The sequence below is a fragment of the Oncorhynchus gorbuscha genome, linkage group LG05 (assembly GCF_021184085.1).
Source record: "Oncorhynchus gorbuscha isolate QuinsamMale2020 ecotype Even-year linkage group LG05, OgorEven_v1.0, whole genome shotgun sequence".
Lineage (NCBI taxonomy): Eukaryota > Metazoa > Chordata > Actinopteri > Salmoniformes > Salmonidae > Oncorhynchus > Oncorhynchus gorbuscha.
The window spans coordinates 97570135-97858492 of NC_060177.1; the positions used below are offsets into that span (position 1 = coordinate 97570135).

The window sequence follows — 288358 nt, forward strand, 5'->3', positions numbered from 1 at the left end:
GCTGTCAGAGCAGCTCACAGATCACTGCACCTGTACATAGCTGTACATAGCTCATCTGCAAATAGCCCAACCAACTACCTCATCCCCATACTGTATTTATTTATTTATCTTGCTCCTTTGCACCCCAGTATGTCTACTTGCACATTCATCTTCTGCATATCTACCATTCCAGTGTTTAATTGCTATATTGTAATTACTTCACCACCATGGCCTATTTATTGCCTTACCTCCCTTATCTTACCTCATTTGCACTCACTGTATATAGATTTTTTTTCTCATTTGCTCAGATTGTACATAGACTTATTTTTCTACTGTATTATTGACTGTATGTTTGTTTATTCCATGTGTAACTGTGTTGTTGTTTGTGTCGAACTGCTTTGCTTTATCTTGGCCAGATCGCAGTTGTAAATGAGAACTTGTTCTCAACTAGACTACCTGGTAATATAAAGGTGAAATATATATTTTTAAAATCTATAATTTCTCTTCAAATGACAAGGATTTGAAAAGGATTTGCCAGCAGATTGTCGACTTGATTCATGATTATCACTGTTTGTCTAGCAAGCTAGCTAAGATTTTGAAAGTGTGATGTTGACATGATCAGTCCAATCAAAGCTACGGTAGAAAAATACGATTCGTTGTAAATGATTTGTGGCCAATGACATCGAGCCTGCTTGGATGGGCACTTCTAATGTAAATCTATGGTAACAGATTTTGCGGTGATAAAAAAAAAGTGTTGTCGTGCCCTCTTCACAACTGTCTTGGACCATGATAGTTTGTAGGTTGTTGGTGATGTGGACACCAATGAACTGTCAACCTGCTCCACTTCAGCCCTGTTGATGTTAATGGGGGCCTGTTCGGCCCTCCTTTTCCTGTTGTCCACGATCAGCTCCTTTGTCTTGCTCACGTTGAGGTAGAGGTTGTTGTCCTGGCACCACACTGCCAGGTCTCTGACGTCCTCCCTATAGCCTGTTTCGTCATTGTCGGTGATCAGGCCTACCACCATTGTGCTGTCAGCAAACTTAATATTGATGTTGGAGTTGTGCTTGGCTATGCAGTCGTGGGTAAACAGGGAGTACAGGAGGGGACTAAGCACGCACCCCTGAGGGGCCCCAGTGTTGAGGATCAGCATGGTAGATGTGTTGTTGCCTCCCCAACGGAATCCATACAACTTGAAGGAGCTGGAGTAGTTTTGCCTTGAAGAATGGGCAAAGATCCCAGTGGCTAGATGTGCCAAGTTTATAGAGACAAATCCCAAAAGATGGCTCTACAAAGGATGGACTTTGGGGGAGGTAGTTATGCACAGGGGGTAGTTATGCACAGTCAAGTTCTGTTTTTTTGTCTTATTTGTTTCACAAAAAAAAATATTTTGCATCTTCTAAGTGGTAGGCATCTTGTGTAAATCAAATTCAATATAAATGTTAATTCCAGGTTGTAAGACAACAAAATAGGAAAAATGCCAAGTGGGATGAATACTTTCGCAAGCCACTGTATAGCTCATCTCTTGGCAGTAATACTGTAGACTACTTTATCACTGACCTCAACCCAGAGTCTCTCAGAGCATTCGCAGTCAGCGCCACTGACTACCCTATCAGATCACAGTCTACCTAAACAGAGCAATACTCAAACCTGAGGCATTCAAGCCAAAGGAACTGAATAATATTAAGAAATGCTATAGATGGAAAGAAAGCAGTGTGGAAACCTGCCAAAACACAATAATGCAACAACAAATTCAATCTCTTTTTTTTTTTTACTTCCTGGACCAATTGTTTCACTGTAATAGTGAAGGTGTGAACTTAGCAGTAGAAAACCTAAACAGTATATCTAACCTCTCAGCTTCCCTAACAAATCTAAACATTTCAAACAGAAAACCCGAAAAAAATTAACAACAATGACAAATGGTTTGATGAAGAATGCAAAAACCAAAAACATAGACACCCAGAAAACCTGAGCCTACACCTTCACAATGGTGAAGTAATGGTGAAATATTTTGGCAAAGTTTTCAGGTAACTTTTGAGTTATCTTGTAGTCACGAAGCGCAAGTTGGAACCGGTGTTTTTCTGGATCAAACGCGCCAAATAAATGGACATTTTGGATAGATATCGACGAAATTAATCGAACAAAAGGACCATTTGTGATGTTTATGGGACATATTGGAGTGCCAACAAAAGAAGCTTGTCAAAGGTAAGGCATTAATTATATCTTTATTTCTGCATTTTGTGTCGCGCCTGGAGGGTTGAAATATGCTTGTCAGTGTTTGTTTACTGTTGTGCTATCAGATAATAGCATCGTTTGCTTTCGCCGAAAAGCCTTTTTGAAATCTGACATGATGGCTGGATTCACAACAAGTGTAGCTTTAATTTGGTATCTTACATGTGTGATTTCATGAAAGTTTGATTTTTATAGTAATTTATTTGAATTTGGCGCTCTGCATTTTCTCCTCCAGGAGAGGTTAACTGACTTGCCTAGTTTTCAAAAAAGCTTTTGACTCATTTTGGCATGAGGGTCTGCAATACAAATGGATGGGAAGTGGCGTTGACAAACATACGACATTATAAAATCCATGTACACATACATCAAGTGTGTGCTTAAAATTGTCAAACAACACACACATTTCTTTCCAAAGGGCCGTGGGGTGAGACAGGGATGCAGCTTAAGCCCCACCCTCTTCAACATACATATCAATGAAGGGAACTAGAACAGTCTGCAGCACCCAAGCCTTCTATAACATCAAAAATAACATGAAATTCAACATGCTAATTAGGATCTGGCAAAAAACACTTGAATCAGTTACAGAACTCATTGCCCTTCACCAACCAAAAATTCACAAAATGGGATAAACACAAAATTGAGACTCTGCATGCAGAATTCTGCCAAGAATATCCTTGGTGTACAACGTAAACCAAAAAATAATGAATGCAGAGCAGAATTAGGGCGATCCCAGCTAATTATCAAAATCCAGAAGAGAGACGTTACATTCTACAACCTCCTAAAAGGAAGCGATTCCCAAACCTTCCATTACAAAGCCATCACCTACAGAGAGAGGGAACCTGGAGAAGTCCCCTAAGCAAGTTGGTCCTGGGGCTCTGTTCACAAACACTAACAGATCCCACAGAGCCCCAGGACAGCAACACAATTAGACCCAACCAAATAAAGAGAAAACTAAAAGATAATTACTTGACACATTGGAAAGAATTAACAAACAAAAACAGAGCAAACTAGAATGCTATTTGGCCCTAAACAGAGAGTACAGCAGAATGCCTGACCACTGTGACTGACCCAAACTTAAGGAAAGCTTTGACTATGTACATACTACGTGAGCATAGCCTTGCTATTGAGAAAGGCAGACCTGGCTCTCAAGAGAATACATAACTGGTCTAATAGGTCTATAGATACTGGTCTAACTGGTCTATAGATACTGGTCTAACGGGTCTATAGATACTGGATACTGGTCTAACAGGTCTGTAGATACTGGTCTAACAGGTCTATAGATACTGGTCTAACAGGTCTATAGATACTGGTCTGGTCTAACAGGTCTATAGATACTGGTCTAACAGGTCTATAGATACTGATCTATAGATACTGGTCTAACAGGTCTATAGATACTGGCCTAACAGGTCTATAGATACTGGTCTAACACTGGTCTATAGATACTGGTCTAACAGGTCTATAGATACTGGTCTAACAGGTCTATAGATACTGGTCTAACAGGTCTATAGATACTGGTCTAACAGGTTTATAGATACTGGTCTAACAGGTCTATAGATACTGAAGGCTATCGTAATAAAGTGGACGTACAGAACAGACGTTGAAGAAATACAATGGTAGAACCAGAGGTAATACTCAGTTCATTCATTTTATTTTGCTCTGGGCATTGAGATACAACCACAAATACAAAGATGATACAACCACAAAGATGACAACAGCAGAAGAGACCAGAACAGACCATTCAGAGAGATACAGCCAGTAAGTATGCCTGCCTCTCTCTGTGCCTGTCAGTCTTTCTTCCTGTCTGTCTGCCTCTCTCTGCCTGTCTGTTTTTCTTCCTGCCTGTCTCTTTGCTTGTCTCTCTACCATGCTGTCTTCCTGTTTTCATGTCAGCCTGTCTTCCTGTATGTCTATCTGTCATCCTGTCTGTCTATCTAGTCAACCACACAACACCACCAAACAACAACACTGCAGGGTAACAGAGAGAGATCACTACTAGATTAATGACTCATATCTAACTGATATCTAATATCTAAATGAGTAAATCAAAACAGAGCACTTCAATCCATAAAGAATTAAATCAATATACTGCAGAATGTGGTCTCTCTCTACATGAGCAGCAGCTAGGACTACTAACTGTTAAACTGCAGTATGGAGAGATTAAGATAATGGCAGCAGCTAGGACTACTAACTGTTAAACTGCAGTATGGAGAGATTAAGATAATGGCAGCAGCTAGGACTACTAACTGTTAAACTGCAGTATGGAGAGATTAAGATAATGGCAGCAGCTAGGACTACTAACTGTTAAACTGCAGTATGGAGAGATTAAGATAATGGCAGCAGCTAGGACTACTAACTGTTAAACTGCAGAATGGAGAGATTAAGATATTGCTTAGGATAATATAGAGAAATCGTAATTGCGTCTTTTTGTAGGCACTCACTCCGCCATGGTTTGTTGGACAAAACCTATGGGAAAATGAATGTTTTTGGATAAACAGAGAAATAAGGTCTGTGGTAAACAAAGGCTCAGGAGATCGTACGTTTTGTTCTATGAGATCATCCAGCTAACATCACTTCTTGTGAACTTTGAAGCATTTATGCAATAAAAAAACACACAACATACAGTTGAATAAAAGTAATGTTAACTGACTGATATTATACCATAAAACACAACATATAAGACCTCCTAAGCCTGTGTTAACCTTAGACCTCCTAAGCCTGTGTTAACCTTAGACCTCCTAAGCCTGTGTTAACCTTAGACCTCCTAAGCCTGTGTTAACCTTAGACCTCCTAAGCCTGTGTTAACCTTAGACCTCCTAAGCCTGTGTTAACCTTAGACCTCCTAAGCCTGTGTTAACCTTAGACCTCCTAAGCCTGTGTTAACCTTAGACCTCCTAAGCCTGTGTTAACCTTAGACCTTATTTTCTGCCTTTATTCCAAAACCCCATTCTTTCCGTATTCTAGGAACGGCTGGACAAACCAGAGGCAAATCATTTCCTGTTGTTTGGACTACAAGCTGGGGAGCTCTATAGGAGACTAATGCTGATGGGACTGAGTAGTGGGAAATATAACATTAGATACGATATATCTATACTGCCATGATATAAACACTTTAAAAAAAAGCAATTATATAAACTAAGCATTTGCAAGCATATGTGTTATTTGTAACCAAATGTTGTTGATTCTGAATTTGTTATTAATCCCATTGAATTAAAACATAAATATATAAAATGTACAAATACGCATAAAATATAGATTCTCCACAACGTTTGATCTTTAAAATATTCCTGTAGGGTAAACTAATAAGAATATTGCCATAGAAAACCCTGTCTGTCTGTCATCCTGTCTGTACTAATAACATAGTCACATGCCATCACTATGGTGGGGACAGCTCTGACAGAAAACATCCATATAGTAGAAAGAACAAACAAAACCAAAATGATTGAAGAAGTGCCATACTGTAGAAAATAAAAGAAAGGATTTTCTTGTTAAGTCCAAAGGATCAGCCTTCCTCTTCTTCACTCATCTTCACTTCTGCTCTCCTCAGACTGATTCTGCAGAGGAAGACAACACTATGAGGTCATCAACAGTGGACCTGCTGGGCTGAGACTTCACCAGACCACAGGAATTAACAACCTAACAACCAACTCTAGAATAGCTCAGAGAACAAAGATAAGAGAGAAGAGGAGAGAGAAGCATAACTTACCTTTTCCTCCTGAACTGCAGAAGAGCAGAGAAAGAGAGAAAGAGAGAAATGGAGATAAACATGGAGAAAGAAAGAGAGATGAGTAGAGAGAGAGAGAAAGAGACATGGAGAGAAACATGGAGAGAAAGAAAGAGAGAGAGAGACATGAGTGGAGAGAGAGAAACATGGGGATGGAGAGACATGGAGAGAGAGAGAAACATGGGGATGGAGAGAGACATGGAGAGAGAGAAACATGGGGATGGAGAGAGACATGGAGAGAGAGAAACATGGGGATGGAGAGAGACATGGAGAGAGATAGAAACATGGGGATGGAGAAACATGGAGAGAGATAGAAACATGGGGATGGAGAGAGACATGGAGAGAGAGAGAGAAACATGGGGATGGAGAGAGACATGAGAGAGAGAGATAGAAATATGGGGATGGAGAAACATGGAGAGAGATAGAAACATGGGGATGGAGAGAGACATGGAGAGAAAGAGAAACATGGGGATGGAGAGAGACATGAGAGAGAGAGATAGAAATATGGGGATGGAGAAACATGGAGAGAGATAGAAACATGGGGATGGAGAGAGACATGGAGAGAAAGAGAAACATGGGGATGGAGAGAGACATGGAGAGTGAGAGAGAAACATGGGGATGGAGAGAGACATGGAGAGTGAGAGAGAAACATGGGGATGGAGAGAGACATGGAGAGAGAGAGAGAAACATGGGGATGGAGAGAGACATGGAGAGAGAGAGAGAGAAACATGGGGATGGAGAGAGACATGGAGAGAGAGAGAAACATGGGGATGGAGAGAGACATGGGAGAGAGAGAAACATGGGGATGGAGAGAGACATGGAGAGAGAGAAACATGGGGATGGAGAGAGACATGGAGAGAGAGATAGAAACACGGGGATGGAGAGAGACATGGAGAGAAAGAGAAACATGGGGATGGAGAGAGATAGAAACATGGGGATGGAGAGAGACATGGAGAGAGAGAAACATGGGGATGGAGAAGACATGGAGAGAAAGAGAAACATGGGGATGGAGAGAGACATGGAGAGAGAGAAACATGGGGATGGAGAGAGACATGGAGAGAGAGATAGAAACATGGGGATGGAGAGAGACATGGAGAGAAAGAGAAACATGGGGATGGAGAGAGACATGGAGAGAGAGAGAAACATGGGGATAGAGAGAGAGAGAGTAGAAACATGGGGATGGAGAGACATGGAGAGAGAGAGAAACATGGGGATGGAGAGAGAGAAACATGGGGATGGAGAGAGACATGGAGAGAGAGAAACATGGGGATGGAGAGACATGGAGAGACATGGAGAGAGAGAGAGAAACATGGGGATGGAGAGAGACATGGAGAGAGAGAAACATGGGGATGGAGAGACATGGAGAGAGAGAGAAACATGGGGATGGAGAGACATGGAGATGGAGAGACACGGAGAGAGAGAGAAACATGGGGATGGAGAGACATGGAGAGAGAGAGAAACATGGGGATGGAGAGACATGGAGAGAGAGAGAAACATGGGGATGGAGAGAGAGACATGGGGATGGAGAGAGACATGGAGAGAGAGAGAAACATGGGGATGGAGAGAGACATGGAGAGAGAGAGAGAAACATGGGGATGGAGAGACATGGAGAGAGAGAGAAACATGGGGATGGAGAGAGACATGGAGAGAGAGAGAAACATGGGGATGGAGAGAGACATGGAGAGAGAGAAACATGGGGATGGAGAGACATGGAGAGAGAGAGAAACATGGGGATGGAGAGACATGGAGAGAGAGAGAGAAACATGGGGATGGAGAGAGACATGGAGAGAAAGAGAAACATGGGGATGGAGAGAGACATGGAGAGCGAGAGAAACATGGGGATGGAGAGACATGGAGAGAGAGAGAGAGAAACATGGGGATGGAGAGACATGGAGAGAGATAGAAACATGGGGATGGAGACAGACATGGAGAGAGATGGAGAGTGGGAAAGAGAGACATTGAGAGTCTTCTGTGAGTGTAATGTTTACTGATAATTTGTATTGTTTATTTCACTTTTGTTTATTATCTACCTCACTTGCTTTGTCAATGATAACATAAACTCAGCAAAAAAAGTAACATCCTCTCACTGTCAACTGGGTTTATTTTCAACAAACATGTGTAAATATTTGTATGAACATAACAATATTAAACAACTGAGACAAACTGAACAAGTTCCACAGACATGTGACTAACAGAAATGTAATGTGTCCCTGAACAAAGGGGAGGCAACAGCAAAAGTAACAGTCAGTATCTGGTGTGGCCACCAGCTGCATTAAGTACTGAAGTGCATCTCATCCCCATGGACTGCACCAGATTTGCCAGTTTTTCCTGTGAGATGTTATCCCACTCCTCCAAGGCACCTGCAAGTGCACAGACATTTTTTGGGAGAATGGCCAAAGCCTTCACCCTCCAATTCAACAGTTCCCAGACGTGCTGGGATTGAGATCCAGGCTTTTCGCTGGCCATGCCAGTCTCTCTCAGCCTATTGAGGACAGTCTGAGCACTGATGGAGGGATTGTGCGTTCCTGGGTATAACTCGGTGTCCCGCAGGTGTGATGTTCGGATGTACCGATCCTGTGCAGGTGTTGTTTCACGTGGTCTGCCACTGCGAAGACGATCAGCTGTCCGTCCTGTCTCCCTGTAGCGCTATCTTAGGCGTCTCACAGTACGGACATTGCAATTTATTGTCTTGGCCACATCAGCAGTCCTCATGCCTCCTTGCAGCATGCCTACGGAACGTTCACGCAGAGGAGCGTGAACGTTGGTGTTTTTCAGAGTCAGTAGACGGACTCTTTAGTGTCCTAACTTTTCATAACTGTGACCTTAATTGCCTACCGTCTGTAAGCTGTTAGTGTCTTAACGACCGTTCCACAGGTGCATGTTCAGTAATTGTTTATGGTTCATTGAACAAGCATGGGAAACAGTGTTTAAACCCTTTACAATTAAGATCTGTGAAATTATTTGGAGTTTTACGAATTATCTTTGAAAGACAGGGTCCTTTTGCTGAGTTTGTTTCCCATGCCCTTGAATTAAATTGAGAGAAAGAGAGAGACATATGGAGAGAGAGAGAAGCATGGTAAGAGGGAAAGAGAGAGAGAGAAAGAGACATGGAGAGAGATAGCATCATAAGAAAACAGCAGGTCAAACACCTTTACCCTGTTAGTCTGAAAACATCCCTGAACCCCAGCAGATTGTCATGCTGACTTACGTTGTCATCCTGATCTTCGTCGCTGTCATCGTCACTGACGACGGGTTTGACCTTGGAGCGACTCAGTCTCTTCTTGCCTTTGTCCTTGTTATGGTGACGGGCTCCGATGCTGCTACCGCCACCGTCCTTACCTAGCATTATCTTCACCCTCACTGAATTAGCTGCAGAGGAGAGACAGGGGGATGAGGAGTGAGAGGGGGATGAGGAGTGAGAGAGGGATGAGGAGAGAGAGCAAGAGGGATGAGGAGAGAGAGCAAGAGGGATGAGGAGAGAGAGGGATGAGGAGAGAGAGCAAGAGGGATGAGGAGAGAGAGAGAGAGGGATGAGGAGAGGGAGAGACAGGGGGATGAGGAGAGAGAGAGGGAGATGAGGAGAGAGAGAGAGGAGAGAGGGAGATGAGGAGAGAGAGAGAGAGGGAGATGAGGAGAGAGAGAGGGGGATGAGGAGAGAGAGGGAGATGAGGAGAGAGAGAGGGAGATGAGGAGAGAGAGAGATGAGGAGAGCGAGAGAGATCAACAGTGTGCCATCACAGCAGCAAGATTTGTGACCTGCTGCCACAAGAAAAGAAGCAGCCAGTGAAGAACAAACACAATTTAAATATAACTCTTTTTTTATTATCTACTTCACTTACTTTGGAAATGTTAACATATGTTTCCCATGACAATAAAGCTCTTAAATGTAATTGCATTTGAAAAGAGAGAGATGAGGGGTGTGAGGAGAGGGGGGTGAAAAGAAAGAAAGAGATGAGATGAGAGAGAGGGGTGTGAGGAGAGGGGGGGTGAAAGAAAGAGAGAGATGAGGAGAGAGAGGGGGTGAGGAGGAGAGGGGGGGTGAAAGAAAGAGAGAGATGAGGAGAGAGGGGGAAAGAAAGAGAGAGATGAGGAGAGGGGGTGAAAGAAAGAGAGAGATGAGGAGAGAGAGGGGTGTGAGGAGAGAGGGGGTGAAAGAAAGAGAGAGATGAGGAGAGAGGGGGGAAAGAAAGAGAGAGAGATGAGGAGAGAGGGGGTTGAAAGAAAGAGAGAGATGAGGAGAGAGAGGGGGGGAGAAAGAGAGAGATGAGGAGAGAGGGGGGAAGAAAGAGAGATGAGGAGAGAGGGGGGAAGAAAGAGAGAGATGAGGAGAGAGGGGTGTGAGGAGAGAGAGATGAGAGAGAGAGGGGTGAGAGATGAGGAGAGAGAGAGAGATGAGGAGAGAGGGTGTGGGGAGAGAGAGAGAGATGATGAGGAGAGAGGGTGGGGGGAAGAGAGAGATGAGATGAGAGAGAGGGGGAGAAAGAGAGAGATGAGGAGAGAGGGGGGGGAAAGAAAGAGAGAGATGAGGAGAGGGGGGGGTGAAAGAAAGAGAGAGATGAGGAGAGAGGGGGAAAGAAAGAGAGAGATGAGGAGAGAGGGGGGGGGAAGAAAGAGAGAGATGAGGAGAGAGGGTGGGGGGGGAAGAAAGAGAGAGATGAGGAGAGAGGGGGGAGAAAGAGAGAGATGAGGAGAGAGGGGGGGAGAAAGAGAGAGATGAGAGAGGGGGAGAAAGAGAGAGATGAGGAGGGGGGAGAAAGAGAGAGATGAGGAGAGAGGGGGAAAGAAAGAGAGAGATGAGGAGAGAGGGGGTTGAAAGAAAGAGAGATGAGGAGAGAGGGAGGGAAGAAATAGAGAGATGAGGGGAGAGGGGGAAGAAAGAGAGATGAGGAGAGAGGGGGAAGAAAGAGAGAGATGAGGAGAGAGGGGGGTGTGAGAGAGAGAGAGAGAGATGAGGAGAGAGGGGGGGAAGAGAGAGAGAGAGGAGAGAGAGATGAGGAGAGAGATGAGGAGAGAGGGGTGTGAGGAGAGAGAGAGAGATGAGGAGAGAGGGGGGGGAAGAAGAGAGAGAGAGAGGAGAGAGAGGGGGAAGAAAGAGAGATGAGGAGAGAGGGGGGGAAAGAGAGAGATGAGGGAGAGGGGGTGAAAGAAAGAGAGAGATGAGGAGAGAGGGGGGAAGAGAGAGATGAGGAGAGAGGGGGGTGAAAGAAAGAGAGAGATGAGGAGAGAGTGGGGGAAGAAAGAGAGATGAGGAGAGAGGGGGAAGAAGAGAGAGATGAGGAGAGAGGGGGGTGAAAGAAGAGAGAGAGATGAGGAGAGAGGGGGAAGAAAAGAGAGATGAGGAGAGAGGGGGAAGAAAGAGAGAGATGAGGAGAGAGGAGGGGGGTGAAAGAGAGAGATGAGGAGAGAGGGGGGTGAAAGAGAGATGAGGAGAGAGGGGGGAAGAAAGAGAGATGAGGAGAGAGGGGGGAAGAAAGAGAGATGAGGAGAGAGGGGGAAGAAAGAGAGATGAGGAGAGAGGGGGAAGAAAGAGAGAGATGAGGAGAGAGGGGTGTGAGGAGAGAGAGAGAGATGAGGAGAGAGGGTGTGAGGAGAGAGAGAGAGATGAGGAGAGAGAGGGGGGAAGAAAGAGAGAGATGAGGAGAGAGGGGGAGAAAGAGAGAGATGAGGAGAGAGGGGGAGAAAGAGAGAGATGAGGAGAGAGGGGGGGTGAAAGAAAGAGAGAGATGAGGAGAGAGGGGGGGGAAAGAGAGAGATGAGGAGAGAGGGGTGAGAGGTGAGAGAGAGAGAGAGGGATGAGGAAAAAGGGGGATGAGGAGAGAGAGAGAAAGCATTACGGCCCAATAAATTACATGGTACTAAACAGGCCTATAGATGGTGTGCGAACAGTACAGACATCTACCAGTAGCCAAACAATACAATCTCTCCTGGACAACTTTTTAGCCTTAACATTCTCATGTAGCAATGAAGGTTGACAAACTTGGCTAATCCAAAAAGAATAGATAATGAAAAATGGTTCGATAATGATTGGAGAAATCTAAGAAAATCATTGAGAAATAAATCTAATTAAAAAGGAAGAGAACCAGACAACAAAGTAGTTTGTCCCCGGTGATGTGTTGTGCAGACCTCACTACCCTCTGGAGAGCATTATGGTTGTGGGCGGAGCAGTTGCCGCACCAGGCTGTGATACAGCCCGACAGGATGCTCTTGATTGTGCATCTGTAAAGGTATGTCAGGGTTTTGGTTTCAGCCTCCTGAGGTTAAAGAGTCGCTGTTGTTCCTTCTTTACCACGCTGTCTGTGTGAGTGGACAAATCCAGTTTGTTTGTGATGTGAACACCCAGGAACTAATAGAAAAACGTTCCACCTTCTCCAATGCTGTGCCTTCGATGTGGATAGGGGTGCCTTCGATGTGGATAGGGGGTGCCTTCGATGTGGATAGGGGGTGCCTTCGATGTGGATAAGGGGTGCCTTCGATGTGGATAGGGGGTGCCTTCGATATGTGGGGGGTGCTCCTCGATGTGGATAGGGGGTGCTCCCTCTGCTGTTTCCTGACATCCACCATCTTCTCCGTTGTTTTGTTGACGTTGAGTGAGAGGTAGTTTTTCTGACACCACACTCCAAGTGCCCTCACCTCCTCCCTGTAGGCTGTCCTGTCGTTGATCAGGGATAGTGAGAGATTGAATATGTCCGCAAATACTCCAGCCAGCTGGTCTGCACATGCTCTGAGGATGCGGCTAAGGATGCCGTCTGGGCCAGCAGCCTTGTGAGGGTTAACAAGTTTAAATGTTTTACTTACGTCAGCCACGGAGAAGGGGGGGGCGCAGTCTTTGTTAGCGAGCCTCGACAGTTGCACTGTATTATCCTTAAAGCGGGCAAAGAAGTTGTTTAGTGTGTCTGGAAGTGTCACGTCGGTGTCTGTGAAGTGGCTGTTTTTGTAGTCCGTGATTTCCGGTTGACCCTGCCGCATTGGGGCGGCAGCGTAGCCTAGTGGTTAGAACGTTGGACTAGTAACCGGAAGGTTGCAAGTTCAAAACCACGAGCTGACAAGGTACAAATCTGTCGTTCTGCCCCTGAACAGGCAGTTAACCCACTGTTCCTAGGCCGTCATTGAAAATAAGAATTAGTTCTTAACTGACTTGCCCAGTTAAATAAAGGTAAAATAAAAAATAAACATACGTCTCGTATTTGAGCCGTTGAATTGCGACTCCACCTTGTACCTGTACCGGCATTTTGCTTGTTTGATTACCTTGTGGAGGGAATAAGTACACTGTTTAAATTCAGCTATATTTCCAGATCTCTTTACATGGTTAAATTTTGGTGGATCGCACTTTCAGTTTTGTGCGAATGCCACCATCCATTCGCGGTTTCTGGTTAGGGTAGGGTTTAATAGTCACAGTGGGTATGAAATCTCTGATGCACTTCTTAATAAACACACTCATGAGGAGAGAGAGAGGGATGAGCAGAGAGAAACCTAATTAAATAGGTACAGTATAATGAAGTTTACGGAATAGACTAGAGTATATATGGTAGTGAGACAGCAGAGTATTCACTACAGACAATAGATGGTAGTGAGACAGCAGAGTATTCACTACAGACAATAGATGGTAGTGAGACAGCAGAGTATTCACTACAGACAATAGATGGTAGTGAGACAGCAGAGTATTCACTACAGACAATAGATGGTAGTGAGACGCAGAGCAGAGTATTTACTACAGACAATAGATGGTAGTGAGACAGCAGAGTATTCACTACAGACAATAGATGGTAGTGAGACAGCAGAGTATTCACTACAGACAATAGATGGTAGTGAGACAGCAGAGTATTCACTACAGACAATAGATGGTAGTGAGACAGCAGAGTATTCACTACAGACAATAGATGGTAGTGAGACAGCAGAGTATTCACTACAGACAATAGATGGTAGTGAGACAGCAGAGTATTCACTACAGACAATAGATGGTAGTGAGACAGCAGAGTATTCACTACATACAATAGATGGTAGTGAGACAGCAGAGTATTCACTACAGACAATAGATGGTAGTGAGACAGCAGAGTATTCACTACAGACAATAGATGGTAGTGAGACAGCAGAGTATTCACTACAGACAATAGATGGTAGTGAGACAGCAGAGTATTCACTACAGACAATAGATGGTAGTGAGACAGCAGAGTATTCACTACAGACAATAGATGGTAGTGAGACAGCAGAGTATTCACTACAGACAATAGATGGTAGTGAGACAGCAGAGTATTCACTACAGACAATAGATGGTAGTGAGACAGCAGAGTATTCACTACAAACAATAGATGGTAGTGAGACAGCAGAGTATTTACTACAGATGCGACTTAGCAGACACTTCTATCCAAAGCGACTTACAGTCATGTGTGCATACATTTTTTACTACAGTACCAGTCAAAGTTTGGACACACCTACTATTTCAAGGGTTGTTCTTTATTTACATTTACATTTAAGTCATTTAGCAGACACTCTTATCCAGAGCGACTTACAAATTATTTGTATTATTTTCTACATTGTAGAATGACAGTGAAAACATCAAAATGTTGAAATGACACATACTGTATGGAATCATGTAGTAACCAAAAAAATGTTAAACAACTAAAAAGATATGTATTATTTGACATTCTTCAATGGAATGGAATGCTTTTGCAACAGTCTTGAAGGAGTTTCCACATATTCTGAGAACCTGTTGGCTGTTTTTCCATCACTCTGCGGTCCAACTCATCTCAAACCATCTCAGTTGGTTTGAGGTCAGGTGATTGTGGAGGCCAGGTCATCTGATGCAGCACTCCATCTCCATCACTCTCCTTGGTCAAATAGCTCTTACACAGCCTGGATGTGTGTTGGGTCATTGTCCTGTTGAAAAACAAATGATAGTCCCACTATGCCCAAACCAGATGGGATGGCATATCGCTGCAGAATGCTGTGGAAGCCATGCTGGTTAAGTTTGCCTTGAATTATAAATAAATCACTGACTGTGTCACCAGCAAACCACCCCCACACCATCACACCTCCTCCTCCATGCTTAATGGTGGGAACCACATATGCGGAGATCATCCGCTCACCTACTCTGTGTCTCACAAAGACACAGCAGTTGGAACCAATGATCTCAAATTTGGACTCATTTCCACCGGTCTAATGTCCATTGCTTATGTTTCGGCCTAAGCAAGTCCCTTCTTATTGGTGTCCTTTTGTAGTGGTTTCTTTGCAGCATTTTGACAATGAAGGCCTGATTCATGCAGTCTGTTACTTGAACTCTATGAAGCATTTATTTGGGCTGCAATCTGAGGCTGGTAACTCTAATGAACTTATCCTCTGCAGCAGAGGTAACTCTGGGTCTTCCTTTCCTGTGGCGGTTCTCATGAGAACCAGTTTCATCATAGCGCTTAATGGTTTTTGCGACTGTACTTGAAGAAACTTTCAAAGTTCTTGTGAAGTTTTCCAGATTGACCGACCTCCATGTATTAAAGTAATGATGGACGGCTGTTTCTCTGCTTATTTCAGCTGTTCTTGCAATAATATGGACCTGGTCTTTTACCAAATAGAGCTATCTTCTGTATACCACCCCTAACTTCTGGAAGCAACATCAGTACAATAACTGTTCGTCGGGAGCTTCATGCATTTGAAACCCTTTACAATTTAGATCTGTGAAGTTATTTGGATTTTTAGTAATTATCTTTGAATGACAGGGTCCTGAAAGAGGGACGTTTCTTTTTTTGCTGAGTTTAGGTACAAATACTCCAGAGAAATATGCTGGGATTAGGGTATTAGCTTTGGATAGTAATGACCATTGTCCCAATGAATGTGTGAGGGATTTACAAATGCCTAGTTTTAAACCTTGTTTTATCAACAAGAAGAATTTTAAACATTTCAATGTGACCTTAATTTTGGTGACTTTGATTGTATTGCATCTATACCTGACCCAGAGTTGGCTCTGAACCACTTATGAAATGTTTTCAATTGTATTGTAGATAAACATGCTCCCAAAAAAATGGAATTAAAAATAGGTCTTGCCCTTGGTTCAGTCCAGAGCTATCTGAAGTCATACACAACAGAGCTGCTGCCTGGGCCAAAGCTAGATTCAGACTCGGGCCCAGACTGGCAGTCTTTCAGGCGATTTGAGAACTCCGTGTGAAATACATCTGATTATTATGTTAATACACTATCTGCATGTACAGGGAACCCAGATACATTTTGGAAAGTTGTTTTATCACTGAAGGGTTGTGTCTCTACTTCTCTCCCCCAATAAATTAATTTAGATTCTGGCCCTATTACTGACAAAATGAATATATTTAATGCATTTAATCACCATTTTATCTCTGCAGGCTTTATATTAGATTGCATTTCAAAGCCAGCTCTTGAAAAGAGTAGTTTGGATGTTGATGGTGAAAATCTATTGAATGATTATTTTCTTTTTATTTTCTGAAATTCACTGATGAAGAAGTTCAGGGATACTTTGTTAACATTAGACAACATCAAATCCCCAGGGGCTGATCTTCTAGAGCCTGGTCTGCTGAAGTGTGCAGCTCCCCTTATTACTGGCTCAGTGGCCCACATTTTAATTTAACATAGTTAGGAGGTATTCCAAAAGCATGTTCAGCTGCATAAGAGCTGTCACTCCATTAGGGTGGGATACAAATGATGTAGACATCTATCACTCCATTAGGGTGGGGATACAAATGATGTAGACATCTATCACTCCATTAGGGTGGGGATACAAATGATGTAGACATCTATCACTCCATTAGGGTGGGGATACAAATGATGTAGACATCTATCACTCCATTAGGGTGGGGATACAAATGATCTGGACATCTATCACTCCATTAGGGTGGGGATACAAATGACCTGGACATCTATCACTCCATTAGGGTGGGGATACAAATGACCTGGACATCTATCACTCCATTAGGGTGGGGATACAAATGATGTAGACATCTATCACTCCATTAGGGTGGGGATACAAATGACCTGGACATCTATCACTCCATTAGGGTGGGGATACAAATGACCTGGACATCTATCACTCCATTAGGGTGAGGATACATCTATCACTCCATTAGGGTGGGGATACAAATGACCTGGACATCTATCACTCCATTAGGGTGAGGATACATCTATCACTCCATTAGGGTGGGGATACAAATGATGTAGACATCTATCACTCTATTAGGGTGGGGATATAAATGATGTAGACATCTATCACTCCATTAGGGTGGGGATATAAATGACCTGGACATCTATCACTCCATTAGGGTGGGGATATAAATGACCTGGACATCTATCACTCTATTAGGGTGGGGATACAAATGATGTAGACATCTATCACTCCATTAGGGTGGGGATACAAATGATGTAGACATCTATCACTCCATTAGGGTGGGGATACAAATGATGTAGACATCTATCACTCCATTAGGGTGGGGATATAAATGATGTAGACATCTATCACTCCATTAGGGTGGGGATATAAATGACCTGGACATCTATCACTCCATTAGGGTGGGGATACAAATGATGTAGACATCTATCACTCCATTAGGGTGGGGATACAAATGATGTAGACATCTATCACTCCATTAGGGTGGGGATACAAATGATGTAGACATCTATCACTCCATTAGGGTGGGGATACAAATGATGTAGACATCTATCACTCCATTAGGGTGGGGATATAAATGACCTGGACATCTATCACTCCATTAGGGTGGGGATACAAATGATGTAGACATCTATCACTCCATTAGGGTGGGGATACAAATGATGTAGACATCTATCACTCCATTAGGGTGAGGATTCATCTATCACTCCATTAGGGTGGGGATATAAATGACCTGGACATCTATCACTCTATTAGGGTGGGGATATAAATGACCTGGACATCTATCACTCTATTAGGGTGGGGATACAAATGATGTAGACATCTATCACTCCATTAGGGTGGGGATATAAATGATGTAGACATCTATCACTCCATTAGGGTGGGGATACATCTATCGCTCTATTAGGGTGGGGATATAAATGATGTAGACATCTATCACTCCATTAGGGTGGGGATATAAATGACCTGGACATCTATCACTCCATTAGGGTGGGGATACAAATGATGTAGACATCTATCACTCCATTAGGGTGGGGATACAAATGATGTAGACATCTATCACTCCATTAGGGTGGGGATACAAATGACCTGGACATCTATCACTCCATTAGGGTGGGGATATAAATGATGTAGACATCTATCACTCCATTAGGGTGGGGATACAAATGATGTAGACATCTATCACTCCATTAGGGTGGGGATACAAATGACCTGGACATCTATCACTCCATGGGGATACAAATGATGTAGACATCTATCACTCCATTAGGGTGGGGATACAAATGATGTAGACATCTATCACTCCATTAGGGTGGGGATACAAATGACCTGGACATCTATCACTCCATTAGGGTGGGGATACAAATGATGTAGACATCTATCACTCCATTAGGGTGGGGATACAAATGATGGACATCTATCACTCCATTAGGGTGGGGATACAAATGACCTGGACATCTATCACTCCATTAGGGTGGGGATACAAATGATGGACATCTATCACTCCATTAGGGTGGGGATACAAATGATGTAGACATCTATCACTCCATTAGGGTGGGGATACAAATGACCTGGACATCTATCACTCCATTAGGGTGGGGATACAAATGACCTGGACATCTATCACTCCATTAGGGTGGGGATACAAATGACCTGGACATCTATCACTCCATTAGGGTGGGGATACAAATGATGTAGACATCTATCACTCCATTAGGGTGGGGATACAAATGACCTGGACATCTATCACTCCATTAGGGTGGGGATACAAATGACCTGGACATCTATCACTCCATTAGGGTGGGGATATAAATGATGTAGACATCTATCACTCCATTAGGGTGGGGATACAAATGACCTGGACATCTATCACTATTAGGGTGGGGATACAAATGACCTGGACATCTATCACTCCATTAGGGTGGGGATATAAATGATGTAGACATCTATCACTCCATTAGGGTGGGGATACAAATGACCTGGACATCTAACACTCCATTAGGGTGGGGATATAAATGATGTAGACATCTATCACTCCATTAGGGTGGGGATATAAATGACCTGGACATCTATCACTCCATTAGGGTGGGGATATAAATGATGTAGACATCTATCACTCCATTAGGGTGGGGATATAAATGACCTGGACATCTATCACTCCATTAGGGTGGGGATACAAATGACCTGGACATCTATCACTCCATTAGGGTGGGGATATAAATGATGTAGACATCTATCACTCCATTAGGGTGGGGATACAAATGACCTGGACATCTATCACTCCATTAGGGTGGGGATATAAATGATGTAGACATCTATCACTCCATTAGGGTGGGGATACAAATGACCTGGACATCTATCACTCCATTAGGGTGAGGATACATCTATCACTCTATTAGGGTGGGGATACAAATGACCTGGACATCTATCACTCCATTAGGGTGGGGATACAAATGACCTGGACATCTATCACTCTATTAGGGTGGGGATACAAATGACCTGGACATCTATCACTCTATTAGGGTGGGGATACAAATGACCTGGACATCTATCAAATCAAATTTATTTATATAGCCATTCGTACATCAGCTGATATCTCAAAGTGCTGTACAGAAACCCAGCCTAAAACCCCAAACAGCAAACAATGCAGGTGTAAAAGCACGGTCTAAAACTCCATTAGAAAGGATATAAAACCTGGAAGAAACTCTAGAGAGGGTGGGGATACAAATGACCTGGACATCTATCACTCATTGGGTGGGGATAGAGATTATAACAGAACATGACCAAGATGTTCAAATGTTCATAAATGACCCATGGTCAAATAATAATAAGGCAGAACAGTTGAAACTGGAGCAGCAGCACAGTCAGATGGACTGGGGACAGCAAGGAGCCATCTATCACTCATTAGTCCTGGGGATATAACGGTCCTAGGGCTCAGGTCCTCTATTAGAGAGGGAAAGAATGAGAGAATTATAGCATATGGCCAGTCATCTATCTGGCTTGCCAGGTGGAGGATACAAATGATGGCCAAGATGTTCAAATGTTCATAAATGACCAGATGGTTGAATAATAGTAAGGCAGAACAAATGAAACTGGAGCAGGAGCATCTATCCTCCATTGGACTGGGGATACAAAGTCCTCATCTATCAGGTACTCCTGGGACATGGTCCTGTGAAACTGGACAGCAGCATGGCCAGGTGGATACAAATGATGGAGTCATCTATGTCCAGGTAGTCCTGGGGCAAATGACCTGGACATCTAGGGCTCCATCCTCCGGTGGGGATACAAAAAGATGAGAATTGAGGGGATACATTAGATTTCACAGGACACCGATTAGGTGGGGATACTCCAGATAAACAAACTGACCCTCAGGGTGGGGATACAAATGACCTGGACATCTATCACTCTATTAGGGTGGGGATACAAATGACCTGGACATCTATCACTCCATTAGGGTGGGGATATAAATGATGTAGACATCTATCACTCCATTAGGGTGGGGATACAAATGACCTGGACATCTATCACTCCATTAGGGTGGGGATACAAATGACCTGGACATCTATCACTCCATTAGGGTGGGGATATAAATGATGTAGACATCTATCACTCCATTAGGGTGGGGATACAAATGACCTGGACATCTATCACTCCATTAGGGTGGGGATATAAATGATGTAGACATCTATCACTCCATTAGGGTGGGGATACAAATGACCTGGACATCTATCACTCCATTAGGGTGGGGATATAAATGATGTAGACATCTATCACTCCATTAGGGTGGGGATACAAATGACCTGGACATCTATCACTCTATTAGGGTGGGGATACAAATGACCTGGACATCTATCACTCCATTAGGGTGGGGATATAAATGATGTAGACATCTATCACTCCATTAGGGTGGGGATACAAATGACCTGGACATCTATCACTCCATTAGGGTGGGGATATAAATGATGTAGACATCTATCACTCCATTAGGGTGGGGATACAAATGACCTGGACATCTATCACTCCATTAGGGTGAGGATACATCTATCACTCTATTAGGGTGGGGATACAAATGACCTGGACATCTATCACTCCATTAGGGTGGGGATACAAATGACCTGGACATCTATCACTCTATTAGGGTGGGGATACAAATGACCTGGACATCTATCACTCTATTAGGGTGGGGATACAAATGACCTGGACATCTATCACTCCATTAGGGTGGGGATACAAATGACCTGGACATCTATCACTCCATTAGGGTGGGGATACAAATGACCTGGACATCTATCACTCCATTAGGGTGGGGATACAAATGACCTGGACATCTATCACTCTATTAGGGTGGGGATACAAATGATGGACATCTATCACTCCATTAGGGTGGGGATACAAATGATGTAGACATCTATCACTCCATTAGGGTGGGGATACAAATGATGTAGACATCTATCACTCCATTAGGGTGGGGATACAAATGATGTAGACATCTATCACTCCATTAGGGTGGGGATATAAATGACCTGGACATCTATCACTCCATTAGGGTGGGGATACAAATGATGTAGACATCTATCACTCCATTAGGGTGGGGATATAAATGACCTGGACATCTATCACTCCATTAGGGTGGGGATACAAATGATGTAGACATCTATCACTCCATTAGGGTGGGGATACAAATGACCTGGACATCTATCACTCCATTAGGGTGGGGATACAAATGATGTAGACATCTATCACTCCATTAGGGTGGGGATACAAATGACCTGGACATCTATCACTCCATTAGGGTGGGGATACAAATGATGTAGACATCTATCACTCTATTAGGGTGGGGATACAAATGATGTAGACATCTATCACTCCATTAGGGTGGGGATACAAATGATGTAGACATCTATCACTCCATTAGGGTGGGGATACAAATGATGTAGACATCTATCACTCCATTAGGGTGGGGATATAAATGATGTAGACATCTATCACTCCATTAGGGTGAGGATACAAATGACCTGGACATCTATCACTCCATTAGGGTGGGGATACAAATGATGTAGACATCTATCACTCCATTAGGGTGGGGATACAAATGACCTGGACATCTATCACTCCATTAGGGTGGGGATACAAATGATGTAGACATCTATCACTCCATTAGGGTGGGGATATAAATGATGTAGACATCTATCACTCCATTAGGGTGGGGATACAAATGATGTAGACATCTATCACTCCATTAGGGTGGGGATACAAATGACCTGGACATCTATCACTCCATTAGGGTGGGGATACAAATGACCTGGACATCTATCACTCCATTAGGGTGGGGATATAAATGATGTAGACATCTATCACTCCATTAGGGTGGGGATACAAATGATGTAGACATCTATCACTCCATTAGGGTGGGGATACAAATGATGGACATCTATCACTCCATTAGGGTGGGGATACAAATGACCTGGACATCTATCACTCCATTAGGGTGGGGATACAAATGATGTAGACATCTATCACTCCATTAGGGTGGGGATATAAATGATGTAGACATCTATCACTCCATTAGGGTGGGGATACAAATGATGTAGACATCTATCACTCCATTAGGGTGGGGATACAAATGACCTGGACATCTATCACTCCATTAGGGTGGGGATATAAATGATGTAGACATCTATCACTCCATTAGGGTGGGGATACAAATGATGTAGACATCTATCACTCCATTAGGGTGGGGATACAAATGATGTAGACATCTATCACTCCATTAGGGTGGGGATACAAATGACCTGGACATCTATCACTCCATTAGGGTGGGGATACAAATGACCTGGACATCTATCACTCCATTAGGGTGGGGATACAAATGATGTAGACATCTATCACTCCATTAGGGTGGGGATACAAATGACCTGGACATCTATCACTCCATTAGGGTGGGGATACAAATGATGTAGACATCTATCACTCCATTAGGGTGGGGATACAAATGATGTAGACATCTATCACTCCATTAGGGTGGGGATATAAATGATGTAGACATCTATCACTCTATTAGGGTGGGGATACAAATGACCTGGACATCTATCACTCTATTAGGGTGGGGATACAAATGACCTGGACATCTATCACTCCATTAGGGTGGGGATACAAATGATGTAGACATCTATCACTCCATTAGGGTGGGGATATAAATGATGTAGACATCTATCACTCCATTAGGGTGGGGATACAAATGATGTAGACATCTATCACTCCATTAGGGTGAGGATACAAATGACCTGGACATCTATCACTCCATTAGGGTGGGGATACAAATGATGTAGACATCTATCACTCCATTAGGGTGGGGATACAAATGATGTAGACATCTATCACTCCATTAGGGTGGGGATACAAATGATGTAGACATCTATCACTCCATTAGGGTGAGGATACAAATGACCTGGACATCTATCACTCCATTAGGGTGAGGATACAAATGACCTGGACATCTATCACTCTATTAGGGTGGGGATATAAATGATGTAGACATCTATCACTCCATTAGGGTGGGGATACAAATGATGTAGACATCTATCACTCCATTAGGGTGGGGATACAAATGATGTAGACATCTATCACTCCATTAGGGTGGGGATACAAATGACCTGGACATCTATCACTCCATTAGGGTGGGGATACAAATGATGGACATCTATCACTCCATTAGGGTGGGGATACAAATGATGTAGACATCTATCACTCCATTAGGGTGGGGATACAAATGATGGACATCTATCACTCCATTAGGGTGGGGATACAAATGATGTAGACATCTATCACTCCATTAGGGTGGGGATACAAATGATGTAGACATCTATCACTCCATTAGGGTGGGGATATAAATGATGTAGACATCTATCACTCCATTAGGGTGGGGATACAAATGACCTGGACATCTATCACTCTATTAGGGTGGGGATACAAATGACCTGGACATCTATCACTCTATTAGGGTGGGGATACAAATGATGTAGACATCTATCACTCCATTAGGGTGGGGATACAAATGATGTAGACATCTATCACTCCATTAGGGTGGGGATACAAATGACCTGGACATCTATCACTCCATTAGGGTGAGGATACAAATGACCTGGACATCTATCACTCCATTAGGGTGGGGATACAAATGACCTGGACATCTATCACTCTATTAGGGTGGGGATATAAATGATGTAGACATCTATCACTCCATTAGGGTGGGGATACAAATGATGTAGACATCTATCACTCCATTAGGGTGGGGATACAAATGACCTGGACATCTATCACTCCATTAGGGTGGGGATATAAATGATGTAGACATCTATCACTCCATTAGGGTGGGGATACAAATGACCTGGACATCTATCACTCCATTAGGGTGAGGATACATCTATCACTCTATTAGGGTGGGGATACAAATGACCTGGACATCTATCACTCCATTAGGGTGGGGATACAAATGACCTGGACATCTATCACTCTATTAGGGTGGGGATACAAATGACCTGGACATCTATCACTCTATTAGGGTGGGGATACAAATGACCTGGACATCTATCACTCCATTAGGGTGGGGGGGATACTCTATTAAATGACCTGGACATCTATCACTCCATTAGGGTGGGGATACAAATGACCTGGACATCTATCACTCCATTAGGGTGGGGATACAAATGACCTGGACATCTATCACTCCATTAGGGTGGGGATACAAATGATGTAGACATCTATCACTCCATTAGGGTGGGGATACAAATGATGTAGACATCTATCACTCCATTAGGGTGGGGATACAAATGATGGACATCTATCACTCCATTAGGGTGGGGATACAAATGATGTAGACATCTATCACTCCATTAGGTGGGGATATAAATGACCTGGACATCTATCACTCCATTAGGGTGGGGATACAAATGATGTAGACATCTATCACTCCATTAGGGTGGGGATATAAATGACCTGGACATCTATCACTCCATTAGGGTGGGGATACAAATGATGTAGACATCTATCACTCCATTAGGGTGAGGATACAAATGACCTGGACATCTATCACTCCATTAGGGTGGGGATACAAATGATGTAGACATCTATCACTCCATTAGGGTGAGGATACAAATGACCTGGACATCTATCACTCCATTAGGGTGGGGATACAAATGATGTAGACATCTATCACTCCATTAGGGTGGGGATACAAATGATGTAGACATCTATCACTCCATTAGGGTGGGGATACAAATGATGTAGACATCTATCACTCCATTAGGGTGGGGATACAAATGATGTAGACATCTATCACTCCATTAGGGTGGGGATATAAATGATGTAGACATCTATCACTCCATTAGGGTGGGGATACAAATGACCTGGACATCTATCACTCCATTAGGGTGGGGATACAAATGATGTAGACATCTATCACTCCATTAGGGTGGGGATACAAATGACCTGGACATCTATCACTCCATTAGGGTGGGGATACAAATGATGTAGACATCTATCACTCTATTAGGGTGGGGATATAAATGATGTAGACATCTATCACTCCATTAGGGTGGGGATACAAATGATGTAGACATCTATCACTCCATTAGGGTGAGGATACAAATGACCTGGACATCTATCACTCCATTAGGGTGGGGATACAAATGACCTGGACATCTATCACTCTATTAGGGTGGGGATATAAATGATGTAGACATCTATCACTCCATTAGGGTGGGGATACAAATGATGTAGACATCTATCACTCCATTAGGGTGGGGATACAAATGATGTAGACATCTATCACTCCATTAGGGTGAGGATACAAATGACCTGGACATCTATCACTCCATTAGGGTGGGGATACAAATGATGTAGACATCTATCACTCTATTAGGGTGGGGATATAAATGATGTAGACATCTATCACTCCATTAGGGTGGGGATACAAATGATGTAGACATCTATCACTCCATTAGGGTGAGGATACAAATGACCTGGACATCTATCACTCCATTAGGGTGAGGATACAAATGACCTGGACATCTATCACTCTATTAGGGTGGGGATATAAATGATGTAGACATCTATCACTCCATTAGGGTGGGGATACAAATGATGTAGACATCTATCACTCCATTAGGGTGGGGATACAAATGATGTAGACATCTATCACTCCATTAGGGTGAGGATACAAATGACCTGGACATCTATCACTCCATTAGGGTGGGGATACAAATGACCTGGACATCTATCACTCCATTAGGGTGGGGATACAAATGATGTAGACATCTATCACTCCATTAGGGTGGGGATACAAATGACCTGGACATCTATCACTCCATTAGGGTGGGGATATAAATGATGTAGACATCTATCACTCCATTAGGGTGGGGATACAAATGATGTAGACATCTATCACTCTATTAGGGTGGGGATATAAATGATGTAGACATCTATCACTCTATTAGGGTGGGGATACAAATGACCTGGACATCTATCACTCTATTAGGGTGGGGATACAAATGACCTGGACATCTATCACTCTATTAGGGTGGGGATACAAATGATGTAGACATCTATCACTCCATTAGGGTGGGGATACACATGATGTAGACATCTATCACTCCATTAGGGTGGGGATACAAATGATGTAGACATCTATCACTCCATTAGGGTGAGGATACAAATGACCTGGACATCTATCACTCCATTAGGGTGAGGATACAAATGACCTGGACATCTATCACTCCATTAGGGTGAGGATACAAATGACCTGGACATCTATCACTCTATTAGGGTGGGGATATAAATGATGTAGACATCTATCACTCCATTAGGGTGGGGATACAAATGATGTAGACATCTATCACTCCATTAGGGTGGGGATACAAATGATGTAGACATCTATCACTCCATTAGGGTGAGGATACAAATGACCTGGACATCTATCACTCCATTAGGGTGGGGATACAAATGACCTGGACATCTATCACTCCATTAGGGTGGGGATACAAATGATGTAGACATCTATCACTCCATTAGGGTGGGGATACAAATGACCTGGACATCTATCACTCCATTAGGGTGGGGATATAAATGATGTAGACATCTATCACTCCATTAGGGTGGGGATACAAATGATGTAGACATCTATCACTCCATTAGGGTGGGGATACAAATGACCTGGACATCTATCACTCCATTAGGGTGGGGATACAAATGATGTAGACATCTATCACTCTATTAGGGTGGGGATATAAATGATGTAGACATCTATCACTCTATTAGGGTGGGGATACAAATGACCTGGACATCTATCACTCCATTAGGGTGGGGATACAAATGACCTGGACATCTATCACTCCATTAGGGTGGGGATATAAATGATGTAGACATCTATCACTCCATTAGGGTGGGGATACAAATGATGTAGACATCTATCACTCTATTAGGGTGGGGATATAAATGATGTAGACATCTATCACTCCATTAGGGTGGGGATACAAATGATCTTGACAACTATCACTCTATTAGGGTGGGGATATAAATGACCTGGACATCTATCACTCCATTAGGGTGGGGATACAAATGATCTTGACATCTATCACTCCATTAGGGTGGGGATATAAATGATGTAGACATCTATCACTCCATTAGGGTGGGGATACAAATGACCTGGACATCTATCACTCCATTAGGGTGGGGATACAAATGATGTAGACATCTATCACTCCATTAGGGTGGGGATACAAATGATCTTGACATCTATCACTCCATTAGGGTGGGGATATAAATGATGTAGACATCTATCACTCCATTAGGGTGGGGATATAAATGATGTAGACATCTATCACTCCATTAGGGTGGGGATACAAATGATGTAGACATCTATCACTCCATTAGGGTGGGGATATAAATGACCTGGACATCTATCACTCCATTAGGGTGGGGATACAAATGATGTAGACATCTATCACTCCATTAGGGTGAGGATATAAATGATGTAGACATCTATCACTCCATTAGGGTGAGGATACACATGATCTTGACAACTATCACTCTATTAGGGTGGGGATACAAATGATGTAGACATCTATCACTCCATTAGGGTGGGGATATAAATGATGTAGACATCTATCACTCTATTAGGGTGGGGATACAAATGATCTTGACAACTATCGCCCCATTTCAAGACTACCTTGTTTAGCTAAGATTCTTGAATCCTTGGTTAAATGTACAATTTTGTTCCTTTTTATCTGATATTTGTTTTCTTAATATACACCAATCTGGGCATAGTACTACCATAGCAACCACGCAATTGTTAATGATCTTGTCAATGCCTTGGATGCTACAAAGAGCTGTGCTGCTTTGTTTATTGATCTGTCAAAGGCGTTCAACACTGTTGATCATTCTGTTTTGCTGAAGAAATGATAAAAAATAGGCCTGGTATATAGAGGTAGGTATACAGGTAGGTATACAGGTTGGTATATACAGGTTGTTTATAGTTTCAGAATTATTTCAGCGACAGAACTCAGGCCATCTTGATAGATGGGGTTAAATCTGAATTATCTCAGTGACAGAACTCAGGCCATCTTGAAAGATGGGGTTAAATCTGAATTATCTCAGTGACAGAACCCAGGCCATCTTGATAGATGGGGTTAAATCTGAATTATCTCAGTGACAGAACTCAGGCCATCTTGATAGATGGGGTTTAATCTGAATTTCTTGAGATTCAAAAATGTGTTCCTCAGGGTTCTTCTTTGGGTCCATTATTGTTCCCTTTGTATATTAATGACATAGGAAACACTGTTAATACTTGTAACATTCATCTCTATGCAGACGACACAGTTTTGTGTTCCTGTGCCACCTCGGTGCAGCAGGCCATTCGTGAACTTCAGCATGACTTGATCCAGTTCTGAAATCACTTACAGATCTGAAATTAGTGTTAAATATAAGTATAACCAAGCTCCTGCTGTTCTCTAGGTCATGAAATGTTGATCCCGAGGACTTGCATATTTGCCCTACAAATGGAGCCCAAATTGAGCTGGTTTCTGAATATAAGTACCTGAGTGTCTGGATTGATGACAAGTTGTCCTTCCTAACGCATATAGAACATCTGACTAAGAAGCTAAGATCCTAGATTGTTTTTTATTTTGTACATCTGAATAAATCATGCCTCCGTATTGAAAATAGGAGAAAGATTGTTCAAACAACGCTTCTCCCTGTTTTGGATTTTGGTGATACTGTTTACATGCATGGGGCAACCTGTTTTAAGACCCTTGGACACAGTCTACCATTCAGCAATACGTTTTATCACAGGGGACCATTTTAGGACATTGTAGTCTGTATATAAATGTGGGATGGACCTCTCGATCTGTAAGAAGAGTGCTGCATTCCCTTTGATTTATTTACAAAGCAACCTGACAGAAACTCCCTCCATACGTAACTTAATTTATTCATTTAAGAATCATAAGTTACCAAACCCGTTCTCAGGAATGGATAACAATAGAGATCCCTTCAGTCCACAAAGATTTGGGAAAATCTGTATTTTTGTGGAACAATCTGCAGAGTTCACTGCAGTTAGATGTGCTGTTGAATGAGATTGTTTTTATTAAATGTGTTTATTTTGTTATTGTGTGCTGCATTATATTGTTTTATACACGTGTATGTTTTATTATTCTGTTTTTATTGTCATGTATACAGGGCTCACTTGTAAAATAGATTTTTAATCTCAATGTGTATCCCTGTTTAAAGAAATAACACAAATAAATATTTTTAAAAACCTTGTCACAACACAACTGATTGGCTCAAACACATTAAGAAGAAAATAAATTCCACAAATTAACAAGGCACACGTTACTTGAAATGCATTCCAGGTGACTGGTTGAGAGAATGCCAAGAGTGTGTAAAGCTGTCATCAAGGCAAAGGGTGGCGACTTTGAAGAATCTCAAATATAAAATATATTTTGATTTGTTTAACACTTTTTTGGTTACTACATGATCCCATGTGTTGATGTCTTACTATCATTCTACAATGTAGAACATAGAAAAAATAAAGAAAAGCCCTGGAATGTGTAGGTGTGTCCAAACTTTTGACTGGTACTGTATGGGTGGTCCAGGGAATCAAACCCACTATCCTGGCATTGCAAGAGCCATGCTCTACCAACTGAGCTCTAGAGGACAACATGACAGACAAGTCAAGTACACATCCACAGAGATACAGTAGGTATATTTTTCAGTTGGATGAGTTGAGTACCTTGCATTGATTTCACATTACATTATATATGATTTATTGTCAAGAGAGAGGGAGGGGAGAGGGAGAGAAAGAGAGAATCCTTTATCTTACACTCTGCCTCTGACTCTTCCTCATCATCATCATCATCATCATCATCGTCATCATCGCTGTCCTCTTCACTCTCCTCCTCCTTTACGATTCTCTGTCTGGCACTCTTAAACACAGACTGGAGCACGATGGAGTCCTCATAGATCTACAGCACATAGACAGGATTAAAATCATAGGTCTACAACACAGACACACCACACCACCTTATAGATCTACAACACAGACATAACACCATAGATCTACACCAGACATAACGTCATAGGTCTACAACACAGACACACCACACCACCTTATAGATCTACACCACAGACATAACACCATAGATCTACACCAGACACAACATCATATGTCTACAACACAGACACACCACACCACGTTATAGATCTACAACACATAGACACAACATCATAGGTCTACAACAGACACCACACCACCTTATAGATCTACAACACAGACATAACACCATAGATCTACACCAGACATAACATCATATGTCTACAACACAGACACACCACACCACCTTATAGATCTACACCACAGACATAACACCATAGATCTACACCAGACAACATCATATGTCTACAACACAGACACACCACACCACCTTATAGATCTACAACACAGACATAACACCATAGATCTACACCAGACAACATCATATGTCTACAACACAGACACACCACACCACGTTATAGATCTACAACACATAGACACAACATCATAGGTCTACAACAGACACACCACGTTATAGATCTACAACACATAGACACAACATCATAGGTCTACAACAGACACCACACCACGTTATAGATCTACAACACAGTAGCTCAGTTGGTAGAGCATGGCGCTTGTAACGCCAGGGTAGTGGGTTCGATCCCCGGGACCACCCATACGTAGAATGTATGCACACATGACTGTAAGTCGCTTTGGATAAAAGCGTCTGCTAAATGGCATATATATAAATGGCATATATATATATATATATATATATATATATATATATATATATATACATAACACCATAGATCTACACCAGACACACCACGTTATAGATCTACAACACAGACAGACACCACGTTATAGCTCTTCAACACAGACAGACACCACGTCATAGCTCTTCAACACAGACAGACACCATAGATCTACAACAGACACCACACCATGTTATAGATCTACAACACAGACATAACACCATAGATCTACACCAGACATAACATCATAGGTCTACAACACAGACACCACGTCATAGCTCTTCAACACAGACAGACACCACGTTATAGCTCTTCAACACAGACAGACAGACACCATGTCATAGCTCTTCAACACAGATAGACACCATGTCATAGCTCTACAACACAGACAGACACCATGTCATAGCTCTACAACACAGACAGACACCATGTCATAGCTCTACAACACAGACAGACACCATGTCATAGCTCTACAACACAGACAGACAACATGTCATAGCTCTACAACACAGACAGACACCATGTCATAGCTCTACAACACAGACAGACAACATGTCATAGCTCTACAACACAGACAGACACCATGTCATAGCGCTACAACACAGACAGACAACATGTCATAGCTCTACAACACAGACAGACACCATGTCATAGCTCTACAACACAGACAGACACCATGTCATAGCTCTACAACACAGACAGACAACATGTCATAGCTCTACAACACAGACAGACACCATGTCATAACTCTACAACACAGACAGACACCATGTCATAGCTCTACAACACAGACAGACACCATGTCATAGCTCTACAACACAGACAGACACCATGTCATAGCTCTACAACACAGACAGACATTATAGTATGGGATTGGTTGAAGCTCAATGTTAAATTGAAATCTCACAACCATCATATCTAAGTCAATGTAACGCCAATGTCGATGAAAGTTTGCAAATCAACTTGATTGGAGGTACACAACACACTCCCTGCCTGTCGTCATGATCCGTCCGTCCGTTACCAAGAACCACATACCGGATTGTTGACAGGGTCGTTAGCATTAGGGTCGTCAGACAATCAATGTCTTGCCCAAACCTAGCTCAAATTCTAGACTTCATATTAAAACGAGGCTACAGCATCCATAATGTGACAATTACATTTAGATTCATTTGGACTGAATACGCTTGTAGGTGCAACAGTTTAAAAAAATAAAATTCACTATTTATTGCTCTCACGTGCACATTGCCGTCCATTAAGAACCAACAATGTCCAACCTTTCTGTAGCATTTCTGACAATGCTAACATATTTTCATCCAAATATCAGTTATAAAAACCCTCTTATGATGGGATAGAAGTTCTTATTTGATTCATGGTGGTCGGACCCATTTATGTGAAGCTAGCCACAATAAGGAATAGCGACAATAGTGGACTTTGCGGTTAGCCTTCAAAATAAAAGTATGGCCTAATTCTACTATTTGAATTAATTTGCATCACTATCAATGACATACTTTTATTTTGAAGGCAAACCTCAAATTTCACTATTGTGCTTAAAACTTCTTGTGACTCTCAAACCCGGATCCGGGAACGTAATCATCATCTGACACTAATTAGCATAACGCAACGGACATAAATCTTCCTAGAAAATATTCCTATTCATAAAAATCACAAGTGAAATATATTGGAACACAGCTTAGCCTTTTGTTAATCACCCTGTCATCTCAGATTTTCAAAATATGCTTTACAGCCAACGCTAGACAAGCATTTGTGTAAGTTTATCATAGCCTAGCATAGCATTATGCCTTGCTAGCAGCAGGCAACCTTGTCAGAAAAGCAATCAGAAAAGCAATCAAATTAAATCGTTTACCTTTGATGAACTTCGGATGTTTTCACTCACAATGTTTTCACTCACCACAACGCCGAAAAATATTCCAAATTAGCTCCATAATATCGACAGAAACATGGCAAACGTTGTTTATAATCAATCCTCAAGGTATTTTTCTAATATCTATTCGATAATATATCCGTCGGGACAATTAGTTTTTCAGGAGGACCGATTGGAGTAATGGCTACCTCTGTATTTTACACGAGAATCTCTCTCGGAGCCACCATGTGACCACTTACGTAATGTGGCCGCCTACGGCTATTCTTCAACAGAAATGCGTAAAACTACGTCACAATGCTGTAGACACCTTGGGGAATACGTAGAAAGCGTAAGCTAGTTGATGGCACATTTACAGTTGAATAGGGAGTCATTGGAACGCAGCGCTTTCAAAACCTGGGGCACTTCCAGATTGGATTTTTCTCAGGCTTTTGCCTGCAACATCCGTTCTGTTATACTCACAGATAATATCTTTACCGTTTTGGAACCGTTAGTGTTTTCTATCCAAAGCTGTCAATTATATGCATGTTCTAGCATATTCTCCTGACAAAATATCCCGTTTAAAACGGGAACGTTTTTTTTCTCCCAAAAATGAAAATACTGCCCCCTAGTACCAAGAGGTTAATCCTTATTGTGGCTAGCTTCACATCACATAAACCCGTCCGGTCGAGCCTCACTAGCCAGATGAAGCTAGCTGGCTGCTTATAACGTTAACTTTGGGCAACAGGGTTAAGTAGCTGACTAGCTATTTATTTTCATGAACTGAAGTTCTATATCAATAGTCGAACAACAAGTGGCAATCTAGCTAATACTCAAGGATTCCTAAATCATTGCTAAGAATAATGAAAATTACTGCAGTTTCTACTGGTCATTGTTTTCAGGCTGGTTGTATTGATGCTAGCTAGGCACCAAGCTAAAGCTAGCTACCCCAGAAGTTGCGGTTGAACAAATGATGCTTTATTACCAACATAGTATTGTAAACACATCGTTCGTGTTTGCTTGTTTGCAGACATTTTTGTACAGCTTTGACAGAGCTACTGTATCTTTTTGACACGCAAAGACCAAAACGGCGTTCCATAGTATGTATGTCGTGAAGCTAATAGCAGTGACGCTGCTACTGTGTAACTCCGGTAGGGAAACATCTGAAAAATAGCGAGGTTGATAGTGTGTACTGGTGATCAACCAGTTGGCGAAAGCCAACATCATCCACGACAGAGAATGGTTGCTTGTGAAGGGCAATGAATTCCATTATCTTGGCTTTAATGTATTTCTCCGCTTGAGTTGTCTCGCTTAAATTTTCTTACTCTTTCAAATGTCTGCTCAACTTGTTGAATGCTCAATCCACACAGCAGACATTGTGGACGAGGTTAGGAATGCTGTATTGCACGTGTAGCGCAAAATTTATACGTGGCGTAATTACATCACAATGTCTGCTGTGTGGATCGAGCACGTTATATAGGTACGCACAGCAGCTTTGACATAGGTTTTTAACATTGGCGTTAAACTAGACATCGGGCCGATACCGATGTGGGCATTTTTAGCTAATATCGGCCGATTCCGATTTGTTCACCGGTATATCGTGCATCCCTAGTAGTAGGTCAAAGCTGTGTTCTGGAAAACCATGGTAGTGCATGGGTGAATTAGGCATTATGGTGCTCATATGAATTTCCTTTCTTTTTCAGCTTTAGACCAATATCTATTTTCACATAAAACAGACAACAGATCTATGACACAGACAGGCATAACATTATAGATACTATTACAGAAACCCAGATGCAAGCTGCCCAGTGACGTGAGCCTACCAGATGAGCTAAATGCCTTTTATGCACGCTTTGAAGCAAGCAACACTGAAGCATGCATGAGAGCACCAGCTGTTCTGGATGACTGTGTGATAACGCTCTCAGTAGCCGATTTGAGCGAGACCTTTAAACAGGTCAACATTGACAAAGCCGCAAGACCAGCTGGATTACCAGGACATGTACTCAAAGCATGCAACCTCTCCCTGTCTGAGTCTGTAATACCTACATGTTTCAAGCAGACCACTATATTCCCTGTGCCCAAGGAAACAAAGGTAACCTGCCTAAATGATAACCGCCCCGTAGCACTCACATCGGTAGCTATGAAGTGTATTGAAAGGCTGGTCATGGCTCACATCAACAGCATCCTCCCGAATACCCTAGACCCACACCAACTTGCATACCGCCCCAACAGATCCACAGATGACGCAATCTCAATAGCACTCCACACTGCCCTTTCCCACCTGGACAAAAGGAAGACCTACAGTTGAAGTCAGAAGTTGACATACACCTTAGCCAAATACATTTAAACTCAGTTTTTCACAATTCCTGACATTTAATCCTAGTAAAATTCCCTGTCTTAGGTCAGTTAGGAACACCACTTTATTGTAAGAATGTGAAATGTCAGAATAATAGTAGAGAGAATGATTTATTTCAGCTTTTATTTATTTTATAACATTCCCAGTGGGTCAGAAGTTTACAAATACATTAGTATTTGGTAGCAATGCCTTTAAATTGTTTAACTTGGGACAAATGTTTCAGGTAGCCTTCCACAAGCTTCCCACAATAAGTTGGGTGGATTTTGTCCCATTCTTCCTGACAGAGTAGGTGTAACTGAGTCAGGTTTGTAGGTCTCCTTGCTCGCACACGCTTTTTCAGTTCTGCCCACAAATTTTCTATAGGATTGAGGTCAGGGCTTTGTGATGGCCCCTCCAATACCTTGACTTTGCTGTCCTTAAGGCATTTTGCCACAACTTTGGAAGTATGCTTGGGGTCATTGTTCCATTTGGAAGACCCATTTGCGACCAAGCTAAAACACTTTCTGATTGATGTCTTCAATATATCTACATAATTTTCCTACCTCATGATGCCATTTATTTTGTGAAGTGCACCATCCCTCCTGCAGCAAAGCACCCCCACAACATTGTTTGTACTGATGAATGTGGTACCTACCTTCAGGCATTTGGAAATTGCTCACAAGGATGAACCAGACTTGTGGAGGTCTACAATTTTTTTCTGAGGTCTTGGCTGATTTCTTTTGATTTTCCCATGATGTCAAGCAAAAAGGTACTGAGTTTGAAGGTAGGCCTTGAAATACATCAACAGGTACACCTCCAATTGACTCAAATGATGTCAATTAGCCTATCAGAACCTACTAAAGCCATGATATAATTTTCTGGAATTTTCCAAGCTGTTTAAAGCCACAGTCAACTTGGTGTATGTAAACGTCTGACCCACTGGAATTGTGATACAGTGAATTATAAGTGAAATAATCTGTCTGTAAACAATTGTTGGAAATATTACTTGCGTCATGCACAAAGTAGATGTCCTAATAAACTTGGAAAAACTAGTTTGTTAACAAGAAATTTGTGTAGTGGTTGAAAAACAAGTTTTAATGACTCCAACCTAAGTGTACGTAAACTTCCGACTTCAACTGTATGTGAGAATGCTGTTAATTGACTACAGCTCAGCATTCAACACCATAGTGGCCACGAAGCTCATCACTAAGCTAAGAACCCTGGGACTAAACGCCTCCCTCTGCAACTGGATTCTCGACTTTGACGGGCCGCCCCCAGGTGGTAAGGGTAGGTAACAACACGTCTACCACACTGATCCTCAAAACTGGGGCACCTCAGGGTGTGTACTTAGTCCCCTCCTGTACTCCCTGTTCACTCATGACTGCACGGCCAGTCATGACTCCAACACCATCATTAAGTTTGCTGACGACACAACAGTCTGATCACCGACAACGATGAGACAGCCAACAGGGAGGAGGTCAGAGAACTGGCAGTGTGGTGCCAGGACAACAATCTCTCCCTCAGTCTGAGCAAGACAAAGGAGCTGATCGTGGACTACAGGAAAAGGCAGGCCGAACAGGCCCCCATTCACATCAATGCGGCTGTAGTAGAGCGGGTCGAGAGTTTCAAGTTCCTTAGTGTCCACATCACCAACGAACTACCATGGTCCAAACACATCAAGACATTCGTGACGACAAAACCTTTTCCTCCTCAAGAGACTGAAAAGATTTGTCATGGGTCCCCAAATTCTCAAAAAGTTCTACAGCTGCACAATTGAGAGCATCCTGACCGGTTACATCACCTTGGCATGGCAACTGCTCGGCATATGACCGTAAGGCGCTATAGAGGGTAGTGCGTACGGCCCAGTACATCACTGGGGCCAAGCTTCCCGCCATCCCGGACCTATGTAGTAGGCGGTGTCAGAGGAAGGCCCTTAAATTGTCAGGGACTCCAGTCGGCAAGCGGTACAGGAGCACCATGTCTAGGACCAAAAGGCTCCTTAACAGCTTCTACCCGAAAGCCATAAGAATGCATTTCATGGTAAGGTCTACACTTGTTGTATTCAGCACATGTGACAAATAAAGTTTGATTTGATCTACATCACATAGACAGGCACAATGTCATAGATCTATAACACATAGACACAATGTCATAGATACACAACACATAGACAAAACATGAGATATACAGACAGACAACATCAAAGATCTTCAACACATAGGCAGACATAACATTCTAGATACACAGCACATAGACATACAGACCATCATAGCTCTACAACACATAGACAGGCATAACATCATAGATTTACAACACATAGACAGAGGTAACATTGTAGACCTACAACACAATGAAAATACCAACGTCATAGATCTACAACACATAGACAGACCTATCATAGATATACAAAACATGGAAATACCCACCATAGATAAACATACCTATCATAGATATACAACACATAGACAAACCACTCCATGTTATAGAACTACTGCACATAGACAGGCGCAACATTATAGATATACAACACAGACAGGGTAGGAATATAGTTCATGGTTAGGGGTTAGAGGTGACTGACCTGTGACCCCTCCAGGTTAAAAGTCTGAGCGTTGTGACAGAGCAGCATCACATCCTTCTCCAGGTCAGACACACTCCTGAACTTGTGGCTCCGCACACGCTCCTGGAAAGAAACAAAGAAACAAACACGCCCACAATCAGTCTGTCACACTTGGTAGGTTCCTCTGTCTGTCCTTACTACTATAGGTGTTATGTTTAATATGTATTATCTGTTGTTTGGTACCTTGATCTTCTTGAAGTCAACAGGTTTTCTGATCAGCTCGTAGTACTCTGGCAGCTCTTTCCTGGACGGCAGCTGGACAAACACCTCTGACAGCTGTCTGTTAGACCTGTTAACAAAGAGACTTTAAAATATGAGGTATGGTAGTAGGTGCCAAGCTCACTGGTTTGTGTCAAGAACTACAAAGCTTATACACACATATATATATACACACTTTATACACATATACAGTACCAGTCAAACATTCTACATTGTAGAATAATAGTGAATACATCAAGACTATGAAATAACACATATGGAACCATGTCGTAACCAAAAAAGTGTTAAACACATTTTTGATTCTTCAAAGTAGCCACCCTTTGCCTTGATGACAGCTTTGCACACTCAGTTTAACTCCATCATGGTAGGGGGCACTATTTTCACCTCCGTATGAAAAGCGGGCCCAATGTAAACTGCCTGTTACTCAGGCCCCAGAAACTAGGATATGCATATAATTGATATATTTGGATAGAAAACACTTATGACTAAAACAACCCGAGGATTGTTAAAAACATCGTTTGACATGTTTCTATGAACTGTACTGATTCTTTTCGGATTTTTCATCTGGCTGTTGTGTTTGCCTTTGAGCCTGTGAACAAAACGAGTGAACAAAACTGAGGTTTTTGGATATAAAGAGGGACTTTATCGAACAAAACTAACATTTATTGAGTAAATGGGAGTCTTGTGAGTGCAACCATATGAAGATCATCAAAGGTAAGTGATACATTTTATTGCTCTTTCTAACTTGTGTAACTCCTCTACTTGGGTGGTAACTGTCTGTAATGATTTGTCCCACACCCCCTAGAGGTTAAAGTTTTAATATCAGACCATATCACACAATGACTTCTCTCTCACCCCACATCAAAGCACCAACACATCATAACCACGAGTCTTAAACATCCAACTGTGCCCAGTTATTAGTCACAGAACTCAGTGTTGTATCATAATTACTGACATTGAGGCTTAGTGATGTTCCATAATAACTCCTGACATTGAGGCTTAGTGATGTTCCATAATAACTCCTGACATTGAGGCTTAGTGATGTTCCATAATAACTCCTGACATTGAGGCTTAGTGATGTTCCATAATAACTCCTGACATTGAGGCTTAGTGATGTTCCATAATAACTCCTGACATTGAGGCTTAGTGATGTTCCATAATAACTAGTGCTGTTCCATAATAACTCCTGACATTGAGGCTTAGTGATGTTCCATAATAACTCCTGACATTGAGGCTTAGTGATGTTCCATAATAACTCCTGACATTGAGGCTTAGTGATGTTCCATAATAACTCCTGACATTGAGGCTTAGTGCTGTTCCATAATAACTCCTGACATTGAGGCTTAGTGCTGTTCCATAATAACTCCTGACATTGAGGCTTAGTGATGTTCCATAATAACTCCTGACATTGAGGCTTAGTGATGTTCCATAATAACTCCTGACATTGAGGCTTAGTGATGTTCCATAACAACTCCTGACATTGAGGCTTAGTGATGTTCCATAACAACTCCTGACATTGAGGCTTAGAAAACAGGTAGAGAGTTCCTGTCTAATTGAAAACAGGTAGAGAGATCATGTCTAATTGAAAACAGGTAGATAGTTCCTGTCTAGTAGAAAACAGGTAGAGTTCCTGTCTAATTGAAAACAGGTAGAGAGATCATGTCTAATTGAAAACAGGTAGATAGTTCCTGTCTAATTGAAAACACCAGAGTCCTTCTCTAATAGGAAACAGGTAGAGTTCCTGTCTAGTAGAAAACAGGTCGAGTTCCTGTCTAGTAGAAAACAGGTTGAGAGTTCCTGTCTAGTAGAAAACAGGTAGAGAGTTCCTGTCTAATTGAAAACAGGTAGAGAGTTCCTGTCTAATTGAAAACAGGTAGAGAGTTCCTGTCTAATTGAAAACAGGTAGAGAGTTCCTGTCTAATTGAAAACAGGTAGAGAGTTCATGTCTAATTGAAAACAGGTAGAGAGTTCATGTCTAATTGAAAACAGGTAGATAGTTCCTGTCTAGTAGAAAACAGGTAGAGAGTTCCTGTCTAATTGAAAACAGGTAGAGAGATCATGTCTAATTGAAAACAGGTAGAGAGATCATGTCTAATTGAAAACAGGTAGATAGTTCCTGTCTAATTGAAAACACCAGAGTCCTTCTCTAATAGGAAACAGGTAGAGTTCCTGTCTAGTAGAAAACAGGTCGAGTTCCTGTCTAGTAGAAAACAGGTTGAGAGTTCCTGTCTAGTAGAAAACAGGTAGAGAGTTCCTGTCTAATTGAAAACAGGTAGAGAGTTCCTGTCTAATTGAAAACAGGTAGAGAGTTCCTGTCTAATTGAAAACAGGTAGAGAGTTCCTGTCTAATTGAAAACAGGTAGAGAGTTCATGTCTAATTGAAAACAGGTAGAGAGTTCATGTCTAATTGAAAACAGGTAGATAGTTCCTGTCTAATTGAAAACAGGTAGAGAGTTCATGTCTAATTGAAAACAGGTAGATAGTTCCTGTCTAATTGAAAACAGGTAGATAGTTCCTGTCTAATTGAAAACAGGTAGAGTTCCTGTCTAGTAGAAAACAGGTAGATAGTTCCTGTATAGTAGAAAACAGCTAGAGAGTACCTGTCTACTTGAAAACAGCTAGAGAGATCCTTTCTAGTAGAAACAGCTAGAGAGTTTAACATTCATTTAACTAGGCAAGTCAGTTAACTTCTTGGATATAGGGGGCGCTCTTTTAATTTTTGGATAAAAAAACGTTCCCGTTTTAAACAAGATATTTTGTCACGAAAAGATGCTTGACTATGCATATAATTGACAGCGTTGGAAAGAAAACACTCTGACATTTCCAAAACTGCAAAGATATTGTCTGTAAGTGCCACAGAACTGATGCTACAGGCGAAACCAAGATGAAATTTCAAACAGGAAGTGCCCCAGATTTTGAAGGCGCTGTGTTCCAATGTCTCCTTATATGGCTGTGAATGGGCCAGGAATGAGCTTACACTTTCTGTCGTTTCCCCAAGGTGCCTGCAGCATTGTGACGTATTTGTACATTACATTACATTTACATTTAAGTCATTTAGCAGACGCTCTTATCCAGAGCGACTTACAAATTGGTGCATTCACCTTATGACATCCAGTGGAACAGCCACTTTACAATAGTGCATCTAAATTTTTTAAGGGGGGGTGAGAAGGATTACTTTATCCTATCCTAGGTATTCCTTAAAGAGGTGGGGTTTCAGGTGTCTCCGGAAGGTGGTGATTGACTCCACTTTGTAGGCATATCATTGGAAGATTGACCATTTTACACTACATCTACCAGGTGCTCGCTTGGTGTCCTCCGTCGCAATTATTGCGTAATCTCCAGCTGCGTGTATTTCCCATTTGCTTCCGAGGAGAAACCCAACTGCCACGAATAATAGCCAAACGTGATGAACAAAACAGAGCGATTTCTCCTACACAAATAATATTTTTGGAAAAAAATGAACATTTGCTATCTAACTGAGAGTTTCCTCATTGAAAATATCCGAAGTTCTTCAAAGGTAAATGATTTTATTTGAATGCTTTTCTTGTTTTTGTGAAAATGTTGCCTGCTGAATGCTAGGCTTAATGCTATGCTAGCTATCAATACTCTTACACAAATGCTTGTGTAGCTATGGTTGAAAAGCATATTTTGAAAATCTGAGATGACAGTGTTGTTAACAAAAGGCTAAGCTTGTGAGTGAATATATTTCTTTCATTTCATTTGCAATTTTCATGAATAGTTAACGTTGCGTTATGGTAATGAGCTTGAGGCTATGATTACGCTCCCGGATACGGGATTGCTCGACGCAAGAAGTTAACTTCTTATGGCTTGGGGGAAGTATTTCGACATCTGGAAGAGAAGCGTAGACTGTAAACTCTCCTTCCAGACCCATATCAAACATCTCCAATCCAAAGTTAAATCTAGAATTGGCTTCCTATTTCGCAACAAAGCATCCTTCACTCATGCTGCCAAACATACCCTTGTAAAACTGACCATCCTACCAATCCTCGACTTTGGCGATGTCATTTACAAAATAGCCTCCAATACCCTACTCAACAAATTGGATTCAGTCTATCACAGTGCAATCAGTTTTGTCACCAAAGCCCCATATACTATCCACCATTGCGACCTGTACGCTCTCGTTGGCTGGCCCTCGCTTCATACTCGTCGCCAAACCCACTGGCTCCATGTCATCTACAAGACCCTGCTAGGTAAAGAGCCCCCTTATCTCAGCTCGCTGGTCCCCATAGCATCTCCCACCTGTAGCACACGCTCCAGCAGGTTTATCTCTTTAGTCACCCCCAAAACCAATTCTTTCTTTGGCCGCCTCTCCTTCCAGTTCTCTGCTGCCAATGACTGGAACGAACTACAAAAATCTCGGAAACTGGAAACACTTATCTCCCTCACTAGCTTTAAGCACCAACTGTCAGAGCAGCTCACAGATTACTGCACCTGTACATAGCCCACCTATAATTAAGACCAAACAACTACCTCTTTCCCAACTGTATTTAATGTATTCATTATTTTGCTCCTTTGCACCCCATTATTTTTATTTATACTTTTCACATTCTTCCATTGCAAAACTACCATTCCAGTGTTTTACTTGCTATATTGTATTCACTTTGCCACCATGGCCTTTTTTGCCTTTACCTCCCTTCTCACCTCATTTGCTCACATTGTATATAGACTTGTTTATACTGTATTATTGACTGTATGTTTGTTTTAGTCCATGTGTAACTCTGTATCGTTGTATCTGTCGAACTGCTTTGCTTTATCTTGGCCAGGTCGCAATTGTAAATGAGAACTTGTTCTCAACTTGTCTGCCTGGTTAAATAAAGGTTAAAAAAAAAGAAAAAAGTAAACTGCCTGTTACTCAGGACCAGAAGCTATGATATGCATATAATTGGTAGATTTGGATAGAAAACACTCCAAAGTTTCCAAAACTGTTAAAACAATGTCTGTGAGTATAACAGAAATATGGCAGATGAAAACCAGAGGAAAATATATCCAGGAAGTGGGATTTTTGATGTGGGTATTTTCAATTGAATGCCTATAGAGTATCTAATGGGTTAGGACCCATATTGCAGTTCCTATGGTTTCCACTAGATGTCAACAGTCTTTAGACATTGTTTCAGGCTTGTTTTCTGAAGAATGAGTGGCCTGAGGAAGAATGCTGGAATGCTGGTTTGCGCGCACCCTTCGTTGTTTTTCCTTTCTATTGAATACGCTATTGTCCCGTTTAAATATGATCAATTATTTAGACAATTGGCAACCTGAGGATTATCTTGTCTCATCGCTACAACTCCCGGGCTCAGGAGAGACGAAGGTCGAAATCCATGTGTCCTCCGAAACATGGATTTCGACCAAGCCGCACTGCTTCTTAACACAGAGTGCATCCAACCCGGAAGCCAGCCGCACATATGTGTCGGAGAAAACACCGTGCACCTGGCGCCCACTGCCCACCACAGGAGTCGCTAGTGCGCGATGAGACAAGGATATCCCTACCGGTCAAACCCTCCCTAACCCGGATGACGCTAGGCCAATTGGGCTCGAACCCAGAGTCTCAGATGGCACACACTGCGACGCTGGGGCAATTGTGTGCCGCCCTATGGGACTCCCAATCACGTTGTGATACAGCCTGGATTTGAACCAGGGTGTCTGTAGTGACTCCTGAAGCACTAAGATGCAGTGCCTTAGACCACTACACTACTCGGGAGCCCAAGAGCTGGGAGAAGAAAGGAGATGGGAGGAGAAGAGGAGAGAGGAGAAGAGGGAGAAGAGAGGAGAAGAGAGGAGGTGAGGAAAAAGGTTTTTCAAGCCACAAAGCATGATGTTTTGTTGCTCAAAGATGACTTCATCCATTAAATCATCCTGGTGTTCAGCGGGTTAGGGTTAGGCTGACTGGGGAGTAGGGGAGGAATGTTTCCATGTGTAGCTCCAAACATGTGCCTGTCAAACACTCCAGCTACAGACAGAGCACGGCACTGAAAAAGGAACCCCAGAGGAAACTACTGATATAGGAACCCCAGAGGACAGAGGACAATACTGATATAGGAACCCCAGAGGACGATACTGATATAGGAACCCCAGAGGACACTACTGATATAGGAAGCCCGAGGACAGAGGACACTACTGATATAGGAACCCAAGAGGACAATACTGATATAGGAACCCCAGAGGACAATACTGATATAGGAACCCAAGAGAACAATACTGATATAGGAACCCCAGAGGACAATACTGATATAGGAACCCCAGAGGACAATACTGATATAGGAACCCCAGAGGACAATACTGATATAGGAACCCCAGAGGACACTACTGATATAGGAACCCAAGAGAACAATACTGATATAGGAACCCCAGAGGACAATACTGATATAGGAACCCGAGGACAATACTGATATAGGAACCCCAGAGGACAATACTGATATAGGAACCCCAGAGGACAATACTGATATAGAAGCCCCAGAGGACAGAGGACAATACTGATATAGAAGCCCCAGAGGACAGAGGACAATACTGATATAGAAGCCAGAGGACAATACTGATATAGGAACCCCAGAGGACAGAGGACAATACTGATATAGGAACCCCAGAGGACAATACTGATATAGGAACCCCAGAGGACAATACTGATATAGGAACCCCAGAGGACAATACTGATATAGGAACCCCAGAGGACACTACTGATATAGGAACCCCAGAGGACAATACTGATATAGGAACCCCAGAGGACAATACTGATATAGGAGTCCCAGAGGACAGAGAACACTACTGATATAGGAACCCCAGAGGACACTACTGATATAGGAACCCCAGAGGACAATACTGATATAGGAGTCCCAGAGGACAATACTGATATAGGAGTCCCAGAGGACAATACTGATATAGGAGTCCCAGAGGACAGAGAACACTACTGATATAGGAGCCCCAGAGGACAGAGGACAATACTGATATAGGAGCCCCAGAGGACAGAGGACCATACTGATATAGAAGCCCCAGAGGACAATATTGATATAGGAGCCCCAGAGGACAGAGGACAATACTGACATAGGAACCCCAGAGGACACTACTGATATAGGAGCCCCAGAGGACAGAGGACAATACTGATATAGGAGCCCCAGAGGACAGAGGACAATACTGATATAGAAGCCAGAGGACAATACTGATATAGAAGCCCCAGAGGACAGAGGACACTACTGATATAGGAGCCCCAGAGGACAGAGGACAATACTGATATAGGAACCCCAGAGGACAGAGGACACTACTGATATAGGAGCCCCAGAGGACAGAGGACAATACTGATATAGGAACCCCAGAGCATGATACTGATATAGGAACCCCAGAGGACGATACTGATACAGGAACCCAAGAGGACAATACTGATATAGGAGCCCCAGAGGACAGAGGACGATATTGATATAGGAACCCCAGAGGACGATACTGATGTAGGAACCCCAGAGGACGATACTGATGTAGGAACCCCAGAGGACGATACTGATGTAGGAACCCCAGAGGACGATACTGATGTAGGAACCCCAGAGGACGATACTGATGTAGGAACCCCAGAGGACGATACTGATGTAGGAACCCCAGAGGACGATACTGATATAGGAACCCCAGAGGACGATACTGATATAGGAACCCCAGAGGACGATACTGATATAGGAACCCCAGAGGAATTCTGGCTAAACACTATCACAACTCTCAATAATTGAATCAGGGATACTATTGCTGGACTATAGAAAACATGTGCAACCCAGGTGCTAGAGGACTGGTTGGGGGTATCACCACTCTCTCCTGCTATGGTTCTCTTACCTGTCTCTGTAGTTGATGACGGTGTCGATGATGGCGTTCATCTGTTTGGTGAGTTTTGGGGGGTTGGGGGACAGCTTCTCGGCAGGGGGACGTCCACGCCTCTTCTTTGCCTTCTCTCCTCCCTCTTCCCTCCCTCCGTCCTTCTCCCCTCGTCTCCTCCTCTTCCTCGACTTCTTCAGACGGATCTCTTCCTCCATTTCCTCCAGGTTACCATCCTCTACTGCCTGTAGAGGGCGACACACAGATAAAAATGCACTCACATACTGTAGCTGTAATATAATGTCCTTCCCATTGTTCTGGTTACAGACTGAACTAATGAGCTAAGAACAAATGTGCAGCTGTAGTATTCTTACCTGTCTAACAGTATCAAGCATGTGTTCGTAGGACTTCTAGTTATGAAACTGAAACTATTCAGACCCCCTTTTTCCACATTTTGTTACGGTACAGACTTATTCTAAAATGTATTAAATTAAATGTTTTCCTCATCAATCTACACACAATACCCCATAATGACAAAGCAAAAACAGGTTAGACCTTTTTGTAAATGTATTTTAAATAAGAAACAAATAACTTATTTACATAATTATTCAGAACCTTTGCTATGAGACTCAAATCAAATCAAATGTTATTTGTCACATGCGCCGAATACAACAAGTGTAGACCTTACCGTGAAATAGTTACTTACAAGCACTTAACCAACAATGTAGTTCAAGAAATAGAGTTAAGAAAATATTTACTAAATAAACAAACTTTTTTTTATTTTATAAAATCATAAAGTAACACAATAAAATGACATAACAATAACGAGGTTATAGACAGGGGGTACCGGTACCGATTCAATGTGAAGGGAGCACCAGTTAGTTGAGGTAATTTGTCAAGTGACTATACATAGATAATAAACAGCGAATAGCAGCAGTGTAAAAACAAAGGAGGGGCGGGGGGTCAATATAAATAGTCCGGGTGGCCATTTGATCAATTGTTCTGCAGTCTTATGGCTTGGGGGTAAAAGCTGTTAAGGAGCTTTTTGGTCCAAGACTTGGCGTTTCAGTACCACTTGCCGTGCGGTAGCAGAGAGGCCAGTCTGTGACTTGGGTGACTGGTGTCTGACAATTGTTTGGGCCTTCCTTTGACACTGCCTAGAATATAGGTCCTGGATGTTAGGAAACTTGGCCCCAGTGATGTATTGGGCTTTATGCACTACCCTCTGCAGTTGCCATACCAGGCGGTGAATCAACCGGTCAGGATGCTCTCGATGGTGCAGCTGTAGAATTGTTTGAGGATCTGGGGACCCATGCCAAATCCTTTAAGTCTCCTGAGGGGAAAAAGGTGTTGTCGTGCCCTCTTCACAACTGTCTTGGTGTGTTTGGACTATGGTGATTTGGAAACCAAGAAACTCCACTTCAGCCCTGTCGATGTTAATGGGGGCATCTTTGGTATTGAGTTTCCAATGATCAAACTTGAAATGTGTCTACCACTTGATTGGAGTCAACCTGTGGTAAATTCAATTGATTTGACATGATTTGGAAAGGCACACGCCTGTCTATATAAGGTCCCACAGTTGACAGGGCAAGTCAGAGCAAAAACCAGTCCATGAGGTCGAATTAATTGTCCGTAGAGCTCCGAGACAGGATTGTGTCAGGGCACAGGTCTGGGGAAGGGTACCAAAACAATTCTGCGGCATTTAAGGTCCCCAAAAACACAGTGGCCTCCATCATTATTAAATGGAAGAAGTTTGGAACCACCAAGACTCTTCCTAGAGCTGGCCGCCCAGACAAACTGAGTAATCGGGGGCAAAGGGCATTGGTCAGGGAGGTGACCAAGAACCTGATGGTCACTCTGACATAGCTCCAGAGTTCCTCTGTGGAGATGGTAGAACCTTCCAGAAGGACAACCGGAAGCCACTCCTCAGTAAAAGGAACATGACAGCCCGCTTGGAGTTTGCCAAAAGGCATCTAAGGCAACTCTCAGACCATGAGAAACAATATTCTCTGGTCTGATGAAACCAAGATTGCTCTCTTTGACCTGAATACTAAGCGTCACGTCTGGAGGAAACCTGTCACCATCCCTACGTTGAAGCATGGAAGTGGCAGCATCATGCTGTGGGGATGTTTTTCAGCGGCAGGGACTGGGAAACTAGTCAGATCGTTGTTGAAAACCTGCTCCAGAGCGCTCAGGACCTCAGACTGGGGTGAAGGTTCACCTTCCAACAGGACAACGACCCTAAGTACACAGCCAATACAATGCAAGAGTTGTACAGCTATGTAGCTGATCTGTGTACAGACCCTAAAACATTTGGTAAAAGGAACGGTGGGTTAACTGCCTCGTTCAGGGGCAGAACGACAGATTTTTATCTTGTCAGCTCGGGGGACTAGTTAACTAGTCCAACGCTCTAACCACCTGATTACATTGCAATCCACGAGGAGCCTGCCTGTTACGCGAATGCAGTAAGCCAAGGTAAGTTGCTAGCTAGCACTAAACTTATCTAATAAAAAACAATCAATCAATCATAATCACCAGTTAACTACACATGGTTGATGCTATTACTAGTAGATCTAGCATGTCCTGCATTGCATATAATCGATGCTGTGTGTATTGTTGCTCCAATGTGTACCTAAACATAAACATCAATGCCTTTCTTAAAATCAATACACAGAAATATATATTTTAAACCTGCATATTTAAAAGATATCCAGGTTAGCAGGCAATATTAACCAGGTGAAATTGTGTCACTTCTCTTGCGTTCATTGCACGCAGAGTCAGTGGATATGCAACAGTTTGGGCCGCCTAATTTGCCAGAATTTCACATAATTAAGACATAACATTGAAGGTTGTGCAATGTAACTCGAATATTTAGACTGATGGATGCCACCCGTTAGATAAAATACGGAACGGTTCCGTATTTCACTGAAAGAATAAACGTCTTGTTTTTGAGATGATAGTTTCCGGATTCGACCATATTAATGACCAAAGGCTCGTATTTCTGTGTGTTATCATGTTATAACTAAGTCTATGATTTGATAGAGCAGTCTGACTGAGCGATGGGAGGCAGCAGCAGGCTCCCTGAAGTAGGCTAGCTGGCAGCCACTGCCAGCTAGCCTACTTCAGCAGTACTGTATCATTTTAATCATTTTAGTCAATAAGATTCTTGCTATGTAAGCTTAACTTTCTGAACATTCGAGACGTGTAGTCCACTTGTCACTCCAATCCCCTTTGCATTAGCGTAGCCTCTTCTGTAGCCTGTCAATTATGTGTCTGTCTATCCCTGTTCTCTCCTCTCTGCACAGACCATACAAACGCTCCACACCGCGTGGCCGCGGCCACCCTAATCTTTAAGGAATACCTAGGATAGGATAAGTAATCCCTCTCACCCCCCTAAGTTTTAGATGCACTATTGTTAAGTGACTGTCCCACTGGATGTCATAAGGTGAATGCACCAATTTGTAAGTCGCTCTGGATAAGAGCGTCTGCTAAATGACTTAAATGTAAATGTAATCTGGTGGTCCCAGCGCGCACGACCCACGTGGAGTTCCAGGTCTCCGGTAGCCTCTGGAACTGCCGATCTGCCCGCCAACAAGGCAGAGTTACATTTAACATTTACATTTAAGTCATTTAGCAGACGCTCTTATCCAGAGCGACTTACAAATTGGTGCATTCACCTTATGGCATCCAGTGGAACAGTCACTTTACAATAGTGCATCTAAATCTTAAAGGGGGGGGGGGGGAATACTTATCCTATCCTAGGTATTCCTTAAAGAGGTGGGGTTTCAGGTGTCTCCGGAAGGTGGTGATTGACTCCGCTGTCCTGGCGTCGTGAGGGAGTTTGTTCCACCATTGGGGGGCCAGAGCAGCGAACAGTTTTGACTGGGCTGAGCGGGAACTGTACTTCCTCAGTGGTAGGGAGGCGAGCAGGCCAGAGGTGGATGAACGCAGTGCCCTTGTTTGGGTGTAGGGCCTGATCAGAGCCTGGAGGTACTGAGGTGCCGTTCCCCTCACAGCTCCGTAGGCAAGCACCATGGTCTTGTAGCGGATGCGAGCTTCAACTGGAAGCCAGTGGAGAGAGCGGAGGAGCAGGGTGACGTGAGAGAACTTGGGAAGGTTGAACACCAGACGGGCTGCGGCATTCTGGATGAGTTGTAGGGGTTTAATGGCACAGGCAGGGAGCCCAGCCAACAGCGAGTTGCAGTAATCCAGACGGGAGATGACAAGTTCCTGGATTAGGACCTGCGCCACTTCCTGTGTGAGGCAGGGTCGTCCAATAGCGTTTGAAACCTCACTCGCTCTGAGACTTGGAGTGGTTGTTTCGGCTTTTATGGAACGACGGGTAACGCAGCTTCGAGGGTGGCTGTTGTCGTTGTGTTCCTGGTTCGAGCCCAGATAGGAGCGAGGAGAGGGATGGAAGCTATACTGTTACACTGGTAATACTAAAGTGCCTATAAGAACATCCAATAGTCAAAGGTTAATGAAATACAAATGGTAGAAAGAAATAGTCCTGTAATTCCTATAATAACTACAACCTAAAACTTCTTACCTGGGAATATTGAAGACTCATGTTAAAAGGAACCACCAGCTTTCATATGGTCTCATGTTCTGAGCAAGGAACTGAAACGTTAGCTTTCTTACATGGCACATATTGCACTTTTACTTTCTTCTCCAACACTTTGTTTTTGCATTATTTAAACCAAATTGAACATGTTTCATTATTTATTTGAGGCTCAATTGATTTTATTGATGAATTATATAAAGTTAAAATAAGTGTTAATTCAGTATTGTTGAAATTGTATTTATTACAAAAAAATATATATATATTTTTTTATTTTAAATAAATTGTCCGATTATTCGGTATCGTCTTTTTTTGGTCCTCCAATAATCGGTATCGCCATTGAAAATTCATAATCTGCCTCTAGTACAGACCCTAACACATTTGATTAAAGACCTGAACGCTATAGAACGTACAGCTATGCAGGTGAACATGGAGTACAGGAGAGGGCTCAGAACGCACCCTTGGGGTCCCCAGTGTTGAGGATTAGCGAAGTGGAGGTGTTGTTTCCAACCTTCACCACCTGGGGGCGGCCCATCAGGAAGTCCAGGACCCAGTTGCACAGGGCGGGGTTCAGACCCAGGGCCACAAGCTAAATTATGAGCTTGGAGGGTACTATGGTGTTGAATGCTGAGCTGTAGTCAATGAATAGGTATTCCTCTTGTCCAGATGGGATAGGGCTAGTGTGCAGTGTGATTGCATCGTCTGTGGATCTATTGGGGTGGTAAGCAAATTGAAGTGGGTCTAGGATGTCAGGCAGGGTGATAGATATGATCATTAACTAGGCTCTCAAAGCTCTTCATGATGACAGAAGTGAGTGATACGGATTGTGGGGACAGCAGACTAGGATAGGGAGAGATTGAATATGTCCGTAAACACTCTAGCCAGCTGGTCTGTGCATGCTCTGAGGACGTGGCTAAGGATGCCGTCTGGGCCGGCAGCCTTGCGAGGGTTAACACATTTAAATGTCTTACTCACGTCGGCCACGGAGAAGGAGAGCCCACAATCCTTGGTAGCAGGCCACGTCAGTGGCAGTGTGTTATCCTCAAAGCGGGCAAAGGTTTTTAGCTTGCCTGGAAGGAAGATGTTGGTTTCCGCGAAGTGGCTGGTTTTCCTTTTGTAGTCTGTGATTGTCTGTAGACCCTGCCACATACATCTCGTGTCTGATCCGTTGAATTGTGACTCCACTTTGTCTCTAGAATGACGTTTTTCCTGTTTGATTGCCTACAGAGTGAAAAACTACACTGTTTGTATTCGCCCATATTCCCAGTCACCTTGCCATGGTGAAATGCGATTTCCACAGTTTCTGGTTAGGGTAGATTTTAACAATCACAGTGGGTACAACATCCCCTATACACTTCCTGATAAACTCAGTCACCAAATCAGTGCATTCGTCAATGTTATTCTCAGAGGCTACCCGGAACATATCCCAGTCTGCGTGATCAAAACAATCTTGCAGCGTGGATTCAGACGAGATTTAGCACGGAGCAAAATGGAGAAGTGACTGCGGAGGGCGGGGGAGGACCAGTAGCAGTGGTCGAGTGTTTTAGCAGCGCGAGTACTACAGTCAATAAGTTGATAGAACTTTGATAGTGTTTTTTCTTAAATTTGCTTTGTTAAAATCCCCAGTTACAACAAATGTGGCCTCAGGATATGTGTAATCCAGTTTGCATAAAGTCCAGTGTAGGACTTTGTGGGCTGTTGTGGTATCAGTTTGAGGGGAAATATACACGGCTATGACTATAACCAAAGAGAATTCTCTTGGTAGGTAGTAAGGTCAACATTTGATTGTGAGGTTTTCTCGGCCGGGTGAAAAAAAGGACTTGTGTTTATGTATGTTATCACAATCACACCACGAGTAGTTAATCATGAAACATACACCCCCGCCTTTCTTCTTCCTGGAGAGTTTTTTATTCCAGTCTGCGCGATATACTGAGAACCGAGCTGGCTGTATGGACAAAGACAGTATATCCCGAGAGAGCCATGTTTCTGTTAAACAGAGTATGTTATAATCCCTGGTGTCTCTCTGGAAGGAGATCCTCGCCCTGAGCTCGTCTACTTTATTATAATATAATAATAATAATATATGCCATTTTAGCAGACGCTTTTATCCAAAGCGACTTACAGTCATTACATATGGGTGGTCCAGAAACATGAACACACAGGACCACCAGAAACTGAACATTAGCGAGTAATATACTCGGAAGCGGTGGATGGTGTGCACGCCTCCTGAGTCGGACTAGAAGTCCACTCTGAATACTTCTTCTCCAAAAGCTGTGTTTTGGATCAGCCTCTGGAATCAGTTCTATTGCCCCTGGGGGGTACGAACAAAGGATCCAATACAGGAAAGTCTTATTAGTTAGTTACCGCCGCTCTGATATCCAAAAGTTATTTCTGGATGAATGTAATATCACAAAACAATTCCTGGGCTAATAATGAAGAAATAACACACACACAAAAAAAAATACTGCAAAGTTGCTTAGGAACTAGAAGCAGAGCTGCCCTAACTATCAGCGCCATATTGCTTTTTTACATGAGTAGTGCATGCCACAATTTCTAAGTGGGTCTTTCTCCATTCTTCATTCGTATTTGTTGCATGAGAAATATAAGCAAAGTTAGTACTGCCGCCAATACAGACATTGTGAAAAACACAAGACCGTAAACAGCACTTTATTGAATTGCATGGTAGGCTATCCTTTGACAGCTTCTGCTGTTTGCAAGTGATGTAATATTGTCCCATTCCCTAGGGTTATTTAGCTCTCCCTACCATTAGGGGGTTAATGGGATTAAGAATTAGATTCTGGCAAACCCTGAGCCATTGTTTCTATGTTTTGTTTAATCTTTATAAATAAGTAATTAAGTTAAGTTATTATTATTAAGTTATTATTGAGAATAAAATAATATGTTCCAGTCTACCCTGAGCCACTGTTTCTCTGTCAGGGCGTCGCTGTAGTCAACGTCGCCTCTCCTGCGTGATCCTCGGCCGAAGATCTTCTCCTCCTCTTCCGCGCAAGTGAGCCGCTCCACCTCTGCGTCATCCTTGACGATCCAAGATGGCAGCTCATCCTCCTCCATCAGACGTGGCTTCCTTTTAGGGTTCCTGGCGTCCTCCCGCCGCCGGTCCAGGTCCATACTCTAAAGAGGAAACAACACTTTATTGATTTCTAACCCTAACCTTTAGCCTAACCCTTAAACTTCACCCTAACCCTAACATTTTACCATAACCTTTACCATAACCTTACCCTAACCTTTACCGTAACAATAACATGTTAACCTAACCTTTACACTAACCCTAACCTTTACCTTAACCCAAAAATGTACCTTTACCCTAACTTTTAACATAACCTTTACCTTAACCCAAACCTTTACCTTAATCCTAATCTTTACCCTAACCTTTACCCTTTTCCAAACCTTAGCCTTTACCCTATCCCAAACCTTTACCTTATCCCTAACCTCTACCTTAACCTTTACCTTATCCCTAACCTCTACCTTAACCTTTACCTTATCCCTAACCTCTACCTTAACCTTTACCTTATCCCTAACCTCTACCTTAACCTTTACCCTTTCCCTAACCTCTACCTTAACCTTTACCCTTACCCCTAACCTTTACCCTTACCCCTAACCTTTACCCTAACTTAACCCTAACCTTACCCTAACCTCTACCCTTTCCCTAACCTCTACCCTTTCCCTAACCTCTACCCTTTCCCTAACCTCTACCCTTTCCCTAACCTCTACCCTTTCCCTAACCTCTACCCTTTCCCTAACCTCTACCCTTTCCCTAACCTCTACCCTTTCCCTAACCTTTATCCCAGCCTTTACCCTAACCTTTATCCCAGCCTTTACCCTAACCTTTACCCCTAACCTTACCCCTAACCTTTACCCTTTCACTAACCTTTATCCTTTACCCTAACCTTTACCGTAACCTTACCCATAACCTTACCCCTAACCTTACCCATAACCTTTACCCTAACCTTACCCATAACCTTACCCCTAACCTTTGTCCTTTACCTAACCTTACCCCTAACCTCTACCCTTTCCCTAACCTTTACCCCCTAACCTTTATCCCAGCCTTGACCCCTAACCTTTACCTTAATCCTAACATTTACCTTAATCCTAAAATTTACCCTAACCTTTACCCTAACCTTTACCCTGACCCTAACCTTTACGCTTTCCCTAACCTTTACCCCGACCCTAACCTTTACGCTTTCCCTAACCTTTATCCCAACCTTTACCTTTCCCTAACCTTTATCCCAACCTTTACCTTTCCCTAACCTTTACCCTTTCCCTAACCTTTATCCCAGCCTTGACCCCTAACCTTTATCCCAACCTTTACCTTTCCCTAATCTTTATCCCAACCTTTACCTTAATCCTAACCTTTACCCTATAGTGATCTTATTGTGTCAGTATTCAAACTCATATCAATGTCTCGAAAGCACCATACCAAAGGCTACTGTTAATGTAATGTGCTTTTCACCATGAACAGCTCAAACTCATCCTCATTACGGGCGATCATCTGGTTCAGAGTCTCATCATCAGGCACCTCGTCTTCCTCCTACAGACACACAGTACAAAAAGACAGACATCAGACAGTACAGAACATCAGACAGTACAGATGTATGTTGTTTCTGTATTGTACCGTATACTGTACCTGTGTTTTGTGCTGTACCTGGGTATTCTACTGCATTGTATGCTGTACCAGGGTATTCTATTGCATTATATGCTGTACCAGGGTATTCTACTGCATTGTATGCTGTACCAGGGTATTCTATTGCATTATATGCTGTACCAGGGTATTCTATTGCATTATATGCTGTACCAGGGTATTCTATTGCATTATATGCTGTACCAGGGTATTCTACTGCATTGTAGTATGCTGTACCAGGGTATTTCTATTGCATTATATGCTGTACCAGGGTATTCTACTGCATTGTAGTATGCTGTACCAGGGTATTCTATTGCAAATCATATCAAATGTATTTATTTATATAGCCCTTCGTACATCAGCTGGTATCTCAAAGTGCTGTACAGAAACCCAGCCTAAAACCCCAAACATCAAGCAATGCAGGTGTAGAAGAACGGTGGCTAGGAAAAACTCCCTAGAAAGGCCAAAACCTAGGAAGAAAACTAGAGAGGAACCAGGCTATGTGGGGTGGCCAGTCCTCTTCTGGCTGTGCCGGGTGGAGATTATAACAGAACATGGCCAAGATGTATTGCATTGTGTGCTGTACCTGTATTGTATTATATGCTGTACCTGTATTGTATTATATGCTGTACCTGTATTGTATTATATGCTGTACCTGTATTGTATTAATTGCTGTACCTGTATTGTATTGTGTGCTGTACCTGTATTGTATTAATTGCTGTACCTGTATTGTATTGTGTGCTGTACCTGTATTGTATTATATGCTGTACCTGTATTGTATTATATGCTGTACCTGTATTGTATACTGTACCTGTATTGTATTAATTGCTGTACCTGTATTGTATTATATGCTGTACCTGTATTGTATTATATGCTGTACCTGTATTGTATACTGTACCTGTATTGTATACTGTACCTGTATTGTATTGTGTGCTGTACCTGTATTGTATTGTGTGCTGTACCTGTATTGTATACTGTACCTGTATTGTATTATATGCTGTACCTGTATTATATGCTGTACCTGTATTGTATGCTGTACCTGTATTGTATACTGTACCTGTATTGTATTGTATGCTGTACCTGTATTGTATTATATGCTGTACCTGTATTGTATTATGTGCTGTACCTGTATTGTATACTGTACCTGTATTGTATTATATGCTGTACCTGTATTGTATTGTATGCTGTACCTGTATTGTATTGTATGATGTACCTGTATTGTATGATGTACCTGTATTGTATTATGTGCTGTACCTGTATTGTATTGTATGCTGTACCTGTATTGTATTGTATGATGTACCTGTATTGTATGATGTACCTGTATTGTATTATGTGCTGTACCTGTATTGTATTATGTGCTGTACCTGTATTGTATTATGTGCTGTACCTGTATTGTATGCTATGCTGTACTTGTATTGTATTGTGTATCTGTAGTATATTGTATGCTGTACCTGTATTGTATGCTATGCTGTACTTGTATTGTATATCTGTAGTATATTGTATGCTGTACCTGTATTGTATGCTATGCTGTACCTGTATTGTATTGTATGCTGTACCTGTATTGTATTATGTGCTGTACCTGTATTGTATTATGTGCTGTACCTGTATTGTATGCTATGCTGTACTTGTATTGTATATCTGTAGTATATTGTATGCTGTACCTGTATTGTATGCTATGCTGTACTTGTATTGTATATCTGTAGTATATTGTATGCTGTACCTGTATTGTATGCTATGCTGTACCTGTATTGTATGCTATGCTGTACCTGTATTGTATTGTATGCTGTACCTGTATTGTATTATGTGCTGTACCTGTATTGTATGCTATGCTGTACTTGTATTGTATTGTGTATCTGTAGTATATTGTATGCTGTACCTGTATTGTATGCTATGCTGTACTTGTATTGTATATCTGTAGTATATTGTATGCTGTACCTGTATTGTATGCTGTACTTGTATTGTATTGTGTACCTGTAGTATATTGTATGCTGTACTTGTATTGTATGTTGTACCTGTACTTGTATTGTATTGTATGTTGTACCTGCATTGTATGCTGTACCTGTAATGTATTGTATGCTGTACCTGTATGGTATGTTGTACCTGTATTGTATTGTGTACCTGTAGTATATTATATGCTGTACTTGTATTGTATTGTGTACCTGTAGTATATTGTATGCTGTACCTGTAGTATATTGTATGCTGTACCTGTATTGTATGCTATGCTGTACTTGTATTGTGTACCTGTAGTGTATCGTATTGAACACCGATCTGTCCTCCATGCATTGGCTACTGGCCTTCACAAAGCCATGCAGTAGTCAGCCAGCCATTCGAGATAGAAATTGGCTGTGGGCACTGGTCTAAGATCAGCTTACTCTCCCCCAGTCCAAACCTTTTTTAACCTGAACCTTAATAAAATATATAAAACTGATCCTAGATCAGCCTCTGGGGCCGACCTACTCCTATTCCTGTCCGTCCAGCCAGACGGCCAGCCGGCCAGCCGGCCAGCCGGCCAGCCAGCCAGCCAGCCAGCCAGCCAGCCAGCCAGCCAGCCAGCCAGCCAGCCAGCCACTCATACAGGCTGATGTTACGCCGGAAAACGTAGATGACAATATGATGATAATAACAGATGTTAATTACTATAGCCACAATATGATAACAGTTGTTAATTACTATAGCCACAATATAATGAAAATAACAGTTGTTAATTACCATAGCCACAATATGATAACAGTTGTTAATTACCATAGCCACAATATGATGCAAATAACAGTTGTTAATTACCATAGCCACCTGACTTTTCTCTTCCTCCTTCATTTAGAAGGAAAAACACAAGAACACAGGAAACATTCACATTATAAGGTGGCTTTGTTATAAGGCTTCTACCATGTTGAGGATAATGGATCAAGCATAAGCTGCACATTGTAGATGCAAATAGTATAATATGGTATGGTTTGCATTCTGTGTGCTTTGGAATTTCCTCAGTACTGATCTCACCTAAACTAACTGGTTTCATTCATCTACGTTTTCCATATACTGTCAGTGAGTTTTAGCATGGTTGAACGAGGCTATGTGAGTTTTAACATGGTTAAATGAGAATAAGTCATTTTAACATGGTTAAATGAGAATAAGTCATTTCAGCATGGTTAAATGAGAATAAGTCATTTCAGCATGGTTGAACGAGGCTAAGTGAGTTTTAGCATGGTTGAACGATGCTAAGTGAGTTTTAGCATGGTTGAACGAGGCTAAGTGAGTTTTAGCATGGTTGAACGAGGCTAAGTGAGTTTTAGCATGGTTCAACGAGGCTAAGTGAGTTTTAGCATGGTTCAACGAGGCTAAGTGTTGTTTTAGCATGGTTCAACGAGGCTAAGTGTTGTTTTAGCATGGTTGAATGAGGCTAGGTGAGTTTTAACATTGTTGAATAGTTTTTGTATCTGGGCACTTTGGTTTTATGTTCCTCACTATCAGTTGTGTTACATGGCCCAACCCTCTAGATCAGTTGTGTTACATGGCCCAACCCTCTAGATCAGTTGTGTTACATGGCCCAACCCTCTAGATCAGTTGTGTTACATGGCCCAACCCTCTAGATCAGTTGTGTTACATGGCCCAACCCTCTAGATCAGTTGTGTTACATGGCCCAACCCTCTAGATCAGTTGTGTTACATGGCCCAACCCTCTAGATCAGTTGTGTTACATGGCTCAACCCTCTAGATCAGTTGTGTTACATGGCCCAACCCTCTAGAACAGTTGTGTTACATGGCCCAACCCTCTAGATCAGTTGTGTTACATGGCCCAACCCTCTAGATCAGTTGTGTTACATGGCTCAACCCTCTAGATCAGTTGTGTTACATGGCTCAACCCTCTAGATCAGTTGTGTTACATGGCCCAACCCTCTAGATCAGTTGTGTTACATGGCCCAACCCTCTAGATCAGTTGTGTTACATGGCCCAACCCTCTAGATCAGTTGTGTTACATGGCTCAACCCTCTAGATCAGTTGTGTTACATGGCCCAACCCTCTAGATCAGTTGTGTTACATGGCTCAACCCTCTAGATCAGTTGTGTTACATGGCCCAACCCTCTAGATCAGTTGTGTTACATGGCTCAACCCTCTAGAACAGATGTGTTACATGGCCCAACCCTCTAGATCAGTTGTGTTACATGGCTCAACCCTCTAGATCAGTTGTGTTACATGGCTCAACCCTCTAGATCAGTTGTGTTACATGGCTCAACCCTCTAGATCAGTTGTGTTACATGGATCTAGGTGAATGTGTGAACATCTCCAACATACCTGCAAGGCACTGCATTTAATCTTTATTCCCACGCCACCGTGACCAACCTCATTCTGCTCTTCTGTTTCCAGTATGGCCTGTAAAAAGGCTCTCCTCTCGTGGCTGGAGGACTTCTGGTCAAACATCCCGGCTTGAATGACCTTCTGGTCCACGTTCAGTTTGTACTTAGCAGCCGCTAGGATCTTCTCCTCCACACTGTTGACCGTACACAGACGCAAAACACGCACCTCGTTCTTCTGACCAATACGATGAGCCCTGTCCTGGGCTTGGAGGTCCTGGAGCCAATCAGAACAGAGAAACTACAGGGTTAGCCAGGGGTAACTAGAATGTTTGTGTGTGTGTGTGTGTGTGTGTGTGTGTGTGTGTGTGTGTGTGTGTGTGTGTGTGTGTGTGTGTGTGTGTGTGTGTGTGTGTGTGTGTGTGTACCTGGTGAGGGTTCCAGTCAGAGTCAAAGATGACCACAGTGTCCGCAGCCTGCAGGTTGAGGCCCAGTCCCCCGGCTCTGGTGCTCAGTAGGAACACAAAGTACTGGGAACCTTTCTCATTGAACTTCTTCAGCAGCGCCGCACGGTCCTCAGACTTGGTGGTGCCTACAACACACAGCAACACATACCACAAGCACCGTACTTCAATACACCTGTCATAAACTGATGAAAACAGGTGAAAACTTTGTTGAGGCGCAGGTAAAGGAGGCTGCATTTGGATTAGGTTAAAGTTTAGGGTCAGAAATGCATACAGTCTAAGCGCAAGTCAATATAAAATGGCGCTGGAAGAAATGGCAGCAGTTGTCACGTTCTGACCATAGTTCTTGTGTGTTTTCCTTGTTTTAGTGTTCGTCAGGACGTGAGCTGGGTGGGCATTCTATGTTGTGTGTCTAGTTTGTCTATTTCTATGTTTGGCCTGATATGGTTCTCAATCAGAGGCAGGTGTTAGTCATTGTCTCTGATTGGGAACCATATTTAGGTAGCCCGTTTTGTGTTTAATAATGGGAATTGATGGGAAATTATGTAAATATATCACTAGCCACTTTAAGCAATGCTACCTTATATAATGTTACTTACCCTACATTATTCATCTCATATGCATACGTATATACTGTACTCTATATCATCGACTGCATCCTTATGTAATACATGTATCACTAGCCACTTTAAACTATGCCACTTTGTTTACATACTCATCTCATATGTATATACTGTACTCAATACCATCTACTGTATCTTGACTATGCTGCTCTGTACCATCACCCTGTACCATCACCCTGTACCATCACCCTGTACCATCACTCTGTACCATCACTCTGTACCATCACTCTGTACCATCACTCTGTACCATCACTCTGTACCCGTTATTTGCAAGAGGAAGCGCCGCAGGTAGAGGACAAAGAGCCGGATTGTCACGGCTTCCGCTGAAGTCGGCTCCTCTCCTCGTTCGTTCGGCGGTCGACGTCACCGGCTTTCTAGCCATCGCCGCTCCATTTTTCATGTATCCATTTGTTTTGTCTTGTTCCCTGCACACCTGGTTTTCATTCCCCAATCAATATACATGTATTTATTCCTCTGTTCCCCATCATGTCTTCATGTAAGATTGTTTGTGTGATACATGTTTTGGTACGAACTAGGCTTGTGTGCGTGAATGATTACAGACCCGTAGCACTCACATCCGTAGCCATGAAGTGCTTTGAAAGGTTGGTAATGGCTCACATCAACACCATTATCCTAGAAACCCTAGACCCACTCAATTTGCATACCACCCCAACAGATCCGCAGATGGACAAAAGGAACACTTATGTGAGAATACTATTCATTGACTACAGCTCAGCGTTCAACACCATAGTGCCCTCAAAGCTCATCACTAAGTTAAGGACCCTGGGACTAAACACCTACCTCCCATCCTCTACCGTATAGAGCCCCTCTACCCTATAGAGCCCCTCTACCCTATAGAGCCCCTCTACCCTATAGAGCCCCTCTACCCTATAGAGCCCCTCTACCCTATAGAGCCCCTCTACCCTATAGAGCCCCTCTACCCTATAGAGCCCCTCTACCCTATAGAGCCCCTCTACCCTATAGAGCCCCTCTACCCTATAGAGCCTCTCTACCCTATAGAGCCTCTCTACCCTATAGAGCCTCTCTACCCTATAGAGCCTCTCTACCCTATAGAGCCTCTCTACCCTCTACCCTATAGAGCCTCTCTCTATCCTATAGAGCCTCTCTACCCTATAGAGCCTCTCTACCCTATAGAGCCTCTCTACCCTATAGAGCCTCTCTACCCTATAGAGCCTCTCTACCCTATAGAGCCTCTCTACCCTATAGAGCCTCTCTACCCTATAGAGCCTCTCTACCCTATAGAGCCTCTCTACCCTATAGAGCCTCTCTACCCTATAGAGCCTCTCTACCCTATAGAGCCCCTCTACCCTATAGAGCCTCTCTACCCTATAGAGCCTCTCTACCCTATAGAGCCTCTCTACCCTATATAGCCTCTCTACCCTATATAGCCTGTCATTTTATTTCTTTACCTACCTATTGTTCACCTAATACCTTTTTTGCACTATTGGTTCAGCGCACGTGACAAATAACCTTTGATTTGACTTGAAGTCGGGGAAATTGAGGTATGGTGAGGGTCAGAGATACATACCGTCGAGGCGCAAGTACAGGAAATTGCGGTAAGCAAAGTAGTCCTCCATGATGGTCATGAGTGATGTCATCTGACAGAACAGCAGAACTCTGTGGTTGGTGACATGCAGCTTGGGAAGGATCCGGTCCAGCAGCTCAAACTTCCCGGATGCACGGTACAGCTCGTGTCTGGGGTGGAGGGCAAGGACAATAAATAACCATCTGGTCCCAGAAGGGAAAAGTGTTGTCTGGGGTGTTTAGCGTTCGGCTTTTGAAGGAAATTCATATTTTGTTTAATAACTGAATGGGCAATGTTGAGTATCTTAATATCTTACCCGCTTATAACACCGTTTGGGAAGCCTAAGTGCTCAGCAAAGGACTCCTGTGAGACAAGACAGATAGTGGAAAATCAGAATTTAATTAAAAATCTATTTTCTTAGAGTTTATTTGTGATTAGCTGGCACATCTACATAGTTATCAGATAACAAATCCTAACTCCACCAAGTAAATATTGTAGATTGAATTGTGTGAATTAAAACAGACACAAGTGAAACATCTGCATGCAGTCTGGGACCAATTCAAATGTTGCCGAACTCTTCTAGTAAACAACTCATTAAATGTTTCACTGCAGAGACAATAAAACAAGAGCATGATGGTGGGCTGTGGCTGAGTGTCACATCTCAGACAGGCCTGGGGTGGCTAGTCTTACCCTGCCAGACTGTGGGTTCAGGTTTATGCTCCAGAAAAAGCAGTAACACTGCTGATTCATCTTATATGTCTGTGTTGAAGGCCGTGTCTAAGCTTGACACTTACATGAAACTTCTGCTACTTCTCACTGTGTGTGGATTTCTCCTCAGCATAATCAGGCTACGGAAAGTGCATACAGTGGGCAAAGTCATCAGCACTCTGCCCACCAGCCTTCAGAAAACTTGAACTTTGAGACAGAGAGGCACCTTTTCATAATAACGTTGAGAGGAAATACATTCCTAGCGTGTGAGGAATATGTTTGATGGCCTCATAAATGCTAGCCAGGGGTGGTTCTAGAACTAACATACCTCAATGTGAGGAAACGTAACATACCTCAATGTGTGGGAACATGTAACGTGCCTCAATGTGTGGGAACATGTAACATACCTCAATGTGTGGGAACATGTAACAGACCTCAATGTGTGGGAACATGTAATGTACCTCAATGTGTGGGAACATGTAACATACCTCAATGTGTGGGAACATGTAACAGACCTCAATGTGTGGGAACATGTAATGTACCTCAATGTGTGGGAACATGTAACATACCTCAATGTGTGGGAACATGTAACGTACCTCAATGTGAGGAAACGTAACATACCTCAATGTGTGGGAACATGTAACGTACCTCAATGTGTGGGAACATGTAACGTACCTCAATGTGTGGGAACATGTAGGGGTGGTTCTAGAACTAACATACCTCAATGTGTGGGAACATGTAGGGGTGGTTCTAGAACTAACATACCTCAATGTGTGGGAACATGTAACATACCTCAATGTGTGGGAACATGTAACGTACCTCAATGTGTGGGAACATGTAGGGGTGGTTCTAGAACTAACATACCTCAATGTGAGGAAACGTAACGTACCTCAATGTGTGGGAACATGTACCATACCTCAATGTGTGGGAACATGTAACGTGCCTCAATGTGTGGGAACATGTAACATACCTCAATGTGTGGGAACATGTAACGTACCTCAATGTGTGGGAACATGTAACAGACCTCAATGTGTGGGAAAATGTAACATACCTCAATGTGTGGGAACATGTAACAGACCTCAATGTGTGGGAAAATGTAACATACCTCAATGTGTGGGAACATGTAACGTACCTCAATGTGTGGGAACATGTAATGTACCTCAATGTGTGGGAAAATGTAGGGGTGGTTCTAGAACTAACATACCTCAATGTGAGGAAACGTAACGTACCTCAATGTGTGGGAAAATGTAACATACCTCAATGTGTGGGAACATGTAACAGACCTCAATGTGTGGGAACATGCAGGGGTGGTTCTAGAACTAACATACCTCAATGTGAGGAAACGTAACGTACCTCAATGTGTGGGAACATGTAACATACCTCAATGTGTGGGAACATGTAGGGGTGGTTGCAGATCTTCTTCAGCTGCATGATGGTGTTCATCAGGGTCTTTGCTCCTCCTTTACCCTGAGGACCACAATAACAATGTCACATATCTGAGCTGCTTGATCAGGGTCAATAGTTAGAAAGAGAACTGACCGTAACAGGATCTCTGCTTCCTACCTTCTTGTCTTTCTCTGATCCATCGGTGAGGAGGATTCCTCTGCCCTGCATGTGACGGTACAGAACCCTCTGGATGGCCGACATATCACACTTGATGACATACTCCACCTACAACATCAAGTATCTGTGGTTTGTTTACATCAAGTATCATTCAGTACCAAGTATCTGTGGTTTACATACTGTAACGTTTCTATAGTATACGCCCTCTCACCTTCTCTGGAAGCTGGGACTCCACCTCCTTCTTGAGTCGTCTGAGCAGGAAGGGGCGGAGCACCTTGTGGAGACGGCGGATAATCAGGATTGTCTCTTCCTCATTCAAGTCCACCTGGGGATCAATCAGGGTCCTCCATTAACTTAATCTACTAACAAGCTAGTTACTAGTGTAGTTACTCCAGTGTAGTTACTCTAGTGTAGTTACTAGGGTAGTTACTAGTGTAGTTACTAGTGTAGTTACTCTAGTGCAGTTACTCTAGTGTAGTTACTAGTGTAGTTACTCTAGTATAGTTACCCTTGTGCAGTTACTCTAGTGTAGTTACTCTAGTGTAGTTACTTGTGTAGTTACTCTAGTGTAGTTACACTAGTGTAGTTACTAGTGTAGTTACTAGTGTAGTTACTAGTGTAGGTACTAGTGTAGGTACTAGTGTAGGTACTAGTGTAGGTACTAGTGTAGGTACTAGTGTAGGTACTAGTGTAGGTACTCTAGTGTAGTTACTAGTGTAGTTACTAGTGTAGGTACTCTAGTGTAGTTACTTGTTTAGTTAATCCAGTGTAGTCTAGATAATATGTGAATAGTGATCACCATGTGAATAACTATAGATAATAATATGTGAATAGTGATCACCATGTGAATAACTCTATATAATATGTGAATAGTGATCACCATGTGAATAACTCTATATAATATGTGAATAGTGATCACCATATGAATAACTCTAGATAATATGTGAATAGTGATCACCATGTGAATAACTCTAGATAATATGTGAATAGTGATCACCATGTGAATAACTCTAGACAATAATATGTGAATAGTGATCACCATGTGAATAACTCTATATAATATGTGAATAGTGATCACCATGTGAATAACTCTAGATAATATGTGAATAGTGATCACCATGTGAATAACTATAGATAATAATATGTGAATAGTGATCACCATAGTTATTCACATGGTGATCACTATTCACATTATATTGCAGTTTGCACCTTTTTTGTCATTCAGTCAAATCTTCAATTGATAGAGATTTAGAAAGAGAACTGGTCATGCAGTTATAACTTTTACCCGATCTGGCTAGGATATAACCCTATCTGGCTAGGATATAACCCTATCTGGCTAGGATATAACCCTATCTGGCTAGGATATAACCCTATCTGGCTAGGATATAACCCTATCTGGCTAGGATATAACCCTATCTGGCTAGGATATAACCCTATCTGGCTAGGATATAAATCTGGCTAGGATATAACCCTATCTGGCTAGGATATAACCCTATCTGGCTAGGATATAACCCTATCTGGCTAGGATATAACCCTATCTGGCTAGGATATAACCCTATCTGGCTAGGATATAACCCTATCTGGCTAGGATATAACCCTATCTGGCTAGGATATAACCCTATCTGGCTAGGATATAACCCTTACCCTATCCCTATCTGTCTAGGATATAACCCTTACCCTATCCCTATCTGGCTAGGATATAACCCTTACCCTATCTGGCTAGGATATAACCCTAACTAGCTAGGATATAACCTTTACCCTAACCCTATCTGGTTAGGATATAACCCTTACCCTATCCCTATCTGTCTGGGATATAACCTTTACCCTAACCCTATCTGGCTAGGATATAACCCTTACCCTATCTGTCTAGGATATAACCCTTACCCTATCCCTATCTGTCTGGGATATAACCCTTACCCTATCTGCCTAGGATATTGATGCATTTTTATGTATGTTTTGGACCGTGTTTGTCACCTAACTTGACCTTGTAAATTAGATATGCATTTGCCACTCACCCTCTCCCCGGTCATGGCAAAGGGGGCATTGAACCACTGCTCGAAAGTGTTGCATGACTTGAAGATGGTCGGCAGCAGGAAGTTGAGCAGGGCCCAGAGCTCAGGGAGCTTGTTCTGCAGTGGTGTGCCCGTCAGGAGGAGGCGCCGTGGGGCTACGTAATGGGTATTCAACACCTGGGTCAGCTTACAATGGTGGTTCTTCATACGGTGACCCTCATCAACAATCATGTACTTCCAACGGATCTGGGGAGTGGGGATGGAGTGTGTGTATAGGGGATAGAAGAGAAAAGAAAATGGGTTTTATTGCATCAGTGGCTTTTGGTTAAGCACCTGACCCTGCTGTAGAGTAACATGTAGAGGGTTAGGGGGAGGAGGAGGACCTGACCCTGCTGTAGAGTAACATGTAGAGGGTTAGGGAGGAGGAGGAGGAGGACATGCCCCTGCTGTAGAGTCACATGTAGAGGGTTAGGGGGGAGGAGGAGGACCTGACCCTGCAGTAGAGTAACATGTAGAGGGTTAGGGAGGAGGAGGACCTGCCCCTGCTGTAGAGTCACATGTAGAGGGGTTAGGGAGGGAGGAGGAGGAGGACCTGACCCTGCAGTAGAGTAACATGTAGAGGGTTAGGGAGGAGGGGGAAGACCTGACCCTGCAGTAGAGTCACATGTAGAGGGTTAGGGAGGAGGAGGAGGACCTGACCCTGCAGTAGAGTCACATGTAGAGGGTTAGGGGGAGGAGGAGGACCTGACCCTGCAGTAGAGTCACATGTAGAGGGTTAGGGAGGAGGAGGAGGACCTGACCCTGCAGTAGAGTCACATGTAGAGGGTTAGGGAGGAGGAGGAGGACCTGACCCTGCATTAGAGTCACATGTAGAGGTTTAGGGAGGAGGACCTGACCCTGCAGTAGAGTCACATGTAGAGGGTTAGGGAGGAGGACCTGACCCTGCTGTAGAGTAACATGTAGAGGGTTCGGGAGGAGGAGGACCTGACCCTGCTGTAGAGTCACATGTAGAGGGTTAGGGAGGAGGGGGACCTGACCCTGCAGTAGAGTAACATGTAGAGGGTTAGGGAGGAGGAGGAGGAGGACCTGCCCCTGCTGTAGAGTCACATGTAGAGGGTTAGGGGGGAGGACCTGACCCTGCAGTAGAGTCACATGTAGATGGTTAGGGAGGAGGAGGACCTGACCCTGCAGTAGAGTCACATGTAGAGGGTTAGGGAGGAGGAGGAGGACCTGACCCTGCAGTAGAGTAACATGTAGAGGGTTAGGGAGGAGGAGAGTATTTCTGTCCTACCTTAGGGGGAGGGAGAGAGGAAAGTGAAGGAAGGAGGGGTGTGAGGGGAAGAAGGAATGGATACCTTGGCCAGGATCTGTTTGTCCTTAATTATGTACTCGTAGGTGGTGAGGAGGACATTGAACTTCCCGCTGCGGAGCTGAGCCACCAGGCCTCGTCTCATAGCAGGGGTCCCCTGTAACACAGGAAAGTCAGACAGAAGACATAGGCTAATGAACGAGCGCACACTTCAGGTGAAAGGAGATATTCTTGGGATGCACCCAGAGTACGCTACCCGTGGAGGGGAAGAAGAAAGGACTGATGAAAAGGAAAATGATGACTCTCACCTTGTAGGAAATCTTCACAACGGACGGAGACCATTTATCCAGCTCATAGACCCAGTTGGACAGAGTCCTGGAGGACAGAGAGATCAGAGACACTCTGAAATGTAGGAACAACTTAGCTCATGTTTTACACGAGGGGAATCCAATGGTGCTGCGGACTGACTCGTCTACTCTCTACTAGTTCTGTTGTTTTACACGAGGGGAATCCAACGGTGCTGCGGACTGACTCGTCTACTCTCTACTAGTTCTGTTGTTTTACATGTGGGACTTGGACAATAATCCACCCAGTTTCCCTCCATCAAAATGCATACCAAATGAATCCCAAACGTTACTAATAAACTTATCCAAACAAGTCATACAATGTTTATAATCAAACCTTAGGTACCCTAATACGTAAATAAATGATACAATTTAAGACGGAGAATCGTTATTGTCTTTACCGGAGAAAAATACCAAAGAACGGCCTCTCTTCCATGTGCTTGGAAACACTACAGCCAAAATGGGAGCCACCTAGAAAAACTACAATTTCTGGCTAATTTTTCCAAAAACCAGCCTGAAACTCTTTCTTAAGACTGTTGACATCTAGTGGAAGCCCTAGGAACTGCAATCTGGGAGGACTTTGCCTTATAATCAAAGTGACAGCCATTGAAAATAATTGTAGGCTGAATTTATTTTTTTGGGGGGGGGATGGTTTGTCCTCGGGGTTTCGCCTGCCATATCGGTTCCGTTATACTCACACACATTATTTTAACCGTTTTAGAAACTTTAGAGTGTTTTCTGTCCAAATCTACCAATTATATGCATATCCTAGTTTCTGGGGCCTGAGTAACAGGCAGTTTACATTGGGCCCGCTTTTCATCCGGACGTCAAAATACTGCCCCCTACCCCAAAGAATTAATATTAGACATCACACACCCAGACCCTCGTCTTACTGAACAAAACTGTACTGTCCTGCCGATGTAGGGAAAACCCAGCCAACTGTATATTATCAGTGTTGACGTTCAGCCACGACTCTGTGAAACATAAGATATTACAGTTTTTAATGTCCCGTTGGTAGGATAAACTCGAACGGAGCTCATCCGGACGTGAAAATACTGCCCCCTACCCAAGAGGTTAACAGCTTCCACCCCCAAGCCATTAGACTGCTGAACAGCTTCCACCCCCAAGCCATTAGACTGCTGAACAGCTTCTACCCCACAAGCCATTAGACTGCTGAACAGCTTCTACCCCCAAGCCATTAGACTGCTGAACAGCTTCTACCCCCAAGCCATAATAAGGAGGTAACATATGATGGTGAGGTAGGGTCAGGGGTTAGTGGGCAGGGTTATAATAAGGAGGTAACATACGATAGTGGAATGATGATGAGGCAGGGTCAGGGGGTTAGTGGGCAGGGTTATAATAAGGAGGAAACATATGATGGTGAGGTAGGGTCAGGGGTTAGTGGGCAGGGTTATAATAAGGAGGTAACAGATAGTGGAATGATGATGAGGTAGGGTCAGGGGTTAGTGGGCAGGGTTATAATAAGGAGGAAACATATGATGGTGAGGTAGGGTCAGGGGTTAGTGGGCAGGGTTATAATAAGGAGGTAACATACGATAGTGGAATGATGATGAGGTAGGGTCAGGGGTTAGTGGGCAGGGTTATAATAAGGAGGTAACATACGATAGTGGAACGATGATGAGGTAGGGTCAGGGGTTAGTGGGCAGGGTTATAATAAGGAGGTAACATACGATAGAGGAATGATGATGAGGTAGGGTCAGGGGTTAGTGGGCAGGGTTATAATAAGGAGGTAACATACGATAGTGGAACGATGATGAGGTAGGGTCCGTTGAGTCTCTTGTGTTCCATGAGGTATGTAATGAGGGCGATGGTCTGGATGGTCTTGCCTAGCCCCATCTCATCAGCCAGGATACCATTCAGATTATTGTTGTACAGAGACACCATCCACTCCAGACCCTGCACCTAAAACCCAGAGAGAAGAGGTTAACAGAGACACCATCTACTCCAGACCCTGCACCTGTAACCCAGAGAGAAGAAGAGGTTAACAGAGACACCCTCCACTCCAGACCCTCCAACTAAAACACAGAGAGAAGAGGTTAACAGAGACACCATCTACTCCAGACCCTGCATCTGTAACCCAGAGAGAAGAAGAGGTTAACAGAGACACCCTCCAACTAAAACCCAGAGAGAAGAAGAGGTTAACAGAGACACCCTCCACTCCAGACCCTGCACCTGTAACCCAGAGAGAAGAAGAGGTTAACAGAGACACCCTCCACTCCAGACCCTGCACCTGAAACCCAGAGAGAAGAAGAGGTTAACAGAGACACCCTCCACTCCAGACCCTGCACCTGAAACCCAGAGAGAAGAAGAGGTTAACAGAGACCCTCCACTCCAGACCCTGCACCTGTAACCCAGAGAGAAGAAGAGGTTAACAGAGACACCCTCCACTCCAGACCCTGCACCTGTAACCCAGAGAGAAGAAGAGGTTAACAGAGACACCCTCCACTCCAGACCCTGCACCTGTAACCCAGAGAGAAGAAGAGGTTAACAGAGACACCCTCCACTCCAGACCCTGCACCTGTAACCCAGAGAGAAGAAGAGGTTAACAGAGACCCTCCACTCCAGACCCTGCACCTGTAACCCAGAGAGAAGAAGAGGTTAACAGAGACCCTCCACTCCAGACCCTGCACCTAAAACCCAGAGAGAAGAAGAGGTTAACAGAGACACCCTCCACTCCAGACCCTGCACCTGTAACCCAGAGAGAAGAAGAGGTTAACAGAGACACCCTCCACTCCAGACCCTGCACCTGTAACCCAGAGAGAAGAAGAGGTTAACAGAGACACCTCCACTCCAGACCCTGCACCTGTAACCCAGAGAGAAGAAGAGGTTAACAGAGACCCTCCACTCCACTCCAGACCCTGCACCTGTAACCCAGAGAGAAGAAGAGGTTAACAGAGACACCCTCCACTCCAGACCCTGCACCTGTAACCCAGAGAGAAGAAGAGGTTAACAGAGACACCCTCCACTCCAGACCCTGCACCTGTAACCCAGAGAGAAGAAGAGGTTAACAGAGACCCTCCACTCCAGACCCTGCACCTGTAACCCAGAGAGAAGAAGAGGTTAACAGAGACACCCTCCACTCCAGACCCTGCACCTGTAACCCAGAGAGAAGAAGAGGTTAACAGAGACACCCTCCACTCCAGACCCTGCACCTGTAACCCAGAGAGAAGAAGAGGTTAACAGAGACACCTCCACTCCAGACCCTGCACCTGTAACCCAGAGAGAAGAAGAGGTTAACAGAGACCCTCCACTCCAGACCCTGCACCTGTAACCCAGAGAGAAGAAGAGGTTAACAGAGACCCTCCACTCCAGACCCTGCACCTGTAACCCAGAGAGAAGAAGAGGTTAACAGAGACCCTCCACTCCAGACCCTGCACCTGTAACCCAGAGAAGAAGAGGAAGAGGTTAACAGAGACACCCTCCACTCCAGACCCTGCACCTGTAACCCAGAGAGAAGAAGAGGTTAACAGAGACCCTCCACTCCAAACCCTGCACCTGTAACCCAGAGAAGAAGAGGTTAACAGAGACCCTCCACTCCAGACCCTGCACCTGTAACCCAGAGAGAAGAAGAGGTTAACAGAGACACCCTCCACTCCAGACCCTGCACCTGTAACCCAGAGAGAAGAAGAGGTTAACAGAGACCCTCCACTCCAAACCCTGCACCTGTAACCCAGAGAGAAGAAGAGGTTAACAGAGACCCTCCACTCCAGACCCTGCACCTGTAACCCAGAGAGAAGAAGAGGTTAACAGAGACACCCTCCACTCCAGACCCTGCACCTGAAACCCAGAGAGAAGAAGAGGTTAACAGAGACACCCTCCACTCCAGACCCTGCACCTGAAACCCAGAGAGAAGAAGAGGTTAACAGAGACCCTCCACTCCAGACCCTGCACCTGTAACCCAGAGAGAAGAAGAGGTTAACAGAGACACCCTCCACTCCAGACCCTGCACCTGTAACCCAGAGAGAAGAAGAGGTTAACAGAGACACCCTCCACTCCAGACCCTGCACCTGTAACCCAGAGAGAAGAAGAGGTTAACAGAGACACCCTCCACTCCAGACCCTGCACCTGTAACCCAGAGAGAAGAAGAGGTTAACAGAGACCCTCCACTCCAGACCCTGCACCTGTAACCCAGAGAGAAGAAAGGTTAACAGAGACACCCTCCAACTAAAACCCAGAGAGAAGAAGAGTTAACAGAGACACCCTCCACTCCAGACCCTGCACCTGTAACCCAGAGAGAAGAAGAGGTTAACAGAGACACCCTCCACTCCAGACCCTGCACCTGTAACCCAGAGAGAAGAAGAGGTTAACAGAGACCCTCCACTCCAGACCCTGCACCTGTAACCCAGAGAGAAGAAGAGGTTAACAGAGACACCCTCCACTCCAGACCCTGCACCTAAAACCCAGAGAAGAAGAGGTTAACAGAGACACCCTCCACTCCAGACCCTGCACCTGTAACCCAGAGAGAAGAAGAGGTTAACAGAGACACCATCCACTCCAGACCCTGCACCTGTAACCCAGAGAGAAGAAGAGGTTAACAGAGACCCTCCACTCCAGACCCTGCACCTGTAACCCAGAGAGAAGAAGAGGTTAACAGAGACACCCTGCACTCCAGACCCTGCACCTGTAACCCAGAGAGAAGAAGAGGTTAACAGAGACACCCTCCACTCCAGACCCTGCACCTGTAACCCAGAGAGAAGAAGAGGTTAACAGAGACCCTCCACTCCAGACCCTGCACCTGTAACCCAGAGAGAAGAAGAGGTTAACAGAGACACCCTCCACTCCAGACCCTGCACCTGTAACCCAGAGAGAAGAAGAGGTTAACAGAGACCCTCCACTCCAAACCCTGCACCTGTAACCCAGAGAGAAGAAGAGGTTAACAGAGACCCTCCACTCCAGACCCTGCACCTGTAACCCAGAGAGAAGAAGAGGTTAACAGAGACCCTCCACTCCAGACCCTGCACCTGTAACCCAGAGAGAAGAAGAGGTTAACAGAGACACCCTCCACTCCAGACCCTGCACCTGTAACCCAGAGAGAAGAAGAGGTTAACAGAGACCCTCCACTCCAAACCCTGCACCTGTAACCCAGAGAAGAAGAGGTTAACAGAGACCCTCCACTCCAGACCCTGCACCTGTAACCCAGAGAGAAGAAGAGGTTAACAGAGACACCCTCCACTCCAGACCCTGCACCTGTAACCCAGAGAGAAGAAGAGGTTAACAGAGACCCTCCACTCCAAACCCTGCACCTGTAACCCAGAGAGAAGAAGAGGTTAACAGAGACCCTCCACTCCAGACCCTGCACCTGTAACCCAGAGAGAAGAAGAGGTTAACAGAGACACCCTCCACTCCAGACCCTGCACCTGAAACCCAGAGAGAAGAAGAGGTTAACAGAGACACCCTCCACTCCAGACCCTGCACCTGTAACCCAGAGAGAAGAAGAGGTTAACAGAGACCCTCCACTCCAAACCCTGCACCTGTAACCCAGAGAGAAGAAGAGGTTAACAGAGACCCTCCACTCCAGACCCTGCACCTGTAACCCAGAGAGAAGAAGAGGTTAACAGAGACCCTCCACTCCAGACCCTGCACCTGTAACCCAGAGAGAAGAAGAGGTTAACAGAGACACCCTCCACTCCAGACCCTGCACCTGTAACCCAGAGAGAGAAGAAGAGGTTAACAGAGACCCTCCACTCCAAACCCTGCACCTGTAACCCAGAGAAGAAGAGGTTAACAGAGACCCTCCACTCCAGACCCTGCACCTGTAACCCAGAGAGAAGAAGAGGTTAACAGAGACACCCTCCACTCCAGACCCTGCACCTGTAACCCAGAGAGAAGAAGAGGTTAACAGAGACCCTCCACTCCAAACCCTGCACCTGTAACCCAGAGAGAAGAAGAGGTTAACAGAGACCCTCCACTCCAGACCCTGCACCTGTAACCCAGAGAGAAGAAGAGGTTAACAGAGACACCCTCCACTCCAGACCCTGCACCTGAAACCCAGAGAGAAGAAGAGGTTAACAGAGACACCCTCCACTCCAGACCCTGCACCTGAAACCCAGAGAGAAGAAGAGGTTAACAGAGACCCTCCACTCCAGACCCTGCACCTGTAACCCAGAGAGAAGAAGAGGTTAACAGAGACACCCTCCACTCCAGACCCTGCACCTGTAACCCAGAGAGAAGAAGAGGTTAACAGAGACACCCTCCACTCCAGACCCTGCACCTGTAACCCAGAGAGAAGAAGAGGTTAACAGAGACACCCTCCACTCCAGACCCTGCACCTGTAACCCAGAGAGAAGAAGAGGTTAACAGAGACCCTCCACTCCAGACCCTGCACCTGTAACCCAGAGAGAAGAAGAGGTTAACAGAGACACCCTCCAACTAAAACCCAGAGAGAAGAAGAGGTTAACAGAGACACCCTCCACTCCAGACCCTGCACCTGTAACCCAGAGAGAAGAAGAGGTTAACAGAGACACCCTCCACTCCAGACCCTGCACCTGTAACCCAGAGAGAAGAAGAGGTTAACAGAGACCCTCCACTCCAGACCCTGCACCTGTAACCCAGAGAGAAGAAGAGGTTAACAGAGACACCCTCCACTCCAGACCCTGCACCTAAAACCCAGAGAAGAAGAGGTTAACAGAGACACCCTCCACTCCAGACCCTGCACCTGTAACCCAGAGAGAAGAAGAGGTTAACAGAGACACCATCCACTCCAGACCCTGCACCTGTAACCCAGAGAGAAGAAGAGGTTAACAGAGACCCTCCACTCCAGACCCTGCACCTGTAACCCAGAGAGAAGAAGAGGTTAACAGAGACACCCTGCACTCCAGACCCTGCACCTGTAACCCAGAGAGAAGAAGAGGTTAACAGAGACACCCTCCACTCCAGACCCTGCACCTGTAACCCAGAGAGAAGAAGAGGTTAACAGAGACCCTCCACTCCAGACCCTGCACCTGTAACCCAGAGAGAAGAAGAGGTTAACAGAGACACCCTCCACTCCAGACCCTGCACCTGTAACCCAGAGAGAAGAAGAGGTTAACAGAGACCCTCCACTCCAAACCCTGCACCTGTAACCCAGAGAGAAGAAGAGGTTAACAGAGACCCTCCACTCCAGACCCTGCACCTGTAACCCAGAGAAGAAGAGGTTAACAGAGACACCCTCCACTCCAGACCCTGCACCTGTAACCCAGAGAGAAGAAGAGGTTAACAGAGACCCTCCACTCCAGACCCTGCACCTGTAACCCAGAGAGAAGAAGAGGTTAACAGAGACACCCTCCACTCCAGACCCTGCACCTGTAACCCAGAGAGAAGAAGAGGCACCTGTAACAGAGAGAAGAAGAGTTAACAGAGACCCTCCACTCCAGACCCTGCACCTGTAACCCAGAGAGAAGAAGAGGTTAACAGAGACCCTCCACTCCAGACCCTGCACCTGTAACCCAGAGAGAAGAAGAGGTTAACAGAGACACCCTCCACTCCAGACCCTGCACCTGTAACCCAGAGAGAAGAAGAGGTTAACAGAGACCCTCCACTCCAGACCCTGCACCTGTAACCCAGAGAGAAGAAGAGGTTAACAGAGACCCTCCACTCCAGACCCTGCACCTGTAACCCAGAGAGAAGAAGAGGTTAACAGAGACACCCTCCACTCCAGACCCTGCACCTGTAACCCAGAGAGAAGAAGAGGTTAACAGAGACCCTCCACTCCAAACCCTGCACCTGTAACCCAGAGAGAAGAAGAGGTTAACAGAGACCCTCCACTCCAAACCCTGCACCTGTAACCCAGAGAGAAGAAGAGGTTAACAGAGACCCTCCACTCCAGACCCTGCACCTGTAACTCAGAGAGGAAAGTCATTTGAGACACATACAAACAAAATTCCACTGCAGTCCATTGACCTCAGGAGGAACAGAGAAATATATGTGTTGTTTGTTGTGGGTCAGGTTCTCCGTCTTCCTCAGTACTATACAGGACGGATCAGGTGCTGCTACTCTGGCAGTAGTAAGCAAATCAAATCAAATTTTATTTGTCACATACACATGGTTAGCAGATGTTAATGCGAGTGTAGCGAAATGCTTGTGCTTCTAGTTCCGACAATGCAGTGATAACCAACAAGTAATCTAGCTAACAATTCCAAAACTACTACATTATAGACACCAGTGTAAGGGGATAAAGAATATGTACATAAAGATATATGAGTGAGTGATGGTACAGAGCGGCATAGGCGAGATACAGTAGATGGTATTGAGTGCAGTATATACATATGAGATGAGTATGTAAACAAAGTGGCATAGTTAAAGTGGCTAGTGATACATGTATTACATAAAGATGCAGTAGATGATATAGAGTACAGTATATACATATATGATGACATATGAGATGAATAATGTAGGGTATGTAAACATTATATTAGGTATCATTGTTTAAAGTGGCTAGTGATATATTTTACATCATTTCCCATCAATTCCCATTATTAAAGTGGCTGGAGTTGAGTCAGTGTCAGTGTGTTGGCAGCAGCCACTCAATGTTAGTGGTGGCTGTTTAACAGTCTGATGGCCTTGAGATAGAAGCTGTTTTTCCGTCTCTCGGTCCCAGCTTTGATGCACCTGTACTGACCTCGCCTTCTGGATGATAGCGGGGTGAACAGGCAGTGGCTCGGGTGGTTGTTGTCCATGATGATCTTTATGGCCTTCCTGTGACATCCGGTGGTGTAGGTGTCCTGGAGGGCAGGTAGTTTGCCCCCGGTGATGCGTTGTGCAGACCTCACTACCCTCTGGAGAGCCTTACGGTTGTGGGCGGAGCAGTTGCCGTACCAGGCGGTGATACAGCCCGACAGGATGCTCTTGATTGTGCATCTGTAGAAGTTTGTGAGTGCTTTTGGTGACAAGCCGAATTTCTTCAGCCTCCTGAGGTTGAAGAGGCGCTGCTGCGCCTTCTTCACAATGCTGTCTGTGTGTGTGGACCAATTCAGTTTGTCTGTGATGTGTATGCCGAGGAACTTAAAACTTACTACCCTCTCCACTACTGTTCCATCAGTGTGGATAGGGGGGTGTTCCCTCTGCTGTTTCCTGAAGTCCACAATCATCTCCTTAGTTTTGTTGACGTTGAGTGTGAGGTTATTTTCCTGAGAGGCACAGACACAGTCAGGTTCTGACTGTGTCCCCTCAGGGGTGCGGCTTAGTCCCCTGCTGAACACCCTGTTCACTCACTACTGCATAGCCAAGCACGACTCCAACACCATCATTAAGTGGTAGGAGTGATAACCGACAACGATGAGACCGTCTATAGGGAGGAGGTCAGAGACCTGGCTCGGTGGTACCAGGACAACAACCTCTCCTTCAACGTCAGCAAGACAAAGGAGCTGATGGTGGGGTACCAGGACAACAACCTCTCCTTCAACGTCAGCAAGACAAAGGAGCTGATGGTGGGGTACCAGGACAACAACCTCTCCTTCAACGTCAGCAAGACAAAGGAGCTGATGGTGGGGTACCAGGACAACAACCTCTCCTTCAACGTCAGCAAGACAAAGGAGCTGATGGTGGGGTACCAGGACAACAACCTCTCCTTCAACGTCAGCAAGACAAAGGAGCTGATGGTGAGGTACCAGGACAACAACCTCTCCCTCAACGTCAGCAAGACAAAGGAGCTGATGGTGGGGTACCAGGACAACAACCTCTCCTTCAACGTCAGCAAGACAAAGGAGCTGATGGTGGGGTACCAGGACAACAACCTCTCCTTCAACGTCAGCAAGACAAAGGAGCTGATCGTGGGGTATAGGAAAAATAACACATTCTCATCGACGGGGCTGTAGTGGAGCAGGTTGAGAGTTTCAAGTTCCTTGGTGTCCACATCAACAAACCATCATGGTCCAAACACACCAAGACAGTCATGAAGAGGGCACGACAAAACCTATTCCTCCTCAGGAGACTGAAAATATTTGGCATGGGTACTCAGATCCTCAAAAGGTTCTACAGCTGCACCATCGAGATCATCCTGATTGGTTGCATAACTGTCTGGTATGGCAACTGCCCGGCCTCCAACCGTAAGGCACTACAGAGGGTAGTGCGCACAGCCAAGCTTCCTGCCAGCCAGGACCTCTATACCAGGCGGTGTCAGAGGAAGGCCCTAAAAATTGTCAACGATTGTCCCAAAAAAATGGTCAATTGCCACCCTAGTCATAGACTCCATCTGCTACTGCACGGCAAGCGGTACCGGAGCTCCAACTCTAGGACCAAAAGGCTTCTAAACAACTTCTTCCCCCAAGCCATAAGACTCCTAAAGATCTAATTAAACGGCTACCCGGAATATTTGCATTGTGTGCCTCCCCCCGCAAACCCCTCTTTCTACGCTGCTGCCACTCTCTGTTTATCATATATGCATAGTCACTTTAACTGTACATTCATGATCAAAAGGTCCAACCCAACACAGGGCACAAACGGACAAGAACACTACACGCACAACCTGACTAACAGAAAACAAGCCCGCACAAAAACAGGCTTAAATAGACTGAATCAAAAAACTAAATAAGTGACAGGTGCAACCAATAAGACCAAACAAACAGAAAAGGGGATCGGTGGCGGCTAGTAGACCGACGATGACGACCGCCGAGCGCCGCCCGAACAGGCAGGGGAGCCACCTTCGGTGGGAGTCATGACAACAGCCTGTCTTTTTACTGTTGTTCTATTTCTTTACTTACCTATTGTTCACCTAACACATTTTTTTTTTGCACTATTGGTTGGAGCCTGTAAATAAGCATTTCACTGTATTCGGCGCACGTGACAAATAAACTTTGATTAGAAAAGCACATTTTTTGCCATTAAAATAACATAAAATTGATCAGAAATACAGTGTAGACATTGTTAATGTTGTAAATGACTATTGTAGCTGGAAACTGCTACTTTTTTTATGGAATATCTACGTAGGCCCATTATCAGCACAGTGTAGTGTTTGAGCTAGTTTTACCTGGTAGTGTTTGAGCCTGGTAGTATTTCAGCTAGTTTTACCTGGTAGTGTTTGAGCTAGTTTTACCTGGTAGTGTTTGAGCTAGTTTTACCTGGTAGTGTTTGAGCTAGTTTTACCTGGTAGTGTTTGAGCCTGGTAGTATTTCAGCTAGGTTTACCTGGTAGTGTTTGAGCCTGGTAGTGTTTGAGCTAGGTTTACCTGGTAGTGTTTGAGCTAGTTTTACCTGGTAGTGTTTGAGTTAGTTTTACCTGGTAGTGTTTGAGCCTGGTAGTATTTCAGCTAGGTTTACCTGGTAGTATTTCAGCTAGGTTTACCTGGTAGTGTTTGAGCCAGTTTTACCTGGTAGTGTTTGAGCCAGTTTTACCTGGTAGTGTTCGAGCCTGGTAGTATTTCAGCTAGGTTTACCTGGTAGTGTTTGAGCTAGTTTTACCTGGTAGTGTTTGAGCCTGGTAGTATTTCAGCTAGGTTAACCTGGTAGTGTTTGAGCTAGGTTAACCTGGTAGTGTTTGAGCTAGTTTTACCTGGTAGTGTTTGAGCTAGTTTTACCAGGTAGTGTTTGAGCTAGTTTTACCTGGTAGTGTTTGAGCTAGTTTTACCTGGTAGTGTTTGAGCTAGTTTTACCTGGTAGTGTTTGAGCTAGTTTTACCTGGTAGTGTTTGAGCTAGGTTTACCTGGTAGTGTTTGAGCTAGTTTTACCTGGTAGTGTTTGAGCCAGTTTTACCTGGTAGTGTTCGAGCCTGGTAGTATTTCAGCTAGGTTTACCTGGTAGTATTTCAGCTAGGTTTACCTGGTAGTGTTTGAGCCAGTTTTACCTGGTAGTGTTTGAGCCAGTTTTACCTGGTAGTGTTCGAGCCTGGTAGTATTTCAGCTAGGTTTACCTGGTAGTGTTTGAGCTAGTTTTACCTGGTAGTGTTTGAGCCTGGTAGTGTTTGAGCTAGGTTAACCTGGTAGTGTTTGAGCTAGGTTTACCTGGTAGTGTTTGAGCTAGGTTTACCTGGTAGTGTTTGAGCTAGGTTTACCTGGTAGTGTTTGAGCTAGGTTTACCTGGTAGTGTTTGAGCTAGGTTTTACCTGGTAGTGTTTGAGCTAGGTTTTACCTGGTAGTGTTTGAGCTAGGTTTTACCTGGTAGTATTTCAGCTAGGTTAACCTGGTAGTGTTTGAGCTAGTTTTACCTGGTAGTGTTTGAGCTAGTTTTACCTGGTAGTGTTTGAGCTAGTTTTACCTGGTAGTGTTTGAGCTAGTTTTACCTGGTAGTGTTTGAGCTAGTTTTACCTGGTAGTGTTTGAGCTAGGTTTACCTGGTAGTGTTTGAGCCTGGTAGTGTTTGAGCTAGGTTTACCTGGTAGTGTTTGAGCTAGTTTTACCTGGTAGTGTTTGAGTTAGTTTTACCTGGTAGTGTTTGAGCCTGGTAGTGTTTGAGCTAGTTTTACCTGGTAGTGTTTGAGCTAGTTTTACCTGGTAGTGTTTGAGCCTGGTAGTATTTCAGCTAGGTTTACCTGGTAGTATTTCAGCTAGGTTTACCTGGTAGTATTTCAGCTAGGTTTACCTGGTAGTATTTCAGCTAGTTCTACCTGGTAGTGTTTGAGCCAGTTTTACCTGGTAGTGTTTGAGCCAGTTTTACCTGGTAGTGTTCGAGCCTGGTAGTATTTCAGCTAGGTTTACCTGGTAGTGTTTGAGCTAGTTTTACCTGGTAGTGTTTGAGCCTGGTAGTATTTCAGCTAGGTTTACCTGGTAGTGTTTGAGCCAGTTTTACCTGGTAGTGTTCGAGCCTGGTAGTATTTCAGCTAGGTTTACCTGGTAGTGTTTGAGCTAGTTTTACCTGGTAGTGTTTGAGCCTGGTAGTATTTCAGCTAGTTTTACCTGGTAGTGTTTGAGCTAGGTTTACCTGGTAGTGTTTGAGCTAGTTTTACCTGGTAGTGTTTGAGCTAGTTTTACCTGGTAGTGTTTGAGCTAGTTTTACCTGGTAGTGTTTGAGCCTGGTAGTATTTCAGCTAGTTTTACCTGGTAGTGTTTGAGCTAGGTTTACCTGGTAGTGTTTGAGCTAGTTTTACCTGGTAGTGTTTGAGCTAGTTTTACCTGGTAGTGTTTGAGCTAGTTTTACCTGGTAGTGTTTGAGCCTGGTAGTATTTCAGCTAGGTTTACCTGGTAGTATTTCAGCTAGGTTTACCTGGTAGTATTTCAGCTAGGTTTACCTGGTAGTATTTCAGCTAGGTTAACCTGGTAGTGTTTGAGCCTGGTAGTATTTCAGCTAGGTTAACCTGGTAGTGTTTGAGCCTGGTAGTATTTCAGCTAGGTTTACCTGGTAGTGTTTGAGCCTGGTAGTATTTCAGCTAGGTTTACCTGGTAGTATTTCAGCTAGGTTTACCTGGTAGTATTTCAGCTAGGTTTACCTGGTAGTATTTCAGCTAGGTTCTACCTGGTAGTGTTTGAGCCAGTTTTACCTGGTAGTGTTTGAGCCAGTTTTACCTGGTAGTGTTTGAGCCAGTTTTACCTGGTAGTGTTCGAGCCTGTAGTATTTCAGATAGGTTTACCTGGTAGTGTTTGAGCTAGTTTTACCTGGTAGTGTTTGAGCCTGGTAGTATTTCAGCTAGTTTTACCTGGTAGTGTTTGAGCTAGGTTTACCTGGTAGTGTTTGAGCTAGTTTTACCTGGTAGTGTTTGAGCTAGGTTTACCTGGTAGTGTTTGAGCTAGGTTTACCTGGTAGTGTTTGAGCTAGGTTTACCTGGTAGTGTTTGAGCTAGTTTTACCTGGTAGTGTTTGAGCCTGGTAGTATTTCAGCTAGGTTTACCTGGTAGTATTTGAGCCTGGTAGTATTTCAGCTAGTTTTACCTGGTAGTGTTTGAGCTAGTTTTACCTGGTAGTGTTTGAGCTAGTTTTACCTGGTAGTGTTTGAGCCTGGTAGTATTTCAGCTAGGTTAACCTGGTAGTGTTTGAGCTAGGTTAACCTGGTAGTGTTTGAGCTAGGTTAACCTGGTAGTGTTTGAGCTAGGTTTACCTGGTAGTGTTTGAGCTAGGTTTACCTGGTAGTGTTTGAGCTAGGTTTTACCTGGTAGTGTTTGAGCTAGGTTTTACCTGGTAGTGTTTGAGCTAGGTTTTACCTGGTAGTATTTCAGCTAGGTTTACCTGGTAGTGTTTGAGCCTGGTAGTATTTCAGCTAGGTTAACCTGGTAGTGTTTGAGCTTGTTTTACCTGGTAGTGTTTGAGCTAGTTTTACCTGGTAGTGTTTGAGCTAGTTTTACCTGGTAGTGTTTGAGCCTGGTAGTATTTCAGCTAGGTTAACCTGGTAGTGTTTGAGCTAGGTTTACCTGGTAGTGTTTGAGCTAGTTTTACCTGGTAGTGTTTGAGCTAGTTTTACCTGGTAGTGTTTGAGCCTGGTAGTATTTCAGCTAGTTTTACCTGGTAGTGTTTGAGCTAGGTTTACCTGGTAGTGTTTGAGCTAGTTTTACCTGGTAGTGTTTGAGCTAGTTTTACCTGGTAGTGTTTGAGCCTGGTAGTATTTCAGCTAGGTTTACCTGGTAGTATTTCAGCTAGGTTTACCTGGTAGTATTTGAGCCTGGTAGTATTTCAGCTAGTTTTACCTGGTAGTGTTTGAGCTAGTTTTACCTGGTAGTGTTTGAGCCTGGTAGTATTTCAGCTAGGTTAACCTGGTAGTATTTCAGCTAGGTTAACCTGGTAGTGTTTGAGCTAGGTTAACCTGGTAGTGTTTGAGCTAGGTTAACCTGGTAGTGTTTGAGCTAGGTTTACCTGGTAGTGTTTGAGCTAGGTTTACCTGGTAGTGTTTGAGCTAGGTTTACCTGGTAGTGTTTGAGCTAGGTTTACCTGGTAGTGTTTGAGCTAGGTTTTACCTGGTAGTGTTTGAGCTAGGTTTTACCTGGTAGTATTTCAGCTAGGTTTACCTGGTAGTGTTTGAGCCTGGTAGTATTTCAGCTAGGTTAACCTGGTAGTGTTTGAGCTTGTTTTACCTGGTAGTGTTTGAGCTAGTTTTACCTGGTAGTGTTTGAGCTAGTTTTACCTGGTAGTGTTTGAGCTAGTTTTACCTGGTAGTGTTTGAGCCTGGTAGTATTTCAGCTAGGTTAACCTGGTAGTGTTTGAGCTAGTTTTACCTGGTAGTGTTTGAGCTAGTTTTACCTGGTAGTGTTTGAGCCTGGTAGTATTTCAGCTAGGTTTACCTGGTAGTGTTTGAGCCAGTTTTACCTGGTAGTGTTTGAGCCAGTTTTACCTGGTAGTGTTTGAGCCAGTTTTACCTGGTAGTGTTCGAGCCTGGTAGTATTTCAGCTAGGTTTACCTGGTAGTGTTTGAGCTAGTTTTACCTGGTAGTGTTTGAGCCTGGTAGTATTTCAGCTAGGTTAACCTGGTAGTGTTTGAGCTAGGTTTACCTGGTAGTGTTTGAGCTAGTTTTACCTGGTAGTGTTTGAGCTAGTTTTACCTGGTAGTGTTTGAGCTTGTTTTACCTGGTAGTGTTTGAGCTAGTTTTACCTGGTAGTGTTTGAGCTAGCATTTACCTGGTAGTGTTTGAGCTAGCATTTACCTGGTAGTGTTTGAGCTAGTTTTACCTGGTAGTGTTTGAGCTAGTTTTACCTGGTAGTGTTTGAGCTAGTTTTACCTGGTAGTGTTTGAGCCTGGTAGTATTTCAGCTAGGTTAACCTGATAGTGTTTGAGCTAGGTTAACCTGGTAGTGTTTGAGCTAGGTTTACCTGGTAGTGTTTGAGCTAGGTTTACCTGGTAGTGTTTGAGCTAGTTTTACCTGGTAGTGTTTGAGCTAGTTTTACCTGGTAGTGTTTGAGCTAGTTTTACCTGGTAGTGTTTGAGCTAGCATTTACCTGGTAGTGTTTGAGCTAGCATTTACCTGGTAGTGTTTGAGCTAGTTTTACCTGGTAGTGTTTGAGCTAGTTTTACCTGGTAGTGTTTGAGCTAGTTTTACCTGGTAGTGTTTGAGCCTGGTAGTATTTCAGCTATGTTAACCTGATAGTGTTTGAGCTAGGTTAACCTGGTAGTGTTTGAGCTAGGTTTACCTGGTAGTGTTTGAGCTAGGTTTTACCTGGTAGTGTTTGAGCTAGGTTTTACCTGGTAGTATTTCAGCTAGGTTTACCTGGTAGTATTTCAGCTAGGTTTACCTGGTAGTATTTCAGCTAGTTTTACCTGGTAGTGTTTGAGCCTGGTAGTATTTAAACTAGTTTTACCTGGTAGTGTTTGAGCTAGTTTTACCTGGTAGTGTTTGAGCTAGTTTTACCTGGTAGTGTTTGAGCTAGTTTTACCTGGTAGTGTTTGAGCTAGTTTTACCTGGTAGTGTTTGAGCTAGTTTTACCTGGTAGTGTTTGAGCTAGATTTACCTGGTAGTGTTTGAGCCTGGTAGTGTTTGAGCTAGGTTTACCTGGTAGTGTTTGAGCTAGTTTTACCTGGTAGTGTTTGAGTTAGTTTTACCTGGTAGTGTTTGAGCCTGGTAGTATTTCAGCTAGGTTAACCTGGTAGTGTTTGAGCTAGTTTTACCTGGTAGTGTTTGAGCTAGTTTTACCTGGTAGTGTTTGAGCTAGTTTTATCTGGTAGTGTTTGAGCCTGGTAGTATTTCAGCTAGGTTTACCTGGTAGTATTTCAGCTAGGTTTACCTGGTAGTATTTGAGCCTGGTAGTATTTCAGCTAGGTTTACCTGGTAGTGTTTCAGCTAGGTTTACCTGGTAGTATTTCAGCTAGGTTTACCTGGTAGTATTTCAGCTAGGTTCTACCTGGTAGTGTTTGAGCTAGTTCTACCTGGTAGTGTTTGAGCCAGTTTTACCTGGTAGTGTTTGAGCCAGTTTTACCTGGTAGTGTTCGAGCCTGGTAGTATTTCAGCTAGGTTTACCTGGTAGTGTTTGAGCTAGTTTTACCTGGTAGTGTTTGAGCCTGGTAGTATTTCAGCTAGTTTTACCTGGTAGTGTTTGAGCTAGGTTTACCTGGTAGTGTTTGAGCTAGTTTTACCTGGTAGTGTTTGAGCTAGTTTTACCTGGTAGTGTTTGAGCTAGTTTTACCTGGTAGTGTTTGAGCTAGTTTTACCTGGTAGTGTTTGAGCTAGTTTTACCTGGTAGTGTTTGAGCTAGTTTTACCTGGTAGTGTTTGAGCCTGGTAGTATTTCAGCTAGGTTTACCTGGTAGTATTTCAGCTAGGTTTACCTGGTAGTATTTGAGCCTGGTAGTATTTCAGCTAGTTTTACCTGGTAGTGTTTGAGCTAGGTTTACCTGGTAGTGTTTGAGCTAGTTTTACCTGGTAGTGTTTGAGCCTGGTAGTATTTCAGCTAGGTTAACCTGGTAGTGTTTGAGCTAGGTTAACCTGGTAGTGTTTGAGGTAGGTTTACCTGGTAGTGTTTGAGGTAGGTTTACCTGGTAGTGTTTGAGCTAGGTTTTACCTGGTAGTGTTTGAGCTAGGTTTTACCTGGTAGTGTTTGAGCTAGGTTTAACCTGGTAGTGTTTCAGCTAGGTTTACCTGGTAGTGTTTGAGCCTGGTAGTATTTCAGCTAGGTTAACCTGGTAGTGTTTGAGCTAGTTTTACCTGGTAGTGTTTGAGCTAGTTTTACCTGGTAGTGTTTGAGCTAGTTTTACCTGGTAGTGTTTGAGCTAGTTTTACCTGGTAGTGTTTGAGCTAGGTTTACCTGGTAGTGTTTGAGCTAGGTTTACCTGGTAGTGTTTGAGCCTGGTAGTGTTTGAGCTAGGTTTACCTGGTAGTGTTTGAGCTAGTTTTACCTGGTAGTGTTTGAGTTAGTTTTACCTGGTAGTGTTTGAGCCTGGTAGTATTTCAGCTAGGTTAACCTGGTAGTGTTTGAGCTAGTTTTACCTGGTAGTGTTTGAGCTAGTTTTACCTGGTAGTGTTTGAGCTAGTTTTACCTGGTAGTGTTTGAGCCTGGTAGTATTTCAGCTAGGTTTACCTGGTAGTATTTCAGCTAGGTTTACCTGGTAGTATTTCAGCTCGGTTTACCTGGTAGTATTTCAGCTCGGTTTACCTGGTAGTGTTTGAGCCAGTTTTACCTGGTAGTGTTTGAGCCAGTTTTACCTGGTAGTGTTTGAGCCAGTTTTACCTGGTAGTGTTCGAGCCTGGTAGTATTTCAGCTAGGTTTACCTGGTAGTGTTTGAGCTAGTTTTACCTGGTAGTGTTTGAGCCTGGTAGTATTTCAGCTAGGTTTACCTGGTAGTGTTTGAGCCAGTTTTACCTGGTAGTGTTTTAGCCAGTTTTACCTGGTAGTGTTCGAGCCTGGTAGTATTTCAGCTAGGTTTACCTGGTAGTGTTTGAGCTAGTTTTACCTGGTAGTGTTTGAGCCTGGTAGTATTTCAGCTAGTTTTACCTGGTAGTGTTTGAGCTAGGTTTACCTGGTAGTGTTTGAGCTAGTTTTACCTGGTAGTGTTTGAGCTAGTTTTACCTGGTAGTGTTTGAGCTAGGTTTTACCTGGTAGTATTTCAGCTAGGTTTACCTGGTAGTGTTTGAGCCTGGTAGTATTTCAGCTAGGTTAACCTGGTAGTGTTTGAGCCAGTTTTACATGGTAGTGTTTGAGCCAGTTTTACCTGGTAGTGTTTGAGCCAGTTTTACCTGGTAGTGTTTGAGCCAGTTTTACCTGGTAGTGTTTGAGCTAGTTTTACCTGGTAGTGTTTGAGCCTGGTAGTATTTCAGCTAGTTTTACCTGGTAGTGTTTGAGCTAGGTTTACCTGGTAGTGTTTGAGCTAGGTTTACCTGGTAGTGTTTGAGCCTGGTAGTATTTCAGCTAGGTTAACCTGGTAGTGTTTGAGCTAGGTTTACCTGGTAGTGTTTGAGCTAGGTTTACCTGGTAGTGTTTGAGCTAGGTTTACCTGGTAGTGTTTGAGCTAGTTTTACCTGGTAGTGTTTGAGCTAGGTTTACCTGGTAGTGTTTGAGCTAGGTTTACCTGGTAGTGTTTGAGCTAGGTTTACCTGGTAGTGTTTGAGCTAGTTTTACCTGGTAGTGTTTGAGCTAGTTTTACCTGGTAGTGTTTGAGCTAGTTTTACCTGGTAGTGTTTGAGCTAGGTTTTACCTGGTAGTATTTCAGCTAGGTTTACCTGGTAGTGTTTGAGCCTGGTAGTATTTCAGCTAGGTTAACCTGGTAGTGTTTGAGCCAGTTTTACATGGTAGTGTTTGAGCCAGTTTTACCTGGTAGTGTTTGAGCCAGTTTTACCTGGTAGTGTTTGAGCCAGTTTTACCTGGTAGTGTTTGAGCTAGTTTTACCTGGTAGTGTTTGAGCCTGGTAGTATTTCAGCTAGGTTTACCTGGTAGTGTTTGAGCTAGGTTTACCTGGTAGTGTTTGAGCTAGGTTTACCTGGTAGTGTTTGAGCCTGGTAGTATTTCAGCTAGGTTAACCTGGTAGTGTTTGAGCTAGGTTTACCTGGTAGTGTTTGAGCTAGGTTTACCTGGTAGTGTTTGAGCTAGGTTTACCTGGTAGTGTTTGAGCTAGGTTTACCTGGTAGTGTTTGAGCTAGGTTTACCTGGTAGTGTTTGAGCTAGGTTTACCTGGTAGTGTTTGAGCTAGGTTTACCTGGTAGTGTTTGAGCTAGGTTTACCTGGTAGTGTTTGAGCTAGGTTTACCTGGTAGTGTTTGAGCTAGGTTTACCTGGTAGTGTTTGAGCTAGGTTTACCTGGTAGTGTTTGAGCTAGGTTTACCTGGTAGTGTTTGAGCCTGGTAGTATTTCAGCTAGTTTTACCTGGTAGTGTTTGAGCTAGGTTTACCTGGTAGTGTTTGAGCTAGTTTTACCTGGTAGTGTTTGAGCTAGTTTTACCTGGTAGTGTTTGAGCTAGGTTTTACCTGGTAGTGTTTGAGCTAGGTTTTACCTGGTAGTATTTCAGCTAGGATTACCTGGTAGTGTTTGAGCCTGGTAGTATTTCAGCTAGGTTTAACCTGGTAGTGTTTGAGCCAGTTTTACATGGTAGTGTTTGAGCCAGTTTTACCTGGTAGTGTTTGAGAGCCTGGTAGTGTTTCAGAGTTTACCTGGTAGTGTTTGAGCTAGTTTTACCTGGTAGTTTGTTTAGTATTTCAGCTAGTTTTACCTGGTAGTGTTTCAGCTAGGTTTACCTGGTAGTGTTTCAGCTAGGTTTACCTGGTAGTGTTTCAGCTAGTTTTACCTGTGTTTGAGCCTGGTAGTATTTCAGCTAGGTTTACCTGGTAGTGTTTGAGCTAGGTTTACCTGGTAGTGTTTGAGCTAGGTTTACCTGGTAGTGTTTGAGCTAGGTTTACCTGGTAGTGTTTGAGCTAGGTTTACCTGGTAGTGTTTGAGCTAGGTTTACCTGGTAGTGTTTGAGCTAGGTTTACCTGGTAGTGTTTGAGCTAGGTTTTACCTGGTAGTGTTTGAGCTAGGTTTACCTGGTAGTGTTTGAGCTAGGTTTACCTGGTAGTGTTTGAGCTAGGTTTACCTGGTAGTGTTTGAGCTAGGTTTACCTGGTAGTGTTTGAGCTAGGTTTACCTGGTAGTGTTTGAGCTAGGTTTACCTGGTAGTGTTTGAGCTAGTTTTACCTGGTGTTTGAGCTAGTTTACCTGGTAGTGTTTGAGCTAGGTTTACCTGGTAGTGTTTGAGCTAGGTTTACCTGGTAGTGTTTGAGCTAGGTTTACCTGGTAGTGTTTGAGCTAGGTTTACCTGGTAGTGTTTGAGCTAGGTTTACCTGGCAGTGTTTGAGCTAGGTTTACCTGGTAGTGTTTCAGCTAGGTTTACCTGGTAGTGTTTCAGCTAGGTTTACCTGGTAGTGTTTCAGCTAGGTTTACCTGGTAGTGTTTCAGCTAGGTTTACCTGGTAGTGTTTGAGCTAGGTTTACCTGGTAGTGTTTCAGCTAGGTTTACCTGGTTGTGTTTGAGCTAGGTTTACCTGGTAGTGTTTGAGCATGCCGTTGATGAGCAGCGAAGACTGTTTGTCGACCCTCTCAATGATGGCGTGAGCCACACCGTAGTAGGACTGCTGGAAGATGGTCAGTTCAGTCTCTGGCACCGTGTACTCATCATCAACATCCTGCTTTGCAGACCTAAGATGTATAAAACACATGTTAATTACCTATTTTTAACGCCCAAAAGAGCTGTAATTCACTTTCTTTCAGTTGAAAGACAATGCCTATAGCTTACCCAAGTCAAAGTATGTACACTACCGTGTTTGGGGTCACTTAGAAATGTCCTTGTTTTTGAAAGAAAAGCACCTTTTTTTGTCCATTAAAATAACATCAAAGTGATCAGAAATACAGTGTAGACATTGTTAATGTTGTAAATGACTATTGTAGCAGCAAACTGCTGATTTTCATGGAATATCTACATAGGCGTACAGAGGCCCATTATCAGCAACCATCACTCCTGTGTTCTACTGGCACATTGTGTTAGCTAATCCAAGTTTATTATTTTAAAAGGCTAATTGATCATTAGAAAACACTTTTGCAATTATGTTAGCACACCTGAAAACTGTTGTTCTGATTAAAGAAGCAATAAAACTGGCCTTCTTAAGACTAGTTGTGTATCTGGAGCATCAGCATTTGTGGGTTCAATTACAGGCTCAAAATGGTCAGAAACAAAGAACTTTCTTCTGAAATTCGTCAATCTATTCTTGTTCTGAGAAATTAAGGCTATAACATGCAATAAATTGCCAAGAAACTGAAGATCTTGTCCAACGCTGTGTACTACTCCCTTCACAGAACAGCGCAAACTGGCCCTAACCAGAATAGAAAGAGGAGTGGGAGGGCCCGGTGCACAACTGAGCACAAGTACATTCGTGTCTAGTTTGAGAAACAGACGCTTCACAAGTCCTCAACTGGCAGCTTCATTAAATAGTACCCACAAAACACCAGGGAGACCTATGAAAGGGAGACCTACTCGGTGATGTACTTGGGTTAAGGGTCAGAGATTAGGGTTAGGGCATGAAAGGGAGACCTTCTCGATGATGTGCATGGTTTAGGGGTTAGAAATTAGGGTGTGAAAAGGAGACCTACTCAATGATGTGCATGGGTTAGAGATTATAAATTAGGGTGTGAAAAGGAGACCTACTCAACGATGTGCATGAGTCATGGGTCAGAGGTTAGGGTGTGAAAGGGAGACCTACTCAATGATGTGCATGGGTTAACCTCTTCAACCTATGGGGGCGCTATTTCATTATTGGATAAAAAAAACGTGCCCGTTTTAAGAACAATATTTTGTCACAAAAAGATGCTTGACTATGCATATAATTGACAGCTTTGGAAAGAAAACACTCTGACGTTTCCAAAACTGCAAAGATGTTACCTGTGAGTGCCACAGAATTGATGCTACAGGTGAAACCAAGATGAAACTTCAAACAGGAAATTAGCAGAATTTTTGAGGCTCTGTTTTCCATTGTCTCCTTATATATATCAAACATCTCCAATCGAAAGTCAAATCAAGAATCGGCTTTCTATTCCGCAACAAAGCCTCCTTCACTCACGCTGCCAAACTTACCCTAGTAAAACTGACTATCCTACCGATCCTCGACTTCGGCGACGTCATCTACAAAATTGCTTCCAACACTACTCAGCAAACTGGATGCAGTTTATCACAGTGCCATCCGTTTTGTCACTAAAGCACCTTATACTACCCACCACTGCGACTTGTATGCTCTAGTCGGCTGGCCCTCGCTACATATTCGTCGCCAGACCCACTGGCTTCAGGTCATCTACAAGGCCATGCTGAGGCAAAGGTCCGCCTTATCTCAGCTCACTGGTCACGATGGCAACACCCATTCGTAGCACGCACTCCAGCAGGTGTATCTCATTGATCATCCCTAAAGCCAACACCTCATTCGGCCGCCTTTCGTTCCAGTACTCTGCTGCCTGTGACTGGAACGAATTGCAAAAATCGCTGAAGTTGGAGACTTTTATCTCCCTCACCAACTTCAAACATCAGCTAGCTGAGCAGCTAACCGATCGCTCAAGCTGTACATAATCTATTGGTAAATAGCACACCCATTTTCACCTACCTCAACCCCACAGTTTTTATTTATTTACTTTTCTGCTCTTTAGCACACCAATATCTCTACCTGTACATGATCATCTGATCATTTATCACTCCAGTGTTAATCTGCAATATTGTAATTATTCGCCTACCTCCTCATGCATTTTGCACACATTGTAAATAGACTCCCCTTTTTTCTACTGTGTTATTGACTTGTTAATTGTTTACGCCATGTGTAACTCTGTGTTGTCTGTTCACACTGCTATGCTTTATCTTGGCCAGGTCGCAGTTGCAAATGAGAACCTGTTCTCAACTAGCCTACCTGGTTAAATAAAGGTGAAATAAAATAAATAAATAAATAATATGGCTGTGAATGCGCCAGGAATTGAGCCTGTCCTTTCTGTCGTTTCCCCAAGATGTCTACAGCATTGTGACGTGTTTGTAGGCATATCATTGGAGGATTGGCCATAAGAGACTACATTTACCAGGTGTCCGCCCGGTGTCCTTTGTCTAAATTGGTGCGTAATCTTCAGCTGCAGGCATTTTCCCATGGGATTCAGAGGGGAAAGCACACTTCCACGAACGATACATCATAGAAGAGATATGTGAAAAACACCTTGAGGATTGATTCTATACAACGTTTGCCATGTTTCAGTCGATATTACGGAGTTAATTTGGAAAAAAGTTTGGCGTTTTGATGACTGAATTTTCTTTTTTTTTTTGGTAGCCAAACGTGATGTACCAAACGGAGCGATTTCTCCTATACAAAGAATATTTTTGGACAAACTGAACATTTGCTATCTAACTGAGAGTCTCCTCATTGAAAACATCCGAAGTTCTTCAAAGGTACATTTTTTTTTTTAATGCTTTTCTGGTTTTTGTGAAAATGTTGCCTGCTGAATGCTAACGCTAAATGCTACGCTAGCTATCAATACTGTTACACAAATGCTTGTTTTGCTATGGTTGAGAAGCATATTTTGAAAATCTGAGATGACAGTGTTGTTAACAAAAGGCTAAGCTTGAGAGCTAGCATATTGATTTCATTTCATTTGCGATTTTCATGAATAGTTAACGTTGTGTTATGCTAATGAGCTTGCGAATAGGATTACACTCCTGGATACAGGTTTTTTTCGTAGCTGAACGTGATGAACAAATCGGAGCGATTTCTCCTAAACAAATAATCTTTCAGGAAAAACTGAACATTTTCTATCTAACTGAGAGTCTCCTCATTGATGTGCTTGGGTTAAGGGTCGGAGGGTAGGGTATGAAAGGGAGACCTACTCGATGATGTGCATGGGCCAGGGATTAGGGGTCAGAGGTTAGGGTATGAAAGGGAGACCTACTCGATGATGTGCTTGGTTACTTTCTCTGGGAACTCGCCACTGTTGGGATCGATGATCTTCTTCTCCTCAGACTGAGAGTCTGGCCGGCTGGACGCTCCTGGGACCTCCTCTTCATCCTGAAACACAGAAAGGGTTTTACGACAGTGCAGTGAAAAAGTATTTTCCCCTTTCAAATGTTCACTACTTTTGCATATTCTTGATACCAGCATGGTGGTGGTAGTGTGATGGTTTGGGGTCCAGCATGGTGGTGGTAGTGTGATGGTTTGGGGTCCAGCATGGTGGTGGTAGTGTGATGGTTTGGGGTCCAGCATGGTGGTGGTAGTGTGATGGTAGTGTGATGGTTTGGGGTCAGCATGGTGGTGGTAGTGTGATGGTTTGGGGTCCAGCATGGTGGTGGTAGTGGGATGGTTTGGGGTCCAGCATGGTGGTGGTAGTGGGATGGTTTGGGGTTCAGCATGGTGGTGGTAGTGGGATGGTTTGGGGTCCAGCATGGTGGTGGTAGTATGATGGTAGTGCGATGGTTTGGGGTCAGCATGGTGGTGGTAGCGTGATGGTTTGGGGTCCAGCATGGTGGTGGTAGTGTGATGGTTTGGGGTCAGCATGGAGGTGGTAGCGTGATGGTTTGGGGTCCAGCATGGTGGTGGTAGCGTGATGGTTTGGGGTCCAGCATGGTGGTGTTAGTGTGATGGTTTGGGGTCAGCATGGTGGTGGTGGTGTGATGGTTTGGGGTCAGCATGGTGGTGGTAGTGTGATGGTTTGGGGTCAGCATGGTGGTGGTGGTGTGATGGTTTGGGGTCAGCATGGTGGTGGTGGTGTGATGGTTTGGGGTCAGCATGGTGGTGGTGGTGTGATGGTTTGGGGTCAGCATGGTGGTGGTAGTGTGATGGTTTGGGGTCAGCATGGTGGTGGTAGTGTGATGGTTTGGGGTCAGCATGGTGGTGGTAGTGTGATGGTTTGGGGATGCTCTGCTGCCTCAGGACCTGGACCACTTAGCTGCTGCATAACTTTGTTAATTAAATAAATAAAATAAGTATATATTTTTTTTTGTTATTTGTAAACTCAGGTTCCCTTTATCTAATATTAGGTTTCGACTGAAGATCTGACAACATTCAGTTTCAAAAATATGCAAAAAAATAAAATCAGAAAGGGGGCAAATACTCTTTCATGGCACTGTGTGTTAAAAGCTCCTCCACAGAGGACATACTTAGGAAGAAGGGAAGATGACAGGGAGGCTGTTTGAAGCTCTAATGAAGCTCAGTAAAGACAAAAGGAGTCAGACATCTGTAGGAGCTGACAGTTGAGGGGAGTAGTGGGCTGTCATTGTGTAGAGGTCTGGTGTAGTGGGGTTTGACTCAATATAACTCTATTAGAGGTCGACCGATTATCATTTTTCAACGCCGATACCGATTATTGGAGGACCAAAAAAGCCGATGCCGATTAATCAGCAGATTGTTTTTATTTGTAATAATGACAATTACAACAATACTGAATTAACACTTATTTTAACTTAATATAAAACATCAATAAAATCAATTTAGCCTCAAATAAGTAATGAAACATGTTGAATTTGGTTTAAATGATGCAAAAACAAAGTGTTGGAGAAGAACGTAATAAATGTAAAAATGTGTGCTATGTTAGAAAGCTACCGTTTAAGTTCCTTGCTCAGAACATGAGAACATTTCGATTCGATTTCGATTAACCGGTCGACCTCTAAACTCTACGGGCTGTCAGCTTTACAGAGATGAGACTCACCTCATCCTCAAACTCTGAACCGCTCTCCTCACTGTCTGACCTTGGGGCTACTTCATATCTGAGTTCAAAAGAAGGAAAATGACGGGTTACAAGTCAAACAAAATGATACAACAAACTAGAAAAGATCCATAATGCAGGACGTTCTCATGTGTCTTACCCAGGGTTCATCTCTAGCCAGGCCTCCAACTGTGAGGACTTGGGGGCGTCGAGCCCCTGCAGAACCTTCCCTGTTTCTGTCTGGATCACTTTGACTGGCAGCTCACTCATCTGACTGCTCTCATCCATGGGCTGTAGGGACAACACACTATTACCACAGACATCATCCATGGACTGGAGGGACAACACACTATTACCACAGACATCATCCATGGACTGGAGGGACAACACACTATTACCACAGACATCATCCATGGACTGGAGGGACAACACACTATTACCACAGACATCATCCATGGACTGGAGGGACAACACACTATTACCACAGACATCATCCATGGGCTGGAGGGACAACACACTATTACCACAGACATCATCCATGGGCTGTAGGGACAACACACTATTACCACAGACATCATCCATGGGCTGGAGGGACAACACACTATTACCACAGACATCATCCATGGGCTGTAGGGACAACACACTATTACCACAGACATCATCCATGGACTGGAGGGACAACACACTATTACCACAGACATCATCCATGGGCTGGAGGGACAACACACTATTACCACAGACATCATCCATGGGCTGGAGGGACAACACACTATTACCACAGACATCATCCATGGACTGGAGGGACAACACACTATTATCACAGACATCATCCATGGGCTGGAGGGACAACACACTTATTTAGCCACTACAGAAGTGGTACAAAGAGATGTTTCAGGACCATCAACATTCAGTCTATAGAGTTGTGTCTTACCTCCCCGTCAGGCCCGATGCCACTCATCCCTTCCCCGCTCTCATCAATAGTCTATGGGTCAGATAGGACAGGACAGGTGAGCACAGGTACATTAACAGGAAGCTGCTAGTGACACAGCACTAAATCTCACAGATCTATAATGATGTTGCTAACATGGTATCAGTGCTTCCCCTGACAGATATCATTGGGTCAGATTTGAACTGTGACCTGTGTAGAACTCTCACCTTCTTCTTCTGCTTCTTCTTCTTCTTCTTCATGTTGGCTGCCTGTGCAGCCTTGTGTTCGTAGACTAGGTCAGTGAGGTTAGCTACGTACTCGTCAGTCTGCTGCAGCAGATACGCCAGACGTTTGTCCTTCTTCTGGTCAATCAGCTTCCTGTAGCCCTCCTCATCCTCCGCCTGGACAGATAGGGGGTTTAAAGGTTAAAGGTCAACAGGGGAAACAAAAGGGACCAACTTTAAAAGCTTCCTGTAGCCCTCCTCATCCTCTCCTCATCATCCTCCCCTCCTCATCCTCTTCATCCTCCTCCTCTAACTCACCATGAGTCTCTTCCCCTCTTCATCCTCTCCTCTAACTCACCATGAGTCTCCTCCCCTCTTCATCCTCTCCTCTAACTCACCATGAGTCTCCTCCCCTCTTCATCCTCTCCTCTAACTCACCATGAGTCTCCTCCCCTCTTCATCCTCTCCTCCTCTTCATCCTCTCCTCTAACTCACCATGAGTCTCTCCCCCTCTTCATCCTCTCCTCTAATTCACCATGAGTCTCTTCCCCTCTTCATCCTCTCCTCTAACTCGCCATGAGTCTCTTCCCCTCTTCATCCTCTCCCCATCATCCTCTCCTCTAACTCACCATGAGTCTCTTCTCCTCTTCATCCTCTCATCCTCATCATCTCCTCTAACTCACCATGAGTCTCCTCCCTTCGTCATCCTCTCCTCTAACTCACCATGAGTCTCCTCCCTTCTTCATCCTCTCCTCTAACTCACCATGAGTCTCCTCCCTTCTTCATCCTCTCCTCTAACTCACCATGAGTCTCCTCATCCTCTCCTTCTCGATCCTCTCTGTCTCTTTCTTCTGTTCTCTCTCTGTGTTAGTGTGCCAGGTGGTGATGGCCTTGTTCTGCTTCTGCATCTTGGCAGTGATAGAGCGGTGGTAGTCCTTAAAGTCCTTGGCATGTTGCAGGATGCTGTTCAGATACTCCTGAGAGCACGACAAAGGAAGAACATGTTACCAAACACATTATTAGGGCTGTGAAACAGAGGGGAACACATTATTAGGGCTGTGAAACAGAGGGGAACCATTATTAGGGCTGTGAAACAGAGGGGAACACATTATTAGGGCTGTGAAACAGAGGGGAACACATTATTAGGGCTGTGAAACAGAGGGGAACACATTATTAGGGCTGTGAAACAGAGGGGAACACATTATTAGGGCTGTGAAACAGAGGGGAACACATTATTAGGGCTGTGAAACAGAGGGGGAAATTGAACTTTTTGGCAACAGTGCAAAACGTTATGTTTGGCGTAGAAGCAACACAGCTCATCACCCTGAACACACCATCCTCACTCTCAAACATGGTGGTGGCAGCATCATGGTTTGGGCCTGCTTTTCTTCAGCAGGGACAGGGAAGATTGTTAAAATTGATGGGAAGATGGATGGAGCCAAATACAGGACCATTCTGGAAGAAAACCTGATGGAGTCTGCAAAAGACCTGAGACTGGGACAGAGATTTGTCTTCCAACAAGACAATGATCCAAAACATAAAGCAAAATCTACAATGGAATGGTTAAAAAAAAAACATCCAGGTGTTAGAATGGCCAAGTCAAAGTCCAGACCTGAATCCAATCGAGAATCTGTGGAAAGAACTGAAAACTGCTGTTCACAAATGCTCTCCATCCAACCTCACGCTGTTTTGCAAGGAGGAATGGGAAAAAATTTCAGTCTCTCGATGTGCAAAACTGATAGAGACATACCCCAAGCGACTTACAGCTGTAATCGCAGCAAAAGGTGGCGCTACAAAGTATTAACTTAAGGGGGCTGAATAATTTTGCACGCCCAATTTTTCAGTTTTTGATTTGTTAAAAAAGTTTGAAATATCCAATAAATATCGTTCCACTTCATGATTGTGTCCCACTTGCTGATTCTTCACAAAAAAATACAGTTTTATATCTTTATGTTTGAAGCCTGAAATGTGGCAAAAGGTCGCAAAGTTCAAGGGGGCCGAATACTTTCGCAAGGCACTGTATATTATAGCTTATAGGGTGGGGGTACATGGGTAGCCTCTGCCCTCCACCTCTGGTCTTCTTCATTGTTCAATAGATCAGAGGAGTCAGGTGAAAAAGATGGCTCTCGGAGCAACAAAATACATAGCATCGACAATTTGAGCACATTTGGGTTTCAAACCTATTGAAGATGGAGAACCAGATGACATGCAACAGTCTGTTTGCAGAATAAGCGCAAAAACATAACTATGAATTCCAGCACCACAAATCTTCGTAACCACCTGTGGATTAACCATCCTACGGCCTACAGTGCACTCAGAAAGTATTCAGACTCCTTTCCTTCTTCCACATTTCGTTACGTTACAGCCCCATTGTAAAATTAATAAAACAATATATATATACACATAATACCCCATAATGACAAAGTGAAAACACGTTCAGACACATGGGGTGCAAAAGGCACATGACAGCCCGCTTGAAGTTTTCCAAAAGGCACATGACAGCCCGCTTGGAGTTTGCCAAAAGGCACATGACAGCCCGCTTGGAGTTTGCCAAAAGGCACATGACAGCCCGCTTGGAGTTTGCCAAAAGGCACATGACAGCCCGCTTGGAGTTTGCCAAAAGGCACATGACAGCCCGCTTAGAGTTTGCCAAAAAGGCACATGACAGCCCACTTGGAGTTTGCCAAAAGGCACATGACAGCCCGCTTGGAGTTTGCCAAAAGGCACATGACAGCCCGCTTGGAGTTTGCCAAAAGGCACATGACAGCCCGCTTGGAGTTTGCCAAAAGGCACATGACAGCCCGCTTGGAGTTTGCAAAAGGCACATGACAGCCCGCTTGGAGTTTGCCAAAAGGCACATGACAGCCCGCTTGGAGTTTGCCAAAAGGCACATGACAGCCCGCTTAGAGTTTGCCAAAAGGCACCTAAAGGACTCTCAGACCATGAGAAACTGGTATCTTGTCTGATGAAACCAAGATTGAACTCTTTGGCCTGAATGCTGCATCTGGATGAATCCTGGCACCATCCCTATGGTAGCAGCATCATGCTGTGGGGATGTTTTTCAGCGTTGGGGACTGGGACATTAGTCAGGATCAAAGGAAAGATGAACGGAGCAAAGTACAGAGATCCTTGATGGAAACCTGCTCAAGAGCTCTCAGGACCTCAGACTGGGGTGAAGGTTCACCTTCCAACAAGACAACGACCATAAGCACACAGCCAAGACAACGCAGGAATGGCTTCAGGACAAGTCTCTGAATGTCCTTGAGTGGCCCGGACTTGAACACGATCTCTGGAGAGACCTTCAAAGAAATCCTCCAGAAATTTGACAAACTATACGAGTTACCAGGCAGAAAGTATTTATCTGACACAGCGGTCCCCACCTTGTTCAACAAGGTGAAGGTTCAGACAGAGCTAAAGGAAGTGGATTTTGTTACACTGACCACGGAGATGTGGTCAAGTGTAAATATGACTCCTTACGTGAGCCTGACAGGGCACTATCGCATGAAAGCCTGGACACTGAAACCCTGCTATTTGGAAACATCCTACATGCCGGAATCCCGCACAGCCGACAACCTGACCGAAGACCTGCGTTTGGGACTGCTTGACTGGGACCTTGATGAAAATAAACTGTCCTGTATCACCACAGACAACAGGGCCTATATTGTGGCTGCAGTGAGGCAACTAAATCGCTTTGGCCACAATCTCCATCTCGCCGTCACCAACAGTGTAAATAGCTAGAGCACACGCACAGACCGGGCTGTAGGCCTATGCAGAACTCTGGTGGGCATCTTGTTTTCCAGAGCTGGCTAAATAAGAGGGACCTAGTGAAGGCCCAGACGAAGCGGGCGAGCCTTGAATGAGGGGATTGGCAAAAAAGGTTGTTGCAGACAAAAAGTCACAATGTAGAACTGGTGCCATCAGGATCTAGAGTTGGGTCTTCCTCCCTTCATAATGTAGAACCGGTGCCATCAGGATCTAGAGTTGGGTCTTCCTCCCTTCATAATGTAGAACCGGTGCCATCAGGATCTAGAGTTGGGTCTTCCTCCCTTCATAATGTAGAACCGGTGCCATCAGGATCTAGAGTTGGGTCTTTCTCCCTTCATAATGTAGAACTGGTGCCATCAGGATCCAGAGTTGGGTCTTTCTCCCTTCATAATGTAGAACTGGTGCCATCAGGATCCAGAGTTGGGTCTCTCCCTTCATAATGTAGAACTGGTGCCATCAGGATCCAGAGTTGGGTCTTTCTCCCTTCATAATGTAGAACTGGTGCCATCAGGATCCAGAGTTGGGTCTTTCTCCCTTCATAATGTAGAACTGGTGCCATCAGGATCCAGAGTTGGGTCTTTCTCCCTTCATAATGTAGAACTGGTGCCATCAGGATCCAGAGTTGGGTCTTTCTCCCTTCATAATGTAGAACTGGTGCCATCAGGATCCAGAGTTGGGTCTCTCCCTTCATAATGTAGAACTGGTGCCATCAGGATCCAGAGTTGGGTCTTTCTCCCTTCATAATGTAGAACCGGTGCCATCAGGATCCAGAGTTGGGTCTTTCTCCCTTCATGTGGCTCTTCAGGGCCGATTCACCCATGCTCAAAATGTCAAAGTCTGATGAATTTTTTAGGGGTTGGTGTGGGTTGGTTGGGTTCAGAGATGTAGTGGTAAAAAGGTGGGTAAACTATACTGAACGAAATTATAAAATGCAACATTTAAAGTGTTGGTCCCATGTTTCATGAGCTGAAATAAAAGATCCTAGACATTTTCCATATGCACAAAAGGCAAAATGGAATATACATTTGCCCAGCATTTTAGCTATCAATGTGACGTTTCACAGTGCCTACCTAATCAGTCAGTTCTGTACTCACCTGGCTGAGTGGCAGTGTGGGTGGAATGAGCTCAGAGTGGTAGTGTGGGTGGAATGAGCTCAGAGTGGTAGTGTGGGTGGAATGAGCTCAGAGTGGTAGTGTGGGTGGAATGAGCTCAGAGTGGCAGTGTGGGTGGAATGAGCTCAGAGTGGCAGTGTGGGTGGAATGAGCTCAGAGTGGCAGTGTGGGTGGAATGAGCTCAGAGTGGCAGTGTGGGTGGAATGAGCTCAGAGTGGCAGTGTGGGTGGAATGAGCTCATTTCCAGATATTCAAGGTATTCCACCACTTGAGTGCCAAATTCGAGTACTTTAAGCACATTGTGCGAACCATGTCTCTGGTGAGAGATACGTCACCGTCTCCTCAGTGAAGCACTCCACTGATATTCTCTCTGGTGAGAGTTAGCACATTGTCAGTGAAGCACTCCATGATATTCTCTCTGGTGAGAGTTACGTCACCGTCTCCTCAGTGAAGCACTCCACTGATGTTCTCTCTGGTGAGAGTTACGTCACCGTCTCCTCAGTGAAGCACTCCACTGATATTCTCTCTGGTGAGAGTTACGTCACCGTCTCGTCAGTGAAGCACTCCACTGATATTCTCTCTGGTGAGAGTTACATCACCGTCTCCTCAGTGAAGCCTATGGCTGACTCCACTGATGTTCTCTCTGGTGAGAGTTACATCACCGTCTCCTCAGTGAAGCCTATGGCTGATGTTCTCTCTGGTGAGAGTTACATCACCGTCTCCTCAGTGAAGCCTATGGCTGATGTTCTCTCTGGTGAGAGTTACGTCACCGTCTCCTCAGTGAAGCACTCCACTGATGTTCTCTCTGGTGAGAGTTACGTCACCGTCTCCTCAGTGAAGCACTCCACTGATATTCTCTCTGGTGAGAGTTACATCACCGTCTCCTCAGTGAAGCCTATGGCTGATGTTCTCTCTGGTGAGAGTTACGTCACCGTCTCGTCAAGCCTGGGCTCCAGTTACTGATGGGAGATCTTCATCAACAACACCAACAACGTCACCGTAACACAAAGCCTCAAAAGGAAGATGGCCAGTGTGCTCGAGGACAATTACAGCCTACCGACAATAAAATACCTTTTTGTGCAAGTTTTCCCTCCTGGATCCGAGATACAGAGGCAAGAGGATGATTTGAAGGAGACAAGAAAAGTACCCCTGAAAGAGATGGTGGCAGGGGGAGGCTGGGGTGGTCGCGCTACTGCAAATGGGGGAGATGATGACTGGAACAATGGAGTGAGTCCACCACCAACTGCCAAGAAAAGGAATTCCTCCAGAAGCGATGGGCCCAAACCACCGCCACTGTACTTCTGTTTTACACCGACTGGAATATGATTCATCCTATGGCATTGAGGTGTGTGTGTGTGTGTGTGTGTGTGTGTGTGTGTGTGTGTGTGTGTGTGTGTGTGTGTGTGTGTGTGTGTGTGTGTGTGTGTGTGTGTGTGTGTGTGTGTGTGTGTGTGTGTGTGTGATTAATCAGATTTGACTACTATCTTGGGTTATCTGATGTGAAAGAGACTTGTAGTACTGTGTGCTTCCCAGAGTCTGTTCTGGACTTGGGGACTGTGAAGAGACCTCTGGTGGTATGTCTTGTGGGTCTGTGTGTGTTAGCTGTTCGAACAGAGTCTGTTCAGCAGAATATGGAACAGGTAATGGTCCAGAGAGTTCACTCACCTGGTGTTTCTGTCTGCGTTTCCTCTCCTGTTCCATCTTCTGCTGTTTCTCCAGTTTCTCTGTCATGCGAGCCTCCCTCAGCGTCTGGCGCTTGCTCCTCTTGTAAGCCTTGGAGTTCAGGGCTGTCTCCAGGGTGGTGTCTCTACGCATACACTGTACCACATCCTGACGCAGCTATAGGAGGAGAGGTGGAATATGGATGAAATTAGGAAAATGGTAACCAGCTACAATAACTATCCAATACATGTCAATGATGGGCTGGTTCTTTCAATTGGGTGATGATAGTGTTGTTTGTCTGGGTCTACATGTCGTTGGAAGTGTTCATGAAGCCTACAGTTTATGCTGAGATGACGTCATACCTGTCGTTGGAAGTTGAGAAGTCTCAAAGCCTTGAGTTCCACTGTGGCTTTACTCCTCAGGTCCGGAGGCAGAGCTCCAGGTAGACTCTCCAGCTCCCGGATCCGGTGAGCGATACGAGCCTGCAGCCTGGGGAGGAGAGAATGATGAGGTAGTGCCCATGGGGAGAGTGGTAGGATGATAATGAGGTAGTGCCCATGAGGAATGTGGTAGGATGATAATGAGGTAGTGCCCATGAGGAATGTGGTAGGATGATAATGAGGTAGTGCCCATGAGGAATGTGGTAGGATGATAATGAGGTAGTGCCCATGAGGAATGTGGTAGGATGATAATTAGGTAGTGCCCATGAGGAATGTGGTAGGATGATAATGAGGTAGTGCCCATGGGGAGAGTGGTAGGATGATAATGAGGTAGTGCCCATGAGGAATGTGGTAGGATGATAATGAGGTAGTGCCCACGAGGAATGTGGTAGGATGATAATGAGGTAGTGCCCATGAGGAATGTGGTAGGATGATAATGAGGTAGTGCCCATGAGGAATGTGGTAGGATGATAATGAGGTAGTGCCCATGAGGAATGTGGTAGGATGATAATGAGGTAGTGCCCATGAGGAATGTGGTAGGATGATAATGAGGTAGTGCCCATGAGGAATGTGGTAGGATGATAATGAGGTAGTGCCCATGAGGAATGTGGTAGGATGATAATGAGGTAGTGCCCATGAGGAATGTGGTAGGATGATAATTAGGTAGTGCCCATGAGGAATGTGGTAGGATGATAATGAGGTAGTGCCCATGGGGAGAGTGGTAGGATGATAATGAGGTAGTGCCCATGAGGAATGTGGTAGGATGATAATGAGGTAGTGCCCACGAGGAATGTGGTAGGATGATAATGAGGTAGTGCCCATGAGGAATGTGGTAGGATGATAATTAGGTAGTGCCCACGAGGAATGTGGTAGGATGATAATTAGGTAGTGCCCATGAGGAATGTGGTAGGATGATAATGAGGTAGTGCCCATGAGGAATGTGGTAGGATGATAATGAGGTAGTGCCCATGACAAATGTGGTAGGATGATGATGAGGTAGTGCCAATGAGGAATGTGGTAGGATGATGATGAGGTAGTGCCCATGAGGAATGTGGTAGGATGATGATGAATTAGTGCCCATACTGTTGTGAAGAAGTTTAAAGCCGGATTTGGATACAAAAAGGTTTCCCAAGCTTTAAACATCCCAAGGAGCACTGTGCAAGCAATAATATAAAAATGGAAGGAGTATCAGACCACTGCAAATCTACCAAGACCTGGCCGTCCCTCTAAACTTTCAGCTCATACAAGGAGAAGACTGATCAGAGATGCAGCCAAGAGGCCCATGATCACTCTGGATGAACTGCAGAGCTGAGGTGGGAGACTCTGTCCATAGGACAACAATCAGTCATATATTGCACAAATCTGGCCTTTATGGAAGAGTGGCAAGAAGAAAGCCATTTCTTAAAGATATCCATAAAAAGTGTTGTTTAAAGTTTGCCACAAGCCACCTGGGAGACACACCAAACATGTGGAAGAAGGTGCTCTGATCAGATGAAACCAAAATTGAACTTTTTGGCAACAATGCAAAATGTTATGTTTGGCGTAAAAGCAACACAGCTCATCACCCTGAACACATGGTGGTGGCAGCATCATGGTTTGGGCCTGCTTTTCTTCAGCAGGGACAGGGAAGATGGTTAAAATTGATGGGAAGATGGATGGAGCCAAATACAAGACCATTCTGGAAGAAAACCTGATGGAGTCTGCAAAAGACCTGAGACTGGGACAGAGATTTGTCTTCCAACAAGACAATGATCCAACACATAAAGCAAAATCTACAATGGAATGGTTCAAAAATAAACATATCCAGGTGTTAGAATGGCCAAGTCAAAGTCCAGACCTGAATCCAATCGAGAATCTGTGGAAAGAACTGAAAACTGCTGTTCACAAATGCTCTCCATCCAACCTAACTGAGCTCGAGCTGTTTTGCAAGGAGGAATGGGAAAAAATGTCAGTCTCTCGATGTGCAAAACTGATAGACATACCCCAAGCGACTTACAGCTGTAATCGCAGCAAAAGGTGGCGAAATCTGAAATGTGGCAAAAGGTCGCAAAGTTCAAGGGGGCCGAATACTTTCGCAAGGCACTGTATATACTGTATTGTATACTATCTACAGTATCTTAGTCTATGCATTACTCATCTCATATGTATATACTGTATTGTATACTATCTACAGTATCTTAGTCTATGCATTACTCATCTCATATGTATATACTGTATTGTATACTATCTACAGTATCTTAATCTATGCCGCTCTGACATTGCTCATCCATTTATTTATATATTCTTAATTCCATTTCTTTACTTAGAATTGTGTGTATTAGGTATTTGTTGTGAAATTGTTAGATATTACTTGTTTTTTAACCAGGTAAGCCAGTTGAGAACAAGTTCTTATTGACAACTGCGACCTGGCCAAGATAAAGCAAAGCAGTGCGACACAAACAACAACACAGAGTTACACATGGAATAAACAAGCAGTCAATAATAAAATACAAATAAATAAATAACAGTGTGCACAAATGAGGTAAGATAAGAGAGGTAAGACAATAAATAGGTCATAGTGGCAAAATAATTACAATTGAGCTATTAAACACTATAGTGATAGATGTGCAGAAGATGAATGTGCAAGTAGAGACACTGGGGTGCAAAGGAGCAAAATAAATAACAGTATGGGGATGAGGGAGTTGGATGGGCTATTTACAGATGGCTGTGTACAGGTGCAGTGATCTGTGAGCTGCTCTGACAGCTGGTGCTTATAGCTAGTGAGGGAGATATGAGTCTCCAGCTTCAGTGATTTTCGCAATTCGTTCCAGTCATTGGCAGCAGGGAACTGGAAGGAAAGACGACAAAGGAGGAATTGGCTTTGGGGGTAAACAGCTAAATAAACCTGCTGGAGCGCGTGCTACGGGTGAGTGCTGCTATGGTGACCAGTGAGCTGAAATAAGGCGGAGCTCTACCTAGCAAAGACTTATCGATGACCTGGAGCCAGTGCTTTTGGCGATGAATATGAAGCGAGGGCCAGCCAACAAGAGCATACAGGTCGCAGTGGTGGGTAGTATATGGGGCTTTGGTGACAAAACGGATGGCACTGTGATAGACTACATCTGAGTAGAGTGTTGGAGGCTATTTTGTAAATTACATCGCTGAAGTCGAGGATGTGTAGGATAATCAGTTTTACGAGGGTATGTTTGGCTGCATGAGTGAAGGATGCTTTGTTGTGAAATAGGAAGCCGATTCTAGATTTAATTTTGGATTGGAGATGTTTAGTATGAGTCTGGAAGGAGAGTTTACAGTCCAGCCAGACACCTAGATATTTGTAGTTGTCCACATATTCTATGTCAGAACAGTCCAGAGTAGTGATGCTGGACAGGCGGGCAGGTGCTGGTAGCGATCGGTTGAAGAGCATGCATTTAGTTTTACTTGCATTTAAGAGCAGGAGGCCACTGAGCATTGAAGCTCGTCTGGAGGTTAGTTAACACAGTGTCGAAAAAAGGGCCAGAAGACTACAAAATGGTGTCGTCTGCGTAGAGGTGGATCAGAGAATCACCAGCAGCAAGAGCGACATCATTCATGTACACAGAGAAAAGAAATCAGCCCGAATTGCAACATATTGCTACACTGTAGGAACTAAAAGCGCACGCATTTCGCTACACCTGCAATAGCATCTGCCAAACATGTGTATTTGATTTGATTAAATGAGCTGGACTTGGGTCATTGATAAGTCATCAACGCAGCCTTATAATACTGTGAAAGGATCCAGAACCCAAGTGATTTGGGTGGATCCCATCCTCCTTATAATGCTGTGAAAGGATCCAGAACCCAAGTGATTTGGGTGGATCCCATCCGCCTTATAATACTGTGAAAGGATCCAGAACCCAAGTGATTTGGGTGGATCCCATCCTCCTTATAATGCTGTGTAAGGATCCAGAACCCAAGTGATTTGGGTGGATCCCATCCTCCTTATAATACTGTGAAAGGATCCAGAACCCAAGTGATTTGGGTGGATCCCATCCGCCTTATAATGCTGTGTAAGGATCCAGAACCCAAGTGATTTGTGTGGATCCCATCCTCCTTATAATGCTGTGAAAGGATCCAGAACCCAAGTGATTTGGGTGGATCCCATCCTTATAAAACGTGTACCTTTTTCCAAAAGGTATCGAAATTGTCAACAAAAGTTTTACCCATTGAGCTGCAATAATCACGTAGCCAGTCGTGAAGAGAAAGAATCCTGCTAATTGCGTTCAATGCCACGATTCAGAGAAGGGCACAGGACCAGATATGATGGGTATTTTATTAGTGTCTAGCAGAGTCAATCAGCTCTTTGAAATCCAGTTTCAACTGTTCAGAGCTGTCATTCACAATGTCATTAAACCCCACATAGACTACAATAGAATCAATGTCCATGTCCTGGTGTAGTACATTCAGGAGCAGCTTAGGGATGTAATTTACTCCAGCTCCGGGATAGGATGTGGTTTTGGCACCAGGAACGGTCACATTTCTTACCATCGAGCTGCCCAAAATCAAAAGGACCACTCCCACGCTTCACAGGATTTGGAGAACCCTTTATGGACAAGCGAGAGGCAGGATAACCTGAGCCCGTTGCTCCCGGCGCCTGGTGCAGGCCTCCGACAGATGGAGAAGTCCCTCTCGATCCAGAGAAGGGAAAGAAGGTTGCAGACGTTGCGCGCGCCAACGAGCGTCTGCGTTGCCAAGGGCTAAAATAGAAGTCAGTTCTATTTCTGACACAGATCGCGGTGCAAGTCCTGCCTCCTTCATCTCCTCATTGGTTATACCCACGTGGGTATACCCACGTGCACCTAATTTATGAAAGTTGCCAATCGCAATATAAAGTCCAGAGAAGAAAAAGCCTAGAAGGAGGAGAGATGACTAGAAACGTTTCGGTTGACCGTTTTATTTGTGGATTAATTGTCGGATTAGAGGACCTTGTGCATTTCAGGTAAAATTACAACTCAAAGTTTATATCCCAGGACAAATTAGCTGGCAAGTGCTAGCTAAATTGCCATGAATGTTTAATGCTTTTCAACCTGTCCCCAAATTAATGTAATTGGTTCAGAGTTTGTTTTGATATTTTAACCTGCGTGTTGTGATCGCGTTTGGTGTGGGGGGACAAAATACATTTATGGCGTAAACACGCAGCCGGTTTGAGTTTATTAAACTGAGTTTATTAAAATATATTATTTTTGTGTAACCCGGACGACGCTGGGCCAATTGTGTGCCGCCCTATGGTTATTCAGTCACGGCCGGTTGTGATACAGCCTGGAATCGAACCAGGGTCTGTAGTGATGTCTTTAGCACTGAGATGCAGTGCCTTAGAACGCAGCCCCACTCTGGCGAATATTGGTTATGTTTAAATCAAAAACAGCAAACCGAGTGTTTTCAGCAGTGTTCAGCTGCGCACTCTGATGACGTCACTTGTGTTGTGTCGGTCACTCGTGTTGTTGGTATCCTGCAGGATCTCTGTGCGGTCCAGGCCCTGTGGTTTCTGGATGGGTTAGGGGTTACCTGTGTAGCTCAGTTGGTAGAGCATGGCGCTTGTAACGCCAGGGTAGTGGGTTCGATCCCCGGGACCACCCATACATAGAATGTATGCACACATGACTGTAAGTCGCTTTGGATAAAAGCGTCTGCTAAATGGCATATATTATATTATAATTATTATTATTATTACTCTCTCTCCTGCAGGATCTCTGTGGGATCCAGGCCCTGTGGTTTCTGGATGGGTTAGGGGTTACCTGTACTCTCTCTCCTGCAGGATCTCTGTGGGATCCAGGCCCTGTGGTTTCTGGATGGGTTAGGGGTTACCTGTACTCTCTCTCCTGCAGTATCTCTGTGGGGTCCAGGCCCTGTGGTTTCTGGATGGGTTAGGGGTTACCTGTACTCTCTCTCCTGCAGTAACTCTGTGGGGTCCAGGCCCTGTGGTTTCTGGATGGGTTAGGGGTTACCTGTACTCTCTCTCCTGCAGTATCTCTGTTGGGTCCAGGCCCTGTGGATTCTAAACAGGTCACGATTAGAGGTCAGGGGTTAGAGGTCAAGGGTTACCTGTACTCTCTCTCCTGCAGTATCTCTGTTGGGTCCAGGCCCTGTGGATTCTAAACAGGTCACGATTAGAGGTCAGGGGTTAGAGGTCAAGGGTTACCTGTACTCTCTCTCCTGCAGTATCTCTGTGGGGTCCAGGCCCTGTGGTTTCTGGATGGGCGTAACGCGGTTCTGTTTCTGTTGCAGTGTGATGACGGGCGACGGCTGCTGTCCCTGGGGCTGATGGGTAATAGAGGGGCCGGACATGGGTCCAGGAGGAGGAGCCTGGGGTGGGGCAGGTGAAGGTCTACCACTGGGGGGCGGAGCTAGAATCTTCTGGGGGTTGCTGGGAGTATCACCACCTTGGCCTGAAACAGGAAGAGCACAAATATATGTGGTCAATCACATTCCATAAATCAACCAATTAGACTATCCAAATTAAACTGAGCCAGACTAACCTTCAAACCAGGGTCTGGGTTAGGATTAACTGAGCCAGACTAAAGGGTATACATTGCACGACTTTCAAAATCGCTGAGCCTCTCACATTAAACGACTGTCTTTCCTGTAGCAGCAGCACAACCAGGTGGACTGGGAATAGCAAGGAGTCATCAGGCCAGGCAGTCCTGAGGCATGGTCCCAGGTTAGGCTGTGCCTAGTGTGTACACCCAGGTTAAATTTAAGGCCATGGTAGGATTGGGTGATTTTACGATTGCATCATCTATTGACGAACGATGGTTTAGCATATTTTAACTTAACCGCATCGCTGGAATCTAGCAGTGCACAACAGAGCACACAGCACGGCGACATGCCAAATGGCCTTTTCTCTAATCGCCATTGCAAGATTTTTCAATGCATATGTGGTAGTTAGACTATTAACATAGTGTAAGAGAACAATTAATATTGTAGAAAGAGTGGAAAGCAACAAATGTCATGTTTTTTCCCCTCCCCTCTCATTATTTTGATATCTTAATTTCCCTTTAATCTCCCTAATCCCCATTTGAATTTGAAGGTAATTTGTTGGCCTAGGCACAGCCTACTCATGATCAACAACCGAATGAATGTATAGGCGTAAAGATGTACCATCTCAGAAAGTTTGCAAAAAGCTTAAATAAAACACAGTATAGTAAAAATGAGAGAGAGAATAAACAATTGTAAAATTAGAGTTTAAGTAAACTTTACTTTGACAAGTTAAACTGATAAACTAATGGCTACCCAGATTACTTGCATTGGCCCCCCAACTTTTACACTGCTGCTACTCTCTTATTATCTATGCATAAGTCACTTTAATAACTCTACCCACATGTTCAGTTGAAGTCAGAAGTTTACATACCTGAGCCAAATACATTTAAACTCAGTTTTTCACAATTCCTGACATTTAATCCAAGTAAAAATTCCCTGTCTTAAATCAGTTAGGATCACCACTTTATTTTAAGAATGTGAAATGTCAGAATAATAGTAGAGAGAATGATTTAATTCAGCTTTTATTTCTTTCATCACATTCTGTGGGTCAGACATTTACATACACTCAATTAGTATTTGGTAGCATTGCCTTTAAATTGTTTAACTTGGGTCAAACGTTTCAGTTGGCCTTCCACAAGATTCCCACAATAAGTTGGGTGAATTTTGTCCCATTCCTCCTGACAGAGCTGGTGTAACTGAGTCAGGTTTGTAGGCCTCCTTGCTCACACACGCTTCTTCAGTTCTGCCCACAAATCTTCTATAGGATTGAGGTCAGGAAGTTGTGTCCACTCCAATATCTTGACATTGTTGTCCATTTTGCCACAACTTTGGAAGTATGCTTGGGGTCATTGTCCACTTGGAAGACCCATTTGCGACCAAGCTTTAACTTCCTGACTGATGTTTTGAGATGTTGCCCCCACAACATGATGCTGCCACCCCCAAGCTTCACAGTCGGGATGGTGTTCTTCGGCTCGCAAGCCTCCCCTTTCTCCTCCTAACATAACGATGGTCATTATGGCCAAACAGTTTTATTTTTGTTTATTATTATTATTTTTGTTTCATCAGACCAGAGGATATTTCTTCAAAAAGTATGATTTTTGACCCCATGTACAGTTGCAGACCGTAGTCTGGCTTTTTTTAATGGCAGTTTTGGAGCAGTGGCTTCTTCCTTGCTGAGCGGCCTTTCAGGTTATGTCGATATAGGACTCGTTGGAATTTTGATACAGTGAATTATAAGTGAAATAATCTGTCTGTAAGCAATTGTTGGAGAAATGACTTGTGTCATGCACAAAGTACTTGCCAAAACTATAGCTTGATAACAATAAATTTGTGTAGTGGTTGAAAAACGAGTTTTAAAAACTTCAAACTAATTAAGTGTATGTAAACTTCTGACTTCAACTGTATATATTACCTCAATTACCTTGACTACCCTCCACATTGACCCTGTACCGTAACCCCCTGTATATAGCCTCCACACTGACTCTGTACCGGTACCCCCTGTATATAGCCTCCACATTGTACCGGTACCCCCTGTATATAGCCTCCACATTGACTCTGTACCGGTACCCCCGGTATATAGCCTCCACATTGACTCTGTACCATAACACCCTGTATATAGCCTCCACATTGACTCTGTACCATAACACCCTGTATATAGCCTCCACATTGATTCTGTACAAGTATCCCCTGTATATAGCCTCCACATTGACTCTGTACCGTAATACCCTGTATATACCCTCCACATTGACTCTGTACCGTAATACCCTGTATATAGCCTCCACATTGACTCTGTACCGTAACACCCTGTATATAGCCTCCACATTGACCCTGTACCGTAACACCCTGTATATAGCCTCCACATTGACTCTGTACCGGTACCCCCTGTATATAGCCTCCACATTGACTCTGTACCGGTACCCCCTGTATATAGCCTCCACATTGTACCGGTACCCCCTGTATATAGCCTCCACATTGACTCTGTACCGGTACCCCCTGTATATAGCCTCCACATTGTACCGGTACCCCCTGTATATAGCCTCCACATTGACTCTGTACTGGTACCCCCTGTATATAGCCTCCACATTGACTCTGTACTGGTACCCCCTGTATATAGCCTCCACATTGACTCTGTACCGGTACCCTCTGTATATAGCCTCCACATTGTACCGGTACCCCCTGGGTATAGCCTCCACATTGACTCTGTACCAGTACTCCCTGTATATAGCCTCCACATTGTACCGGTACCCCCTGTGTATAGCCTCCACACGGACTCTGTACGGTACCCCCTGTATATAGCCTCCACATTGACTCTGTACCAGTACCCCCCTGTATATAGCCTCCACATTGACTCTGTACCAGTACCCCCTGTATATAGCCTCCACATTGTACCGGTACCCCCTGTGTATAGCCTCCACACTGACTCTGTACCAGTACCCCCTGTATATAGCCTCCACACGGACTCTGTACCGGTACCCCCTGTATATAGCCTCCACATTGTACTGGTACCCCCTGTATATAGCCTCCACATTGACTCTGTACCATAACACCCTGTATATAGCCTCCACATTGACTCTGTACCGGTACCCCCTGTATAAAGCCTCCACATTGACTCTGTACCGCAATACCCTGTATATACCCTCCACATTGACTCTGTACCGTAATACCCTGTATATAGCCTCCACATTGACTCTGTACCGTAATACCCTGTATATAGCCTCCACATTGACTCTGTACCGGTACCCCCTGTATATAGCCTCCACATTGTACCGGTACCCCCTGTATATAGCCTCCACATTGACTCTGTACCGGTACCCCCTGTATATAGCCTCCACATTGACCTACCCCCTGTATATAGCCTCCACATTGTACCGGTACCCCCTGTATATAGCCTCCACATTGACTCTGTAGTACCCCCTGTATATAGCCTCCACATTTGTACCCCTGTATATAGCCTCCACATTGTACCGGTACCCCCTGTATATAGCCTCCACATTGTACCGGTACCCCCTGTATATAGCCTCCACATTGACTCTGTACTGGTACCCCCTGTATATAGCCTCCACATTGACTCTGTACTGGTACCCCCTGTATATAGCCTCCACATTGACTCTGTACCGGTACCCTCTGTATATAGCCTCCACATTGACTCTGTACCGTAATACCCTGTATATACCCTCCACATTGACTCTGTACCGTAATACCCTGTATATAGCCTCCACATTGACTCTGTACCGTAACACCCTGTATATAGCCTCCACATTGACCCTGACTAACACCCTGTATATAGCCTCCACATTGACTCTGTACCGGTACCCCCTGTATATAGCCTCCACATTGACTCTGTACCGGTACCCCTGTATATAGCCTCCACATTGTACCGGTACCCCCTGTATATAGCCTCCACATTGACTCTGTACCGGTACCCCCTGTATATAGCCTCCACATTGTACCGGTACCCCCTGTATATAGCCTCCACATTGACTCTGTACTGGTACCCCCTGTATATAGCCTCCACATTGACTCTGTACTGGTACCCCCTGTATATAGCCTCCACATTGACTCTGTACCGGTACCCTCTGTATATAGCCTCCACTGTACCCCTGGGTATAGCCTCCACATTGACTCTGTACCAGTACCCCCTGTATATAGCCTCCACATTGTACCGGTACCCCCTGTGTATAGCCTCCACACGGACTCTGTACCGGTACCCCCTGTATATAGCCTCCACATTGACTCTGTACCAGTACCCCCCTGTATATAGCCTCCACATTGACTCTGTACCAGTACCCCCTGTATATAGCCTCCACATTGTACCGGTACCCCCTGTGTATAGCCTCCACACTGACTCTGTACCAGTACCCCCTGTATATAGCCTCCACACGGACTCTGTACCGGTACCCCCTGTATATAGCCTCCACATTGTACTGGTACCCCCTGTATATAGCCTCCACATTGACTCTGTACCATAACACCCTGTATATAGCCTCCACATTGACTCTGTACCGGTACCCCCTGTATAAAGCCTCCACATTGACTCTGTACCGCAATACCCTGTATATACCCTCCACATTGACTCTGTACCGTAATACCCTGTATATAGCCTCCACATTGACTCTGTACCGTAATACCCTGTATATAGCCTCCACATTGACTCTGTACCGGTACCCCCTGTATATAGCCTCCACATTGTACCGGTACCCCCTGTATATAGCCTCCACATTGACTCTGTACCGGTACCCCCTGTATATAGCCTCCACATTGTACCGGTACCCCCTGTATATAGCCTCCACATTGTACCGGTACCCCCTGTATATAGCCTCCACATTGACTCTGTACCGGTACCCCCTGTATATAGCCTCCACACCGGTACCCCTGTATATAGCCTCCACATTGACGGTACCCCCTGTATATAGCCTCCACATTGTACCGGTACCCCCTGTATATAGCCTCCACATTGACTCTGTACTGGTACCCCCTGTATATAGCCTCCACATTGACTCTGTACTGGTACCCCCTGTATATAGCCTCCACATTGACTCTGTACCGGTACCCTCTGTATATAGCCTCCACATTGTACCGGTACCCCCTGGGTATAGCCTCCACATTGACTCTGTACCAGTACCCCTGTATATAGCCTCCACATTGTACCGGTACCCCCTGTGTATAGCCTCCACACGGACTCTGTACCGGTACCCCCTGTATATAGCCTCCCATTGACTCTGTACCAGTACCCCCTGTATATAGCCTCCACATTGACTCTGTACCAGTACCCCCTGTATATAGCCTCCACATTGACTCTGTACCAGTACCCCCTGTAGCCTCCACATTGTACCGGTACCCCCTGTGTATAGCCTCCACACTGACTCTGTACCAGTACCCCCTGTATATAGCCTCCACGGACTCTGTACCGGTACCCCCTGTATATAGCCTCCACATTGTACTGGTACCCCCTGTATATAGCCTCCACATTGACTCTGTACCATAACACCCTGTATATAGCCTCCACATTGATTCTGTACCGGTACCCCCTGTATAAAGCCTCCACATTGACTCTGTACCGCAATACCCTGTATATACCCTCCACATTGACTCTGTACCGGTACCCCCTGTATATAGCCTCCACATTGTACCGGTACCCCCTGTATATAGCCTCCACATTGACTCTGTACCGGTACCCCCTGTATATAGCCTCCACACGGTACCCCCTGTATATAGCCTCCACATTGACTCTGTACTGGTACCCCCTGTATATAGCCTCCACATTGACTCTGTACTGGTACCCCCTGTATATAGCCTCCACATTGACTCTGTACTGGTACCCCTGTATCCTCCACATTGACTCTGTACCGGTACCCCTGTATATAGCCTCCACATTGTACCCTCTGTATAAAGCCCATTGACTCTGTACCCAATACCCTGTATATACCCTCCACATTGACTCTGTACCGTACCCCCTGTATATAGCCTCCACATTGACTCTGTACCGGTACCCCCTGTATATAGCCTCCACATTGACTCTGTGTACCCCCTGTATATAGCCTCCACCGGTACCCCCTGTATATAGCCTCCACATTGACTCTGTACTGGTACCCCCTGTATATAGCCTCCACATTGACTCTGTACCGGTACCCCCTGTATATAGCCTCCACATTGACTCTGTACCGGTACCCTCTGTATATAGCCTCCACATTGATTCTGTACCGGTACCCCCTGTATAAAGCCTCCACATTGACTCTGTACCGCAATACCCTGTATATACCCTCCACATTGACTCTGTACCGTAATACCCTGTATATAGCCTCCACATTGACTCTGTACCGGTACCCCCTGTATATAGCCTCCACATTGTACCGGTACCCCCTGTATATAGCCTCCACATTGACTCTGTACCGGTACCCCCTGTATATAGCCTCCACATTGTACCGGTACCCCCTGTATATAGCCTCCACATTGACTCTGTACTGGTACCCCCTGTATATAGCCTCCACATTGACTCTGTACTGGTACCCCCTGTATATAGCCTCCACATTGACTCTGTACCGGTACCCTCTGTATATAGCCTCCACATTGTACCGGTACCCCCTGGGTATAGCCTCCACATTGACTCTGTACCAGTACCCCCTGTATATAGCCTCCACATTGTACCGGTACCCCCTGTGTATAGCCTCCACACGGACTCTGTACCGGTACCCCCTGTATATAGCCTCCACATTGACTCTGTACCAGTACCCCCCTGTATATAGCCTCCACATTGACTCTGTACCAGTACCCCCTGTATATAGCCTCCACATTGTACCGGTACCCCCTGTGTATAGCCTCCACACTGACTCTGTACCAGTACCCCCTGTATATAGCCTCCACACGGACTCTGTACCGGTACCCCCTGTATATAGCCTCCACATTGTACTGGTACCCCCTGTATATAGCCTCCACATTGACTCTGTACCATAACACCCTGTATATAGCCTCCACATTGATTCTGTACCGGTACCCCCTGTATAAAGCCTCCACATTGACTCTGTACCGCAATACCCTGTATATACCCTCCACATTGACTCTGTACCGTAATACCCTGTATATAGCCTCCACATTGACTCTGTACCGGTACACCCTGTATATACCCTCCACATTGACCCTGTACCGTAATACCCTGTATATACCCTCCACATTGACTCTGTACCGTAATACCCTGTATATAGCCTCCACATTGACTCTGTACCGTAACACCCTGTATATAGCCTCCACATTGACCCTGTACCGTAACACCCTGTATATAGCCTCCACATTGACTCTGTACCGTAACACCCTGTATATATCGTCGCTTGGTATTTTACTGCTGCTCTTTAATTATTGTTACTCTATTTCTTCTTTTTTCTCTGTATATAGGTATCTTAAAACTGCATCGTTGGTTAAGGGCTTGTAAGTAAGCATTTCACTGTAAGGTATCACCTGTATTCGGGGCATGTGACAAATACAATTTAATTTGATTAAGAGCTCAGAGATTGTGTCGAGGCACAGATCTGGAGATGGGTACCAAAACATTTATGCAGCATTAACGGTCCCCAAGAACACAGTGGCCTCCATCATTCTTAAATGGATAAAGTTAGGAACCACCAAGCCTCTTCCTAGAGCTGGCCATCTGGAAAAACTGAGCAATCGGGGGAGAAGGGCCTTGGTCAGGGAGGTGACCAAGAACCCAATGGTCACTCTGACAGAGCTCCAGAGTTTCTCTGTGGAGATGGGAGAACCTTCCAGAAGGACAACCATCTCTGCAGCATTCCACCAATCAAGCCTTTATGGTAGAGTGGCCAGATGGAAGCCACTCAGTAAAAGGCACATCACATCCCACTTGGATTTTGCCTTAAGGCACCTAAGTCGACTCTCAGACCACGAGGAACAAGATTATGTGGTCTGATGAAACCAAGTTTGAACTCTTTGGCCTGAATGCAAAGGACCACGTCTGGAGGAAACCAGCATTATTCTGTGGGGATGTTTTTCAGCGGCAGAGATTGGGAGTCTATTCAGGATAGAGGGAAAGATGAACGGAGCAAAGTACAGCAACATTATTGATGAAAATCCTCTCCAGAGCGTTCAAGGACAACAACCCTAAGCACACAGCCAAGAGAAAGCAGGAGTGGCTTCGGGACAAGTCTCTGAATGTCCTTGAGTGGCCCGGACTTGATCCCCATTTAACATCTCTGGATAGACCTGAAAATAGCTGTGCAGCGACACTTCCCATCCAACCTGACAGAGCTTGAGAGGATCTGCAGAGAAGAATGGGAGAAACTCCCCAAATACAGGTGTGCCAAGCTTGTAGCGTCACACCCAAGAAGGTTTGAGGCTGTAATCACTGCCAAAGGTGCTTCAACAAAGTACTGAGTAAAACGTCTGAATACTTACGTAAATGTCATATTTCGTTTTTTAATTGTATTTGTTTTTTGCTTTGTCATGATAGAGTTTTGTGTGTAGATTGATGAGGGAATCAACCTATTTAATACATTTTAGAATAAGGCTGGAACATAGCAAAATGTGGTCAAGGGGTCTGAATACTTTCCGAATGCACTGTAAGTAATGTGTGAATGTTTGATAGTGTATGTGATGTAAACAGAGAAGTCTACTTTCTTGGGGGCCTGAATATTGAATATTGACTAGTTTTCAAGCTGTCCACTCAAGAGGAAGCTTCCAACTGTAACCAGTGCCTGTAATCTGGTTCAGGTTATTAATCAACCTAACAGGATGTTTACAAACTATACAGGAACAAGATAATCCACATGTATTGATCACATTTTTACTAATACTGACTGCAGAACCCATTGGATGCAGTGATCACAATATAGTGGCTATATACAGGAAAGCCAAAGTTCCAACAGCTGGGCCTAAAATAGTGTATAAGAGATCATACAACAGATGTTGTTGTGACTCTGCAGATGATGTTACAAATATTTGTTGGTTTGATGTGATTAATGAGGAGCATCCAGACGCTGCACTTGAAGAATTTATGACATTTCTTCCAATTATGGATAAACATGTACCTGTAAACATGTACCTGTTAAGAAACTGACTGTTAGAACTGTTAAGGCTCAATTGATGAGGAATTGAGTCAGATGTGCCAGACTAACCTTCAGACCAGGGTCTGGTTTAAGATTAACTGAGTCAGACTAACCTTCAGGCCAGGGTTTGGGTCCGTGTGTCTGATTTTGTCCTGGCATAGTGATGGTGGGACCAGGGCCTGACTGAGGGCCAGACATAGAGGACATACCTGACAACACAACAGTTAAATAATGGGTATAACGGGCAACACAACAGTTAAATAATGGGTATAACTGGCAACACAACAGTTAAATAATGGGTATAACTGGCAACACAACAGTTAAATAATGGGTATAACTGGCAACTCAGAGTTTGACAATGTCATTGTGTCAACACCTGGTACCACTTGTAAAAACAGTTAAGATGATGGATGACAAGTAAATAGGCCCAATACAAAATCGAACAGTCACTTAGATCATCGGCCAGTCCCTTAGATCATCGACCAGTCACTTAGATCATCGGCCAGTCCCTTAGATCATCGGCCAGTCCCTTAGATCATCGGCCAGTCCCTTAGATCATCGGCCAGTCCCTTAGATCATCGGCCAGTCCCCTACATCCTACGCCCTATGCACTTGTGATGGATTCTCATAATCACCCCAAACAATGTTTTCCACTAGCGCAACAGCAGATTACGGACTAATATTCAACCGGCAACTTTTTCCACTTAAAATAACTAGGCTACTCTTCAGGCAACTGTCAGTCACAAAGCGAGCGATGACAGGGAAACTGCAGGTTTGACAGTCTTCTGTTGTCCCGCCTCCCAGGAACCTGTGGGCAGTGTGGTTGGTTAATTTCTTTACACAGCGGAAAGGGAGAGCATGATGCTCCTTCACGGTCTCTGTGAGTGAGTTTCAGGGCTCGACAGTGTGACCATTTTACTCACATTTGTGCCTAAAAACAGATCTGTGTGAACTGAAAAGTTCATTATGAGCACGTGTGAGTTGTGATTTATAGCAACAACAAAAATCCTGCAGGAGCTATTTTGATGATTAGGCCTGGCTCGCAGTCGGCATCCAATTCATCCCAAAGGTGTTCGATGGGGTTGAGGTCAGAGCTCTGTGCAGGCCAGTCAAGTTCTTCCACACCGATCTCGACAAACCATTTCTGTATGGACATTGCTTTGTGCATGGGTGCATTGTCATGCTGAAACAGAAAGGGTCTTCCCCAAACTGTTGCCACAAAGTTGGAAGCACAGAATTGTCCAGAATGTCATTGTATGCTGTAGCGTTAAGATTTCCCTTCACTGGAATTAAGGGGCCCGAACCATGACAAAACAGCCCCAGACCATTATTCCTCCTCCACCAGACTTTACAGTTGGCACTATGCATTGGGACAGGTAGTGTTCTCCTAACATCCACCAAATGCAGATTCTTCCTTCGTACTGCCAGATGGTGAAGCGTGATTCATCACTCCAGAGAATGCGTTTTCACTGCTCCAGAGTTTAATGGCTGTGAGCTTTACACCAGTCCAGCTGACGCTTGGCATTGCACATGGTTATCTTAGACTTGTGTGCGGTCGCTTGGTCATGGAAATTAATTTCATGAAGCTCCCGACTAACAGTTCTTGTGCTGACGTTGCTTCCAGAGGCAGTTTGGAACTCAGTAATGAGTGTTGCAACCGAGGACAGATGATTTTTATGCACTATGTGCTTCAACACTCTGCGGTCCTGTTCTGTGAGTTTGTGTGGTCTACCACTTCATGGCTGAGGCGTTGTTGCTCCTAGACATTTCCATTTCCCAATATTTTTTTGTTTTACCTTTATTTAACCAGGCAAGTCAATTAAGAACAAATTCTTATTTTCAATGACGGCTTTGGAACAGTGGGTTAACTGCCTGTTCAGGGGCAGAACGACAGATTTGTACCTTGTCATCTCGGGGGTTTTGAACTCACAACCTTCCGGTTACTAGTCCAACGCTCTAACCACTAGGCTACCCTGCCGCCGCGACAGCACTTACAGTTGACTGGGGCATCTCTAGCAGAGCAGAAATGTGAAGAATTGAGTTGTTGGAAAGGTGGCATCCTAGGGTGGTGCCACGTTGAAAGTCACTGAGCTTTTCAGTAAGGTCATTCTACTGCCAATGTTTCTCTATGGAGATCGCATGGCTGGGTGCTCGATTGTATAGACCTGTCAGCAATGGGTGTGGCTGAAATAGCAGAACCAACTCATTTAAAGGTGTGTCCACATACGTTTTTATATACACCACTGGTCAAAAGTTTTAGAACACCAAGGGTTTTTCTTTATTTTTACTATTTTCTACATTGTAGAATAATAGTGAAGACATCAAAACTATGAAATAACACATGGAATAATTTAGCGATCAAAAGGGCCCAGAAGTGGTTTTAGGTGAACTTCCCCTTTAAGATTATATTCTGCCAACTATGTGAATCCAACCTGTATTTTCACTACTGGGCTGCATTCTCCTGGGTCAGATCTTTAAAAGTTTGGGGTACATTCGGGTACCTGTTTGGGGTACTTTGGGGTTGTTTGGGTACCTGTTTGGAGTACTTTGGGGTTGTCTGGTGTAACTGTTTGGAGTACCTGTTTGGGGTTGTCTGGGTACCTGTTTGGGTACCTGTTTGGAGTACCTGTTTGGAGTACTTTGGGGTTGTTTGGGTACCTGTTTGGAGTACTTTGGGGTTGTTTGGGTACCTGTTTGGAGTACCTGCTTGGGGTGCTTTGGGGTTGTTTGGGTACCTGCTTGGGGTGCTTTGGGGTTGTTTGGGTACCTGTTTGGAGTACTTTGGGGTTGTTTGGGTACCTGTTTGGAGTACCTGCTTGGGGTGCTTTGGGGTTGTTTGGGTACCTGCTTGGGGTGCTTTGGGGTTGTTTGGGTACCTGTTTGGAGTACTTTGGGGTTGTTTGGGTACCTGTTTGGGTACCTGTTTGGAGTACTTTGGGGTTGTTTGGGTACCTGTTTGGATACCTGTTTGGAGTACTTTGGGGTTGTTTGGGTACCTGCTTGGGGTGCTTTGGGGTTGTTTGGGTACCTGTTTGGAGTACTTTGGGGTTGTTTGGGTACCTGTTTGGAGTACCTGCTTGGGGTGCTTTGGGGTTGTTTGGGTACCTGCTTGGGGTGCTTTGGGGTTGTTTGGGTACCTGTTTGGAGTACTTTGGGGTTGTTTGGGTACCTGTTTGGGTACCTGTTTGGAGTACTTTGGGGTTGTTTGGGTACCTGCTTGGGGTGCTTTGGGGTTGTTTGGGTACCTGTTTGGAGTACTTTGGGGTTGTTTGGGTACCTGTTTGGAGTACTTTGGGGTTGTTTGGGTACCTGTTTGGAGTACCTGCTTGGGGTGCTTTGGGGTTGTTTGGGTACCTGTTTGGAGTACTTTGGGGTTGTTTGGGTACCTGTTTGGAGTACTTTGGGGTTGTTTGGGTACCTGTTTGGAGTACTTTGGGGTTGTTTGGGTACCTGTTTGGAGTACCTGCTTTGGGGTTGTTTGGGTACCTGTTTGGAGTACCTGCTTTGGGGTTGTTTGGGTACCTGTTTGGAGTACTTTGGGGTTGTTTGGGTACCTGTTTGGAGTACTTTGGGGTTGTTTGGGTACCTGTTTGGAGTACCTGTTTGGGGTTGTTTGGGTACCTGTTTGGAGTACTTTGGAGTACCTGTTTAGGGTTGTGTTTGCTACTTTGGGGTACCTGTTTGGTGTTGTTTAGGGTTGTTTGGGGTGATTAGTAGGACCCCTTGTGATGATCTGAGTGGATTTGATTAGCCTAAGCAATATGGTGAAACTTCCACCTAGCCTGTCAAGAGGTCTAGGTGGAGCTGTTGCTATATTACTAACACCTGTCAATACCTCTCAGATCTCCACAAGTGCATAGGGTCTAGGGCTCCATTTGGAATTGGCCCTAAGTGTCACCTACCAGGAGGCCTGCTGTAGGGGCTGCCAGTGCTCGGCTGCTGCTGCTGTTGTTGCTGCATGGTGGGCAGACTCCTCTTGCCCTGGACCGCCAGCTGGAGGTTTTCAGGAAGCGGTTGGCCCCGCCCCAGAATCTTATAGGCCAAGATCTGGGCCCGGAGTTGCTGTAATTGGACAGGGCTGAAGGAGGAGCAGCCACGACCAAGAGGCCCCTGTGGACCCATGGCTGACTGGGGGTCCATCTGGGGTATCATGGAGCCCGACGGGACAGGGGACATCTGAGGGGGCATGGGAGGCGTAGGGCCGCCCCTGGATAGGGGGCTGGAAGCGTGCTCTGGGACACCCAGGGGGGAGGGTTGTGGGGGCATGTAGCCTACAGGAGAGACAACAGTATGTTGATTATACATCAGGTATGTGTGTTATACATCAGGTATGTGTTTTGTACTGTAGATTATACATCAGGTATGTGTTTTGTACATTATACATCAGGTATGTGTTTTGTACTATAGATTATACATCAGGTATGTGTTTTGTACTGTAGATTATACATCAGGTATGTGTTTTGTACTGTAGATTATACATCAGGTATGTGTTTTGTACTGTAGATTATACATCAGGTATGTGTTTTGTACTGTAGATTATACATCAGGTATGTGTTTTGTACTGTAGATTATACATCAGGTATGTGTTTTGTACTGTAGATTATACATCAGGTATGCGTTTTGTACTGTAGATTATACATCAGGTATGTGCTTTATACAGTAGATTATACATCAGGTATGTAGGTTATACATCAGGTATGTGTTTTGTACTGTAGATTATACATCAGGTATGTGTTTTGTACTGTAGATTATACATCAGGTATGTGTTTTGTACTGTAGATTATACATCAGGTATGTGTATTATACATCAGGTATGTGTGTTATACCTCAGGTATGTGTGCTAGACGTGTGTTAAACATTAGACTTTAGATATGTGAGCTAAATATTAGAAAATATAAATAAGGACGTGGATCAATGTGTTGGTGATAGTAAATGAGGCAACAGAGCAAATAGAGGAGACTAAACTGCTTGGTGTAACACTGGACTGTAAACTGTCAAAACATATTGATGCAATGGTAGCTAAAATAGGGAGAAGTCTGTCTGTAATAAAGTGCTGCTCTGCTTTCTTGACATCACAGTCAATTAAACAAGTCCTATAGGCCTTAGTTTCATCACACCTGGACTACTGCCCAGGGACATGAAGATAAACATAGGTCAATTACAGTTGGACCAGAACAGAGCAGCCCAGCTGACCCTTAAATGTACAGAGGGCTAATATCAATAACATGCATGTCAATCTCTCCTGACTCAAAGTCGAGAGATTGACTGCATCATTACTTGTCTTTGAGAGGTATTGATGTGTTGAAAACACCAAACTCTCAGTTCAAACAGCTAACACACACTCAGACACCCAAGACATGCCACCAGATGTCTCTTCACAGTCCCCAAGTCCAGAACAGACTTTGGGAAGCACACAGTACTACACAGAGCCATGACTACATGGAACTGTCTTCCACATCAGTTACCTAAGATAGCAGTAAAATCAGTACTACACAGAGCCATGACTACATGGAACTCTTCCACATAAGATAACCCAAGCTAGCAGTAAAATCTAAAAAACAAACACACAGATAAAACACCTCACGGCACAACGCAGACTGTGACTACACACACACACACACACACACACTGAACACACCCACACATTATAATATTGTACACTAGCTCCACCCCGCCCTACGGGTGGTAAATCATTGGATCTGAATAATTGTATTCAATACAACTCAACCTTTGAGGACTACAACCATATAAATACAATGTATTTATGCCTATTAATAAACCATTGTAAACTTCCTGTCCATGGCTATTTTGTTCACTGCTTACTGTCAATTTCTCACTGTCACCCTACGTTCACACATTGATTTCATACAGAAAAATGCAACTAGGGCCATGTAAATCATTGTTAGGCTACTCATTTAGAATCCACCGGTGGCACCTTGTGTGACCATAAGTTTGTGTGAGACCGGGCACAGTAAAATAATTTGGTTGCAAAAGTTACTGGTCTGCCATACACCTTAGAAGGCCATTCATCACACCTAAGTGATAATGCCCAAGAAGCCAATATTTGGCAGATATATTGGCACAGGATTTGTCGAGGGCTGTCAAATCGTGCCAATATAACCTCCAAACAACAGCTTCAAGGGAATAATTAGATCAAATCACATTTTATTTGTCATATGCGCTGAATACAACAGGTGTAGTAGACCTTACAGTGAAATGCTTACATACAAGCCCTTAACCAACAATGAAGTTAAGAAAATTAACTGGGCTCTTGACCACCACCCCTCAACTAACTGGGATCCTGACTACCATCACTCCCCTAACTGGGCTCCTGACTACCATCCCTCCCCTAACCCTACCACCCCTCCTCTAACCCTACCACCCCTCCTCTAACCCTACCACCCCTCCTCTAACCCTACCACCCCTCCTCTAACCCTACCACCCCTCCTCTAACCCTACCACCCCTCCTCTAACCCTACCACCCCTCTCCTAACTGGGCTCCTGACTACCACCCCTCCACTAACTGGGCTCCTGAATACCATCCCTCCCCTAACCCTACCACCCCTCCTCTAACCCTACCACCCCTCCTCTAACCCTACCACCCCTCCTCTAACCCTACCACCCCTCCTCTAACCCTACCACCCCTCTCCCAACTGGGCTCCTGACTACCACCCCTCCCCTAACTGGGCTCCTGACTACCACCCCTCCCCTTACCCTACCACCCCTCTCTAAACTGGGCTCCTGACTACCACCCATCCCCTAACCCTACCACCCCTCCCCCAACTGGGCTCCTGACTACCACCCCTCTCCTAACCCTACTACCTCTCCCCTAACCCTACCACCCCTCCCCTTACCCTACAACCCCTCTCTAAACTGGGCTCCTGACTACCACCCATCCCCTAACCCTACCACCCCTCCCCCAACTGGGCTCCTGACCACCACCCCTCCCCTAACCCTACTACCCCTCCCCTAACCCTACCACCCCTCCCCCAACTACCTGACTACCACCCCTCCCCTAACCCTACTACCTCTCCCTAAACCCTACCACCCTTCCCCTTACCCTACCACCCCTCTCTAAACTGGGCTCCTGACTACCACCCATCACCTAACCCTACCACCCCTCCCCCAACTGGGCTCCTGACTACCACCCCTCCCTAACCCTACTACCCCTCCCTAACCCTATTACCCCTCCCCTAACCCTATTACCCCTCCCCTAACCTTATTACCCCTCCCCTAACCCTACCACCCCTCCCCTAACCCTACCACCCCTCCCCTAACCCTACCACCCCTCCCCTATCCCTACCACCCCTCCCATAACCCTAACACCCCTCCCTAACTGGGCTCCCTAACCCTACCACCCCTCCCCCATCTGGGCTCCTGACTACCACCCCTCCCCTAACCCTACCACCCCTCTCTAAACTGGTCTCCTGACTACCACCCATCCCCTAACCCTACCACCCCTCCCCCAACTGGGCTCCTGACTACCACCCCTCCCCCCCTCCCTAACCCTATTACCCCTCCCCTAACCCTATTACCCCTCCCTAACCCTACCACCCCTCCCCTAACCCTAACACCCCTCCCCTAACCCTAACACCCCTCCCCTAACCCTAACACCCCTCCCTAACTGGGCTCCCGACTACCACCCCTCCCCCAACTGGGCTCCCGACTACCACCCCTCCCCCATCTGGGCTCCTGACTACCACCCCTCCCCTAACCCTACCACCCCTCTCTAAACTGGGCTCCTGACTACCACCCATCCCCTAACCCTACCACCACTCCCCCAACTGGGCTCCTGACTACCACCCCTAACCCTAACCCTCCCTAACCCTACACCCCTCCCTAACCCTAACCCCTCCCTTAACCCTACTACCCCTCCCCTAACCCTACCACCCCTCCCCTAACCCTACCACCCCTCCCCCCCTCCCCTATCCCTAACACCCCTCCCATAACCCTAACACCCCTCCCTAACTGGGCTCCCGACTACCACCCCTCCCCCATCTGGGCTCCTGACTACCACCCCTCCCCTAACCCTACCACCCCTCTCTCAACTGGGCTCCTGACTACCACCCATCCCATAACCCTACCACCCCTAACCCTACCACCCCTCCCCCAACTGGGCTCCTGACTACCACCCCTCCCCTAACCCTACCGCCCCTCCCCTTGTTTAAAAAAATTATATATATATATATATATATATATATATATATATATATATATATATATATATATATACACACACGTACACTGAGTGTACAAATCATTAAGAACATCCGCTCTTTCCATGACAGACTGACCAGACGAATCCAGGTGAAAGCTATGAGCCCTTACTGATGTCACTTGTTAAATCCACTTGAATCAGTGTAGATGAAGAGGAGACAGGTTAAAGGATTTTAAGCCTTGAGACATGGATTGTTTGTGTGCCATTCAGAGGGTGAATGGGCAAGAAAAAAGATGTACCTGCCTTTGAACGGCAAAAGGGGGGCGCACCGGTTTGAGTGTGTCAAGAACTGCAACGCTGCTGGGTTTTTCACTCTCAACAGTTTCCTTTGTGTATCAAGAATGGTCCACCACCCAAATGACATCCAGCAAACTTGACAACTGTGGGAAGCATAGGAGTCAACATGGGTCAGCATCCATATGAAATGCTTTCGACACCTTGTAGAACAAATTGATGCTGTTCTGAGGGCAAAGGGGGGTGCAACTCCATATTAGGAAGGTGTTCCTAATGCTTTGTACACTCAGTGTATATAGCTTTGTGTATATAGCTTTCTACATTACTGTATTTGCTGTGCTGTGTTTTGTCGCTGTGTTACCTTGGTTGATGTGCTGGTCCAGAGGGCTCTGTGAAGGGCCCATTCCGCTGTGTAGTGCCCTCATCCCAACTCCCTTCATCTGGCCATAGTTAGTCTCATCTCCCATCCCCTTCTCATCAACGCCCTCCATCGGCTGGAAACACATTCACATCAACCTGGGATACTGTGGCTCGCCTTTAGTGAAGCGCATAGCGCACATATCATACAATTACATATAGTCATTCAATAGGATATCTGTGGCATATTTTATATACTGTATCATACAGCAACTTCAGCACTGTGGGTGTGTTGTAGTGTTGAGGATTACCTGGTGCATGGTGAGCATGGTGTCCTGAAGGTAGTCCCCAGCCCCCTGCCCCTGTAGGCTGGGGGGTCCGCTGGGGGGTCCGGAGCTAGGGGAGGGGCCTGGTCCTGGGCACGGAGAGGGACCCGGGTGGGGCTGGGACATACCACCCGCATGCTCTGTAGGGGTGGACATCTACTGATCTACTGACTGTACTACACCGGAGAGGAGGAAGTTTAGTCATTACATTTATTTCATCATTTTGTTGTTATTCATTTGTTTATTATTGATAAACCACATATGTTTTTTACTTTCTGTAAGTCAGCTTGATATTTCAGACACTAATCATTATTGGTAATTGTGAAAAGACACCAAATAATAGGCTATACATCAAAATAGGTCACTACACATCATAGGGTATTTCTAATAAAACAAGTGTGCATTTTTAGATGATACGACTAAACAGTGTGGAGAAATTCCACGGTAACAGAATGATGCTGAAACTCAGATGTTTCACTTCAAATGTATGTCAAACAATTGCAACGTTAAACAAACCATACAACTTTATGCACGAGGATTACATTTAACAATTTCCACTGTTAAAAGTAGTGCCATCATTCTGTTTACAAATGGAGCAAATGTAACTCAAAGTCTGTTCAAGAACGTTGAACAACATTTTAGGGAAACGAGTAGATCAGTACAAACCGTAACACAACATAGCAAACGTTTCATGGAAGGGAACTGACTGTAGTAGTTTGGGGTCAGACCAAGACCCCAGCGGTGTTCAAGTAAATGTGTTTTTGGAAAATGTGCCCTGGAAATTGTTAAAAGTAGTCCTTGTGCATACACTGGTATAGTTTGTTTAACTTTGAAATCGGTGGTTTTGTTTACATCATTCTGTTATCGTGGAATGGCCCTGTGATAAAAAATAAAAAACCGGGTAGGAAAACACAGCGTTTACCGAAGCAGAGTAGCGGAGATCTACATAAAAATGTCCTGATTTAACCCAACACGCCTCCTCCCAGCTGACTGACCTGTCAACACGTGTTGAAGTGTTTCATTAAGATCAAGGGAAGGTGTAGTTAGATAAATATCTTTATTTAATTTACTGTAGCTACGCATATTACCCGCATAACTGGATTATCGAATGTGTGAGCTTTAATGGCGCATAGTTTCGTCAATTTCAACCCAAATGGCTTTGTTTAGTAGCTTAGTGAAGCAAACCAGAATACGCATACGTCTAAGTCACCTAAACAACGTAGAGGCTTTACACACGACATTACAAATGGCGAAGATAACGGTTTAGCATGTTGTTTATCACATGCTGAAAACGAGGACGGTCGAGCTGTCATTTCCTGACCATCTGAAAGCAGGCCTCAACTTTTGCAGGTCTGTCAGCGCTGTTGCAAAGTAGCTATTTATTTCATAAACATTTGTCATCTCAACTCGGTCTATGTTAATACGCGGATGCATGAAATGATGGCAAAGCATTTACGTTCTTGCTAAAAAATGGATCAAATCGTGTAGAGATGTTGGGGGACGAGCTGATCCTTCCCTGAACGACCGTTTCTCTGCTCAACTTCTAACATGGTGGCCGCTGCTATCAAACCAAAATAAACCGTCAGGGACGGGAAATAAAAGCTCACATGTGATCACGCAGAATAAAATTACATTTATTAGGATTTACTAAGCTGTTTTTTTTAACCCCCCCCCCCCAACTCATGATATAAAACACGGATAATTCAGCAGAACGGTAGTTAACAGTAGCTAAGTTAGCTCGCTAGCAAAAGCATGCCACCAACTTCAAATCAAATGGACTGTAACCTACTACTAACAAGCTAGCTAGCAACGTAACGGCCAGTAAACATTCGGTATAACTATTTGTCAAATACAGTAAACTTGAACTCTATTTACCTTACGGTAGACTAAACGGAATTCAGTCTAAAATATATATATATATATATTTCTGCTTTAAAATATGACTGCCATCTGTACGGTCCCTCCCTCTCTGTTTTTTTTGACGTCTCAAGTTCAGGCTCTTTTGATTTGCCGAGACCGCATGAAAATGCCACCAAACTGTAAAATGATTGGTTAAAGAATACATCAGTTATTACTTTCTCCGTTCTAAGGCGGGACTAATGTTCAGAAATCACTGAGAAAAAAAAAGTGTCTTCGTGCGTGTGGAAAACTAGTTATTACAGTGCCCGCTCTGACAAAGTTTCCAATGTAATGTTACAAAACATGCCAAGTAAATACATCGAAATTAAATAGAAAACGTGCTCCTCTCGAACCACGTCATTCACTATTCACAAAGGCTGTGTAGCTTTGTCTATTCCTTGACTTTCCCGAAGGAGCTGTGCTGTGTGCATGTACCATTGCAAAAGCCACTGATAATTATATGTAAGTCTAGACATCTTTCTGTTGTTGTTTCTTGTTGTAAAACTACATATCCCAACATTCAAATATTTGATTAAATAGGAAATTAATGTGATTATGTGGCAAATGGTGAACATGCCAGAACAGCATTATAGTATGCCTACTGTGATTATCTGGTCAAGTGTTTAGTTTTTGTTAATATAAACAAAACATCTGATAGAATATCTAGAGCCAGGAGTTTTTCCTAACATGACCTGATGAGGGTTAACTCCTGGATAGATAGGCCTGCTATAGAGTGACGGTCTGTAGACCTGATGAGGGTTAACTCCTGGATAGATAGGCCTGCTATAGAGTGACGGTCTGTAGACCTGATGAGGGTTAACTCCTGGATAGATAGGCCTGCTATAGAGTGACGGTCTGTAGACCTGATGAGGGTTAACTCCTGGATAGATAGGCCTGCTATAGAGTGACGGTCTGTAGACCTGATGAGGGTTAACTCCTGGATAGATAGGCCTGCTATAGAGTGACGGTCTGTAGACCTGATGAGGGTTAACTCCTGGATAGATAGGCCTGCTATAGAGTGACGGTCTGTAGACCTGATGAGGGTTAACTCCTGGATAGATAGGCCTGCTATAGAGTGACGGTCTGTAGACCTGATGAGGGTTAACTCCTGGATAGATAGGCCTGCTATAGAGAGAAAACCAGTGACCATCTGTAGATGAGCACAAATTTGTTAGAAGTGAAATTACAATATAGCTGCTTTACCACATAAAACCACTAGAGGGCAACATTGGCTAACATTTACCTGGAACTTTAGCATCAGAGTTGGGCACACACGAGGAGGCTACAGCAGGCTAGGAGGGAATTTCACCAATTACAACAAGTAGCCACCACACCATAAACAGCCTGTAAGTTAGTCCAGCTGCTGCCTCCCTAACTACCTTCCCACCTGTGTCTGCCTACCTGCCTCCCTACCTCTACCCCTGCCTCCCTCCCTACCTGCCTCCCTACCTCTACCCGCCTCCCTACCTCTACCCTACCCCATGTTGGACAGTAGAGAGAGCAACCAGAGAACTGTAAGCTCTAAACCAACATGTCATGTTTAGAGTGATGTAGTGAAACCACCATTTAAATCTCATTCAGCCTAATGAGAAGCTAAAAGGCAGGAGATGTTCGCTGCTCTGGCCCCCCAATGGTGGAACAAACTCCCTCACGACGCCAGGACAGCGGAGTCAATCACCACCTTCCGGAGACACCTGAAACCCCACCTCTTTAAGGAATACCTAGGATAGGATAAGTAATCCCTCTCACCCCCCCCCCTTTAAGATTTAGATGCACTATTGTAAAGTGACTGTTCCACTGGATGTCATAAGGTGAATGCACCAATTTGTAAGTCGCTCTGGATAAGAGCGTCTGCTAAATGACTTAAATGTAAATGTAGATGCAAATAGCCCATCAACAGGGTCGCTCACATTTGCATCCCCTGACATCAGAAACTTTGTTGATGATGTCACACAAACACATAGCTGTCTTCACAGGTGATTTATATGGTTAAACTTGAAAAGCAAACAAAAAAAATGGACCTATCTTTATTAAATATGCAGTTTTACATTTACTTAACCATGCCCACATTGAAATATATTATAGATATTATTATATATTACAGATATTTAACAGAATAAAAAATACTTCAAGTTTGCAGTATGGTCCATGTCTCAGAAGATAAACAACAGATTCTCACCTTTTTACTGTGGTTTAATATTTGGTCCACATACCCAAAAATGTTCAAACAGTACAATATGACAGGCCTCCTGAATAGTGCAGTGGTCTAAGGCACTGCAGCACAGGCTGTGTCACAACCTGCCGTGACCGGGAGCCCCAAAGGGCGGCGCACAGTTGGCCCAGCACCGTCCAGGTTAGGGGAGGGTTTGGCCGGGAGGCTTTCCTTGGCTCAAATCTATTATAATTGTGCCGGAGGGGATGGCTGCCATTTAATGGGCTCCTAACCAACTGTGCTATTTTGTTTGTTTTGTCGAATTGTTTGTAACTCATTTAGTTCATAATCTCTTATGATGGAAAAGAGCTTCTGGACATCAGAACAGCAAACACTCACCTCGAACTGGACAAAGATTTTTTGTTTAACGAGTCCAACGGGAATTATGTACTGCTTTGTCAAAACAAGGCCAAAATCCCTGTCTTCTCCGTGAAGAGAAGAAGAAGGAAAAGGGGAAGGAGGGTGGTGTTGCCTTGTAAGAGTTTGCAGATGAGTAGATAAGCCACCACTTCCCTCCGTATTATTGGCCAACGTGCAATCATTGGAAAACAAACTGAACGATCTACAATTAAGACTATCCTACCAACGGGACATTAAAAACTGTAGTATCTTATGTTTCACCGAGACGTGACTGAACGACGACACAAATAATATAGGAGCTGGCTGGCTTCTTCATGCATCGGCAGAACAGAGCAGCTACGTCTGGTAAGACGAGGGGAGGGGGTGTGTGTCTATTTGTCAATAACTGCTGGTGCGCAATGTCTAATATTAAGAAGTCTCGAGGTCCTGCTCACCTGAGGTAGAGTACCTCATAATAACCTGTAGACCACACTATCTACCAAGAGAGTTCTCATCTATATTTTTCGTAGCCATCTATTTACCACCAAAAACCGATGCTGGCATTAAGACCACACTCAATGAGCTGTATAAGGTCATAAGCAAACAAGAAAATGCTCATCCAGAAGCTGCTCTCCTAGTTGCTGGGGACTTTAATGCAGGAAAACTTAAATGCATTTTACCTCATTTCTACCTGCATGTCACATGTGCAACCAGAGGAAAAAAAATATAGACCACCTTTTACGTGCCTTGCCAGCTCAGGGATTTGATCTTGCAACCCTAACCCTAACCTTTCGGTTGCAAGTCCACCACTCTAACCACTAGGCTATAAAGCAACACGTTAGAATGCTGTCCATTGACTACAGCTCAGCGTTCAGCACCATAGAGTTGAACACTGAGCTAAGGATCCTGGACTAAACACCTCCCTCTGCAACAGTTAACCCACTCTTACGAGGCTGTCATTGAAAATAAGAATTTGTTCTTAACTGACTTTCCTAGTTAAATAAAGGTCAAATAAAAAATCTATATTCTATGTTCGGGAGTCATAAGTTTGAGCTTGGCGCCATTCTTCCTCCACTTGGTCCCTCCACTGTCACTGATGTAAGTTTGGGTTTTCTTCTGCCCTGAGCTTTTGTCATCTGTTTTCAAAAGTCCCGCGCTCAGCAGGAGGAGAGGGCGGGGCTGTCTGACATCACCAGAAATTGTGATCAAACTTGAGTCATAATATGATCTGGAATGTGTCCCAGTGATCTCTTGTTCACTTTCCTTCATGGACCTGAAAGGAAATTATTGGTATATGGAAACTTCCTCTAGTCTAGCTATCCCATGCCAATACTAATCCAATGCTCTTCTTAGGAGTAGTGAATGAGACACATTTGAATAAATCTGTCCCTTGTACTTATCTCCGAATCGCTTTATTTTAATCACTTTGAAGTGAGAATTAAACTTTCACCCATTTCCATATCAGTTAAACCAGAAAAGAACAGTTGCTCAGTCTTGCTTTCATTTTTCATTATTTATCTATGGATATCTGAGCTTTATAAATATGATTTCAGGTGAGATTATGGATAAAGAAATACACAAAACAAATGCTATCTCATGGCTCATCATGAATAAAGGTAGTTTTCATTTAGCAGTAGGTTATAATCCTAGTAACATGTTACCAGATTTCCTGTTATACAGTGTTCATGTATTTAGACTACAATACACAGCAATCTCTGCTGGGATATTTGGAGAAGAATTAAACAAATGAAAGAATGTTGCTTAGATGTATAGGCGAGCCTAACTTTCTTGATTTTCTTAGTTTATGATGGAGGACTCAGCAAGATAATGACATCGATATATATTATATAGACTACTACTATAACTACTCCATTGACCTTAAGAATCCCATCACACCCCAGACACTCAGGGCATCTACGAACATTTGAATAATAAACCAGACAAGTAAATAAGCAAAACCCATGGCTAAACTTACTAGGACATCCCTGTCTGACAACACCCTTTCTCATATCTAACCCTAACCTCATCCTTTTATATATTGATCTAATAGACCAGGATGTACTCCAGGTTCCTGAATGTAAATGCAATCAAATAAACAGCCTTGTGAAAATGGTAATCCACTGCTTCAGAGGTTTGGTCCAGGACCGACCAGGAAGAGTCTAGCCCACAGTCCTTTGACAGTAAAAAGATTAATGGTTGTGGTTCCCATTCACCTTGAAACCCGGTGAAGGGCTAAGGACTCTTCCATGAAATTATTCAAAGTCCATTGACCCTATTAAAATTAATTGGGCAAGCAATGGCACATTAAACATGACAGACCTATTGACCTACATACCTACAGACTTATTTATTTTTTATTTATTTTATTTAACCTTTATTTAACTAGGTAAGTCAGTTCAGAACAAATTCTTATTTACAATGACGGCCTACCAGAAGGCAAAAGGCCTCCTGCGGGGACGGGGGCTGGGATTAAAAATATATAAATATAGGACAAAACACACATCACAACAAGAGAGACACCATAACACTACATAAAGAGAGACCTAAGACAACAAAATAGCATGGTAACAACACAACACGACAACAACAAGGTAGCAGCACAACATGGCAGCAGCACAACATGGTAGCAGCACAACATGGCAGCAGCACAACATGGCAGCAGCACAACATGGTAGCAACACAACATGACAACAACATGGTAGCAACACAACATGACAACAACATGGTAGCAACACAGCATGGTAGCAACACAACATGACAACAACATGGTAGCAACACAACATGGTAGCAACATGGTAGCAACACAACATGACAACAACATGGTAGCAACACAACATGACAACAACATGGTAGCAACACAGCATGGTAGCAACACAACATGACAACAACATGGTAGCAATACAACATGACAACAACATGGTAGCAACACAGCATGGTAGCAACACAACATGACAGCAACATGGTAGCAACACAGCATGGTAGCAACACAACATGACAACAACATGGTAGCAACACAGCATGGTAGCAACACAACATGACAACAACATGCTAGCAACACAGCATGGTAGCAACACAACATGACAACAACATGCTAGCAACACAGCATGGTAGCAACACAGCATGGTAGCAACACAACATGACAACAACATGGTAGCAACACAACATGGTAGCAACATGGTAGCAACACAACATGGTAGCAACACAATATGACAACCACATGGTAGCAACACAACATGGTAGCAACACAATATGACAACAACATGGTAGCAACACAATATGACAACAACATGGTAGCAACACAACATGACAGCAACATGGTAGCAACACAACATGGTAGCAGCAGAAAACATGGTACAAACATTATTGGGCTCAGACAACAGCACAAAGGGAAAGAAGGTAGAGACAACAATACATCATGAAAAGCAGCCACAACTATCATTAAGACCTATAGACCTATAGACTTACAGGATTATAGACTTACAGTATACTAGACCTATAGACCTATAGACTTGCAGTATACTAGACCTATAGACCTACAGGCTACTAGACCTATAGACTTGCAGGCTACTAGACCTATAGACTTACAGTATACTAGACCTATAGACCTATAGACTTGCAGTATACTAGACCTATAGACCTACAGGCTACTAGACCTATAGACTTGCAGTATACTAGACCTGTAGACCTACAGGCTACTAGACCTATAGACTTGCAGGCTACTAGACCTATAGACTTACAGTATACTAGACCTGTAGACCTACAGGCTACTAGACCTATAGACTTGCAGGCTACTAGACCTATAGACTTACAGTATACTAGACCTATAGACTTGCAGGCTACTAGACCTATAGACTTACAGTATACTAGACCTGTAGACCTACAGGCTACTAGACCTATAGACCTACAGGCTACTAGACCTATAGACTTGCAGGCTACTAGACCTATAGACTTACAGTATACTAGACCTGTAGACCTACATGCTACTAGACCTATAGACTTGCAGGCTACTAGACCTATAGACTTACAGTATACTAGACCTATAGACCTACAGGCTACTAGACCTATAGACCTACAGGCTACTAGACCTATAGACTTGCAGGCTACTAGACCTATAGACTTACAGTATACTAGACCTGTAGACCTACATGCTACTAGACCTATAGACTTGCAGGCTACTAGACCTATAGACTTACAGTATACTAGACCTGTAGACCTACAGGCTACTAGACCTATAGACCTACAGGCTACTAGAACTATAGACTTGCAGGCTACTAGACCTATAGACTTACAGTATACTAGACCTATAGACTTACAGTATACTAGACCTATAGACCTACAGGCTACTAGAACTATAGACTTGCAGGCTACTAGACCTATAGACCTACAGGCTACTAGACCTATAGACCTACAGTATACTAGACCTATAGACCTACAGGCTACTAGAACTATAGACTTGCAGGCTACTAGACCTATAGACTTACAGGCTACTAGACCTATAGACCTACAGGCTACTAGAACTATAGACTTGCAGGCTACTAGACCTATAGACTTACAGTATACTAGACCTATAGACCTACAGGCTACTAGAACTATAGACTTGCAGGCTACTAGACCTATAGACCTACAGGCTACTAGACCTATAGACCTACAGGCTACTAGACCTATAGACCTACAGGCTACTAGACCTATAGACCTACAGGCTACTAGACCTATAGACCTACAGGCTACTAGAACTATAGACCTACAGGCTACTAGACCTATAGACCTACAGGCTACTAGACCTATAGACCTACAGGCTACTAGACCTATAGACTTACAGTATACTAGAACTATAGACCTACAGGCTACTAGACCTATAGACCTACAGGCTACTAGACCTATAGACCTACAGGCTACTAGACCTATAGACCTATAGACTTGCAGGCTACTAGACCTATAGACCTACAGGCTACTAGACCTATAGACCTACAGGCTACTAGAACTATAGACTTGCAGGCTACTAGAACTATAGACTTACAGGCTACTAGACCTATAGACCTACAGGCTACTAGACCTATAGACCTACAGGCTACTAGACCTATAGACCTATAGACTTGCAGGCTACTAGACCTATAGACCTACAGGCTACTAGACCTATAGACCTACAGGCTACTAGACCTATAGACCTATAGACCTACAGGCTACTAGACCTATAGACCTACAGGCTACTAGACCTATAGACCTATAGACTTGCAGGCTACTAGACCTATAGACCTACAGGCTACTAGACCTATAGACCTACAGGCTACTAGACCTATAGACCTATAGACCTACAGGCTACTAGACCTATAGACCTACAGGCTACTAGACCTATAGACCTATAGACCTACAGGCTAATAGACCTATAGACCTACAGGCTACTAGACCTATAGACCTACAGGCTACTAGACCTATAGACCTATAGACCTACAGGCTACTAGACCTATAGACCTACAGGCTACTAGACCTATAGACCTACAGGCTACTAGACCTATAGACCTATAGACCTACAGGCTACTAGACCTATAGACCTACAGGCTACTAGACCTATAGACCTATAGACCTACAGGCTACTAGACCTATAGACCTACAGGCTACTAGACCTATAGACCTACAGGCTACTAGACCTATAGACCTATAGACCTACAGGCTACTAGACCTATAGACCTACAGGCTACTAGACCTATAGACCTACAGGCTACTAGACCTATAGACCTATAGACCTACAGGCTACTAGACCTATAGACCTACAGTATACTAGACCTATAGACCTATAGACCTATAGACTTGCAGGCTACTAGACCTATAAACCTATAGACTACTAGACCTATAGACCTATAGACTTACAGTATACTAGACCTATAAACCTATAGACTACTAGACCTATAGACTTACAGTATACTAGACCTATAGACCTACAGGCTACTAGACCTATAGACCTATAGACCTACAGGCTACTAGACCTATAGACCTACAGGCTACTAGACCTATAGACCTATAGACCTACAGGCTACTAGACCTATAGACCTACAGGCTACTAGACCTATAGACCTACAGGCTACTAGACCTATAGACCTATAGACCTACAGGCTACTAGACCTATAGACCTACAGGCTACTAGACCTATAGACCTACAGGCTACTAGACCTATAGACCTACAGGCTACTAGACCTATAGACCTACAGGCTACTAGACCTATAGACCTACAGGCTACTAGACCTATAGACCTACAGGCTACTAGACCTATAGACCTATAGACCTACAGGCTACTAGACCTATAGACCTACAGGCTACTAGACCTATAGACCTACAGGCTACTAGACCTATAGACCTACAGGCTACTAGACCTATAGACCTATAGACCTACAGGCTACTAGACCTATAGACCTACAGGCTACTAGACCTATAGACCTACAGGCTACTAGACCTATAGACCTATAGACCTACAGGCTACTAGACCTATAGACCTACAGTATACTAGACCTATAGACCTATAGACCTATAGACCTATAGACTTGCAGGCTACTAGACCTATAAACCTATAGACTACTAGACCTATAGACCTATAGACTTACAGTATACTAGACCTATAAACCTATAGACTACTAGACCTATAGACTTACAGTATACTAGACCTATAGACCTACAGGCTACTAGACCTATAGACCTATAGACCTACAGGCTACTAGACCTATAGACCTATAAACCTACAGTGCTTTCTGAAAGTATTCAAACCCCTTGACTTTTTCAAAATGTTGTTACATTACAGCCTTATTCTAAAATGAATTAAATGTATACATTGTTCATCAATCTACACACAATACCCCATAATAACAAAGCGAAAACTGGTTTTAGAATTTTTTGCTAATTTATTAAAATAAGTCAACAGAAATATCTTATTTGCAAAAATGTCTAAAAGCCTGTTTTTTCTTCGTCATTGTGTGGCGATTGATGAGGGTAAGAAACTATTGAATCCATTTTCGAATAAAGCTGTAAAGTAACAGAAATGTACCTCAATCAGTCATCAGTTATTTGTGTAAGTGCGGTGCATGTTGAAAGTCTTTCCCAATAAGCGTGCTGAAAGTCAGTGGTCAATTTGTTTACTGTAAAATAGCATTGTATCTGGTCAAACACTATTTTTTCCAGAAGTTTACTAAGGGTTGGTAACAGGCTGATTGGTCGGCTATTTGAGCCAGTAAAGGGGGCTTTACTATTCTAAGGTAGCAGAATGACTTTAGCTTCCCTCCAGGCCTGAGGGGACACACTCTCTAGTAGGCTTAGAATGAAGATGTGGCAAAATCGTCCGCTATTATCCTCAGTAACTTTCCATCCAACTTGTCAGACCTCAGAGGCTTGTTATTGTTGATAGACAAAAAAAATGCACTTTACGCAATTCTAAATAACAATGATTGTCTTTTATAATTTGGTCAGTTATACTTGTATGTGTAGTGTCAGTGCTTGTCTTTTATAGTTTGGTCAGTTATACTTGGATGTGTAGTGTCAGTGCTTGTCTTTTATCATTTGGTCAGTTATACTTGTATGTGTAGTGTCAGTGCTTGTTGCTGGCATGTCATGCCTCAGTTTGCTAATCTGTCCAAAATCATGAAAGTAGTTGGCAATATCAATATCAGATGCTCCAGAGCTTTTTACTATCATTCTCTATATTGTTATCTTTGTTTCATAGTATAGTTTCTTCTTCTTTTTATTCAGTTAATCAATAACTGGAATAAGCATTTCATAAATGTGATAAGTCTGGTTGCTCCTCATTACACACCACAGACCAGCAAATATTATTTACATCAACAACATGGGTTTTTGTGTGTAGATTGATGATGCCAGATGACTGCTACTATACATTGAGCATATTATATATATATTTTATATAATCTAAATATTTTTTCAAATATAATATAATCACAACACAACGGTAGGACCGGACCTCTCTACCCCATATTGCATCATAACAGTCAGTTGAGGTAAAGCATCAATAAAGACATACATTTAGCAAAACAGGCCATTAAAAGAAAGGGTAACTATAATATATATTTGTATGGTAAAAGAACTAAGGTGAAGTGAAAATCTGCTTCTTTCAGAAATGTTACTTTGTCTACAGTGCTACAGTATGGTGTTTGGCTTACCAAAGGTTTAAATAATCATATTAATATCAAAATGACCAACATTGTAATATCGCTTGGAACCTACAAAAGGCATGAGTGGACGAGCCTGTGGAAGGTCAGTAACTCATTAAATATAATATGTTTAATTTAATGTCCCATTTCCCCTATTTTTAGACATGAGGCCTTTTATTTTACCTTTATTTAACTAGGCAAGTCAGTTATTTTCAATGATGGCCTAGGAACAGTGGGTTAACTGGCCTAGGAACAGTGGGTTAACTGGCCTAGGAACAGTGGGTTAACTGGTCTAGGAACAGTGGGTTAACTGGCCTATGAACAGTGGGTTAACTGGTCTAGGAACAGTGGGTTAACTGGTCTAGGAACAGTGGGTTAACTGGCCTAGGAACAGTGGGTTAACTGGCCTAGGAACAGTGGGTTAACTGGCCTAGGAACAGTGGGTTAACTGGCCTAGGAACAGTGGGTTAACTGGTCTAGGAACAGTTGGTTAACTGGTCTAGGAACAGTGGGTTAACTGGTCTAGGAACAGTGGGTTAACTGGTCTAGGAACAGTGGGTTAACTGGTCTAGGAACAGTGGGTTAACTGGTCTAGGAACAGTGGGTTAACTGGTCTAGGAACAGTGGGTTAACTGGTCTAGGAACAGTGGGTTAACTGGTCTAGGAACAGTGGGTTAACTGGTCTAGGAACAGTGGGTTAACTGGTCTAGGAACAGTGGGTTAACTGGTCTAGGAACAGTGGGTTAACTGGTCTAGGAACAGTGGGTTAACTGCCTGTTCAGGGGCAGAACAACAGATCCGTTCAGGAGTTTGAACTTGCAATCTTCCGGTTACTAGTCCAACGCTCTAACCACTAGGCTACCCTGCCGCCTCTACACTCTACAGGGTTAGGGTTAGGGTTAGAATGTATGCACACATGACTGTAAGTCGCTTTGGATAAAAGCGTCTGCTAAATGGCATATATTATTATTATTATATTACTCTAACCACTAGGCTACCCTGCCGCCTCTACGCTCTAACCACTAGGCTACCCTGCCGCCTCTACGCTCTAACCACTAGGCTACCCTGCCGCCTCTACGCTCTAACCACTAGGCTACCCTGCCGCCTCTACGCTCTAACCACTAGGCTACCCTGCCGCCTCTACGCTCTAACCACTAGGCTACCCTGCCGCCTCTACACTCTAACCACTAGGCTACCCTGCCTGACATGCAGAACATCAGTACCATGAGAAGCAGTAGGATAAACACCACCCTCAGAGATCTGCTGGATATAAATTCTCACTGTGATCAAAATCAAAATATTTTTTATTTTTTTATTTCACCTTTATTTAACCAGGTAAGCTAGAAAACAAGTTCTCATTTACAACTGCGACCTGGCCAAGATAAAGCAAAGCAGTTCAACACGAACAACAACACAGAGTTACACATGGAACGAACAAGCGCACAGTCAATAACACAATAGAAAAAAAGAAAGTCTATATACAGTGTGTGCAAATGGCATGAATAAATATAATAAATAAAAAATATATGCCATTTAGCAGACGCTTTTATCCAAAGCGACTTACAGTCATGTGTGCATACATTCTACGTATGGGTGGTCCCGGGGATCGAACCCACTACCCTGGCGTTACAAGCGCCATGCTCTACCAACTGAGCTACAGAAGGACCATTAGGTAAGGCAATAAATGAAGAGGTAAGGCAATAAGGCAGTAAGTAGTAAGGCAATAAATAGGCCATTGTAGCAAAACAATTACAATTGAGCAAATTGACACTGGAGTGATAGATGTGCAAGTAGAGGTACTGTTGTGAAAAAGAGCAGAAAAGTCAATGAAAACAATATGGGGATGAGGTAGATTGGGTGGGCTATTTACAGATGGGCTGTGTACAGCTGCAGTGATCAGTTAGCTACTCAGACAGCTACAAGACCATGGTGCTTGCCTACGGAGCTGTGAGGGGAACGGCACCTCAGTACCTCCAGGCTCTGATCAGGCACTACACCCAAACAAGGGCACTGCGTTCATCCACCTCTGGCCTGCTCGCCTCCCTACCACTGAGGAAGTACAGTTCCCGCTCAGCCCAGTCAAAACTGTTCGCTGCTCTGGCCCCCCCAATGGTGGAACAAACTCCCTCACGACGCCAGGACAGCGGAGTCAATCACCACCTTCCGGAGACACCTGAAACCCCACCTCTTTAAGGAATACCTAGGATAGGATAAGTAATCCTTCTCATCCCCCCCCCCCCTTTAAGATTTAGATGCACTATTGTAAAGTGACTGTTCCACTGGATGTCATAAGGTGAATGCACCAATTTGTAAGTCGCTCTGGATAAGAGCGTCTGCCAAATGACTTAAATGTAAATGTAAATACAAGTCTCCAGCTTCAGTGATTTTTGCAATTCATTCCAGTCACTGGCAGCAGAGAACTGGAAGGAAAGGCGGCCAAACGAGGAGTTGGCTTTGGGGATGACCAGTGAGATATACCTGCTGGAGCGCGTGCTACGGGTGGGTGTTGTTATCGTGACCAGTGAGCTGAGATAAGGCGGAGCTTTACCTAGCAGAGACTTGTAGGTAACCTGGAGCCAGTGGGTCTGGCGACGAATATGTAGCGAGGGCTAGCCGACTAGAGCATACAGGTCGCAGTGGTGGGTGGTATAAGGGGCGTTGGTGACAAAACGGATGACACTGTGATAGACTACATCCAGTTTGCTGAGTAGAGTGTTGGAAGCTATTTTGTAAATGACATCGGCAAAGTTGAGGATTGGTAGGATAGTCAGTTTTATGAGGGTATGTTTGGCAGCATGAGTGAAGGAGGCTTTGTTTCAAAATAGGAAGCTGATTCAATATTTCATTTTGGATTGGAGATGTGTAGTATGAGTCTGGAAGGAGAGTTTACAGTCTAGCCAGACACCTAGGTATTTGTAATTGTCCACATGTCAGAACCGTCCAGAGTAGTGATGCAGTCGGGCAGCGAACGGGTGAAAATCATGCTTTTGGTTTTATAGGGTTTAAGAGCAATTGGAGGCCACAGAAGGAGTGCTGTATGGCATTGAAGGTTGAAAATGTGAATTGTGTCATAATACTGAATGAAACTGAGGAGATGCACTCAGACCAGCCTTTGTGATTGAACTTTAAACAAAATATTTGACCTTTATTTAACTATGCAAGTCAGTTAAAAACTTCTTCGGGATGTCCCTTCTACGGGACGGTTGAGCTAACGTAGGCTAATGCGATTAGTACATGGTTGTAAGTAACAAGACAATTTCCCAGGACATAGACATGTCTGATATTGGCAGAAAGCTTAACTTCTTGTTAATCTAACTGCACTGTCCAATTTACAGTAGCTATTGCAGTGAAATAACACCATGCTATTGTTTGAGGAGAATGCACAATTTTCAACATGAAAAATTATTAATAAACAAAGTAGGCACATTTGGGTTGTCTTGATACATTTTGAACAGAAATTCAATGGTTCATTGGATCAGTCCGGCATCAGCACATACACTGATGCCATCTCGTGGCCAAAATCTAAATGGGTCCTGGGCTGGAATAATACATTATGTCTCTTGCATTTCAAAGAGAATGGTACAAAAAAACAACAAAAAACAGTGTTACGTTCTGACCTTTATTTCCTTTGTTTTGTCGTTATTTAGTATGTTCAGGGCGTGAGTTGGGGTGGGCAGTCTATGTTTGTTTTTCTATGATTTTGGGATTTATATGTTTCGGCCTAGTATGGTTCTCAATCAGAGGCAGGTGTCATTATTTAGTCATACTTAGGTAGCCTGTGTTTCACGGTTTGTTTGTGGGTGAATGTCTATGTTAGTTGCTTGTGTCCGTTCTCATTATAGCTTCACGGTCGTTATTCATTTATTGTTTTGTATAGTTTGTATTCAGTGTGCAGTGCTTTCTTTAATTAAAGAATCATCATGAACACAAACCACGCTGCATCTTGGTCCGATCCTTACGACGATCGTGACAAACGGTTGTTTTTTTCTTCGTATGATCTTTTACTAGATCTATTGTGTTATATTGTACTACATTCCTTTCACATTTCCATAAACTTCAAAGTGTTTCCCTTTAAATGGTACCAAGAATATGCATATCCTTGCTTCAGGGCCTGAGCTACAGGCAGTTAGATTTGGGCATGTCATTTTGAAAAAAAGGGGCTGATGCTTAAGCACTGTAACCAATTGCACAGCCTTTTCTTTAGTTAAGAAGCCCAAATAATCATCTATAGTTGAAGGAATATATGAGAAAGACTGTGGAAACAGTTATTTTTATTAAACAACTAGATGTTTTTTGCAGTTCAGATAATACGTCAATAACAATCACAATAATAACAATAAGAATCACAATGCATAATAATAATAATAACAATAATAATAATAATAATAATAACAATAATAATAATAACAATAAGTATCACAATGCATAATAATAATAAAAATAACAATAATAATAATAATAATAACAATAATAATACTAATAATAATAATAATAATAATAACAATAATAATACTAATAATAATAATAATAATAATAACAATAATAATACTAATAATAATAATAATAATACTAATAATAATAATAATAAGTATCACAATGCATAATAATAATAAAAATAACAATAATAATAATAATAATAACAATAATAATAATAATAATAACAATAATAATAATAAGTATCACAATGCATAACAATAATAACAATCACAATAATAACAATAAGTATCACAATGCATAATAATAATAAAAATAACAATAATAATAATAATAATAGGACCTACTAATAACAAGATAATTCACCTGCCTTTATTATATACAGTGTATATATAACATATTACAAAAACAAACAGGCCAGTCTTTATCTTATAGCCTATTGAACAGCCTGGCATTATTCATTTGAATTATCTTGAAATTATAGTATTTTTAAGACATTCATTATAGGTTATGATGCAATAACCTATCGGAGCATATAAAGGAAACCAAAGCCACAATGTCACCTGTTCAGTATGTATGCTGCTGGACGGTGACTGTGATCTCCGAGGTGTCCGCTTGGCCTCTTCCTCCCAATAAACAGTTTCCTAAACATCCCTGATGGCCAATCCGCTGCTCCCTGCACCTCTCATCCCGTTTCACCTCATGACCCCCTGGCCGCTGTTTATTATTTATTTACGCTCTTCAAGTCTTCCTCATGAAAGGGGAACTCGTTTTGATTTACGGGCAGGTGCACCATACCCTCCATCACTTGACCCGCTGATGCTCAATTTGCAAGAGGCTCTTTTCACTGGTCTCCTGGGAGCGCCATCTGATCGAGACAAGCAGCACGGAATCTTTTTCCAAGATGGTGCGGGGTCACGGAGGAGGCTGGGGGAGCGGGTGGGAGAGGAAGTGCTGTCAGAGAGCCGCTTTGTAGTTCTCTTTGTTGCAGGTGCTATGCCACTCATTGTTAAACTCGCTGCTCTCTCTGCTCAGTATTACTATAGCTATAGCTAGGCCTATAGGAAACAGGACTGGAGCTGCTCTCTCTGCTCAGTATTACTATAGCTATAGCTAGGCCTATAGGAAACAGGACTGGAGCTGCTCTCTCTGCTCAGTATTACTATAGCTATAGCTAGGCCTATAGGAAACAGGACTGGAGCTGCTCTCTCTGCTCAGTATTACTATAGCTATAGCTAGGCCTATAGGAAACAGGACTGGAGCTGCTCTCTCAGCTCAGTATTACTATAGCTATAGCTAGGCCTATAGGAAACAGGACTGGAGCTGCTCTCTCTGCTCAGTATTACTATAGCTATAGCTAGGCCTATAGGAAACAGGACTGGAGCTGCTCTCTCTGCTCAGTATTCGTATAGCTATAGCTAGGCCTATAGGAAACAGGACTGGAGCTGCTCTCTCTGCTCAGTATTAGTATAGCTATAGCTAGGCCTATAGGAAACAGGACTGGAGCTGCTCTCTCTGCTCAGTATTACTATAGCTATAGCTAGGCCTATAGGAAACAGGACTGGAGCTGCTCTCTCTGCTCAGTATTACTATAGCTATAGCTAGGCCTATAGGAAACAGGACTGGAGCTGCTCTCTCTGCTCAGTATTACTATAGCTATAGCTAGGCCTATAGGAATCAGGACTGGAGCTGCTCTCTCTGCTCAGTATTACTATAGCTATAGCTAGGCCTATAGGAAACAGGACTGGAGCTGCTCTCTCTGCTCAGTATTACTATAGCTATAGCTAGGCCTATAGGAAACAGGACTGGAGCTGCTCTCTCTGCTCAGTATTAGTATAGCTATAGCTAGGCCTATAGGAAACAGGACTGGAGCTGCTCTCTCTGCTCAGTATTAGTATAGCTATAGCTAGGCCTATAGGAAACAGGACTGGAGCTGCTCTCTCTGCTCAGTATTACTATAGCTATAGCTAGGCCTATAGGAAACAGGACTGGAGCTGCTCTCTCTGCTCAGTATTAGTATAGCTATAGCTAGGCCTATAGGAAACAGGACTGGAGCTGCTCTCTCTGCTCAGTATTACTATAGCTATAGCTAGGCCTATAGGAAACAGGACTGGAGCTGCTCTCTCTGCTCAGTATTACTATAGCTATAGCTAGGCCTATAGGAAACAGGACTGGAGCTGCTCTCTCTGCTCAGTATTACTATAGCTATAGCTAGGCCTATAGGAAACAGGACTGGAGCTGCTCTCTCTGCTCAGTATTAGTATAGCTATAGCTAGGCCTATAGGAAACAGGACTGGAGCTGCTCTCTCTGCTCAGTATTACTATAGCTATAGCTAGGCCTATAGGAAACAGGACTGGAGCTGCTCTCTCTGCTCAGTATTACTATAGCTATAGCTAGGCCTATAGGAAACAGGACTGGAGCTGCTCTCTCGCTCAGTATTACTATAGCTATAGCTAGGCCTATAGGAAACAGGACTGGAGCTGCTCTCTCTGCTCAGTATTACTATAGCTATAGCTAGGCCTATAGGAAACAGGACTGGAGCTGCTCTCTCTGCTCAGTATTACTATAGCTATAGCTAGGCCTATAGGAAACAGGACTGGAGCTGCTCTCTCTGCTCAGTATTACTATAGCTATAGCTAGGCCTATAGGAAACAGGACTGGAGCTGCTCTCTCTGCTCAGTATTAGTATAGCTATAGCTAGGCCTATAGGAAACAGGACTGGAGCTGCTCTCTCTGCTCAGTATTACTATAGCTATAGCTAGGCCTATAGGAAACAGGACTGGAGCTGCTCTCTCTGCTCAGTATTACTATAGCTATAGCTAGGCCTATAGGAAACAGGACTGGAGCTGCTCTCTCTGCTCAGTATTAGTATAGCTATAGCTAGGCCTATAGGAAACAGGACTGGAGCTGCTCTCTCTGCTCAGTATTACTATAGCTATAGCTAGGCCTATAGGAAACAGGACTGGAGCTGCTCTCTCTGCTCAGTATTACTATAGCTATAGCTAGGCCTATAGGAAACAGGACTGGAGCTGCTCTCTCTGCTCAGTATTACTATAGCTATAGCTAGGCCTATAGGAAACAGGACTGGAGCTGCTCTCTCTGCTCAGTATTACTATAGCTATAGCTAGGCCTATAGGAAACAGGACTGGAGCTGCTCTCTCTGCTCAGTATTAGTATAGCTATAGCTAGGCCTATAGGAAACAGGACTGGAGCTGCTCTCTCTGCTCAGTATTAGTATAGCTATAGCTAGGCCTATAGGAAACAGGACTGGAGCTGCTCTCTCTGCTCAGTATTACTATAGCTATAGCTAGGCCTATAGGAAACAGGACTGGAGCTGCTCTCTCTGCTCAGTATTACTATAGCTATAGCTAGGCCTATAGGAAACAGGACTGGAGCTGCTCTCTCTGCTCAGTATTACTATAGCTATACTATAGCTATAGCTAGGCCTATAGGAAACAGGACTGGAGCTGCTCTCTCTGCTCAGTATTACTATAGCTATAGCTAGGCCTATAGGAAACAGGACTGGAGCTGCTCTCTCTGCTCAGTATTACTATAGCTATAGCTAGGCCTATAGGAAACAGGACTGGAGCTGCTCTCTCTGCTCAGTATTACTATAGCTATAGCTAGGCCTATAGGAAACAGGACTGGAGCTGCTCTCTCTGCTCAGTATTACTATAGCTATAGCTAGGCCTATAGGAAACAGGACTGGAGCTGCTCTCTCTGCTCAGTATTACTATAGCTATAGCTAGGCCTATAGGAAACAGGACTGGAGCTGCTCTCTCTGCTCAGTATTACTATAGCTATAGCTAGGCCTATAGGAAACAGGACTGGAGCTGCTCTCTCTGCTCAGTATTACTATAGCTATAGCTAGGCCTATAGGAAACAGGACTGGAGCTGCTCTCTCTGCTCAGTATTACTATAGCTATAGCTAGGCCTATAGGAAACAGGACTGGAGCTGCTCTCTCTGCTCAGTATTACTATAGCTATAGCTAGGCCTATAGGAAACAGGGCTGGAGCTGCTCTCTCTGCTCAGTATTACTATAGCTATAGCTAGGCCTATAGGAAACAGGACTGAAGCTGCTCTCTCTGCTCAGTATTACTATAGCTATAGCTAGGCCTATAGGAAACAGGACTGGAGCTGCTCTCTCTGCTCAGTATTACTATAGCTATAGCTAGGCCTATAGGAAACAGGACTGGAGCTGCTCTCTCTGCTCAGTATTACTATAGCTATAGCTAGGCCTATAGGAAACAGGACTGGAGCTGCTCTCTCTGCTCAGTATTACTATAGCTATAGCTAGGCCTATAGGAAACAGGACTGGAGCTGCTCTCTCTGCTCAGTATTACTATAGCTATAGCTAGGCCTATAGGAAACAGGACTGGAGCTGCTCTCTGCTCAGTATTAGTATAGCTATAGCTAGGCCTATAGGAAACAGGACTGGAGCTGCTCTCTCTGCTCAGTATTAGTATAGCTATAGCTAGGCCTATAGGAAACAGGACTGGAGCTGCTCTCTCTGCTCAGTATTAGTATAGCTATAGCTAGGCCTATAGGAAACAGGACTGGAGCTGCTCTCTCTGCTCAGTATTAGTATAGCTATAGCTAGGCCTATAGGAAACAGGACTGGAGCTGCTCTCTCTGCTCAATATTAGTATAGCTATAGCTAGGCCTATAGGAAACAGGACTGGAGCTGCTCTCTCTGCTCAGTATTACTATAGCTATAGCTAGGCCTATAGGAAACAGGACTGGAGCTGCTCTCTCTGCTCAGTATTACTATAGCTATAGCTAGGCCTATAGGAAACAGGACTGGAGCTGCTCTCTCTGCTCAGTATTACTATAGCTATAGCTAGGCCTATAGGAAACAGGACTGGAGCTGCTCTCTCTGCTCAGTATTACTATAGCTATAGCTAGGCCTATAGGAAACAGGACTGGAGCTGCTCTCTCTGCTCAGTATTAGTATAGCTATAGCTAGGCCTATAGGAAACAGGACTGGAGCTGCTCTCTCTGCTCAATATTAGTATAGCTATAGCTAGGCCTATAGGAAACAGGACTGGAGCTGCTCTCTCTGCTCAGTATTACTATAGCTATAGCTAGGCCTATAGGAAACAGGACTGGAGCTGCTCTCTCTGCTCAGTATTACTATAGCTATAGCTAGGCCTATAGGAAACAGGACTGGAGCTGCTCTCTCTGCTCAGTATTACTATAGCTATAGCTAGGCCTATAGGAAACAGGACTGGAGCTGCTCTCTCTGCTCAGTATTACTATAGCTATAGCTAGGCCTATAGGAAACAGGACAGGAGCTGCTCTCTCTGCTCAGTATTAGTATAGCTATAGCTAGGCCTATAGGAAACAGGACTGGAGCTGCTCTCTCTGCTCAGTATTAGTATAGCTATAGCTAGGCCTATAGGAAACAGGACTGGAGCTGCTCTCTCTGCTCAGTATTAGTATAGCTATAGCTAGGCCTATAGGAAACAGGACTGGAGCTGCTCTCTCTGCTCAATATTACTATAGCTATAGCTAGGCCTATAGGAAACAGGACAGGAGCTGCTCTCTCTGCTCAGTATTAGTATAGCTATAGCTAGGCCTATAGGAAACAGGACTGGAGCTGCTCTCTCTGCTCAATATTAGTATAGCTATAGCTAGGCCTATAGGAAACAGGACTGGAGCTGCTCTCTCTGCTCAGTATTAGTATAGCTATAGCTAGGCCTATAGGAAACAGGACTGGAGCTGCTCTCTCTGCTCAATATTAGTATAGCTATAGCTAGGCCTATAGGAAACAGGACTGGAGCTGCTCTCTCTGCTCAATATTAGTATAGCTATAGCTAGGCCTATAGGAAACAGGACTGGAGCTGCTCTCTCTGCTCAGTATTACTATAGCTATAGCTAGGCCTATAGGAAACAGGACTGGAGCTGCTCTCTCTGCTCAGTATTACTATAGCTATAGCTAGGCCTATAGGAAACAGGACTGGAGCTGCTCTCTCTGCTCAGTATTAGTATAGCTATAGCTAGGCCTATAGGAAACAGGACTGGAGCTGCTCTCTCTGCTCAGTATTAGTATAGCTATAGCTAGGCCTATAGGAAACAGGACTGGAGCTGCTCTCTCTGCTCAATATTAGTATAGCTATAGCTAGGCCTATAGGAAACAGGACTGGAGCTGCTCTCTCTGCTCAGTATTACTATAGCTATAGCTAGGCCTATAGGAAACAGGACTGGAGCTGCTCTCTCTGCTCAGTATTACTATAGCTATAGCTAGGCCTATAGGAAACAGGACTGGAGCTGCTCTCTCTGCTCAGTATTAGTATAGCTATAGCTAGGCCTATAGGAAACAGGACTGGAGCTGCTCTCTCTGCTCAGTATTACTATAGCTATAGCTAGGCCTATAGGAAACAGGACTGGAGCTGCTCTCTCTGCTCAGTATTACTATAGCTATAGCTAGGCCTATAGGAAACAGGACAGGAGCTGCTCTCTCTGCTCAGTATTAGTATAGCTATAGCTAGTGTCATGTTTTGTCTTAGATTGTCTTGTCATTTTGCTTTTCCCTCTGTTCATTTTCCCCCTGCTGGTCTTTTTAGGTTCGTTCCCCTTTTTCTCTCTCCCTTCCTCTCTCTCTTCTCTCTATCGTTCCGTTCCTGCTCCCAGCTGTTCCTATTCCCCTAATCAATCATTTAGTCTTCCCACACCTGTTCCCGATCCTTTTCCCTGATTAGAGTCCCTATTTCTCTCCTTGTTTTCCGTTCCTGCCCTGTCGGATCCTTGTCTATTGTTCACCGTGCTGTGTCTATGTATCGCCCTGTCGTGTCGTGTTTCCCTCAGATGCTGCGTGGTGAGCAGGTGTCTGAGTCTGCTACGTTCAAGTGCCTTCCCGAGGCAACCTGCAGTTCTTGATCAAGTCTCCTGTCTGTTCTCGTCATTACGAGTAGAATTATGCCTTTTGATTGTAAAGTTACTTTACTGGATTAAAAACTCTGTTTTCGCCAAGTCGCTTTTGGGTCCTCATTCACCTGCATAACAGAAGGATCCGACCAGAGAATGGACCCAGCGACTACAGATGCTCGTAACATTGCCGTCGAGATCCAAGGAGCCATGCTCGGCAGACACGAGCAGGAATTGTCTGCTGCTCGCCATGCCGTGGAGAACCTGGCCGCTCAGGTTTCCGACCTCTCTGGACAGTTCCAGAGTCTTCGTCTCGTGCCACCTGTTACTTCCTGGCCTGCCGAGCCTCCGGAACCTAGGGTTAATAACCCACCTTGCTACTCCGGGCAGCCCACAGAGTGCCGCTCCTTTCTCACCCAGTGTGATATTGTGTTCTCTCTCCAACCCAACACATACTCTAGCGAGAGAGCTCGGGTTGCTTACGTCATTTCACTCCTTACTGGCCGGGCTCGAGAGTGGGGCACAGCTATCTGGGAGGCAAGGGCTGATTGTTCTAACAATTACCAGAACTTTAAAGAGATGATTCGGGTTTTTGACCGTTCAGTTTTTGGTAGGGAGGCTTCTAGGGCCCTGGCTTCCCTATGCCAAGGTGATCGATCCATAACGGATTACTCTATAGAGTTTCGCACTCTTGCTGCCTCTAGTGACTGGAACGAGCCGGCGCTGCTCGCTCGTTTTCTGGAGGGACTCCACGCAGTGGTCAAAGATGAGATTCTCTCTCGGGAGGTTCCTTCCAGTAGAACGACGGGTAGATCTTCGTCACCAAGCTCGTGGAAGAGAGCTCGTGTCAACGGTGTTTCCCTGCTCCGCATCTCAACCATCTCCCTCCTCTGGCTCAGAGACTGAGCCCATGCAGCTGGGAGGTATTCGCATCTCGACCAAGGAGAGGGAACGGAGGATCACCAACCGCCTGTGCCTCTATTGCGGATTTGATGGACATTTTGTCAATTCATGTCCAGTAAAAGGCCAGAGCTCATCAGTAAGCGGAGGGCTACTGGTGAGCGCTACTACTCAGGTCTCTTCATCTAGATCCTGTACTACTATGTCGGTCCATCTACGCTGGACTGGTTCGGGTGCTACATGCAGTGCCTTGATTGACTCTGGGGCTGAGGGTTGTTTCATGGACGAAGCATGGGCTCGGAAACATGACATTCCTTTCAGACAGTTAGACAAGCCTACGCCCATGTTTGCCTTAGATGGTAGTCATCTTCCCAGTATCAGATTTGAGACACTACCTTTAACTCTCACAGTATCTGGTAACCACAGTGAGACTATTTCTTTTTTGATTTTTCGTTCACCTTTTACACCTGTTGTTTTGGGTCATCCCTGGCTAGTATGTCATAATCCTTCTATTAATTGGTCTAGTAATTCTATCCTATCCTGGAACGTTTCTTGTCATGTGAAGTGTTTAATGTCTGCCATCCCTCCCATTTCTTCTGTCCCCACTTCTCAGGAGGAACCTGGCGATTTGACAGGAGTGCCGGAGGAATATCATGATCTGCGCACGGTCTTCAGTCGGTCCTGAGCCAACTCCCTTCCTCCTCACCGGTCGTATGATTGTAGTATTGATCTCCTTCCGGGGACCACTCCCCCTCGGGGTAGACTATACTCTCTGTCGGCTCCCGAACGTAAGGCTCTCTAGGATTATTTATCTGTGTCTCTTGACGCCGGTACCATAGTGCCTTCTTCCTCTCCGGCCGGGGCGGGGTTCTTTTTTGTTAAGAAGAAGGACGGTACTCTGCGCCCCTGCGTGGATTATCGAGGGCTGAATGACATAACGGTTAAGAATCGTTATCCGCTTCCCCTTATGTCATCAGCCTTCGAGATTCTGCAGGGAGCCAGGTGCTTTACTAAGTTGGACCTTCGTAACGCTTACCATCTCGTGCGCATCAGAGAGGGGGACGAGTGGAAAACGGCGTTTAACACTCCGTTAGGGCATTTTGAGTACCGGGTTCTGCCGTTTGGTCTCGCCAATGCGCCAGCTGTTTTTCAGGCATTAGTTAATGATGTTCTGAGAGACATGCTGAACATCTTTGTTTTTGTCTATCTTGACGATATCCTGATTTTTTCACCGTCACTCGAGATTCATGTTCAGCACGTTCGACGTGTTCTACAGCGCCTTTTAGAGAATTGTCTCTACGTGAAGGCTGAGAAGTGCTCTTTTCATGTCTCCTCCGTTACTTTTCTCGGTTCCGTTATTTCCGCTGAAGGCATTCAGATGGATTCCGCTAAGGTCCAAGCTGTCAGTGATTGGCCCGTTCCAAGGTCACGTGTCGAGTTGCAGCGCTTTTAGGTTTCGCTAATTTCTATCGGCGTTTCATTCGTAATTTCGGTCAAGTTGCTGCCCCTCTCACAGCTCTTACTTCTGTCAAGACGTGTTTTAAGTGGTCCGGTTCCGCCCAGGGAGCTTTTGATCTTCTAAAAGAACGTTTTACGTCCGCTCCTATCCTCGTTACTCCTGACGTCACTAGACAATTCATTGTCGAGGTTGACGCTTCAGAGGTAGGCGTGGGAGCCATTCTATCCCAGCGCTTCCAGTCTGACGATAAGGTTCATCCTTGCGCTTATTTTTCTCATCGCCTGTCGCCATCTGAGCGCAACTATGATGTGGGTAACCGCGAACTGCTCGCCATCCGCTTAGCCCTAGGCGAATGGCGACAGTGGTTGGAGGGGGCGACCGTTCCTTTTGTCGTTTGGACAGACCATAAGAACCTTGAGTACATCCGTTCTGCCAAACGACTTAATGCCCGTCAAGCTCGTTGGGCGTTGTTTTTCGCTCGTTTCGAGTTTGTGATTTCTTACCGTCCGGGTAGCAAAAACACCAAGCCTGATGCCTTATCCCGTCTGTTTAGTTCTTCTGTGGCTTCTACTGATCCCGAGGGGATTCTTCCTTATGGGCGTGTTGTCGGGTTGACAGTCTGGGAATTGAAAGACAGGTTAAGCAAGCACTCACGCACACTGCGTCGCGCGCTTGTCCTAGTAACCTCCTTTTCGTTCCTGTTTCCACTCGTCTGGCTGTTCTTCAGTGGGCTCACTCTGCCAAGTTAGCTGGTCATCCCGGTGTTCGAGGCACTCTTGCGTCTATTCGCCAGCGCTTTTGGTGGCCGACTCAGGAGCGTGACACGCGCCGTTTCGTGGCTGCTTGTTCGGACTGCGCGCAGACTAAGTCGGGTAACTCTCCTCCTGCCGGTCGTCTCAGACCGCTCCCCATTCCTTCTCGACCATGGTCTCACATCGCCCTAGACTTCATTACCGGTCTGCCTTTGTCTGCGGGGAAGACTGTGATTCTTACGGTTGTCGATAGGTTCTCTAAGGCGGCACATTTCATTCCCCTCGCTAAACTTCCTTCCGCTAAGGAGACGGCACAAATCATCATCGAGAATGTGTTCAGAATTCATGGCCTCCCGTTAGACGCCGTTTCAGACAGAGGCCCGCAATTCACGTCACAGTTTTGGAGGGAGTTCTGTCGTTTGATTGGTGCGTCCGTCAGTCTCTCTTCCGGGTTTCATCCCCAGTCTAACGGTCAAGCAGAGAGGGCCAATCAGACGATTGGTCGCATACTACGCAGCCTTTCTTTCAGAAACCCTGCGTCTTGGGCAGAACAGCTCCCCTGGGCAGAATACGCTCACAACTCGCTTCCTTCGTCTGCTACCGGGTTATCTCCGTTTCAGAGTAGTCTGGGTTACCAGCCTCCTCTGTTCTCATCCCAGCTTGCCGAGTCCAGCGTTCCCTCCGCTCAAGCGTTTGTCCAACGTTGTGAGCGCACCTGGAGGAGGGTGAGGTCTGCACTTTGCCGTTACAGGGCACAGACTGTGAGAGCCGCCAATAAACGCAGGATTAAGAGTCCAAGGTATTGTTGCGGCCAGAGAGTGTGGCTTTCCACTCGCAACCTTCCTCTTACGACAGCTTCTCGTAAGTTGACTCCGCGGTTCATTGGTCCGTTCCGTGTCTCCCAGGTCGTCAATCCTGTCGTTGTGCGACTGCTTCTTCCGCGACATCTTCGTCGCGTCCATCCTGTCTTCCATGTCTCCTGTGTCAAGCCCTTTCTTCGCACCCCGTTCGTCTTCCCTCCCCCCTCCCGTCCTTGTCGAGCGCACCTATTTACAAGGTACGTAGGATCATGGACATGCGTTCTCGGGGACGGGGTCACCAATACTTAGTGGATTGGGAGGGTTACGGTCCTGAGGAGAGGAGTTGGGTTCCGTCTCGGGACGTGCTGGACCGTTCACTTATTGATGATTTCCTCCGTTGCCGCCAGGATTCCTCCTCGAGTGCGCCAGGAGGCGCTCGGTGAGTGGGGGTACTGTCATGTTTTGTCTTAGATTGTCTTGTCATTTTGCTTTTCCCTCTGTTCATTTTCCCCCTGCTGGTCTTTTTAGGTTCGTTCCCTTTTTCTCTCTCCCTTCCTCTCTCTCTTCTCTCTATCGTTCCGTTCCTGCTCCCAGCTGTTCCTATTCCCCTAATCAATCATTTAGTCTTCCCACACCTGTTCCCGATCCTTTTCCCTGATTAGAGTCCCTATTTCTCTACTTGTTTTCCGTTCCTGCCCTGTCGGATCCTTGTCTATTGTTCACCGTGCTGTGTCTATGTATCGCCCTGTCGTGTCGTGTTTCCCTCAGATGCTGCGTGGTGAGCAGGTGTCTGAGTCTGCTACGTTCAAGTGCCTTCCCGAGGCAACCTGCAGTTCTTGATCAAGTCTCCTGTCTGTTCTCGTCATTACGAGTAGAATTATGCCTTTTGATTGTAAAGTTACTTTACTGGATTAAAAACTCTGTTTTCGCCAAGTCGCTTTTGGGTCCTCATTCACCTGCATAACAGCTAGGCCTATAGGAAACAGGACTGGAGCTGCTCTCTCTGCTCAATATTAGTATAGCTATAGCTAGGCCTATAGGAAACAGGACTGGAGCTGCTCTCTCTGCTCAGTATTAGTATAGCTATAGCTAGGCCTATAGGAAACAGGACTGGAGCTGCTCTCTCTGCTCAGTATTACTATAGCTATAGCTAGGCCTATAGGAAACAGGACTGGAGCTGCTCTCTCTGCTCAGTATTACTATAGCTATAGCTAGGCCTATAGGAAACAGGACTGGAGCTGCTCTCTCTGCTCAGTATTAGTATAGCTATAGCTAGGCCTATAGGAAACAGGACTGGAGCTGCTCTCTCTGCTCAGTATTAGTATAGCTATAGCTAGGCCTATAGGAAACAGGACTGGAGCTGCTCTCTCTGCTCAGTATTAGTATAGCTATAGCTAGGCCTATAGGAAACAGGACTGGAGCTGCTCTCTCTGCTCAGTATTACTATAGCTATAGCTAGGCCTATAGGAAACAGGACTGGAGCTGCTCTCTCTGCTCAGTATTAGTATAGCTATAGCTAGGCCTATAGGAAACAGGACTGGAGCTGCTCTCTCTGCTCAGTATTACTATAGCTATAGCTAGGCCTATAGGAAACAGGACAGGAGCTGCTCTCTCTGCTCAGTATTAGTATAGCTATAGCTAGGCCTATAGGAAACAGGACTGGAGCTGCTCTCTCTGCTCAATATTAGTATAGCTATAGCTAGGCCTATAGGAAACAGGACTGGAGCTGCTCTCTCTGCTCAGTATTAGTATAGCTATAGCTAGGCCTATAGGAAACAGGACTGGAGCTGCTCTCTCTGCTCAATATTAGTATAGCTATAGCTAGGCCTATAGGAAACAGGACTGGAGCTGCTCTCTCTGCTCAGTATTAGTATAGCTATAGCTAGGCCTATAGGAAACAGGACTGGAGCTGCTCTCTCTGCTCAGTATTACTATAGCTATAGCTAGGCCTATAGGAAACAGGACTGGAGCTGCTCTCTCTGCTCAGTATTAGTATAGCTATAGCTAGGCCTATAGGAAACAGGACTGGAGCTGCTCTCTCTGCTCAGTATTAGTATAGCTATAGCTAGGCCTATAGGAAACAGGACTGGAGCTGCTCTCTCTGCTCAATATTAGTATAGCTATAGCTAGGCCTATAGGAAACAGGACTGGAGCTGCTCTCTCTGCTCAGTATTACTATAGCTATAGCTAGGCCTATAGGAAACAGGACTGGAGCTGCTCTCTCTGCTCAGTATTACTATAGCTATAGCTAGGCCTATAGGAAACAGGACTGGAGCTGCTCTCTCTGCTCAGTATTAGTATAGCTATAGCTAGGCCTATAGGAAACAGGACTGGAGCTGCTCTCTCTGCTCAGTATTACTATAGCTATAGCTAGGCCTATAGGAAACAGGACTGGAGCTGCTCTCTCTGCTCAGTATTACTATAGCTATAGCTAGGCCTATAGGAAACAGGACAGGAGCTGCTCTCTCTGCTCAGTATTAGTATAGCTATAGCTAGGCCTATAGGAAACAGGACTGGAGCTGCTCTCTCTGCTCAATATTAGTATAGCTATAGCTAGGCCTATAGGAAACAGGACTGGAGCTGCTCTCTCTGCTCAGTATTAGTATAGCTATAGCTAGGCCTATAGGAAACAGGACTGGAGCTGCTCTCTCTGCTCAGTATTACTATAGCTATAGCTAGGCCTATAGGAAACAGGACAGGAGCTGCTCTCTCTGCTCAGTATTAGTATAGCTATTGCTAGGCCTATAGGAAACAGGACTGGAGCTGCTCTCTCTGCTCAATATTAGTATAGCTATAGCTAGGCCTATAGGAAACAGGACTGGAGCTGCTCTCTCTGCTCAGTATTAGTATAGCTATAGCTAGGCCTATAGGAAACAGGACTGGAGCTGCTCTCTCTGCTCAATATTAGTATAGCTATAGCTAGGCCTATAGGAAACAGGACTGGAGCTGCTCTCTCTGCTCAATATTAGTATAGCTATAGCTAGGCCTATAGGAAACAGGACTGGAGCTGCTCTCTCTGCTCAGTATTACTATAGCTATAGCTAGGCCTATAGGAAACAGGACTGGAGCTGCTCTCTCTGCTCAGTATTAGTATAGCTATAGCTAGGCCTATAGGAAACAGAACTGGAGCTGCTCTCTCTGCTCAGTATTAGTATAGCTATAGCTAGGCCTATAGGAAACAGGACTGGAGCTGCTCTCTCTGCTCAGTATTAGTATAGCTATAGCTAGGCCTATAGGAAACAGGACTGGAGCTGCTCTCTCTGCTCAGTATTACTATAGCTATAGCTAGGCCTATAGGAAACAGGACTGGAGCTGCTCTCTCTGCTCAGTATTACTATAGCTATAGCTAGGCCTATAGGAAACAGGACTGGAGCTGCTCTCTCTGCTCAGTATTACTATAGCTATAGCTAGGCCTATAGGAAACAGGACTGGAGCTGCTCTCTCTGCTCAATATTAGTATAGCTATAGCTAGGCCTATAGGAAACAGGACTGGAGCTGCTCTCTCTGCTCAGTATTACTATAGCTATAGCTAGGCCTATAGGAAACAGGACTGGAGCTGCTCTCTCTGCTCAGTATTACTATAGCTATAGCTAGGCCTATAGGAAACAGGACTGGAGCTGCTCTCTCTGCTCAGTATTAGTATAGCTATAGCTAGGCCTATAGGAAACAGGACTGGAGCTGCTCTCTCTGCTCAGTATTACTATAGCTATAGCTAGGCCTATAGGAAACAGGACTGGAGCTGAGAGAGAGGGATGAGTATCTATTCCAACTGGGCAGGATGACCAGACCGCTGCCGAAATACTCTCACCTTCCAGACAGTAGTATCATCCACCGGAGGGCAGAGAGAGGGATGAGTATCTATTCCAACTGGGCAGGATGACCAGACCGCTGCCGAAATACTCTCACCTTCCAGACAGTAGTATCATCCACCGGAGGGCAGAGAGAGGGATGAGTATCTATTCCAACTGGGCAGGATTACCAGACCGCTGCCGAAATACTCTCACCTTCCAGACAGTAGTATCATCCACCGGAGGGCAGAGAGAGGGATGAGTATCTATTCCAACTGGGCAGGATGACCAGACCGCTGCCGAAATACTCTCACCTTCCAGACAGTAGTATCATCCACCGGAGGGCAGAGAGAGGGATGAGTATCTATTCCAACTGGGCAGGATGACCAGACCGCTGCCGAAATACTCTCACCTTCGAGACAGTAGTATCATCCAGCGGATGCCGCTAAGATCCGGAATCATCACACATATGACCACACCACACCACCCTCACCGTGTAGTCCATTCATCAGGAAAACAGTCTCTTCTTCATCACTAGTGCACCAACTCACAAGATCATCTTCGACCTCCCATGGCTCCAACACCATAACCCCACCATCTCATGTTCGAGGATGAGAATCACCCGAATGGTCACTGGTCACCCAAATGGTCACTGGTCACCCGAATGGTCACTGGTCACCCGAATGGTCACTGGTCACCCGAATGGTCACTGGTCACCCGAATGGTCACTGGTCACCCGAATGGTCACTGGTCACCCGAATGGTCACTGGTCACCCAAATGGTCACTGGTCACCCGAATGGTCACTGGTCACCCAAATGGTCACTGGTCACCCGAATGGTCACTGGTCACCCAAATGGTCACTGGTCACCCGAATGGTCACTGGTCACCCGAATGGTCACTGGTCACCCGAATGGTCACTGGTCACCCAAATGGTCACTGGTCACCCGAATGGTCACTGGTCACCCGAATGGTCACTGGTCACCCGAATGGTCACTGGTCACCCGAATGCCGGAGGACCTGCTTTCCCGCTCCCTCTCGAGTCTCTCTCCGAACAATATTGGTGGCCCACCGTGGCACAGGTCATTACTACATCAACTCCTGTTCTGTGTGTGCCCAAACTAAGTCCCCCCGGCATGCTCCAGCAGGGAAACTCCTTCCCCTTCCCGTGCCTCAGCGTCCCTGGTCTCATCTATCCACCATTTTGGTGGTTGTGGATAGATTTTCTAAATCCTGTTGTTTAATCCCTCTCTCTGGTCTCCCTACGGCTCTCCAGGTCACAGAGGCACTGTTCCAGCTATGGAGAGCCTTTTTGGAGAAGCTCGGGGTCATGGGCAGCTATGAGGTAGGTAAAAATGGGTGGGCTATTTACCGATAGACTATGTACAGCTGCAGCGATCGGTTAGCTGCCCAGATAGTTGATGTTTAAAGTTGGTGAGGGAGATAAAAGTATCCAACTTCAGCGATTTTTGCAATTCGTTCCAGTCACAGGCAGCAGAGAACTGGAAGGAAAGGCGGCCAAATGAGGTGTTGGCTTTAGGGATGACACCTGCTGGAGCGCGTGCTACGGGTGGGTGTTGCCATCGTGACCAGTGAACTGAGCATGGACGGAGCATGGACTTGTAAATGACCTTTTAATGGCATCAGACCGAGGCTCTGCATCTGTCCTCGTGCTCCTAGACCTTAGTGCTGCTTTTGATACCATCGATCACCACATTCTTTTGGAGAGATTGGAAACCCAAATGGGTCTACATGGACAAGTTCTGGCCTGGTTTAGATTTTATCTGTCGGAAAGATATAAGTTTGTCTCTGTGAATGGTTTGTCCTCTGAGAAATCAACTGTAAATTTCGGTGTTCCTCAAGGTTCCGTTTTAGGACCACTATTGTTTTCACTATATATTTTACCTCTTGGGGATGTCATTCGAAAACATAATCAAATCAAATCAAATTAATTTATATAGCCCTTCGTACATCAGCTGATATCTCAAAGTGCTGTACAGAAACCCAGCCTAAAACCCCAAACAGCAAGCAATGCAGGTGTAGAAGCATGGTGGCTAGGAAAAACTCCCTAGAAAGGCCAAAACCTAGGAAGAAACCTAGAGAGGAACCAGGCTATGTGGGGTGGCCAGTCCTCTTCTGGCTGTGCCGGGTGGAGATTATAACAGAACATGGCCAAGATGTTCAAATGTTCATAAATGACCAGCATGGTCGAATAATAATAAGGCAGAACAGTTGAAACTGGATCCTGTCTAACCATACGCTTCTACACTATCCTGTCTAACCCTAATCCTTTACACTATCCTTTCTAACCCTCTACACTATCCTGTCTAACCCTAACCCTCTACACTATCCTGTCTAACCCTCTACACTATCCTTTCTAACCCTATACACTATCCCTTCTTACCCTAACCCTCTACACTATCCTGTCTAACCCTAACCCTTTACTCTATACTGTCTAACCCTTTTCACTATCCTGTCTAACCCTTTACACGATCCTGTCTAACCCTCTACACTATCCTGTCTAACCCTCTACACTATCCTGTCTAACCCTTTACACTATCCTGTCTAACCCTTTACACTATCCTGTCTAACCCTTTACACTATCCTGTCTAATCCTTTACACTATCCTGTCTAACCCTAAGCCTCTACACTATCCTGTCTAACCCTTTACACTATCCTGTCTAACCCTCTGCACTATCCTGTCTAACCCGCTACACTATCCTGTCTAACCCTCTACACGATCCTGTCTAACCCGCTACACTATCCTGTCTAGTCCTAACCCTCTACACTATCCTGTCTAACCCTAACCCTTTACACTATCCTGTCTAACCCGTTACACTATCCTGTCTAACTCTCTACACGATCCTGTCTAACCCTCGACACGATCCTGTCTAACCCTCGACACGATCCTGTCTAACCCTCTACACTATCCTGCCTAGTCCTAACCCTCTACACTATCCTGTCTAACCCTAACCCTTTACACTATCCTGTCTAACCCGTTACACTATCCTGTCTAACTCTCTACACGATCCTGTCTAACCCTCTACACTATCCTGCCTAGTCCTAACCCTCTACACTATCCTGTCTAACCCTAACCCTTTACACTATCCTGTCTAACCCGCTACACTATCCTGTCTAACTCTCTACACGATCCTGTCTAATCCTAACCCTCTACACTATCCTGTCTAACCCTAACCCTTTACACTATCCTGTCTAACCCGCTACACTATCCTGTCTAACCCTCTAAACGATCCTGTCTAATCCTAACCCTCTACACTATCCTGTCTAACCCGCTACACTATCCTGTCTAACCCTCTACACTATCTTGTCTAACCCTAACCCTCTACACTATCCTGTCTAACCCTCTACACGATCCTGTCTAACCCGCTACACTATCCTGTCTAACCCTCTACACGATCCTGTCTAACCCTCTACACTATCCTGCCTAGTCCTAACCCTCTACACTATCCTGTCTAACCCTAACCCTTTACAATATCCTGTCTAGTCCTAACCCTCTACACTATCCTGTCTAACCCTTTACACTATCCTGTCTAACCCCAACACTCACTATCCTGTCTAACCCTCTACACGATCCTGTCTAACCCTCTACACTATCCTGCCTAGTCCTAACCCTCTACACTATCCTGTCTAACCCTAACCCTTTACAATATCCTGTCTAGTCCTAACCCTCTACACTATCCTGTCTAACCCTAACCCTTTACAATATCCTGTCTAGTCCTAACCCTCTACACTATCCTGTCTAACCCTTTACACTATCCTGTCTAACCCCAACACTCACTATCCTGTCTATCCCTAACCCTCTACACTCCCCTGTCTAATCCTAACCCTCTACACTATCCTGTCTAACCCGCTACACTATCCTGTCTATCCCTAACCCTCTACACTCCCCTGTCTATCCCTAACCCTCTACACTCCCCTGTCTAAACATAACCCTCTACACAGGTGGCTACCTGCTGAAAGGAAAAGCAAAGTTTACTCTTAACATTAATCTTTTGTTCCTGTCACATTGATTACTCTTCCACACCCCCCATCTTCACACTTCGCCCTCAACCTCACCCCTTCTCCTGCTGCCCATCAACAAGCTGCTACTAGCTGGCCGGGTGGAGGGAGGGAGAGCAACGCTTCATTCACATCAGCCTCCTACACTACTCTCTCTGTCTCTCTCTCTCGCTCTCTGACCTGAGTAGCAATGTTTTAATGTCCATATTTTCCCGTTCCAGCCTTGTTGAAAGGTATTCACTTACTTTAACACTGTCGACATTGTTCCCTCATCCCACAGGACAGAGCATCTGCCAAACTACAAGCCTTGTTTCTCTCTCTCTCTCTCTTTCTCTCTCTCTCCCTCTCTCTTCTCTTCTGTAGTGCTCTCTCTCTCTCTCTCTCTCTCTCTCTCTCTCTCTCTCTCTCTCTCTCTCTCTCTCTCTCTCTCTCTCTCTCTCTCTCTCTCTCTCTCTCTCTCTCTCTCTCTCTCTCTCTCCTCTGTAGTGCTCTCTCTCTCTCTCTCTCTCTCTCTCTCTCTCCTCTCTCTCTCTCTCTCTCTCTCTCTCTCTCTCTCTCTCTCTCTCTCTCTCTCTCTCTCTCTCTCTCTCTCTCTGTAGTCTCTCTCTCTCTCTCTCTCTCTCTCTCTCTCTCTCTCTCCTCTGTAGTGCTCTCTCTCTCTCTCTCTCTCTCTCTCTCTCTCTCTCTCTCTCTCTCTCTCTCTCTCTCTCTCTCTCTCTCTCTCTCTCTCTCTCTCTCTCTCTCTCTCTCTCCCTCTCTTCTGTAGTCTCTCTCTCTCTCTCTCTCTCTCTCTCTCTCTCTCTCTCTCTCTCTCTCTCTCTCTCTCTCTCTCTCTCTCTCTCTCTCTCTCTCTCTCTCTCTCTCCTCTGTAGTGCTCTCTCTCTCTCTCTCTCTCTCTCTCTCTCTCTCTCTCTCTCTCTCTCTCTCTTCTGTAGTGCTCTCTCTCTCTCTCTCTCTCTCTCTCTCTCTCTCTCTCTCTCTCTCTCTCTCTCTCTCTCTCTCTCTCTCTCTCTCTCTCTCCTCTGTAGTGCTCTCTCTCTCTCTCTCTCTCTCTCTCTCTCTCTCTCTCTCTCTCTCTCTCTCTCTCTCTCTCTCTCTCTCTCTCTCTCTCTCTCTCTCTCTCTCTCTCTCTCTCTCTCTCTCCTCTCTCTCTCTCTCTCTCTCTCTCTCTCTCTCTCTCTCTCTCTCTCTCTCTCTCTCTCTCTCTCTCTCCTCTGTAGTGCTCTCTCTCTCTCTCTCTCTCTCTCTCTCTCTCTCTCTCTCTCTCTCTCTCTCTCTCTCTCTCTCTCTCTCTCTCTCTCTCTCTCCTCTGTAGTGCTCTCTCTCTCTCTCTCTCTCTCTCTCTCTCTCTCTCTCTCTCTCTCTCTCTCTCTCCCTCTCCCTCTCTCTCTCTCTCTCTCTGTAGTGCTCTCTCTCTCTCTCTCTCTCTCTCTCTCTCTCTCTCTCTCTCTCTCTCTCTCTCTTCTGTAGTGCTCTCTCTCTCTCTCTCTCTCTCTCTCTCTCTCTCTCTCTCTCTCTCTCCTCTCTCTCCTCTGTAGTGCTTTCTCTCTCTCTCTCTCTCTCTCTCTCTCTCTCTCTCTCTCTCTCTCTCTCTCTCTCTCTCTCTCTCTCTCTCTCTCTCTCTCTCTCTCTCTCTCTCTCTCTCTCTCTCTCTCTCTCTCTCTCTCCTCTGTAGTGCTGTCTCTCTCTTTCTGGTTACCTGTAACCATATAAAGATTCCCAACACTATCCCTCTAAACCAGTGGTTCCCAATCTAGTTGTTGCGACGCCATGTGGGATTGCATGATTTGAGAAAAAATAAGGCCTTCGGTGCCTGATATGAAAATGGGGTCGTGGAGAATTTCCAAAATCCTGGTAAAAATAAATATATACATATATATAGTACCAGCCCAAAAATGTGACCACACCTACTCATACGCACCTCCTCCCACCTCCTCCCACCTCCTCCCACCTCCTCCCAGCTGCCCACTGTATTCTTCAGTGCATGTAACAAATTACATTTGATTTGAATTTCTCCATACTTACACTAGAGTAGAGAGAATTACTCCATACTTACACTAGAGTAGAGAGAATTACTCCATACTTACACTAGAGTAGAGAGAATTACTCCATACTTACACTAGAGTAGAGAGAATTACTCCATACTTACACTAGAGTAGAGAGAATTACTCCATACTTACACTAGAGTAGAGAGAATTACTCCATACTTACACTAGAGTAGAGAGAATTACTCCATACTTACACTAGAGTAGAGAGAATTTCTCCATACTTACACTAGAGTAGAGAGAATTACTCCATACTTACACTAGAGTAGAGAGAATTACTCCATACTTACACTAGAGTAGAGAGAATTTCTCCATACTTACACTAGAGTAGAGAGAATTACTCCATACTTACACTAGAGTAGAGAGAATTACTCCATACTTACACTAGAGTAGAGAGAATTACTCCATACTTACACTAGAATAGAGAGAATTACTCCATACTTACACTAGAGTAGAGAGAATTACTCCATACTTACACTAGAGTAGAGAGAATTACTCCATACTTACACTAGAATAGAGAGAATTACTCCATACTTACACTAGAGTAGAGAGAATTACTCCATACTTACACTAGAGTAGAGAGAATTACTCCATACTTACACTAGAGTAGAGAAAATTACTCCATACTTACACTAGAGTAGAGATAATTACTCCATACTTACACTAGAGTAGAGATAATTACTCCATACTTACACTAGAGTAGAGAGAATTACTCCATACTTACACTAGAGTAGAGAGAATTACTCCATACTTGCACACTAACACTAGAATAGAGAGAATTACTCCATACTTACACACTAACACTAGAATAGAGAGAATTACTCCATACTTACACACTAACACTTCCAACACTTCTGTGAGCCTTTCTTATCGACCTGGCCGGGGTATCCTGGTAATCCTAAATGATGCCTGGTAATTCTTTAAAAGTGCCTTCTTCGCCATCTTAAATAAGCAAGCCAATGTAGGACTAGGAATACACATAGTCCTTGGTTCACTCCAGACCTGACTGCCCTTGACCAGCACAAAAACATCCTGTGGCGTTCTGCATTAGCATCGAATAGCCCCCGTGATGTGTAACTTTTCAAGGAAGTTAGGAATAAATATACACAGGCAGTTAGGAAAGCTAAGAATAGCTTTTTCACACAGAAATTTGCATCCTGTAGTACAAACTCAAAAAAGTTCTGGGACACTGTAATGTCCATGGAGAATAAGAGCACCTCCTCCCAGCTGCCCACTGCACTGAGGCTAGGAAACATTGTCACCACCGATAAATCCACGATAATCGAGAATTTCAACAAGCATTTCTCTGCGGGGCGGCAGGGTAGCCTAGTGGTTAGAGCGTTGGACTAGTAACCGGAAGGTTGAGAGTTCAAACCCCCGAGTTGACAAGGTACAAACCTGTCGTTCTGCCCCTGAACAGGCAGTTAACCCACTGTTCCTAGGCCGTCATTGAAAATAAGAATTTGTTCTTAACTGACTTGCCTAGTAAAATAAAGATAAAATAAATAAATAAATACGGTTGGCCATGCTTTCCTCCTGGCTACCTCAACACCGGCCTACAGCTACTTGCCCAAGCCTCCCCCAGCTTCTCCTTCCCTCAAATCCAGATATCAGATGTTCTGAAAGAAATGCAAAACCTGAACCTGTACAAATCAGTTGGGCTAGACAATCTGGACCCTCTCTTTCTAAAATTATCCACCGCCATTGTTGTAACCCCTATTACCACTTTGTTCAATCTCTCTTTCGTATTGTCTGAGATCCCTAAAGATTGGAAGCTGCCGCGGTCATCCCCCTCTTCAAAGGGGGTGACACCCTCGACCCAAACTGTTACAGACCTATATCCATCCTGCCCTGCCTTTCTAAAGTCTTCGAAAGCCAAGTTAATAAACAGATCACTGACCATTTCGAATCCCACCGTACCTTCTCCGCTGTGCAATCTGGTTTCCGAGCTGGTCATGGGTGCAGCTCAGCCATGCTCATAACTGCCATTATTTATTATATTATTTATTACATTAATAAAAGACAGTACTGTGCAGCCGTATTCATCGACCTGGCCAAGGCTTTCAACTTTGTCAACCACCACATTCTTATCGGCAGACTCAACAGCCTTGGTTTCTCAAATGATTGCCTCACCTGGTTCACCAAATACTTCTCAGACAGAGTTCAGTGTGTCAAATAGGAGGGCCTGTTGTCCGGACCTCTAGTAGTCTCTATGGGGGACACAGAGGGTTAAATTCTCGGGCCAACTTTTTTCTCTGTATATATCAATGATATCGCTCTTGCTGCTGGTGATTCTCTGATCGACCTCTACGCAGACGACACCATTCTGTATACATCTGGCCCTTCTTTGGACACTGTGTTAACTAACCTCCATATGAGCTTCAATGCCATACAACACTCCTTCCGTTTCCTCCAACTGCTCTTAAACGCAAGTAAAACCAAATGCATGCTCCTCAACTGATTGCTGCAGGCACCCACCCGCCCTACTTGCATCACTACTCTAGACGGTTCTGACTTGTGGCAATTACAAATACCTAGGTGTCTGGTTAGACTGTAAACTCTCCTTCCAGACTCACATTAAACATCTCCAATCTCCAATCCAAAATGACATCAAAAATGAAATAAAAAATTCCTATTCCGCAACAAAGCCTCCTTCACTCACATCGCCAAACATACCCTCATAAAACTGACCATCCTACCGATCCTCGACTTCGGCGATGTAATTTACAAAATAGCTTCCAATACTCTACTTAGCAAACTGGATGCAGTCTATCACAGTGTCATCCGTTTTGTCACCAAAGCCCCTTATACCACCCACCACTGCGACCTGGATGCACTAGTCGGCTGGCCCTCGCTACATATTCGTCGCCAGACCCACTGGCTTCAGGTCATCTACAAGGCCATGCTAGGTAAAGCTCCGCCTTATCTCAGCTCACTGGTCACGATTACAACACCCACCCGTAGCACGCGCTCCAGCAGGTATATCTCACTGGTCATCCCCAAAGCCAACACCTCGTTTGGCCACCTTTCCTTCCAGTTCTCTGCTGCCAATGACTGGAACGAATTGCAAAAGTCACTGAGGCTGGAGACTTGTATTTCCCTCACTAACTTCAAAACATCAGCTGTCTGAGCAGCTTACTGATCGCTACAGCTGTACATAGTCCATCTGTAAATAGCCCACCCAATCTACCTCATCCCCATATTGTTTTTATTTACTTTTCTGCTCTTTTTCACACCAGTATTTCTACTTGCACATCACCATCTGCTCATCTATCACTCCAGTATTAATTCTAAACCTCCTCATGCGATTTGCACACACTGTATATAGACTTTCTTTTTTTTCTATTGTGTTATTGACTGTACGCTTGTTCGTTCCATGTGTAACTCTGTGTTGTTGTTTGTGTCGCACTGCTTTGCTTTATGTTGGCCAGGTCGCAGTTGTAAATGAGAACTTGTTCTCAACTAGCTTACCTTGTTAAATAAAGGTGAAATAAAAATGTAATAAAAATAAATAATAAAGTGTTTTTCTTAATTTTGAATATTTTCTATATCCTGGTGACACTGTCATTGGTTGATTTAGAATTCTAGGCAAACTTAACCAGCATGGCTACCACAGCATTCAGCAGCGATACGCCTTCCCATCTGGTTTGTGCTTAGTGGGACTATCATTTGTTTTTCAACAGGACAACAGGACAATGACCCAACACACCTCCAGGTTGTGTAAGACCAAGAAGGAGAGTGATGGAATGCTGCATCAGATGAATCAAACACCCGACCACAACCCAATTGAGATGGTTTGGGATGAGTTGAATCGCAGAGTGAAGGAAAAGCAGCCAACAAGTGCTCAGCATATGTGGGAACTCTTTAAAGACTGATGGAAAAGCATTGCAGGTGAAGCTGGTTGAGAGATTGCCAAGAGTGTGCAAAGCTGTCATCAGGGCAAAGGGGGGCTACTTTGAAGAATCTGTAATATAAAATATATATATATATTTTTTTTTTGGTTACTACTTGGATACTACTATTTTGTGGTTACTACATGATTCCATATGTGTTATTTCATAGTTTTGATGTCCTCACTATTATTCTACAATGTAGAGAATAGTAAAAAATAAAATAAAGAAAAACCCTTGAATAAGTAGGTGTGTCCAAACTCTTGACTGGTACTGTATATAGTATACATATATTATACGATCATCAAATCATTTTAATGTGGGTAACCTTTATCTGAATAAAAATTATTCAAATCTAGAAGTAAACATTCAACCAGAGAGGGTCCTTAGATTGTGGGAAAGGCCTGGAAAAGGCCACACATGACTGTTGCACTAGTTGCTCTCAACCAGCCTACCTGGTTAAATAAAGTTGAAATAACAAAAAATAAGAAATGTACTCAGAGCATTCGTGGAACAACTGGCAAGTGTCTTCATTAACCTCTCCCTGAGCATGTGTGTAATGCCAACATGTTTCAAGCAGGCCACCATAGTCCCTGTGCCCAAGAGAGTGAAGGTAACCTGCCTAAATGACTACTGCCCCGTAGCACTCATGTTGGTACTGTAACGCCCTGGCCATAGAGAGGCTTTTATTCTCTATTTTGGGTAGGCCAGGGTGTGACTAGGGAGGGCATTCTAGTTTCTTAATTTCTATGTTTTCTGTTTCTATGTTTTGGCTGGATATGGTTCTCAATCAGGGACAGCTGTCTATCGTTGTCTCTGATTGGGAATCATACTTAGGCAGCCTTTTTGCCTTTGTATTTTGTGGGTAATTATCTTGGTTAGTGGCACTCTTGCCCTAGGAAGCTTCACGGTTGTTTCTTTGTTTCTTGTTTTGTTGCCAACATTTACATAAATAAAGGAAAATGTACGCTCACCACGCTCACCTTGGTCCTGTCATTTCCACGACGACGGCCGTGACAGGTGATAAAGTGATTTGAAAGGTTGGTCATGGCTTGCATCAAACCGGAAACGCTAGACCCACTCCAATTCGCATAGATCCACAGACGGCACAATGTCAACACCTCCCTCTGTAACTGGATCCTGGACTTCCTGACGGGCCACCCCCCCAGGTGGTAAGAGTAGGCAACACGCTAATCCTCAACGCTAGGTCCCCTCAGGGGTGCGGCTTAGTCCCCTGCTGTACACCCTGTTCACTCACTACTGCATAGCCAAGCACGACTCCAACACCATCATTAAGTTTGCTGATGACACAACAATGGTAGGCCTGATCACCGACAATGATGAGACAGCCTATAGGGAGTCGGTCAGAGTCCTGGCAGTGTGGACAACCTCTCCCTCAACGTGAGCAAGACAAAGGAGCTGATCGTGGACTACAGGAAACCGAGGGCCGAACACACCCCCATTCACATCGATGGGGCTGTAGTGGTGCAGATCGAGAGTTTCAAGCTCTTTGGTGTCCACACCACCAACAAAGTATCATGGTCCAAACACACCAAGACAGTCGTAAAGAGTGTTCGACAACACATTATCTCTCTCAAGAGACTGAAAAGATTTGGCATGGGTGCCCAAATCCTCAAAAAGTTCTACAGCTGCACCATCGCCTGACTGGTTGCATCACAGCCTTGTATGGCAACTGCTCAGCATCCGACCATAAGGCGCTACAGAGGGTAGTGCATACGGCCCAGTACATCATGGGGGCCAATCTTCCTGACATCCAGGACCTCTATACCAGGCGGTGTCAGAGGAAGGTCCAAAAAATGGTCAAAGACTCCAGTCACCAAATTCATAGACTGTTCAGGGTTAGATTTGCAGCTTGGGTGAAAGACGAGCGATTACAATACAGGAAACCAAGTCTAAATTTAACTTTAACCTGCAGATTTGATATGTGCTGGGAAAAGGACAGTGTACCGTCAAGCCATTCAGTGTACCGTCTAGTACTTGTGTGACGTGACTACCTCAAGCTCTAAACCCTCAGAGGTAGTAATTACACCTGTGGGGAGAGGGGCATTCTTCTTACTAAACCACATTACCTTTGTTTTGGAGGTGTTCAGAACAAGGTTAAGGGTTGAGAAAGCTTGTTGGACACGAAGAAAGCTTTGTTGTAGAGCATTTAAGACAACATCCTGGGAGGGGCCAGCTGAGTATAAGACTGTATCATCGACATATAAATGGATGAGAGAGAGCTTCCTACTGCCTCAGCTATGTTGTTTATGTAAATTGAGAAGAGCGAGGGGCCTAGGTTCGAGCCTTGGGGTACTCCCATGGTGACAGGCAGTGGCTGAGACAGCAGATGTTCTGACTTTATACACTTCACTTTACTGAGAGAGGTAGTTAGCAAACCAGGCCAAAGACCCCTCAGGGACACCAATACTCCTTAGCCAGGACCACAAGAATGGAACTGTCTACCGTATCAAAAGCTTTGGCCAAGTCAATAAAAATAGCAGCACAACATTGCTTAGAATCAAGGGCAATGGTGACATCATTGAGGACCTTTAAGGTTTCAATGACACATCCTTAACCTGAGTGGAAACCAGATTGGATAGCAGAGAGAATACTATAGACATCAAGAAAGCCAGTCAATTGATTGATAACAAGGCTAAATAGAAATAGGCCTATAACAGTTAGGATCAGCTTGATCTCCCCCTTTAAATAAAGGACACACCGTGACTGCCTTCCAAGCATATACTATACCTGTACATACGAGACATACCATATATACTATATCTGTACATACGAGACATACCATATATACTATACCTGTACATACGAGACATACCATATATACTGTACCTGTACATATGAGACATACCATATATACTGTACCTGTACATACGAGACATACCATATATACTGTACCTGTACATATGAGACATACCATATATACTGTACCTGTACATACGAGACATACCTTATATACTGTACCTGTACATATGAGACATACCTTATATACTGTACCTGTAATTACGAGACATACCTTATATACTGTACCTGTACATACGAGACATACCATATATACTGTACCTGTACATACGAGACATACCTTATATACTGTACCTGTACATATGAGACATACCTTATATACTGTACCTGTACATACCTTATATACTGTACCTGTACATACGAGACATACCATATATACTGTACCTGTACATACGAGACATACCATATATACTGTACCTGTACATACGAGACATACCATATATACTGTACCTGTACATACGAGCAATAGCAACATTACCATTCAGTAGAACAGGAATGTATTATGAGCCCTCAGTGCTTTACTCTAACAGGATATTATGTAGGTTCTGTTGAAAACCACACTAGAGAAATGGACCGTATGTTAGCTTGTTTCTCAGCAGCTTACAGACGTAAGTGCAATGGGAATGGTCCCCTTTCAGCATGGAAGGGAATAAAGTGTGGTGTTGAATGTCAAATAATGTCTTCCAGCCATCCTGAGGGGCTGGTTCCATAGTGGCGAATGTAGATTGTTTTGAAGAAGTTCTGAATGTAAAATGATTTAGCGTTCAAGAAGCTCATAGGATACCATGTTAGTTCACTCCACTGCAGACTACCGTCACAACCACATGCAACCCAATCTAACCAGGTTCTTAAGCAGGCGCCATTTAACGAATAACGATTAAGCATCTATCAAATATCACCATAACGATTAAGCTTTCAGAAAATATCACCACACATCTTAAGTGGTCTTCTAGCGACATGTTTCCTTGTAGAGTCTCACCCCCTCCGTTATATAGAAACCAGATCGTTCTACACAGAGCATTATACCCACAGAGAAAATAGACAAGCTTCAACGTAACAATTAAATACTTCTGGAGGTAACCATTAGACCTTTCAAAACATACAGTAACCTTTCCAATGCACTGTGCGTTTCTAAACCTGTCTTAGTGTTTAATCCTAACCCTGAGATCACTCAGCCATCCGGGCCTCAGACACAAAGCCTGGAATGTAGAGGCTGATCCAGAGACATGACACCGCCTTCTAAATGATGCCTAAACAAACGCTGTTAAAGTTAAGAGCTGCAGTGATCCAGCAGGCTTACAGTCCCTACAGTCCCTGCTACAATCACTCCCCCTGGGCTGCTCAGCTAATGCTGAAAAATGGGCCCTTGACTAATGGGGGAAGTTAGCAAGAACTCAGCTCTGGTTTCAGAGGCTTTATTGCTATAAAGCATGATGCAGATAACTTCACTATGGCTTAGTTTATGATGAATGAGATGGGAGAGAGAGAGTTTATCTTTCTTCCTCCATCTCCTCCTCCTCCTCCTCCTCCTCCTCCTCCTCCTCCTCCTCCTCCCTCCTCCTCCTCCTCCTCCTCCTCCTCCTCCTCCTCCTCCCCCTCCTCCTCCTCCTCCTCCTCCTCCTCCTCCTCCTCCTCCTCCTCCTCCTCCTCCTCCTCCTCCTCCTCCTCCTCCTTCCCCTCCCCTCCCCCTCCTCCTCCTCCTCCCCCTCCTCCTTCCCCTCCCCCTCCTCCTCCTCCTCCTCCTCCTTCCCCTCCCCCTCCCCCTCCTCCCCCTCCCCTCCTCCTCCTCCTCCCATCTTCCTCTTTCCCCTCATCCTCTTCCTCCTCCCAGTCCTTTCCCCTCCTCCTCCTGTCTTCCTCCTCCTCCTTCTCCCCCCTCATCACCCCTCCCCCTCCTCCCTCCTGCTTTCCCTAATGGTTTTGTGGTATTAATAATGAAAGCTGTCACAGAAGCGTGTAACCAGTATTTTCACTCCTACCGCATCAGCCCTCGAGACATCAGCCCTCCCTCGTGTCAGCGGTGATATTGAGCGGGAAGCTACTCACACCAGCTCTAAACAGAAATATCTATGTCATATCATATGTATGACTTCAAATCACACACTTTTAACCACATCGCCCCAATACAGGGAAATCTGCTGGAGGCTTTATTAATGTTATTTACCAACAAGCAGCAGCAACAGAGTAGACCTACTGTTAGCCAAACATGGAGGGAAAAACCTGTAAAGCTTAGACAGTATTGACATATACACAAGCAAGATAGAGGAACATAGCCTCTATACAACACAGACCAGTTCCCTCTGTTTGATGGCAAACACGCATTCCTAATTAAAGAAACTGTTGTATCAACACAACTGCAACCTGTGTTTCTAAAGATAATAGTTTTCATACACCGACACTCCCCTTGTTAAAGAAACAGAAGCTGGCCAGCCTAAAATACTCAGCTCAATGTAAATAAAATAAAATCAAATGTGTTTATAAAGCCTTTCTTGCATCAGCTGATATCTCAAAATGCTGTACAGAAACCCAGCCTAAAACCCTCAGCTCAGTGTAACACCCGATATTCCAGTCTGTCCAAAGAGGATTTAAGGCATCATTGAACCTCACCTACCATAGCATGATCTATGAGTAAAACATAACACTGTTACAACAATACACTGTGTCAAGGATAGATATAAGGACACCGATGCAGAGTTGTGTATTAAAGCTTTGATACAATTGCACTTGGACATTTGCCCAACAATTTCCTGTTACAACAATACAGATTAATACACAGCTATTTCATTTGTTCATACTTGCCTGAATGGCAAAACACTTTCTATCACAGTATTCCCTGCGGTTATCTGGAAAGCAGTCAGGCAGAGAGGTGAGAGGAAAGAGGGGAGAGGAGGAGGGAGGGATGGAGGAGGGGGGAGAGGAGGAGGGAGGGGGATGGAAAGAGAGAGGAGAGAGGAGAGAGGAGAGCGGGGGAGGGAGGGAGGAGAGAGGAGGGAGGAGAGAAGGGGAGGAGGGGGAGGAGGGAGGGGGAGGGAGGGAGGGAGGAGAGAGGGGGAGGGAGGAGAGAGGAAAGAAGAGAGGGGGAGGAGAGAGAAGGGAGGAGAGGGGGAGGGGGATGGAGGAGAGAGGAGGAGGGAGGGATGGAGGGAGGAAAGTGGAGGGAGGAGAGGGGGGGAGGAGGGAGGGGGATGGAAAGAGAGAGGAGAGTGAAGAGAGGGGGAGGGAGGTGAGAAGAAGGAGGATAGAGGGGGAGGGAGGAGAGAGGAAATAAGAGAGGGGGAGGGAGGAGAGAGGAGAGGGGGAGGGAGGAGAGAGGAGGGAGAAGGGGGGAGAGGAGGAGGAAGGTTAGGGAGGGAGGAGAGAGGGGGGAGTTTGGAGGAGTGGTAGGAGAGAGGAGGGACGTGGAGGGAGGTGAGAGGAGGAAGAGGGGGCTAATACAGGGATAAAGTCTGGCATCCCTAGAACGCTGCATGTTTTGAAGATGACATAGTCATGACATCATAATGCAAAAAGCCAATGACATAAATCAACACATGACCTCACAGACAGACTGATCAGGTGTCATTCTAAAAGCTATGACAATCAGTTAAAAGTGATACTTTTGGAGAAGGAGAGGAGCTAGAGAAAACCGCCATTAATTAAGTCTCGAACAAAAACAATAATGTGGCTTTGCCGGTAGTGGTGTTGTGCCAGTATAGGGGCATGCCAATGGGGTGGTGCCAGTTTAGGGTCGTTTCAATGGTGTGGTGTCAGTATAGGGTCATGCCAATGGTGTGGTGCCAGTTTAGGGTCGTTCCAATGGTGTGGTGTCAGTTTAGGGTCGTGCCAATGATGTGGTGTCAGTATAGGGACCTCATAGTAACTCTACAGTAACCCTAACTCTATAGTGACCCCATAGTAACTCTACAGTAACCCTAACTCTATAGTGACCCCATAGTAACTCTACAGTAACCCTAACTCTATAGTGACCCCATAGTAACTCTATAGTAACCTTAACTCTATAGTAACTCTACAGTAACCCTAACTCTATAGTGACCCCATCGTAACTCTATAGTAACCTTAACTCTATAGTAACTCTACAGTAACCCTAACTCTATAGTAACTCTACAGTAACCCTAACTCTATAGTAACTCTACAGTAACCCTAACTCTATAGTGACCCCATAGTAACTCTATAGTAACCTTAACTCTATAGTAACTCTACAGTAACCCTAACTCTATAGTAACTCTACAGTAACCCTAACTCTATAGTAACTCTACAGTAACCCTAACTCTATAGTGACCCCATAGTAACTCTACAGTAACCCCATCACCACCGACAGTCAGCATTTCTCTGTTCAAACCTTTAATATGTAATATATATACCGTTTAGTAGACACTTTTAGCCAATCTGGTCACTGCTTCAAAGACCCCTTCTAGACAAGGTGGTAGATGATCTTTCCAGTCATCAGATGAGAGGATGATGTTTACCCCCTAACTTAGATGAAAACACTGGTAAGATGAGGTACAGGGAGCGGGGAGCGGTCACCTGTTGGTCAGAGTGAGATGCTTCTCTATGATTGGACAAGGCCTTGGCTAGGTGGGTTTACCTCAAAGCTCTATCTGCTCTGTGTTTGGTTGGCCATCTGAGCTCCGCTCTGTGGTTGGTTGGTCTCCTGTTTAGGGGAAAGACACCCAGTCTGTCATCACTGTGGCTCAGAGAAAAAGAGCATTGTCGCATGACCAAACACTATGAAACACAGGTGTTTCACATCTGAACAGAGATACAGAGATATCACTGAGCTGTTTATTATAAAACAGATTCTAACCAGAGCGGAATTCTACCATCTAGCAACCAGCTGCAGAGCAACAAGCAGACCAGTAATACCATGATGGCAGAAAGGTTCAGATAGTCAGATAAACGCCTCTTTCATCAGACTTCAACATTGTTTTATTTCTGCAGTGAATAAAGCATAAAGCAACACTGGAATTTACCCAGAGGGAAGTAAAACATCTTTCCAACCGCAGCTGTATCTGTAGTCCTTGAGTGACAAGCAGTTAGCCATTGTGCATGAAGCTGGTCTTTCTGCTGTCTTCTTCGTGGTGGGAGTTTAGGATGTAAACATAATACCAACATGCTCAGAGAATACATCATTTCCTCCTCACAGGAGCTCCACTATAACGAGTGTCACACACTCAGCAGCTTCCAAGACTCCACTTACACCCTCCTGTACCCAACTTATTTTTTTATTTTTATAAATTATGATCTAGAAGAAGCATGGTGTTTAATTCTGTTTGGATTAATAATGAACTGGTTCCAAAAAGGGACAGACAGAGCAAGACAAGACAGACAGTCAGACAGTGATCATGAGTAAGGGACAGACAGTCAGACAGTGATAGTGTGTAAGGGACAGACAGTCAGACAGTGATCATGAGTAAGGGACAGACAGTCAGACAGTGATCATGAGTAAGGGACAGACAGTCAGACAGTGATCATGAGTAAGGGACAGACAGTCAGACAGTGATAGTGTGTAAGGGACAGACAGTCAGACAGTGATAGTGTGTAAGGGACAGACAGTCAGACAGTAAGGGACAGAGTCAGACAGTGTGTAAGGGAGTCAGACAGTGACAGTCAGACAGACAGTGATGAGTAAGGGACAGACAGTCAGACAGTGATCATGAGAAGGGACAGACAGTCAGACAGTGATCAGTGAGTAAGGGACAGACAGTCAGACAGTGATAGTAAGGGACAGACAGTGTAGTAAGGGACAGACAGTCAGACAGTGATCATGAGTAAGGGACAGACAGTCAGACAGTGATAGTGTGTAAGGGACAGACAGTCAGACAGTAAGGGACAGACAGTCAGTGATAGTGTGTAAGGGACAGACAGTCAGACAGTGATAGTGTGTAAGGGACAGACAGTCAGACAGTGATAGTGTGTAAGGGACAGACAGTCAGACAGTGATAGTGTGTAAGGGACAGACAGTCAGACAGTGATAGTGTGTGGGACAGACAGGACAGACAGTCAGACAGTGATAGTGTGTAAGGGACAGACAGTCAGACAGTGATGATAAGGGACAGACAGTCAGACAGTGATAGTGTGTAAGGGACAGACAGTCAGACAGTGATCATGAGTAAGGGACAGACAGTCAGACAGTGATAGTGTGTAAGGGACAGACAGTCAGACAGTGATAGTGTGTAAGGGACAGACAGTCAGACAGTGATAGTGTGTAAGGGACAGACAGTCAGACAGTGATAGTGTGTAAGGGACAGACAGTCAGACAGTGATAGTGTGTAAGGGACAGACAGTCAGACAGTGATAGTGTGTAAGGGACAGACAGTCAGGCAGTGATAGTGTGTAAGGGACAGACAGTCAGACAGTGATAGTGTGTAAGGGACGGACAGGGGAAGTAGTCCAAAATAGGGGAAGGTTGTGTAAATGTTCCCTCTTTCCCCCTGGTTAATGTTCCCTCTTTCCCCCTGGTTAATGTTCCCTCTTTTCCCCTGGTTAATGTTCCCTCTTTCCCCTGGTTTATATCCTGGTTTATATTCCCTCTTTCCCCTGGTTTATATTCCCTCGTTTCCCTGGTTTAAATTCCCTCGTTTCCCCTGATTTAAATTCCCTCTTTTCCCCTGGTTTATATTCCCTCTTTTCCCCTGGTTTATATTCCCTCTTTCCCCTGATTTAAATTCCCTCTTTCCCCCTGGTTTATATTCCCTCTTTCCCTGGTTTATATTCCCTCGTTTCTCCTGGTTTATATTCCCTCTTTTGCAGGTTTAACTATATAATGTTTTCTATCCTAGCTAAATGTCCTGATGTGCATGCATGCAAAAGAGGGGGGGGTTGAAGAGACATCCATTATAATTAAAGCACTGAATGAATCTATCATGTTTGTTGTCTGAGAAAAAATGGCCTTGTTAGAAAAGCATTTCACGCTATTCTCTGTCATTTTATATAACTGGAGACAAGCAATTTATTTTAATACCACAACAAAGCATGACGAATGAGTGCATGCTGTAACACCAGAACTTCTGATTTCTATACAGGCTGTTGTTAAAAAAAAGAGGATAGCCTAAGTTTGGAGTAGTGATAAAGTTGTCTATCAAGTGTAAAAATGGAGAGCAACAGAACCAGTTACAACTGAAGTATCTGCTCTTCAATGAATTAGAGGATGCACATAACTCTGCAATGTTGGGTTGTATTGGAGAGAGTTTGTCTTAAATCATTTTCCACACACAGTCTGTGCCTATATTTAGTTTTCATGCTAGTGAGGACCGAGAATCCACTCTCACATAGGTACGTGGTTGAAAAGGGCACCTGTGTCTTAACAGTGCGATTTTCCAAGGCAAGAATCTTTGAGCGCAGCCCTATCCAGAAATCTGGCAGTGGCTTCTGATTAAATTCATTTTTTGCAGAACTGCTTGTTGCAATTTCAATGAGTCTCTCTTGTTCAGATATCGGTAAGTGGACTGGAGGCAGGGCATGAAAGGGATAACGAATCCAGTTGTTAGTGTCATCCGTTTCAGGAAAGTACCTGCGTAATTGCACACCCAGCTCACTCAGGTGCTTCGCTATATCACATTTGACATTGTCCGTAAGCTTGAGTTCATTTACACAAAAAATCATACTATGATGGAAAGACCTGTGTGTTGTCCTTGTTAATGCAGACAAGCTCCAACTTCTAAATCATGGCCTCAATTTTGTTCCGCACAACAAATATAGTTGCGGAGAGTCCCTGTAACCCTAGATTCAGATCATTCAGGTGAGAAAAAACATCATCCAGATGGGCCAGTCATGTGAGAAACTCGTCATCATCAAGCGGTCAGACAATTGACAATTATGGTCAGTAAAGAGAACTTTAAGCTCGTCTCTCAATTTCAAAAAGACGTGTCAATACTTTGCCCCTTGATAACCAGCGCACTTCTGTATGTTGTAGAAGCGTTAGAAGCGTTAGATGGTCGCTGCCCATATCATTGCGTAATGTGCAAATGTTTAACAAAGTTAACCATTTTCACTGTAGTGTCCAAAACATCTTTCAAGCTGTCAGGCATCGCAGCAAGAGCCTCTCGTGGATGCTGCAGTGTACCCAAGAGCCTCTCAGTGGATGCTGCAGTGTACCCAAGAGCCTCTCAGTGGATGCTGCAGTGTACCCAAGAGCCTCTCAGTGGATGCTGCAGTGTACCCAGGAGCCTCTCAGTGGATGCTGCAGTGTACAAGTGGACTTGGGAGCAACTGCTTGCACGCGCGTTACCACTCCACTATGTCTCCCTGTCATGGTTTTGCGCCATCAGTACAGATACCAACACATCTTGACCACCAAAGTCCATTTGATGTCACAAAGCTGTCCAGTACTTTAAAAATATCCTCTCCTGTTATCCTGGTTTCCAGTGGTTTGCAGAAGACGATGTCCTCCATAAATGTAACGGACATATACCAGGAGCTGTCCCAGGCCTGCCATGGCTGTTGACTCATCCAGCTGTAACAGACATATACCAGGAGCTGTCCCAGGCCTGCCATGGCTGTTGACTCATCCAGCTGTAACAGACATATACCAGGAGCTAAGCCAGGCCTGCCACGGCTGTTGACTCATCCAGCTGTAACACATAGAATTCACTGGATTGTATGCGAAGCAGTGATTGTTTCAAAACATCTCCTGCCGTGTCACTCATACATAAAATGGTATGGGGCTTGCCTGTCCTAGCAACTCGGTAGCTCACCATATAAAACACTTCTAGCCCCTTCTTATTAACGGTATCTGTTGCTCTTATACATGTCTTACTAGTCGAAAGTCGTCTTATTTTTAAAATGGTCAAATTGTCATGTTTAGTTTCTAAATGTCTGCACAAGAGTGAAGGTTTCCTGCGAGAGAGCAACAGTTAATATGATTGGATGTTAAATATTTCTCTAGGCTACCTGTAATTGACATTGTGTTGTCATTTCGCTGAACACGAGGCGGTTTCATTTTATTTTTTGGCAGTGAAACGAGGCGACTCAGGCGAGGGGGTTGTTATGTGAATCACAGTGAAACGAGGCTACTCAGGCGAGGGGGTTGTTATGTGAATCACAGTGAAACGAGGCTACTCAGGCGAGGGGGTTGTTGTTACGTGAATCACAGTGAAACGAGGCTACTCAGGCGAGGGGGTTGTTGTTACGTGAATCACAGTGAAACGAGGCTACTCAGGCGAGGGGGTTGTTGTTACGTGAATCACAGTGAAACGAGGCTACTCAGGCGAGGGGGTTGTTGTTACGTGAATCACAGTGAAACGAGGCTACTCAGGCGAGGGGGTTGTTGTTACGTGAATCACAGTGAAGGTGTAGGTGGAGGTAGGTGTAGGTGGAGGTAATATGTGACTGTAGGTAGAGGTAGTATGTGACTGTAGGTAGAGGTAGTATGTGACTGTAGGTAGAGGTAGTATGTGACTGTAGGTAGAGGTAGTATGTGACTGTAGGTAGAGGTAGTATGTGACTGTAGGTAGAGGTAGTATGTGACTGTAGGTAGAGGTAGTATGTGACTGTAGGTAGAGGTAGTATGTGACTGTAGGTGGAGGTAGTATGTGACTGTAGGTGGAGGTAGTATGTGACTGTAGGTGGAGGTAGTATGTGACTGTAGGTGGAGGTAGTATGTGACTGTAGGTGGAGGTAGTATGTGACTGTAGGTGGAGGTAGTATGTGACTGTAGGTGGAGGTAGTATGTGACTGTAGGTAGAGGTAGTATGTGACTGTAGGTAGAGGTAGTATGTGACTGTAGGTAGAGGTAGTATGTGACTGGTAGAGGTAATATGTGACTGTAGGTAGAGGTAGTATGTACCTACCATGTCTTACATAACTTAGCACCACCTGGTGCGCTAACCAAAGTACAGCGGGTGGTCCGCCCAGGTCTTACCTAGTGTGCCAAGATAGTGAATATACTACGGGTATATGTATGCCCGACGGGCCTCTTGCCTAAGCACTCCCTAGGTGCCTTCTCCTTCCCCCCATGGGAATAGAAAACAAACGACTTCACAACAAAAACTGAGAAAGAACTCAGGACATTAAAGAAGCTCTCTCTGAGCATCAAACTAACACAGAACATACAAACAGCTCTCTCTGAGCATCAAACTAACACAGAACATACAAACAGCTCTCTCTGAGCATCAAACGGCCGGCGTCTTGTGACGGCCGGCCGCCCAACAACCTGCCCGCTTGACCCTATCCCCTCCTCTCTTCTCCAGACCATTTCCGGAGACCTTCTCCCTTACCTCACCTCGCTCATCAACTCATCCCTGACCGTTGGCTACGTCCCTTCCGTCTTCAAGAGAGCGAGAGTTGCACCCCTTCTGAAAAAACCTACACTCGATCCCTCCGATGTCAACAATTACAGACCAGTATCCCTTCTTTCTTTTCTCTCCAAAACTCTTGAACGTGCCGTCCTTGGCCAGCTCTCCCGCTATCTCTCTCTGAATGACCTTCTTGATCCAAATCAGTCAGGTTTCAAGACTAGTCATTCAACTGAGACTGCTCTCCTCTGTATCACGGAGGCGCTCCGCACTGCTAAAGCTAACTCTCTCTCCTCTGCTCTCATCCTTCTAGATCTATCGGCTGCCTTCGATACTGTGAACCATCAGATCCTCCTCTCCACCCTCTCCGAGTTGGGCATCTCCGGCGCGGCCCACGCTTGGATTGCGTCCTACCTGACAGGTCGCTCCTACCAGGTGGCGTGGCGAGAATCTGTCTCCTCACCACGCGCTCTCACCACTGGTGTCCCCCAGGGCTCTGTTCTTGGCCCTCTCCTATTCTCGCTATACACCAAGTCACTTGGCTCTGTCATAACCTCACATGGTCTCTCTTATCATTGCTATGCAGACGACACACAATTAATCTTCTCCTTTCCCCCTTCTGATGACCAGGTGGCGAATCGCATCTCTGCATGTCTGGCAGACATATCAGTGTGGATGACGGATCACCACCTCAAGCTGAACCTCGGCAAGACGGAGCTGCTCTTCCTCCCGGGAAGGACTGCCCGTTCCATGATCTCGCCATCACGGTTGACAACTCCACTGTGTCCTCCTCCCAGAGCGCCAAGAACCTTGGTGTGATCCTGGACAACACCCTGTCGTTCTCAACTAACATCAAGGCGGTGGCCCGTTCCTGTAGGTTCATGCTCTACAACATCCGCAGAACACCCTGCCTCACACAGGAAGCGGCGCAGGTCCTAATCCAGGCACTTGTCATCTCCCGTCTGGATTACTGCAACTCGCTGTTGGCTGGGCTCCCTGCCTGTGCCATTAAACCCCTTCAACTCATCCAGAACAGCCCGTCTGGTGTTCAACCTTCCCAAGTTCTCTCACGTCACCCCGCTGCTCCGTTCTCTCCACTGGCTTCCAGAATCCGCTACAAGACCATGGTGCTTGCCTACGGAGCTGTGAGGGGAACGGCACCTCAGTACCTCCAGGCTCTGATCAGGCCCTACACCCAAACAAGGGCACTGCGTTCATCCACCTCTGGCCTGCTCGCCTCCCTACCACTGAGGAAGTACAGCTCCCGCTCAGCCCAGTCAAAACTGTTCGCTGCCCTGGCCCCCAATGGTGGAACAAACTCCCTCACGACGCCAGGACAGCGGAGTCAATCACCACCTTCCGGAGACACCTGAAACCCCACCTCTTTAAGGAATACCTAGGATAGGTTAAGTAATCCCTCTCACCCCACCCCCTAAGTTTTAGATGCACTATTGTTAAGTGACTGTCCCACTGGATGTCATAAGGTGAATGCACCAATTTGTAAGTCGCTCTGGATAAGAGCGTCTGCTAAATGACTTAAATGTAAATGTAAATGTAAACAGCTCTCTCTGAGCATCAAACTAACACAGAACATACAAACAGCTCTCTCTGAGCATCAAACTAACACAGAACATACAAACAGCTCTCTGAGCATCAAACTAACACAGAACATACAAACAGCTCTCTGAGCATCAAACTAACACAGAACATACAAACAGCTCTCTCTGAGCATCAAACTAACACAGAACATACAAACAGCTCTCTCTGAGCATCAAACTAACACAGAACATACAAACAGCTCTCTCTGAGCATCAAACTAACACAGAACATACAAATCAGCTCTCTCAGCAAAAACAAACAAAGTACATATCAAATCTCTTTCTGAGAAACAACAAACATATGACATCAGCTCTTCTCTCTGCAACAGAACACTGGCTTATATAGCTGGAGAAGGAGTCGGTCATTGAAGACAGCTGTTTCTGACGAGAGGGCGGGGTCAGCTCCAATCATCAAATGGGGCCGACCAATCAGCTGCTTGGGGGAATTTCAGGAAGCCATCCTGAAACACACACATACAAAACCACAACACAGGAACTGGGGAACGTAACGATGTGCTTGCATGTTCTCTACATGGCCACCCAGCCAGGAAACTTGTGATTTCTTAGAGCATGTTTTGTTGAACACTGTGATTGAGGGTCATCATGGGGGGACAGTTCAGGGGGTTGTTGTTAAGTTTTACCAAACCCACATCCTAATACTGCCAGAACATTATAGTTCTACAATTCTCCCACGGAAACTTCTGGACACCAGTTTTGTTTGAATTGACCCTTTCCCTTCCCTTGCACTTTCTGGGTTGCTGGGAGACAGGTGTGAGAGCCTCTTAAAGGACAACAGTATTAGCTTTCAGTGCTAACGAGAAACGCCTGCTGGAACTACAGCGCTGACATTCTGAATAGCTCTAGTCCTTTTTAATGGGAAGGTGTATAGACTTGATCAACTTTATGAGAGGATTGTTTCAAAGTGCAGTAAAACAGAGCAGGGATAAAGGATTATGGGTTGGAGCAAAGACCTGCACCTGAGTGCTGAGGTGGAGAGGTGGGGGACCCCAGGAGAGGAGGCATCCCCCTGCGCCACAGATGATCTCCATAGCTATCCTCAGCCCTATGCCTTTACCGGCCCCAGCCCCAGCCAGTCTCTAGCCCTATACCCCATTCCTAGACCTCTACCCCAGCCCCAGCCAGTCTCTAGCCCTATACCCCATTCCTAGACCTCTACCCCAGCCCCAGCCAGTCTCTAGCCCTATACCCCATTCCTAGACCTCTACCCCAGCCCCAGCCAGTCTCTAGCCCTATACCCCATTCCTAGACCTCTACCCCAGCCCCAGCCAGTCTCTAGCCCTATACCCCATTCCTAGACCTCTACCCCAGCCCCAGCCAGTCTCTAGCCCTATACCCCATTCCTAGACCTCTACCCCAGCCCCAGCCAGTCTCTAGCCCTATACCCCATTCCTAGACCTCTACCCCAGCCCCAGCCAGTCTCTAGCCCTATACCCCATTCCTAGACCTCTACCCCAGCCCCAGCCAGTCTCTAGCCCTATGCCCCATTCCTAGACCTCTACCCCAGCCCCAGCCAGTCTCTAGCCCTATACCCCATTCCTAGACCTCTACCCCAGCCCCAGCCAGTCTCTAGCCCTATACCCCATTCCTAGACCTCTACCCCAGCCCCAGCCAGTGTCTAGCACTATACCCCATTCCTAGACCTCTACCCCAGCCCCAGCCAGTCTCTAGCACTATACCCCATTCCTAGACCTCTACCCCAGCCCCAGCCAGTCTCTAGCACTATACCCCATTCCTAGACCTCTACCCCAGCCCCAGCCAGTGTCTAGCACTATACCCCATTCCTAGACCTTTACCACAGCCCCAGCCAGTCTCTAGCACTATACCTCATTCCTAGACATCTACCCCAGCCCCAGCCAGTCTCTAGCACTATACCCCATTCCTAGACCTCTACCCCAGCTCCAGCCAGTCTCTAGCCCTATACCCCATTCCTAGACCTCTACCCCAGCTCCAGCCAGTCTCTAGCCCTATACCCCATTCCTAGACCTCTACCCCAGCCCCAGCATATACCACATTGAGGAACTGATCGTGTTACAGGACAGAGATCAGCAGAAAGGTTATGTTGTGATGAAAAGCCAGCATGAACCTGCCGTCTCTGGACTGAGGCACGCAGCCATAATCGACCTGATCCCCATGTGTCCTTCTCTGAAGTCCTTGCCAAAAACTCTGACACCCCTCTCCACCCCTCCATACCCCCATACCCATCACTCACCCCCCCACACTCCATATCTATCACCCCATACTCCTTCAATCTCACCCCCACCCCATCACCCCATACCTCCACCCCATAACCCCATACCCCCACCCCATCACCCCCACCCCATACCCCACCCCATCACCCCATACCTCCACCCCATACCCCCACCCAACCCACCCCACCCCATCACCACATACCCCCACCCAATCACCCCATACCCTCACCCCATACCTCCACCCCATAACCCCATACCCCCACCCCACCCCATCACCCCAAACCTCCACCCCATACCCCCACCCCATCACCCCCACCCCATAACCCCATACCTCCACCCCATACCCCCACCCCACCCCATCACCACATACCCCCACCCAATCACCCCACCCCATCACCCCATACCCCCACCCCATCACCCCATACCACCACCCCATCATTTACCATCCCCCAGACCCCCACACCACACTCACCCTCACCCCATAACTCCACCCAATACCCCATACCCTCACTCCATACCCCCACCCCATCACCCCATACCCTCATCCCATACGCCCACCCCATCACATACTATTCCCCCACAGATTTGGGGCTGTTGATGTCTTAGACTACCAAGGATGTGGGCATCCTCTCGGGAGCTATCTTTCTTGTTCCACAGTGCTGTGAACTGCTTTTTAGTATCAAGTACGTCATCCTGAGAAGTCATCAGACATTCCAGGATAAAATAGTGTGAGATTCCCACATTACAGGTCCTGGCCAGGTGGCTAGGGGTTAGGGCTGGGCGTTATATGAGTGTCTGTTAGGGAGGACTGCGGAGGAATCCTGGGTAAACCAATAAGAACACAGGTTGTTTGTACTGGTTGCCACGGCTACTTTTAATTGAACCAGTCAACAATGCACTCAGTTTCTACTGTTGCTCTCTTTCTGACGTTTTTATACCTGTCATTTTAGCTATGCAGCTATAACTGTCATTATGTGCCACAACTCAACAACACAAATGAGGAGAAAGTCGTGGTTGTGTTTGATATAAAAGTATGAATTACAGAACAAACATAGTGTAGGTACAGGTAAGTGTAGGTACATGTACGTGTAGGTACAGGTACTGTACGTGTAGGTACAGGTAAGCATAGGTACAGGTAAGCGTAGGTACAGGTAAGCGTAGGTACAGGTAAGTGTAGGTACAGGTACGTGTAGGTACAGGTAAGTGTAGGTACAGGTACGTGTAGGTACAGGTAAGTATAGGTACAGGTAAGTGTAGGTACAGGTAAGAGTAGGTACAGGTAAGTGTAGGTACAGGTGAGCATAGGTACATGTAAGCGTAAGTACAGATAAGTGTAGGTACAGGTAAGCGTAGGTACAGGTACGTGTAGGTATAGGTAAGCGTAGGTACAGGTACGCGTAGGTACAGGTAAGTGTAGGTACAGGTAAGCGTAGGTACAGGTAAGCGTAGGTACAGGTAAGTGTAGGTACAGGTACAGGTAAGTGTAGGTACAGGTAAGTGTAGGTACAGGTAAGTGTAGGTACAGGTACGTGTAGGTACAGGTAAGTGTAGGTACAGGTACTGTACATGTAGGTACAGGTAAGCATAGGTACAGGTAAGCGCAGGTACAGGTAAGTGTAGGTACAGGTAAGTGTAGGTACAGGTAAGTGTAGGTAAAGGTAAGCGTAGGTACAGGTAAGTGTAGGTACAGGTAAGTGTAGGTACAGGTAAGCGTAGGTACAGGTAAGCGTAGGTACAGGTAAGCATAAGGACAGGTAAGCGTAGGTACAGGTACGTGTAGGTACAGGTAAGTGTAGGTACAGGTACGTGTAGGTACAGGTACGTTTAGGTACAGGTACGTGTAGGTACAGGTACATGTAGGTACAGGTAAGCGTAGGTACAGGTAAGTGTAGGTACAGGTACGCGTAGGTACAGGTAAGTGTAGGTACAGGTAAGTGTAGGTACAGGTACGCATAGGTACAGGTAAGTGTAGGTACAGGTAAGTGTAGGTACAGGTAAGTGTAGGTACAGGTACGTGTAGGTACAGGTAAGTGTAGGTACAGGTACGTTTAGGTACAGTAAGTGTAGGTAAAGGTATGTGTAGGTACAGGTAATGGTGTTGATGTGAGCCATTACCATGCTTTCAAACCACTTCATGGCTACGGACGTGAGCTCTACGGGTCTGTAGTAATATTTGCAGGTTGCCTTTGTGTTGTTGGGCACAGGGACTATGGTGGTCTGCTTGAAGCATGTTAGTAATACAGACTCATTCAGGGACATGTTGAAAATGTCAGTGAAGACACCTGCCAGTTGGTCAGCACATGCCCGGAGCACACATCCTGGTAATCCGTCTGGCCCCGCAGCCTTGTGTATGTTGACCTGTTTAAAGGATTTACTCACGTCGGCTACGTAGAGCGTGATCACACAGTCGTCCGGAATAGCTGATGCTCTCATGCATGCCTAAGTGTTGCTTGCCTCGAAGCGAGCATAGCAGTGATCTAGCTCGCCTGGTAAGCTCGTGTCACTGTGCAGCTCACGGCTGTGCTTCCCTTTGTAGTCTGTAATAGTTTGCAAGCCCTGCCACATCCGATGAGCATCAGAGCAGGTGTAGTATGATTCAATCTTTGCCTGTTTGATGGTATGTCTCGGGGCATAGTGGGATTTCTTGTAAGCTTCCGGGTTAGAGTTCCACACCTTGAAAGCGGCAACTCTACCCTTTAGCTCAGTGCAAATGTTGCCTGTAATCCATGGCTTCTGGTTGGGGTATGTACGTACAGTCACTGTGGGGACGACGTCCTCAATGCACTTATTGACAAAGCCAGTGACTGATGTGGTGTATTCCTCAATGTCATTGGAAGAATCCCGGAACATGTTCCAGTCTGTGATAGCAAAACAGTCCTGTAGTTTAGCATCTGCTTCATCTGACCATTTTTTTATAGACCGAGTCACTGCTTTAATTTTTGCTTGTAAGCAGGAATCAGGAGGATAGAGTTGTGGTCGGATTTACCAAACGGAGGGCGAGGGAGAGCTTTGTACGCATCTCCGTGTGTGGAGTACAGGTGATCTAGAATTTTTTTCCCTCTGGTTGCACCTTTAACATGTAGGTAGAGATTTGGTAGAACTGATTTAAGTTTCCCTGCGTTAAAACGTCTTGAAACTAGGGGGCACTATTTTCATTTTTGGAAAAATAACGTTCCCAAAGTAAACCGCCTATTTCTCAGGACCAGATGCTAGAATATGCATATAATTGACGGTTTAGGATAGAAAACACTCTAAAGTTTCCAAAACTGTAAAAATATTGTTTGTGAGTATAACAGTACTGATATTGCAGGCGAAAGCCTAAGAAAAATCTAATCAGGAAGTGACTCATGTTTTGAAACTGTTGTCTTCCTATGCACCCCTATTGGCCACTGAAAGGGATATCAACCAGATTCCTTTTTCTACGTATTCCCTAAGGTGTCTACATCATTGTGATGTAGTTTCACGCCTCTATGTTGAAGAATGAGAGTAAACGACTACATTGCGTAAGTTGCCAGCTGAGGGCTCTCAGAGTGATTCTTGCATAAAAGACAGAGGTAGTCATTTTTCCTCTCGCTCCTACTGAAAAGCCAATTGTCCTGGTTGATATATTATCGAATAAATATTTGAAAAACACCTTGAGGATTGATTATAAAAAACATTTACCATGTTTCTGTCGATATTAATGTTTTTTTTTTTTCAGCGTTGTCGTGACTGCTATTTCCGGTGGATTTCTCAACACAACGTGACAAACAAACGCAGGAATTTTGGGTATAAAAATAATCTTTGTGGAACAAAAGGAACATTTGCTGTCTAACTGGGAGTCTCGTCAGTGAAAACATCCAAAGATCATCAAAGTTAAACGGTTAATTTGATTGCTTTTCTGATTTTCATGACCAAGCTTCCTCCTGCTAGCTGGACATAATGCTATGCTAGGCTATCGATAAACTTACACAAACGCTTGTCTTGCTTTGGCTGTAAAGCATAATTTCAAAATCTGAGATTACAGGGTGATTAACAAAAGGCTAAGCTGTGTTTCACTATATTTCACTTGTGATTTCATGAATATGAATATTTTCTAGGGTTAGGTTTCAGAAACATTATGTACAAAATAATTTACAAATATTGAGGAAAATCCCCACATAATAGCACAATTGGTGAGAAGACCGTAAAACGGCAGCCATCTCCCCCGGCGCCATTTTATTTGTATTGTGTGTATAGTGATGAATGTAACCCTGCCTTTTACATAGTCTACTGTGTATAGTGATGAATGTAACCCTGCCTTTTACATAGTCTACTGTGTATAGTTGTAAATGTAACCCTGCCTTTTACATAGTCTACTGTGTATAGTTGTAAATGTAACCCTGCCTTTTACATAGTCTACTGTGTATAGTTGTAAATGTAACCCTGCCTTTTACATAGTCTACTGTGTTTAGTTGTAAATGTAACCCTGCCTTTTACATAGTCTACTGTGTATAGTTGTAAATGTAACCCTGCCTTTTACATAGTCTACTGTGTATAGTTGTAAATGTAACCCTGCCTTTTACATAGTCTACTGTGTATAGTCTACTGTGTATAGTTGTAAATGTAACCCTGCCTTTTACATAGTCTACTGTGTATAGTTGTAAATGTAACCCTGCCTTTTACATAGTCTACTGTGTATAGTTGTAAATGTAACCCTGCCTTTTACATAGTCTACTGTGTATAGTTGTAAATGTAACCCTGCCTTTTACATAGTCTACTGTGTATAGTTGTAAATGTAACCTTGCCTTGTTACAAAGTCTGTGTACAGTCGTAAATGTAACCCTGCCTTACGTAGAGCTGACACAATAATTGCAGAAGAGCACTGTAAGCAGATGAACAAGTAGCTTTTATGACTTAAAATACTTTTCTAAATTGAAGCCTGTCTTTTTATTATTCCACTGCTTAATAGTGTGTGTATAGAGTGACATCAATATTTAGATACATTATAACCATTTTTTGCTAAACACTCAGCCTTGCTATAGTAGTTTACTAAACCACAGAGTACGTTGTCCATTGAAGTTGTTGTCTCTGCCTCTTTTGATATCAGATCCAGAATGAATTATAACGTTTGTGGTAGTTTGATAGAGTTTGATCCACCTTAGGCCAAAGCGTCTCAGAAAAGGTCTTAGGAATCCTGTTAAAACTACTTGTAAGACAAAAAAATCTCCCAGCTCAGAGTAGGTTTTAGGATGGTGTCAACACACTGCTCAGGCAAACACACAAACTCCCAGCTCAGAGTAGGTTTTAGGATGGTGTCAACACACTGCTCAGGCAAACACACAAACTCCCAGCTCAGAGTAGGTTTTAGGATGGTGTCAACACACTGCTCAGGCAAACACACAAACTCCCAGCTCAGAGTAGGTTTTAGGATGGTGTCAACACACTGCTCAGGCAAACACACAAACACCCAGCTCAGAGTAGGTTTTAGGATGGTGTCAACACTGCCAAGACAAACTCTGAGCGAGGAGTAAAATCAACTCAGAAAATGTTATCTGACAACCATTTGAGGTACCGCAAAAGAAAGATGGTGATGACGCTTATTGACATTGGTTATTCCCCATCATTTGGAACAATGAGCCATAGCCAATCACGATGAGGCATGGGCAGCTCTGTGCATTCGGGAAGTATTCAGACCCCTTAACTTTTTAAAATATTTTGTTACGGTACAGCCTTATTCTAACATGGATTCAATTGTTTTTCCCCCTCATCAATCTACACACAATGACAAAGCAAAAACAGGTTTTACATGATAAAAATACAAAATGGAAAAATGACATTTACATCAGTATTCAGACCCTTTACTTAGTGCTTTGTTGAAGCACCTTTGGCAACGATTACAGCCTTGAGTCTTCTTGGGTATGACGCTACAAGCGTGGCACACTTGTATTTGGGGAGTTTCTCCCATTCTCTGAAGATCCTCTCAAGCTCTGTCAGGTTAGATGGGGAATGTCTCTGCACAGCTATTTTAAAAGAATTTCATATTAATTTCTCTCCAACATTGTTTTAGAGAATTTGGCAGTATGTCCAACCTGCCTCACAACCACAGACCACGTGTTTGGTGTTGTGTGGGCGAGCAGTTTGTTGATGCCAACTTTGTGAACAAAGTTCCCCATGGTGGCGGTGGGGTTATGGTATGGACAGGCATAAGCTATGGACAGTGAACACAATGACATTAATCAATGGCAGTTTGAATGCAGAGATACTGTGACGAGATCCTTAGGCCCGTTGTCGTGCCATTCATCCATCGCCATTCACCTCATGTTTCAGCATGATAAAACACAGCCCTGTGTGGCAAGGATCTGTACACAATTCCTGGAAGCTGAAAATGTCCCCGTTTGTTTATGGCCTCCACAGTGACCAGATATGTCCCCCATTGAGCATGTTTGGGATGCTCTGGATCGACCTGTACGACAGAGTGTTCCAGTTCCTGCCAATATCCAGCAACTTCTCACAGCCATTGAAGAGGAGTGGGACAACATTCTACAGGCCACAATCAACTCTATGTGAAGGAGATGTTTCACACTGCATGAGGCAACCAGATACTGACTGGTTTTCTAATCCACACCAGATATTGACTGGGTTTCTGATCCACACCAGATACTGACTGGGTTTCTGATCCACACCAGATACTGACTGGGTTTCTGATCCACACCAGATACTGACTGGTTTTCTAATCCACGCCCCTACTTTTTTTAAAGGTATCTGTGACCAACAGATGCATATCTATATTCCCAGTCATGTGAAATCCATAGATTAGGGCCTAATTAATTTATTTAAATGGACTGATTTCCTTAAATGAACTGTAACTCAGTAAAATCTTTGAAATTGTTGCATTGTGCTTTTACTGTATATTTTTGTTCAGTCTAGTTTAATAATAAAGAGATGTTTGTATGTTTCTAGATGATGCACCATGCTGCATTGTTGACAACATGACTGTTCGACCTGAGAAGGCCGTTTTCCCCTCACCGTTTTTGCCCGTTCACATCACGGTGCCCCGGAGCTCAGCATAATCCAATCTGCCTACTCCTAACCTCATCTGCTGACCACACCAATGAGAGAATGTATTGGTCCCGGCCTCCACCAATCACAGCTCAGATAATGCATTGGCCCTGGCCTCAACCAATCATAGCTCAGAGAGATAATGTATTGGCCACAGCCTGCACCAATCAGAGCTCTATCTAACTATCTCTCCCCCCTCTCTCCCATCAGCGTGGTGAAGCTAACAGACTCATTCTGATGTGCTGTTTAGTTCTCAGGGCTCCTGTTAAGAGGCTAAGGGGGCCAGATGGTGGAAATTCAAGAACTCATCAAGCTCATTCATCTTGGTGGATGTGAAGGCACCAACGCCAAGCACAGGATTACACACACCCCACGGATACTTTCCTCACACCCAATCAATCATATCGCATAGCAGGCTGAAAGCAGGCTGAATCAGAGCCATTGAGAATAGATTTGGGCCTATCAATAACGTAGCTGTCCCACCTCCGTCCAGACCGGCTGTGTTTCTACCTCATTACAGCCGGATCAGAGTCCAAACTCTCTCTGTCTCTCTCTCTATCTCTCTCTCTCTCCTGCCTCTCCTCTCCTCTTGGCAGCGGCCAGCTAGAGGATACCTCTGGCACAATATCAGACAGGTAGTTGAGGCGATTTACAGGGAGTTGGGTTCTTTTGTCGCCCCAGCCACACTGCAAATTGAGGGAAGAAAGAGATGTAAGTCGATACCTCGCAAAACACTAGATCTCAGTGAGAGATTCCAAAACATGGCAGGAGTGTTTAAGACACTGAGCGGAGAGAGGGAGAGAGAGGGAGAGAGAGGGAGAAGGAAAGAGCGATGGGGAGAAGGAGAGAGAGATGGGGAGAGAGAAAGAGAAAAGGAAAGAGAGAGAGAAAGAGAAAAGGAGAGAGATGGAGAGAGAGGGAGGGAGAGATAGGGAGAAAGGGGGAGAAAGAGAGAGGGAGAGAGAGAGGGAGAGAAAGAGAGAGGGAGAGAAAGAGAGAGGGAGAGAGGGAGAGAAAGAGAGAGAGAGGGAGAGAGAGGGAGAGAAAGAGAGAGAGAGAGAGAGAGAGAGGGAGAGAGAGGGAGACAAAGAGAGAGAGAGAAAGAGAGAGGGAGAGAAAGAGAGAGAGAGAGAGAGAGAGAGAGGGAGAGGGAGACAAAGAGAGAGAGAGAAAGAGAGAGGGAGAGAAAGAGAGGGAGAGAAAGAGAGAGAGAAGGAGAGAGAGGGAGAGAAAGAGAGAGAGAGGGAGAGAGAGGGAGAGAAAGAGAGAGAGAGGGAGAGAGAGGGAGAGAAAGAGAGAGAGAGAGAGGGAGAGAGAGGGAGACAAAGAGAGAGAGAGAAAGAGAGAGGGAGAGAAAGAGAGGGAGAGAAAGAGAGAGAGAGGGAGAGAGAGGGAGAGAAAGAGAGAGAGAGGGAGAGAGAGGGAGAGAAAGAGAGAGGGAGAGAGAAAGGGAGAAAGCCAGACTGTGTCCTTGCTCCAGGCGTCAGATGAAAGCTTTGTTTCAGTGAGCTGGATTGATAAAGGACATTGTTACAGCGAAACCAAACACAAAGTCATGACCACATTCACAACTCTTGGCTAACAGCTACGGCTAACTACTGTATACACATAGCTACAGCTATGGCTAACTACTGTATACACACAGCTACAGCTATGGCTAACTACTGTATACATACAGCTACAGCTACGGCTAACTACTGTATACACACAGCTACGGCTAAGTAATGTAAACACACAGCTATGGCTAACTACTGTATAAACACAGCTACAGCTACGGCTAACTAATGTATACACACAACTACGGCTAACTACTGTATACACACAGCTACAGCTAAGGCTAACTACTGTATACACACAGCTACAGCTACGGCTAACTACTGTATACACACAGCTACAGCTAAAGCTAACTACTGTATAGACACAGCTATGGCTAACTACTGTATACACACAGCTACAGCTACGGCTAACTACTGTATACACAAAGCTACAGCTAAAGCTAACTACTGTATAGACACAGCTATGGCTAACTACTGTATAGACACAGCTACAGCTACAGCTAACTACTGTATACACACAGCTACGGCTAACTACTGTATACACACAGCTACGGCTGACTACTGTATACACACAGCTACGGCTACCTACTGTATACACACAGCTACTGCTACAGCTAACTACTGTATAGACACAGCTACGGTTACCTGCTGTATACACACAGCTACAGCTACGGCTAACTACTGTATACACACAGCTACAGCTACGGCTAACTACTGTATAGACACAGCTACGGTTAACTGCTGTATACACACAGCTACAGCTACGGCTAACTATTGTATACACACAGCTACAGCTACGGCTAACTACTGTATACACACAGTTACAGCTAAAGCTAACTACTGTATACACACAGCTACAGCTACAGCTAACTACTGTATACACACAGCTACGGCTAACTACTGCATACACAGAGCTACGGCTAACTACTGTATACACACAGCTACGGCCAACTACTGTATATACACAGCTACGGCTAACTACTGTCTACACACAGCTACAGCTACGGCTAACTACTGTATACACACAGCTACGGTTAACTGCTGTACACACACAGCTACGGCTAACTACTGTATACACACAGCTACGGCAACTACTGTAAACCCACAGCTACAACTATGGCTTACTACTGTATACACACAACTACGGCTAACTACTGTATACACACAGCTACAGCTAAGGCTAACTACTGTATACACACAGCTACTGCTACGGCTAACTACTGTATACACAGAGCTACGGCTAACTACTGTATACACACAGCTACGGCCAACTACTGTATACACACGACTACGGCTGACTACTGTATACACACAGCTACGGCTAACTACAGTATAAACACAGCTAAAGCTACAGCTAACTACTGTATACACACAGCTACGGTTAACTACTATATACACACAGCTAAGGCTAAGTACTGTATACACACAGCTACAGCTACGGCTAACTACTGTATTCACACAGCTACAGCTAAGGCTAACTACTGTATACACACAGCTACAGCTACGGCTAACTACTGTATACACACAGCTACAGCTATGGCTAACTACTGTATACACACAGCTACGGTTAACTAATGTAAAAACACAGCTACAGCTACGGCTAACTACTGTATACACACAGCTACAGCTACGGCTAACTACTGTATACACACAGCTACAGCTACGGCTAACTACTGTATACACACAACTACGTCTAACTACTTTATACACACAGCTACAGCTAAGGCTAACTACTGTATAGACACAGCTACAGCTACTGCTAACTACTGTATACACACAGCTATGGCTAATTACTGTATACACACAGCTACGGCTAACTACTGTATACACACAGCTACGGCTAACTACTGTATACACACAGCTACTGCTAAGTACTGTATACACACAGCTACAGCTATGGCTAACTACTGTATACACACAGCTACAGCTATGGCTAACTACTGTATACACACAGCTACGGTTAACTACTGTAAAAACACAGCTACAGCTATGGCTAACTACTGTATACACACAGCTACAGCTACGGCTAACTACTGTATACACACAGCTACAGCTACGGCTAACTACTGTATACACACAACTACGTCTAACTACTTTATACACACAGCTACAGCTAAGGCTAACTACTGTATAGACACAGCTACAGCTACTGCTAACTACTGTATACACACAGCTATGGCTAATTACTGTATACACACAGCTACGGCTAACTACTGTATACACACAGCTACAGCTATGGCTAACTACTGTATACACACAGCTACGGTTAACTAATGTAAAAACACAGCTACAGCTACGGCTAACTACTGTATACACACAGCTACAGCTACGGCTAACTACTGTATACACACAGCTACAGCTACGGCTAACTACTGTATACACACAACTACGTCTAACTACTTTATACACACAGCTACAGCTAAGGCTAACTACTGTATAGACACAGCTACTGTCATGCAGGTGAAAGAGGACCCAAAAGCGACTTGGCGAAAACAGAGTCTTTAATCCAGTAAAGTAATTACAAACAAAAAAAACACAACTTTCACTCGAAATGACGAGGACAAACTGGAGACTCGATCTTGAACAGCAGGTGAACAGCAGGTTGCCTCGGGAAGGCACTTGAACCAGACAGACTCAGACACCTGCTCACCACGCAGCATCTGAGGAAAACACGACACGACAGGGCGATACACAAACACAGCACGGTGAATTCTAGACAAGGAACCGACAGGACAGGAACGGAACACAAAGGAAGAAATAGGGACTCTAATCAGGGGAAAGGATCGGGAACAGGTGTGGGAAGACTAAATGATTGATTAGGGGAATAGGAACAGCTGGGAGCAGGAACGGAACGATAGAGAGAAGAGAGAGCGAGAGAGTGAGAGAGGGAGGGGAGAGAGAGGGATAGAAAGAGGGAAAGAACCTAATAAGACCAGCAGAGGGAAACGAATAGAATGGGAAGCACAGGGACAAGACAAGATAATAAATGACAAAACATGACAGTACCCCCACTCACCGAGCGCCTCCTGGCGCACTCGAGGAGGAATCCTGGCGGCAACGGAGGAAATCATCAATGAGTGAACGGTCCAGCACGTCCCGAGACGGAACCCAACTCCTCTCCTCAGGACCGTAACCCTCCCAATCCACTAAGTATTGGTGACCCCGTCCCCGAGAACGCATGTCCATGATCTTATGTACCTTGTAAATAGGTGCGCTCTCGACAAGGACGGGAGGGGGGAGGGAAGACGAACGGGGGTGCGAAGAAAGGGCTTGACACAGGAGACATGGAAGACAGGATGGACGCGACGAAGATGTCGCGGAAGAAGCAGTCGCACAGCGACAGGATTGACGACCTGGGAGACACGGAACGGACCAATGAACCGCGGAGTCAACTTACGAGAAGCTGTCGTAAGAGGAAGGTTGCGAGTGGAAAGCCACACTCTCTGGCCGCAACAATACCTTGGACTCTTAATCCTGCGTTTATTGGCGGCTCTCACAGTCTGTGCCCTGTAACGGCAAAGTGCAGACCTCACCCTCCTCCAGGTGCGCTCACAACGTTGGACAAACGCTTGAGCGGAGGGAACGCTGGACTCGGCAAGCTGGGATGAGAACAGAGGAGGCTGGTAACCCAGACTACTCTGAAACGGAGATAACCCGGTAGCAGACGAAGGAAGCGAATTGTGAGCGTATTCTGCCCAGGGAGCTGTTCTGCCCAAGACGCAGGGTTTCTGAAAGAAAGGCTGCGTAGTATGCGACCAATCGTCTGATTGGCCCTCTCTGCTTGACCGTTAGACTGGGGATGAAACCCGGAAGAGAGACTGACGGACGCACCAATCAAACGACAGAACTCCCTCCAAAACTGTGACGTGAATTGCGGGCCTCTGTCTGAAACGGCGTCTAACGGGAGGCCATGAATTCTGAATACATTCTCGATAATGATTTGTGCCGTCTCCTTAGCGGAAGGAAGTTTAGCGAGGGGAATGAAATGTGCCGCCTTAGAGAACCTATCGACAACCGTAAGAATCACAGTCTTCCCCGCAGACAAAGGCAGACCGGTAATGAAGTCTAGGGCGATGTGAGACCATGGTCGAGAAGGAATGGGGAGCGGTCTGAGACGACCGGCAGGAGGAGAGTTACCCGACTTAGTCTGCGCGCAGTCCGAACAAGCAGCCACGAAACGGCGCGTGTCATGCTCCTGAGTCGGCCACCAAAAGCGCTGGCGAATAGACGCAAGAGTGCCTCGAACACCGGGATGACCAGCTAACTTGGCAGAGTGAGCCCACTGAAGAACAGCCAGACGAGTGGAAACAGGAACGAAAAGGAGGTTACTAGGACAAGCGCGCGGTGACGCAGTGTGCGTGAGTGCTTGCTTAACCTGTCTTTCAATTCCCCAGACTGTTAACCCGACAACACGCCCATAAGGAAGAATCCCCTCGGGATCAGTAGAAGCCACAGAAGAACTAAACAGACGGGATAAGGCATCAGGCTTGGTGTTCTTGCTACCCGGACGGTAAGAAATCACAAACTCGAAACGAGCGAAAAACAACGCCCAACGAGCTTGACGGGCATTAAGTCGTTTGGCAGAACGGATGTACTCAAGGTTCTTATGGTCTGTCCAAACGACAAAAGGAACGGTCGCCCCCTCCAACCACTGTCGCCATTCGCCTAGGGCTAAGCGGATGGCGAGCAGTTCACGGTTACCCACATCATAGTTGCGCTCAGATGGCGACAGGCGATGAGAAAAATAAGCGCAAGGATGAACCTTATCGTCAGACTGGAAGCGCTGGGATAGAATGGCTCCCACGCCTACCTCTGAAGCGTCAACCTCGACAATGAATTGTCTAGTGACGTCAGGAGTAACGAGGATAGGAGCGGACGTAAAACGTTCTTTTAGAAGATCAAAAGCTCCCTGGGCGGAACCGGACCACTTAAAACACGTCTTGACAGAAGTAAGAGCTGTGAGAGGGGCAGCAACTTGACCGAAATTACGAATGAAACGCCGATAGAAATTAGCGAAACCTAAAAAGCGCTGCAACTCGACACGTGACCTTGGAACGGGCCAATCACTGACAGCTTGGACCTTAGCGGAATCCATCTGAATGCCTTCAGCGGAAATAACGGAACCGAGAAAAGTAACGGAGGAGACATGAAAAGAGCACTTCTCAGACTTTACGTAGAGACAATTCTCTAAAAGGCGCTGTAGAACACGTCGAACGTGCTGAACATGAATCTCGAGTGACGGAGAAAAAATCAGGATATCGTCAAGATAGACAAAAACAAAGATGTTCAGCATGTCTCTCAGAACATCATTAACTAATGCCTGAAAAACAGCTGGCGCATTGCCGAGACCAAACGGCAGAACCCGGTACTCAAAATGCCCTAACGGAGTGTTAAACGCCGTTTTCCACTCGTCCCCCTCTCTGATGCGCACGAGATGGTAAGCGTTACGAAGGTCCAACTTAGTAAAGCACCTGGCTCCCTGCAGAATCTCGAAGGCTGATGACATAAGGGGAAGCGGATAACGATTCTTAACCGTTATGTCATTCAGCCCTCGATAATCCACGCAGGGGCGCAGAGTACCGTCCTTCTTCTTAACAAAAAGAACCCGCCCCGGCCGGAGAGGAAGAAGGCACTATGGTACCGGCGTCAAGAGACACAGACAAATAATCCTCGAGAGCCTTACGTTCGGGAGCCGACAGAGAGTATAGTCTACCCCGAGGAGGAGTGGTCCCCGGAAGGAGATCAATACTACAATCATACGACCGGTGAGGAGGAAGGGAGTTGGCTCGGGACCGACTGAAGACCGTGCGCAGATCATGATATTCCTCCGGCACTCCTGTCAAATCGCCAGGTTCCTCCTGAGAAGTAGGGACAGAAGAAACGGGAGGGATGGCAGACATTAAACACTTCACATGACAAGAAACGTTCCAGGATAGGATAGAATTACTAGACCAATTAATAGAAGGATTATGACATACTAGCCAGGGATGACCCAAAACAACAGGTGTAAACGGAGAACGAAAAATCAAAAAAGAAATAGTCTCACTGTGGTTACCAGATACTGTGAGGGTTAAAGGTAGTGTCTCAAATCTGATACTGGGAAGATGACTACCATCTAAGGCGAACATGGGCGTAGGCTTCTCTAACTCTCTGAAAGGAATGTCATGTTTCCGAACCCATGCTTCGTCCATGAAACAACCCTCAGCCCCAGAGTCTATCAAGGCACTACATGTAGCACCCGAACCGGTCCAGCGTAGATGGACCGACAAAGTAGTACAGGATTTTGATGGAGAGACTTGAGTAGTTGCGCTCACCTGTAGCCCTCCGCTTACAGATGAGCTCTGGCTTTTACTGGACATGAATTAACAAAATGTCCAGCAACTCCGCAATAGAGGCACAGGCGGTTGGTGATCCTCCGTTCCCTCTCCTTAGTCGAGATGCGAATCCCTCCCAGCTGCATGGGCTCAGACTCTGAGCCAGAGGAGGGAGATGGTTGCGATGCGGAGCAGGGAAACACCGTTGATGCGAGCTCTCTTCCACGAGCCCGGTGACGAAGATCTACCCGTCGTTCTATGCGGATGGCGAGAGCAATCAAAGAGTCCACATCTGAAGGAACCTCCCGGGAGAGAATCTCATCCTTAACCACTGCGTGGAGTCCCTCCAGAAAACGAGCGAGCAGCGCCGGCTCGTTCCACTCACTAGAGGCAGCAAGAGTGCGAAACTCAATAGAATAATCCGTTATGGACCGTTCACCTTGGCATAAGGAAGCCAGGGCCCTAGAAGCCTCCCTACCAAAAACTGAACGGTCAAAAACCCGAATCATCTCCTCTTTAAAGTTCTGGAACTTGTTAGAGCAATCAGCCCTTGCCTCCCAGATAGCTGTGCCCCATTCTCGAGCCCGGCCAGTAAGGAGTGAAATGACGTAAGCAACCCGAGCTCTCTCTCTAGAGTATGTGTTGGGTTGAGAGAGAACACAATCTCACACTGCGTGAGAAAGGAGCGGCACTCAGTGGGCTGCCCGGAGTAGCAAGGTGGGTTATTAACCCTAGGTTCTGGAGGCTCGGCAGGCCAGGAAGTAACAGGTGGCACGAGACGTAGACTCTGGAACTGTCCAGAGAGGTCGGAAACCTGAGCGGCCAGGTTCTCCACGGCATGGCGAGCAGCAGACAATTCCTGCTCGTGTCTGCCGAGCATGGCTCCTTGGATCTCGACGGCAGTGTAACGAGCGTCTGAAGTCGCTGGGTCCATTCCTTGGTCGGTTCCTTCTGTCATGCAGGTGAAAGAGGACCCAAAAGCGACTTGGCGAAAACAGAGTCTTTAATCCAGTAAAGTAATTACAAACAAAAAAAACACAACTTTCACTCGAAATGACGAGGACAAACTGGAGACTCGATCTTGAACAGCAGGTGAACAGCAGGTTGCCTCGGGAAGGCACTTGAACCAGACAGACTCAGACACCTGCTCACCACGCAGCATCTGAGGAAAACACGACACGACAGGGCGATACACAAACACAGCACGGTGAATTCTAGACAAGGAACCGACAGGACAGGAACGGAACACAAAGGAAGAAATAGGGACTCTAATCAGGGGAAAGGATCGGGAACAGGTGTGGGAAGACTAAATGATTGATTAGGGGAATAGGAACAGCTGGGAGCAGGAACGGAACGATAGAGAGAAGAGAGAGCGAGAGAGTGAGAGAGGGAGGGGGAGAGAGAGGGATAGAAAGAGGGAAAGAACCTAATAAGACCAGCAGAGGGAAACGAATAGAATGGGAAGCACAGGGACAAGACAAGATAATAAATGACAAAACATGACAGCTACAGCTACTGCTAACTACTGTATACACACAGCTATGGCTAATTACTGTATACACACAGCTACGGCTAACTACTGTATACACACAGCTACGGCTAACTACTGTATACACACAGCTACTGCTAAGTACTGTATACACACAGCTACAGCTATGGCTAACTACTGTATACACACAGCTACAGCTATGGCTAACTACTGTATACACACAGCTACGGTTAACTACTGTAAAAACACAGCTACAGCTATGGCTAACTACTGTATACACACAGCTACAGCTACGGCTAACTACTGTATACACACAGCTACAGCTACGGCTAACTACTGTATACACACAACTACGTCTAACTACTTTATACACACAGCTACAGCTAAGGCTAACTACTGTATAGACACAGCTACAGCTACTGCTAACTACTGTATACACACAGCTATGGCTAATTACTGTATACACACAGCTACGGCTAACTACTGTATACACACAGCTACAGCTACGGCTAACTACTGTATACACACAGCTACTGCTAAGTACTGTATACACACAGCTACGGCTAACTTCTGTATACACACAGCTACGGCTAACTACTGTATACACACAGCTACAGCTACGGCTAACTACTGCATACACACAGCTATGGCTAACTACTTTATAGACACAGCTACAGCTACGGCTAACTACTGTATACACACAGCTACAGCTAAGGCTAACTACTGTATAGGCACAGCTACAGCTACGGCTAACTACTGTATACACACAGCTACAGCTAACTACTGTATACACACAGCTACAGCTATGGCTAACTACTGTATAGACACAGCTACAGCTATGGCTAACTACTGTATAAACACAGCTACGGCTATGGCTAACTACTGTATAAACACAGCTACGGCTATGGCTAACTACTGTATACACACAGCTACAGCTATGGCTAACTACTGTATACACACAGCTACGGCTAACTACTGTAAACGCACAGCTATGGTTAACTGCTGTACACACAGCTACGGCTAACTACTGTATACACACAGCTACGGCTAACTACTGTAAACCCACAGCTACAACTACGGCTAACTACTGTATACACACAGCTACAGCTAAGGCTAACTACTGTATACACACAGCTACAGCTACGGCTAACTGCTGTATACACACAGCTACAGCTACGGCTAACTACTGTATACACACAGCTATGGTTAACTGCTGTACACACACAGCTACGGCTAACTACTGTATACACACAGCTACGGCTAACTACTGTAAACCCACAGCTACAACTACGGCTAACTACTGTATACACACAACTACGGTTAACAACTGTATACACACAGCTACGGCTAACTACTGTAAACCCACAGCTACAACTACGGCTAACTATTGTATTAACACAACCATGGCTAACTACTGTATACACACAGCTACAGCTAAGGCTAACTACTGTATACACACAGCTACAGCTACGGCTAACTGCTGTATACACACAGCTACAGCTAACTACTGTATACACAGAGCTATGGCTAACTACTGTATACACACAGCTACGGCCAACTACTGTATACACACAGCTACGGCTAACTACTGTATACAAACAGCTACAGCTACGGCTAACTACTGTATACACACAGCTACAGCTAACTACTGTAAACCCACAGCTACAACTACGGCTAACTACTGTATACACACAACTACGGCTAACTACTGTATACACACAGCTACAGCTATGGCTAACTACTGTATACACACAGCTAAAGCTACGGCTAACTACTGTATACACACAGGTACGGTTAACTGCTGTATACACACAGCTACGGCTAACTACTGTATACACACAGCTACAGCTACGGCTAACTACTGTATACACACAGCTACAGCTACCTACTGTATACAGACAGATACAGCTATGGCTAACTACTGTATACACACAGCTACAGCTATGGCTAACTACTGTATACACACAGCTACGGCTAATTACTGTATACACACAGCTACTGCTATAAAGTATACACACAGCTACGGCTAACTACTGTATACACACAGCTACGGCTAACTACTGTATACACACAGCTACAGCTACGGCTAACTACTGTATACACACAGCTACAGCTACGGCTAACTACTGTATACACACAACTACGTCTAACTACTTTATACACACAGCTACAGCTACGGCTAACTACTGTATACACACAGCTACTGCTAAGTACTGTATACACACAGCTACGGCTAACTACTGTATACACACAGCTATGGCTAATTACTGTATACACACAGCTACGGCTAACTACTGTATACACACAGCTACAGCTACGGCTAACTACTGTATACACACAGCTACTGCTAAGTACTGTATACACACAGCTACGGCTAACTTCTGTATACACACAGCTACGGCTAACTACTGTATACACACAGCTACAGCTACGGCTAACTACTGCATACACACAGCTATGGCTAACTACTTTATAGACACAGCTACAGCTACGGCTAACTACTGTATACACACAGCTACAGCTAAGGCTAACTACTGTATAGGCACAGCTACAGCTACGGCTAACTACTGTATACACACAGCTACAGCTAACTACTGTATACACACAGCTACAGCTATGGCTAACTACTGTATAGACACAGCTACAGCTATGGCTAACTACTGTATAAACACAGCTACGGCTATGGCTAACTACTGTATAAACACAGCTACGGCTATGGCTAACTACTGTATACACACAGCTACAGCTATGGCTAACTACTGTATACACACAGCTACGGCTAACTACTGTAAACACACAGCTATGGTTAACTGCTGTACACACAGCTACGGCTAACTACTGTATACACACAGCTACGGCTAACTACTGTAAACCCACAGCTACAACTACGGCTAACTACTGTATACACACAGCTACAGCTAAGGCTAACTACTGTATACACACAGCTACAGCTATGGCTAACTGCTGTATACACACAGCTACAGCTACGGCTAACTACTGTATACACACAGCTACGGTTAACTGCTGTACACACACAGCTACGGCTAACTACTGTATACACACAGCTACGGCTAACTACTGTAAACCCACAGCTACAACTACGGCTAACTACTGTATACACACAACTACGGTTAACAACTGTATACACACAGCTACGGCTAACTACTGTAAACCCACAGCTACAACTACGGCTAACTATTGTATTAACACAACCATGGCTAACTACTGTATACACACAGCTACAGCTAAGGCTAACTACTGTATACACACAGCTACAGCTACGGCTAACTGCTGTATACACACAGCTACAGCTAACTACTGTATACACAGAGCTATGGCTAACTACTGTATACACACAGCTACGGCCAACTACTGTATACACACAGCTACGGCTAACTACTGTATACAAACAGCTACAGCTACGGCTAACTACTGTATACACACAGCTACAGCTAACTACTGTAAACCCACAGCTACAACTACGGCTAACTACTGTATACACACAACTACGGCTAACTACTGTATACACACAGCTACAGCTATGGCTAACTACTGTATACACACAGCTAAAGCTACGGCTAACTACTGTATACACACAGGTACGGTTAACTGCTGTATACACACAGCTACGGCTAACTACTGTATACACACAGCTACAGCTACGGCTAACTACTGTATACACACAGCTACAGCTACCTACTGTATACAGACAGATACAGCTATGGCTAACTACTGTATACACACAGCTACAGCTATGGCTAACTACTGTATACACACAAGTACGGCTAATTACTGTATACACACAGCTACTGCTAAGTAAAGTATACACACAGCTACGGCTAACTACTGTATACACACAGCTACGGCTAACTACTGTATACACACAGCTACAGCTACGGCTAACTACTGTATACACACAGCTACAGCTACGGCTAACTACTGTATACACACAACTACGTCTAACTACTTTATACACACAGCTACAGCTACGGCTAACTACTGTATACACACAGCTACTGCTAAGTACTGTATACACACAGCTACGGCTAACTACTGTATACACACAGCTACGGCTAACTACTGTATACACACAGCTACAGCTACGGCTAACTACTGTATACACACAACTACGTCTAACTACTTTATACACACAGCTACAGCTAAGGCTAACTACTGTATAGACACAGCTACAGCTACTGCTAACTACTGTATACACATAGCTATGGCTAATTACTGTATACACACAGCTACGGCTAACTACTGTATACACACAGCTACGGCTAAGTACTGTATACACACAGCTACGGCTAACTTCTGTATACACACAGCTACGGCTAACTACTGTATACACACAGCTACAGCTACGGCTAACTACTGCATACACACAGCTATGGCTAACTACTTTATACACACAGCTACAGCTACGGCTAACTACTGTATACACACAGCTACTGCTAAGTACTGTATACACACAGCTACGGCTAACTACTGTATACACACAGCTACGGCTAACTACTGTATACACACAGCTATGGCTAACTACTTTATACACACAGCTACAGCTATGGCTAATTACTGTATACACACAGCTACGGCTAACTACTGTATACACACAGCTACGGCTAACTACTGTATACACACAGCTACTGCTAAGTACTGTATACACACAGCTACGGCTAACTTCTGTATACACACTGCTACGGACTAACTACTGTATACACACAGCTACAGCTACGGCTAACTACTGCATACACACAGCTATGGCTAACTACTTTATAGACACAGCTACAGCTACGGCTAACTACTGTATACACACAGCTACAGCTACTGCTAACTACTGTATAGGCACAGCTACAGCTATGGCTAACTACTGTATAAACACAGCTACGGCTACGGCTATGGCTAACTGCTGTATACACACAGCTATGGCTAACTACTGTATACACACAGCTATGGCTATGGCTAACTACTGTATACACACAGCTATGGCTAACTACTGTATACACACAGCTGCAGCTACGGCTAACTACTGTATACACACAGCAATGGCTAACTACTGTATACACACAGCTACGGCTATGGCTAACTACTGTATACACACAGCTATGGCTAACTTTTATTTATTTAATTTAATATTGATTTAACTAGGCAAGTCAGTTAAGAACTAATTTGTATTTACAATGACGGCCTACCAGAAGGCAAAAGGCCTCCCGCCGGGATGGGGGCTGGGATTAAACATTAAAAATACAATAAAAATATAGGACAAAACACAACAAGAGAGACACCATACCACTACATAAAGAGAGACCTAAGACAACAACATAGCATGGTAACAACACAACATGACAACAAGATGGTAGCAACACAACATGGCAGCAGCACAACATGGTATCAACACAAAACATGGTAGAAACATTAGTGGGCACAGAGCACAAATGCCAAGAAGGTAGAGACAACAATACGTTACGCGAAGCTGTCACATCTGTCAGTAAGAGTGTCCATGGTTAACTGCTGTATCCACACAGCTCTGCTTACTGTTGGACTGGGGAGGAAAAAAGAATGACATCTTCAGGAGGGGAGGAGGAGGAGAGGATAGGAGGAGGAGAGGAGGAGGAGAGGATAGGAGGAGGAGAGGAGGAGGAGAGGATAGGAGGAGGAGAGGAGGAGGAGAGGATAGGAGGAGGAGAGAGGAGGAGGAGAGGATAGGAGGAGGATAGGAGGAGGAGGATAGGAGGAGGAGAGGAAGAGATGAAGAAAGGAGGAGAGGAAGATGTTTCACCTCCTCACACAGATGTTTTCAGACCCCCTCCCAATCTCCCCCTCCTCATTCTCCTCCTCCCGACCTCCTCTCCCTGACCTCCTGCAGTCACCTGCTGCCGTGACCGTGGTTGATCTCTCTGCTCAGCGGAAAATCGCATCCTTTTAGAAACGCTCCGTAAAGCTGGGCAGGTCAATACGCTGCAGAACAGACACCTAACCCATACCTTTCATTTAACGTCTCAGAAGTGCTCGGATGACGCCACGCACAGCCAGGGTTAGTTAAACTAAGAGGTTGTTGACAAATTCAAAATGTGTGTGTGTGTGTGTGTGTGTGTGTGTGTGTGTGTGTGTGTGTGTGTGTGTGTGTGTGTGTGTGTGTGTGTGTGTGTGTGTGTGTGTGTGTGTGTGTGTGTGTGTGTGTGTGTGTGTGTGTGTGTGTGTATATATATATATATATATAGTACCAGTAGAAGGTTTGGACACACCTACTCATTACAGGGTTTTTTTTATTTTTTATTATTTTCTACATTGTAGATTAATAATGAAGACATTACAACTGTGAAATAACACTTATGGAATCATGTATTAACCAAAAAAGTGTTAAACAAATAAAATAATATTTTAGATTTTAGATTCTTCAAAGTAGCCACCCTTTGTCTTGATGACAGCTTTACACACTCTTTGCATTCTCTCAACCAGCTTCTATTGGAATGCTTTTCCAACAGTCTTGAAGGAGTTCCCACATATGCTGAGCACTTTTTGGCTGTTTTTCCATCACTCTGCAGTCCAACTCATCCCAAACCATCTCAATTGGGTTTAGGTCAGGGGATTGTGGAGGTCAGGTCATCGGATGCACCACTCCATCACTTTCCTTCATGATCAAATAGCCCTTACACAGCCTGGATGTGTGTTGGGTCATTGTCCTGTTGAAAAACAAATGATAGTCCCACTAAGCGCAAACCAGATGGGATGGCGTATCGCTGCAGAATGCTGTGGTAGCCATGCTGGTTAAGTGTGCCTTGAATTCTAAATAAATCACTGACAGTGTCAACAGCAAAGCACCCCCACACCATCACACCTCCCCCTCCATGCTTCACGGTGAGAACCACACATGCAGAGATCATCCGTTCACCTGCGTCTCACAAGGACACAGCAGTTGAAACCTAAAATCTAATTTGACCAAAGGACAAATTTCCACCGGTCTAATGTCCATTGCTTGTGTTTCTTAGCTCAAGCAAGTCTCTTCTTCTTGTTGGTGTCCTTTAGTAGTTGTTTCTTTGCAGCAATTTGACCATGAAGACCTCATTCACACAGTCTCCTGAACAGTTTTTTGTTGAGGTGTGTCTGTTACTTTAACTCAGTGAAGCATTTATTTGGGCTGCAATCTGAGGCAGGTAACTAATGAACTTCTCCTCTGCAGCAGAGGTAACTCTGGGTCTTCCCTTCCTGTGGTGGTCCTTATGAGAGCCAGTTTCATCATAGTGCCTGATGGTTTTTACAACTGCACTTGAAGAAACTTTAGAAGTTCTTGGAATTTTCCAGATTGATTGACCTTCATGTCTTAAAGTAATGATGGACTGTTGTTTCTCTTTGCTTATTTGAGCTGTTCTTGTCACAATATGGACTTGGTAATCCAATGATTGTTCCATAGGAATATGTTTTTAGGGAGTGATTTTGGCTCTTGTAGAATCCATTCCACTTTCTTACATGTTTTTTTAGTGTTCTAGCTATGAAGCTGCTCATGTTATTAACTTATTTGGAATGAAAAGATTATGGGGATGAGCATGAACATCTTCAATATGTTCATCTTTAGTGCATTTAACATAATGTTGATACATTTACACATCTATAAGGTTAAAACCCACCTATGACTTTTTATTCTATTGTTTACCTTTATTTATTTAACAAGTCAGTTAAGAACAAATTCTTATTTTCAGTGAGATTCTATGAGATGTATTTGCCCATATAAAGTCTGTTATGGTGGAGAATACTTTATAAAAGAATGTCTTCAGTGCAGTAAATTGGTATTATCAAAAATCTAAACACTTTGGAAGCCATTCTAAAGAGGTTTATTCTACCTATACAATTTATGTGAAATTATTCCATTTAATTATAACTATTTTCATATTGTTGATTAATGGAATGAAGTTATCTTTATCTATTGGATGTTTGTTGTCACATATTGTAACGGGTACGTGCTGGTGGCAGGGAAGTCAGGCGTAGGAGAGTGAACTTGGTATAAACGGTGCAGTTTAATAGGTGCTCAAAACTTAACCAAAACATACAAAATAACATACTAGCACAAACATACAACAATCACCTGTATCGCACCAGAACATACTAGCACAAACATACAACAATCACCTGTATCGCACCAGAACATACTAGCACAAACATACAACAATCACCTGTATCGCACCAGAACATACTAGCACAAACATACAACAATCACCTGTATCGCACCAGAACATACTAGCACAAACATACAACAATCACCTGTATCGCACCAGAACATACTAGCACAAACATACAACAATCACCTGTATCGCACCAGAACATACTAGCACAAACACACAACAATCACCTGTATCGCACCAGAACATACTAGCACAAACATACAACAATCACCTGTATCGCACCAGAACATACTAGCACAAACATACAACAATCACCTGTATCGCACCAGAACATACTAGCACAAACATACAACAATCACCTGTATCACACCAGAACATACTAGCATAAACATACAACAATCACCTGTATCGCACCAGAACATACTAGCACAAACATACAACAATCACCTGTATCACACCAGAACATACTAGCATAAACATACAACAATCACCTGTATCGCACCAGAACATACTAGCACAAACACACAACAATCACCTGTATCGCACCAGAACATACTAGCACAAACATACAACAATCACCTGTATCGCACCAGAACATACTAGCACAAACACACAACAATCACCTGTATCGCACCAGAACATACTAGCACATCTGCAAATAAGTTTAGTTTACCAATACATTTGGCCATGTTCTGTTATAATCTCCACCCGGCACAGCCAACATACAACAATCACCTGTATCACACTAGAACATACTAGCACAAACACACAACAATCACCTGTATCGCACCAGAACATACTAGCACAAACACACAACAATCACTGACAAGGACATGAGGGGAAACAGAGGGTTAAACACACAACATGTAATTGATTGTCTGGGTTTTTTTTTTTATTTTATTTAAATTGATGGGATTGGAACCAGGTGTGATGGAAGACAAGACAAAACCAATGGAAAATGAAAAAAATGGATCAGCGATGGATAGATGGTTGGTGACGTCGACCTCCGAACTAACATAGATAACCCACCCAACTCACACCCTGACCATACTAAAACAAAAGACAAATCAAAGGAACTAAGGTCAGAACGTGACAATTAGTCAGGAAATATTGGTCAGGTATATTAGGAGATCATCTGCAAATAAGTTTAGTTTACCAATACTGATACCTGTTACATTTGGGACCTGTCTAATTCTTTCTGCAAGCGGTTCAATTACCAGTGCAGGTGCTTCAACAAAGTACTGAGTAAAAAGGTCTGAATACTTGTGTAAATGTGTCAGTTTATGTATACATTTGCAAAATAAACACATCATCCCTAAGGCCTATGGGTTAGAATACCTGTTACATTTGGGACCTGTCTAATCAGCGGTTCAATTTTGCAAACAGGAGGGGGAGAGAAGATATCCCTGTCTCGTACCCCTTCTAAAGCAATTTCATGAGATAATGTTATTTATTTTAGCTTTAGAATATTTATATACATATTTTTTTAACGTATTTTTTCAGCTGGAAAGTTAAACGCTTCCAAAGTATTTTTAAGGGAGACACACATTCATACAAATTCACTATATTTACAATTATATATATTTACAATTATCTCACCTCATTTGCTCACACCGTATATAGACTTGTTTCTACTGTATTATTGACTGTATGTTTGTTTTACTCCATGTGTAACTCTGTGTCGTTGTATCTGTCGAACTGCTTTGCTTTATCTTGGCCAGGACGCAATTGTAAATGAGAACTTGTTCTCAACTTGCCTACCTGGTTAATTAAATAATGGTGAAATAAAAAAATAAAAAAAATCACAATATAGTAGCCATATCTAGGAACACCAATGTCCCAAAAGCTGGGCTGTAGTGAGTCCTATGTTGTTGATGTAAATCATATTTGTTGGTCCGTGGTGTGTAATGAGGAGCAAACAGACACTGCACTTGACACATTAATGAAATTGCTTATTAAAGTTACTAATAAGACTGCACCTAATAAGTAAATTACTGTAAAACTGTTAGATCCCCGTGGACTGATGAGGAATTAAAACAATTGTATGGTTGAGAGGTATTAGGCAAACGGAATGGCAAATAAAGTCAGCAAAAAATAATCGTCCCTTTTTCAGGACCCTGTCTTTCAAAGATAATTTGTAAAAATCTAAATAACTTCACAGATCTTCACTGTTTCCCATGCTTGTTCAATGAACCATAAACAATTAATGAACATGCACTCTGAAAAATAACAAAAGAAAGATGCCCAGGGTCCCTGCACATCTGTGTGAATGTGCCTTAGGGCAGGGCAATAAAGGGCAGGGCAATAAATTGTAATGTCCATACTGTGAGACTTCTAAGGCAGCGCTACAGGGAGACAGGACGGACAGCTGATCGTCCTCGCAGTGGCAGACCACATGTAAAAACACCTGCACAGGATCGGTACATCTGAACATCACACCTGCGGGACAGGTACAGGATGGCATCAACAACTGCCTGAGTTTAACCAGGAATACAGAATCCCTCCATCAATGCTCAGACTGTCTGCAGTAGGCTGAGAGAGGCTGGACTGAGGGCTTGTAGGCCTGTTGTAAGGCAGGTCCTCACCAGACATTACCGGCAACAATGTTGCCTATGGGTACAAACCCACCGTCACTGGACCAGACAGGACAGACAAAAAGTGCTCTTCACAGGCGAGTCGCGATTTTCTCTCACCAGGGGTGATGGTCGGATTCGCGTTTATCGTCAAAAGAATGAGCGTTACACCGAGGCCTGTACTTGATTTGAAGGTAGAGGGTCCGTCATGGTCTGGGGCGGTGTGTCACAGCATTATTGGACTGAGCTTGTTGTCATTTCAGGCAATCTCAACGCTGTGCGTTACAGGGAACACATCCTCCTCTATATAAATAAATTTGATTTGATTTGATTTGATTTGAATCTCAACGCTGTGCGTTACAGGGAACACATCCTCCTCCCTCATGTGGTACCCTTCCTGCAGGCTCATCCTGACATGGCCCTCCAGGATGACAATGCCACCAGCCATACTGCTCGTTCTGTGCATGATTTCCTGCAAGACAGGAATGTCAGTGTTCTGCCATGGCCAGCGAAGAGCCCGGATCTCAAGCCCATTGAGCACGTCAGGGACCTGTTGCTGAAAATAAACGCAGTTGACAGTGAGTTGACATTTCTTTTTTTGCTGAGTTTAGGTCAGGCTGCACAACCAATTGGTAAACATCTGCAAATTGAGAAATCATGTGAGTTAACTGAATAAAAAGAAGAATCTACACTATGAAACAAAGATACATAACAAAGAATGATAGTAAAACGCTTTGGAGCAGCTTAAATTACATTTTGGGAAAAAAAGGCAAACTCAGCTCCATCATTCATTGAATCAGATGGATCATTCATCTCAAAACGGATTAGCCAACTAATTGAATGATTTTTTCATTGGACAGATTAGCACACTTAGGCATGACATGCCAGCACCAAACACTGACACTACACATCCAAGTATAACTGACCAAATTATGAAAGACAATCATTGTCATTTTGAATTCCCTAAAGTAAGTGTGGAAGAGGTGAAGAAATGATTGTTGTCTAACAACAATGACAAGCCTCTGAGGTCTGACAACTTGGATGGAAAATTACTGAGGATAATAGTGGAAGATATTGCTCCTCGTACAGTAGGGCAAAAAAGTATTTAGTCAGCCACCAATTGTGCAAGTTCTCCCACTTAAAATGATGAGAGAGGCCTGTAATTCTCATCATAGGTACACTTCAACTATGACACAAGAACGGTGAGCACAAAGAGTGTGACTGTTTGAGGTTGTGGACAGGTGTCTTTTATACTAATAACAATTTCAAACAGGTGCCATTAATACAGGTAACGAGTGGAGGACAGAGGAGCCTCTTAAAGAAGAAGTTACAGTTCTGTGAGAGCCAGAAATCTTGCTTGTTTGTAGGTGATCAAATACTTATTTTCCATCATAATTTGCTAATAAATTCATAAAAAATCCTACAATGTGATTTTCTGGATTTTTTTTCTCATTTTGTCTGTCATAGTTGAAGTGTACCTATGATGAAAATTACAGGCCTCTCTCATATTTTTAAGTGGGAGAACTTGGTGGCCGACTAAATATTTTTTTGCCCCACTGTATTTGCCATATTTTCAATCTAAGCCTACTGGAAGGTGTGTGTCCCCAGGCTTGGAGTGAAGCAAAAGTCATTCCACTACCTAAGAATTGCTGACCAATCAACCTGTTACCAACCCTTAATAAAGTTTTGGAAAAAACTGTTTGACCATATGCAATTCTATTTTACAGTAAACAAATCTACAACAAACTTTCAGCATGCTGATAGGGAGGGACATTCAACAAGCACCGCACTTACACAATTGACTGATGCTTGGCTGAGAGAAGTTGATGATAAAAAGATTGTGGGGGCTTTGTTAGACTTCAGTACGGCTTTTGTTCAATACATTAGACTAACTCTGACAGCAACAAAGGGGCTGAAGTCTACATCATCCCATATTACAGTACTCTCCATTAGGCCCCATTTACTTCCATTAGCCCTGTATGTGTTGCACCTGGAAATGTAAATGGAACTGAGGCCAGGCAGTGTGCATGCCCGGACTGTGGGTGTTCTCCCACCAGTGCAGTATGTCCTGCTCATTGATGGCCATCAGAGTGTTGTAGAGGTCATTATACACAGCCTTCACACTGGGAGAGAGAAGGAGAGAGGGAGAAAAGGGGGAGAGAAAAAGATAGAAATGGGCGAGAAGGAGAGAGAGGAGGAACGAGAGATCAGGGCATGACAGAAATGATCAGTGAGAGATGAGATAAAGAAAGACCACCCCTATCTACACCCCCCTTGTAACAGTCTGACTGCAGGTGTAAAGACCACCCACATCTACACTCCCCTAGTAACAGTCTGACTGCAGGTGTAGCCTGCCTCCTATTGTTGGTGACGTCCAGGTGTCTGTGGATGGACAGGAAGTCCTGTTTGAGGAAGCTGATCCTCTTCCTCTCCTCCTGTGATTGGTCAAAGATAGACTCCATGTAGCGAGGAGTGTAGCGAGTCACCTCAGAAACTTCTCAAACCGGGCTCGCACCTGCGGGGTGTTGCGTTGGTGGGAGATGTACACATTATTACATACACCCACATACATAGCTAACTAGCTAACATCTTCTGTATTTTGACTATTTTGTACTCAAAGGAATCTAACGTTAGCCTCATGTGGCTACAATGCATAAACCCCACAAGATGCACAATGCCTTTATTTCAAATGGATAACTTTAGCTAGCTAAAGCTCGATATGCAGTTTGTTGACATGATAGTGTGTTTCATTTATAGATGATAATGCTAGCTAGCTAGGTGGTTGACAGCATTTCCGGCCCAGGACCAGATGACAAAATGCATCTAGCTATAAAATTCACATTCTTTCTGAAGTTATCTGATCATAGCACTGAGACTGCACTTGTGAAGGTGGTAAATTACCTTTTAATGGCGTCAGACCAAGGCTCTGCATTTTTCCGCGTGCTCCTAGACCTTAGTGCTGCTTTTGATACTATCGATCACAACATTCATTTGGAGGGATTGGAAACCCAAATTGGTCTACAAGGACAAGTTCTGGCCTGGTCTTATTTGTCGGAAAGATATCCGTTTGTCTCTGTGGATGGTTTGTCCTCTGACAAATCAACTGTAAATTTCGGTGTTCCTCAAGGCTCTGTTTTAGGACCACTATTTTCTTCACTATATATTTTACCTCTTGGTGATGTCATTCGGAAACATAATGTTAACTTTCACTGCTATTCAGACGACACACAGCTGTACATTTCGATGAGACGTGGTGAAGCCCCAAAATTGCCCTCGCTGGAAGCCTGTGATTCAGACATAAGGAAGTGGATGGCTGCAAATGTTCTACTTTTAAACTCGGGCAAAACAGAGATGCTAGTTCTAGGTACCAAGAAACAAAGAGATCTTCTGTTGATTCTGATAATTTATCTTGATGGTTGTACAGTCGTCTCAAATAAAACTGTGAAGGACCTCGGCGTTACTCTGGACCCTGATCTCTCTTTTGACGAACATATCAAGGCTGTTTCAAGGACAGCTTTGTTCCATCTACATAACATTGCAAAAATCAGAAACTTTCTGTCCAAAAATGATGCAGAAAAATTAATCCATTCTTTTGTCACTTCTAGGTTAGACTAAATAAACTTCAGTTAGTGCTAAACACGGCTGCTAGAATCCTGACTAGAACCAATAAATGTGATCATATTACTCCAGTGCTAGCCTCTCTAAACTGGCTTCCTGTTAAGGCTAGGACTGATTTCAAGGTTTTACTGCTAACCTACAAAGTATTACATGGGCTTGCTCCTACCTATCTTTCCGATTTGGTCCTGCCGTACATACCTACAGTTACACTACGGTCATAAGATGTCCCTAGAATTTCTAAGCAAACAGCTGGAAGCAGGGCTTTCTCCTATAGAGCTACATTTTTATGGAATGGTCTGCCTATCCATGTGAGAGACACAGACTCGGTCTCGACCTTTAAATCTTCATTGAAGACTCGTCTCTTCAGTAGTCCCTATGATTGAGTGTAGTCTGGCCCAGAAGTGTGAAGGTGAATGGAAAGGCACTGGAGCAATGAACCACCCTTGTTGTCTCTGCCTGGCCGGTTCCCCTCTTTCCACTGGGATTCTCTGCCTCTAACCCTATTACAGGGGCTGAGTCACTGGCTTACTGGGGCTCTCTCATGCCGTCCCTGGAGGGGGTGCGTCACCTGAGTGGGTTGATTCACTGATGTGGTCATCCTGTCTGGGTTGGCGTCCCCCCTTGGGTTATGCCGTGGTGGAGATCTTTGTGGGCTATACTCAGCCTTGTCTCAGGATGGTAAGTTGGTGGTTGAAGATATCCCTCTAGTGGTGTGGGGGCTGTGCTTTGGCAAAGTGGGTGGGGTTATATCCTTCCTGTTTGGGCCTGTCCGGGGGTGTCCTCGGATGGGGCCACAGTGTCTCCTGACCCCTCCTGTCTCAGCCTCCAGTATTTATGCTGCAGTAGTTTGTGTCGGGGGGCTAGGGTCAGTTTGTTATATCTGGAGTACTTCTCCTGTCCTATCCGGTGTCCTGTGTGAATTTAAGTGTGCCTTCTCTAATTCTCCCTTTCTTTCTCTCTCTCGGAGGACCTGAGCCCTAGGACCATGCCCCAGGACTACCTGACATGATGACTCCTTGCTGTCCCCAGTCCACCTGGCCGTGCTGCTGCTCCAGTTTCAACTGTTCTGCCTTATTATTATTCGACCATGCTGGTCATTTTGAACATTTGAACATCTTGGCCATGTTCTGTTATAATCTCCACCCGGCACAGCCAGAAGAGGACTGGCCACCCCACATAGCCTGGTTCCTCTCTAGGTTTCTTCCTAGGTTTTGGCCTTTCTAGGGAGTTTTTCTGAGCCACCGTGCTTCTACCCCTGCATTGCTTGCTGTTTGGGGTTTTAGGCTGGGTTTCTGTACAGCACTTTGAAATATCAGCTGATGTACGAAGGGCTATATAAATAAATTTGATTTGATTTGATATTATTATGACATTTCACATTCTTAAAATAATGTGGTGATCCTAACTGACCTAAGTCAGGGAATTCTTTACCAGGATGAAATGTCAAGAATTGTGAAAAACTGAGTTTAAATGTAGTTGGCTAAGGTGTATGTAAACTTCCGACTTCAACTGTACATAGTGTAGGTATGTTAAAGTATATATTGTTAACTCCGTATGTTATGTAATCTATGATAGTATCATTATATAGTGTAGGTATGTTAAAGTATATATAGTTAACTCCGTATGTTATGTAATCTATGATAGTATCATTATATAGTGTAGGTATGTTAAAGTATATATAGTTAACTCCGTATGTTATGTAATCTATGATAGTATCATTATATAGTGTAGGTATGTTAAAGTATATATAGTTAACTCCGTATGTTATGTAATCTATGATAGTATCATTATATAGTGTAGGTATGTTAAAGTATATATAGTGTATATATTTTATACTGTAGGTATGAGAGTGAGCAACAGAGTGAATGAAACCATCTCGTGATGCGAGACAGAAACATCCTGACCATACGGAAAGGCGTTTCCGTACGAGACCCTGGGGCTTTTCTGACGACTTCTGAACATGCCCAATATTTATGCTGGGGCTTTTCCTGATTGCTCTTAATACATGTATTTTTAAATCTTCTTCTTGATATTTTGTCAGTGGAATGAATGTGGTTAACCAGAACAATTCAAGTCTCTATTGTGAATAACTTTTAAGAACATATGGGGATTTTGTGGTCTTGGTGTTATATTTCTCTATGTAATTTATGACCAACCATGAGGCTCTGCATGGAATAGATCATCGTAGGTATGTGATGACCTGCTGTACACCACATTGCTGTAAAAGGACTTTTAAAAGTGCACAATGTAAATAGTATGTTTCGATGTGCTGTTTTTTTAGGGGTTGAAATGACCGGCCGTTTACGTTCTTTATGGGGCTTGAATCTCACGTATTATGTTACCCAACACTCCCAACACTCCCAACACTCCCGTCATACCTCCAACACACCAGTCATACTCCTAACACTCCCAACACTCCCGACACTCCCGTCATACCTCCAACACACCAGTCATACTCCCAACACTCCCGTCATACCTCCAACACACCAGTCATACTCCTAACACTCCCAACACTCCCAACACTCCCGTCATACCTCCAACACACCAGTCATACTCCTAACACTCCCAACACTCCCGTCATACTCCCAACACTCCCGTCATACTCCCAACACTCCCGCCATACTCCCAACACTCCCGTCATACTCCCAACACTCCCGTCATACTCCTAACACTCCCGTCATAATCCCAACACTCCCGTCATCCTCCCAACACTCCCAACACTCCCGTCATACTCCCAACACTCCCGTCATACTCCCAACACTCCTGTCATACTCCCAATACTCCCGTCATACTCCTAACACTCCCAACACTCCCGTCATACTCCCAACACTCCCGTCATACTCCTAACACTCCCGTCATACTCCCAACACTCCCGTCATACTCCCAACACTCCCAACACTCCCAACACTCCCAACACTCCCGTCATACTCCCAACACTCCCGTCATACTCCCAACACTCCCGTCATACTCCTAACACTCCCAACACTCCCGTCATACTCCCAACACTCCCGTCATACTCCTAACACTCCCAACACTCCCATCATACTCCCAACACTCCCGTCATACTCCTAACACTCCCGTCATACTCCCAACACTCCCGTCATACTCCTAACACTCCCAACACTCCCAACACTCCCGTCATACTCCCAACACTCCCGTCATACTCCCAACACTCCCGTCATACTCCCAACACTCCCGTCATACTCCTAACACTCCCGTCATACTCCCAACACTCCCTAACCTAACACTCCCAACACTCCCAACACTCCCGTCATACTCCCAACACTCCCGTCATACTCCCAACACTTCCGTCATACTCCTAACACTCCCGTCATACTCCCAACACTCCCAACACTCCCATCATAATCCCAACTCTCCCAACACTCCCTTCATACTCCTAACACACCCGTCATACTCCCAACACACCCGTCATACTCCCAACACTCCCGTCATACTCCCAACACTCCCGTCATACTCCCAACACTCCCGTCATATTCCTAACACTCCCGTCATACTCCTAACACTCCCAACACTCCCGTCATAATCCCAACACTCCCAACACTCCCGTCATAATCCTAACACTCCCAACACTTCCGTCATACTCCCAACACTCCCAAAACTCCCGTCATACTCCCAACACTCCCGTCATACTCCCAACACACCCGTCATACTCCCAACACTCCCGTCATACTCCCAACACTCCCGTCATACTCCCAACACTCCCGTCATATTCCCAACACTCCCAACACTCCCGTCATACTCCCAACACTCCTGTCATACTCCCAACACTCCTGTCATACTCCCAACACTCCCGTCATACTCCCAACACTCCCAACACTCCCGTCATATTCCCAACACTCCCGTCATACTCCCAACACACCCGTCATACTCCCAACACTCCCGTCATACTCCCAACACTCCCGTCATACTCCCAACACACCCGTCATACTCCCAACACTCCCGTCATACTCCCAACACTCCTGTCATACTCCCAACACTCCCGTCATACTCCCAACACTCCCAACACTCCCGTCATATTCCCAACACTCCCAACACTGCCGTCATATTCCCAACACTCCCAACACTTCCGTCATATTCCCAAAACTCCCAACACTCCCGTCATATTCCCAACACTCCCAACACTCCCGTTATATTCCCAACACTCCCGTCATACTCCCAACACTCCCGTCATACTCCTAACACTCCCAACACTCCCGTCATACTCCTAACACTCCCAACACTCCCGTCATATTCCCAACACTCCCAACACTCCCGTCATACTCCCAACACTCCCAACACTCCCGTCATACTCCCAACACTCCCAACACTCCCGTCATACTCCTAACACTCCCAACACTCCCGTCATACTCCTAACACTCCCAACACTCCCGTCATACTCCCAACACTCCCGTCATACTCCTAACACTCCCAACACTCCCGTCATACTCCCAACACTCCTGTCATACTCCCAACACTAAGTCTTTTTAACCCTATTTTATGTTCTAAATGATCCTCTCCTCTCCCCACAGAGGAAGCTGAACTCTCTGATGAGGATTCAATGATGCAATGAACAGCTAATAACCATCTTAGGGAAGCTTATCCTACTGTGCCAATTCCCATGAAATCTGTCGATATTCCTTCCATTTGTTCTTCGTGTGAGATTAGTCCCGGTCAGAGAATCAAAGGGCGGAGAGTTGCATGTGAACCAGCCTCCTGCCCAATGACTTCCGCAAAGCACAATGAGATATGAAATATCACGTTTCCATGGATGTATGGCCATTTGGTTCAGATTTTCCGAAGAGAAAAGGGGAGACAGGATGGCAATGGCAGGATATACAGAAGCAGTCAGTGAAGCCTGTTGATTTAGATATCATTATGAAGAGAGAGAGAGAAAGACAAGAGAGGCTGCTCTGCTTGCAACACTAACTTGCCTCTCGCGGGGCAGCTGAATGTGGTTACTCGCATGGCACGGCTCTCCATGGAAAAACAAAACAGATTTCAGTTTTCTGATGTCACTTTTTTTCAAATGCAACAGTTGATATACTGCAGTACAATGTGAGCAACCATTTTATTTTGGTTTAGTGAACAACAAAATATGTCTCATGGAATTCTCAGGGAATTTATTAATGATAAAACTGATTTCTTAATTGTTAGGATCTACTTCGATCTACTTCGATCTATGAACTTACATTCAACAATTAATAAACAACTTATAAAATATTTATACATCTCTTTTCAAGTATACCTTGATTGTGAAGGGTTACCAAATGAGTACCACAAATATATTTTACACCAGAACAGTGGTTCCTGTCATGCCCTGACCTTAGAAATCATTTAAATTCTCTATTTGGTAGGTCAGGGTGTGACTAGGGTGGGAAATCTATGTTTATATTTCTTTGTTGGCCGAGTATGATTCCCAATCAGAGGCAGTTGTCTATCGTTGTCTCTGATTGGGGATCATACTTAGGCAGCCCTTTTTCCCACCTTCTGTTGTGGGGATCTTGTCTTTGTGTGTTGCATGTGTTTGCACTCCTAGCTTTACATTCTTTGAGTTGTTTATTGTTTTTGGTGGAACATTAAAAATTAAAAGAAAATGTACGCCTTCCACGCTGCACTTTGGTCTTCATTTAATGACAAACGTTACAGAAGATCCCGCCACCAACGGACCAAACAGCGTGGTCAGGAGGACTGGACCTGGGAGGAAATCCTGGAGGGAACAGGACCCTGGACAAGGGCCGCGGAGTAGGCAGCGAAACCGGAACGGTGACGATACGAGGAATTAGCTCAACGAAGCTAGCACGAGAGGAATCCCCCAATTTTTTGGGAGGCGGCACACGGGGAGATTGGCGGAGTCAGGGTTCAGACCTGAGCCAACTCAAGCTTACCATGGGGAGCGAGTGACAGGTCAAGCACCGAGTTATCTGGTCCGGTGAGACCTGTTCTGACTCCACGTATGAAGCCTCCAGTGATTTGTAAGTCGCTCTGGATAAGAGCGTCTGCTAAATGACTTAAATGTAATGTAAATGTAATGATGATCTATGGCCCGGAGCCTCCAGTGATGATCCATGGCCCGGAGCCTCCAGTGATGATCCATGGCCCGGAGCCTCCAGTGATGATCCATGGCCCGGAGCCTCCAGTGATGATCCATGGCCCGGAGCCTGTATTGATGATCCATGGCAAGGAGCCTGCAGCGACGATTTGCAGTTCGGAGTCTCCAGCGACAGTCTGCAGTCTAGAGCCTCCAGCTACGGTCTGCAGTCCAGAGCCTCCAGCGACGATCTGCAGTCCAGAGCCTCCAGCGACGATCTGCAGTCCAGAGCCTCCAGCGACGATCTGCAGTCCAGAGCCTCCAGCGACGATCTGCAGTCCAGAGCCTCTGACGATGATCCACAATCCGGTTCCACAGAAGCATATTACAGCTCCAGAATGTGTTGCATATTAAATGTGTTGCATATTACAGCTCCAGAATGTGTTGCATATTAAATGTGTTGCATATTACAGCTCTAGAATGTGTTGCATATTAAATGTGTTGCAAATTACAGCTCCAGAATGTGTTGCATATTAAATGTGTTGCAAATTACAGCTCCAGAATGTGTTGCATATTACAGCTCCAGAATGTGTTGCATATTAAATGTGTTGCAAATTACAGCTCCAGAATGTGTTGCATATTACAGCTCCAGAATGTGTTGCATATTAAATGTGTTGCAAATTACAGCTCCAGAATGTGTTGCATATTACAGCACCAGAATGTGTTGCATATTAAATGTGTTGCAAATTACAGCTCCAGAATGTGTTGCATATTACAGCTCCAGAATGTGTTGCATATTAAATGTGTTGCAAATTACAGCTCCAGAATGGGTTGCATATTACAGCTCCAGAATGTGTTGCATATTAAATGTGTTGCATATTACAGCACCAGAATGTGTTGCATATTAAATGTGTTGCATATTACAGCACCAGAATGTGTTGCATATTAAATGTGTTGCATATTACAGCACCAGAATGTGTTGCATATTAAATGTGTTGCAAATTACAGCTCCAGAATGGGTTGCATATTACAGCTCCAGAATTTGTTGCATATTAAACCTCTATCTGTGGTGGCTGCAGGAGAGCAGGCAGACATCCTGTGTGCTGTAGCACGTGTGATGGACGAGGCCGGGTGGAGCATAGAAGAGTGCGGGTAGGGGGTGGGGGGGTGAGGAGGGGGTAGGGGGGTGAGGAGGGGGTAGGGGGTGAGGAGGGGATGAGTTGGGGGTAGGGGGTAGGGGGAAAGGAGGGGATGAGTTGGGGGTAGGGGGAGAGGAGGGGATGAGTTGGGGGTAGGGTGTAGGGGGGAGGAGGGGATGAGTTGGGGGTAGGGGGAGAGGAGGGGGTAGGGGGAGAGGAGGGGGTAGGGGAGAGGAGGGGAGTAGGGGGTGAGGAGGGGGTAGGGGGAGAGGAGGGGGTGAGGAGGGGGTAGGGGAGAGGAGGGGGTAGGGGAGAGGAGGGGGTAGGGGGTGAGGAGGGGGTAGGGGAGAGGAGGGGGTAGGAGAGAGGAGGGGGTAGGGGAGGAGGGGGTAGGGGGGAGGAGGGGGTGAGGAGGGGGTAGGGGGGAGAGGAGGGGGTGAGGAGGGGGTAGGGGGTGAGGAGGGGGTAGGGGGTGGGAGGAGGGGGTAGGGGGAGGAGGGGGTAGGGGGTGAGGAGGGGGGTAGGGGGTAGGGGGTGAGGAGGGGGGTAGGGGGAGAGGAGGGGGTGAGGGAGGGGGTAGGGGGAGAGGGGGGGGGTGAGGAGGGGGTAGGGGGAGAGGAGGGGGTAGGGGGTGAGGAGGGGGGTAGGGCGAGAGGAGGGGGTGAGGAGGGGGGTAGGGGGAGAGGAGAGGAGGGGATGGGATGGGGGTAGGGGGAGAGGAGGGAGGGGATAGGGGGTAGGGGGAGAGGAGGGGATGTGTTGGGGGTAGGGGGAGAGGAGAGGAGGGGATGGGATGGGGGTAGGGGGAGAGGAGGGGATGGGTTGGGTTGGTGGTAGGGGGAGAGGAGAGGAGGAGGATGGGATGGGGGGTAAGGGGAGAGGAGGGGATGAGTTGGCGGGAGGGGAGAGGAGGGAGTGGGTGGGTGGGGGTAGGGGGCGAGAGTGGGGGTGGGGGTAGGGGGTGAGGAGGTGGAGTGGAGGGAATGGGGCTGGGGGGTAAGAAGGGGGAGAAGAGGGGATGAGGTGGTGGGGTAGGTTACAACAACAGCCTCCATTCCTCAGATCCTCCGTTCTGTCTTCTCCTTCCCGACAAACTGAAGGAGCAGACTTTGTAACAACCCCTTTGACAGAGACAGGTGCTGCACAGCAACAATTAACCTCAGAGCTACTTAAGATAGGGCCATTGGAAACACATTAGAAAGCTGTGTAAGCAAATAAATAGCCCCCAGTTAAAAGGAGGGGTGGGCTATGTAAGTGGGACCTGATGGTGTGTGTGTGTGTAACAGAATCTGGAAGAGTTGTTTAGCAGGCAAGACTCATCAGTTGTGTCAGGGGCTTGGTGACCAGAAGGAAGGTCCTCGTGAAGACGGCCCTGTTATGGGGACTAACCTGTTTTAATGGTTTCCTATGGCTTTCCCATCTGGGGTGGGCTTGGAGATAGGGGGTGGGGTCTGGCGCTTCCTGTGGTCTGAGTTAAAGAGCTGTCATTGTTACTGCTCTCATTGACTGACTAAACTGACCTCAGATTGGAAGAACGCCCTGCAGAACAAAGACCTTCATAAATCTCCACTCACAGACTGTCACTTTTATATCCAATTTACCCAGTACTATAGAAGGAGGTAGGGAATGAGTACTATAGGAGGAGGTAGGGAATGAGTACTATAGGAGGAGGTAGGGAACGAGTACTATAGGAGGAGGTAGGGAATGAGTAATATAGGAGAAGGTAGGGAATGAGTAATATAGGAGGAGGTAGAGAATGAGTAATATAGAAGGAGGTAGGGAATGAGTACAATAGGAGGAGGTAGGGAACGAGTACTATAGGAGGAGGTAGGGAATGAGTAATATAGGAGGAGGTAGGGAATGAGTAATATAGGAGGAGGTAGGGAATGAGTACTATAGGAGGAGGTAGAGAATGAGTAATATAGAAGGAGGTAGGGAATGAGTACTATAGGAGGAGGTAGGGAACGAGTACTATAGGAGGAGGTAGGGAATGAGTACTATAGGAGGAGGTAGGGAATGAGTACTATAGGAGGAGGTAGGGAACGAGTACTATAGGAGGAGGTAGGGAACGAGTACTATAGGAGGAGGTAGGGAACGAGTAATATAGGAGGTAGGGAATGAGTACTATAGGAGGAGGTAGGGAATGAGTACTATAGAAGGAGGTAGGGAATGAGTAATATAGGAGGAGGTAGGGAATGAGTACTATAGGAGGAGGTAGGGAATGAGTACTATAGGAGGTAGGGAATGAGTACTATAGGAGGAGGTAGGGAACGAGTACTATAGGAGGAGGTAGGGAATGAGTAATATAGACATTTACATTACATTTAAGTCATTTAGCAGACGCTCTTATCCAGAGCGACTTACAAATTGGTGCATTCACCTTATGACATCCAGTGGGACAGTCACTTAACAATAGTGCATCTAAAACTTAGGGGGGGTGGGGTGAGAGGGAAGGAGGAGGTAGGGGATTAGTACTATAGGAGGAGGGGAGTACGAGTACTATAGGAGGTAGGGAATGAGTACTATAGGATGTAGGGAATGAGTACTATAGGAGGTAGGGAATGAGTACTATAGGAGGTAGGGAATGAGTACTATAGGAGTTAGGGAATGAGTACTATAGAAGGAGGAGGGAATTAGTATTATAGGAGGAGGTAGGTACGAGTACTATAGGAGGTAGGGAATGAGTACTATAGAATGTTGGGAACGAGTACTATAGAAGGAGGTATGGAACAATTGTTTTTCAGTTTTCTTCCATGCCACTAGCTGGTATTCAGAGAAAGTTGAACATTTGTTGATTGCCCTGTAACCTGACAGTAGATTTGGAATTTAGATTTCGGATACATTTATGACTCGGAATGCATTTCATTTCTGCCATTATTCTTGATGTGACTACGGGCTGATGGGTTTTAAGACATGAGTGTAACTGCTCCAGTGACTTGAGGACAATTGCCTCATAATGTCCCAGTACCATTCCTGCTTTCTCAGTAACAGAAGGTTTTGTAATGATTTCCTCATTAAAAAGGAAAGGACCATATGCTTTTCTCTCTTTCATCAGACCATGATCTGATCTCTCTCTCTCCCTCTCTCTTTCTTTCTCTTCCTCTCTTTCTTTCTTCCTCTCTTTCTCTTTTTCTCTCTCTCTCGTCTTTAAAAGGAAAATAAATAAACATCAATATGGGTTGTATTTATAATGGTGTCAGTGGGATTTGAGATACAGTGTTCTCTCTCTCTCTCTCTCTCTCTCTCTCCCTCTCTCTCTCTCTCTCTCTCTCTCTCTCCCTCTCTCTCTCTCTCTCTCTCTCCCTCTCTCTCTCCCTCTCTCTCTCTCTCTCCCTCTCTCTCTCTCCCTCCCTCTGTTTCTCTCCCTCTGTTTCTCTCCCTCTATCACACCCCCTCTCTCTTTTGATATTTCTGTCTCTCCCTCTTGCTCTCGCTTTCTGTCTCTGTCTCTGTCTCCATTCCTCTCTCTCTCTATCTCTATCTCTCTCTCTCTCCCTCTCTCTCTCTCTCTCTCTCTCTCCCTCCCTCTGTTTCTCTCCCTCTGTTTCTCTCCCTCTGTTTCTCTCCCTCTATCACACCCCCTCTCTCTTTTGATATTTCTGTCTCTCCCTCTTACTCTCGCATTCTGTCTCTGTCTCTGTCTCCACTCTCTCTCTCTCTCTCTCTATCTCTATCTCTCCATCTCTCTCTCTCTCTCCCTCCCTCTGTTTCTCTCCCTCTGTTTCTCTCCCTCTGTTTCTCTCCCTCTATCACACCCCCTCTCTCTTTTGATATTTCTGTCTCTCCCTCTTGCTCTCGCTTTCTGTCTCTGTCTCCACTCCTCTCTCTCTCTCTCTCTCTCTCTCTCTCTCTCTCTCTCTCTCTCTCTCTCTCTCTCTCTCTCTCTCTCTCTCTCTCTCTCTCTCTCTCTCTCTCTCTCTCTATCTCTCTCTCCCTCTCTCTCTCTCTCCCTCCCTCTGTTTCTCTCCCTCTGTTTCTCTCCCTCTATCACACCCCCTCTCTCTTTTGATATTTCTGTCTCTCCCTCTTACTCTCGCTTTCTGTCTCTGTCTCTGTCTCCACTCCTCTCTCTCTCTCAGCAGTTCTCCAACAGGTTCTATTGGTATCAGTTGAGATTGGAGACACAATGTCAGAGATATATATTGAGAGTAAAGGTGAGCAATGACCTTATTAGCAGCTCAAAGCATCATGTGGCCAGGCAGTGAAAGAAACTGATAGAATCCACCAGATTGGTATTTTGATTTTACACCTGGAGTTTCGGGTCAAGAATCACTGCCACCTCCATTTAGATTGGAACCATCCTGGGACTATTTACACTGGGTAAAAGGGAAGCCCACATAGAAACAGTTCACATTGAAACACAGTCCACGTGGAAACACCACGTAGAAACACAGTCCACGTAGAAAAACCATGTAGTAATACAGTCCATGTAGAAACACCATGTAGTAACACAGTCCACGGGAGAAACACCACATAGAAACACAGTCCACGTGGAAACACCATGTAGTAACACAGTCCACGTGGAAACACCATGTAGTAACACAGTCCATGTGGAAACACCATGTAGTAACACAGTCCACGTGGAAACACCATGTAGTAACACAGTCCACGTAGAAACACTAAGTAGTAACACAGTCCACGGGAGAAACACAGTCCACGGAGAAACACAGTCCATGTAGAAACACAGTCCGCGTAGAAACACAGTCCACGTAGAAACACCATGTAGTAACACAGTCCACGTGGAAACACCATGTAGTAACACAGTCCACGGGGAAACACCATGTAGTAACACAGTCCACGTGGAAACACCATGTAGTAACACAGTCCACGTGGAAACACCATGTAGTAACACAGTCCACATAGAAACACTAAGTAGTAACACAGTCCACGGGAGAAACACAGTCCACGGAGAAACACAGTCCATGTAGAAACACAGTCCGCGTAGAAACACTAAGTAGTAACACAGTCCACGGGAGAAACACAGTCCACGGAGAAACACAGTCCATGTAGAAACACAGTCTGCGTAGAAACACAGTCCACATAGAAACACCATGTAGTAACACAGTCCCCGGGAGAAACACAGTCCATGGAGAAACACAGTCCACGTAGAAACACTAAGTAGTAACACAGTCCATGGGAGAAACACAGTCCACGGAGAAACACAGTCCATGTAGAAACACAGTCCGCGTAGAAACACAGTCCGTGTGGAAACACCACGTAGAAACACAATCCACGTAGAAACACAATCCACGGAGAAACACAGTCCGCGGAGAAACACAGTCCGCGGAGAAACACAGTCCGCGGAGAAACACAGTCCACTGAGAAAAACACAGTCCGCGGAGAAAAACACAGTCCACGTAGAAACACAGTCCACGTGGAAACACAGTCCACGGAGGAACACAGTCCGCGGAGAAACACAGTCCGCGGAGAAACAGTCCGCGGAGAAACACAGTCCGCGGAGAAACACAGTCCACGTAGAAACACAGTCCACGTAGAAACACAGTCCACGTAGAAACACTAAGTAGTAACACAGTCCACGGGAGAAACACAGTCCACGGAGAAACACAGGCCACGTAGAAACACCATGTAGTAACACACGGGAGAAACACAGTCCACGTAGAAACACAGTCCACATAGAAAAACTAAGTAGTAACACAGTCCACGGGAGAAACACAGTCCACGGAGAAACACAGTCCATGTAGAAACACAATCCACGTAGAAACACAGTCCGCGTGGAAACACCACGTAGAAACACAGTCCACGTAGAAACACCACGTAGTAACACAGTCCACGTAGAAACACCATGTAGTAACACAGTCCACGTAGAAACACCATGCAGTAACACAGTCCACGTAGAAACACCATGTAGTAACACAGTCCACGGGAGAAACACAGTCCACGGAGAAACACAGTCCATGTAGAAACACAGTCCGCGTAGAAACACAGTCCGCGTAGAAACACAATCCACAGAGAAACACAGTCCACGGAGAAACACAGTCCGCGGAGAAACACAGTCCGCGGAGAAACACAGTCCACGGAGAAACACAGTCCATGTAGAAACACAATCCACGTAGAAACACAGTCCGCGAAGAAACACAGTCCACGTAGAAACACAGTCCACGTGGAAACACAGTCCGCGGAGAAACACAGTCCGTGGAGAAACACAGTCAGCGGATAAACACAATCCACAGAGAAACACAGTCCACGGAGAAACACAGTCCGCGGAGAAACACGGTCCGCGGAGAAACACAGTCCGCGGAGAAACACAGTCCACGTAGAAACACAGTCCACGTAGAAACACCATGTAGTAACACAGTCCACAGAGAAACACAGTCCATGTAGAAACACAGTCCGCGTAGAAACAGTCCACGTAGAAACACAGTCCACGTAGAAACACAGTCCACGTAGAAACACCATGTAGTAACACAGTCCATGGGAGAAACACAGTCCATGTAGAAACACAGTCCACGTGGATACACCACGTATAAACACAGTCCACGTAGAAACACCATGTAGTAACACAGTCCACTGGAGAAACACAGTCCACGTAGAAACACAGTCCAAGTAGAAACACCATGTAGTAACACAGTCCACGGGAGAAACACAGTCCACGTAGAAACACAGTCCACGTAGAAACACTAAGGAGTAACACAGTCCACGGGAGAAACACAGTCCACGGAGAAACACAGTCCATGTAGAAACACAGTCCGCGTAGAAACACAGTCCGCGTGGAAACACCACGTAGAAACACAGTCCACGTAGAAACACCATGTAGTAACACAGCCCACGGGAGAAACACAGTCCATGTAGAAACACAGTCCACGTAGAAACACTAAGTAGTAACACAGTCCATGGGAGAAACACAGTACACAGAGAAACACAGTCCATGTAGAAACACAGTCTGCAGAGAAACACAGTCCGCGGAGAAACACAGTCCACGTAGAAACACAGTCCACGTGGAAACACAGTTCACGGAGAAACACAGTCCGCGGAGAAACACAGTCCATGTAGAAACACAGTCCACGGGAGAAACACAGTCCACAGAGAAACACAGTCCATGTAGAAACACAGTCCACGTGGAAACACCACTTAGAAACACAGTTCACATAGAAACACCTTGTAGTAACACAGTCCACGTAGAAACACCATGTAGTAACACAGTCAACGGGAGAAACACAGTACATGTAGAAACACAGTCCACGTAGAAACACTAAGTAGTAACACAGTCCACGGGAGAAACACAGTCCACGGAGAAACACAGTCCACGTAGAAACACTAAGTAGTAACACAGTCCACGGGAGAAACACAGTCCATGGAGAAACACAGTCCATGTAGAAACACAGTCCACATGGAAACACTAAGTAGTAACACAGTCCACATAGAAACACCATGTAGTAACACAGTCACGGGAGAAACACAGTCCACGTAGAAACACAGTCCACGTAGAAACACTAAGTAGTAACACAGTCCACAGGAGAAACACAGTCCACGTAGAAACACAGTCCATGTAGAAACACAGTCCACGTGGAAACACCACGTAGAAACACAGTCCACGTAGAAACACAGTCCACGTAGAAACACTAAGTAGTAACACAGTCCACGGGACAAACATAGTCCACGGGGAAACACAGTCCACGTAGAAACACTAAGTAGTAACACAGTCCACGGGAGAAACACAGTCCACAAAGAAACACAGTCCATGTAGAAACACAGTCCACGTGGAAACACCACGTAGAAACACAGTCCACGTAGAAACACCATGTAGTAACACAGCCCACGTAGAATCACCATGTAATAACACAGTCCACGTAGAAACACCATGTAGTAACACAGTCCACATAGAAACACCATGTAGTAACACAGTCCACGGGAGAAACACAGTCCACGTAGAAACACAGTCCACGTAGAAACACTAAGTAGTAACACAGTCCACGGGAGAAACACAGTCCACGGAGAAACACAGTCCATGTAGAAACACAGTCCGCGTAGAAACACAGTCCGTGTGGAAACACCACGTAGAAACACAATCCACGTAGAAACACAATCCACGGAGAAACACAGTCCGCGGAGAAACACAGTCCGCGGAGAAACACAGTCCGCGGAGAAACACAGTCCGCGGAGAAACACAGTCCGCGGAGAAACACAGTCCACGTAGAAACACAGTCCACGTAGAAACACAGTCCACGTAGAAACACTAAGTAGTAACACAGTCCACCTGAGAAACACAGTCCACGGAGAAACACAGGCCACGTAGAAACACCATGTAGTAACACAGTCCACGGGAGAAACACAGTCCACGTAGAAACACAGTCCACGTAGAAAAACTAAGTAGTAACACAGTCCACGGGAGAAACACAGTCCACGGAGAAACACAGTCCATGTAGAAACACAGTCCACGTAGAAACACAGTCCGCGTGGAAACACCATGTAGAAACACAGTCCACGTAGAAACACCACGTAGTAACACAGTCCACGTAGAAACACCATGTAGTAACACAGTCCACGTAGAAACACCATGCAGTTACACAGTCCACGTAGAAACACCATGTAGTAACACAGTCCACGTGGAAACACCACGTAGAAACACAGTCCACGTAGAAACACCATGTAGTAACACAGCCCACGTAGAATCACCATGTAATAACACAGTCCACGTAGAAACACCATGTAGTAACACAGTCCACATAGAAACACCATGTAGTAACACAGTCCACGGGAGAAACACAGTCCACGTAGAAACACAGTCCACGTAGAAACACTAAGTAGTAACACAGTCCACGGGAGAAACACAGTCCACGGAGAAACACAGTCCATGTAGAAACACAGTCCGCGTAGAAACACAGTCCGTGTGGAAACACCACGTAGAAACACAACACGTAGAAACACAATCCACGGAGAAACACAGTCCGCGGAGAAACACAGTCCGCGGAGAAACACAGTCCGCGGAGAAACACAGTCCGCGGAGAAACACAGTCCGCGGAGAAACACAGTCCACGTAGAAACACAGTCCACGTAGAAACACAGTCCACGTAGAAACACTAAGTAGTAACACAGTCCACCTGAGAAACACAGTCCACGGAGAAACACAGGCCACGTAGAAACACCATGTAGTAACACAGTCCACGGGAGAAACACAGTCCACGTAGAAACACAGTCCACGTAGAAAAACTAAGTAGTAACACAGTCCACGGGAGAAACACAGTCCACGGAGAAACACAGTCCATGTAGAAACACAGTCCACGTAGAAACACAGTCCGCGTGGAAACACCATGTAGAAACACAGTCCACGTAGAAACACCACGTAGTAACACAGTCCACGTAGAAACACCATGTAGTAACACAGTCCACGTAGAAACACCATGCAGTTACACAGTCCACGTAGAAACACCATGTAGTAACACAGTCCACGGGAGAAACACAGTCCACGGAGAAACACAGTCCATGTAGAAACACAGTCCGCGTAGAAACACAATCCACAGAGAAACACAGTCCACGGAGAAACACAGTCCGAGGAGAAACACAGTCCGCGGAGAAACACAGTCCACGGAGAAACACAGTCCATGTAGAAACACAATCCACGTAGAAACACAGTCCGCGGAGAAACACAGTCCACGTAGAAACACAGTCCACATGGAAACACAGTCCGGGAGAAACACAGTCAGCGGATAAACACAATCCACAGAGAAACACAGTCCACGGAGAAACACAGTCCGCGGAGAAACACAGTCCGCGGAGAAACACAGTCCGCGGAGAAACACAGTCCACGTAGAAACACAGTCCACGTAGAAACACCATGTAGTAACACAGTCCACAGAGAAACACAGTCCATGTAGAAACACAGTCCGCGTAGAAACACCACGTAGAAACACAGTCCACGTAGAAACACAGTCCACGTAGAAACACCATGTAGTAACACAGTCCATGGGAGAAACACAGTCCATGTAGAAACACAGTCCACGTGGATACACCACGTAGAAACACAGTCCACGTAGAAACACCATGTAGTAACACAGTCCACGGGAGAAACACAGTCCACGTAGAAACACAGTCCTAGTAGAAACACCATGTAGTAACACAGTCCACGGGAGAAACACAGTCCACGTAGAAACACAGTCCACGTAGAAACACTAAGGAGTAACACAGTCCACGGGAGAAACACAGTCCACGGAGAAACACAGTCCATGTAGAAACACAGTCCGCGTAGAAACACAGTCCGCGTGGAAACACCACGTAGAAACACAGTCCACGTAGAAACACCATGTAGTAACACAGCCCACGGGAGAAACACAGTCCACGTAGAAACACAGTCCACGTAGAAACACTAAGTAGTAACACAGTCCATGTAGAAACATAGTCTGCAGAGAAACACAGTCCGCGGAGAAACACAGTCCACGTAGAAACACAGTCCACGTGGAAACACAGTTCACGGAGAAACACAGTCCGCGGAGAAACACAGTCCACGTAGAAACACAGTCCACGTAGAAACACAGTCCACGTGGAAACACAGTTCACGGAGAAACACAGTCCGCGGAGAAACACAGTCCACGTAGAAACACAGTCCACGTAGAAACACAGTCCACGTAGAAAAACTAAGTAGTAACACAGTCCACGGGAGAAACACAGTCCACGGAGAAACACAGTCCATGTAGAAACACAGTCCACGTAGAAACACAGTCCGCGTGGAAACACCACATAGAAACACAGTCCACGTAGAAACACCACATAGTAACACAGTCCACGTAGAAACACCATGTAGTAACACAGTCCACGTAGAAACACCATGCAGTAACACAGTCCACGTAGAACCACCATGTAGTAACACAGTCCACGGGAGAAACAGTCCATGTAGAAACACAGTCCATGGAGAAACACAGTCCACGTAGAAACACAGTCCACGTAGAAACACAGTCCGCATGGAAACACCATGTAGAAACACAATCCACAGAGAAACTCAGTCCACATAGAAACACAGTCCACGGAGAAACACAGTCCATGGAGAAACACAGTCCATGGAGAGACACAATCCACGTAGAACCACTGTCCACGTATAAACACAGTCATGTACAAACACAGTCCACGTATAAACACAGTCCACGTATAAACACAGTCCACGTATAAACACAGTCCACAAAGAACCACAGTCCACGTAGAACCCCAATGTAGTAACACAGTCCATAGGAGAAACACAGTCCACGTAAAAACACAGTCCACATAGAAACACAGTCCACTTAGAAACACAGTCCACGTAGAAACACAGTCCATGTAGAAACACAGTCCATGTAGAAACACAGTCCACATAGAAACACAGTCCACGTAGAAACACAGTCCACGTAGAAACACAGTCCACGTAGAAAGAAAGTCCACATAGCACCACAGTCCACGTAGAAACACAGTCCACGTAGAAACACACGTAGAAACACAGTCCACGTAGAAAGAATGTCCACGTAGAAACACAGTCCACGTAGAAACACAGTCCACGTAGAAAGAATGTCCACGTAGAAACACAGTCCACGTAGAAACACAGTCCACGTAGAAACACAGTCCACGAAACACAGTCCACGTAGAAAGAAAGTCCACATAGCACCACAGTCCACGTAGAAACACAGTCCACGTAGAAACACAGTCCACGTAGAAACACAGTCCACATAGAAACACAGTCCACATAAAAAGTCCACATAGAAACACAGTCCACGTAGAAACACAGTCCACACAGAAACACAGTCCATATAAAAACACAGTTCACAAAGAAACACAGTCCACATAAAAACACAGACCACATAGAAACACAGTCCACATAGAAACACAGTCCACACAGAAACACAGTCCACATAGAAACACAGTCCACATAGAAACACAGTCCACACAGAAACACAGTCCACATAGAAACACAGTCCACATAGAAACACAGTCCACACAGAAACACAGTCCACATATAAACTCAGTCCACATAGAGACACAGTCCACATAAAAACACAGTTCACACAGAAACACAGTCCACAGTCCACATAAAAACGCAGACCACATAGAAACACAGTCCACATAGAAACACAGTCCTCATAGAAACACAGTCCTCATAGAAACACAGTACTAGACCCAGCACACAGAAACAGGCTTAGCAGGGTCTGGTGAGGACTTCACACAACTGAAACTTAGGAGGCAACAGGGAATCAGAAGTTGAACACTTCACTAGTGTGATTCATGCCAGATCACTCTGGAACATGTTCTCCTTGCCAGTTCAGAATCAAACCACAGTTTGGAGACAGATGAGTTCTTTCCTCACTGATCATAAAGACCTCTGACAACACTACCTCTAACCCTGAGTCCTGTCCATGGCTTCACTGAGCACTCAGAGAATCAGAAGATTGAACACCACATTTTGGCTGTTACTGTAGTCTGAATGATTGAACAGCTATTTCCATGTTAACATTTTATGGGAGGCATTTTGTCTGTTGTTTTTGATATTAGGCCACTCTGGTACGCCTACATTATGATCAAATAGCCACAGTAGCCTACATGACCACTGTTCGTTTTAACTTAAAGCGGGTACAGCCTCAGTGTTCACAGTAAACGTTTGTCGAAAGTTGCGCAGAATTTTCACAACATTCAATTTCGTACTCAGCAGACCTGAAATTTGCTCAAAGATGAAAAAAATTATAGGGAACTTTAGTCACTGGTCTAGAACGGTTTATGGGACAGTCAGCCCACTGGTTTAGTGGGACAGAAATATACACTAAAAGGATTAAAAATAATGTTAACTGAAAGTGTTAAATGTCCTGTCCTGTCTATCTGTCCTGTCTCTCTGTTCTGTCCTGTCCCTCTATCCTGTCTTGTCCTCCTGTTCTGTTCGTTTCTGTCTGTCTGTCTGTCCTGTCCGTCTGTCCTGTCCTATCTCTCTGTCCTGTCCTCCTGTCCTGTCCTGTTTCTCTGTCCTGTCCTCTTGTCCTGCATTGTCCTTTCATTTCCTGTCCTCTCATTTCCTGTCCTGTCTTGGCTCCAATGTCCAGTTCAACCCTGACCTGAGAAAAACCCCTCTGCAACACCACACCGTTTCTCTATCAATAAGCCAGGCAGGATTTCATACACTTGTCCAAGACAAGAAGGACATCACATCGTCACCCAGCATGGCTAAAGAACAGTGGATAACCACATGCCAGCTGATGTGGGATTTACGGTAGGAAGAAAATAAGGACAGTTCAGAACATTAGAATTGACATTTAATTGAAATATCTACGGTCTAGTACTGCATGTATATAGACATTCAAGTCCCTCCGTCTTCAAAACAACAAGCCCTGACATGCCCCAGTAGCAGCTCTCCTCGCTCCAGGTGATAATCAGTCTGCATCAGACTCTACGTTAAAGTAGTATAGTCAGTCTGCATCACACTCTACGTTATAGTAGTATAGTCAGTCTGCATCACGCTCTATGTTATAGTAGTATAGTCAGTCTGCATCACGCTCTACGTTATGGTAGTATAGTCAGTCTGCATCACACTCTACGTTAAAGTAGTATAGTCAGTCTGCATCACACTCTACGTTATAGTAGTATAGTCAGTCTGCATCACGCTCTACGTTATAGTAGTATAGTCAGTCTGCATCACGCTCTACGTTATAGTAGTATAGTCAGTCTGCATCACACTCTACATTTTAGTAGTATAGTCAGTCTGCATCACCTGCTACATTATAGAAGTATTGTCAGTCTGCATCACGCTCTACGTTAAAGTAGTATAGTCAGTCTGCATCACACTCTACATTATAGTTGTAAAGTCAGTCTGCATCACCTGCTACATTATAGAAGCATTGTCAGTCTGCAGCAAGCTTCAAGTTATTGCCTATTTCTACCCATCTCCTCACATCATCTACAGTATATATAAATCAACACCCTTTTGCACTTGGGGCCCTGAATAAAACCACTTCTGGCCCACACTTGGCCTGGATATCTTCCTCCACAACCCCTCTCTCCTGCCCCTCCAAAGCTCTACTCTCTCCAAGTCAGCTCTGAGCCTTTCTCTCTCTCCCAGTCTCTCTTTCCTCCAGCCCCTCTCTCTCCCCCAGTCTCTCTTTCCTCCAGCCCCTCTCTCTCTCCCAGTCTCTCTTTCCTCCAGCCCCTCTCTCTCCCCCAGTCTCTCTTTCCTCCAGCCCCTCTCTTTCCCCCAGCCCCTCTCTCTCCCCCAGTCTCTCTTTCCTCCAGCCCCTCTCTCTCTCCCAGTCTCTCTTTCCTCCAGCCTCTCTCCCCAGTCTCTCTTTCCTCCAGCCCCTCTCTTTCCCCCAGCCCCTCTCTCCCCCCAGTCTCTCTTTCCCCCAGCCCCTCTCTCTCCCCCAGTCTCTCTTTACCCCAGCCCCTCTCTCCCCCAGTCTCTCTTTCCTCCAGCCCCTCTCTCTCTCCCAGTCTCTCTTTCTTCCAGCCCCTCTCTTTCCCCCTCCAGTCTCTCTCCCTCCCCCGGTATCTCTCTCCCACTTTCTCCCCCGGTATCTCTCTCCTACTTTCTGCCCCAGTCTCTCTCTACCTTTCCCCCTCCAGTCTCTCTCCCTCCCCGGTATCTCTCTCCCACTTTCTGCCCCAGTCTCTCTCTACCTTTCCCGCTCCAGTCTCTCTCCCTTCCCGGTATCTCTCTCCCACTTTCTCCCCCGGTATCTCTCTCCCACTTTCTGCCCCAGTCTCTCTCTACCTTTCCCCCTCCAGTCTCTCTCCCTCCCCGGTATCTCTCTCCCACTTTCTCCCCGGTATCTCTCTCCCACTTTCTGCCCCAGTCTCTCTCTACCTTTCCCCCTCCAGTCTCTCTCCCTCCCCGGTATCTCTCTCCTACTTTCTGCCCCAGTCTCTCTCTACCTTTCCCTTTCCAGTCTCTCTCCCTCCCCTGGTATCTCTCTCCCACTTTCTCCCCCGGTCTCTCTCTACCTTTCCCCCTCCAGTCTCTCTCCCTTCCCCGGTATCTCTCTCCCACTTTCTCCCCAGGTATCTCTCTCCCACTTTCTGCCCCAGTCTCTCTCTACCTTTCCCCCTCCAGTCTCTCTCCCTCCCCCGGTATCTCTCTCCCACTTTCTCCCGGTATCTCTCTCCCACTTTCTGCCCCAGTCTCTCTCTACCTTTCCCCCTCCAGTCTCTCTCCCTCCCCCGGTATCTCTCTCCCACTTTCTGCCCCAGTCTCTCTCTACCTTTTCCCCTCCAGTCTCTCTCCCTCCCCCAGTCTCTCTCTACCTTTCCCCTTCCAGTCTCTCTCCCTTCCTCGGTATCTCTCTCCCACTTTCTCCCCGGTCTCTCTCTACCTTTCCCCCTCCAGTCTCTCTCCCTTCCCCGGTATCTCTCTCCCACTTTCTCCCCAGGTATCTCTCTCCCACTTTCTGCCCCAGTCTCTCTCTACCTTTCCCCCTCCAGTCTCTCTCCCTCCCCGGTATCTCTCTCCCACTTTCTCCCCCAGTATCTCTCTCCCACTTTCTGCCCCAGTCTCTCTCTACCTTTCCCCCTCCAGTCTCTCTCCCTCCCCGGTATCTCTCTCCCACTTTCTCCCCGGTATCTCTCTCCCACTTTCTGCCCCAGTCTCTCTCTACCTTTCCCCCTCCAGTCTCTCTCCTTCCCCCGGTATCTCTCTCCCACTTTCTGCCCCAGTCTCTCTCTACCTTTTCCCCTCCAGTCTCTCTCCCTCCCCCAGTCTCTCTCTACCTTTCCCCCTCCAGTCTCTCTCCCTCCCCCAGTCTCTCTCTACCTTTCCCCCTCCAGTCTCTCTCCCTCCCCCGGTATCTCTCTCCCACTTTCTCCCCGGTCTCTCTCTACCTTTCCCCCTCCAGTCTCTCTCCCTCCCCGGTATCTCTCTCCCACTTTATCCCCTGGTCTCTCTCTCCCTTTCCCCCTCCAGTCTCTCTCCCTCCCCCAGTCTCTCTCTACCTTTCCCCCTCCAGTCTCTCTCCCTCCCCCGGTATCTCTCTGTTGTTATATTCCCTCCTGCTAAGGATAATGTTCTGTGAGGGTTGTCAGCAGGTCTTGAAACGGGGTTGGAAGCAATGGAAGTGAAGATGAATCATTTTAACATGTGTCTAATCATTTAGCAGGCGCTGCTGAACTGGAGCTGCATTGTAGCGCTCAAAAGCAGATATTTTTTTTCTGAATTAGAGATCTAGAACTGCTGCAGGTACTGATCTGGGATATGTCTGGGATCTGTTGTAGTTTAGGTGCTGATCTGGGATATGTCTGGGATCTGTTGTAGTTTAGGTACTGATCTGGGATATGTCTGGGATCTGTTGTAGTTTAGGTGCTGATCTGGGACATGTCTGGGATCTGTTGGTACTGCTACAGGTGCTGACCTGGGATATGTCTGGGATCTGTTGTAGTCCAGGTGCTGATCTGGGATATGTCTGGGATCTGTTGTAGTTTAGGTACTGATCTGGGATATGTCTGGGATCTGTTGTAGTTTAGGTACTGATCTGGGATATGTCTGGGATCTGTTGTAGTTTAGGTACTGATCTGGGATATGTCTGGGATCTGTTGTAGTTTAGGTGCTGATCTGGGACATCTCTGGGATATGTTGGTACTGCTACAGGTGCTGATCTGGGATATGTCTGGGATCTGTTGGTACTGCTACAGGTGCTGATCTGGGATATGTCTGGGATCTGTTGGTACTGCTACAGGTGCTGATCTGAGATATTTCTGTCTGGCATCTGTTGCTCCCTAGTTAGTGATCTGGAATTATGTCTGTCTGGCATCTGCTGCTCCCTAGTTAGTGATCTGGAATTATGTCTATCTGGCATCTGCTGCTCCCTAGTTAGTGATCTGGAATTATGTCTGTCTGGCATCTGCTGCTCCCTAGTTAGTGATCTGGAATTATGTCTGTCTGGCATCTGCTGCTCCCTGGTTTGTGATCTGGAATTATGTCTGCCTGGCATCTGCTGCTCCCTAGTTCGTGATCTTGAATTATGTCTGTCTGGCATCTGCTGCTCTCTAGTTAGTGATCTGGGATATGTGTGCATGGGAAATGATGCAGGTACGGATGTGGGATATGTCTGGATCCATTGCTCTTTAGTTAGTGGTTTTGGGAATGTTGGGGTCTTTTATTAGGATCCCCATTAGCTGTTGCAGCAGCTACTCTTCCTGGGGTCCACACAAAGCATGAAACATGACATAATACAGAACATTAATAGACAAGAAGAGCTCAAGGTCAGAAAGCTGAAATATCACATTTCCTTAAGTATTCACACTATTTACTCAGTACTTTGTTGAAGCACCTTTGGCAGCGATTACAGCCTCAAGTTTTCTTGGGTATGATACAACCTTAGCATACCTGTTGTTGAGGAGTTTCTCCCATTCTTCTCTGCAGATCCTCTAAAGCTCTGTCAGGTTGGATGGGGAGCGTTGCTGCAGAGCTATTTGCAGGTGTCTCTAGAGATGTTAGATCGGGTTCAAGTCCGGGTTCTGGCTGGGCCACTCAAGGACATTCAAAGACTTGTCCCAAAGCCACTCATGCATTGTCTTGGGGGTGTGCCTATGATCGTTGTCCTGTTGGAAGGTGAACCTTCGCCCCAGGTTGAGGTCCTGGACACTGCAGCAGGTTTTCATTAAGGATCTTTCTGCATTTTTCTCCGTACATCTTTTTCTTGATCCTGAGTAGTCTCCCAGTCCCTGCCTCTGAAAAATATCCCCACAACATGATATCGCCACCACCATGCTTCCCCGTAGGGATGATGCCAGGTTTCCTTCAGACGTGATGCTTCCCATTCAGGCTAAAGAGTTCAATCTTGGTTTCATCAGACCAGAGAATCTTGTTTATCATGGTCTGAGTCCTTTAGGTGGCTTTTAGCAAACTCCAAATGGGCTGTCATGTGCCTTTTAAATGGGAGTGGTTCTGTCTGGCCAATCTACCAAAAAGGCCTGATTGGTGGAATGCTGCTCTGCAGCTCTATCAGAGTGACCATCAGGTTATTGTTCACCTCCCCAACCAAGGCCCTTCTCTCCTGATTGCTCAGTTTGGCCGGGAGGCCAGTTCTAGGAAGAGTCTTGGTGGGCCAATGTTTTTTCTCCATTTATGAATGATGGAGGCCTCTGTGTTCTTGGGGATATTCAATGCTGCATACATTTTTTGGAGTTCCCCAGATCTGTGCCTCAACACAATCGTGTACCGGATTTCTACGGACAATTCCTTCGACATCACGGCCTGGTTTTTGCTTTGACATGTGCTATCAATCTGTTTTTTTTTTAAAATAAAAATGTCTAAGGACCTATTTTTGCTCTGTTGTTATGAGGTATTGTGTCCAAGTCAAACATTTGGACGCATCTGTTATCACAGCATGGTAAACAAGGAACCGACGGGACAGGAACGGAACACAAAGGAATGAGGACCTAATCAGGGGAAAGGATCGGGAACAGGTGTGGGAAGACCAAATGATGATTAGGGGAATAGCTGGGAGCAGGAAAACAGAGTTTGAGAGAGGGGGGGAGAGAGAGGGATTCCAAGTCAAAACAGGAATACTCCAAGTCAAAAACCCTCAGGTGAATAGACTTTCAGTTTATTCCAAGTCAAAACAGGGGAAAACAACTGGAGATGCGACCACAGACTGCAGGTCGCTTCGAGAAGGCGCAGGCCGTAGCTGATCTAGACACCTGCTCACACGCAGCATCTGAAGAAGGCAAAACCATGACAGGACGGAACGAGGACATAGAACAGCAAACAATGATCCGACAAGGACAGAAGCGAAAACAGAGAGAGAAATAGGGACTTAATCAGAGGGCAAAATAGGAAACAGGTGTGAAAGAGTAAATGAGGTAGTTAGGAAAATGAGGAACAGCTGGGAGCAGGAACGGAACGATAGAGAGAGAGAGAGAGAGAGGGAGAGAGGGAGGGGGAGAGAGAGGGAAATAACCTAATAAGACCAGCAGGGGGAAACGAATAGAAGGGAAAGCACAGGGACAAGACATGACAATCAATGACAAAACATGACAGTACCCCCCCACTCACCGAGCGCCTCCTGGCGCACTCGAGGAGGAACCCTGGCGGCAACGGAGGAAATCATCAATCAACGAACGGTCCAGCACGTCCCGAGATGGAACCCAACTCCTCTCCTCAGGACCATAACCCTCCCAATCCACTAAGTACTGGTGGCCACGTCCCCGAGAACGCATGTCCATGATCTTCCGTACCCTGTAAATAGGTGCGCCCTCGACAAGGACGGGGGGGAAAGACGAACGGGGGCGCGAAGAAAAGGCTTGACGCAGGAGACATGGAAGACTGGGTGGACGCGACGAAGATGTCGCGGAAGAAGCAGTCGCACTGCGACAGGATTGACGACCTGAGAAACACGGAACGGACCAATGAACCGCGGAGTCAACTTGCGAGAAGCTGTCGTAAGGGGAAGGTTACGAGTGGAAAGCCACACTCTCTGACCGCGAGAATACCTAGGACTCTTAATCCTACGTTTATTAGCGGCTCTCACAGTCTGCGCCCTGTAACGGCAAAGTGCAGACCTGACCCTCCTCCAGGTGCGCTCACAACGTTGGACAAAAGCCTGAGCGGAGGGAACGCTGGACTCGGCGAGCTGGGACGAGAACAGAGGAGGCTGGTACCCAAGACTACTCTGAAAAGGAGATAGCCCGGTAGCAGACGAAGAAAGCGAGTTGTGAGCGTATTCTGCCCAGGGGAGCTGTTCTGCCCAAGACGCAGGGTTTCTAAAAGAAAGGCTGCGTAATATGCGACCAATCGTCTGATTGGCCCGTTCTGCTTGACCGTTAGACTGGGGATGAAAACCGGAAGAGAGACTGACGGAAGCACCAATCAAACGACAGAACTCCCTCCAAAACTGTGACGTGAATTGCGGACCTCTGTCCGAAACGGCGTCTAATGGGAGGCCATGAATTCTGAACACATTCTCAATGATGATTTGTGCCGTCTCCTTAGCGGAAGGAAGCTTAGCGAGGGGAATAAAATGAGCCGCCTTAGAGAACCTATCGACAACAGTAAGAATCACAGTCTTCCCCGCAGACGAAGGCAGACCGGTAATAAAGTCTAAGGCGATGTGAGACCATGGTCGAGAAGGAATGGGAAGCGGTCTGAGACGACCGGCAGGAGGGGAGTTACCTGACTTAGTCTGCGCGCAGTCCGAACAAGCAGCCACGAAACGGCGCGTGTCATGCTCCTGAGTAGGCCACCAAAACCGCTGGCGAATAGAAGCAAGCGTACCCCGAACGCCGGGGTGGCCAGCTAACTTGGCAGAGTGAGCCCACTGAAGAACAGCCAGACGAGTAGAGACAGGAACGAAAAGAAGGTTACTAGGACAAGCGCGCGCGACGCAGTGTGAGTGAGTGCTTGCTTTACCTGTCTCTCAATTCCCCAGACAGTCAACCCGACAACACGCCCCTCAGGGAGAATCCCCTCGGGGTCGGTAGAAGCTACAGAAGAACTGAAGAGACGGGATAAGGCATCAGGCTTGGTGTTCTTATTTCCCGGGCGATAAGAAATCACGAACTCGAAACGAGCGAAAAACAACGCCCAACGAGCTTGACGTGCATTGAGTCGTTTGGCAGAACGGATGTTCTCAAGGTTCTTATGGTCAGTCCAAACGACAAAAGGAACGGTCGCCCCCTCCAACCACTGTCGCCATTCGCCTAGGGCTAAGCGGATGGCGAGCAGTTCGCGGTTACCCACATCATAGTTGCGTTCCGATGGCGACAGGCGATGAGAAAAATACGCGCAAGGATGGACCTTATCGTCAGAATGGAAGCGCTGGGACAGAATGGCTCCCACGCCCACCTCTGAAGCGTCAACCTCGACAATGAATTGTTTAGTGACGTCAGGAGTAACAAGGATAGGAGCGGATGTAAAACGCTTCTTGAGGAGATCAAAAGCTCCCTGGGCGGAACCGGACCACTTAAAGCACGACTTGACAGAAGTAAGGGCTGTGAGAGGGGCTGCCACTTGACCGAAATTACGAATGAAACGCCGATAGAAATTCGCGAAACCGAGAAAGCGCTGCAACTCGACACGTGACTTAGGGACGGGCCAATCGCTGACAGCCTGGACCTTAGCGGGATCCATCTGAATGCCTTCAGCGGAAATAACAGAACCGAGAAATGTGACAGAGGAGACATGAAAGGCGCACTTCTCAGCCTTCACATAGAGACAATTCTCTAAAAGGCACTGGAGTACACGTCGAACGTGCTGAACATGAATTTCGAGTGACGGTGAAAAAATCAGGATGTCGTCAAGGTAAACGAAAACAAAGATGTTCAGCATGTCTCTCAGTACATCATTAACTAATGCCTGAAAGACAGCTGGAGCATTAGCGAGACCGAACGGCAGAACCCGGTATTCAAAATGCCCTAACGGAGTGTTAAACGCCGTTTTCCACTCGTCCCCCTCTCTGATGCGCACGAGATGGTAAGCGTTACGAAGGTCCAACTTAGTAAAGAACCTGGCTCCCTGCAGAATCTCGAAGGCTGACGACATAAGGGGAAGCGGATAACGATTCTTAACCGTTATGTCATTCAGCCCTCGATAATCCACGCAGGGGCGCAGAGTACCGTCCTTCTTCTTAACAAAAAAAAACCCCGCTCCGGCGGGAGAGGAAGAAGGCACAACGGTACCGGCGTCGAGAGAAACAGACAGATAATCTTCGAGAGCCTTACGTTCGGGAGCCGACAGAGAGTAAAGTCTACCCCGAGGGGGAGTGGTCCCCGGAAGGAGATCAATACAACAATCATACGACCGGTGAGGAGGAAGGGAGTTGGCTCTGGACTGACTGAAGACCGTGCGCAGATCATGATATTCCTCCGGCACTCCTGTCAAATCACCAGGTTCCTCCTGAGAAGAGGGAACAGAAGAAACAGGAGGGATAGCAGACATTAAACACTTCACATGACAAGAAACGTTCCAGGATAGGATAGAATTACTAGACCAATTAATAGAAGGATTATGACATACTAGCCAGGGATGACCCAAAACAACAGGTGTAAAAGGTGAACGAAAAATCAAAAAGGAAATGGTCTCACTGTGGTTACCAGATACTGTGAGGGTTAAAGGTAGTGTCTCATATATGATACTGGGGAGAAGACTACCATCTAAGGCGAACATGGGCGTGGGCTCCCCTAACTGTCTGAGAGGAATGTCATGTTTCCGAGCCCATGCTTCGTCCATAAAACAACCCTCAGCCCCAGAGTCTATCAAGGCACTGCAGGAAGCTGCCGAACCGGTCCAGCGTAGATGGACCGACAAGGTAGTACAGGATCTTGATGGAGAGACCTGAGTAGTAGCGCTCACCAGTAGCCCTCCGCTTACTGATGAGCTCTGGCCTTTTACTGGACATGAAATGACAAAATGTCCAGCAGAACCGCAATAGAAGCAAAGGCGGTTGGTGATTCTCCGTTCCCTCTCCTTAGTCGAGATGCGAATACCTCCCAGCTGCATGGGCTCAATCTCTGAGCCAGTGGGAGGAGATGGTTGAGATGCGGAGAGGGGGAACACCGTTAACGCGAGCTCTCTTCCACGAGCTCGGTGACGAAGATCTACCCGTCGTTCTATGCGGATGGCGAGTGCAATCAAAGAATCCACGTTGGAAGGAACCTCCCGGGAGAGAATCTCATCCTTAACCTCAGCGTGGAGTCCCTCCAGAAAACGAGCGAGCAACGCCGGCTCGTTCCAGTCACTGGAGGCAGCAAGAGTGCGAAACTCTATAGAGTAATCCGTTATGGATCGATCACCTTGACATAGGGAAGCCAGGGCCCTGGAAGCCTCCCTCCCAAAAACTGAACGATCAAAAACCTGTATCATCTCCTCTTTAAAGTTCTGATACTCGTTAGTACACTCAGCCCTTGCCTCCCAGATAGCTGTGCCCCACTCCCGAGCCCGTCCCGTAAGGAGTGATATGACGTAGGCGATCCGAGCTCTCTCTCTTGAGTATGTGTTGGGCTGGAGAGAGAACACAATATCACAATGGGTGAGAAAGGAGCGGCACTCAGTGGGCTGCCCAGAGTAACATGGTGGGTTATTAACCCTAGGTTCCGGAGACTCGGAAGACCAGGAAGTAGCTGGTGGATCGAGACGGAGACTCTGAAACTGTCCTGAGAGGTCGGAGACCTGAGCGGCCAGGGTCTGAACGGCATGACGAGCAGCAAACAATTCCTGCTCGTGTCTGCCGAGCATCGCTCCCTGGATCTTGACGGCTGAGTTGCGAGAATCCGTAGTCGCTGGGTCCATACTTGGTCGGATCATTCTGTTATGCAGGTGAATGAGGACCCAAAAGCGACTTTACCGAAACAGACTTTATTCCAAGTCAAAACAGGAATACTGAAACCCTCTAGTCAGTAGAGGGGAACAACTGGAGATGCGACCACAGACTGCAGGTCGCTTCGGGAAGGCGCAGGCCGTAGCTGATCTAGACACCTGCTCACACGCAGCATCTGAAGAAGGCAAAACCATGACAGGACGGAACGAGGACACAGAACAGCAAACAATGATCCGACAAGGACAGAAGCGAAAACAGAGAGAGAAATAGGGACTTAATCAGAGGGCAAAATAGGAAACAGGTGTGAAAGAGTAAATGAGGTAGTTAGGAAAATGAGGAACAGCTGGGAGCAGGAACGGAACGATAGAGAGAGAGAGAGAGAGAGAGAGAGGGAGAGAGGGAGGGGGAGAGAGAGGGAAAGAACCTAATAAGACCAGCAGGGGGAAACGAATAGAAGGGAAAGCACAGGGACAAGACATGACAATCAATGACAAAACATGACAGCATCTCCTCAATCAAGGGTTTTTCTTTATTTTTATGATTTTCTACACGGTAGAATAATAGTGAGGACATCAAAACTATGAAAGAACGTATGAAATCTTGTAGTAACCAAAAAAGTGTTCAACAAATCAGAATATATTTTATATTCTTCAATGTAGCCACCCTTTGCCTTGATGACAGCTCTGCACCCTCTTGGCATTCTCTCAACCAGCTTCACCTGGAATTATTTTCAACAGTCTTGAAGGAGTTCCCACATATGCATTTGTTGGCTGCTTTTCCTTCACTCTGCGGTTCAACTCATCCCAAACAATCTCAATTGGGTTGAGGTCGGCTGATTGTGGAGGCCAGGTCATCTGATGCAGGGTCAAATAGCCATTACACAGCCTGGAGGTGTGTTGGGCCATTGTCCTGTTGAAAAACCAATGATAGTCCCACTAAGCGCAAACGAGATGGGATGGTGTATCGCTGTAGAATGCTGTGGTAGCCATGCTGTGGTAGCCATTTAAGTTTGCCTTAAATTCTAAATAAATCACAGACAGTGTCACCAGCAAAGCACCCCCACACCTCCTTCTCCATGCTTTACGGTGGGAACCACATATGCGGAGATCATTCGTTCACCTACTCTGCGTATCACAAAGAATCGGCGGTTGGAACCAAAAATCTCAAATTTGTACTCATCAGACTAAAGGACAAATTTCCACCGGTCTAACGTCCATTGCTTATGTTTCTTTTGCCCAAGAAAGTCTCTTCTTTTTATTGGTGTCCTTTAGTGGTGTTTTTTGTTTGTTAAATTCAACCATGAAGGCCTGATTCACACAGTCTCCTCTGAACAGTTGATGTTGAGATGTGTCTGCTACTTGAACTCTTGCGAAGCATTTATTTGGGCTGCAATCTGAGGCAGGTAACTAATGAACTTCTCCTCTGCAGCAGAGGTAACTCTGGGTCTTCCCTTCCTGTGGTGGTCCTCATGAGAACCAGTTTCATCATAGTGCCTGATGGTTTTTACAACTGCACTTGAAGAAACTTTCAAAGGTCTTGAAATGTTCCAGATTGACTGACCTTCATGTCTTAAAGTAATGATGGACTGTCATTTCTCTTTTCATATTTGAGCTGTTCTTGACATAATATGGACTTGGTGTTTTACTAGATAGGGCTGTCTTCTGTATACCTTGTCACAACACAACTCATTTTTATTTTTTTATTTTATTTAACCTTTATTTAACTAGGCAAGTCATTTAAGAATAAATACTTATTTACAGTGACGGCCTAGGAACAGCAGGTAAACTGCCTTGTTCAGGGGCAGAACAACAGATTTTTACCTTGTCAGCTCGGGGATTCGATCTAGCAACCTTTCTGTTACTGGCACCATGCTCTAACCACTAGGCTACCTGCCGCCCCTGATTGGCTCAAACACATTAAGAAAGAAAGAAAGCCTACAAATGAACTTTTAACAAGGCACACCTGTTAATTGAAATGCATTTCAGGCGACTACCTCATTAAGCTGGTTGAGAGAATGCCAAGAGTGTGCAAAGCTGTCATCAAGGCAAAGGGTGGCTACTTTAACGAATGTCAAATAGAAAATATATTTACATTTGTTTAACACTTTTTTGGTTACTACATGATACCATATCTATTATTTCATAGTTTTGATGTCTTCACCATTATTCTACAATGTAAAAAATAGTAAAAATAAAGAAAAACCCTTGAATGAGTAGATGTGTCCAAACTTTTGACTGGTACTGTATATACTGGCTTATACTTGTACACATCACATACTGTTATCTACAAACAATAACAATACTGTGTGCTGTTAAACAGATGTGGACTCAAAGCCTCTGTTGCAGCTCTCCTCTCACAAGAACCTTAGTCTGATAAGGTCCACTCCATCTCAATGATGTCACAGCTCCACCAGAGAACATGAACCTGCTGGCAATACATGTCCCCACTGGCCAGTCAGAGAACCGACCCACAGCAGCTGGCCAATCAGAAAGCAGTCACGGTTGGACAGGAGGTTCAGTGGGATCAGAAACCTGATCTGCTGTTTTTGCTATCAGCAGAGGGTAAACCTTGCATCCGAACCATGATGTCCTGCTGCAACACTGTGTGTGTAGGGCTGAACTGCTTGACCTTAACAACTACAGCATGTTTAAGACTTGAATAACATTTTATTTGAATAGGTGCTGGATTTCTACAGTGATCTCTGACAGGTGATTGGCTAACTCTGCATTAACCCTTCCTCTCTCATCATGCTATTGGCTAGCTCTTCAGTAATCTCTCCTCTCTGACAGGTGATTGGCTAGCTCTACTGTAATCCCTGCTCTCTGACATGCTATTGGACAGTAATCTGTGACATGCGATGGGAGCTGCGGTGCATATTTATCGTTATGGTCTGGTGGTGAGTCAGAATGGTCAGAAAGACTCAAGACCCTCATGTCTCCATAGAACCAAGCCAACCCCGCCTCAGCCGCCCAGGAGCCACGGGATTGGCTGGCTGGAGTTCTGGACTGTCTCTTTCCCCTCTGACCTACATCCATCTATCCCATCTCTCCATTCCTCCATACATCCAGCTATCTCATCTCTCTATTCCTCCATACACTCATTCATCTCATCTCTCCATTCCTCCATACACTCATTCATCCCATCTCTCCATTCCTCCATACATCCATCTATCTCATCTCTCTATTCCTCCATACACTCATTCATCCCATCTCTCCATTCCTCCATACATCCATCTATCTTATCTCTCCATTCCTCCATACACTCATTCATCCCATCTCAGTGTGTGTGGGTAGTCCAGTGTGATGGCAGAGTCCAGTGTGGGGGTAGAGTCCAGTCAGTGTGTGGGTAGAGTCCAGTGTTTGGGTAGAGTCCAGTGTGTGGGAAGAGTCCAGTGTTTGGGTAGAGTCCAGTGTGTGAGTAGAGTCCAGTGTGATGGCAGAGTCCAGTGTGTGGGTAGAGTCTAGTGTGTGGGTAGAGTCCAGTAAGTGTGTGGGTACAGTCAAGTGTGTGGGTAGAGTCCAGTGTGTGGGTAGAGTCCAGTGTGTGGGTAGGGTCCAGTGTGTTGGTAAAGTCCAGTTTGTGGGTAGTCCAGTGTGTGGGTAGAGTCCAGTGTGTGGGTAGAGTCTAGTGTGTGGGTAGAGTCTAGTGTGTGTGTAGAGTCCAGTGTGTGTGATTGTAGAGTCCAATGTGTGTGTGTGTGTGTGTGTGTGTGTAGAGTCCAGTGTTTGGGTAGAGTCCAGTGTTTGGGTAGAGTCCAGTGTTTGGGTAGAGTCCAGTGTGTGGGTAGAGTCCAGTGTGTGTGTAGAGTCCAGTGTGTGTGTGTGTAGAGTCCAATGTGTGTGTGTGTGTGTGTGTGTGTGTGTGTGTGTGTGTGTGTGTGTGTGTGTGTGTGTGTGTGTGTGTGTGTGTGTGTGTGTGTGTGTGTGTGTGTGTGTGTGTGTGTGTGTGTGTGTGTGTGTGTGTGTGTGTAGAATCCAGTGTTTGGGAAGAGTCCAGTGTTTGGGTAGAGTCCAGTGTTTGGGTAGAGTCCAGTGTGGGGGTAGAGTCCAGTCAGTGTGTGGGTAGAGTCAAGTGTGTGGGTAGAGTCCAGTGTGTTGGTAGAGTCTAGTGTGTGGGTAGAGTCCAGTGTGTGGATAGAGTCCAGTGTGTGGATTGAGTCCATTGTGTGAGTAGAGTCCAGTGTGCGGGTAGAGTCCAGTGTGTGTGTATAGTCCAGTGTGTGTGTGTGTGTAGGGTTCAATGTGTGTGTGTGTGTGTGTAGAGTCCAGTGTTTGGGTAGAGTCCAGTCAGTGTGTGGGTAGAGTCAAGTGTCTGGGTAGAGTCCAGTGTGTTGGTAGAGTCCAGTGTGTGGGTAGAGTCCAGTGTGTGTGTAGAGTCCAGTGTGTGTGAGTGTAGAGTCCAATGTGTGTGTGTGTGTGTGTGTAGAGTCCAGTGTTTGTGTAGAGTCCAGTGTTTGGGTAGAGTCCAGTGTTTGGGTAGAGTGCAGTGTGTGTGTAGAGTCCAGTGTGTGTGTGTGTGTGTGTGTGTGTGTGTGTGTGTGTGTGTGTGTGTGTGTGTGTGTGTGTGTGTGTGTGTGTGTGTGTGTGTGTGTGTGTGTGTGTGTGTGTGTGTGTGTGTGTGTGTGTAGAATGCAGTGTTTGGGAAGAGTCCAGTGTTTGGGTAGAGTCCAGTGTTTGGGTAGAGTCCAGTGTGGGGGTAGAGTCCAGTCAGTGTGTGGGTAGAGTAAAGTGTGTGGGTAGAGTCCAGTGTGTTGGTAGAGTCTAGTGTGTGGGTAGAGTCCAGTGTGTGGATAGAGTCCAGTGTGTGGATTGAGTCCATTGTGTGAGTAGAGTCCAGTGTGCGGGTAGAGTCCAGTGTGTGTGTATAGTCCAGTGTGTGTGTGTGTAGAGTTCAATGTGTGTGTGTGTGTGTAGAGTCCAGTGTTTGGGTAGAGTCCAGTCAGTGTGTGGGTAGAGTCAAGTGTGTGGGTAGAGTCCAGTGTGTTGGTAGAGTCCATTGTGTGAGTAGAGTCCGGTGTGTGGGTTGAGTCCAGTGTGTGTGTAGAGTCCAGTGTGTGTGTGTAGAGTCCATTGTGTGTGTGTGTGTAGAGTCCAGTGTGTGGGTAGAGTCCAGTGTGTGAGTAGAGTCCAGTGTGCGGATAGAGTCCAGTGTGTGGATAGAGTCCAGTGTGTGAGTAGAGTCCAGTGTGTGGGTAGAGTCCAGTGTGTGGGCAGAGTCCAGTGTGTGGATAGAGTCCAGTGTGTGAGTAGAGTCCAGTGTGTGGGCAGAGTCCAGTGTGTGGGCAGAGTCCAGTGTGTGAGTAGAGTCCAGTGTGTGGGTAGAGTCCAGTGTGTGGGCAGAGTCCAGTGTGTGGGTAGAGTCCAGTGTGTGGGCAGAGTCCAGTGTTTGGGTAGAGTCTAGTGTGTGGGTAGAGTCCAGTGTGTGGATAGAGTCCAGTGTGTGAGTAGAGTCCAGTGTGTGGGTAGAGTCCAGTGTGTGTGTAGAGTCCAGTGTGTGTGAGTGTAGAGTCCAATGTGTGTGTGTGTGTGTGTGTGTGTGTGTGTGTGTGTGTGTGTGTGTGTGTGTGTGTGTGTGTGTGTGTGTGTGTGTGTGTGTGTGTGTGTGTGTGTGTGTGTGTAGAGTCCAGTGTTTGGGTAGAGTCCAGTGTTTGGGTAGAGTCCAGTGTTTGGGTAGAGTCCAGTGTGTGTGTAGAGTCCAGTGTGTGTGTGTGTAGAGTCCAATGTGTGTGTGTGTGTGTGTGTGTGTGTGTGTGTGTGTGTGTGTGTGTGTGTGTGTGTGTGTGTGTGTGTGTGTGTGTGTGTGTGTGTGTGTGTGTGTGTGTGTGTGTGTGTGTGTGTGTGTGTGTGTGTGTGTGTGTGTGTGTGTGTGTGTGTGTGTGTGTGTGTGTGTGTGTGTGTGTGTGTGTGTGTGTGTGTGTGTGTGTGTGTGTGTGTGTGTGTGTGTGTGTGTGTGTGCGTCTGTGTGTGTGTGTAGAGTCCAGTGTTTGGGAAGAGTCCAGTGTTTGGGTAGAGTCCAGTGTTTGGGTAGAGTCCAGTGTGGGGGTAGAGTCCAGTGTGTGTGTGGGTAGAGTCAAGTGTGTGGGTAGAGTCCAGTGTGTTGGTAGAGTCTAGTGTGTGGGTAGAGTCCAGTGTGTGGATAGAGTCCAGTGTGTGGATTGAGTCCAGTGTGTGAGTAGAGTCCAGTGTGTGGGTAGAGTCCAGTGTGTGTGTATAGTCCAGTGTGTGTGTGTGTAGAGTCCAGTGTTTGGGTAGAGTCCAGTCTGTGTGTGGGTAGAGTCAAGTGTGTGGGTAGAGTCCGGTGTGTGAGTAGAGTCCAGTGTGTGTGTGTGTAGAGTCCAGTGTTTGGGTAGAGTCCAGTGTGGGGGTAGAGTCCAGTGTGTTGGTAGAATCTAGTGTGTGGGTAGAGTGCAGTGTGTGGATAGAGTCCAGTGTGTGGATTGAGTCCAGTGTGTGAGTAGAGTCCAGTGTGTGGGTAGAGTCCAGTGTGTGTGTAGAGTCCAGTGTGTGTGTGTGTGTGTGTAGAGTCCAGTGTTTGGGTAGAGTCCAGTGTTTGGGTAGAGTCCAGTGTTTGGGTAGAGTCCAGTGTGGGGGTAGAGTCCAGTCAGTGTGTGGGTAGAGTCAAGTGTGTGGGTAGAGTCCAGTGTGTGGATAGAGTCCAGTGTGTGGATAGAGTCCAGTGTGTTGGTAGAGTCCAGTGTGTGGGTAGAGTCCAGTGTGTGGGTAGAGTCCAGTGTGTGGATTGAGTCCAGTGTGTGGGTAGAGTCCAGTGTGTGGATTGAGTCCAGTGTGGGGGTAGAGTCCAGTCAGTGTGTGGGTAGAGTAAAGTGTGTGGGTAGAGTCCAGTGTGTTGGTAGAGTCTAGTGTGTGGGTAGAGTCCAGTGTGTGGATAGAGTCCAGTGTGTGGATTGAGTCCATTGTGTGAGTAGAGTCCAGTGTGCGGGTAGAGTCCAGTGTGTGTGTATAGTCCAGTGTGTGTGTGTGTAGAGTTCAATGTGTGTGTGTGTGTGTGTGTAGAGTCCAGTGTTTGGGTAGAGTCCAGTCAGTGTGTGGGTAGAGTCAAGTGTGTGGGTAGAGTCCAGTGTGTTGGTAGAGTCCATTGTGTGAGTAGAGTCCGGTGTGTGGGTTGAGTCCAGTGTGTGTGTAGAGTCCAGTGTGTGTGTGTAGAGTCCATTGTGTGTGTGTGTGTAGAGTGCAGTGTGTGGGTAGAGTCCAGTGTGTGAGTAGAGTCCAGTGTGCGGATAGAGTCCAGTGTGTGGATAGAGTCCAGTGTGTGAGTAGAGTCCAGTGTGTGGGTAGAGTCCAGTGTGTGGGCAGAGTCCAGTGTGTGGATAGAGTCCAGTGTGTGAGTAGAGTCCAGTGTGTGGGCAGAGTCCAGTGTGTGGGCAGAGTCCAGTGTGTGAGTAGAGTCCAGTGTGTGGGTAGAGTCCAGTGTGTGGGCAGAGTCCAGTGTGTGGGTAGAGTCCAGTGTGTGGGCAGAGTCCAGTGTTTGGGTAGAGTCTAGTGTGTGGGCAGAGTCCAGTGTGTGGATAGAGTCCAGTGTGTGAGTAGAGTCCAGTGTGTGGGTAGAGTCCAGTGTGTGTGTAGAGTCCAGTGTGTGTGAGTGTAGAGTCCAATGTGTGTGTGTGTGTGTGTGTAGAGTCCAGTGTTTGGGTAGAGTCCAGTGTTTGGGTAGAGTCCAGTGTTTGGGTAGAGTCCAGTGTGTGTGTAGAGTCCAGTGTGTGTGTGTGTAGAGTCCAATGTGTGTGTGTGTGTGTGTGTGTGTGTGTGTGTGTGTGTGTGTGTGTGTGTGTGTGTGTGTGTGTGTGTGTGTGTGTGTGTGTGTGTGTGTGTGTGTGTGTGTGTGTGTGTGTGTGTGTGTGTGTGTGTGTGTGTGTGTGTGTGTGTGTGTGTGTGTGTGTGTGTGTGTGTGTGTGTGTGTGTGTGTAGAGTCCAGTGTTTGGGAAGAGTCCAGTGTTTGGGTAGAGTCCAGTGTTTGGGTAGAGTCCAGTGTGGGGGTAGAGTCCAGTGTGTGTGTGGGTAGAGTCAAGTGTGTGGGTAGAGTCCAGTGTGTTGGTAGAGTCTAGTGTGTGGGTAGAGTCCAGTGTGTGGATAGAGTCCAGTGTGTGGATTGAGTCCAGTGTGTGAGTAGAGTCCAGTGTGTGGGTAGAGTCCAGTGTGTGTGTATAGTCCAGTGTGTGTGTGTGTAGAGTCCAGTGTTTGGGTAGAGTCCAGTCTGTGTGTGGGTAGAGTCAAGTGTGTGGGTAGAGTCCGGTGTGTGAGTAGAGTCCAGCGTGTGTGTGTAGAGTCCAGTGTTTGGGTAGAGTCCAGTGTGGGGGTAGAGTCCAGTGTGTTGGTAGAATCTAGTGTGTGGGTAGAGTGCAGTGTGTGGATAGAGTCCAGTGTGTGGATTGAGTCCAGTGTGTGAGTAGAGTCCAGTGTGTGTGTAGAGTCCAGTGTGTGTGTGTGTGTGTGTAGAGTCCAGTGTTTGGGTAGAGTCCAGTGTTTGGGTAGAGTCCAGTGTTTGGGTAGAGTCCAGTGTGGGGGTAGAGTCCAGTCAGTGTGTGGGTAGAGTCAAGTGTGTGGGTAGAGTCCAGTGTGTGTGTGTGTGTGTAGAGTCCAGTGTTTGGGTAGAGTCCAGTGTTTGGGTAGAGTCCAGTGTTTGGGTAGAGTCCAGTGTGGGGGTAGAGTCCAGTCAGTGTGTGGGTAGAGTCAAGTGTGTGGGTAGAGTCCAGTGTGTGTGTGTGTGTGTAGAGTCCAGTGTTTGGGTAGAGTCCAGTGTTTGGGTAGAGTCCAGTGTTTGGGTAGAGTCCAGTGTGGGGGTAGAGTCCAGTCAGTGTGTGGGTAGAGTCAAGTGTGTGGATAGAATCCAGTGTGTTGGTAGAGTCCAGTGTGTGGGTAGAGTCCAGTGTGTGGGTAGAGTCCAGTGTGTGGGTAGTGTCCAGTGTGTGGATTGAGTCCAGTGTGTGGGTAGAGTCCAGTGTGTGGATAGAGGCCAGTGTGTTGGTAGAGTCCAGTGTGTGGGTAGAGTCCAGTGTGTTGGTAGAGTCCAGTGTGTGGGTAGAGTCCAGTGTGTGGGTAGTGTCCAGTGTGTGGGTAGAGTCCAGTGTGTGGGTAGTGTCCAGTGTGTGGGTAGTGTCCAGTGTGTGGGTAGAGTCCAGTGTGTGGGTAGTGTCCAGTGTGTGGGTAGAGTCCAGTGTGTGGATAGAGTCCAGTGTGTGGATAGAGTCCCGTGTGTGAGTAGAGTCCAGTGTGTGGGTAGAGTCCAGTATGTGGGTAGAGTCCAGTGTGTGGGTAGAGTCCAGTGTGTTGGTAGAGTCCAGTGTGTGGGTAGAGTCTAGTGTGTGGGTAGAGTCCAGTGTGTTGGTAGAGTCCAGTGTTTGGGTAGAGTCCAGTGTGGGGGTAGAGTCCAGTGTGTGGATAGAGTCCAGTGTGTTGGTAGAGTCCAGTGTGTGGGTAGAGTCTAGTGTGTGGGTAGAGTCCAGTGTGTTGGTAGAGTCTAGTGTTTGGGTAGAGTCCAGTGTGGGGGTAGAGTCCAGTCAGTGTGTGGGTAGAGTCAAGTGTGTGGGTAGAGTCCAGTGTGTTGGTAGATTCTAGTGTGTGGGTAGAGTCCAGTGTGTGGATAGAGTCCAGTGTGTGGATTGAGTCCAGTGTGTGAGTAGAGTCCAGTGTGTGTGTGTAGAGTCCAATGTGTGTGTGTGTGTAGAGTCCAGTGTTTGGGTAGAGTCCAGTCAGTGTGTGGGTAGAGTCAAGTGTGTGGGTAGAGTCCAGTGTGTTGGTAGAGTCCATTGTGTTGGTAGAGTCTAGTGTGTGGGTAGAGTCCAGTGTGTGGATTGAGTCCAGTGTGTGTGTAGAGTCCAGTGTGTGTGTGTGTGTAGAGTCCAATGTGTGTGTGTGTAGAGTCCAGTGTTTGGGTAGAGTCCAGTGTGTGGATAGAGTCCAGTGTGTAGGCAGAGTCCAGTGTGTGGGCAGAGTCCAGTGTGTGGGCAGAGTCCAGTGTGTGAGTAGAGTCCAGTGTATGGGTAGAGTCCAGTGTGTGAGTAGAGTCCGGTGTGTGGGTTGAGTCCAGTGTGTGTGTAGAGTCCAGTGTGTGTGTGTAGAGTCCAGTGTTTGGGTAGAGTCCAGTGTTTGGGTAGAGTCCAGTCAGTGTGTGGGTAGAGTCCAGTCAGTGTGTGGATAGAGTCCAGTGTGTGGGCAGAGTCCAGTGTTTGGGTAGAGTCTAGTGTGTGGGTAGAGTCCAGTCAGTGGGTGGATAGAGTCCAGTGTGTGGATAGAGTCCAGTGTGTGAGTAGAGTCCAGTGTGTGGGTAGAGTCCAGTGTGTGGGCAGAGTCCAGTTGTAACAGTTTTGACTTGAGGTTATTATTTATAGGGGTGCCAGGTAGGTTGTGCCTACCAGAGAAAACATTGGTTTCTCCTTTTAGTTTGGGTGGGAATGAGTCCCATCTGGTCCGTCAAGTCTACACCAATACAAAGGACCTATGTAAAAGTCAGGATGGAAATAAACTTTTCATAAACCCTTAAAACATTGGAAAGAACTTCAAAAACAACTATACTCTTTTGCGTGGGTTGTATTAACAACATCAATGATTACACACACATATAATAATATAACACAATGAGTTCTGGTTCCTCCAGAAATGTCCTGTACCTCGGGCCTAAAAAGAGTCCTGCCCGGTAGAGTTCAGGGAACTCAAGTGACTTCTGTCACGCAATGTTTGTCCGTTCATTCCGTGTAGCATAAACAGTGTGTTGGTAGAGTCCAGTGTGTTGGTAGAATCTAGTGTAGAATCTGTCCTATTCGGTGTCCTGTGTAAATCTAAGTGTGCGTTCTCTAATTCTCTCCTTCTCTCCTTCTTTCTCTCTCTCGGAGGACCTGAGCCCTAGAACCATGCCCCAGGACTACCTGACATGATGACTCCTTGCTGTCCCCAGTCCACCTGGCCATGCTGCTGCTCCAGTTTCAACTGGCCTGGGCCCTAGGACCATGTCCCAGGACTACCTGACATGAGGACTCCTTGCTGTCCCCAGTCCACCTGGCCATGCTCCTGCTCCAGTTTCAACTGTTCTGCCTTACTATTATTCAACCATGCTGGTCATTTATGAACATTTGAACATCTTGGCCACGTTCTGTTATAATCTCCACCCGGCACAGCCAGAAGAGGACTGGCCACCCCACATATGCTCTCTCTAATTCTCTCTTTCTTTCTCTCTCTCGGAGGACCTGAGCCCTAGGACCGTGCCCCAGGACTACCTGACATGATGGCTCCTTGCTGTCCCCAGTCCACCTGACTGTGCTGCTGCTCCAGTTTCAACTGTTCTGCCTTATTATTATTTGACCATGCTGGTCATTTATGAACATTTGAACATCTTGGTCATTTTCTGTTATAATCTCTACCCGGCACAGCCAGAAGAGGACTGGCCACCCCACATAGCCCGGTTCCTCTCTAGGTTTCTTCCTAGGTTTTGGCCTTTCTAGGGAGTTTTTCCTAGCCACCGTGCTTTTACACCTGCATTGTTTGCTGTTTGGGGTTTTAGGCTGGGTTTCTGTACAGCACTTTGAGATATCAGCTGATGTACGAAGGGCTATATAAATAAATTTGATTTGATTTTGATTTGATTTGATTTGATTAGTGTGTGGGTAGAGTCCAGTGTGTGGATAGAGTCCAGTGTGTGGATTGAGTCCAGTGTGTGAGTAGAGTCCAGTGTGTGTGTAGAGTCCAGTGTGTGTGTAGAGTCCAGTGTGTGTGTGTGTGTAGAGTCCAGTGTTTGGGTAGAGTCCAGTGTTTGGGTAGAGTCCAGTGTTTGGGTAGAGTCCAGTGTGGGGGTAGAGTCCAGTCAGTGTGTGGGTAGAGTCAAGTGTGTGGGTAGAGTCCAGTGTGTGGATAGAGTCCAGTGTGTGGATAGAGTCCAGTGTGTGGGTAGAGTCCAGTGTGTGGGTAGAGTCCAGTGTGTGGATTGAGTCCAGTGTGTGAGTAGAGTCCAGTGTGTGTGTAGAGTCCAGCGTGTGTGTAGAGTCCAGTGTGTGTGTGTGTATAGTCCAGTGTTTGGGTAGAGTCCAGTGTTTGGGTAGAGTCCAGTGTTTGGGTAGAGTCCAGTGTGGGGGTAGAGTCCAGTCAGTGTGTGGGTAGAGTCAAGTGTGTGGGTAGAGTCCAGTGTGTGGATAGAGTCCAGTGTGTGGATAGAGTCCAGTGTGTTGGTAGAGTCCAGTGTGTGGGTAGAGTCCAGTGTGTGGGTAGAGTCCAGTGTGTGGGTAGTGTCCAGTGTGTGGATTGAGTCCAGTGTGTGGGTAGAGTCCAGTGTGTGGATAGAGGCCAGTGTGTTGGTAGAGTCCAGTGTGTGGGTAGAGTCCAGTGTGTTGGTAGAGTCCAGTGTGTGGATAGAGTCCAGTGTGTGGGTAGAGTCCAGTGTGTTGGTAGAGTCCAATGTTTGGGTAGAGTCCAGTGTGGGGGTAGAGTCCAGTGTGTGGGTAGAGTTCAGTGTGTGGGTAGAGTCCAGTGTGTGGATAGAGTCCAGTGTGTGAGTAGAGTCCAGTGTGTGGGTAGAGTCCAGTATGTGGGTAGAGTCCAGTGTGTGGGTAGAGTCCAGTGTGTTGGTAGAGTCCAGTGTGTGGGTAGAGTCTAGTGTGTGGATAGAGTCCAGTGTGTGAGTAGAGTCCAGTGTCAAATCAAATCAAATCAAATTTTATTTGTCACATACACATGGTTAGCAGATGTTAATGCGAGTGTAGCGAAATGCTTGTGCTTCTAGTTCCGACAATGCAGTGATAACCAACAAGTAATCTAACTAACAATTCCAAAACTACTGTCTTATACACAGTGTAAGGGGATAAGGAACATGTACATAAGGATATATGAATGAGTGATGGTACAGAGCAGCATACAGTAGATGGTATCGAGTACAGTATATACATATGAGATGAGTGTGTAGACAAAGTAAACAAAGTGGCATAGTAAAGTGGCTAGTGATACATGTGTTACATAAGGATGCAGTCGATGATGTAGAGTACAGTATATACATATGCATATGAGATGAATAATGTAGGGTAAGTAACATTATATAAGGTAGCATAGTTTAAAGTGGCTAGTGATATATTTACATCATTACCCATCAATTCCCATTATTAAAATGGCTGGAGTTGGGTCAGTGTCAATGACAGTGTGTTGGCAGCAGCCACTCAGTGTTAGTGGTGGCTGTTTAACAGTCTGATGGCCTTGAGATAGAAGCTGTTTTTCAGTCTCTCGGTCCCAGCTTTGATGCACCTGTACTGACCTCGCCTTCTGGATGATAGCGGGGTGAACAGGCAGTGGTTCGGGTGGTTGATGTCCTTGATGATCTTTATGGCCTTCCTGTAACAACGGGTGGTGTAGGTGTCCTGGAGGGCAGGTAGTTTGCCCCCGGTGATGCGTTGTGCAGTCCTCACTACCCTCTGGAGAGCCTTACGGTTGAGGGCGGAGCAGTTGCCGTACCAGGCGGTGATACAGCCCGCCAGGATGCTCTCGATTGTGCATCTGTAGAAGTTTGTGAGTGCTTTTGGTGACAAGCCGAATTTCTTCAGCCTCCTGAGGTTGAATAGGCGCTGCTGCGCCTTCTTCACGACGCTGTCAGTGTGAGTGGACCAATTCAGTTTGTCTGTGATGTGTATGCCGAGGAACTTAAAACTAGCTACCCTCTCCACTACTGTTCCATCGATGTGGATAGGGGGTGTTCCCTCTGCTGTTTCCTGAAGTCCACAATCATCTCCTTAGTTTTGTTGACGTTGAGTGTGAGGTTATTTTCCTGACACCACACTCCGAGGGCCCTCACCTCCTCCCTGTAGGCTGTCTCGTCGTTGTTGGTAATCAAGCCTACCACTGTTGTGTCGTCCGCAAACTTGATGATTGAGTTGGAGGCGTGCGTGGCCACGCAGTCGTGGGTGAACAGGGAGTACAGGAGAGGGCTCAGAACGCACCCTTGTGGGCCCCCGTGTTGAGGATCAGCGGGGAGGAGATGTTGTTGCCTACCCTCACCACCTGGGGGCGGCCCGTCAGGAAGTCCAGTACCCAGTTGCACAGGGCGGGGTCGAGACCCAGGGTCTCGAGCTTGATGACGAGCTTGGAGGGTACTATGGTGTTGAATGCCGAGCTGTAGTCGATGAACAGCATTCTCACATAGGTATTCCTCTTGTCCAGGTGGGTTAGGGCAGTGTGCAGTGCGGTTGAGATTGCATCGTCTGTGGACCTATTTGGGCGGTAAGCAAATTGGAGTGGGTCTAGGGTGTCAGGTAGGGTGGAGGTGATATGGTCCTTGACTAGTCTCTCAAAGCACTTCATGATGACGGAAGTGAGTGCTACGGGGCGGTAGTCGTTTAGCTCAGTTACCTTAGCTTTCTTGGGAACAGGAACAATGGTGGCCCTCTTGAAGCATGTGGAAACAGCAGACTGGTATAGGGATTGATTGAATATGTCCGTAAACACACCGGCCAGCTGGTCTGCGCATGCTCTGAGGCGCGGCTGGGGATGCCGTCTGGGCCTGCAGCCTTGCGAGGGTTAACACGTTTAAATGTCTTACTCACCTCGGCTGCAGTGAAGGAGAGACCACATGTTTCCGTTGCAGGCCGTGTCAGTGGCACTGTATTGTCCTCAAAGCAGGCAAAAAAGTTATTTAGTCTGCCTGGGAGCAAGACATCCTGGTCCGTGACTGGGCTGGATTTCATCTTGTAGTCCGTGATTGACTGTAGACCCTGCCACATGCCTCTTGTGTCTGAGCCATTGAATTGAGATTCCACTTTGTCTCTGTACTGACGCTTAGCTTGTTTAATAGCCTTACGGAGGGAATAGCTGCACTGTTTGTATTCAGTCATGTTGCCAGACACCTTGCCCTGATTAAAAGCAGTGGTTCACGCTTTCAGTTTCACGCGAATGCTGCCATCAATCCACGGTTTCTGGTTAGGGAATGTTTTTATCGTTGCTATGGGAACGACATCTTCGACGCACGTTCTAATGAACTCGCACACCGAATCAGCGTATTCGTCAATATTCCCATCTGACGCAATACGAAACATGTCCCAGTCCACGTGATGGAAGCAGTCTTGGAGTGTAGAGTCAGCTTGGTCTGACCAGCGTTGGACAGACCTCAGCGTGGGAGCCTCTTGTTTTAATTTCTGCCTGTAGGCAGGGATCAGCAAAATGGAGTCGTGGTCAGCTTTTCCGAAAGGGGGCGGGGCAGGGCCTTATATGCGTCGCGGAAGTTAGAGTAACAATGATCCAAGGTTTTACCACCCCTGGTTGCGCAATCGATATGCTGATAAAATTTAGGGAGTCTTGTTTTCAGATTGGCTTTGTTAAAATCCCCAGCTACAATGAATGCAGCCTCCGGATAAATGTTTTCCAGTTTGCAAAGAGTTAAATAAAGTTCGTTCAGAGCCATCGATGTGTCTGCTTGGGGGGGATATATACGGCTGTGATTATAATCGAAGGGGGGGGTAGAGTCCAGTGTGTGGGTAGAGTCTAGTGTGTGGGTAGAGTCCAGTGTGTTGGTAGAGTCCAGTGTGTGGGTAGAGTCCAGTGTGTGGGTAGAGTCCAGTGTGTGGGTAGAGTCTAGTGTGTGGGTAGAGTCCAGTGTGTGGGTAGAGTCCAGTGTGTTGGGTAGAGACCAGTGTGTTGGTAGAGTCTAGTGTGTGGGTAGAGTCTAGTGTGTGGGTAGAGTCCAGTATGTGTGTAGAGTCCAGTGTGTGAGTAGAGTCCAGTGTGTTGGGTAGAGATCAGTGTGTTGGTAGAGTCCAGTGTGTGGGTAGAGTCTAGTATGTGGGTAGAGTCTAGTGTGTGGGTAGAGTCCAGTATGTGTGTAGAGTCCAGTGTGTGAGTAGAGTCCAGTGTGTTGGGTAGAGATCAGTGTGTTGGTAGAGTCCAGTGTGTGGGTAGAGTCTAGTTTGTGGGTAGAGTCCAGTGTGTGGGTAGAGTCCAGTGTGTGGGTAGAGTCTAGTGTGTGGGTAGAGTCCAGTGTGTGGGTAGAGTCCAGTGTGTGGGTAGAGTCCAGTGTGTGGGTAGAGTCCAGTGTGTGGGTAGAGTCTAGTGTGTGGGTAGAGTCCAGTGTGTGGGTAGAGTCCAGTGTGTGGGTAGAGTCTAGTGTGTGGGTTGAGTCCAGTGTGTGGGTTGAGTCCAGTGTGTGGGTAGAGTCCAGTGTGTTGGTAGAGTCCAGTGTGTCGGTAGAGTCCAGTGTGTGGGTAGAGTCTTGTGTGTGGGTAGAGTCCAGTGTGTTGGTAGAGTCCAGTGTGTTGGTAGAGTCCAGTGTGTGGGTAGAGTCCAGTGTGTGGGTAGAGTCCAGTGTGTGGGTAGAGTCCAGTGTGTGGGTAGAGTCCAGTGTGTTGGTAGAGTCCAGTGTGTGGGTAGAGTCCAGTGTGTTGGTAGAGTCCAGTGTGTGGGTAGAGTCCAGTATGTGGGTAGAGTCCAGTGTGTGAGTAGAGTCCAGTGTGTGGGTAGAGTCCAGTGTGTGTGTAGAGTCTGGTGTGTGGGTAGAGTCCAGTGTGTTGGTAGAGTCCAGTGTGTGGGTAGAGTCCAGTGTGTGGGTAGAGTCCAGTGTGTGGGTAGAGTCTAGTGTGTGGGTAGAGTCCAGTGTGTGGGTAGAGTCCAGTGTGTGGGTAGAGTCTAGTGTGTGGGTTGAGTCCAGTGTGTGGGTTGAGTCCAGTGTGTGGGTAGAGTCCAGTGTGTGGGTAGAGTCCAGTGTGTGGGTAGAGTCCAGTATGTGGGTAGAGTCCAGTGTGTGAGTAGAGTCCAGTGTGTGGGTAGAGTCCAGTGTGTGTGTAGAGTCTGGTGTGTGGGTAGAGTCCAGTGTGTTGGTAGAGTCCAGTGTGTGGGTAGAGTCCTGTGTGTGGGTAGAGTCCAGTGTGTGGGTAGAGTCCAGTGTGTGGGTAGAGTCTAGTGTGTGGGTAGAGTCCAGTGTGTGGGTAGAGTCCAGTGTGTGGGTAGAGTCTAGTGTGTGGGTTGAGTCCAGTGTGTGGGTTGAGTCCAGTGTGTGGGTAGAGTCCAGTGTGTTGGTAGAGTCCAGTGTGTGGGTAGAGTCCACGCCAAATCTTTTCAGCCTCCCGAGGAGGAAGAAGCGTTGTTGTTCTCTCTTCACAACTGTGTTGGTGTGTTTGGACCATGCTAGATCCTTAGTGATGTGGACACAGAGGAACTTGAAGCTCTCTACCTGCTCCTCTACAGCCCTGTCAGTGTGAATGTGAACCCGTAACTCTCTCAGGACATGTTGAAATCTGGAGATTTTATAGAAGTAGATGTACATGTTTTCATTACATTCCACCATAATATATTATAGACAAGCTACTGTGTGATTTAATCTCAGATCCACATAATAGAATACTGGAGCTGTTGAAGTTGTGGATGCTGATAATGATGATGATGTTACGCATCACTGCATCCACACCATCTCTGTGATCTTTAGACACAATAATAACTTTTTTTCAAAGCTGACATTATGGCTTTGGCCCTCCGAATCCTCGACACATCGGCAGATCAGTGGAAACAGCAACATCTCGATTGTTCCAGTTAAGATATCATGTGTGCTACTAGCTCTGCTTCTGCTAAGCATTAGGCTCAGTAACTGGTCGCCAATAAAATACTTTTGGAAATAGTAGGGGAGAAGATGGGGATTCCACATGGTTACCCAGGGAGATGATCAACAGAAGATGAGGATTCCACATGGTTATCCAGGGAGATGATCAACAAAGGGATAAGGTGATACACTTCAAGTTATATTTTGAGCAGATGTGGGAGCTGGGGGGGGGGCAGAAGAAGAGGAACAGGAAAAAGACAAGAGGAGAATGAGAAGATGAGGAGAAGGAGAAGACATGAGGAGAAACAGTAGACAACGGGAGATTGAGAAAACAAGAGAAGATGTGAGGAGAGAGAGAAGACAAGAGGAAGAGAAGACAAGAGAGAAGGAGAAGACAAGAGGAGAAGGAGAAAACAAGAGGAGAAGGAGAAGACATGAGGAGAAGGAGAAGACAAGAGGAGAAGGAGAAGACGAGGAGAAGACAAGAGGAGAGGGAGAAGACAAGAGGAGAAGGAGAAGACAAGAGGAGAAGGAGAAGACAAGAGGAGAAGGAGAAGACAAGAGGAGAAGGAGAATGATAAGGCAGAAAAGGAGAAGATGAGAAGGAGAAGACAAGAGGAGAAGGAGAAGACGAGGAGAAGAGAAGAGGAGAAGGAGAAGACAAGAGGAGAAGGAGAAGACAAGAGGATCAGGAGAAGACATGAGGAGAAAGAGAAGGCCGGTGGAGGGGGCCCAAGGGGCAGGGGGTGAGGAGGTTGAGAGCACTTGTTAAGGACAGACAGAGACCATGACTAGATCATAACTAGCCATATGGCATGGCTGGGTGGAGAAGACAGGAGAGGGAAAAAAAGACCTCCAGACGAAAGGAAAAACCTCCAGCAGAGTTTCATGGACTCTTTTATACATTCACATCAAAGGAGGTTTGGTGGCATCTTAATTGGGGAGGACAGGCTCATGATAATGACTGGAGTGGAATAGTGGAATGGTATCATATACATCAATAACATGGTTTCCATATGTATGATGCCATTCCATTCGCTCCGTTCCAGACATTATTATGTGCCTTCCTCTCTCCAGCAGCCTCCGCTGATCCAGATGTACGTTCCAGATCCTCCTCTGTGTGTTTAGGACATTCCTCTGGTATTTTAGCTCCTAAAGAGAAACCCTGCATCACTGTGACAAGGATGGTTTGAAGCACCAACAGTCCATCAGAGGCAGCTGGTCTAGAAGGACTAACAGTGCAGATATTTTATAGGAAGTGTTAACGCCGGGTCAGGTGCATAGACTTCTTTATCATAGGCTTATTTTTACCACTGTTATATACTGTACTGTTATATACTATACTGTTATATACTATACTGAACTGTTATATACTATACTGTTATATACTATACTGTTATATACTATACTGAACTGTTATATACTATACTGTTATATACTATACTGTACTGTTATATACTATACTGTTATATACTATACTGTACTGTGATATACTATACTGTTATATACTATACTGTACTGTGATATACTATACTGTTATATACTATACTGAACTGTTATATACTATACTGTTATATACTATACTGAACTGTTATATACTATACTGTTATATACTATACTGTACTGTTATATACTATACTGTTATATACTATACTGTACTGTGATATACTATACTGTTATATACTATACTGAACTGTTATATACTATACTGTTATATACTATACTGAACTGTTATATACTGTACTGTTATATACTATACTGTTATATACTATACTGAACTGTGATATACTATACTGTTATATACTATACTGAACTGTTATATACTATACTGTTATATACTATACTGAACTGTTATATACTGTACTGTTATATACTATACTGTTATATACTATACTGAACTGTTATATACTGTACTGTTATATACTATACTGTTATATACTATACTGAACTGTTATATACTATACTGTTATATACTATACTGTTATATACTATACAGTACTGTTATATACTGTAATATACTATACTGTATTGTTATATACTGTACTGTTATATACTATACTGTTATATACTATACTGAACTGTTATATACTATACTGTTATATACTATACTGAACTGTTATATACTGTACTGTTATATACTATACTGTTATATACTATACTGAACTGTTATATACTGTACTGTTATATACTATACTGAACTGTTATATACTATACTGTTATATACTATACTGTACTGTTATATAGTATACTGTTATATACTATACTGAACTGTTATATACTGTACTGTTATATACTATACTGTTATATACTATACTGAACTGTTATATACTGTACTGTTATATACTATACTGAACTGTTATATACTATACTGTTATATACTATACTGTACTGTTATATACTATACTGTTATATACTATACTGAACTGTTATATACTGTACTGTTATATACTATACTGTTATATACTATACTGAACTGTTATATACTGTACTGTTATATACTATACTGTTATATACTATACTGAACTGTTATATACTGTACTGTTATATACTATACTGAACTGTTATATACTATACTGTTATATACTATACTGTACTGTTATATACTATACTGTTATATACTATACTGAACTGTTATATACTATACTGTTATATACTATACTGAACTGTTATATACTATACTGTTATATACTATACTGTACTGTGATATACCGTACTGTACTGTTATATACTATACTGTTATATACTATACAGAACTGTTATATACTATACTGTACTGTGATATACCGTACTGTACTGTTATATACTATACTGCACTGTTATATACTGTACTGTACTGTGATATACCGTACTGTACTGTTATATACTATACTGTTATATACTATACTGTACTGTGATATACCGTACTGTACTGTTATATACTATACTGTTATATACTATACAGAACTATTATATACTATACTGTACTGTGATATACCGTACTGTACTGTTATATACTATACTGTACTGTTATATACTATACTGTACTGTTATATACTGTACTGTACTGTTATATACTGTACTGTTATATACTATACTGTACTGTTATATACTGTACTATACTGTTATATACTGTACTATACTGTTATATACTATACTGTTATATACTATACTGTACTGTTATATACTATACTGTACTGTTATATACTATACTGTAATGTTATATACTGTACTGTTATATACTGTACTGTACTGTGATATACCGTACTGTACTGTTATATACTATACTGTACTGTTATGTACTGTAATATACTATACTGTTATATACTATACTGTACTGTTATATACTGTACTATACTGTTATATACTATACTGTACTGTTATATACTATACTGTACGGTTATATACTGTAATATACTATACTGTTATATACTATACTGTACTGTTATATACTATACTGTACTGTTATATGCTGTACTATACTGTTATATACTATACTGTATTGTTATATACTGTAATATACTATACTGTACTGTTATATACTATACTGTTATATACTATACTGTACTGTTATATACTGTAATATACTATACTGTACTGTTATATACTACACTGTTATATACTATACTGTATTGTTATATACTGTAATATACTATACTGTACTGTTATATACTATACTGTACTGTTATATACTATACTGTACTGTTATATGCTGTACTATACTGTTATATACTATACTGTATTGTTATATACTGTAATATACTGTACTATACTGTTATATACTATACTGTACTGGTATATACTATACTGTACTGTTATACTATACTGTACTGTTATACTATACTGCACTGTTATACCATACGGTACTGTTATATACTGTACTGTTATATACTATACTGTTATATACTATACTGTTATATACTATACTGTACTGTTATATACTATACTGTTATATACTATACTGTACTGTTATATACTGTACTGTTATATACTGTACTGTACTGTTATATACTGTACTGTTATATACTATACTGTTATATACTATACTGTTATATACTATACTGTACTGTTATCTACTGTACTGTTATATACTATACTGTTATATACTCTACTGTACTGTTATATACTATACTGTACTGTGATATACCGTACTGTACTGTTATATACTGTATTGTTATATACTATACTGTACTGTTATATACTGTAATATACTATACTGTACTGTTATATACTGTACTGTTATATACTATACTGTTATATACTATACTGTACTGTTATATACTGTACTGAACTGTTATATACTGTACTACATTTACATTTAAGTCATTTGGCAGACGCTCTTATCCAGAGCGACTTACAAATTGGTGCATTCACCTAATGGCATCCAGTGGAACAGTCACTTTACAATAGTGCATCTAAATCTTAAAGGGGGGGGGGAGAGGGAATACTTATCCTATCCTACTGTTATATACTATACTATACTATACTATACTATATACTATACTATACTGTTATATACTGTACTGTTATATACTATACTGTACTGTTATATACTATACTGTTATATACTATACTGTTATATACTGTACTGAACTGTTATTTACTATACTGTTATATACTATACTGTACTGTTATATACTGTAATATACTACACTGTACTGTTATATACTGTACTGTTATATACTGTACTGAACTGTTATTTACTATACTGTTATATACTATACTGTACTGTTATATACTCTACTGTACTGTTGTATACTATAATGTACTGTTATATACTATACTGTACTGTGATACACCGTACTGTACTGTTATATACTATACTGTACTGTTATATACTATACAGTACTGTTATATACTGTAATATACTATACTGTACTGTTATATACTGTACTGTTATATACTGTACTGAACTGTTATTTACTATACTGTTATATACTCTACTGTACTGTTATATACTCTACTGTACTGTTGTATACTATACTGTACTGTTATATACTATACTGTACTGTGATATACCGTACTGTACTGTTATATACTATACTGTACTGTTATATACTATACAGTACTGTTATATACTGTAATATACTATACTGTACTGTTATATACTGTACTGTTATATACTATACTGTTATATACTATACTGTGATATACCGTACTGTACTGTTATATACTGTACTGTACTGTTATATACTGTACTATACTGTTATATACTGTACTATACTGTTATATACTATACTGTACTGTTATATACTATAATGTACTGTTATATACTATACTGTAATGTTATATACTGTACTGTTATATACTGTACTGTACTGTGATATACCGTACTGTACTGTTATTTACTATACTGTACTGTTATGTACTGTAATATACTATACTGTTATATACTATACTGTACTGTTATATACTGTACTATACTGTTATATACTATACTGTACTGTTATATACTATACTGTAATGTTATATACTATACTGTACTGTTATATACTGTAATATACTATACTGTTATATACTATACTGTTATATACTATACTGTACTGTTATATACTATACTGTACTGTTATATACTATACTGTACTGTTATATGCTGTACTATACTGTTATATACTATACTGTATTGTTATATACTGTAATATACTATACTGTACTGTTATATACTATCCTGTTATATACTATACTGTACTGTTATATACTGTAATATACTATACTGTAATGTTATATACTATACTGTAATATACTATACTGTACTGTTATATACTATACTGTACTGTTATATACTGTACTGTACTGTTATATACTATACTGTTATATACTATACTGTACTGTTATATACTATACTGTTATATACTATACTGTACTGTTATATACTATACTGTTATATACTATACTATACTGTTATATACTATACTGTACTGTTATCTACTGTACTGTTATATACTATAATGTTATATACTCTACTGTACTGTTGTATACTATACTGTACTGTTATATACTGTACTGTTATATACTGTAATATACTATACTGTTCTATACAGGGATTTCTATGTTTCGGCCTAGTATGGTTCTCAATCAGAGGCAGGTGTCATTAGTTGTCTCTGATTGAGAATCATACTTAGGTAGCCTGGGTTTCACTGTTTGTTTGTGGGTGATTGTCTATGTTAGCTGCTTGTGTCAGCACAGTTCTCATTATAGCTTCATCATGAACACATACCACACTGCATTATAGCTTCATCATGAACACATACCACACTGCATTATAGCTTTATCATGAACACATACCACACTGCATTATAGCTTTATCATGAACACATACCACACTGCATTATAGCTTTATCATGAACACATACCACACTGCATTATAGCTTTATCATGAACACATACCACACTGCATTATAGCTTTATCATGAACACATACCACACTGCATTATAGCTTCATCATGAACATATACCACACTGCATTATAGCTTCATCATGAACATATACCACACTGCATTATAGCTTCATCATGAACATATACCACACTGCATTATAGCTTCATCATGAACACATACCACACTGCATTATAGCTTCATCATGAACACATACCACACTGCATTATAGCTTCATCATGAACACATACCACACTGCATTATAGCTTCATCATGAACACATACCACACTGCATTATAGCTTCATCATGAACACATACCACACTGCATTATAGCTTCATCATGAACACATACCACACTGCATTATAGCTTCATCATGAACACATACCACACTGCATTATAGCTTCATCATGAACACATACCACACTGCATTATAGCTTCATCATGAACACATACCACACTGCATTATAGCTTCATCATGAACACATACCACACTGCATTATAGCTTCATCATGAACACATACCACACTGCATTATAGCTTTATCATGAACACATACCACACTGCATTATAGCTTTATCATGAACACATACCACACTGCATTATAGCTTCATCATGAACACATACCACACTGCATTATAGCTTCATCATGAACACATACCACACTGCATTATAGCTTCATCATGAACACATACCACACTGCATTATAGCTTCATCATGAACACATACCACACTGCATTATAGCTTCATCATGAACACATACCACACTGCATTATAGCTTCATCATGAACACATACCACACTGCATTATAGCTTCATCATGAACACATACCACACTGCATTATAGCTTCATCATGAACACATACCACACTGCATTATAGCTTCATCATGAACACATACCACACTGCATTATAGCTTCATCATGAACACATACCACACTGCATTATAGCTTCATCATGAACACATACCACACTGCATTATAGCTTCATCATGAACACATACCACACTGCATTATAGCTTCATCATGAACACATACCACACTGCATTATAGCTTCATCATGAACACATACCACACTGCATTATAGCTTCATCATGAACACATACCACACTGCATTATAGCTTCATCATGAACACATACCACACTGCATTATAGCTTCATCATGAACACATACCACACTGCATTATAGCTTCATCATGAACACATACCACACTGCATTATAGCTTCATCATGAACACATACCACACTGCATTATAGCTTCATCATGAACACATACCACACTGCATTATAGCTTCATCATGAACACATACCACACTGCATTATAGCTTCATCATGAACACATACCACACTGCATTATAGCTTCATCATGAACACATACCACACTGCATTATAGCTTCATCATGAACACATACCACACTGCATTATAGCTTCATCATGAACACATACCACACTGCATTATAGCTTCATCATGAACACATACCACACTGCATTATAGCTTCATCATGAACACATACCACACTGCATTATAGCTTCATCATGAACACATACCACACTGCATTATAGCTTCATCATGAACACATACCACACTGCATTATAGCTTCATCATGAACACATACCACACTGCATTATAGCTTCATCATGAACACATACCACACTGCATTATAGCTTCATCATGAACACATACCACACTGCATTATAGCTTCATCATGAACACATACCACACTGCATTATAGCTTCATCATGAACACATACCACACTGCATTATAGCTTCATCATGAACACATACCACACTGCATTATAGCTTCATCATGAACACATACCACACTGCATTATAGCTTCATCATGAACACATACCACACTGCATTATAGCTTCATCATGAACACATACCACACTGCATTATAGCTTTATCATGAACACATACCACACTGCATTATAGCTTCATCATGAACACATACCACACTGCATTATAGCTTCATCATGAACACATACCACACTGCATTATAGCTTCATCATGAACACATACCACACTGCATTATAGCTTCATCATGAACACATACCACACTGCATTATAGCTTCATCATGAACACATACCACACTGCATTATAGCTTCATCATGAACACATACCACACTGCATTATAGCTTCATCATGAACACATACCACACTGCATTATAGCTTCATCTGAACACATACCACACTGCATTATAGCTTCATCATGAACACATACCACACTGCATTATAGCTTCATCATGAACACATACCACACTGCATTATAGCTTCATCATGAACACATACCACACTGCATTATAGCTTCATCATGAACACATACCACACTGCATTATAGCTTCATCATGAACACATACCACACTGCATTATAGCTTCATCATGAACACATACCACACTGCATTATAGCTTCATCATGAACACATACCACACTGCATTATAGCTTCATCATGAACACATACCACACTGCATTATAGCTTCATCATGAACACATACCACACTGCATTATAGCTTCATCATGAACACATACCACACTGCATTATAGCTTCATCATGAACACATACCACACTGCATTATAGCTTCATCATGAACACATACCACACTGCATTATAGCTTCATCATGAACACATACCACACTGCATTATAGCTTCATCATGAACACATACCACACTGCATTATAGCTTTATCATGAACACATACCACACTGCATTATAGCTTTATCATGAACACATACCACACTGCATTATAGCTTTATCATGAACACATACCACACTGCATTATAGCTTTATCATGAACACATACCACACTGCATTATAGCTTTATCATGAACACATACCACACTGCATTATAGCTTCATCATGAACACATACCACACTGCATTATAGCTTCATCATGAACATATACCACACTGCATTATAGCTTCATCATGAACACATACCACACTGCATTATAGCTTCATCATGAACACATACCACACTGCATTATAGCTTCATCATGAACACATACCACACTGCATTATAGCTTCATCATGAACACATACCACACTGCATTATAGCTTCATCATGAACACATACCACACTGCATTATAGCTTCATCATGAACACATACCACACTGCATTATAGCTTCATCATGAACACATACCACACTGCATTATAGCTTCATCATGAACACATACCACACTGCATTATAGCTTCATCATGAACACATACCACACTGCATTATAGCTTTATCATGAACACATACCACACTGCATTATAGCTTCATCATGAACACATACCACACTGCATTATAGCTTCATCATGAACACATACCACACTGCATTATAGCTTCATCATGAACACATACCACACTGCATTATAGCTTCATCATGAACACATACCACACTGCATTATAGCTTTATCATGAACACATACCACACTGCATTATAGCTTCATCATGAACACATACCACACTGCATTATAGCTTCATCATGAACACATACCACACTGCATTATAGCTTCATCATGAACACATACCACACTGCATTTTGGTCCGCTTCATACGACCATCATGAATCATCAATATAACTACCATCTAAAACTAATCTAACTATAATCTAACTAATATAACTATAATCTATAACTATAATCTATAACTATAATCTTTAACTAATATAAATATAATATTTAACCTATATTACTATCATCTATAACTAATACAACTGTCATCTCAAATTAATATAACTACCATCTAAAACTAATCTAACTATAATCTAACTAATATAACTAATATAACTATAATATAACTAATATAACTATAATCTATAACTATAATCTATAACTATAATCTTTAACTAATATAAATATAATATTTAACCTATATTACTATCATCTATAACTAATACAACTGTCATCTCAAATTAATATAACTACCATCTAAAACTAATCTAACTATAATCTAACTAATATAACTAATATAACTATAATCTAACTAATATAACTATAATCTATAACTATAATCTATAACTATAATCTTTAACTAATATAAATATAATATTTAACCTATATTACTATCATCTATAACTAATACAACTGTCATCTCAAATTAATATAACTACCATCTAAAACTAATCTAACTATAATCTAACTAATATAACTAATATAACTATAATATAACTAATATAACTATAATCTATAACTATAATCTATAACTATAATCTTTAACTAATATAAATATAATATTTAACCTATATTACTATCATCTATAACTAATACAACTGTCATCTCAAATTAATATAACTACCATCTAAAACTAATCTAACTATAATCTAACTAATATAACTAATATAACTATAATATAACTAATATAACTATAATCTTTAACTAATATAAATATAATATTTAACCTATATTACTATCATCTATAACTAATACAACTGTCATCTCAAATTAATATAACTACCATCTAAAACTAATCTAACTATAATCTATAACTATAATCTATAACTATAATCTATAACTATAATCTTTAACTAATATAAATATAATATTTAACCTATATTACTATCATCTATAACTAATACAACTGTCATCTCAAATTAATATAACTACCATCTAAAACTAATCTAACTATAATCTATAACTATAATCTATAACTATAATCTATAACTATAATCTTTAACTAATATAAATATAATATTTAACCTATATTACTATCATCTATAACTAATACAACTGTCATCTCAAATTAATATAACTACCATCTAAAACTAATCTAACTATAATCTAACTAATATAACTAATATAACTATAATATAACTAATATAACTATAATCTATAACTATAATCTAAGTAATATAACTATAATCTAACTAATATAACTATAATCTATAACTATAATCTATAACTATAATCTAACTAATATAACTAATATAACTATAATATAACTAATATAACTATAATCTATAACTATAATCTAACTAATATAACTATAATCTAACTAATATAACTATAATCTATAACTATAATCTAAGTAATATAACTATAATCTTTAACTAATATAAATATAATATTTAACCTATATTACTATCATCTATAACTAATACAACTGTCATCTCAAATTAATATAACTACCATCTAAAACTAATCTAACTATAATCTAACTAATATAACTAATATAACTATAATATAACTAATATAACTATAATCTATAACTATAATCTAAGTAATATAACTATAATCTAACTAATATAACTATAATCTATAACTATAATCTATAACTATAATCTAACTAATATAACTAATATAACTATAATATAACTAATATAACTATAATCTATAACTATAATCTAACTAATATAACTATAATCTAAGTAATATAACTATAATCTATAACTATAATCTAAGTAATATAACTATAATCTAAGTAATATAACTATAATCTATAACTATAATCTAACTAATATAACTAATATAACTATAATATAACTAATATAACTATAATCTATAACTATAATCTAACTAATATAACTATAATCTAACTAATATAACTATAATCTATAACTATAATCTAACTAATATAACTATAATCTAACTAATATAACTATAATCTATAACTATAATCTAAGTAATATAACTATAATCTAAGTAATATAACTATAATCTATAACTATAATCTATAACTATAATCTATAACTATAATCTATAACTATAATCTAACTAATATAACTATAATCTAACTAATATAACTATAATCTAACTAATATAACTATAATCTATAACTATAATCTAAGTAATATAACTATAATCTAAGTAATATAACTATAATCTATAACTATAATCTATAACTATAATCTATAACTATAATCTATAACTATAATCTAACTAATATAACTATAATCTATAACTATAATCTAAGTAATATAACTATAATCTAAGTAATATAACTATAATCTAACTAATATAACTATAATCTATAACTATAATCTATAACTAATATAACTATAATCTAAGTAATATAACTATAATCTATAACTATAATCTAACTAATATAACTATAATATATAACTAATATAACTATAATCTAAGTAATATAACTATAATCTATAACTAATATAACTATAATCTAACTAATAGAACTATTATATCTAACTAATATAACTATAATCTATAACTAATATAACTATAATCTAACTAATTTAACTAGCATCTATAACTATAATCTACAACTATAATCTATAACTATAATCTAACTAATATAACTATAATCTATAACTATAATCTAAGTAATATAACTATAATCTAAGTAATATAACTATAATCTATAACTATAATCTAAGTAATATAATTATAATCTAACTAATATAACTATAATCTATAACTATAATCTATAACTAATATAACTATAATCTAAGTAATATAACTATAATCTATAACTATAATCTAACTAATATAACTATAATATATAACTAATATAACTATAATCTAAGTAATATAACTATAATCTATAACTAATATAACTATAATCTAACTAATAGAACTATTATATCTAACTAATATAACTATAATCTATAACTAATATAACTATAATCTAACTAATTTAACTAGCATCTATAACTATTATATCTAACTAATATAACTATTATATCTAACTAATATAACTAGCATCTATAACTATTATATCTAACTAATATAACTATTATATCTAACTAATATAACTATTATATCTAACTAATATAACTATTATATCTAACTAATATAACTATAATCTAACTAATTTAACTAGCATCTATAACTATTATATCTAACTACTATAACTATAATCTATAACTAATATAACTATAATCTAACTATTATAACTATAATCTAACTAATATAACTGCCATCTATAACTATTATATCTAACAAATATAACTATTATATCTAACTAATATAACTATAATCTAACTAATTTAACTAGCATCTATAACTCAAATCTAACTAATGTAACTATTATATCTAATTTATGTAATTTATGTAACTATTATATCTAACTAATATAACTAGCATCTATAACTCTTACATCTAACTAATATAACTATAATCTCTACCTAATATAACTATAATTGTCATGGCAGATTTCCTCCTCTTCGTCTGAACGACTAACACTTGCCTCTGATTGAGAACCATATCAGTCCAAACACAGAAACAGACAAACTAGACATCCAACATAGAATGCCCACTCAGATCATTTACATTTACATTTACATTTAAGTCATTTAGCAGACGCTCTTATCCAGAGCGACTTACAAATTGGTGCATTCACCTTATGACATCCAGTGGAACAGTCACTTTACAATAGTGCATCTAAATCTTAAATCACCCTGACCAAACAAAACATAGAAACATACAAAGCAAACTATGGTCAGGGCGTGACAATAATATCTAACTAATATAACTATAATCTCTAAAATATAACTATCATCTATAACTAATCTAACTATAATCTAACTAATATAACTATCTGTAATGAACTTCGTCTGTTGTTTGTAGAGAGTCAGACCGAAATGCAGCGTGTAGGTTACTCATGACTTTTAATGAAGAATAATGCGGTACATGAAATAACTGAAAATACAAAAACAACAAACGAGTGAAACTAATACAGCCTATCTGGTGACTAACACTAAGACAGGTACAATCACCCACGAAATACAACGCGCACTCAGGCTACCTAAATACGGTTCCCAATCCGAGACAACGAGAATCAGCTGACTCCAATTGGGAATCGCCTCAGGCAGCCAAGCCTAACTAGACACACCCCTAATAATACACAATCCCAATTACTACAAACCCCAATACGAAACACAACATATAAACCCATGTCACACCCTGGCCTACCCAAACATATAACAAAAACACAAGATACAATGACCAAGGCGTGACACTATCATCTATAACTATTATATTTAACTAATAAAACTATAATCTAATATAACTATAATCTCTAAATAATATAACTATAATCTCTAACTAATATAACTATCATATCAAACTAATATAACTATAATCTATAACTATTATATCTAACTAATATAACTATCATCTCTAACTAATATAACTATAATCTATAACTATTATATCTAACTAATATAACTATCATCTCTAACTAATATAACTATAATCTTTAACTAATATAACTTTTTTATATAACATATATAACTATAATCTAACTAATATAACTATCATATATACCTATTATATCTAACTAATATAACTACCATATATAACTATTATATCTAACTAATATAACTAATCTAACTAATATAACTGTCATCTCGTACTAATATAACTATCATATCTAACTAATAGATCTAACTAATATAACTCTCATATCTAACTAACATCTCTAACTAATATAAATATAATCTATAACTAATATAGCTATCATCTCATACTAATATAACTACCATCTATAAATATTATATCTAACTAATGTAACTATCATATCTAACTAATATAACTATCATATCTAACAAATATAACTATCATATCTAACTAATATAACTATCATCTCTAACTAATATAACTATAATCTCTAACTAATATAACTATCATCTCTAACTAATATAACTATCATCTCTAACTAATATAACTATCATCTCTAACTAATATAACACGTCATATCTAACTAATATAACTATCATCTCTAACTAATATAACTATCATCTCTAACTAATATAACTGTAACCTATAACATTTACATTTACATTTAAGTCATTTAGCAGACGCTCTTATCCAGAGCGACTTACAAATTGGTGCATTCACCTTATGACATCCAGTGGGACAGTCACTTAACAATAGTGCATCTAAAACTTAGGGGGGGTGGGGTGAGAGGGATTACTTAACCTATCCTAGGTATTCCTTAAAGAGGTGGGGTTTCAGGTGTCTCCGGAAGGTGGTGATTGACTCCGCTGTCCTGGCGTTGTGAGGGAGTTTGTTCCACCATTGGGGGGCCAGGGCAGCGAACAGTTTTGACTGGGCTGAGCGGGAGCTGTACTTCCTCAGTGGTAGGGAGGCGAGCAGGCCAGAGGTGGATGAACGCAGTGCCCTATAACTAATATAACTATCATCTCTAACTAATATAACTATCATCTCTAACTAATATAACTATCATATCTAACTAATATAACTACCATCTCTAACTAATATAACTATCATTTCTATCTAATATAACTATTATCTATAACTATCATTTCTAACTAATATAACTTTCACCTCCAACTAATATAACTATCATCTCGAACTAATATAACTGTGATCTCTAACTCATATAAATATAATCTCTAACTAATATAAATATAATCTCTAACTAATAACTATCATATCTAACTAATATAACTATAATCTATAACTAATATAACTTTCACCTCCAACTAATTTAACTATCATCTCTAACTAATATAACTATCATATCTAACTAATATAACTGTAATCTATAACTAATATAACTATCATCTCTAACTAATATAACTACCATCTCTAACTAATATAACTATCATATCTAACTAATATAACTATCATTTCTATCTAATATAACTATTATCTATAACTATCATTTCTAACTAATATAACTATCATCTCTAACTATTTTCACTATCATCTATTACCAACATAACTATACTCTCCAAATAATATAACTCTCATCTCTAACTAATATAAATATACTCTCTAACTAATAGAACGATCATCTCTAACTAATTGTAAAGACCAAAAGCTTTTTCAATTGAAACTTATTTGATAAGAAATAGTGAATCATGCAAGGGTGCCAATATATTTGACTCATCAGTATAACATTACAGCTACGTTTTTCTGACCAATACAACCCCAGCTCCAACCCCAGCTCCAACCCCAGCTCCAATCCCAGCTCCAATCACAGCTCCAACCCCAGCTCCAATCCCAGCTCCAACCCCAGCTCCAACCCCAGCTCCAATCCCAGCTCCAACCCCAGCTCCAACCCCAGCTCCAATCCCAGCTCCAACCCCAGCTCCAACCCCAGCTACAACCCCAGCTCCAATCCCAGCTCCAACCCCAGCTCCAACCCCAGCTCCAATCCCACTTCCAACCCCATCTCCAATCCCAGCTCCAACCCCAGCTCCAATCCCAGCTCCAATCCCAGCTCCAACCCCAGCTCCAACCCCAGCTCCAACCCCAGCTCCAATCCCAGCTCCAATCACAGCTCCAACCCCAGCTCCAATCCCAACCCTAACCCCAGCTCCAACCCCAGCTCCAACCCCAGCCCCAACCCCAGCCCTAACCCCAGCCCTAACCCCAGCTCCAACCCCAGCTCCAACCCCATCTCCAATCCCAGCTCCAAAAGTCAGCAAGTTAGACATGTTTTAATGCTTGTTACTACAGGGCCCAGAAACTGGACCATTACTCTAGCAGTGAATCGGCATCATTATTACAAGGCGTTAAAAGGAAGTCATAAAAGTAGATGAGATACTCCTGCCGCTGAAACCTGATGAAAGAAACAATAAAAGAGGAAGAAAGAGAGCGAGTGGGATAGGAGTCATTGTCAATGGCCACTCTTGCGTCACCAGATCCTCCTAGAGGGAGTCCAGTTTGTTACAAGCAGCTCAGCGGTCAGTGAGGAATGACCAGACCAGACCACAGCAGACCTGACCAAAGCAGACCCCAGCAGACCAGACCAGACCACAGCAGACCTGACCAAAGCAGACCACAGCAGACCAGACCCCAGCAGACCAGACCAGATACAGCAGACCAGACCCCAGCAGACCAGACCAGATACAGCAGACCAGACCCCAGCAGACCAGACCAGATACAGCAGACCAGACCCCAGCAGACCAGACCAGATACAGCAGACCAGACCCCAGCAGACCAGACCAGATACAGCAGACCAGACCCCAGCAGACCAGACCAGATACAGCAGACCAGACCACAGCAGACCAGACCAGATACAGCAGACCAGACCCCAGCAGACCAGACCAGATACAGCAGACCAGACCACAGCAGACCAGACCAGATACAGCAGACCAGATACAGCAGACCAGACCCCAGCAGACCAGACCAGATACAGCAGACCAGATACAGCAGACCAGACCCCAGCAGACCAGACCAGATACAGCAGACCAGACCCCAGCAGACCAGACCAGATACAGCAGACCAGATACAGCAGACCAGACCCCAGCAGACCAGACCAGATACAGCAGACCAGACCCCAGCAGACCAGACCAGATACAGCAGACCAGATACAGCAGACCAGACCCCAGCAGACCAGACCAGATACAGCAGACCAGATACAGCAGACCAGACCAGATACAGCAGACCAGACCAGATACAGCAGACCAGACCAGATACAGCAGACCAGACCCCAGCAGACCAGACCAGATACAGCAGACCAGATACAGCAGACCAGACCCCAGCAGACCAGACCAGATACAGCAGACCAGATACAGCAGACCAGACCAGATACAGCAGACCAGATACAGCAGACCAGACCAGATACAGCAGACCAGACCCCAGCAGACCAGACCAGATACAGCAGACCAGATACAGCAGACCAGACCCCAGCAGACCAGACCAGATACAGCAGACCAGATACAGCAGACCAGACCAGATACAGCAGACCAGACCAGACCACAGCAGACCTGACCAAAGCAGACCAGACCAGATACAGCAGACCAGACCCCAGCAGACCAGACCAGATACAGCAGACCAGACCCCAGCAGACCAGACCAGATACAGCAGACCAGACCCCAGCAGACCAGACCAGATACAGCAGACCAGACCACAGCAGACCAGACCAGATACAGCAGACCAGACCCCAGCAGACCAGACCAGATACAGCAGACCAGACCACAGCAGACCAGACCAGATACAGCAGACCAGATACAGCAGACCAGACCCCAGCAGACCAGACCAGATACAGCAGACCAGATACAGCAGACCAGACCCCAGCAGACCAGACCAGATACAGCAGACCAGACCCCAGCAGACCAGACCAGATACAGCAGACCAGATACAGCAGACCAGACCCCAGCAGACCAGACCAGATACAGCAGACCAGACCCCAGCAGACCAGACCAGATACAGCAGACCAGATACAGCAGACCAGACCCCAGCAGACCAGACCAGATACAGCAGACCAGATACAGCAGACCAGACCAGATACAGCAGACCAGACCAGATACAGCAGACCAGACCAGATACAGCAGACCAGACCCCAGCAGACCAGACCAGATACAGCAGACCAGATACAGCAGACCAGACCCCAGCAGACCAGACCAGATACAGCAGACCAGATACAGCAGACCAGACCAGATACAGCAGACCAGATACAGCAGACCAGACCAGATACAGCAGACCAGACCCCAGCAGACCAGACCAGATACAGCAGACCAGATACAGCAGACCAGACCCCAGCAGACCAGACCAGATACAGCAGACCAGATACAGCAGACCAGACCAGATACAGCAGACCAGACCAGACCACAGCAGACCTGACCAAAGCAGACCAGACCAGATACAGCAGACCAGACCCCAGCAGACCAGACCAGATACAGCAGACCAGACCCCAGCAGACCAGACCAGATACAGCAGACCAGACCCCAGCAGACCAGACCAGATACAGCAGACCAGACCCCAGCAGACCAGACCAGATACAGCAGACCAGACCACAGCAGACCAGACCAGATACAGCAGACCAGACCCCAGCAGACCAGACCAGATACAGCAGACCAGACCACAGCAGACCAGACCAGATACAGCAGACCAGATACAGCAGACCAGACCCCAGCAGACCAGACCAGATACAGCAGACCAGATACAGCAGACCAGACCCCAGCAGACCAGACCAGATACAGCAGACCAGACCCCAGCAGACCAGACCAGATACAGCAGACCAGATACAGCAGACCAGACCCCAGCAGACCAGACCAGATACAGCAGACCAGACCCCAGCAGACCAGACCAGATACAGCAGACCAGATACAGCAGACCAGACCCCAGCAGACCAGACCAGATACAGCAGACCAGATACAGCAGACCAGACCAGATACAGCAGACCAGACCAGATACAGCAGACCAGACCAGATACAGCAGACCAGACCCCAGCAGACCAGACCAGATACAGCAGACCAGATACAGCAGACCAGACCCCAGCAGACCAGACCAGATACAGCAGACCAGATACAGCAGACCAGACCAGATACAGCAGACCAGACCAGATACAGCAGACCAGACCAGATACAGCAGACCAGACCAGATACAGCAGGCCAGACCCCAGCAGACCAGACCAGATACAGCAGACCAGATACAGCAGACCAGACCCCAGCAGACCAGACCAGATACAGCAGACCAGATACAGCAGACCAGACCAGACCACAGCAGACCTGACCAAAGCAGACCCCAGCAGACCAGACCAGATACAGCAGACCAGACCCCAGCAGACCAGACCAGATACAGCAGACCAGACCCCAGCAGACCAGACCAGATACAGCAGACCAGACCCCAGCAGACCAGACCAGATACAGCAGACCAGACCCCAGCAGACCAGACCAGATACAGCAGACCAGACCACAGCAGACCAGACCAGATACAGCAGACCAGACGCCAGCAGACCAGACCAGATACAGCAGACCAGACCACAGCAGACCAGACCAGATACAGCAGACCAGATACAGCAGACCAGACCCCAGCAGACCAGACCAGATACAGCAGACCAGATACAGCAGACCAGACCCCAGCAGACCAGACCAGATACAGCAGACCAGACCCCAGCAGACCAGACCAGATACAGCAGACCAGATACAGCAGACCAGACCCCAGCAGACCAGACCAGATACAGCAGACCAGACCCCAGCAGACCAGACCAGATACAGCAGACCAGATACAGCAGACCAGACCCCAGCAGACCAGACCAGATACAGCAGACCAGATACAGCAGACCAGACCAGATACAGCAGACCAGACCAGATACAGCAGACCAGACCAGATACAGCAGACCAGACCCCAGCAGACCAGACCAGATACAGCAGACCAGATACAGCAGACCAGACCCCAGCAGACCAGACCAGATACAGCAGACCAGATACAGCAGACCAGACCAGATACAGCAGACCAGACCAGATACAGCAGACCAGACCAGATACAGCAGACCAGACCAGATACAGCAGACCAGACCCCAGCAGACCAGACCAGATACAGCAGACCAGATACAGCAGACCAGACCCCAGCAGACCAGACCAGATACACCAGACCAGACCAGATACACCAGACCAGATACAGCAGACCAGACCAGATACAGCAGACCAGACCAGATACAGCAGACCAGATACAGCAGACCAGATACAGCAGACCAGACCAGATACAGCAGACCAGACCCCAGCAGACCAGACCAGATACAGCAGACCAGACCAGATACAGCAGACCAGATACAGCAGACCAGACCAGATACAGCAGACCAGATACAGCAGACCAGACCAGATACAGCAGACCAGACCCCAGCAGACCAGACCAGATACACCAGACCAGACCAGATACACCAGACCAGATACACCAGACCAGACCAGATACACCAGACCAGACCAGATACAGCAGACCAGATACACCAGACCAGACCAGATACACCAGGCCAGATACACCAGACCAGACCAGACCACAGCAGACCAGACCAGATACAGCAGACCAGATACAGCAGACCAGACCAGATACAGCAGACCAGACCAGATACACCAGACCAGACCACACCAGACCAGACCACAGCAGACCAGACCAGATACAGCAGACCAGATACAGCAGACCAGACCAGATACACCAGACCAGACCAGATACAGCAGACCAGACCAGATACACCAGACCAGACCAGATACAGCAGACCAGACCAGATACACCAGACCAGACCAGATACAGCAGACCAGATACAGCAGACCAGATACAGCAGACCAGACCAGATACAGCAGACCAGACCAGATACACCAGACCAGACCACACCAGACCAGACCACAGCAGACCAGACCAGATACAGCAGACCAGATACAGCAGACCAGACCAGATACACCAGACCAGACCAGATACAGCAGACCAGATACAGCAGACCAGACCAGATACAGCAGACCAGACCCCAGCAGACCAGACCAGATACAGCAGACCAGATACAGCAGACCAGACCCCAGCAGACCAGACCAGATACAGCAGACCAGACCAGATACAGCAGACCAGACCAGATACAGCAGACCAGATACAGCAGACCAGACCAGATACAGCAGACCAGACCCCAGCAGACCAGACCAGATACAGCAGACCAGACCCCAGCAGACCAGACCAGATACACCAGACCAGATACAGCAGACCAGACCAGATACAGCAGACCAGACCCCAGCAGACCAGACCAGATACACCAGACCAGACCAGATACACCAGACCAGACCAGATACAGCAGACCAGATACACCAGACCAGACCAGATACACCAGACCAGATACACCAGACCAGACCAGATACACCAGACCAGACCAGATACAGCAGACCAGATACACCAGACCAGACCAGATACACCAGGCCAGATACACCAGACCAGACCAGACCACAGCAGACCAGACCAGATACAGCAGACCAGATACAGCAGACCAGACCAGATACAGCAGACCAGACCAGATACACCAGACCAGACCAGATACAGCAGACCAGACCAGATACACCAGACCAGACCAGATACAGCAGACCAGACCAGATACACCAGACCAGACCAGATACACCAGACCAGACCAGATACAGCAGACCAGATACACCAGACCAGACCAGATACACCAGACCAGACCAGATACAGCAGACCAGACCAGATACACCAGACCAGACCAGATACACCAGACCAGACCAGATACACCAGACCAGACCAGATACACCAGACCAGACCAGATACACCAGACCAGACCAGATACACCAGACCAGACCAGATACAGCAGACCAGATACACCAGACCAGACCAGATACACCAGACCAGATACACCAGACCAGGCCAGATACACCAGACCAGACCAGATACAGCAGACCAGATACACCAGACCAGACCAGATACACCAGGCCAGATACACCAGACCAGACCAGACCACAGCAGACCAGACCAGATACAGCAGACCAGATACAGCAGACCAGACCAGATACAGCAGACCAGACCAGATACACCAGACCAGACCAGATACAGCAGACCAGACCAGATACACCAGACCAGACCAGATACACCAGACCAGACCAGATACACCAGACCAGACCAGATACACCAGACCAGACCAGATACAGCAGACCAGACCAGATACACCAGACCAGACCAGATACAGCAGACCAGACCAGATACAGCAGACCAGACCAGATACACCAGACCAGACCAGATACAGCAGACCAGACCACAGCAGACCAGACCAGACCACAGCAGACCAGACCAGATACAGCAGACCAGACCAGATACAGCAGACCAGACCACAGCAGACCAGATACACCAGACCAGACCACAGCAGACCAGATACACCAGAGCAGATACACCAGACCAGACCACAGCAGACCAGATACACCAGACCAGATACACCAGACCAGACCAGATACAGCAGACCAGATACACCAGACCAGACCAGATACAGCAGACCAGACCAGATACAGCAGACCAGACCAGATACAGCAGACCAGATAGAGCAGACCAGATACAGCAGACCAGACCAGATACAGCAGACCAGACCAGATACAGCAGACCAGATAGAGCAGACCAGATACAGCAGACCAGACCAGATACACCAGACCAGACCAGATACAGCAGACCAGATACAGCAGACCAGACCAGATACAGCAGACCAGACCAGATACAGCAGACCAGACCAGATACAGCAGACCGGATACAGCAGACCAGACCAGATACAGCAGACCAGACCACAGCAGACCAGATACAGCAGACCAGACCAGATACAGCAGACCAGACCAGATACAGCAGACCAGATACAGCAGACCAGACCAGATACAGCAGACCAGACCAGATACAGCAGACCAGACCAGATACACCAGACCAGACCAGATACAGCAGACCAGACCAGATACAGCAGACCAGATACAGCAGACCAGACCAGATACAGCAGACCAGACCAGATACAGCAGACCAGATACAGCAGACCAGACCAGATACAGCAGACCAGACCAGATACAGCAGACCAGACCAGATACAGCAGACCAGACCACAGCAGACCAGACCAGATACAGCAGACCAGATACAGCAGACCAGACCAGATACAGCAGACCAGACCAGATACAGCAGACCAGACCAGATACAGCAGACCAGACCAGATACAGCAGACCAGACCAGATATAGCAGACCAGATACAGCAGACCAGACCAGATACAGCAGACCAGACCAGATACAGCAGACCAGACCAGATACAGCAGACCAGACCAGATACAGCAGACCAGACCAGATACACCAGACCAGATACAGCAGACCAGATACAGCAGACCAGACCAGATACAGCAGACCAGACCAGATACAGCAGACCAGACCAGATACAGCAGACCAGACCACAGCAGACCAGACCAGATACAGCAGACCAGACCACAGCAGACCAGACCAGATACAGCAGACCAGATACAGCAGACCAGACCAGATACAGCAGACCAGACCAGATACAGCAGACCAGACCACAGCAGACCAGACCAGATACAGCAGACCAGACCAGATACAGCAGACCAGATACAGCAGACCAGACCAGATACACCAGACCAGACCAGATACAGCAGACCAGATACACCAGACCAGACCAGATACACCAGACCAGATACACCAGACCAGACCAGATACACCAGACCAGACCAGATACAGCAGACCAGATACACCAGACCAGACCAGATACACCAGGCCAGATACACCAGACCAGACCAGACCACAGCAGACCAGACCAGATACAGCAGACCAGATACAGCAGACCAGACCAGATACAGCAGACCAGACCAGATACACCAGACCAGACCAGATACAGCAGACCAGACCAGATACACCAGACCAGA

The 288358-nt window shown here is 44.7% G+C and overlaps 1 protein-coding gene and 1 long non-coding RNA gene across 13 annotated transcripts; one reads left to right on the forward strand and one right to left on the reverse strand.

The window, feature by feature from the left end:
• Positions 1-5693: 5693 nt before the first annotated feature.
• Positions 5694-129032, reverse strand: smarca2 (SWI/SNF related, matrix associated, actin dependent regulator of chromatin, subfamily a, member 2). 12 transcript variants are annotated; one of them, XM_046351544.1, is made up of 36 exons: positions 128906-129032; positions 127016-127206; positions 126709-126841; positions 121798-122166; positions 118009-118104; positions 108508-108754; positions 102276-102402; positions 101917-102090; positions 96178-96351; positions 95378-95551; positions 95154-95204; positions 94383-94513; positions 94226-94283; positions 92474-92589; positions 89056-89209; positions 70031-70194; positions 68236-68302; positions 67974-68084; positions 66622-66864; positions 64818-64931; positions 64607-64714; positions 64424-64510; positions 62652-62698; positions 62339-62505; positions 60131-60294; positions 59752-59979; positions 58199-58225; positions 55250-55327; positions 53692-53910; positions 46239-46462; positions 38382-38487; positions 38160-38261; positions 30421-30562; positions 9138-9298; positions 5912-5925; positions 5694-5759 (listed from the first exon to the last, which is right to left on the reverse strand). In XM_046351544.1, the coding sequence occupies exons 2-36, from the start codon at positions 127184-127186 to the stop codon at positions 5708-5710; spliced, it is 4800 nt and encodes a 1599-aa protein (XP_046207500.1). In that variant the 5' UTR covers positions 127187-127206; positions 128906-129032; the 3' UTR covers positions 5694-5707. The 12 variants fall into 12 exon arrangements, with proteins under 12 accessions (XP_046207500.1, XP_046207494.1, XP_046207497.1 ...); XM_046351538.1 differs by having other exon boundaries at positions 59704-59979; XM_046351541.1 differs by having other exon boundaries at positions 59704-59979; positions 127016-127201; positions 128906-128996.
• On the forward strand, positions 128190-168431 carry LOC124036694. The gene is made up of 3 exons (XR_006838950.1): positions 128190-128380; positions 159904-159972; positions 168376-168431. It is a non-coding gene; the product is annotated as an uncharacterized LOC124036694 (long non-coding RNA).
• Positions 168432-288358: the final 119927 nt, after the last annotated feature.

Coding starts and splice junctions, on each gene's coding strand:
- smarca2 (XM_046351538.1), bottom strand. CDS start 127,186: ATGTCCACCCCTACAGAGCATGCGGGTGGTATGTCCCAGCCCCACCCG. Junction 126,842..127,015: donor CCATGCTCACCATGCACCAG/GTAATCCTCAAC, acceptor ATGTGTTTCCAG/CCGATGGAGGGCGTTGATGA. Junction 60,295..62,338: donor CCTGTACTTGCGCCTCGACG/GTATGTATCTCT, acceptor TGTGTGTTGTAG/GCACCACCAAGTCTGAGGAC.